The 264,396-nt window shown below is 36.8% G+C and overlaps 1 protein-coding gene across 1 annotated transcript; it reads left to right on the top strand.

Annotated features, from left to right (window-relative positions):
• The first annotated feature begins 69,659 nt into the window (after positions 1-69,659).
• LOC126368075 (uncharacterized) lies at positions 69,660-233,245 on the top strand. The gene is made up of 6 exons (XM_050011958.1): positions 69,660-69,919; positions 116,570-116,708; positions 214,592-214,806; positions 221,006-221,141; positions 224,719-224,978; positions 228,133-233,245. The coding sequence occupies exons 2-6, from the start codon at positions 116,648-116,650 to the stop codon at positions 228,346-228,348; spliced, it is 888 nt and encodes a 295-aa protein (XP_049867915.1). The 5' UTR covers positions 69,660-69,919; positions 116,570-116,647; the 3' UTR covers positions 228,349-233,245.
• Positions 233,246-264,396: the final 31,151 nt, after the last annotated feature.

Here is a 264,396-nt window from a genome sequence, read left to right as displayed (position 1 = left end):
TGTGTTTATGCCTGTCTGCAAAACAAATTCCCGCTTCTTTCCTGGCCCGAAAGATATAAATTTCCGCAAGGGCTATCGTTTCTCGTCTATTGCCAAGGATTTTAGACTCTATCTCTAAGCGTTTGAAATACGATTTTCTTTGTAAAATAGTTCCGAGTGGCGTCCAGTGACCGTCCTATTGTCTAGCGGAGCGTTTCTTAAAAAGTTTAGTCTAGGACGCTGAATAAACTGCGCTCAGTTTTTGTTAGAGATGATGATAATAATATGGATATTGTGCTTATTTTAACAAATGTAGGTACCTTCCCACTAAGTTGGTTAATAGATTTTATAATAATAATAAATATTATTGGTAGATACTAATGTATTCTGTGATATTACGTAGTAACCTACCTACATGAAGTAGCACGCGACCCCTAAGTAGCCTGCAGATGACTCATGAGAGTCATGAGTCATGAGCAATATACCCACTTTAGGACTCTGTCGCACTAACATATTTGATATTTAGTGAGACTCATTTCAATTTGTCAAAAAAGTTAATGTGACATACAAGTGTATACATATATTATAATATTCGTGACCGTACTTCCCACAGCTGGGCACAGGCACAGGTTGTTGAGTAAAAATAGTTTTTATGTTTCTTTTATTGTTGCATTTTTTACGTTTTAACGTTTTCGCAATTGAAGAAGAATGAGAAAATGTTCAAGTATCTACGTATCTAGGCGCTGTATTCCTTCTATTACTGTGTGTTAGTACTTATACTTATTTTTACACATAGCCGAAAGATTTTATAATTTTATACAGCTCCTTAAAATGGCAATATTTATCTACCTATTATTATATATCAATAAAAGAAGAAACTGAACTCATTTCCACAGTCACGGAGGGTCTTGCTTTATGGTGATTGATCAACGCATAGCCGAAACCACTGGCTTTGGAAGTATGAAATTTAGCACGAAAGTGACTTAGATAAGTGACGTGACGTAATTGAGCACTAAGAAGGGATTTTCGAAAAACAACCCTCAAAGGGTTAAACAAGGGCATAAAAGTTTGTATTAGGTCCAAGCGGATGAGGAAAGCTGGTTAAAAATTAAAACGCTTCTATGTGACATAATGAGCATGAGAACCATCTTTTCGGGTGCCGGGTAAATGGTTATGAGCCCAATTCGGCCATAGCCGGTAAATGCAAATTAATATTGAACGAAATTATGTGTAACAAGTTCACCTGCTCTTCGCACGGGCTACATTTTTTTATTGTTATTGGCTTTAATCTAGACCATAACCCATGCGGACATACGGCTAGAGATTCCATCCCAGATTTCTTAAACATTCTGCCGGACATGAAAATTTTAGACCAACAGTCATTTTCACTGTTGGGTTCGCCAATATTCCAGGATGCGATACCGGCTTCTTTACAAAACAAGCGGAAGATTCTTGCTCAAGCGCGTCAGCATCTGCGCCATTTACCAGCCCACGTTTCTCTCACACTCTTCCAAAGCTGTTTATCTATGCCCAAACTGGTGTATTTAATGAGAACCTCTCCAACGTGGCTTTTTCCAGAAGAGGTTACTCAGATAGACAATGACATTAAGGACACGCTGGAGACCATCCTCAATGTACACCTTGACGAGGCACAATGGTTGCAAGCGTCACTGCCTGTTCGACATGGGGGACTGGGTGTTAGGCGTGTACGGGATACAGGTGTTTCGGCTTTCTTGGCTTCTTCTCATGGGGTTGTCGAATTAGTTACTAAATTACTTAACGTGCAGGGTGACACTTTCGACATTCCATATGTAGGGGAAGCTTTGGACGCCTGGTCTCTTGTGAGCCCGGCCACTGATCGCCCGGAGAACCCGAGTATGCAGCGATGGTGGGATGAGCAGCTTTGCGAAATCCGAGTTGCTGAGCTACTAGAAGTAGCCTCTGGAGTGGACATCGCTCGCCTTAAGGCGGCATCTTGCCGGGAGTCAGGTGCATGGCTTCTTGCTCTCCCCTCGCCTCACTTAGGTACTGCCCTCGATGATGGATCACTTAGGGTCGCTGTGGCACTCAGACTCGGATGCAGCGTTTGTGAACCGCACAACTGCATCTGTGGAGCACCGGTAGATGCCAGAGGCTATCACGGTTTGAGCTGTGGCAAGTCAGCGGGTCGTTTTCCTCGACACCACATGCTCAATGATATTATCCGCCGCGCCTTGGTGTCGGCCGGCATACCGAGCTCACTCGAGCCCCCTGGTTTGTGTCGCTCTGACGGCAAGCGACCAGATGGGCTAACTCTTACACCTTGGGAGAAGGGTCGCTGTTTAGTGTGGGACGCCACATGCGTCAGCACTTACGCGGCCTCTCACTTGCCCCGAACAACCCGGATGGCTGGTTCTGCTGCTGAATGGGCCGCTTTACAAAAACGGGCTAAGTATAAGGCTCTTGAAGGGCCATATATTTTCATTCCCTTCGCGGTGGAGGTGAGTGGGGTATGGTGCGCTGAAGCCAGGAGCTTTGTGCGCGAGTTGGGGCGGCGCCTCAGAAATAGTGGAGCGGATCCCCGCTCAGAATCGTATCTGGTGCAACGCATATCGCTGGCTGTACAACGCGGAAACGCAGCCAGCATTATGGGTACATTTGCACCAGGTACGATTCGAGGCGGGCTTCTTAATTAATATAATTTAGTTTAAGTGTTAATTGTACATAATTTATTTTATTTTCTGTTTATTTGTTTTAGTTTTATTTTAATTTTATTTGTTTTGTTTCATATTTTTCTAATATTTTTGTTATATAACTGTTTTGTTTATGGTGTAAATAAATTTTCTCTGATTTTTATAAAGAACATTTTAAATTATTGTTTTTTAACGCTATGGCTCGGCATAGATTACATAGGTACGTCTTTCATTCCTAGGTCGGGCAGGGTTCGAAGCGCAGCGGGTCTTAATACTGTTGAATTGTTTTCCAGAATCATGGACGTAATGATTTAGGTCGATAACTTTTAGAGTTCAGTAGGCACCTTGCGAAAGTAAGTCCCGACATAACTTAGATTTTTATACATATAGATAAGTATATTTGTAATTATTTGTAAGTACCTTATGTAATTATTATTATACGTCACAATACGACTAAATGTGCTGAGCGCTATAAGCATCACTTCCATATACCTACCACATTTTTATATGACAATAAATTAAATTAGTGTTATTTTAAAAAGTCAGATAAGGCGGTGAACTGAAATCGACTCTATGTAATGTACTATCATCAAGTTTAAATAACAAATATATTACCAAATTAATTATAACACTTATGGCCCACTTAGAGTGAGACGGGTAGGAGAATGATGACTTATTTTATTTGTTGTCTTTATGTAAGTTGACAGGCGATTAAGGAAGTTAATTTAAACGTCTTTCTTGTTTGGTTTTGGACAAACCACTTTAACTTTTCACCTTTCTAAGGTTCCTTAGTAACTTATTATTTTCTTAGGTACTTACTTTAGCCAATATATGGTATTCGAAACAAACAAAAGTAAATTAAAAAATACTTAAGCAATACCTTTTAGACTCGTGTCCTGGGTAATTCATGCTACTAATTGTTAAATTAGTTAAAAAATGTATATACATACAAATTACTATTAGATATAAGTAAGGCCTGCCCTTGCGCTTCGCTTTGCTCGTGCAGATTATAATGTTATTACTAGAGACTCTTTCCTGCAGACAAAGACAGTTTTGCAGGGCATTGGTAAATTCTACATTTAGTATTAAGATTTCATAAATAAATAAATAATGATAATAGTAACGGCCTCCGTAGTCCAGTGGTTGAGCGTTAGGCTCACGATCCGGAGGTCCCGGGTTCGAATCCCGGTGGGGAAATATCACAAAAACTACTTTGTGATCCCTAGTTTAGTTACGACATTACAGGCTTATCACTTGATTGTCCGAAAGTAAGATGTTCCGTGCTTCTGAAGGCACGTTAAGCCGTTGGTACCGGTTAGTACTTACTGATGTAAGTAAGCAGTCGTTACATGAGTCATGTCAGGGGCCTTTGGATGCTCAATAGTAACCCTGACACCAGGGTTCTTCAAATTCAATTCAAATTCAAATTCAAAAATATCTTTATTCAGTAGGTAACATAGTTACACTTTGAATCGTCAATTTTTACATAACGAACGTCTCATCCGCCTAAAACTACTGCAGCTTCTCACAACCTGTATAGCCGGGGAAAACAAGCTGCAAGAAAAACCTCGGCACAGGGCCCTAGACGTTCTTTAAAAAAAAATAAAAATAAACATAAAATATTGATATACAATTGAGTAATTTCGCTGCCTAATATCAGTTCTCAGACAGTTAATCCCATGCATTCATATCTTCTAAATAATCACTAACTTTATAATAACCTTTTTTGTAAAGTTTTTGTTTAACTACTGTCTTAAAGCAGTTGAAAGGCAAATTCTGAATGTCATTGGGAATCTTATTGTAAAAACGTATACATTGCCCCTTAAAAGATTTAGTAATCTTATGTAATCGACTGACTTGTAAAGCAAGTTTAAATTTTATTCCGGGTATTAACAATGTGCCGATCGCTATTTTTTGCAAATAATCCTATATGTTTTTTTACATATATTAAGTTTTCAAAGATATATTGTGATGCCAAAGTTAAAATATTAATTTCCGATTGAATAAGGGGAAGCTTTAACGGTCTGCGTGGTCCAGTGATTCAGCGTTGGGCTCACGATCCAGAGGACCCTGAAAAGAGAGAAAAGAGAGGAGAAATGAAAATTGTAAATTAAGATAAAATCCCAATAACCAATATTCGGACAGGGTTTGACAGATGTGAAAGTTTGCTAAGTCGAATCTTAAGCTGACAGTGGGTATGATAAAAGCGAGTTCCGTCGAAGTCGCGCGGCTGTCACTACATTCTCTTATAAAGCTGTTCGAACCACTCTGGCTATATATCTGGCTATAAATCCATTTAGACCCGTCGTGCCTCCATTGAGATGATTAGCGGAGGCCTGCCGTGGACGGCTGCGATCGAGCTCAAATTATGGAATAATTAAATATTGAGACCCGCTTAGCGAACGATATTTTACTAGAACACTTTGCTAAGTAATTCATAATTATAATTATTCGTCCAACAAAGCATCTAAAACTACTTAATTGCGATAGCGTGTTCTAAATTTAATTTTACAAGGACTTTACTCGTATTTCCGGAGATTTTGGCAATCTTTCTTATATTTTGTAAGTGCGTCGTGAAATTGAGTGCTAAAATAAAAATACATTTACTTATTACTTGGGTTATTGGTATGTAGGTACATTGCCCACTTCTAAGATTTATTCCTAAATGCAATACAAACATTTCTAAAGTGCAGAATATAGTAAGTATATTAAATAATTAACACGTTCTGGGATAGAGTGTGAAGACACTTACTATACCAGTTTGATATCGTCCCTGACCTTGCCTTGTGTCCCTTGCCTTGCGGTTTTCCCTAGTATACCATGTAAGCGCCTTTTTGCAAAATTACACTGAGCAAAATCACATTTTTTTTGACGTGACTTATTGTAGATTTGCCGCAAATGGCAAATGGAGAGCGCTGAAGGCTCTCACCCGGTACAACGTTTACGACAACAGGCCTGAGGGTGCCCAGTTAGGCGCGAACCTCGGCTTCGGGAGCCGTCTGAGAGGAAAAATATTTGAAAGAATTAATCGACCCTAGCGGGTCGATAGCGATAAGCGCTGATTGAGGAAAATCGTCGACCACGCCGGCGGGGTCGGTATCGGGGTCCTGAAGTGTTTGGTGTCGCGAGCTGATTGCCTGCTTCTACGACTAGAGTAATCGGGTCGTCGGGATCGTATATTACGTCCTTCGGACGCCAATAAACAAAATAACACGTAATGTGACAATTTGAAGTGATTTCAGCCTCTCTGCTCACGCTCTGTCCCGGAACGTGTCAATTTGTGATGTGTGCGTAATTATTTGTAATATACCACTGAGTACCTAAATGTTAAAGTCATTTGCTCATTTTCAATATAATGACTATCCGCTGAATAAAATTGTATTTCAGTGGTGAATTTTAGTCTACTAAAGTGTAGGTATTATAAGTACTAGAGTACCTATTTTCTATATTGAGCGGATTAAAAACTCTGGCTAAAAAGTTTCTTGCTAGCCCAAAGATAGTGTTTGCAATGGAATAGCGTAGTTAATTGTATTCCATACTTCTTCCGGTTGAATAAGGGGAAGCTTAAACGGCCTGCGTGGTCCAGTGATTCAGCGTAGGGCTCACGATCTAGAGGACCCTGGTTCGATTCCCAGCGGGGAGACGTCTAACAAAAAACAGAGAGACTGTCGCTGGTTTATTCAGGACATTACTTGCTGAGATCACGTGAATGTCCGAAAAAAAAAGATCTTTCCATGTTTGGGAAGGCTCATAAGCCAGTCGATCCCGATTATTATTTACTTAAGTAAGTATGTAGTCGTTACATGAGTTATGACAGGGGCCTTTGGCGGCTCAATAATAATCCTGATACCAGGGTTGATGAGGTTGGTAATCTACCACACGGTAGAAGAGACGACTTCATATCTGTCACTACGCCTTGTTTTGTAAATTATATCTACGATGTCGATCTTCGATCTCACAACTCACTCGAGAGAAGAAGGGGGAAGCTAGTCACCAACAGATAATAAAGCTCACATTATTTATTACCTTTATAAAAGAAGGTTGGATTTTGAAATTAAAGAACAGCCTGCGGAGGGTTGATCATTTTTTTCCAGGATAGAATAATAATAATAATACAATACAATACAAATACACTTTATTGCACCAAAATAAAAAATTAATAATTACAAAAAGACTTAACTAAGTACATGGCAAATGGCGGCCTAAAAATCCATCCTAGAAATATGGCCTAGAAATCTAGTTACTGATATTGTAGTAAGTATCTACTATATAAAATAAATACGCAAGCAGTGACAATCTTGAGCTTGGGAGTTGGCAGTTAATTAATTATTATAAACATTTGAGATGAATGGAGGCGTTTTAAGGAGATTCAAATGTTCTCTTAATTCAGTATTTTATACTTTATGATCGCTTAGGTATTATAGTAGACGGGTGATCACTTTGTTTTACTACAAATCCCTTCGGGGGTAGGTAAAGCTGGCGAAGTTACAGTAATAACTGAATTTATGTATACCACGTAAGGCGGTCATGTTTCCATAATTTTAAGAACAGCAAAATATAGAGGTACTGACGACCCGCCCTGGCGTCGGCTTATGCTGAGGAAAAAACGAAATTATTTACGAAATCACATTAAAAACCTTATAAAAAACAGTATTTCTCCACTATTTCATGGATGTTATTATAGATATAAACCTTCCTCTTAAATCACTCTATCTATTAAAAAAAAACCGCATCAAAATCCGTTGCGTAGTTTTAAAGATTTAAGCGTACCTACTTATTTATTTATTTATTTAATGTTCGGAGAAACAACAGCTATAATTAATTTAGTAGCAACTTATGGTAAAAACAGAAAGCCAATTATAGTTCCTCGCAGATAACATATGGATATAGGGACAGAAAAAGCGACTTTGTTTTATACTATGTAGTGATGAAGAGAGTGATGACTATGAATGCGGATAGATGTAGGGGTAGGGGATAACCCAAGAAAGTGTGGATGAATTGTGTGAAGAAGGATATGTGTGTGGAAGGTGAAATATTTACATGCTGAGCGAGAGGGTTGAGAGGGTTATCTAGGGGCAGGAGGATGATGATGTGTGTTTACATTTTTTCTTTTCTTTAAACGTTGGTTGAGAATGAAAATACATCATTGTAAGAACCCCCTGTGTATTAAACAGTGCAGCCAGTATGCAATGCATAAGTTAGCGTGGTTGCATCCCGAGAGCCTTACAAAACTTAGCTACCTACTCGTGAAATTATGATTTAGATACTACCTACTTCGAAAGTTTCATGCAAAAAATAAGTACTTAGAAAAAGCTTGCTGTTGCAACTTTATGTAATTTCTGCTCCAGTGTACTGAGATTTTATGATAGCTTTCTGTGAAATTGTAATGAACTGTTGACCTCGGAAATATGGTTTACGAATCTTGAGTTGAGTTTTTTAGGAATCATAATAAGTAGTTTCATAACTGAGAAATGCTTGGCGAGAGACGTACCTATAATTTATCATTCTAAATCATCAGAAAAATCATCTAAATTGGTCCAGCAGTTTAGGAGGAGTTCAGTGACAAACATGTATTACTTTATTATATTATAGATATAATAATTTATAATACCAGCACTAACGGCACATGAGGAAGCATGTATAAACATAAATACACACAAACATACCTTTACTAGCGCATTTGTCTTTTAAACAAATGTTTGACCAACCGAGGGGCGAAATTAAAATAAGAGAGAATCCTAGAATCACGGCACTCGCCACTTTGTCTTCTCTTCTCGGCTAAGAATGGAAGAGTTTATTATTTATATTCTCAATTTGCAGTAGTTGCATTAACTGCCTCTGTGGTTATGTGGTTGAGCGCTGGGTTCGCAATCCGGAGGTCCCGGGTTCGAATCCCGGTGGGGAAATATCACTAAAATCACTTTATGTCCGAAAGTACTATGATCCATGCTTCGGGAGAACGTTACGGGTTATATATTATATTTATTTAAGTACTTGAGAAAGCCTGTAGTCGTTACGTGAGTCATGTCAGACTTTGGCGGCTCAGTAGTGACCCTGACACAAGAGAAGAAGTAGTTGAATCCCACGTATGTTCGCTAAAGGGCAGAACGGCGTAATCGGTAAACGGCAATTTAAAAAAATAAATGTATAAAACGAAAATTTGTTATTCAGTATGTACTTATATAAATAAACTCACGTATCGTAATGGCCAAGCCACAGAAGAGAACTTGCACTATAAGTTGCAACTACAATTGCATATAAGAAGGGCGAACCAATTATATAGCATAGTATAGTGCCTGTCTCCCCTAGCGGGTAGGCTGAGGCGAATAGTATTTTGTCGAACAAATCAATATCTTTATTGTTCTTAGACGTCTTAATCTGATCTTACCATAACGTTGTTATTTAAGAAATTGTGGGCACTCATTGTCTTCACTTATTACTTTTTATAAGATACAAATGCTGTATTATGACTGTCTGTTGTTCAAAATAAAATAAAATTAAAACTAAGTTCTAAGATGGATATGACGAACAGGCGATCTCCATCGCAAGTTCAAAAGTCCATCGCCCATAATAATAGTCCACCATTTATTAACTTACTATTTTATTTAACAATTTATTGTACACGAGGATATAAAGACAATTCGACTAACACAAGTCAGACAAACGGTTCAGCTTATTTCTAGTAGAAATCTTTTCCAGCAGACTTATCAATTCTACTCTATTGAATGTGTTCCTCTAGTTATTCGTCATCGTCATCAGCCCATTAACGTCCCCACTGCTGGGGCACGGGCCTTCCCTATGGATGAATAGGGAGATCGGGCCTTAAACCCTCGGTCTCTAGTTATTAAATAACTTGTAATGTATCATTGGCTTTTAAAAGATGTGTTGCTGTTGCAGTTTCTTGTCATTTCTCCTCCTCAGCCATATCATCATCATCATCATCATTGGCCTTATACGTCTGTTTCAGACGATTTGACAGCCATAACACCTTGCGAAATGACGTAAATTCAAAAATGTTATATTGACCTTCAACAAGTTTATTCATGATAATTATGTTAAATAAATGATTCTGATTTCTGACTCGATATCAACTCAGAATCGTGGTCTAAATCATCCCCAATCATAGTCTGAATTATCCCTGTCAGTATTTGTTACGATGTTACTAACACCCTGTATTTTACATTCATTTTCAGACAGTCCAGCATTATTAGCAAATAATTATGAACACGTGTATTCAACTTTAACACGCCTCGTGCAAATATTTAAGGGATTATGAAATTAACAATACAAGTAAACTCATACTAATTATTTTAGACATTGTACGACGATGTGATATGCCTAATTAATTTTAGGGAAATATTTTTTCGAGGAAATCCGAACAAAGACCTTTCGGAGGAAGATTACGTTTGAGATTTTTGCCGCGTTCAACACGTGATAATAACTAAACACAATAGATTGTCTGGTGTTACCTAAATTAAAAGGGAATTGCTCGATAATTAAGTTAGTGTCATGCGTGTGTCTGTCAAGCCGTGATAGCCCAATTAGTAGATGGCTTGCCTCTCACTTTGAGGTCGCAGGTTCGAATCCAGCGCAGGTCTAAATCAATGATGACCAATGATTATCACGTGCTCAGCATTTAAGGAAAACATCGTGAGGAAACCCACATTCCCGAGAAATGCATTTTCGGAGGTATATGACCTAACCTGTATTGGGTTTTTCCTTCGCGGGTTGGAAGGTCAGACAGGCAGTCACTTCTGTAAAAAACTGGACCTGTCAAATATTCAGATTTGGTAAGCGGGTCCTGTGAAAAACGGGATAATGCTAGGGAGATGTTGAATTAAGTTAGTGTTATCAAGATATATTTTGTGTTAGTTAATATTTTTTTTTCTGTGCTTACTGAAGAATCTACGTAAGATACGGAAAGTTACCTACAATAAACCATTAGGTATACCTACCTAGAGAGAAATGACTTCAGTAGAACAGTCAAACGTGATAATTAGTGATGTGACATGAGAGATCAATTCAGCTTCGTCCAACAAAATACACGACCATAAGCTCACGATCAATTCAGAGGTACATCCATTGCAAGATGAACTGAGCACCCACACTTCACCTGAGATTTCTGTTAGACCATCGTGGTAAGTATGTGGAGAGCCGTATCGTCTACAATTGGTCGAGCCAACAGTGTTAGAGAAAAATGCACTAATAGTATTTTATGCAACAGTTGTATAAGAAGGGTCAAAAAATGCGAGTGGCGTGAGTTGCGATGTGAGCCTTGGCGAACATCGCAATAAGAGACGCCACGAGCATTTTTTGACCTAGTTATACAACGGTGCATACAATACTTTTTCTACGACGACGTAATTTTAAACGAAACACAAAAATTTTCCAATTTATTATCCAACGCGCGGGAAAATGGCGGCAAATGTATACTTTTTTTTTATAGTATATCTATGGCACCAAACAAAGTAAAGGTGCCAGTTTCCAGGTCAAAAAAAAAAACAACAACAATGCTTTTTTGGCGACATTATAGTACAGTTACACTTTGTAAACAATGCTTTTATAGGCCATAGAGCGTACACTTTTTCAAAGAGTTTAATTATGTATGTACTTATATTAGACTTTTTGGTTATTTAAATGCCAGATTAAAGTAGAGGAGTAGAAAAAGATATAAATTATTAACTCACTGGTGCAAATTCGGTAAGCAATCCGGTGACAAACAAGAACATAGTCACCCCGAAACACTACCTATGTAACTAATTCGTACACTACACAAGCTACAAAGTCCCTTGTAAAAATAAGTACAAGACATAACTTCTAGGAATACAATTTCCCAAAAAGCCGACGTTAAAAAGTGCAGGAAACCCGTCATAATAAATCTAACCGTGCTTCATATAGCGACCTGAGTTGGTGCATCTCACATACAATTCTCGTACTGATAGTATTGTGGAAAATTTAACGTTTGATAAACAAAATGCTATCTACAATAATGATGGACTAATATTATTAATCTGTGAACATGGTTCATCATATTTTAGGCCTTAAACACCTCCTAAATTTGTCTGAAAGTTGTTTATTCCGGTGGTACAAGTTTGAACCTTGGCGACATTCCTTTGAAGAGCCACCAGTGTTGCTTTTGAGTTTTAGGCTTATTTATTTATTTTTCAACCGTTTATTGTACACAGAAACAAAAAACATAAAGAAAAGTTGATTACATACAAAACAGACAAACGGGTTAAAATATAAAAGTGGTTGGACGTTTCTTGGAGAAGTCAAATAATAGGATTAATCCCAATCTTATGTAGGTATTTAAAGCTAAAGAATTATCAGACAGACAAGATGTAAGTAGCAGAAGTTACAGAAAATGATTTTTTGCCTAAATGAGACCTTTAGCCATGCATATATTCAATGAGCTCGAGATTATGGTCGAACGTAAAGAAACATCAATTTGAAAATAAACCTTGATTAAATATCTTGACTGTTTCCAATAGACAATTGCGAATAAACTAATTCCAAATAAACTAATTATGGGGGTAAACCTAGCTCAGCCGCTGGTGGAGAGTGGAAAGTTGCCGTTCTGTACGTACGTTATTCCTCATTCTATCCCTTAACTATAAAAAAACGTGAAATGTAATACGTGTAAGGGTACTAGTGTGTACTACTATCGGTACTAGAATCGTGCTTCGGGTTCCAAAGTCTGAGGCGTCGGGGCGGAAAATTGCGAACAAACCCAACTACCTGCATTACTGCGCTCTCTCGAGTTACCTACTGCTTTTTAGCTTCTAGATTCTATCTAATAGTAACTTCCAGCTAAATATTTTATATTAGATAGGTACTATATTATACTTGTACTTTTACTACCTACCTGCATTGTTTTTTCCGGAATATTATAAAAATATAAATAAATTGTAAATAAATTGAGCTCCACCAACCCGCAGTGGAGCAGCGTGGTGGAGTATGCTCCATACCCCCTCCGGTTGATTGAGGGGAGGCCTGTGCCCAGCAGTGGGACGTATATAGGCAGTTTATGTATGTTAAATAAATTGTGTCCTTTTAACAGATCGGACTATTGTTATGGGCGATAACAATAACATCTTAGGAGTTCGTATCAACAGTGACTGCAAGTTGTCATTGATTGCTTGTGGCTCTGCCCTCCCTATTGGGGATTGTGGGCGTGAGTTTATGTGTATAAAAATAATGTTACACATTAATCATGCTCTAAAACAGGTATTACTGATGTGGGGAAAAAGTCCGCCAAACTGAAGTGGGACTGGGCCGGACACGTTTGTCGGATGCATCCGGAGCGATGGGCACGAGTCGTTACTCACTGGATACCTTAGGGCGGGCATAGAAGCCGAGGAAGACCGCGTAAAAGATGGTGTGACGACCTCAATGCGATCGCGCAAAGTCGAGAGGAGTGGAAAAATCAAGGGGAGGCCTTTGCCCAGCAGTGGGTTCGAATACGCTAAATAAGATAATATTAATCATGCTATCATGTTTTGACATTAATTGGTGAAACTTTTCTGACGAGAAGCAGGTGACCCGCCGTCAAACTCTATCTACGTATGAAAGTTGTGTACGTATAAAAAATAGCATGGTTATGAGTTGCATCCCAATAAATAAACGAGAGTACCTTTATTTGCAATCTGAATTATTATCGGCTACTGATTCGTATGCCAATGAAAATCCTAGTTTTCAGTAGGTTACATCATAATGTTCTCATAAATAAACGCATGTAATAAACTTCTGATGCCGTATGATCTTTCTGATATCACCAACATAAAGTTCATATTCAGCAAGAACAATTACAATTACTTCGAGGGCGTTAATGCACATTATTAACATTTTCGCCTTTTGATCGGTTTAAAACTAAACGTGTGAGCGTGTGAGTATTGACGGTAGTTTAATTGAAACGCACGCTATTATTTCGTAGGCAACAATGTCACATCAAACAATTGACATCAAACGCTTCGCCCGCCGGGCGTGAATGTTACCAGACCCGGCGGCGGTGCCAGCGCCGCCAGTGTGGCATGAGGTTAACGATAATAACATTTATATAAGTTGTTGTTATAAGTTATTGCAAGAGAAGTGTGTCAGGATCGAATCAAATGGAATTATATAGTCTCTGCTTACCCCGGTGGGAAATAGGCGTGAGTTTATGTATGTATGTATAAGTTATCCTACTACTAACATAGAACTAAGTTCCATTGTTACTAACACTTTTAATATTTAATTTGATTGTTAACTAACCCAGCAAGTAAGTACATTGTTAATAACAAATTATGGATGTATTAAGTACTCGTATTGTCCGAAATAAATGATTTTGAATTGAATTGAAAATAAGATTTTTGAAACGCGACCACTGAGACTGGCCCAAAGTATGTTGTTGAACTGTTTATTTATCGAAAGAACTAAGGTTGATGCAATTAAGGCTAACGTGGTAGGCAACATTTAAAAAATTTTGAGTGTAACAAATAAAAAGATGGTTATGGACGGTTGGTGGTCGACATAATCAGGTAAGAAGCAGCGCGGGGCAGTGTCTACGCGGGTCCATGTTATAACCGCGTTCAGTTGTCTACTCTATATCCCCTTCAGTTAATTTGTGCCCAGCAGTGGGACATATCTGTATAAGCTATTTATGTATGTCTTATATTTTATTGTAGATTTGCCTTATATGGAATTTAATATTTCGTGCACAAAAGGGGATGGCCTCGGTTTACACAAAATTTCGGGACATTATTTAAGAGGGTTATGGAATTATCTAAGTGGACATTTTTTTTGGGACGTCGACACTTATTATTACATTTAGGTTTGAGAAGCAAGCAAGCAAAGCCCGGTACCGAACTTGCACCAAAGAGTTATTAATTTATCTTAGATGTAACTTTCACTAACATAGCTCGACCGCTATAGACACATTGGTCTAACAGAAAGCTCGGTGAGGTGTGAGTACGAGTACTTCATTTTGCGATGGATGAACCTCTGACTCCAATTGGGATATAGATGTGAGCTTATGTTATGTGTTGGGTAGTTTGAGAATAGTAAAAATGTGTGGTCACTTTTCCCTCTATTCCGGCCCTGTGATTCGTGCTGTGTTCGGTGACGGGGCTCACATTAGCACATCAAACCACGACACACAATTCCCGCACATTGTCAATGCTAAGCTTTCGGAATATAGGTACCTACTAATTATATAAACGTCTCCGTGTTCCAGTGGTTGAGTGTTAGGCTCACGTTGCGGAGGTCCTGGGTTCGAATCCCGGTCGGAACATATCACAAAAAGTCACTTTGTGATCCCTAGTTTGGTTAGGACATTACATGCTGATCACCTGATTGTCCGAAAGTAAGACGATCCGTGCTTCGGAAGGCACGTTAAAAGTTGGCCCCGGTTGGCTGATGTAGTCGTTACATGAGTCATGTCAGGGGCCTTTGCAGGCTCAATAGTAACCCTGACATCAGGGTTGATGAGGTTGGTAATCCGCCGCACAACCCACACGACAGAAGAAGAGAAGAAGATATACGCGTCTGTAGGTAGATATTCTGCTTAAAACATTTAATTATTTTTGTGCTTTTCAAACAAAGGGCCTCGTCGCAGGTAAGCGCCTTTTTGAAAAATCACATTCGGGTGTGATTTTTGTTCGAAAACCTTTTTGTAGATAAACTACGTAGTTTCAAATCCTATGTAAAATCGTTGCCTAAATTTTTATTTTGAATGAAATTTAGAAGGCGGTTACGTAGTTTTACATCATAAGGCCAGTTTTTCGCCGCGCGGCAGAAAAAAACAGTGGCATAATGTCGCAAGCAGCGGCGTAATGTCGCACTGTAATACTGTAAATTGTATTGCGCGCACTTGACGGCAGAGCCACCGCAGCGGCGCAGTATTACAATGCGACATTATGCCGTTGCTCTTTTCTGCCGCGCGGCAAAAAACTCATAGTGCGCGCTTGGTCTAAGGCGACGGTATGAAGCAAAAGGTTTGTTTCTCTAGGTTAGTGAAGGCAGATTCCCATGATGCTGTTATTGCAAGGGAATGACGTCTCACATGTAGTAGCCAACCACGTATAATTGAGCAACGTGGTGTATGCTCGATAATTATCCAGTTGATTGAGCAGGCCTGTGCCCAGCAGTGGGATGTATATAGGCTTATGTTATATTATGTTAGATATTTTCACTTAGTTAATTATTTAATTATATAGTTAATTAATAGTTAATTATTAATTTCTCTGTTGGATTCGGACTCATCTCCCTAGCATTGTCCCATTTCTCACAGGGTCCATTTACCTAACTTGAAGATTTGACAGGTCCGGTTTCTTACAGAAGCGACTGCCTGCCTGACCGTCCAACTCGCGAAGGGAAAACCAGCCCAATACAGGTTAGGTAACATACCTCCGAAAATGCATTCCTCGGGAATGTAGGTTCCCGCACGATATTTAGATGTTTGTGTGTAAACATAATTATTTATTAAATAAAAATACATAAACAAGTACATTCCATCCAACTACAGTTGTATCAACACACATATTATTAAAAACATTTATTATTGTTTGTTTGTGTGTTGATGTTGTTTTATTGGTAGGTCCACCATCATGTTGAAGATGGACCTACAGATTACCATATTTATTTAGAACTTTCCTAGCAACTGTAGTTGTTTTCTGAAGTCCCTTCAATCATTTGTTTAATTTACCTACGTATAACATGAAATGAAAACGTAATAGCATTAAGACAACCGCTAGAGAATGTATTTTTTTAAATTGTAATTTTTATTTGGACTAGAAGCAGTTAAGTATAGTTTGTAATCATTGTGCGAGTAAATGCGGAAACTAAATCACTGAACCACGCGCATTTCTACGAAGTTACCTATACATTATTCGACTACCTATGTCTACCGGTTGTCCTCGCCACCACACCACGTGTTGAACTGTAATTAAACCCCACAACAAAGGCCGGTTCGAGTGTTGATAACATGACTGTTCGCTTCGCGTTTGTGGTCCTTTCTATATAGTTTCTGTCCAACTGATCAGGATGTTTGCAATTTTAAGTCAACCTTTTGTTGTTTTGAGCTACGATCTTCCTTATATAGCGTGTTAATGATACCATCTGAATACTTAGGGGGATGATTCAGCTAATGGTTCTGAGTAAGTAGTATATAAAAAGACTTAAATGAATTTTGCGAAGATATTAACTCAGGATGATAGCTGAATCATCCCCCTCGTGTCAATAACATCTTGTATTATATCCAAATTAACTGGCATCTGACTTTTTGATCCGTAGGGAAAACCTCGCCTAACTACAGGTAGAGTCACAAGCTTCCGTGCCGCTGTCACTCACGAAAGGGTTTCCTGATTCCCTCATGATGTTTCTCAATTTGGGATCAAACAAATTTAGATTATTTAAGTAGGCAAAGTAAAGGGTTCGTTATTAAAAATATTCTTTTAAATACTATAATCCCAATAGGGGTAAGTTTAAGATGAACTAAGTGCCCACACCTCACCGAGGTTTCTGTTAGACCAACGTGATAGGTGGCGAGTCGTATCGCCGTCTATAAGGGGCGAGCCAATTGTGTTAGTGACAACTGCACTTAATATTCTCTCCTCAACATTGAGGAGACAGTTGCTCATACTGGGAAAGGCATACTTATAATTCAAAATTCTAGATTAATTAAATAAATTCATCGTTATTGGGGTTACGTATACGTTTTTAAAATAAAATACCAGATAATATTTTGAATTTATCAGAAAATAAATTTAAAGCTCATGTGAAGCTACTTTATATAAAAACGCTTCGTCCACCTTAAATGTGTTCCTCATTTCTTCTCAGCCATAACACCTTGCGAAATTACGTAAGTAGATTCAAAAATATTAAAATAAGTTTACCCATGATAATTACGAATTCTGATTCTGATTACTGATAAATTAATAACTCATTGGTGGAAGTCCGGTATCGGAGTTCGAAGGGTTCGAACCGGGGCGCTCCTCGATTGAGAAGTAAACTGGTGTGCTACAGAACCATAGTGACTACTTATTTCCTTAAATTGAATCCGCAACCTTCAAAGTTAAAACGTGTTCTGACTCCTAGATATTAAATCCTAGATTATAATTAACTAAGGAAATGTAAAGAAAGAAAATATTAAAAGTTCCTTTTTATACAAAATGTTTTTCTTTCATTAGTTAGGTACTTACACTACTGTATACATGAGCTAGTATAGCAGCAACAGGGTCTTTTGTAGTAAAGTGTAGTCTTAAGTATGCCGTACATTTTGTTAGCGTGCAAAAGAGCATTGTATGGTATCGTATTGAACTTTATAAGGTTACAAGGAAATATATATGATATTGCGGAAAAAGAGCGTTCAGAAAGAAGCCAACATTGTGCATGAAGGCGTTTATTATTCAGTCAAGAAAATAACATTTCTATTGCAAATCATACTGATTTGATTTATATTGCACACAAACAGAATATACAAAAATTTTAATAAAAAGACAACCACAAATAATGCGAATCTAACAATAACACCTAACAGTTTAATACAGCATCACATCTATATCCCTAAAGGGGTAGGCAGAGGTGTATGGTATATACACTCAGTCCTCGTCCCAAGCAATAGGGGGCGAATCTGTATACCACGTGATATCGATTATCTATGGTCCAAACATGAATTCAAACTGATAAAGTGAGAATCAGTGGCTTAGAGCCCAAGCCGAGATTTGAACCCGTGACGCTCGGTATAAGTCACGCGTTGTCCTGAAAAGGATTTTACAGATTCTCTACGGATTCGAATTCATGGAAAAATCTTTATCTTGCGATGATTTTACCTTAACTTCGAAGTGAGTTGCGCGGCTGTTGTGTGTGTGATTTGTTATGTTGTAACCATCAAATATTTGTGCATAAACACACACTTGGTGACAGGGACACTTGGTGTAGAGTTTCCTAATTAAGTAGGTAGGTACCGCTCTGCAGTCCCTCCGTATCTTGTAACCTGACGCCAGCGTCTACCTGACATGGACGACGCATTTAGGCGGCGTAGATTGTAATTTTATACAGTATAAAATGTTTTGTTTTTAATTAAAAGTTTGAAACTAAATTAAACAGTGCGGCCCGTGTAGAGGACTAATGCTTGCTGCCCACAGAACTAAGCATCAAGTTGGATGGTGATCTGTATGTTCGTGTTTATTGTTTTCTTGTGATTTTCACTTCTATTCTATGTACCTATTTAAACCTTGTAAAGGTATGGGATTTGGATTTAAAAGAGACATTAGTCCTTACAACTTTTTTCTCTTTATTTTTTCAATTTTATTTTTTTATTTTATTTTATTTGGGAACAGCCTTAGTCTAATTATTTACATTATATGGTTGTTAGTAATACACATTCAGAGGCCAATTATAGCTATCCACGTGTTACATAGAAAAAAAATACATAAGTAGTTAATTGAAACAGGTTGGAACTGTGGCTCAATATAATAGGGAAAAAAAACAAAAGCTTATAAACATTATACCAACAGGGAGGGTATGTGAAATAACTGTGTGGGGGTGTGTTTTGTGTACCTATGTGTGAAAGAGGGTGAGGGTGTGTGTATGTGCGCGACGATGTATATGTGTTATATTATATTAGTGTGAGTTAGTAATGTGTGATAAGATTGGGTTCCTAAAAAAAATAAGTTAGATTATAATAATTTAATTAATTGAGTATTGTGTATGCTACCAACGTCTAGGAATTAATTAATTAAATTAATTTAATTTTCATGGTCTTTAGTCTTTGGTGTTCAGTGCTTCCACTGGATCTCGTTTAAAGTAGAGTAGTTCTTACAAGTTCTCAATTACTGGACACAGTTCTTATCAATTACTTATTCTATTATACTGTTATAGTGACTGTAATCTCGTAGATGCCTTTAAAGATTTGAGGCTGTTTGAATTTCACAGCAGGCCTGTTCGTGACGTTGTCGTGCGAAAGAGGCATGTCTAGTCATGACGGCCTTTATCTCACCATGAATAGACCAGATATTTCATCTTCCATGCCCAATATACTTATAATATACCATAATATAGACATAAGCCTTCTTTATCATGGTTAAGGAGCTACTTAAGTCTGTAGATGTTAGCAGCTGCGAAATATGTTGGTGTTTAGCTCTAGATAGCTCTAGAAGTTTATCATCAAACTCAATGATGTCACAACATTTTGCTGAGCTTGTTGTCCATTTTTAGGTATAAGGTTTAATTATTTTCGATCCTCTGTACTATGTACTTATATCTAAAATAAACTATTTCTCTCCTTCTTTCTATTTGCTTTTAATACAAAGCTACGCCGTCATGTATCCAAAGACCCAAAACGCACAATCGGTTGTAGTTGCACGCACTAACTAATTCCATTTCATTTCCAATGAGAGACTTTCCAGGCTACGTTTCTCAAAAAATACATAGATGGCGCTGTACATATATATGTAATATGATAATTATTTATTAAAACAAAGATAAAATATGCATATGTCTGTACACGCTTATTTCCCACCGAGGAAAGCAGAGACTATGGAATACCATTTGCTTCGATCCTGACACACTTCTTGCTTCCTTCACATTCATCAATCGTTTAGTACACTCACGCCGGTTCAGAGTAGATCCTACTAAACCTTTTCCAAGGACATCTCCAATTCAATGCATATGTCTGTTATCCATGAAATTAGAAGGTTAAACGAAGGCAACTTTGAACAGCGCCATCTAAATTTTTCTTGGTGAACGTAGCTTAGAAAGTCCCCCGTTAAAATTTAATATTCAGCGGAATATAAAATCTGGACAAATTTACTCCGGTCGATACTTTCTCTGGTAGAAAATCGGCATCTTCCTAACATCTCTTTTCCCGAAACGAACAAAGCTCACCCAATCCACAGACATACCTACGTCAGGTGCTCTCAAGGTACGAGTATCGGAATGGCTTTCCACTCTTTTGCCTTAATTAAGTCACGGACTAGCCAGGTAATCACGATTGGGCGGCATTAAGTCAAAACTCTTATGACTGAGCGATTGGTAGAAACCCCACTTGGGCACGTGCCATTGGATTCGACGAATAACAAGTGCTCCGAATCAAAGAGGAGTGTTCTCTGATTCGGAGCATTATAAACGCGAGGAGTGTTCTCTGAAGACTGCAGTTGTGTCTTAAATTGACGATGGACTGATGCGTTGGAGGTGTATTGGATTTTATAAGGACGTATTAATATATATACCTATTTATTAATTTTCAATATTCCTTATTTGCATACTGTGACGGTGTACAAGTTGGTACGTTACATATGAGTTTAACATCACAATATAACATGTGTATAACCCTGACACCAGGGTTGATGAGGTTGGTAATTCGCCTAACAAACCCACATAATAGTAGGAGGAGGATCACACACGTTCACAACAAAATAGACGTTTAAAAGACAGAAGAAAACTTTTCAAATAGTAATATCAGTATCATTAAGATATTCACTAGTGCTCTAGTAATATTTATTTATTAAAAATTCTTTTATTAAAAAAATAATGTCACTTTTTCTTCATTTAATATGTTAGGCAGTTTATTATAAATTTTGATGGACATCACATATGGGCAAGAAGAATGTAGGATCAGTCTAGATATATGACGCAATGTGTATTTTACAGGGAGATTTCGCGGTGTTTAAAAAAATATTTTTATTTAAATTAGGTACTAGATTTTGACTTTGTCTGCGTAGACTCCGGTTGTCGCGCTAAATACACTAAATACTACGTCTCACTGCTGGGCACAGGCCTCCCCTCAATAAACCGGTGGAGTATAGAACAAACAATTGAAAGCGTTAGTAATGTAACACGGACCCGAATTGAAACCGCCTCCAAAACTGCTGCTTCTAACCTGCTCCTGCTTTTGGTGTGCCGAAGCCTTGAAAGTATAAAAGATGCTAATAACTTACCCATATTTTTATTTATTACGCTCAATATTTTTTTAATGTAGGCATTTATAATTAGGTAGGCCTTAATTGTGTTAGTTTTCTCTCGATAAATAAATTGTTCACCAATATCTATGTCTTAATGAATCGATCCTTCATAGATCCAATTCTAATTAGAGAAAAACAGTAATCTATACAGATTTGTACTCAAATTGGGTTGTCATAAATAAATTGAGAGCTTGTTTTTCATTTTAGGGAAACTCAGCAAAGAAATATCTTGGCACAGTGGGGTGGGATTCGGACTGATGATTAATATCACGGGCTTAAGAGCAGGTACCTATGTTTAAGTAAAATGTAACATTTAAGTAAGTAAATAAAAGCTATAGCGTAGTAAGTATATATTTTTCTCTATGTCTATAGGTATCCATAGAACGTGACTGAATAATCGAAATGATGGTTTCCTGTTTCTTACGAGTATGTTCTCTGTGGTTGTGTTTTAAGCAATTCTATTTATTTTGTCAACATCGTTAACTTCATGTAAGTAGTTTAAGATTTTTTGCCTGCTACGCAAGGTGCGTCAGCTAAAGCGAAACACGTATGCCTTCAGTCTCCGCTGGGAGGTTTAACTGATATACTATTAAAACAAGTCTTAGTCTATTTTCTAACGGCCTCCGTGGTCCAGTGGTTCAGCCTTAGGCTCACGATCCAGAGGTCCCAGATTCGAATCTCGGGGGAATATCACAAAAATTACTTTGTAATCCCTAGTTTGGTTATTGCATTACAGGCCACCTCCACAGAGGATCAGCTAATTGCCCGAAAGTAAGATGATCCGTGCTTCGGAAGGCACGTTAAGCCGTTGGCCCCGGTTACTACTTACTGATGTAAGTAAGTAGTCGTTACATGAATCATGTCAGGGGCCTTTGGCGGCTCAATAGTAACCCTGACACTGGTGTCAACCAACATCAACCCTGGGGTTGATGAGGTTGGTAATCCATTTCTCAACCCACACTAGAGAAGAAGAAGTCCATTTTTTAGTGGAAATTCATGGATCAAATTGAAACCATTTTTATGTAAGAACATTAAAATAGACAATTTGTAATAGGTATGTCATCGTTCGAAAGTATTCAATGGAATATTTATTATAAATACGAGTACAAAAGATTTTTAAGGGTTTCCAAACTGTTTATAATAAGTATATAATATTGGGTAACCGATGTCTGATTGTACGTAAATAATGTCTGTATCGTTAGATGGATTGCCATAGATGTATGAAGTATGTTGTAATTGTAATAAGTACTTACTTGAGTGTTTGATTCAGATTCAGATTCTTTATTTTCATTGAACATAGACTGTACATAAAATTGGTGTTACAGGTTTAGGTTATGGTTAGTTCTCTACGTTCCACCTACAAATAGGTATACAAATATTTAAATAATGTTTAGAATTAAATGTAAAAGCACATATGAATATGAAACTTACACAAAAAAATAGTCATTTGAGATTAAATTATATGTATACTTACTTACATAGCAAACTTTAGTAATAAGATAGCATCGCTTAGGTAATAAGCGATTCTACGTCTGTTCATTTGTCGTAATTCATCATATCCTGATACTACAGCTCTGCCCATCATAAACATGATTTCAGGCGTGGTTACGTTGTTTTATGCCAAAAATATCAGTTTAGTTATTTATGCATTAATTTGATACTTACAAAATTTTCGATTCTGCGTAGTTAGATAAAAGTTTTATTCATAAATTGAAATAAAATTCAGTGATTCTGTTTTTAGGTACGAGTAACGGATATCTTTCCAGCATATCTTTCCGGTTTCCCGTTGTTATTTTTTTTTATTCGTGATTTGTTTTACTTTTTTGAAAGAGAAAGATATAAAAGTCGATGGATAGTGTAGATAAAAATGAAGTCTGCTAACATTGGGCGGAGATGGAGTAAGAAGAGATGAAGAGAGGAACCGGGAAAATGATAGGCCGCAGTGATGATGATGACAGAATAGACAAGGTCGATTTTTCTTTTAAATGATGGTAAGTACTTATGTTCTGTAACTTCTCAAGTCGAACTGACAACTCGTTTCGCATCTTCACCGATTGTTTAATAGGTGGGTTTATTTTATCCGTTTTCCTGACTGAATTTACGACTGCAACGTTCAATACAAACATCATCAGCACCCAAATAGGGGTCGTAGTAAACAAACCGTCAAAAATTACTCGGTGAAATTACGCAGGGGCTACCGTGCACCATAAGTCTAATGAAAACAAGTTCGCTATTTAAATGGCTGGCCGTTATTTGAGTTAGGGCGATCTCGCACCTGAGGCCGGGCTTAAGGAAAGGATGTTAAATAAATATTTTCCGAATGGAAAGGCTGAAGGGCACGCCCCGACGATAAGTTCTCGAGGCACCGAACAAGCAAGCCAGTTTGCGTAGGCCCTACGTTTCTAATTAAGCCATTTCTCGTCGACACGTCCTACCTGTGTTTGTACGGAAGATTGTACCGAATTTGCGTTTGTGTATCTTCTAACAAAAATGCGTTAACGCTGTTTTTTGGGTGAGATGCTGTTTTATTTGGAGCGCGGTCACGTAGAGGTCGAATAGACGCGCTGTAAATAGTATTACTTAGTGTTTTTTGTGAAAGTGGAACTTCCGTTTTTATTTACTTATCATTCCAAATAAATACAGATTGAGCTACAAATCTTCAGCGGATGGCTAGCAGACATGTTTATTATTGGTGTCTAAATATCACGCTCCTGCTTTTATTTCACTCTAAGAGGAGTCATATCAGTACTCACACCTTTCACATACACATATCCTTTTTTCACACAATTCATCCACGTTTTCACACATTTTTTTGGCACGTCTTCTACCTCTTTTTCTATTCTTCTTGGACTACCAACCTCATCAACCCTGGTGTCAGGGTTGCTATTGGGTTGTATATCCATTTACATTCATACCAATCACTTTCCTTGTAATATGCCTTATTGATGTCTAAATATAAAATGTACATAAACTGCCTGTATACGTCCCACTGCTGGGCACAGGCCTCCCCTCAATCAACCGGAGGGGGTATGGAGCATACTCCACCACGCTGCTCCAATGCGGGTTGGTGGAGGTGTTTTTACGGCTAATAGCCGGGACCAACGGCTTAAAGTGCCCTCCGAAGCACGGAATCATCTTACTTTTTCGGACTGGACAGGTGATTCAAGCCAGAAAAGTCCTTACCAAACAAAGGACAGTCTCACAAAGTGATTTCGACAATGTCCCCATCGTGAATCGAACCAGATCGTGAGCCTAACGCTCTCACCAATAGACCACAGAGGCTGTTAATAAATATAAAATGTAATTGTTCTAAATTAAATATTCCACATAAATGGTTTTTATTTTACTTGATATTTGGTACTCACAACTTCACAAGTAATCCTACTCTTGGATACAAAATATTTAAATGTTAGCTTTTATTTTATCCGTTTTCCTAGAATACATGTTTCGTAAAAATTCACATTTGTCAGGGATTTGGGCAACGAATATGTACGATGCTACGGACGGCTACGCGCGTAGCGTTCGTAGCACTACTACGCAAGTCAAGTAGGTATAATAAATGCGGTATAGAAGTGTGTTGACGGAATTCATGAGATTATTTTACGGAATAGAAACAAAAACATACGTCCATATCGCTACCGGAGCGAGAAAAACCACAGGGCGACACAAAACTACTTACAGCTAAGTCCTAAGGTCCATAATAGGGTATTTGACTGGGCCAAAGATAAATGATAAAATGCTAATCTAGAAATAAAAGCCAGTCTAAGATGATCTAAAATCAATCTCATTTTACTTTTCGACTCATTTTTTAATTTTACTTATGAATTAAGTAACAATGAGTACGTTTGATCGCTTTTATAGATGACGTCACAGGACAGTATTTCCACACAAACTCCAAAGAAAACTTTCGTTTTGACGTTTCGTAGAAAGTACCTCATTTGAGGTTGTCAAGTAGCCCATTTATGTCCAATTAAATTAATTTAAGGCCTAGACTAGAGCTGTGTAATAATCTGGTATTAGTTTCATTTTATATTTCTTCAGTCAAAAATAAAATAACAAAGCCTCATTACCAGTTCTTTTTTTCAGCATCACGTCAATAAAACCTTTGTCGTCAGTAAAACCATAAAGAAAGTAAGGTTTATACCAAAGTAGCTTAAAAATGTCGCTAAATTAATTCCAACTTGCTAGCCGTTCCATAGGATTGTCACAAGAATCGAAACTACATTTTTTTTAACAGAATATAAATTAAATGTCTTGCTGTCTGGCTGCTTATTACACCGGGTATTTCGTAAAACAAGTATGTTATTTAATAAGACCTGTGAGCATTTGTAAATTTTATCAATTGAATTATTTCAATTCAGGTCTTCTGCGCCCGCGGCATGGGTTCCGTGTCGCACGCGTTGCGATTTATATCGAGGGCTTACACCAATAGCCATACGATGTTTATTTACGTAGATAGCATTCGCTGCGTCTATTGGTCAATAACCTTCCGTCCCTCCCAAGAAGAATCCATGCCACCCGTGCTGGTTGTTTGTATGTATAGGGCTTATTACACTATCCAATCCATCAGGCCCGATGCGTCGGGATCAGGCAGTGTAATACCACATAAGATGGGTGGAACCACGATTTGATTTGAAACGCGACGAGCTGAAGGCCCGACCATCTGCGGCCATAACATATAATTATACCGGTAGTGTGCTGACGTGCAGTGAATGTGGCCGTACATTCACTGCTAAGATCGGTTACGTCAGCCATATAAGAGCGCATCTTAGGCGTTCCTAGATTGGGGACTTGTCGCCATGGCCGAATACGGCTGGATGGATATATATATACCTACCCCGGTTCTTTGGGCTCGACGGATCGGCTAGTGGAATACGGCCTTACGCTGACCAGGATATGATATATCTTAACAATATTTCTAATCATGTCTTATGCTTGATCGTGAGTCGCTTTGTTGGCCTAGGAAAAAAATAAAACAGAATGTACGATAAAGGCTTGTTTCACGACTTGCTGATAATTATTTGGTAGCCTATCCAGAACTTATACGGCTATTAAGTAATAGCTACCAGGCTTTTATATCAACTGAGAGAGGTGAGACAGTTTTGTACAGCAAGGGGCGAAAGAGGCCCTACGTCCCACAAGCATAGCCTGGACATACACATAACAACAGCCTATACACGTCACTTCTGGGAACAAGCCTCCCCTCAATCAACCGGAGGGGGTATGGAGCACACTCTACTCCACGCTGTTCCACTGCGGGTTGGTGGAGGTGTTATTACGGTTAATACGGCCGGGACCAACGGCTTAACGTGCCCTCTAAATCATCGTAGTTTTTCGGACAATCAGATGATTCAAGCCTTCAAAGTACTTACATCGGGAATCGAACCTGGACCTCCAAGTCCGAAGAAGCTGTCAGTTCGGACACTATATAATCTAATTTTTATCGGTGCCGCTTTACCGCGTCAGTGCGAGCGAGACAGACAATCCACGTGGTCATTTAGACTAAAGCAAGACTCAAAGGGGGTGAGGTAAATATATCTCAGAGCCCGATACCAATTGGTGCGGGGTGACAGATCTTAATAGTTATTACGTACGGCGTGGAGAGGTTTTCATTATTGTATGGTCTCGGCAGTAGAGATTTCAGGTTTGTTAATTAATTATTCTGCTTCTCAGAGTATCACCTGTCTGATCCACTTTCCTTAGTAACCTGAGCGCGAAAGCAAATAAACAGGGTAAGTTGTTATAAAGCTTTTGACATAAAAAGTCACTTAGTAGGCGAGTTTTAATGAAGATTGTTGACATATTTTTGTTTATATTGCATGTTACGTGCTGCATAGATTAGCTAGATAGCCATAATATGTATTAATAAGTAAGTGAAAATGAGTGAGAGTTTTAACTAATTCTTATAAAATGCTCTGTCTTCTCTGTTCTTTCCAGAGAACTTTTGGAAAACCCGACAAGAAGACTATATAAAATACGTGTTTTCCTTACATTTTTATGGCATCTGAGGTAATGAGAATTTTCTATGAGATTTCATTTTATATATGTATTTGAAAAATAAGAGCAAATGTTTTCAAGTTGGTTCCAGATAATCCGTGGTTCTGCCTACCCCGATTGGCGTTAATGACGTGAGGTTAGTCGCGAAAAACATCGAAACATGTAAAGTGCGGCGTCGAGTAGAGATATCGTCTTTTTACTGCACATCTTATTGGCCATAAATGCGTAAGTACCGAATTAACAGAACCCCAAACTGGTCTCCTCCCCTTATTTTAAACAAGGACCTTTAATTTTATACATCCCAAGTTATTAGTTATTATACACGTCCGCTTCAATGAGATTTGTACTTTGTGTATTGTGTGTACTGAGTTCTTATTATAGATAAATGTCGCGGGAGCATAGCCGGTGAGATCGAAATATGCACAAAACGAAATGTTTTACAGAGTTAACAATACGACGTATTATAAAACTTTCACGTCATTCATTGCTTCTTTGGTATCTATCAACCACAACTAACGCTTGTGTTACTAAGTAATGAACGGCAGGTAAATCGGTGTAGCGTTCTAGTCAGAAATGTGTTGATGCAGCCGTTTCACACGCCGATGGCGACGTGAGTTAAGGCCAGGCGCGCACTACGAGTTTTTCGCCGCACGGCAGAAAAGAGCAGCGGCATAATGTCGCACTGTAATACTGCGCCGCTGCGGCGACTCTATAGTCAAGTGCGCGCAATACAATTTAAAACTGTTTGGTACAGAATTACAGTGCGACATTATGCCGCTGCTTTTTTCTGCCACGCGGCGAAAAACTCGTAGTGTGCGCCTGGCCTAACAGGTGACATGCGGTATCGCGTAATATAGTGCTGATGTTTCTATGAATTGCGGTTAGTGCCCTAACTTGTGATCATTTGCCCTAACAGTGCTCTAAAGAGTTTGAATACCTAATTATATTTACAGCAAGAGGCTTTTTATATAGCTAATAATAATAAAATTGTCCTCTAAAGGTATTCTTTAATACGATTAATGATGTAATTTCACTTTTTAATTACGAGCGTTTTGACGGAAACTTGGGAGAACAGTGCTTGATCTCCGTTTCAAATTGCAAGAATTTTGCTAGTAGGTATGAGGAAGAAGAGTAGTCCTTTACGAATATTTCAACAGAGGTTTTCCTGCTACAGAAAAAAATGAGTTCAGTCAATTATTTAGTAGGGTTTCCCGAGCTACGACCCACAGAGCATCAAAAGAGAAATAGAATACAATCTGTGTACAATGCCTATGTAACTGAAATATAAAATATAGATTTAAAAATATTAATACAATAATACGATTGTGGTTCTAAAATCACAACTTTTTTAAAATTTAACTTACTCAGGTAAGTAACAGTGATATTATTATTCTAATTACTTGTGGCTCTGCCTACCCCATTGGGGATTACGTACGAGTTTATATAGGCATGACTAACACAATTTTAAGTCATCTACTACTTTTTCTAACGCGCCATATCCGTTTTAGAACTTCGTATCAACAGTGGCTGCAAGTTGTTTTTGATTACTTGTGGCTCTGCCCACTCTATTAGGGATTACGGGCGTGAGTTTATTTATGTATGTTTGTTCTAGAATATAAGTATACTTACGCGGTATATCTTCAATCACTTATCCCTGACAGGGTATACATAGTCACAAATTAAATACCTTCACTAAAAGGTTAGCAGTTGAAAGCATTCCACATTTTTCTTTTCTTTCAATCCAGATATGTTACATCTGTGATTTATGTAGGTAAATCACGTGAAAATTAAATAAATAAATGTCTATATTAACCTGCCATGTCTCCGTTAAACCTTCTACACAAATATTCATATATTATTTCGTTATTAGCGTTTAATATGACTGTGAACGTAATAAAATCAGCATGATCCTGTCGACGGTTCATAATGAAATACGCTCACACGTCTAGGTGTTACTGAATTCAAAGAGATCCCTTCAAAGATTAATATTTATAAACACGCGTGCGGCACCCCTGTATGCGGCTAAGGCTTAAATGCCGGCGTTATCTGCCTACGTTCATCTCGCGGGCAATAATTCCGCAGAGATTATTTTTCACTCTTGACAGCAAGTTTTAATGTCTTTTGGAATATAATTAAGGCCCGCTCAACGCTTGCGCCCGCTCATTAGCCAGACAATCCGCGAAACAAAAACGCTTCACTCGCCACTCCCTGCCTTTTGGACAAAACTTTTAGATGAAAAACGACTTTGAAGAATTAAATTGGTTATTGTGGCTGAAAATAAAGGTCGCCGGTAACTCAAACACGTGGTTCAGATAACTCGTTAACTTGTGCTTTTATGAAAGTTTGCTGTCGTAAAATAAGCAAAGTATTTGTATGATTGCAATATGAGCAGATAGGTACGTATTTTATTAGACCATCTCGACTTATGATACCTATTTCATTGTCAATATAATAAATGTGTCGAAATGACTAATTAGTGAACTACTTACGTCAACGATTAGAATTGATATTTAAATCTTCGTCGGACTTTTATTTTCTCCATCATTCGATTGTTCGTTATGAAAACGTGACCACATAAAGATTTTTGTTATGTTTATTTGTAATATGTGGCTGGTATTAACATCACCCCTGGTAGTTGCGGCTTCCCAATACATCCCGCTTAGGGAAGGTACTGAAAAGTATCGGCGTCCGAAGGACGTAATATACGATCCCGACGACCCGATTACTCTAGGCATAGAGACGGCCAATCAGCTCGCGACACCAAACACTTCAGGACCCCGATACCGAACCCGCCGGCGTGGTCGACGATTTCTCTCAATCAGCGCTTATCGCTATCGACCCACTAGGGTCGATTAATTCTTTTAAATATTTTTCCTCTCAGACGACGCCCTGAGCCGAGGTTCGCGCCCAACTGGGCACCCTCAGGCCTGTTGTCTTAAACGTTGTACCGGGTGAGAGCCTTCAGCGCTCCCCATTGTCCGGCCAAGTAGTTAATGCCATTTGCAATCTACAATAAATCACGTCAAAAAAGGTATTAACATCAACATCTATAAAGTATAAATTCATCTTCGGTAATTGAACTTGAAAGTACACCGAAGTAAACGCTACCTTAGCAAGGTCAGATCGTAATTAAATCCCTTGTTCGTCGACGATTATTTTTAAAGCGAGCCAAAGAGTGCAAGAAGTCGTTCAGTTAATGAGTGCCATGTCCCAGGTTCGACACCGCTCGTGACCCAATTAAATTTCCTCGTTTCTTTTATTATCCCAATCCTGGACCCTACGATTTTGGAGCGCCGCCGTGACAAATTTGGAGCGAGTGTATCTTTGATTTTTGAAAATGTCATTCTAAGTACTATAATACTTACTGGGTGTTAGTGACATCGTAACGAATATTAAGGGGAATGATTCAGCTCATGATTCTGAGTTAAAAGAAAAGAGTTAAGAGTCGCCAATTTCAAGATTTTTTATTTTTATTTTTTTCAATTATTTTCAATTTATAGTTTTGCGATGTAGAATTGCACTTGATATTAATCAGAATAAGGAGCTGAATCATCCCTCTCATTATTCGTTACGATGTTACTTACACACCATACAAGTACCAAGTATATGCTTATACAAGGTGTTAGTGACACCGTAACGAATACTGAGGGGGATGATTCAGACCATGATTCTGAGTTGATATCAAGTGGAATTTCCTGTAGGAAAATTCATGAAAATTTTAGTGTTTTTTAAATTATTTTCCGTTCCATACTTTTTCGACGGAAAATTTCACTTGATATGTACCCAAAATCATGGTCTCGTCTCGATCATCCCTCAAAGTTTTCGTTACGATGTCACTAACACCTTGTATAAGCATATACTTGTTACTTCGGATTCGGACGTATTAAGTTTTGCAATGTTGGTAGCACTGAAACGCAATATAGTAAAAACTAGTAATCTATTTGTTTACTAGTCAATCGGGTGTGGAGGAGTTGTGAGATGTTACGCCTTGCCTACTGGGAGTAAAGTTACTCGATCCCGAATAACATTTAGGCTTTTTATCCCAATAAGGTAAGGCTCCCGCGGGATACGTTAAACTCCGGAGGCAAACTGCTATAAGGAAATGAAATTATCAGTTTTGCTCCATGGGAAATAAAATTGGTTAGTAACCCTTTAACGTACGATGATTGATTGATTATTCGTAAATTCGAAATTCTTGATTTGAAATTCATGTGTTTACTTACTACATCTTCCTCCCTAGCATTATCCCATTCTAGACAAGGTCTTTGTTGGGTTCCTTTTTCACAGAAGCTACTGCCTGTTAGACTTTCCAAGCAGAAGGGAAGACCAGCTCAATAATGTATCATACATTAAGTAAGTACAGTCATGAGCAATATCATGTACCCACCTTAGAACCATGTCGCACTATCATATTTGACATTTAATGAGACTTACGGTTTAATTTGTCACAAAAAGTAAATATATATTAGTACTTGAGACCGTACTTATTGTATTGTGTTATTTATTAGTACCTCTAAGTATATTTGATTAGATTTTGATTTATAGTGATTGACGGCGAAGACAACATACTTAATTGAAGAAACAAGCACAAAGAGTCTTCGAATCATACTAATAGGCATTAGCTACTCTACTTTTCCGACTGTTAATTCAGCAGAAACGAAACTGTTTAATATTAAAAAGCTTCTATATCCTCTTCAATGTGACAGAGGGCTAATATATTGTGTGCGTGAGGGTGCATATCGGGGGGGAGCAGAGCTGTGTAAGCTGCTGTCACCGCCTGCTCCGTCACAGTATCTTGAAACAAAATGCATGCTTTTAAGCTGTATTTATACGTAGTGTTTTTGTGTTTACAGGAACACATGAACACCTTTAGGTTCGGAGAATGTTCGACGTTGGTTAGCACAAGTGTGTACGCGGCTTTATTTCTCTATGGTAATCATACAATTTTCGTGAATTAATAGGTCGCCAATTTTTTAACAGGATGCCCCGGATGTAAGGGGGGTAAGTATAAATAGACCGTTTTCCACTCGGGGAGGCTTCCTTGTTTATCTTTCCTTGTTTTTATGTAAGTATATAAGTAGCAAGTAGACTTTAAGAAATCTTTCTGGTTCTAGCGTCCTAAACAAAAGCTAAAACAATCAAGACAGCTTTTACATTTTTACCCGACTGCGCCGAAATAACGGAACTATGTGTTTATGTATATTATATATGCGTGTCTGCAAGTCTGTTCCAACCTAACTTCTAAACCACTTGTCAGAATTTAACAAATGAGGTGTCACTAGATTCGCCTTAATTGTCCAGTGGTTATAGGCTATGTGACGTCACGCTAAATTTATTGTGGCGGCCTCTAGAGGACATCAAATCAGGATGTTTTTTTTTCTAATGGTAGTATGTTATTAAATGAAAGAACTTAATTTGCACATTTCAAATATGTACATATTAAGTACTAGCTTTTACTTGCGGGTTTTCTTGTATTTACTCGATAATTACCTTGAATTGATAACATGACTGCTCAGACATGTTCTGGATAGGTTTTTACTCCAAATCTTGCATATAACACATATCGGAAGCGCGTTATCTTAATAAATATGACCCCAAAATCATAAAATAAAAATATACTTCAGTGTAAAAACTAAAACCCAACTATGGAAAACAACACGCTCTGAACATCGCTCGCAGCATCGCATCGCTTGCGTCAGACAGAGTACTGCGGGGCAAGTGGAAATCACTGCCCTATTTTTCCCTAAAAAAGTAGCATGGAGAATGCTGCACCGATAAGAGCGTGGCTCTTAAGTTGATGACGATGATGAACATCGTTATTTGGAAGAATTTCAGATAAATATACCTAATTTCTTGTTTCATACGTTTTATAGCGTGTTTTTTCCGTAGTCGGGTTTTAGTTTTTAAACTTATAATTTTTTTGAAACCCCCTTTCATTGAAATGTAAGCTCGTCGACATGTGTATCCTGCCGATCCTAACCTACGGTGCCCAAACATGGTCACTGACAGCATCTCAAAAGTCCAAGCTCAAGGTCTGCCAAAGAGCAATGGAACGCAGTATCCTAGGCGTCAAACGAATATCATCGAGACGAAACGAGTATCACTGATGTAAGGAAAAAGTCCGCCAAACTGAAGTGGGACTGGGCCGGACACGTTTGTCGGATGCATCCGGACCGATGGGCACGAGTCGTTACTCACTGGGTACCTCAGGGCGGGCATAGAAGTCGAGGAAGACCGCGTAAAAGATGGTGTGACGACCTCAATGCTTATCGGAAGGATTGGCCGGAGATCGCGCAAAGTCGAGAGGAGTGGAAAAATCAAGGGGAGGCCTTTGCCCAGCAGTGGGATCGTATAGGCTAAATAAGATAAGATAAGACTTATAATTTTATACCGTATGTATTCAGCATAGAAATGCGGTATGCACATGAAGTTATAAAACTTGCATTACGGTTCAGAGGTCAGTTTCCAAGTATAAAGTAGATAACAACGTCAGGATTCCACTTACGTCACGGAACGAATTGCATCTGACATTGCAAACTGAGCTTTCGCTGTAATCTCACATTCTACGAGCATGGGTACTGTGCTTAGATATTTGCTGAGAGATAAGCATTTAGTTCCGTTAGTATGTAAGTATGTACTTACAATCAAATAGCAAAAGTTCAGTCACTGAGCCCAGCGAATTTGTAAACGATGGTGAAATTATGAACCATTGTAGTTCTAAAATTTATTTTTTTGGTGTTTATGGTCTATTACAGAAACGGCATGTAACCAGGAGGTTATAAGTGCGACCAATTAATTTATTACTTCGCAAGAAAGTGATTGGACTTTTGGAGCTTCTCGTACCTATCAACATAAAGTTTTTATCCTCGACTGCCTAGTGAAAACCACATAAGCGCCTTTTTGAGAAACCCCTTTCTGGTATGATTTTCTCCAACAAAACCTCGACTTCTTTCAATTAATTTCAATCCGAGTATAAATCGAGACCACATATATTACCTGGATTGAAACTACCTGATCCGGAGCTCCCAGGTTCGATTCCTGGTGGGGACATATCACAAAAAATGGGGACATATCATAATAATAAACTATTTCTATTCTATTCTAAATTACTTTGTGGTCAGGACATTTCTAACTGACCACCAAATTGTCCGAAAGTAAGATGATCCGTGCTTCGGAAGGCACGGTAAGCCGTTGGTCCCGGTTACTATTTACTGATGTAAGTAAGTAGTCGTTACATGAACCACGTCAGGGGCGTTTGGTGGCTCAATATTAACCCTGACACCAGGGTTGTTGAGGTTGGTACTCCACCTCACAACCCACACAAAAGAAGAAGACTAGCTTATCTAATGAAAGTTTTCGTTAACAAAAAAAGCGCTTACGTGGTTTTCCCAGTAAGTCGACCTTATGCTGTTTCGTTCAGCTGCTTACTTTACCGGGCACGTCATAGCTAACAATCGACAGAAGGACTCACGACGGATCACGACGGGAATGATATACGGCAGTATAATTTGAACGTTGAAGTAGAAGTTGAACGTTGAAATGTGTCCTATTTTTTCATTAATCACATCATAAAAGCGCCACTTTTCATCCCACATGTGTATTGGAATCTATCAAGTCGCCGTTTCGCTGGTTCAAATGGAGCAGATATATCACTAGAAGTACTCGCTCCGAATGTACGCAACTACATTGAAATTTATGAACGACCCTACGGACATCGCTAGTGGGTTTGCCTCTTGAATACGCCGAAGATATATAAAACGCATTGGGAACATTCACGGTGTTAGAGCGGTAGTGGTGGGCGCCGCTAATATTGTTTATGGCTGTAGAAGACAGGGGTTGACGTCTATGGCCTCTTAAGTCTAACGTGTCAAGTTACAGTTTATTGAAGTGAAGTTCGGTAACTGTTGATGGCTTTGCTCTTGAAGAATTGGGTAGATTGGGTGCCAAACTTTATTAGTTATAGAAAGCCCATATCAGGAACCTTAAGAGTTATATTTTAAAAATTAAAGGCATAATTAATAATTTCTATTAGGGTGGGCATCGCCGTAAGACACCGGGAGATAAGTTGCAGTTACACTTGGTGTTTGTGGTCCATTGTTAGATATGATGAAGCGTACACGGTAACAGAATTACAGCTCATAAGAGATGATCCATCATATTTGAGAGGAAAAAGTTCCAATACTGAATGCAGGAGGGTTAATAGGCCACATTGAAGCAATTCATCTAAAAAGCAATAATGATTTTAGACATTTATTGACAATGCGGACAGTTTACATATAAATGCGCAAATGTCAGTTTGTATTCACTGTTTTAGTGTTATTTTTTTTGTATAATTTTCGACATAATGTAAAAATTGTTCAGAAATAAATAAACTTGAAACTTGTCAAATTTAAAAACGCAATTTTGCGTTTTGAGATAGATGAATTGCTTCCATGTGGCCTTTTTAGGTTACAGGTTTTCTACATATATGAGAGACAAAAGGATATGGTTAAAAGTTGGTCGGAATCCAATTTTAGATCATACCGCGCTACAGCGGTAAGTCGATAAGATTTCGTTTTAGATTTAAACTATCCACTTTATTCTTATATAAGACGACTGTCCCATTGTAAGCGATAAACGAGTAAACTACACTAAAAGTTATTATTCATAAGCAATAAGGTTACCTGCTCAGGGCGTCGTCAGAGAGGAAAATATTTGAAAAAAATAATCGAGCCTAGTGGGTCGATAGCGACAAGCGCTGAATGAGGGAAATTGTCGACTACGCCGGCGGGGTCGGTATCGGGGTTTTGAAGTGTTTGCTGTCGCGAGCTGATTGGCTGCCTCTTTGGCTAGAGTAAAATAAATCAGATCAATACAAAAATAAAGGGGAAACACATTACCTTACCCTGGATTTCAGGCAGCTGGATGCTTAAGCTTTACTCCTGGAAGGAAGTATCTTAGACTGATCCAGCAAAAAAAAAAATATGAGACATAGAACACTGTCTTGTCTTGCCGTCGTAGTCCATAAACTTAATAACTGAAAGATTATTTGAAGCACCAATGAGGCGTACGTAGTTTGAAAGGTTTCTTGGTGTAGATTGCTTCTATGGCTTCCTGAAGAAGCTGTACTTCAGAAGATACTCTGGATCTTAAAATCTGATGTAAAATTTCAGACCACAGATGCCAATAGCTACAAAAATGATCTCATTCACTAACCACTACGTAGCAGAACCATATCACATATAAATTAATGAGCTAATATGCAATAAATTGTAGTTGCGTTGAGCGTAATGAATTAAGTTGTTACTGCCAACATGAAATGTGCATAAAGCGAACACGAAGACTAACTTCAAATTATGCCGGTACTGGTAGAAACGTACACACTGCATTAGAGTTACATAGTGCAGTCATAGTTTGATCAACTCTCGTTTCATAAGAGTTATCACTAACATCCAAATGGAAAATTCAGGTATTAGAAGCAATAAGTAACACTTGATTACATCTTTACTGACGCTTCGGACACGTCATGAAGACCGTGGTTCATGCATTTATAACTGTGATAGATACCATCTTATAATTTACTATTCTCTCTAATCCCGACGACCCGATTACCCTAGTCATAGAGGCAGCCAATCAGCTCGCGACACCAAACACTTCAGGACCCCGATACCGACCCCGCCGGCGTGGTCGACGATTTCCCTCATTCAGCGCTTATCGCTATCGACCCGCTAGGGTCGATTAATTCTTTCAAATATTTTTCCTCTCAGACGACGCCCTGAGCCGAGGTTCGCGCCCAACTGGGCACCCTCAGGCCTGTTGTCTTAAACGTTGTACCGGGTGAGAGCCTTCAGCGCTCCCCATTTGTCCGGCCAAGTAGTTAATGCCATCTGCGGCAAATCTACAATAAGTCACGTCAAATAAAAAAAAAATATTCTCTCTAAAGTTCAGACATGCTACAAACAGACAATCTCAGGGTGCAACTGCACTGAAATACATACGACTTTAAATTGACGAAGTCACAACCAATATCATGTACTTAGATACCTATTTTAGAATCCTGTCGCATTATCATATTTGATATTTTATTAGGCTTACAGTTCAATTTGTCAAAAAAGTTAATGTGACAAGATTTTAAAGTGCTTGTGACCGTGTGCACAGAGAAGATGATTGTGACAATCCGAAGAGGGGGCGCCTCCCCCCACAGGGAGTTTGTTAGCACACACTCGTGAATGAAGAAAAATGTGTCGGCTTAAGCCTTCCCACTCCCGGAGGATGTAAATAGAGATTTATTAAAACGGGACAAGAATTCGCGTGACGCTGCGCGGTTTCGGCGAGTGGAGAAGGGTGAAAGTCCCCGATCAACGATAAAATATATGTCTTAATCTAATATATACGATGCATAAACTTAGGTATTATACTTTGGATGACAGAGAGGATGGTTAGTTATAAATAAAGACTCGGTAATATTTATTCCAGTTTCCTGAAATTGTTGCATAACTACCTAAAGACTGACTTCGATATGGACGATAGGATGGTAAGTAACTGTTATTTTCCATCTTAGTTCATGAACACCGATACTTGGGATTACAGGCGGGAGATTTTGTCTGTAATTCTTTGTCAGCAAGTAAAGTCTCGTGCAAAAGTACCTGATTAAGAAATACAAAGGGAATTACTAGGTATTTGATTAACTATTCCCTTTTTGAGTATCAGTAGCTCTAATACTATTAGTATTTATCGGGTTGGAGAGACACTCGTTCCTGTAAAAACTAGATCTGTCAATAACTTCATGTGAAGTAAGCGAATCCCGTGAAAACGTGATAAACGCTTGGGAGATAATGGAGGCTTCTAGTGTATTCAAAACACTCAATTTATCTAACATAAAGTGGTAGAATATGTTCAACACGATACCGCCGACGAACAATGTTTATCTTGCTTGTCTGTGTATAGAGAGTTCAAACGAAAGAATTTGATTATCGCGTGAGTCTCACCTTCAGCTTATTTTCGCTATAAACTATAGGTAAGTACCTATTTAAATAAGATTGATACACCTAGTTGAATATCTATGTACCTCTATAAGTCCCTATCGAAACGTTTCAGTTCACTACTTCTGTTTGTCATTTTGTCAGAAAAATCCGAATGATCGCGAAATGAAAACAAATGAAAGGTATTACGAGATACGCGACATATGGCTTTTTAATCTGTGGAAGCCATAACAATGCTGGTGCATGCTGCTCAACGTCACACATATTACTTTCATATTCCTGATGAGTGTATATGCCGAGATATTACGTCGCCGTCATTTTATTTTTTGTATGGATGACGTCACAAATCATGAAAATAATTGAAATATTACTTGAGTGCTGATGTTCTTGTTGTTGCTGAAATGAAATGTAGTTAATATTGAGATGACATTTCATATTATATAAATTAAGCGAATCACATAGGTAACATTTCATTAGCTTATATGTCAGTCCCATACATTTTCATTAGCGTAGTTTTAATGAAAGCTACAAGACATTTAATCTAGGCTCTTACGATAAATGAAAATAAAAGTCTCGCGGGAACTTTCTTATCCATTTTAGCGTGTTAAATACACGCAATAAAGCAATTATTTCATCCGAAAACAGATTTAGTACTTCAATAAGCGCGTAAATTACCCGTTTAATCATCCGATACGAACAGCCGAAAACGTCTAGTGAACGAGATTTCAAATTAATTTGACTAACTAGTTTAGTTGGCTTGTATCCGTCGGCATTGCGGAATAATTACCTCCCACAAAACAATAACAACAATTTAGCCAATATATTCATGGGTTCATGAATATATTACGCGACGGGAAGGGGTCTACGATTGTTTGTCGCCCTCTGACAGAGACATGCAATGCGGTATTTCCTCTAACCGTGCAATTCTGCGAAATCTAATGTCAACTTCCATCTCTATTAAGCTTCATTTGGTATTGTATTGTTAGAACACTTTTCATCAAGAACATGAACAATATGGAAATAATACGGAAATGCCCAGAACTCGAAAATGGAGTGCTAGAAACGCAATCAAGCTGCTTATCGTAATGGCCCGCTGAGAGTTGAACATGACGGGCGATGGAGCTGCACTTATCTGGTGACTTATGATATGACACTGTCCACTCCGATATGGCCTCGACACCTAAAGTGAACCGAGTCATGCATCTCTCTTTATTTAAGAGCTGCGCTCTTGTCGGTGGAGTAATCGCCATTCCTCTCTTCTTCCCGTCAAAACCTTCACCTCCTGATACGACACGACCTGCACCTTCTCTTTTATTTGTATACCACATGCAAAAGAAATGTAGGCACATTTGAAGAATTAAATTGTAGGTGAATATATATATGCTTCGGCAGCGGTCGTAGCGATGTTTTTATTAGGGCTACCACACACATATATCTACTTCGGGGAGAACCGTGATCAATCTTCGAGAATAAGTGAGCAATGAGGTTACCGAGGGCAAGGTCAAGGGAGTTCTTTGGACCATTTGTGAAGAGAAAGATTTAATCTATGGTTTGCACATGCTATGTTGTTTTGGTCATATACGTACAAGAATACTGTCATCTTTGTACCTATCTCATCATATCATTTGGCATTTGATTAGATGTCATGGTGAAAGGATTCCATTTCGTGAGCGTTGTTTTCGAATTTACAGGGTATATACGTACCTATGTCAATTCATGAGACATTATTCTTACACTAGAAATGAAATATATTTTATTTGTTCTAAAGTAGTAAATATAGATCTAATTAAATAATATATTGCATAGCACAATAGCCCTTCACTCAATCATGTAGTGTACTGGTCAGGTTATGTTTGTTTACGCAATATGCTTCCTCCACATTTATCTATCGTTTAAATACACGCCGTCCGTTCAGCTCCCGTCTTGACCAATAAAGGTGTTTTTAGCTTTTCCTCCGCCATTCCGACCAACAAACTTATTGTGTAATAATTGTTATTAATTTCGGTTATCTAACCCGTGAATTGAATGTGGCTGATATACTACTATACTATTTGGGGCAGCCCTGCGTTCCCCACACAAATCATAATGTTCCGCATCGACCCACCGTACCATAAAATTAAATATACCTGGATCAAACGAGGAATTACAACTTATGATACGAAACGGCCATAAATATCTCTAGATAACTCCCCAATTAAATACACATTCAGGTATTTACTACTGCATACATACTTATTTAAGTGTGTAGATATTTATCTAGCAATGCTTAGATGTATGCATTGTATTTTTAAACGGCTTTTTTCATTCGCTTAACAAGGGAGTAAGTAAAGATAATTCATAGTTACGTCTGACCGTCTCACCGATTATTTACTTAATTAGGTACTCATTCGAAACGCCTTTTCATTAAGTACCAGTTATTTTATGTTATTTTTATTTAATTTTTTCATTCTAGGAGAACCAACAGTTATCAAAAACAAATTATAGACTGGAATAACAACATTAGAACCAATTAAAGGTTCTCACAAATAGAACTAGAATAATTAGTTACAAAAAAAAGCGTTGAGTCTTGACAGTAAGCAACGTTGTAGAAAATTGAATCTCGCACTCACAATAGAAGTTAAATGATAAAAACAACAAATAATTGGATGTATACAATAACAAAACTATTATTTTCATTGCATTGAGATAGATATTAATTATAGCGGATTTAATTAATTATTAAAAAATATATAGTTTACTTAAGTAAACGTGAGTAATGGTGATTACTCCACCGACAAGAGCGCAGCTCTTAAATAAAGAGAGACAGAAGTAAGTACATTACCAATTGATAAGAGCCTTGCCGGAACTAAATGGTGACGATACTTTATTTTATTAAGATATGTGATACTAAATAGCCGGTCCTGACGTTCACCACAATTCTACATCGACATAATCACAACACGTCTGTCAAATAGTAGGTAATATAATGTTAAAAAAAGCTTTGTTTTAATCAATCAAAAATAAAACCCTGAGCCATAATTGAAATCGTTGTTAAAATATAAATACGCGTACCTTCGTAAATTTACGCAGAATTTCCTGAGCACAACATTAACAGTCTGTTTCGGGGAAAACCAATTATTATGATTTTTATTACGTACAAATATTTTGGTGTTGTAAAGTCTTTTTCGCATTAATGGAAACCGATTTATCCTGCATTCCCTGGTAGAAATGGAATTAAGAATCTTGTCCTGTCTATAGCTGATGACCTGTCGCTTGCAGTGTCATCCTATGTTAGGTTGCCAATACCTAGAGTGGTTGCATGTTATTTCCTGCCTGACAACTTGTATATTCCATTATAGCGTCGGTTGAGAGAATGCTGTCAAAAACAAAAGACTGACAAAATGTTGTCTAAACTCCGAAAATAATTTTGCATAACTGCACAGGGATTGTTCCACGCCAACGTATAATTATACTCTGTGTTAATTAAAATTTTACTGAAAATACACACTGCATAGAATGGAATAACAATGTATGTATTGTATAGGTTGAAATATAAAAAATCCTTCCATTACTTAAAAAGGCCGGAATTTTCGCAAGTGCGTGAAAAATTCCAGAGTCTAATGTTTTTTCTGTAAATTGAGTGAGTTTTGCCGGGTATCCGGGTATTCCGGGTGGCGACTAGGGAATACCCGCGGATATGTTAATATACGGATGTAGATGGCTGGCAAAACTCGAGAGGACCGATAAATTGACTGAACATGGCGTATTCATAGTGCGGTTTTAAATCCATTTAGGTACTTAGTGAACAACATTTAGAGCATACAACTTTCGCCGACTAGATTTACTTTGTTCTTGAAAACCGTTGGTGGTCGGTGCACCATTATGGTCATGTGAAGAGAACCATTCAACGAGTAGTAACAGTTGTAGTTTAGCATAGATGAAATTTTTTCTTTTTTTTTCATTTTTCATTTTGTCAAACCTGGTATTAAATAATGTCTGTTGGAAGAGCGGATACAGGTATATTTTTTACGTAAAAGGAGTAACCAAAAATATATTTGTTAAAGTGTAACAGGAAATAAACTATTTTAATTTTTTTTATAATTTAAGTAGCGCCTTATGATATACATACATAGAGGAAAAATTGAGCCGCTCGACCGGCCGGGTTCATTTCAGTAGTTACTCATTTTCCCCAAACTGATTGTTCGGATAGCTATTCCCACGCTAAATGCAAAACAGCTGTTTTTCTTTAGTAATTATCGAAGTAAATAAGAAAATGTTAATGGACACAATAGCCTGACGCGTAGGAGGTAACTGTGGGTAGGTATTTTGATTAAAGATGTGACTTGTTAAATAGTCAATGCTTTTTTGGATTCTCTAAAACTCTTAACGCCATTGCGCAATAAACAAAACTTCATATCATAATAGCTTTGACGCGCAGGTGACCTTCGGTCAAGTAGTTAATACCATCTGCTGCAAATCTACAATAAGTCACGTCAAAAAAAACAGCTCAGGTGACATGCAAGTTCGAGTCGTTGAGCAATGGCTGGAAGACCTAAATCAATTTGAACGAAACTACATAAAGCTGTTTATGATTATGAATAAACGTACTTACGAAAAAGAAGCCGTTGCTTTGCATCGTATAATGTTTTTAATTATATTTTCCAATAAAATTTCGAAGCGGAATTCACTTACTCGATTGCTACCAACAAGGATTTTTCAGACCTCTTTCGCTCCATTCGAATTAATTATCTCTCTTACACGTGCTCGACGGAATACGGTTACTATACTTACCTAGGTATGTAAGAGTTGCCACGAGAAAGTTACTCGCAAGTATGTTTTATTGTGTTTATTGATACGTAGCTAACTTTTATTTTCGTACTCTTTTTTGTTTCTAGTCTATCGTGTCCCACCGCTGAGCAAAGGCCTCCCCTCTCCTCTTCCAAAGTTCGGCCAGGGATTCCAAATAACACCATCTGAACTCAATTCAACATCTCATGTTAACTAACGAGGCTCTGACGATCTGCTAACCTGCAGTGGCGGGTTATGGTCTAAACCACACTCATGTCATAATCTTTACAAGTTTTTAAATGATATATAATAACATATTATTATATTATTATACACCAACGTATGTTACTGTACAAAGGATATCAAAGGAAGGAGATCAAAGGACAGACACATTTGATTTAGGTATATTAGGAATAAGAATATTATTATGTTACAGAGTTTAAAGATTCCTCAAATAGCTTGTTAAATACCAGTGTGAGCAGCCTTCCTTGAACCAAAATTCAAGTTATTTAGATATTTTAATTGGAATTATATAAATGAGCGAAATTGTTCCATTAAAGATTGAAAAGGTTATGACAGATTACAGTAATTTTTACGTTCTTAGACATATGTAAAATCTTTTTTTCCCAAAAACATGTATGTAGTTAATCAAGTGAGAATGAGAAAAATATGTAGGTATGCCCAATAGGGCATATAGAAGCAACTTTCCACCCCCCACCAGCCTCTGAGCTAGGTTTACCTCGACCCCCTTCGATCATAATTTAGACTTGAACTGCGCGCGGACCGTTGTTTTTATTTTTTATTTATCACTTTATTTTATATGTTCAAATTTGGAAATTGGACGTCGATGTTCTTTCGTCTGAATTGAATATTTGATCTCACAGTAATTGCCCGCGCTGGGTGCGCCAGCGCGGCGTGGCGCATTTAAAAAAATATTTTTCATGATGATTGTTCATCAAAACATGCTAATAATTTGCAATACAATTGAACCTAGGGTAAGTATTTAACCTCTCATATGCCGAGATACCAGACAATAGATTTTACATTGTGTCTGGTCGAGATCCGCGTTCCGGCGTTCGAAAGATTAATGTTAAATAATGTGATGCAATTAATTAGTTCAGTGATTTTTTTAAGTCAAGTGTAAAGCCTATTTATTTATATTGTGAACCTTCATTGGTTAAAATTTCTTGTTGTGATTTGTGTGGTAAATATATAAATAAAATATTAAATGATTATTATAAAAGCATCTTTCGTAACTACTACCTACCTAAGTAAGTAATAACGGTTAAATTGGGTATTGTAATTGGTAGCCCTCAGACGTCACACACACAGTTGTTGTCAATGTGTAGTGTCTGTGTAAAACGAGGTTGTTTGTATGAAGTGTCCGGTGTGTGCTTTAGTCTCAAATGGCCGTAAGGAGATGGAGAGAGCGCGCTCTCGCTCGCACTGACGCGTTAGGTGGCTCACGGTAAAAAATAGATTTTTGTATGGAGTGTCTAGGGTGTGGTCCGAGGTAAAACTCCACGTATAAATGCATGGCACACTACGTTTATATAAATGAACCCACAAATCTCTTCACTCAATTAGGTCCCGTTTTATAACGTTGCATATTTTCATAACATTAAAATCTTCACGTTAATTTAGCAATAACATATAAACCGTCGTTGCGAGTTGGATTTTATACAAAGAGTTAACTAGCTTAGCGAGTTCACTTAGAATGCTTAACCGCAACGATAAAATGCCACCGACCGCTGAGCTATTAACTTGTGTGTACATGAGAAGCGGACGCGAGAGCGGTAGGTGAGAGTGGTCATCGTTCACTTGGGCAATCACACTGGACCCCATCAGCGGCGCGATTCTGTTTTTGAACATTTTGACATCGGCTTTCTGAAACTGTTTCAATGATCTGGAACTGTCTCAAATTCTTTCTAGATATTTCTAAATTCCGCTTCCGCATCCGCGCATTCATTGTGTAAGGCGTTAGCAACTCAAAAGCGGAATTAACTGGCAGCATGTAATACAATGTTTACGCTTCATATTTGAACTAGAGCATTTGCGCAACTTTGTCTGTGAGGTCATCAGACTGACGTTACTACAGTCATATGATCATACTGTGCCAGGATTATCTTCACTGTTAGCTAAGAAAGACAACATAATTATCTTCCTAAGTCATTGTTTCATGTTCTTCTTATTAAATTGTCATATTAACAAAATTCTATGTAAGTATTTTTTTTTGTAAAGTTGTCGCCGAAAGAAGTAAATAGGTACTTCTTTGGGCAAAACTTTATTCGCACGAGGTTATGTATAATAGTTATGATTTACAAGTCATACCCGATTATTCATAAAGTCGTTGGACCCGGTTATTAGCCGTAATACTCCTCCACCAACACGCAGTAGAGCAGCGTGGTGGAGTATACTCCACACCCCCTCCGGTTGATTGTGTAGAGGCCTGTGCTCAGCAGTGGGACCTATTTAGGCAGTTTACTTTATGTTATAGTCATACCTATCGTTTTATTTCACGTTTAACATTTTTATATACCCAATCATTTACCCACATTCATTTGTGAATCACAAAATTAACAAAGCATGAGGGTACGTACCTACTTACTTATTTAATTTTATGCGAAGCTCGAAAATTATAAAAACAGCTTAGTTTTGGCTTGTTTCTTTTCTATTTCCTATCTAAACTTTTCAGTCCGATTTGAATAATATTATTTTATATTCAGTACGATTTTATACGTAACCTTTTGTGGACATTCTTGTGTCGCTTTCCCCGAGACATTTCGAAACGGCATTAGGGAGAAAATCTCAGAAATACGTATATTAATTTTAGTATTTTATCCAGAAGTGCCGAATACTTGATGTGAATGTGTATCGTTCAGAGCACATCCGTAATGTTAGGGCAAAAAATATAAGTACAATTAATTAATTAATTAATTAGTATAAATACAATTAGTATTGTTTATGGTTTGTTTTATTTTTTATTTTTATGGTTAGTTTTGTTTTGTTTTAGGGTAGTCCCTCCGTGGTCTAGGGGTTAAAGCCAAAGCTCACAATCTAGAGGTCCAGGGTCGATTCCCGGTAGGTGAGATTGGTGGTGGATAGGTGATTGCCGAAATCACTTTGTGAGATTGTCCTCTGTTTGGTAAGGACATTGCAAACGAAATCAACTGATTATCCGAAAAAGTTAGAAGATTCCGTGCTTCAGAAGGCACATTAAGTCGTTAGTCCCTGCTCCAGCCCGCACTAACTAAACACTTCCGCCAATCCGCATAGTGGAGTATGCTCAATACTCCTTCAAGCCGCCAAATTGAGGGCGTGAAGCGGGATATACATTCATACGTAAGATCACGCTTATTCCCCCTTGGGGTCGACAGGGACAACGGAATTCACGTTCCTAACACACCACTTCTGCTTCTTTCACCTTCATCAAAGTCTTCATGCAGTAGCTCAAAGCAGATGTTTATATAAAACTGGATTCATGTGTAAATAGGTGTATAATACCAAATTATTTGTTTTTATAGCACTAACCCGTGCTTAAGGAAACCCGCCCGAGTCAGATGTTTCGATTAAAATTTTCTCTTTGTGATAATATACCAACCTGTACAATTCTAACATTTAGGATTTATTTTATACGCAAACAGTGGTACCTATAGCAACACAGAACAATTCAACTTCACTTAATTAAGCTGATTTGCCTGCGTAGGAAATTCCATTAATTTTAAAGGATTAATTATCGAATAAAAGGAAGTGTCTACCTACTTATATTGTTTAAATATATATAAAAATGGACGATCCAAGTTACCAACTGAATGAAGATATTTTCGAGTTGGAGTTTAAATGGCACATTCTATATACTTCTGGCTTTTTAGACTCCCACTCTAACAGAGGAATCAAAGTTAATTACATCATAGATTATCTAAACTCTTAAAATCGTTTAGCAGTCGAGTGGTCCGTGTGGAGCATACTCCAACACGTAGGTAACTTCTCAACGCGTCACTTAAGGGTGAGTGTAAGTGATTAGTGCCAAGCTTGCTCGGTAGTTTGTAAGTCGCTTGGAGTTCTCCGACGAAGTACATTTTATGACAACAAACATGATTATACAGAAACTCACGCCCGAAATCCCTAGTGGGCAGAGCCACAACAATCAGTAGACAGTTTAAAGATACTTTTGACAGAAAAGTGATGGATTTCCTGACCCGCACGAGAACAGGCGATCCTACCGTATTTTATGGTTCATCGTGTTCAAAAAGGGTTCCTTTTACGGTTTTTGTTGCCCGGGAAGATAAGTAGCTGAACACTTATGACAACATTCAGAAACCTCACCATAATGCATCATCATCAGCCGTATGACGCCGATAATTTTGCTGGAATAAAAAAGAAATCCCATCTACCGTTAGCTCAATAAAATCGATGCAGCTATTGTACAGAATATAAGTTTGTAACATTGTTTAACTTCGCAACAGAGGCTCGTGTTTCTCATCAACTTGGTGTAAAGTTTGTATACCTTCAGGTTTTTAATTGAGGCAAACATGCCTGAGCTCGCCTCGTATAGGTACTTGTGGAGCTGAACACTTTAAAAGTAAAGGTTTTAATTAATAAAGTTGCAAAATAAATAATAAACAGCATACTCTTCACGTTGTCCATTAGATACGAGAACGGAGTCTACTCCACTACACTGCCCCGGCTATAGGAAATCCCGTGGTCAATTAACAAAGTATGTTTTAAAGGTACCTACAACTTTTTAAGTATGTCCTATTTGTAACATACGGAGTGGGTGACATCTTACCGAGTACTGAGGGGGATAATTTAGACTATGATTCTAAGTTGATATGAAGTGGAATTTCCCGTCTGTAAATTATTGAAAATTTTACTGTTTTTTTTTTTAAATTAATTTCAGTTCCATACTTTCTACCATCAATCAACTTAGAATCAGGGTCTGAATCATCCCTCAAAGTTTTCATTACGATGTCACTAACACCCTGTATTATGAAGTTTTTATTTTACTTAACCTTGTGTCGTATCTAGTATGTAGCCCTACCTTTGCTTGTCAACAGAGACGAGCAAATCAGGGGTAGGATTTAGAGGCTGATAATTATTATAATTAAACGCGTGTGACAATGTTACGTGTCATCAACTTATTACGTAGTGTTTATGAAGATGTTTCTTCGCCGGCTTATCCGCGGACGTGGCTGTTATCAGCCGAGGATTGGGACCGCTCTGTTGCCGTCTATTATTATTCATGACATAAATTTGCCCCGCAAGGAAGGCATTAGCGAAAACTCATTAAAACGACGAGACGCGAACTGACTTTTCAAACTAGACACGTTAAGTCCACGCGTGACGCGAGAGAACTAATTGCCATTCGCAACAAGACGCTCTGCTTATTAAAACACGCCGGCGTTAACACTAATTTGTTAACTTTTACTATTTACCGCGAGCTATCTAACTTCAATCAAAGCTAAGCAAAATGCGCTCGGAATCGCAAAGTTCCCATAGTTTGACAAGGTCCTTTAACCAGTACTTGCGTTTTGAATTTTAGAACTTTGTAATTTGGCCGGTGAACTAAAAGTAGTTGGAGCGAAAAGCTGGATAAAACTGAGATTCCAATAGAAAACGCCTGAATGAATCGATGGAACGATTCAAATCACTATTCTTTTTCTTGATTTCGTATTCAAGAGTTCTGAAACATACTTACAAAAAAAAAATATAGACTCTTTAGTTCCGTTACAGAAATCTTGGATAATAAAGTAAGTAGGTAAGTATATTTGATTTGATTTGATAATAGGTGGCATGCATGATCGGATCAGATCCATTCTTTTGAACGTTTTTGTTTCGTAATAAACTTAGCAAAGAAGAACAACACCTTATCCAACTTCAATCAGGAGTCGCAAAGCAAAATGTGAATTTTGTAAACTTTCTATACACAAGATAGCTGTTTGCAAAGTTTGTTAAAATTGTGAAAGTTGGTATGATAAGTAAGCAGGATATTAAAACGTTGTGACATTTTCAGTAACACAGTGTCTGGTTCTAATTGACATTCTAAACGAGTTCCATCGTCGCTTTGAACGTGTTGTATAATAAGTATTTGTATCACAGGTAAATATTTTGGATTAGTCCTCTCCACGAATCACATCAAATCGATTGCTCTATTCGCCGCAACAAGATTGACCTTGTATAGGTCCATAGTAGGCAAGTAACCTATCACTATTATACCCACTGTTCAAATCATCCATCATAGGGACCGTAAAGCTATGTCTACACTGACAGGCTTATCATCTAGAGTCTAGTGGTTCAACGTCGCTGGTTACCAGCCAGGATACGTGGTGGGTTCATGACATAAATAAGTCAAGGTCCAGTCTTTCCTTTTAAACAACTGCATTTATAAAGTACATTAGCAAGATTTCAGAGGTTACCTTTTGTATCCACAGAGGTTAACAAACTGATGCAATTAATATTTCATCCATTTATATTTTGTAAAATCCTTCGCGCCTAGATACACAAAATCAACATAATTTTGTTCACTTGGCTACATGCTAGGCGACTAGCGGAGGCGCCAAGTGCGCAGTGCGGCCGGGAGCCAGTCCGCTTACCTAACCTGAAGATTTGACAGGTCCGGTTTTTTACAGAAGCGACCTCTCAATCCGCGAAGGGAAAACCAGCCCTATCCAGGTTAGGTTACTTTCGAAAATGCATTTCTCGAGAATGTGGATTTCCTCACGATGTTTTCTTTGAGTGATAATAATTTATGATCCAAACATGAATTGGAAAACAAATTCAACAATCATTGGTTGATGGTTGTGCTGGATTCGAATCTGCTACCTCAAAGTGAGAGGCAAGTGTTCTACCAACTGGGCTACCACGAAATAAAAAAAAAAAAAATATTTATATACTTACCACAAAAAAAGTTCAAACTGCTCGACAGCAGGCTCTACACTAGAAAGTATTCTAAAACGTTTGTTTAATTAAGCTAGTCGCTAGGCGACTCCCTAGATTCTAGCCGCTAAGCTAGCCACCTGTCAGTGCGCACGAAGTCTTAAACATAAGTAAAAGTTGTCTCCTGGTAGACGAGACTTTCAGAAAATACTTGGTAAATCGATCAGATTTAAGCTATAAGTTCACAGACAGACGGAGTGACCGTAAAATAAGTACTCAAGCTTTTGGAAATAGAATGTAAATACGGTATTTTCTTTAAAAAATACGGCTGTAGGGACAAAGCAACCTTCGTCACATTTCTGCACAATTTGCGGTTTTATTTAAAACATTGTTGGCTGATCTATCTTGTATTGTTGTCCTTTTCCGATAGAAAAAAAAAAAAACGCTGACAGGATTTCTTCTACACATAATAGACTTTATCAACGCGAAGTAAGACTTTAAGATAAGTGAAATGTTTAGAAATTCACGAATTTCACGAACTTTCTATGTAAGAAAGTGAATATTTTTGTTTGTCAGATTATGCTTAAATTGCTGCACCAATTTGGGTCTAAATTAGAACATAAAAAGACTAGATTCATCGGGCGGCTGGGAAGCGTATTCACGCTATTAAATTGCAGGTTGTCGCCCATGCATCATACATATATACTCACGCCCGTAATCCCTAATGGGATGGGCAGAGCCACAAGTAATCTAAATAATAATATCACAATGGCAATTTAACTTACAGCCAATGTTCATACACTATTGTTGTCGTTATTATTGCATATGGCAAACAAAAATTAAATACAATATCCTGCGTGGATCATAAAAATATCCAGCTTAAGCTCCCTTAACCAAGTCACTGCCGCATCCGTCACACAATGCAGCTCGGCTATGCCACCTGGGAACCGGTGTAGAGGCACTCGTTACACATATGATATCTACTTTATGGTCATAGGCTAGCCTGGCCAGATATTCACATTTAGTCGCATGTTGTCCTTCCACGTTTATTTGGAGGATTCGTGTGACAGGTCCAACATTTCTCGTCTTAGATACTCGAGTAGGACAGATATGAGTAGGGGTACTGTGTTGATGTCGTGAAAATAAGTAAATAGGTAGAGACTTAGACCGCGGTCTAACATCGGACCAAAATCGGAATTTAACCGGAGGTTGCTTTGAAAATACGTTTTGAAAATATAATGAATTTTATATTCTGTTGATAATACGTAAATCAATAGGGACCTACACTCGCAAACTGCTAACGTATTAGCTATAGTACAGGCAAATATGAATGGCAATATGTATTCGTGAGGCTTGTATCGTAGAGGGAAAACAAAAACGAAAAAATAAAAACATATCAATTCCCTCTGTGGGCAGGTTTCCTTACGCTCGATCGAGTTTTAAATAAACAACCTGAGTTTAGATTGATTTTACGATATCCGATCTCAGGAATTGAAGCACATATTGATTTCGTGTTTAATCTGCCTACAGACTACTTATGTATACTACAGATGTCTGTTTAATAGTACTACAGTGTAAGTACTATTAATTCCTGAAACACTGATGTAAGAGATTGATCTCTGTTCCTTTCCTTGTATCATAGCCACGCTCCAAATAAACCACGTGTCTTTTTGAACAATTGTTTGCTCAGCTGGCGAATGAACTCCGAACCGTTTTTGCATATTACTGCTGAACGTCGCCTTTGAGTGAAGTTTATCTAACAATAAAGTAGGTAGGTAACGAATTACCATATTAATAGTTTCATTAAGAAGCCTTGTTGTGCCTCAACGCATATTATGTACTAATGCTGAGGCTTTATGTGAACAACTGAGTCCTAATTTTATTAATCTTCACTGTTTTAAAATGGTCAGGGGTTGTCAATAATTGGTACGAAAGTAGAGTTTGAAAAAGAGACCATTCTCAGGAAAGAAATATTGATTTGAAATATAAATTTGACAGATGTAATTTCTCGTTCTCTTTTTCTAGCACAACGATTCGTATGTTCACGATTTTCTACCTACGTGTGACCACTGAGTGATACTGAAGCAAAGATAAATACAGCTGGTAGGATTTACCCGTGGTTGGTTAGGTACCATCTCTCGAGCAAAGTCAGAGATAGACATATATATCTATCTTTGGCATAAAAGTGTGTACTTACCTGCAAACAATTTACGATTGAAAGCTCTATGACATGAAACCAATAAAGGTGTCAGCAAATCAAAATTCAACTGGAGTTATAATTTCAGTTTTAAGTATATGGAATTATAATTACTATCACAAAGCAATTTCAAAATAACAAATCAAGAATTTTGATTTGTTATTTTGAAAAATTCATGTGCCATCTCATGCCATCCATTACGTTACGCATCGATTTCTTCTGATATCGTCATCAGATTTTTTCATATTAACAAAACAAATAAGTACCAACCAATAAAAAATAAGTACCAGTGTTCTGTATATTAAAGAACTATTTCATACAAAATCGAAAATTGTGACAGCGCGTACTATGGAGAAGATTCCGGCTTTAACCAAAATATCACACATATAATTCCCTATATAGGTAAGTAATCAAGAAGGTTTATAGTACGTGTAGCCAATTTAATTTGGTATTTGATAACCTCAGAGGCAATCGGGGGCGTTCAGAGAGCTTGTTTGTTTGCCAGATTAGATGGAGGGTCCTGATGTCCCGCCGATAAGCAAGGGTCGAGACGTGGTCCGCGCCGCCACATATACACATACTTGCAGTTATATATATTATATACGAAAGATTTCAAAGATCTTAAATGACTGGTAAAGTTCCTTAAAACTTTTCCCTACTTGCGTGGTAAACATTCCTATTTTCCGCGCCATAATATCATAGGTTAGTTTAGTTTTAAGGTTAAATAATATAATAAAAAAAATATTTATCTTATTCCGTTATATAATGTTCAATTCACTATACCTATAATATATAGTTTTATAATTTCTAAATTATGATAATAATAAATGTATTCAAACAGTGTTCACCAAAACAAGTGTTTAAGTTTGTCACCACAGCTACTACCACGCCATGGCCACGACGGGAGAGACGTCAATTTACCGTGGGCCGTACATTAAATATTAGACATTCATATTTTTTACCTTTGTAGCAATAAAGATTAATGAGTAGCTTGGACGAAATTACTACATGAGTAACAAGCCGCCTGTTGTGTCTTTTTGTATCTGTTGTTCTTATTCCTGTATCTTAGGAAACCCAAGTTTAAAAATGTTTATTTATTATGCTAGCATACTGTTTGCACATTCATACTGCGTCGTTTCGGCCGTGTGGGAGCTCGTTACATTGACGGCTTCATACGAGACGGTCTTATCTTTTTAATGTCCAATCCCCGGGAAATGGCATAATGGGCCATTCTTTTATTGTTTTCTAACAATTTGCAAGTCAAGTTTTGATAATGCTTGTTTGTCTATATAGTGGTGCTGATTCCTGTACACACCATCTAATTTTAATTGAAGTTATACCTGAGTATCGCCATGCATTTAACACATGGCGAACTAAACCCCTATGCCAGTACCATATTCTCTTTCGTATATGATGCATTTTAGGGTTCCCTAGGTAAATGGTCGGACGGAAACACATTAGTCGGTTCTGTGACCGTTCTTCCGACACTATTATAACTTTTGAAGTGCGCAAAATTTTAGTGCATGAGTTTTGGCAACCGCAATTTACAATAAATTTCAACTTTGTAGCATTTCGCTTATACCTAAGTTATAAGCTATTAAAATTTTTAAACAACTTACCTTTGATTTAAGTTTACGCGGTTATTATCATAATTAAAACATATAATAACGGGTTACGGGGTCATCCCGTGATCATGGCACTTGCAACAGTGTCGAAATATCGGGAGTCTCATATCCTTATTTCAAACGCGGTAAGAACCCGTTATTATGTTTTGATTATAACTTACCTTTGATATGTGTATCAAAGTTGATACTTAATATTAAATATACTTAATATAACGTCATCGTAATAACAAATTTATCGTTTTGAATTCGAGACCACAAGAAACACGTCATAGATACCTACTTAGTTATTGAATTCATTCCCATAAGTAATTTATCAGACTTGTGGCTCTATTTATCCTGAATCCCGATTACGGGCTTTATCTATATTATCCTATCTTGTCTTAGAAACATAATCCAATATTTGACTAACAAGCAAAGAAAATAAATAGGTACGTCAAAAGTTGCAGTTTATATGAACACGGCTTTAATGTCCAATACAGTTCAATGGAAGAGAAGTCGCTGATCACTTTACAGTTGTCGCGCGCGACTCGAGTGAACATCGCACGAAGCTTCGACAGTGACACGTGAATGAAAGTAATTTACGAGTAGATTGACTTGTTTGGCACAGGGATTTAAATCGGAAAATATTCCCAGAGCCAATAGAATATTTATACTTACCAGAAACTGAGTAAGAATGTAGGGTAGGAGAAATCTTCAGTAACAGAAGCTTCTATACTTATCTATCGATTTATATAACCACCCGATTTATATGTCGGTTTTTTATAGGATACACTTCGGTGAGTGTGCGCAGGAACTTCATGAGTTAACTCTACTCACTCCATTCCATCTACGGACAACTAGACGTCAGCAGGCATTTCATCCTTCGCTCTGGATATTTCTCCAAACCGCACTAAACGTTTTGTCGCTTCTTTTTTGATGCAAACAGCAAAGGACTGGAACTGTCTGCCGCCGTCTGTTTTTCCAACTCGCTATAATCTGGAAGTCTTCAAGGCTAGAGTGAATAGGCATTTGTTAGGTAAGCCTGATCCTCCCTAGACCACATCGTCACTTACCATTAGGTGAGATTGTGGATTAACGCGAGTCTATTTTACTAAAAATAAATGTAAAAAATCTTATGAATCAGTAAATATTCTACCGGTACTTTTAGGAGCTCCAAATAGTTATGACATTTTGTGTTGTATGTGTGTCAGTTATGATGAGGTTAGTTGTTGTTTTTTATTCATTACCTTAAGTTGTCAAAAGTATTTTGTAACCACTTTTGATACAAAGTTCGAAGATGGATAATGAACCGAAGATGAAAATCTGCACAGTCCATGGCTTATTGATATATCAGGTTATAGGGGAAACAATACCTCCGTCAGTTGTTACGACCTCCCTGCTAAGATCAAATCAAATCAAATATACTTACATACATACATACATAAACTCACGCCCGTAATCCCTAATGGGGTAGGCAGAGCCACAAGTAATCAAAGACAACTTGCAGCCACTGTTGATACGAAGTCCTAAGCTGGATATGATGAACCTTATGGTGATAAGGGATCAGCCTATCGCCCATAACATTAGTCCATCATGTTAGAGGACACAATCCCTCTGTCGGTTTTTACGACATGCCCGGGAAGACAAGCAGCTGAACGTGTTCTATGTTTTTCATTTGCTCCCAGAACAGCATAGAAGCTCAAATATACTTTATTGCACAATAATAGAAACATACAAAACTTACAGAAAACATGAACCTCTATAGGACAACTACTATCAGGAATCAGTCGTAAATAAACTGAGAGGAAAATAAGATGATCAGCTGAACGCGTTCTACTTTCTTTTTTCTTAGAATTTAAGTCTTTGTTCTCGGGCTATCACCAATTGTTTTACAGCCCAACACACGAAACAATCGCAAACAGGCACAATGTTGAAGTGCGCAATTTATTATTCACAAATAGACTAGGGAAATTGAGTTTTAACGAAGACAAATTTGAACTAAAGCGGAATCAATTACGGGAGATTTATTCTCACCGAGAGAAAGAATTAAGTACTGCGAGGCAAGATGTAAATTGAATTTTTGTTCGGAACGAAAGGAGTTTGGGAGAACGGAATGTCACAGAACGTTCGAGGGCGGCGCGAAGTTTCTATAATGGCTCGGTGTTCTGCATTTATTGCTTGATACGATATTTTTTGACATTGATATTGTCAGATAAAGTGGTTTGTTAAAAAAATGGGAAAATAAACATTTGTACGCATAATTGAAGATTGTCAAAGATTTTGAACCAAATCGGCATGAATTATGAAATGTTATTAACGATCCTGCCCTGTCAATTATATCATCTTCTACTCATTTTCTAGGTACTTATTTGAAATCTATAATAAGAGTTGCACCCTAAAAAAATCAATTACGTATTCGAAAATAACCTTTTGGTTTTCGATATTAAGTAGAAAAGTATAATTATTATTATGTTAAAAAAATGTAGAGCTTTTATATCCTTACGTCACGTTTTATTCTACAGGTAGCTAACTGACCTATGCGCGAAAACCGCGTTACAAATATATCAATCTATCTATTTAAATAAAGTTTGGTATATATTAAAGTACCGAAACCGTAAATTAAAATGTGTATTTAAGATAATTTTATGGTACTTATGCTAATATTAGTTGAGCGATATAACACAATCACATGGTATTTTGAAGCGAATGAACTGAATTTACACTACCGATAGTTATACTGGAAGTGATATCATGTTGGTATATATACGTAATTTCCAGTTTTTGACCATGAGGGAATCGAAGAAACTATTGATGAATAAATCGCGTGTTTTTCTTACTCTACAAGTGGCGAGATTTTTTTCATTTATGTTTGGACACAACATAAAAGCTACCTTACTTAATATACCTATATCCAACAATGTCTTTTGGACCTTCTGATATAGTTGTTACCTCACTCAGTTATGATACCAGAAAGCGTTAATGGTGACGATCTTCTTTGCTGGCTGGAGAAGTGGAGATCTGTGCTCATTCGTGTAACGTACAATTAAAGAGCAAAAGTCCAGTCAGTGAGTCAAGCGAATTATTTATAAGCAGCGGTGAAATTATGAAATTATGATCATAATTATAAAACTTATGTTTTTGTAGATGTTTTTATTCTATTACAGAAACGACATGTAACCAGGAGGTCTTAAGTGCAACCACTTAATTTATTACTTTGCAAGAAACTCATTGGACTTTTGCACCTTATCCTACATAGACGACTTAATTTATTAATATACGTTAATTGGCTCCTATGATGCGCTTCCAGTTCCTATTAATCCTCGGTAGCATGTTGCCGGGCAGCGCGGGCGTCTAGCAGATGTCGCGCGCTCACCTGGCGAACGCGGGAGTGCCGGCCGGCCGGCGCGTGCGCACACCACCACGCGCCACCCGCGCATATTCATCGATAAACCCCAACATTATAACTATAGCAGTATACCAACTGTTATCGACACGACATGGCAAATAATACAAGATTTAGTCGAAAGGTTTTTTGTCGAAGATCGATGACCAAATAAAAATGAAATGATGATGTTGCTTCTAGTCAAATTGTTATTTCTGTTAGAGAAAGAAGCGGTAGTTTATCTATGTTGTACGAGTAAGTAGGTAGTCCTGTACTGTGGGTAATAAATGTGCTGACGATAAATTATATGAGTTTTCTGCTGACAAAGCGAATCTTATCCTCATACTATATTATTCTTGACGTGTTTTGCCACTAGTTACATATTTACCAATTAGGGGTATCCCAGACTTGTGACTCTACTTATCCCGAATCCCGATTACGGGCTTTACCTATATATTATCCTATCTCTTGTCTCAGAAACATAATCCAATAATTGACCAACAAGCAAATAAAAGAAATAGATACGTCAAAAGCAGCAGTTTATATGAAGCTGCTACACCGCTTATATACTAGGCCTCAACACGGATGCCCGTGCGCATTATTATTATTAATACTAATCCCCTTCTTGCGCTTGACTCCGCGTACTTATGTTAATACGAATATTATCAACCGGAGTATCACTACCACGCGATATGGTATTTATAGTGCGCTTTTTGTGATTACGGATTATAGGGTTTTTGTGTTATTTGTACTGTACATCGTTTCATTTGTTAAATGTACGGTCACGAGCATTAATATGTATACACTTTGGTACCATGTCACATTAACTTTTTTGACAAATTGAACTGTAAGTCTCACTAAGTGTCAAATATGTTAGTGCGACAGAGTCCTAAAGTGGGTACATTATATTGCTCATGACTGTACTTAATATTTAGTTTGTAGAAGGTACTGTTTAAGTAGTAAGTAAAAAAAAAAAAAAAAAAAAAAAAAATAATTTTTAATAGGTATTAAGTAGGTTTTAGGCATAGGTTTGGTGTCTTGCCAAAGACACTAGATTGTAAAATTAATTAATTGTAAGTTTTACTAACATAGGCTGTAACACTTTTGTTACTAACAATTGCTCTGGGAAAACACCCGAAATAAATGTTTTTTTTTATAAATGTAACATATCACTTCAACTGCGAACGTTTCTGGCTACTACAAATCCTGAATTTATTTTTTAAATGTGTTCTGCTGTTTTAACGGAAGAGATCCAGAACCATTTGTTATTCTTCATTCTTTTAAGTAATTTGCAATCCGAGTTAGTCGTCGGTATTATAGATTACTCGTACAGGCTAATTAAATAAATCATCAGCTTATATGTACGTCTGTTCGTCCCACTGCTGCTGCTGAGGTCAGACTTCCCCTTATTCTACCAATAAATTCATCATTGTCGTATCACAGTAAAAGAGTTCGATTGATAACATATAATCGATAACCGCTGATCCCTTTAGGTTGGACAGCTGGTCATACACTGACACTACCCCATATGTCCTGTTCACATTGAGCAGGACAAAAAAAATAGAATTCAATCAGCTGCTTATGCCATGTCAAGGACCTTTGGCGGCTCAATAAATAACCCACACGAGAAAAGAAGAAAGTATGAGATGAAGATTTTGAGTGTATTATGTCTGTCTGTGGGTTTAATTTTTTCCAAGATGTTCAAGGTAGCACTATATCAATGAATATTATCTACTTACAGCAATTGTTAAGCCATCCGTAAGTACTTAGGATTTGGCGGCTCAATAATAATAACCCTTGTTCGTCAAAAACACCTTTTTCTCTCTCTTTTGTAATGTTATCTGTTTTTTTATTATTGCCAATTTGTCAGTGTCAAGATATATAATTATAATACTATACGAATGTAATTTTTTTTATTTAGTTAATTTAATTACAATAATCCTACAATAAAAGGAGTAAGAAGAACATGCACGCAACACTGACAGCAGGGTTGCTGAGTTTAGTATCTACTTCACAACCCATACGTTGCAAGAATAGCATTTTGACATATTATTTAGGGAAGCGCTTGAACCTGTCATTCGGATTGTGAATGAGAGCCGTGGGTGAATGAAGTCCCATCACCGAAAGATGAATATTGGTTAATGAAGGTCCCAAGTTCGATTTCGAATCGGGTTAATTTAGGAAATGTTGTATCTAAGTTGAATCGTGTCTAAGGCTTTCTCCACCAATATTTACTGGAGCAGCATGTCCATACGATTGATGAAGGTAGGCATTCACTGTAAAACGTTCCGCTTTTCACATTATATTACACGTAGGTACAAACTGGAATGATTACTTTGGCTTTGTTCACCGTTTAATTATGCGGCAACAGACCACTACAATCAATTTTCGTTCTTATTATGCACATAGAGGATAAATTATGCAACAACTTTGAACAATATATTCAGTAAAATAATAAATGAGTAAGTAATCAAAATGTAAGTTTAAAAATTAAAACCCGACTACGGAAAAATTACGCTCTAAAAATATGAAAAAGAAAATAGATATATTTCTCAGAAACAAGCAAATTTCATTCAGACTCACTACATATTACATTGGTCTAAGAGAAAACTCGGTGAGGTGTGGTCCTTACTTCATCTTGCGATGTATGTACCTCTACTAGTACCCCAATTGGGATATTGTCGTGAGCCTAGTTATGTATGTTGAACCGCTGAATCAATTTATTAATGTTAGTACCTATATTATAAAGTTACGTATAAAACTCTATTTTCGTTTTGGAACATTGTCAGTGATGAAAATTTCATAGCGTACTCAATTAAAAAGTTAGTGTCGATGCATGTAGGGTGGCTGAGCGCGGCTCACGCCCGCGATTGTGCATTTTGATGGCATCGACGCGATTGCCTTTTGTGATAATAAAAACGACGCACCACGGAAATAAGCCCATACATTTTACTGCTATTCGACGTTTATTTGATTTAATTTTATTGCAAACGTCCAGATTTAAATGGCAATCTATCGATTTAATGTTTCATTTGGAACGAAATGACGGGGGAAGTGCAAACTGATTGGTAGTGGCTCCGCGTGTCCTACTGGAATAAAATATATTGTATTGGCTTATCGAAATTCGCTTCTTTCTACTACTAAGTATCGCAAAGTAAATTAAAAGTTGACAATATGAGTAGGTAACACATACCGGTAGATACAAGGAGTTATGTAAATAAATAGCGTTTATGGTATATATCTACCTACAATACCAAATTATATATTCCATCTAGCCTTCTTCTATGGTGTGGGTTGTGAGGTGGAGTACCAACCTCATCAACCCTGGTATCAGGATTATTGAGCCGCCAAAGGCCCCGGACATGGCTCATCTAGTTATTTGAATCTATTAGTAGAGAAGTTATTATTAATATATAATGATCATTAATGAGTTCTCTTAGAATGAGGACTCAGTTTAGTCTTTTGTTATTTTACACTTTAAATTTGTCAAAAGTTTATGTTTCGTTTAAGCATATGCTTCGTACTTAGGAAACAAGCCACCTACTTTACAAAGTGTATCTTTAGGCTATGGGCGTACTTACCAACTTCAATACAATTATTATTATAAACTTCTAAACTTAGCAAAACTTAACCACATGGAGGTGGCAGGCAACTGTTTAGTATGTACTATTTATTTATTTTGAATTAGTTATACTTGGGTCAAAAACAAAATACAGTTCTCATTTACAGTTGATTCACTATTTGTGACATGATTATAGGACTTGTGTTTTACTTACTACAACTATTAATTTCATGTTCAAAGCTAATGATAACATACATATCAGAATGAAGTGGAAATCAATACACTTGTAATAATTATGGAGGAAATTTTAATTACATAGAACGCACGCCCCGCGTGTATGAAACGATTGATGAATGTGGATGAAGCAAAAGTGGATTTCCATATGTCTCTGGTTACCACGGCGGGAAATAGGAGTTGGTTTTTGTATGTATGCGTATGTAAATTTTAATTACATCAATGAGTATAAAATAAACTATAGCGTAAAGATACTTATATACCTTCAAGACACGTTCTTTTTTTAATGTTAGGGTTTCATCAACGAATTCTAGATGTATTTGTCCAAAGCTCAATTAAACCATCTCATCAAAGTTTGCGCGATTTAAACCTTAAATGTTTCTTTTAAATTAGATTCGTACCACAAATAAGATTTTTTACGGTTCTGTTCTCTAGTTGCCCAAATAGTGCAACTAACTGTCTCAACTGTCTGTGGGTCTGTACCTGGGCACGTGATAAAACTTATATTTTTCTATTGGTCAATAGCTTCTGTAGTCTAGTGGTTAGAGCGTTGAGCTCACGATCTGTAAGTTCGGGTTCGATTCCCGATGGGGATATTGTCGAAATCACTTTGTGAGACTGTCCTAAGCTTTGTTTGGTAAGGAAATTGCAGGCTTGAATCACCTGATTGTCCGAAAAAGTAAGATGATTCCGTGCTTCGGAAGGCATGCTAATCCGTTGGTCCCGGGCTACTAGCCCAAACACCTCCGCCAACCCGCAGTGGAGCAGCGTGGTGGAGAATGCTCCATATCCTCTCCGGTTGATTGAGGGGAGACCTGTGCCCAGCAGTGGGACGTGTATAGGTTGTTTATGTTATGTTATTGGTTATTCCCCAACTTTCTCCAATAAACAAAACACATATTTGTAGAGAGTAACCGTGACTATGATTAGGTAGATTATGGTTAGGTATTTTATTTTTCTTTAGACAATTTGTATTATATTGTATTGTAGTAAAATACGGAAGAACAGTAATCACACTTATTTATTCTGGTATCAAGAAAATAACACTTAACTTGGTAAACACGTCCGATGTCGACAAGGTCCCCAACGCAAGAGAGCGTGTATCAATCCGTCCGATTTGACAACTCCATTCTTGTGTTGCCATTTATAGAAAAATGTCTTATAACTAACTGTCAACGAACTATTCAGCCTAACAGTATTGAGTATTTATTATATTGACTTTAGTTTTACTTTTAGGTATTTATTTATTGTTGCATCCAAGTTGTTTGTAAATGATTGTTTCCTTTTGGTGGTTGCCTGGAAGAAATTGCTCTAGAACAATCAGGCCACCGCAATTGTACTGTATTTATGTGTTATGTCTTATTGTTGTAATTTAGTTCTGTGCAATGAAGTATATTTGATTTGATGACTAATATCATGTTCTTTAGAACCCTGTCGCACTAACATTTTTGACATTTAGTGAGATTTACAGTTGAATTTGTCAAAAAGTTAAAATATGACGTGGTACCAAAGTGTATATACATATACCTATTAATGTTCGCGACCGTATACCGTTTGAATCGCTATTTTAATTTGATTGAAACAATCGGAATATATGAATAATGCCATTGAGCGTCATTTTATGCTGTAAACGGCATAACGACACAATTTTCCGGGTGGCAGGCTCGGCATAATGCAGGCGAACGAGGTGCGCCCACTGCTGTGGTACGGACTACGGACACTGACTTATGAGTACGATATATAACCAATGTGTTAGCTATAAAGTAACGTCTTGCAAGAAAGTACCTTCCCCTAGTGATCCTGCTCATAACGCAAAAGAAGTTTCATTTGCTACGGTGCTACTGGTTAGCTGGCTTGTATAGTATAATGTGTATAATAGATGGGCGAGGAAAAGTTGTGTATTACTGTGGTATGCATATAGAAAAAAAACTGGCATCCTTTATTGATTTCTTTTAGCCGCTAAACGATGACCACCGCGTGTGTGTGTGAACCTGCGTCACTGTATGTATTCCCTTTTTTTTTACCAGTGTTTGCCGGTCACCTGCATTTCCCCTCATAAAATAGAGATCGAATCCACAGATTACATTATATTTAATGCTAAATAATTCTAAACAAAGAAATGTCTGATTTATTTCAAATTATGACACGGGAAATGTAAACACGTCATTTATATTTACTATGTTTTTTATATTTACTATGTCTCGGGCCTCGTGCCGAGGTTTTTCTTGCAGCTTCTGTTCCCCGGCTATGCAGGTTTTGAGAAGCTGCAGTAGCTTTAGCCGGATGAGACGTTCGTTATGTAAAAAATGACAAACTAAGTGTAACTATGTTACTTACTGAATTAAGTTATTTTTTAAGTTGAATATGCTTTTATGATTAATTTATAATTTACTGTGGAGACAGTGCAGTGCATCTACCATTATTTTCTGTAACAAAAAGCCTGTGAGTGATTTTCAGAACCAGAATCAGATACTTTATTGGAACAATTGGTAGCGACACTACGCTCCACGAGGCACGCCCCCGGAGACAGCCGACATGTCGGCGACATATGAACAGGCTGAAACAATCTAACCTCGTCAAATTGATATTAAGCCCAATCCACACAGAGGGGGTAGCGTTTTATGAAGTCGCGCATCGACGCAGCGACTTTCTGTGTGAATGTGGCCATATAAACTCGCTGCCGTTATTATTAATACTAAAAAAAACCGTTACCGCATCTAAGTTCATTGATACTTACTGACAATCGAGACATCATGTTATTTCATTTTCTAAAACTAAGTTTATCGTTACTATTTTAAAGCTTTCAATCTAAAATAATTTTATTAAATCACTTCATTAAAAATTAATTAAATGCAATAGGAAACAATAGTCTAGTTTTAGATGGCGGAAATAGTCAATAAAAGAGAAGTTGCAAAATGAAGTTAAATGAAAATATATATATATATTATATCTGACATGAAGTCCTAAATTGGCAAGTTTTCTTTGATTTCTTCATCTTGTGGCTTTGCCCGCCAGATTATAAATTATAGGTGCGAGTTTCTGTATGTATGTAAGTTAAAATAAATTGTACATTGTAATAAGGGTCAAAACTGCATCATTGATTGACTTACTTCAATAGGCAATGGTGCTGATTCCTGTAGATACCATCTAATTTTATTATTAGTTATATATCTCTCATTCTCTTATTCGTCGAAAAGGAAAGGGACGGATAATCAACAGGCATAAATGGACCACACGTCAACTTTGGGCAGGAATCTTAAATACCCTCCCAAAATATATTGGCCAATAACCCGACAGGATTAAGTTGACAGCACACGTCAAACGGGCTGCTTACCAGCGAGATGCCTATTTTATTTGCCCGGGGTTTTATGTTTCATTTATTTTAAAACTAACAGTTGTCAATCATCCGTCCCTTTCCTTTTCGGCGGATAAGAAAATGATGGGTATTACTTAAAATAAAATTAGGAGGTGTCTGCAGGAATCGGGGCCATTATGTTTGACTCTCACAATACTTGGATACAGGTACTCTGCATTTGTGTCTCTAGGGATCGTCAGGTGGAACGAGGTATGTCGAGATATGTCGTCACTAACCCTGAACTTTTGTCATACCACTACTTTGTTACAAGCCTATCACAGACACAGACAATGTATACTACTTACTTAGTTATGTATGTATTCCACAGATAGTAAGGTTACCTACACCAGTAACAAAAGTCGGAGTGATAAAATGTGGATTCCGGTAAGTGTGTTTTATTAGGCTGTTGAGCTTCCTAAGTTAGGCACTTTACGAACACTTACTTATTGTATGTGAGCCTCCGTGGTCTAGTGGTTAGAGCGTCTGGAGGTTCGGGTTCAAATTCAAAGTCAAATTCAAAATAATATTCAGTAGGTAACACAGTTACACTTTGAATTGTCAATTTTTACATAACGAACGTCTCATCCGCCTAAAACAACTGCAGCTTCTCACAACCTGTATAGCCGGGGAAAAGAAGCTGCAAGAAAAACCTCGGCACAGGGCCCTAGACGTTGTTTAAAAAAAAAAACATAAAATATTGTTATACAAATGAGTAATTTAGCTGCCTAATATCAGTTCTCAGACAGTTAATCAAATGCATTAATATCTTCTAAATAATCACTAACTTTATAATAACCTTTTTTGTAAAGTTTCTGTTTAACTACCCGTTCGATACCCGTTCGATAACCGATGGGGCATTGTCGAAATCACTTTGTGAGACTGTCCTTTGTTTGATAAGGACTTTGCAGGCTTGAATTACCGAAAAAGTAAGATGATTTCGTACTTTGGAAGACAAGACGTTAAGTTTGGTCCCGGCTATTAGTCGTAAAAATACCTCCACCAACCGGCAGTGGAGCAGAGTGGTAGAGTATGCTCCATACCGTTCTCCGGTTGATTGTTGGCAGGCTGTGCCCAGCAATGGGACGTATAGTGGCTGTTTATGTTTTATGTATATGTCACCGTAAAATTGTAAATAACGTTAGATTATAATCTAGCGAGATTGTGAACTGACGAATAATTGTGAAACGTAATATACTGCTTACAATTTAACGTATTATTATTCGTCAGATTATAATCTATCGAAGTAAAACTGTTAAATCACAATCTTACAATTGTCAAATTGTCAACTGTCCGACGGCTGTCCCTGATAGGTCGGCCTTACAGTAGACCGTTCTGTGTCCATAGAGTTAGGAATAAAACACAGGTGTCAGTCAATTAAAATAAATGCTCTTCAAAATTGTGAAATCAAGTACATATTTATTAATTATTTAGTAAGTAATCAATAATTCTGACATCACATGGTAAGAAAAAATGTATCAAAATTAAAAAATCTGAAACGTATCATTCAATATACTTTTCGTGTGTAAGATAAACATGCTGGCGGCATAGGGGTGGCCCAAGGGCCACCCCCGCCGCACCCTAACCTACTGTTATGCCTTGTAAAAATTATGACAAAACACTATTATTCTAAAAAAGAATTATGGATATCTATTTATTAATCCCAAAAATAAGTTATACCTAACAAACCAGTATTCCTAGATATTATTATGGGAAAGTAAAACTATTATGCTAAAAAACGTTATGCAAAAAGGATTATGATAATTAAAATTATGACAAAAACATTTATGCATTTTAAGAGAATCCCAAATTAACATTATGCTCACTCTAATAGTTTTGTAACTCTATGGTATAGCACTCGAGGTGCGTTTCGTATCACAATTTGACGGTTTCACTTCGATAAATTATAATCTACCGAAAAATAATACGTTAAATTGTAAGCAATATGATACGATTCATAATTATTCGACAGTTCACAATCTCGCGAGATTCAGATTATAATCTAACGTTATTTACAATTTTACGGTGACATATGTCTGTGATAGTATAAATTTGACATTTAAAAAAAAGAATTGTTTTTCAAAACACGTTACTTGAAGAACCAACTTGCGAGACCTGGCTAAATCCGAATAAAATATCTTGGAAATAGGATTTTATTACATAATACTTATTTATAAATAAGGAGTGAGGTTCAAGCCGCTACCAGTGATTAGCGAGGGACTAAGTATTTTTTAAATAATAAAATTGGTTTATTATAAGGATAACTTGCCATAGACATTTTTTGATGGATTTTCCCCGAAGGGCAACAAGGCAAAGGGAACTATGCCCATACAGCCGTGTCTTTATGTATTTTATTCTTGAAGATGATTAATGAAATGAGGAAAGGTGATGACGATGAATGATGAAAACTAAGCCCCCACTCTCGGTACAGACTCCTAAACCAAACCCCAAACGAATTAACTCAAAAGTCCTGATAAACTTTTGAGTTATGAAGCGGCTTCTTGGCACGACTCGAAAGTAATAGATACATTTTGTTTATTTAATATTCCGACATAATAACACTATCGCGAAAGATTTTTTAATGTGATCATTAGAAGAAACTTAATGTGATCATAAACCACAAAACGCCACTGAAGAAAGCGGCCGTCTCGTTTCCGTTCCCGCCAAAAAGTCTTGCCATAGACTCAAAAATGGTTTGTGTGTGTGAGTGACAAGACCTCATAAAATACCTACGTAAAATACAAAGATGAAATGGGAGCCAAGTGGTAAGTACACTTAATTGTTTGACTGCGCACGATCTCATTTACACAACGCACCCTCGAAATATAAACACGTAAACAAACTTTTGAAACAAATGAATAATCCATTCACACTAATTCAGGCCTAAAAGTAAGTTCATTAAAATTTAAAACTTGTTCCTAATGCCTTTTAAGTTGTGAATGCGAGCGAATCCATGTTCTAATCATTAACGAGACTATTAACATTGTTGGAAAGCTTTCAGTTTACACTTGTTTGGGGAGGTTGACAGTTTGCTTTCAAGGGATAGGAACTTTGTAGCAGGGTCGTAGGCAGCGCCAGGGGTAACTTACTCAGTAATTGTTTTACTAAAAAAAAATTAATACAGTGTCACAAGGAGAAATTTTAAACGAAAAATTCTGAGTTTGAATGCGTTTTCAACATGTCCATGTATTTTTTTTTAGATCTATGTCGACATTAACGCTGACGTCTCGACACCTTAAATGGTTTGTTACGAAGAAGCGTGCTTACTTAAATCACACTTATGCAACAGTTTTAAATTATCGCTATCTACACTCATACCTAATTTATTATTAAAAAACTTATTTTTTACTTAAATATTGTTTCGATATTATTTGAGTTGGGGATCCCACTGACAAGAAGGGCTTCCCTGGTTACAGCCCTAGTTTATTGGGATTAGTTGGATCCCTATTTGTATGCAGGGCAACGAATGCAGGCTTATTGAGGTTCAAGCCTCAACCAGTGATTAGTGAGGGACTAATTTAATTGATTATCTATATGTGACTGTCCCGATCGGTGGAGAAGCATTAGTGTGCATAATTTAACATACCTATATCACACTGGGACTGCTTTGTAACTCGAATGTGATGTGGATACCAATACTTACCTTGCTCTACAAGCTAGTTGATAAGTTTATTGTGACATAGGGCTTGGTTTCTAAATCCTTACTAAATAAAGCCGTACGAATCTCTGTACAACTTCTGTTGAGCTGAAGGGCTGGTGTGTGGTGGAAGTACGATGAAAGAAAACCACGATTTGTTGGTAGCACTTTCACGTATAATTTTATAAGTAATTTTGAGTACAATGCGAACGATGTTCGATAAATCAATATGGCGAATTATATTTAAAAAATATGACCACTATAAAAAAAGAAGTTCGTTGTCAAATTGACAGCCAAAATTACGTTGGTAATGTTGGTGTTTCCAACAATCTCTTATTAAAGAAGTTATTGTTAAGTTTAGTCGATAGTGGTGCTAATTCCTGTAAATACCATCTAATTTTATTTTAAGTTATATCTGTCATTTTCTTATCCGCCGAAAAGGAAAGGGACGGGTAATCGACAAGCATAAAATTTATGGAACACACGTCAATTTTAAGCACAAATCTAAACCAACCGTCTAAAATTTTTACGTCAGTCAATAACCCGACACATTAATTTACTCATTCTTCCTAAAATTAAGAGCTGTGAATCATCCGTCCCTTTCCTTTTCGACGGATATGAAAATGACGGATATAACTTAAAATAAAATTAGGCGGTGTCTCCAGGAATCGGGGCCATTGTCTGATTGCCATTTAAAAGCTCCCCGGTTTCGATTTCGACTAGGCAAAATATTCATATCAGCACCTATGTAATTTTATTTTAATAAACGTTATCTCAGTTTTAAATCACTGTACGACTTGGTATAAAAGTAATTACCATTAAATCAGTTCATATTATGATAATGACATGTGTTTAGTGATACATGAGGGACAATGCCCCATACAGGCATGATTGTTAATGTAATATGACACTAACGGAACTCTCCTCAAATCTTCATTACCATGATTGACTTTGGTCAGCAATTTCGTATGGTTAAATTGACCGTGTAACAAGTAAAATGTATATTGTTATTGTGTTACCAGAAACGGTATAAATGCGGTAGGAATGGGAGGCACATGCCTCAATTATGACGTTAATAATAATAATAATTTCGGTTCAATAATAGTTCCAAAATTATCCAACATTGAAAATATATGAATATACACTTACACTAAAACACATTACGATAATAAACAAATACCACTATAGAAACATTCATTTATTTACAGGTGGTATGGTAAAAGATAATACGGCATTTGGTTACTATTTTCATGAAATCATATTCTAAGTATTTTTGGTTATCTATGTTTTAGTAAATATAAAAACTTTGGTGAAAACTAGTTCCTGCGTCCTACTTAAGTTGTCAAATCTGCGTCACAAAAACAATTTTCAAGAGCAATCGAAAGCACGAACTTTTTAAAAAGCTCCGGCCAAGTTTGGTGGTTCCGGTTGTTAGCTCAGTACGGTGGGGCTGGCTGCAACAGGAGGGAGGGAACCGAGGCACAAGGCAGAGGCGCAGTGCACAGTGGGCGGGAGAGCCGAGGCGCCTCGGGAGCGAATGTACCCCATTCCCGCTCCGACTCTCGACTGACACGTTCGCCTCGCGCGCGCCCCACACAAAACTTTCCGTAACTTACGAACACGTCCACCCGTGCAGTGAAATCGTATGCAATTTGTGTTCCAAAAGTGCTGTGACCAAGTAAATCCTGTGCCTCGAATAAAACTTTCAAAGGATCTCATTCTGGAACTGTTAATGGATGGGTTTTAAACTTTCGTTGATGGGTAAGTCGTCCGATTTAAACTGTAATTTTGTTGTTACTGCTAGTTACTCGACTTAATTAGTACTTGAGTTTAAGTAGTTTGTAGTTATAATATTAAGCTTTAGTTTGTCAAATGGATTAATTCACCGGATTATAAATTTTAAAATAGTCTACTCTCGGCGTCGGTGTTATCAATGAGGGACTTTCCAAACGTTCCCCTAAAACAATGTAGATGGCGTTGTACAGGTTTTAATATGAAAATTACATATTTTCTTATTACTCGGGTTCATAATTATTCAAAAATAGATATAACATACATACATAAACTCACGCCCGTTATCCCTAATGGGGTGGGCAGAGCCACAAGTAATCAAAGACAACTTGCAGCCACTGTTGATACGATGTCGTAAGCTGGATATGATGAACCTTATAGTGATAAGGGATCAGCCTATCGCCCATAACATTAGTCCATCATGTTAGAGGACACAATCCCTCTGTCGGTTTTTACGACATGCCCGGGAAGACAAGCAGCTGAACGTGTTCTATGTTTTTTATTTGCTCCCAGAACAGCATAAAAGCAAAAAATAGATATAAGTACAGTACAAATGGCATAAATCATAATTATGTAAAAATAATTTTAGCTTGACATTTGGATCACATTACTTATGTATAGAATTATGTTGCTTGCTACCTATATTGCTTCTCTTTATATTGATTAGAATAATAATGGATGGAAGATGTAATTGTGCCTGGGTATAATAAGAAGGGTCATCATTAACGTTCAAAAACAAAGATAAAAGATGCATAATTCGGTTATCCATGAAATTAGAAGGTTAAACGAAGGGATCACTGTACACCGCCATCTATATTGTTTTTGAGAAACGTAGCCTGGAAAATCCCATTGTTATTGTGAATTGATTATTTTATTATCAACGGCAGATGTAACAAAATTATTTGTAACGAGATTCGTATTCTTAATAATAAGCAAGACCAACGCTACGAGAGTTCTTAATTTAAACTGATTTTGGAATTAAGTGTATTTCAAATATTAAAAGACATAAGTAGTAAATAGCTAAATGATAGGTACCTACATAACGATCATAGTATAATAATAGGTAATAATATAAAGAACAGCCACAGCGCACAGCTTTGTTTGTAATCATTAATATAAAATTACGTTTCTAATCCATACTTAACCACCCTACCGACCATAAAATAACAGTTATTAATTATTATCGTAACTGGCTTCTAATTTCGTTATAAGTTATTCGATGTTTCGCAATTATGAAGCTTTTGTCCTTCCAATAACAGCGTGGACGTCATTTTATGCAATGTTACGTTATGCCAGACCCAAATTCTAATTAAAACCAAGCTCTATCCTAAAAACTAGTTTTAACTAGGGAAAATTAGAAACAAGTTACATTTTTGTAACATAATATAATACAATTATGTTTTTATTTACTTTTGCAACATAGATGTCCCTACCTATTACATTTTTATTCTTTATTTTTTGACTTAACAAATATATAAAAGTAAAAAGTAAAAATAATTAAGTTAAACATTGTAGCAAGAATCCCTGCTTAATCAAACAGGCCCCCCCTTCACCTCCACGCCTCGCCAGGCGCAAAGGTGCTCATGACATGACACTCGCCGCGTTGCCACGTTGAATGGAGATGGACAGCCTTTGCATCAGGGATAACCTGGCGCGTGCATCACATCCGCTCTCGTAACCGACGTCCAATTTCCTTCACAAAGTTAAGGGCCTCCGATCCCCTACAACCCGTGGTGTCGAAATCCAAAGGGACAAAGTAGTACTTAGACCCCAGAGCAGCATACTTGTCCCGCTTTCTGTCTGCTGCCGCTTCACCGGCGCTCCGCATCGTGCCCTTGGGATGGGACGCAGCGAAAGTGCTTACGCATGTTGCGTCCTACAGTAGGCTTTTTCCCCTCTGCCACGGCACCAGTGTTAAGCCGACCGGTCTTTTCCTGTCAGTACGAGAAAGACCTGGGGGTTTCAACACGCATGGTAAATTGGCCGATATCATTCAATGAGTGATGGCGAGGGAGTCTTCACGAGCACCGATTGTAACTCAACGCATGATGGCCAGAAGAGCTAGTTACCGCCACGTTCATCGAATTGTTCTTTAAACTGAAATACTTACGTAAAAAAGTGTTTTTGGTTATGAAAAAGAAATCGAAAGGCTGTTGTTTTGTTATTTCTCTTTATCGTTTCTTCGTTTAGAAATTAAAATTGATGATGCAGCCATGCATCGTATACCACGTAGCTGTCTGTAATTAGTCTACCTAGACACTAGGTAATCACTTAGTCGATTTCTACGACGTGCATAGATTGATAAGTCACATGGGATTGCTGCTTTCTTATTATTTAGTTTTCTATTTATTCGTTTGTACTTATATAAATGTAACGCTTCCCGCCTTCGAGTTCGACTGCGTGGATTTAGATTAGTGTTGCCAAACTATTGACAGTTTTCGTCTAAAAGGAGCATCCTATCGATAGCTCGAAACCAACGATTGACGGAGTGCAGTACTTTCGAAGCTCACGGAACCAAAACTATCGATAGGTACTCAGTATCGATTGTTTTTGCAATAGTCGGCTGCAATAGCGTAATAATAGTACCATAATATTGTTGGTGTGTTACGATAGTTTTGAACTATCGATGCCTGTCGATGTCGATAGGTACCTACTGTTGTATTTTCCTCAACTATCTATATCTGTAGCTATCGTCAGTGGACTATTAATCGGCAACAGGTTAGATTTTCGCGGTAACTACACTAAGTTTGTCCTTGGAGAATGCCCTTTGGACACCTTCAGGCATGTCGTCTTAATTTTTTCTTCGGGTAAGAGCCCTCAGCAAGAAGGGAATGCCATTCAAGGGTCGTGTTTTGAAGAGTTATGGGTTCGCTTACTTCGTTGGGAATTAGGGGCGTGAGTAAGTGAGTACCTACTTATGTAGCTATAAAAATGATAAACTTGTTATTATAGGTAAGTAGTGACAGTATGCCAATCTGTGCCAATACCAATCCAACTCTGTTATAACACGCATCGTGACACGAGGTCTCGTAAGCCGATTTATAACTTAGGATAAATATTTCCTTATGTTCTTTGTTTCTGATTTTATTTGATACGTTTTTGCGGATTTACTTACAAGCTACAAACCTTGTTACGGATCTGGCTATTGATTTTGGTCACCACGAGGTAACCTTTAGACGAAGAAGGGTTACTTCATAAAGAAATCTTTTGCCTATTTTAAATTGCTTCTTTGTAATAAATTATATGCATTTATAAAATGTAAACTAATAATTAACCTAAATTTATTTACCACCGAAGTAAGCAGAGGCTATGGATTTTTAATTTCACATACTTACTAATATTATTTATCTAGACACCCGCTTGTAGTTCCATCGTGGTAGGTAGATCAAAGTCGTATGTCGGGGGTTAGCCAATGACATATATCGTCACTGGAAAGGCAAAATTACGTAAGCGCCAAAAGGCCATTTCGAGAAAAAGCCGTTTAAAGTTTCATTTTTTCGTTTTTTTATCATAACTTTTTACCCAATTATCCAATTTAGATGATGTCAAAGTAAGGTTACATTGTTTTTTAATTTTCTATGTCCAGCAATACATATTATAACTGTTGGATTGCTATTTTAGGATATAGTGGCGCTTACGTAAAAATGACTTCAGTTTACAGTAAAGCAAATTTACTTAACCGCCATCTGGTTAAAATATTATTTGGAAGCAAAATTACTTACAGCTCTTACGACAATGCATACGAGAACGACAATATTTCTTTAAATATAATAATACTCTAATGTTAGCGGAGTAAAAGTTACTGTAACGACTTTTACACATCTGCTCTCATTATGTAAAAATTGCCTACAAAGTGATCGATTGATTATGTCAGTTCACCAAAAATTCTTTAAAGTAAGTTTTTGTAATATCTTACATGGGTAAAAAGACGTAAGAGACAAATAATTATTCTTAATACCTCTTTAAACTACTTATTACTTCAATTGATTTATAAAAATGGCTATTAAAATACTGAAGTGCCAGAAATAAAGTTTCATAAAATATAAATAATAGCGTACAACCCGTTATCTGTTTGTAAAAGTTTCTTTTTAACACTTTCAAAGACAGAACGTATACGGACGTTCCGATTCCAAGGTGCCATACTACCTATTATGAACCACCAATGACCCATGGTCTCTGTCCGTGAAAGGGTTAAACGGTTTTATTTAGCTAAACCCGTACGGTATATTTGTATCAAAATTAGATATTGCAATTTAAGTACCTTCCTGTTGTCAGATTGATCTGAAATTTGGTAAGTACGCACCTTTAATTCCGATGTCAATACAATATTATAAAATCAATAACATTACAAATCTAAGATGGCAGCCGGTACATAATGGGGGATTACATACATATTTTTCCACAACCCCCTCAATATGGGTATCAAAGATAGGACTACACTAGTAGAATACTGTCATTATGTCAAAACTTCAAATCCAAGATGGACGATATTACAAAATGACTGAAAGAAGGCTGAAGGAATGACTAATGTTATGGGCGATAGGCTGATCCCTTATCACCATAAGGTTCATCATATCCATCTTTGGACTTCGTATCAACAGTGGCTGCAAGTTGTCTTTGATTACTTGTGGCTCTGCCCACCCCATTAGGGATTACGGGCGTGAGTTTATGTATGTATGTATGTACTGAAAGAAGGATGTTGCCCTTAATTTTGTCATTGTCATCCACCGTCCATAATATGCAGGGCAGCACATTGGATCGCTGGGTGGGGTCGCTCTGCGAAGCCTGTGAAATCCCCAGGAGGCTTCTGAGCTTCTGGAAGGAGATGGTTGGCTTACGTAGTCAACAATTACACGCATAATGGGCCACCTTAGAGTCTAAATGCGGAAAACAGAGCCCACTAACATAACATAACATATGCAGGGCAGCACAGTCGACCATGCAGTAGTATATTTGGGCTCAAAATTATTTGAATTAGGACAAGCATACGTGGCTCTAAGTCGAGTCAAGTCTCTGGAAGGGTCAAGTCTTTTTAATTCCTCAATAATTCCCCTTATTGTTTTTAAGAGTATTTACCACGAAGTTTAATACACTTTTCCATTCGCTCGAACCAGGTATTATTTAACATTTATTCCACTCCAAAGTAGAAGTGTTCAAAATGGCTGACTTGAAAGCGTTGGCCGCTTCTTCACCGCACTGGAACCTTTGACCGCGAAGAGTTTCTTTTTTAATTTTAGGAAATGTAAAGAAATCATTGAAGCTTATGTCAGGACTGTATGGAGGATGGTCAAGAATTTCTACGTTTTCCTGCTTCAAATAATCGTTTGACGAGCGGTGTGTGAGCTTGCGTTGTCATGGTGCAGCATCCTGCATTCCTGCGCATCATCATGCGTCGCTTTGGGTTAGATTTTCGAAGTTCGGCGATGACTTGTGGTAAACAAATTGTGGTATACCAATCTGCGTTAACCGTCCTACGATCTTCAAGTGCAATTGTCGCAACATGACCGATTTTCTCCACGAAGGTAGCCACCATCTTCTTTGAAGTGCTTCGAGAGCGAACAACTTTAGTCGGCTTTGACTCGTTTTGGAAGACCCAAACTGTGGATTGTTGTTTGGAATCAGGATAATAGCATAAATCCAACATTTGTCACCACTGATGATGTCGTACACGTGATTTGACTCTCCTCGGTTGAACCTCTGAAGAGTTTTCTTACACCATCTGACGCGGGCTACCTTATGATCGTCAGAAAATGCGGGATGCAACGGCAAACTAGTTTTCTCACACCAAGTGCCTCATTCAATATCGTTTAAATGGTTGTCCCTGAAATGCCTAATAACGCCTCTATTCTCGGTACGTCACATGACGATTTTTGAGGATTAGTTGTCTCACAGCAACGATATTATCTTCAGTGAAGGCGGATATCCACGCTCGAATTCTAAATACCAGCGTTCGATGGCTCGCAGACATGGCACTTCATCGTGGAATAGAGATTTTAACTGTTTGAAACACTGAAGTCGCAGTAGGCCTCTTCGAAAGTTATAGAAAATTTTTCTTTGTAAGATTCATTTTCGGACATGATCTGACAGATTCAAACCAACGCTGTGACTAAACAATTGCATTAATCCTAATGCTTTCAATTGTTTTGATATTCGAAATTCCAACAAATTTGAATTTAGAGTTCTCAATTCAAAATTGGCGCTAAATATGCAAACGACAGAACTTAAAAAGTCGCTTTTTCTGTCCCTATATCCCTATGTACGCTTAAACCTTTAAAATTGCGCAACGGATTTTGATGCAATTTTCTTTAGTAGATAGAGTGATTCAAGAGGAAAGTTTATAGGTATGTATAATAACATCCAATAAATAGTGTAGAAATACTGTTATTTTTGAGGATTTTAATGTGATGTCGTAAATAATTTCATTTTTCCTCAGCATTGCATCCGAGCGAAGCCGGGTCGCTAATAAATTATAAAATCAATTCTAAAATAGTTTTACTTTTAGATCTATTGTTAAAAAATAACTTCCTGGGAAACTTACTGCTAGCCCACAAACTTGCTTAATAACAGCATAAAAATGCGAAGGCAAATTTACGTACACGCCTTACTTATTCTAAATACTGTAAGTCAAAATTACTTATTCGCCATTCACTGCATAAACATGCTAAGACATTTTTTCTTACACGCCTTACTTATTTTAAAAGCTGTAAATAAAAATGACTTATACATAGTCTATTTTTTATTTTCAGTAGTCCAAAATTACTAATAAAATGATACTTTTCAAACTATAGAATGCCAAATTTACTTAAAGTTAATATGTAGTTATTATATAGGACTACAATATTACTTATACACCAGTCACGAAAAAAACACCAAAATCTTGTCGTTTAAGAAACTGGAATTGAAAAAAGTCAACTATTTTCAAATTTACGTAAGCGCCAAAAAAGTGCTCGTATCGCAATGCTACCCAGACAGATCGACGCAGAATGAAACGCTGATTCCGAATATATAAAAAACCCAAAATACCTATTTTGGCGCTTACGTAATTTTGCCTTTCCAGTGACGATATGTATTGTGACATAAGGTGACATGTCAATCTCATATATATATTTTTATTACTGTCACTGCTGTTTTACGCAATCGTTTGCAATCATAGAGCAAACGGGCCCTCGCTTTGTTTGCTACTTATCTAAGGCCCCAGGTTTACTGAAAGCTGTATTTTGTCTCTCTTATGTTCCGTGTCGTCCTGTGTACAACAAACTAATATTATTAAGCAAATAAACATTTATTCAAATAAATAAATATTATAAAGTGGCCATATTAAAAAAAAAATAATAATAAATATTTATTTGAGAAGTTCGGTGGCGCAGCGGTAAACGCGCTCGGTCTGCGATTGTTGAAGTTAAGCAACTTTCGCAAAGGCCGGTCATAGAATGGGTGACCACAAAAAAAAGTTTTCATCTCGAGCTCCTCCGTGCTTCGGAAGGCACGTCAAGCCGTTGGTCCCGGCTGTATTAGCAGCCGTTAATAACCACCAATCCGCACTGGGCCCGCGTGGTGATTTAAGGCCCGATCTCCCTATCCATCCATAGGTAAGGCCCGTGCCCCAGCAGTGCGGGTACGTTAATGGGCTGGTGACGATGATGAAACATTTATTCACCTTTACAAAGTTTGCTATCAAAAATAATTACGGCAAGAAACTTTAGTATATAATAATTCAAACTTGTAAAATTATAAAATTGCATATTGTGCTAATAAGCCCTTTGTAGTAAATGATCAAAAAGTTTGCGGCGAACAAAGTACCACTTTATATAACTTCGTTTGCATTTGAACCTTTGTCCACAAACGCCACATAAAATTTCTTATTAATAATAAAATCCTGACCCATTCTATGAGGGTTAGTTTGCAGTTTTGTGGTATTATTTCAAGCGGTTAAAGGCGAATAAACTTTACGTTTTGTGAGTGCGGTCTATTTGGTCTGTGCGCGAGGTTCATAAGAGAAATAGTTTAAATTAGTAACAAAAACCGTTTTGCTATTGTGCACGAATGTAAATCAGCTGGGAATACCTTAAATTTCAACATTATTTTGGGTTATTGTTGAAACTTTTCACGTCGAAGTTGAATTATCTAGACAGACGGGAACGTGGACACAGAATAAGGATTCTGTTGCGTTATTTTTATGTTCATTAGTACTTATCATAAAAAATGCATTTGTACCTTTTGCATGATAAATTTTATGGAAAAATACAAGTAGGTATCTGTCGACGTTTGATGACGTGCACTTATACTGTATGGTTTCTAAAACATGAGTATGACCTTTTTACAGGTATTATTTAGGTTTCAGAGACCTGTAGGTTATAATAACAATAATTATCTGCATTTTCATATAATATCCGATCTGTCAGTCTATATAACAAGAAGTTTTACCGTTATCTAACTATTGGTCATCACTAGTATTTGCTACATACAGCGCTGGTAAAGCGTGAAGCGGGTAGAGCACGGAATTTTATATCCGATTACATAGAATCCCGCTTTCACTGCTCTGTGTATCAAGCTTAAGACTTAAGCAGCACAATAGTCGAGAGAAGGCTTTTCTGGTGATTTAGTGGACTCTACACAGTGAAAAAAATTTCAGCATTGCTTTGGTTATCTTATTACTTACGAAACAGAGTGACTACGTAACTTAGTATTGCTCAGTAACTATTAAAGTTTAGACTCAACAAAACCAATTGTATAATGTCTTTCCAAGTCATTAATACGACAACATAATTATACAAAGATTTTCTTAGAAAATACAGGGTTGTTATTCTATTTAGGTAATGTCCTGGTCAACTCTATTGGATAAATATTTTTGTTAAAGTTTGCGGACTTTATGATCTTCGTACGATCCGATCAATTCGTGGAAGTCAGTCGATATTCTAAGTCATTTTATGGTTTCGCAGAACGCCCTGTGTGTTTTGTTATTTTCCCTCAGACGTAAGCACGAGTACCTATACACTCTAGAGACATGTATTTTAGTGCGATTCGGTCTTTCGATGTGTACATACCCCCTCCGGTTGATTGAGGGGAGGCCTGAGCCCAGCAGTGGGACGTATATAGGCTCGTGCTCGTGCGAACTGAATCTCAGGGGCCTTATTTTTGTATCGTTCGCGTTCAACTCACCTGCCCCATTTTGCAAATGACAAGTTGTGATGTGCTACGTGAAATGGGTATATATTTTCGAACGAATTCGAAAACAAATTCGAAAATCATTGGTTTAGGCCGCAGTTTTGAAATCATGGCATGGAATTCATATTACCTTCCTAAATTAAGACTAGTCACTGAATATTCGTTACATACCTGAAATTATACCTCCGAATGTATTTTATTACCCAATAGCACCTACTCACCCTGTATAAACCCACTGCTTGGTATAGGTCTCCTCTCTTTCACGTCATTCTTTCCGGTCCTGTGCAAGTCTCATCCATTGCTTTCTATCTCACAATGCTATCCGACCATCGTCGGGCTGGTGGTCTGCCTCGATATGGCATACCATCACTTGGCCGTCATTCAGTAACAGCCTTAGTCTATCGTTGTCTTCCCGTCTCGCCAAGCCATCTCCATTTAAACCTAGCGAATCGTATATTTACATCTTCGATTTTAATGCGTTGCCGAATTTGGACGTTTGGTAGACGATCTACTAGGCGGATGCCAACCCAACCCAATAGCATAATATATTAGTATGAAAAATATTTAGTATAATAACATCTTGATGTGGGCTGTGTCGAGGTGATTGATAACCAATCTCTCAAGAAGTCGAGTGCGCCTACTCTAAACCCTTATTAGCTTTAAGTGGATGTCAAAACGTACCTACAGACTGTAAACACAAACATAAAATGTGATATTGATGATACTAAAGGTTTTGTTATCATAAGTTTAGATCGGAACTTAGGTAAATAATCTAAACTTGATGGTAAGTATTCCATAATATGTTATAGTGTCTTTGATGAGAGTTTGTTTTGTTTTTAAATGTTCTTTATTTCATCACAAGTACAATTTAATTTGATAACATGACACCGTCTTATTAAAATAAAAAAATAACAACGTTTACCAGGCTACTGTAGCTATAGAGGTGGCCAATCAGGTCACGACAATAAACACTTCAGAACCCCGGTACCAATCCCGCCCCGCCGGCGTGGTCGGCGATTTTTCTCATTCAGCGTTTATTGTCGGCGATTTTTCTCATTCAGCGTTTATTGCTACCGTCCACTAGAATCGATCAATTCTTTCAAATATAATCCTCTCAAATAACGCCTGTCTTGGAAAAAATATTTTGTAAAAAGGTTCAATAATTGTTGAAACGAATCATTATTCTATGACACGACACCACAACCACTGAATTATTAACTATCTATAATTTAAAAGGTGAAACAACTTATAATTTAAAAATACAATCAATCTTGGGGGTTGGAGTCACTCACGCCCGTAGGTTTACCCTCAAGACCTCTACACGTGGCCCGTGGGTGGAGCAAAATCGAGCGACTCACTTACCGGTGCGGTGGTAGACTTCGGCCATGGCTGCATCATGATCGCTATCCTTCATCACCATCAAGCCCGAAAGTCGTATTCCGGATATATGGACAAGGTGTTAGGGAAAAGAGGTCCGCTCAGTTGGACAATGTAAGCATGACGGTCACCTCTGGTGTACGCAAACCAAATCAAATATACTTTATTGCACAGAACTTAATTTTAACAATCAGACAATCGTCATACGTACTTCTGATTCGATTGAGTAAAATTCTTTTTTTGCAACTGGTTGCGAAACGTGGTTGCGATGGCGGCCGAAGGGGATTCGATTGTATATGGGATATAGAAATAACACGGGATATATTTTAAATGTCTTTACTCCTTATATTTTACCCAAAATCCTCTCACCCGACCGACATCGCACCAATCTCCTTTCTTACTTTTTAAAATTGCCTTACGTTCCATTTATTAACCATCCTCCTTTCATACCATAAACAATCAAATTCCCATTCATTATCCTTCCATAGCATTCTCACTTTCCTACATGTATAGTAATTCGCTGCACTGCTTTCTCCCTGGCTACTGAGTCGTCCTCAAAACTAGAGTGAATATGCATTTTCTAGGTAAGCGTTCCCCAGCTTAGGCCACATATACACTTACCATCAGGTGAGATTGTGATTTAACGCAAACCTATCTTTAATAATAATCTCGTAGTGTGTATAACAACTAAATAGTTAATAATAATAATAAAACACTTTATTGCACACAAATTTACAAAAAAATTACAGGATAAACTTATTCTAAGGTGGGCAAAGGCGGCCTTATCGCTAAGAGCGATCTCTTCCAGACAACCTTCGGCAAAGGATAAGGTACATTTGTACAGCTGCAGTGTAGCGAGCAAATAAGTAAAATAAAAATAATAAACTCATTTTATATATATTACACGTACTATAGATATATGCATACTATGGTACATATAAGTAGAAATAAAATATTAGTTGCAAGACGATGATTTAGCCAAGACCAAGATTTAGTTCTGATAGGTAAAAAATAAAAAAGGTGTGTTCACATTGGTAAAAACTTATATAACCTAAATACTTACTGTTACTTATCGCCTAGTCAGGTATCCATTAGAAGAGAAGTTAAAGCAGTAAACGAGCGCAGAGTTCGCACAGCTATGTGCAATGATGGAGTCTGTGTTGTAATTACAACAGTACTGAGAAACTCTCTGTGTATCTTGGAAATATATCTCAGAACGGCGTGTGCTGACCACCTGGGCAACTGAGCGAACTATCTGGAACTAATATTATTATTATTATTAGATAGCCGAGACGTGCAAATTCACAGTATGAATAGTCTACAGATGCTGAGCGTACTGTGAAAATAGCTAAGATGATCGGTATTTCTCTTACTTCTGTGTTCGAATGGGAGCGAATAAACACATAAAATGCGTGCGCTTGAGTTATGAGGTGGATTACCAACCTCATCAACTCTGGTATTATGGTTACTATTGAACTGCTAAATACCTCCGACATTACTCATGTAATGACTACGTACTTACATCAGTAACTAGTAACCGGAACCAACGTCATAACATGCCTTCCGAAGCACGAATCTAAAATGCTTTTAGATACACAAAAAACCGACGAGAGAGGGATTGCGTCCTTACTTTGGACTATTGCATGGTTCACGACGGCTTGTTACTGGTCACTTTACCGTTCATCACATTCATCTTAGTACTTGTATCAAAAGTGGCTGCAGTAGTCTTCTGATAGCTTGTAGCATTGCCCACTCCATTAGGAAGTATAAGGTCATCCTTGAGAAAGCTCATGCTTTCTCTGAAATGGACCTTGAATTTAATCAACTATAATGGTCAGGATGAGGAGATCAGAAATAAAAGGAAAATGGCTATGGTTATAATAGATCTACTCAGATCATAGTGGCTCCTGGCTCAAAGGCTCCAGCCGTTATGGCTGGAATCTTTAAGAAAATAGCTAGTAAGACTTTGTCACTTTACTTTGTATTCAACGAAGTAAAGAACAGAAGCGCAACAAAACCTTAACATTTAGCTCTAAATGAACTCGTTTATATTATGAAATAACGTACAATAGGTACTACAATAAGGTATTATATAACTAAGAGCGAGAAGGTGCAGGCGAGGAATGGACCGTGGCTCGAATTTAGAACGACTAGATTAAGTTTAGATAAACCCCGCTCCGGGACTGCAGACCTGGACTGGACAATATTAAATTTATACTAACTAACCGATGCTTTTATTTCAAATATTAAATGGGTGCTTAACTGAATCTAAGCGGATTCCAGAATTGGAATATTTTTGCATTGGCAATTCTCGTCATTCATTATTTTAAGAAAAAGTAATATTAGATACATCTAGGAGAAAGAATGTTTTTGTACTTATACTTTTAGTAGAATTCAACTGCTAAGTAAAGTGTGCTTACAGACCAGCGATGCCGACGACGTCGTCACACCATTGTCGATAGTCTGTAAGCGCCCTAAGTAACAAAGTTAAAAAATGTTTATTGGTCCAATCAACAACTATGAGGCGAAAAATTATTCTATAGAAAATTTGCCTGAGGATAAAGTAGGATAAAATTAAACAGACAACACACACACACACACACACATACACGGACATATTCTGGACATAAGACACAACAACCTACGTCCGTAATGTGTGTCGCCTTGCGTGCGAGCGAGACAAAATGATGATTTCGCGCGTGTTCCCATACTCGCATTTCTTGCGGTAAATCAAGCTCGCTCCAAGCTCGTACTAGTGCGGGGCGGAGAGTGTCCTTCTATACTACTAAATTACTACTAAGTATCATCACTCGTATCGATAGGTAATCTACTGAATGATCCTACCTACAGAACATGATTAAATATACTTTATTGTTATTAGTAAGTAGTAAAAAATTTAATAATAAGTGATAGTGGGTTAAAATTAATTCTATTTGCGTTAAATTGACAATAATTATAAGTTCATATATCGAGTAATCGATATAAAACCCAGCAAACATTCATGGAAATTATACGGTGGTTGGCCATTTTATCCGTTGTCATGGAATATAAATTGTATACAAAAGACATTAAAACACGTCCATAATTGTATGGACACGTGACTGCATATCAATAAAACGTATGACGCTGACGACGCCTGCGTGCATGAATGCTATTATACATCGCAATAATGTTTGTTAAAACCGCGCGACGCGCTGTTCAATCGCTGCCTCCATAAACGAGGCTTTACAGCCCTATCCCTCCAGGACACTCACTACAGTGGTGCCACCAAGATCACGGCACCAGAAAAATGTGCACGGTTGTACTGGTTGTGCAACCAATTTATTACCGGCAACCGAATTCCGAATAATTCCCACCGGGGTGGCGCAATCAAGGTATCTCAGTGAAATACGGCCCTTAGTTGTTTTCATGTAAATTGAAATAATTATTGAAGCAAAGAATATTAAGGGTTTCATTTGATGTAAACGTTCTAAGCCTACGCCTGTAATAAAATACTAAAAAGCCTTCTTTCATCAAAAATTAGGGGCTGGGTAGCGCGTTTGACTAATAATTATACCTCTTATCTACCTTTTACTTACATTTAAAATACCTACTTACGTATTTTTGATGATTATAATGATGTTGTATACTATTATAGGATGTAGATGAAATACAAAAATAGCAGTCCGAATTAAAGTAGTCAACGTTGGAATCACTTTTGAAACATGGATCATCATCACTAATATTTAAATGCCACGCTCTTGTCGGTGTAGCATTCTCCATGCTACATTTTTAGGGAAAAATAGGGCAGTGGTTTCCCCCTTGCCTTCACCCCGCAGTACTCTGTCTGACGTGAGCAGGATGGCGCTCAGAGCAGTCTATTTCAAAGCTGTTCTAGGTCTCCTGTCCTCCGCCTCTGAATAGTACTAACAGTTTCAGCTGCCTTCTATCAGGTTCCAGGTTACCCCAGGTGCCAGTCCCTGCATGTGACTTGCCCCCTTCCGTCCTGCATTGCCATACCGATGGCTCCCATCTCCGCTTCTTCACCTCTATCCCTGGGCAAGGGTTCTACGTTATATCCCGTAGGTCTGGGTCCCTATTCGAACTCAGCCACCATCTCACTCCGGCCTACGAAACGGAAGTAAGAGGCGCCTACCCCCGTGGCCAGGACGCGACGAACAGGATTTGCCTTAGCGGAGGGCAGAGAAGATGACTCTGTCCCCCCTAGGGCCAAGTTAATGGTTTTGTATGAAACCAAAACCAACATAGATAAACAAATATATTTATTGAATCGATAATCTCGATAGCAACATCGATAAAACTATCGGTCAACTAAGGTATATTATGATTACCATTCGTAGTCCGTCTATTGATTGGCAACAGTCTATAAATTGACCGTAGGTAGATATAATATGTTTAACACGATGTAGTACATCCGTACTTAAATTTTATATCAATACGTACGATTGATTAAGTACGCTGAATTCATTATTTTCTCAATTTATGTCTTTAAAAATCAATGTTCTCAGCGTGGAATGATGCACCTGAAAAACTCCCCTGCAAGCGATTAGTACGTTTCAAAAGACTTCAAGAGCATTTATCTGCTCAATAGATTTGGTATCAAATACAGGGGAAATGTAGATCTTGGAAGATAAAAAATAGGGAAATACGTTTAGGTACATAGGTATAGTCTGATTTTGGTATTTTGTTATTTTAAGATACCTACATTGTGATGGACATCATATGAATTTATTGGTTAATGATGAATGGAAAACTATATTTAGAGTTAAGTAACATTTTTTTAAGCAACGGAGACACATGTTGTACATGTTGTTTTCTTTTTTATGATGCTTTTTTAAATTAGGTGTGTTGGTTATATTTTAAAAACATGCTATACGACTTAGATACCTGCTTTAATAATTACGATATACCTTATTAGGTACATTTAAATCGAGGATAAAACTTAAAAAAATACTGTACTAATCAAAACTACTTTGCTAATTCATTTCATCTGCAGCCGAGCCAAGCAAAGTGCTTAATAATGCAAAAGAGACGTTCCCGACGCGACCGTTCAAACGAAGATATTCTTTCCCAGTACCAAATCGATATAACTAAAACTGTCACGCCAATTCAATTAGTCGTCAGTCCGTTTGTCCGGCGAGCAGTGGGACAAAAACGTAAGCTCCTAAATTCGTTAATAAACCCGTCGTTTAAACAAAGGATTTATCGGGCGAGTCGCAGTCGGTTGCGTCTAAACAGGGCTTCGCAACGGTCAATTGGTTAAACGCAACAATTAAGCAATCAGTCGTCAATGGTCACCGACCGTCAGGACCGTATTTAGGAAACTGTTTCTTTACTTTCATGAGAAACAATGACAATAGGTAGATAGAAGTACACTCTTATGGCTCAATTAATGAAGGTTATATTTATTGGAGATCACTAGCACATTTAGATAACAGAGTTGAAAATACAAATATTGTTTCTTAAAAAATCTGCAACGTTGCAGTGATCTCTTGTGCTCAAGTTTCCCGTGGTGCACGAGCAATAAATTGTCACCACCTCCTCCATCTCATAACGGTTACGACGTAACCCGTTACAGGACTTGTTTATTTTTGAAGACTATTTTGGGGAATATTAGGCTAAGTCTGGAGGGATGTTAGTAATGTAAGGTAGAATAAGATGTGCGACCAGTCTTGTGAGTAATACGTGTAGTTTCATTCTCGCCTCCGGCACCATTCGTCCTAACCGATTTTACATCTATTTAAATAAGGGAATACAAATACTTCAGTGCTCAAATATGCTTTATAATATTAAAATCTAGCCTACAAACTGATAATTTATTTATTTTTTACCTAAATTAGGTACTATAACATTTATTATCTCTAAGGGTTAGTTCACTGTTACATTAAGAGGCAGAACACTTTGTTCACGTGTTCGTTCAAACATCCCTATTAATGACTTTTACATTGTTCATCTATTTCATTCGTCTAAACCTCGTAATAACACCATAAATGTAAGTATGACTAGTAAATTAGATTCTCCGTAAGTAATTATCTTTATATAATGTAATATCTATTATACTTCTGTTAGTTTAACTAACAGCGAAATTTACTTATTGTAGCGAAAATTCCCATTTAAATTTCGTGTGTTACCTATGACAATAGAGCTTAACTCACAGTGTAGAGCAATTTTGTGTCACATCGGAGCAAATTGCCGTCAGCATTCGACGGTACGTCGCGTCGGTCAACGCAAATGTCCGGGTGAATGCGTGGATGTCCATCAGTAGGGTAACTTTCGTTATTCGTACCTACTATGTGTTATTTTATTTTTATATTACCTTCAAACTTAATTAACTTTGTAGCCAAATTCGACATGGCAGCTAAATAGATTTTTTATTAAGTTTTACACGTGTAGTATTATAAACAGCTGTGTAACTTAATTTTCCACCTATTGTCGCCTCTTTTACATTGTCGTGCCTTTGCAGGGCGTTACATGTACCTTCTTAATTCATTTATATTTGTGACTCGCAATAAATAAATATGAGTGAATTACCATCCGAAGTTATAGTACAAAAGTACCTCTGACTACCTTGAACGGGAATAAAGTTTCCAGGAAAGAAATTATGCCATTTGTTGCAAATCCTACCCGGGTGGGTGTGAGTCATGTCAAAAAAAACCGCCGCCGCATCGTAAGCATAAACGCGTGCACCTCGCCCACACGCATGTCTCTGGTCGCACACACATATTGTTTAATCAACAATTTCTAGTTCTGCTGCCATCGACAAATACAAACGTGGACACTGATCGTAATAATACAAAAGTGGCCCCGATTCCTGCAGACAAATCCTAATTTCATTTAAGTTATACCTGTCATTTTCTTATCCGCCTAAAAGGAAAGGGACGGACGATTAACAACTGTCAATTTTAAAATGAACTAATAACCCGGGCGAATAAATCTCGCTCATATGCAATCCGTTTGACGTCTGTGTCAACATAAATCTGTCGGTTTATTGGCCAAGATAAAATTTTGAAACAGTTTCTTAAAGTTTTGCTTGAAATTGTCGTGTATTCCATAAATTTTATGCCTGTCGATTACCCGTCCCTTTCTTTTTCAGCGGATAAGAAAATGACAAGTATAACTTAAAATAAAATTAGATTGTGTGTACAGGAATCAGCACCATTGACTGGTTAAAAGTAGTCGCTTTGAGCGATATTGTGATTGAGACAGACTAAGCCAGGTCCAGTCAGTTAATTATAATATTGTCATTCTAATGTTTTCATTATATTTTCAACCGCCAATGCGTGTGTAATAAAAAGCCGTCGGAGCCAAACGATTACGAAATACGACGGCGATAAAAATATATTATGGGATTGACATGTAACCTAGTCAAAATGAAATAATTTTACGAAACGTCAACACGAAAATTTTTCTATATTATTGAATTTATATGAAAAAAGTTACATTATTATGTACTCATTGTTACATTATTTACAACTAAAATACGAAAATAAGTCAAAAAGAAAAATTACGTTGAGTTTTCATAATCTTATACTAGCATCTATTTATAGATTAGCATTTTATAATTCATATTTTTGATTCGGTCAAATACCCTATTGTATTTGCCAAAGTCAGCACCACTGTCTAATCAACAATTTCCAGTTCGGCTGTCGTGCGGTAACCGCACAACGTTGACATTGCTCCTCAAATTCACTGACTAGGCAAATGTAGTCATTAATTACTGTACTGTATTATTCCTCTTTCTATGGTATGGCGGTTATCGACCAATAATACTATCGGTAAAGTTCAACTGGCATAGTATTTCTAGTGGACTACTTTTTTTTACTATTCTAAAGGAAAGTGCGGAACAAAATACTTAACTGCTATTACTATTAACATACTTGTACTACATGATAGTATATCATATACAAGGACAAGGGCCTTAACATAATGGCCTTATTTATTCACGTTTAAAACTGTTAAAGATTATTGGCTCCGATACCTGCAGACACCTCCTAATTTTATTTTAAGTTATACCCGTCATTTTCTTATCCGCCGAAAAGGAAAGGAACTGATGATTGTCAAATTTTAATTTAAAAATGAATGAATAGCATGGGCGAATCAAATAGGTACGTCACCGGTATGCAAACCGTTTGACGTGTGCTGTCAACTTAATTTTTAGAAGGTTGTTTTTGATTTGTGCCTAAAATTGACGTATATTCCATAAATTGTATGCCTGTATCTACCCGTCCCTTTCCTTTTCGGCGGATAAGAAAATGACAGGTACTTATGACTTAAAATAAAATTAGATGGTGTGTACTGGAATCCGCACCAATATCTCAATAATTATGAACAATGTCGCTCATGGCCTTTCATACACAATGGAGCGTTAAATCGGTGAAAATTACAAAAAATAATAATTAAGGGAGTTTTTTAAGCAAGGGTAATAAAGATATAGTTCTTCTGTAGGTATACTAGGCTTTAACGGCCTCCGTGGTCCAGTGTTTAAGCGTTAGGCTCACGATCCGGAGGTCCTGGGTTCGAATCTCGGTGGGGACATATCACAAAAATCACTTTGTGATCCCTAGTTTGGTTAGGACAGGCTGATTACCTGATTTTCCGAAAGTAAGACGATCCGTGCTTCGGAAGGCATGTTAAGCCGTTGGTCCCGGTTACTACTTACTGATGTATGTACGTAGTCGTTACATAAGTCATGTCAACCCTGAACCCAGGGTCCATCCACCTCAGATCCACACGATAGAAGAAGACTTACACTACATTTTTGTCACTTTTTTAAAGCGATAAGTCTAAATGCTATCCCGACCCTGGCTCTGGTCGATATCAGTTCCTCGAACACACTGGACATGCTAGGTCACTTAAATTGAAATAACGATGATCGTGCTGATTGGATAAACATTCCTCTTAATCTGTTAGCGAAGCACTCTTGTTTGACATACATATACAGAGTCACGTTCGTAAGGTCTATTGGGTTGTTTATAAGGTATACGTCCCACTGCTAGGTACAGTCCTCTCTTTAATCTTCTCCTATCGTGTGGATTGTGTTGATCATCTTACTTCTCTCTTCACCTTTACCCCTCGTTGTTAATATTGGTTAAGCTCGCCTCGAGAGTATTGCTTCATCATTCATTATGTGAACTGCGAGCGCGCGATTCCTTGTTGTCTGAGTTCCCTAACAATTAGCAACACAGCCTACAGATTTTCAAGGTCAGAATGAATAGGCATTTCGAAGGCAATTTGCATCGTCACTCTCATGATCAGGTGAGAAGGCAGTCAGACAAAACATAACTTTTAAGGTCAGCACATAGAGAGGATAGTAAAATAATCCGCCCCCGGAACGCTTCCGGTATCATCTGTGTGGGGGCTTTATTTCGTTTTTGCTTAAATTATATTATATATTTTTTTACGTTGTGATGCAAACTGTTATTTACCAATCTTAGTCTACCTTACTGCAATATGGCATAATTGTGCTCAAAGGATTTAACATTTATTCCTAAACTAGCCTTTATTACCAGTGTCTTGGGTGTTAGTATTTACTGAAATACTTAATAGCAAGGATTCTAAAACCATGAATAAACTTTTAAATTATTAAAGGCTGCAATAGTTGTAGTCTAATATTAAATTGTAAATAGGTACATTAATTCAAACACATTAAATCAATGTTCTGGGTGGTTAGCGAAGCTTTCATTTCGTCACATAATTGAACTAATTAGCCATGTCTAATGTAGGGTTCGCAATATTAAGCGTGACCGCAATAGAGGTAGAATACAGTCAAGTTCGACTGAAATGGATTGAGAAACTATTGTTCATAACAAGCACTGTACAAATAGTGAGCAGGAGGAGGAAATTCGTAATGTTCCTACTTTATTGAGGTACGTAATATTGACCCGCACATAATTATCTCTCTTTAACTCGTTTAAAAATATTTTTCGGGCAATTTTGTTATTGGCTTTCTATTTTTAGCAATAACTTGCAGTCTGGTAGACACGTGAAGTAAACCATGACGTATTTATTATAACTCAGGTTAGGTTATATGCAGTAATTTTCTCGACTTTTACGACGAATATGCAAACGGTTCGGCTACGGAATATTCTAACTTCTTTATTATTCTTTATTATCCTAATCTGTGCGTAAAATGACAACAATAAATAACTTTAAACGTGCCGTTCGCGCTAATAATACCGCTAATAAAGAGCCGGATGGCTTTATGGAGACATCGGGCAGGTCTGTTGCGAATTTATCTAAAATTAGGCGATATATATCGATGGTAGTGCGATGGCGGCCAAACGACTGTGACATCCGGCCGATCAAAGTGATCGAGAACGCCCGAGCCCGCTTCGCTTTATTGCATGTACTGTCTGCACAGTAGCAGCTACCAGGGAGCGATGGCAACGATAATGGAATGAACACCCAACAAATGAGTGCGTACCTTTAATTAAAGCGATCGCAGCCTGGGGTGTAGGTGTCTGTATACAGCGGGCGATGTTACAAATACGTGAGGTTTTGACTGACCTAATGCAGGTTTGAATCTCATTATGAGCGACCACAAACTGCGCTGGCCATTGTTTGTAGTAAGTACTCGTACTAAATTTTGCAAGTTTCTCAACTGGCGGTCCTAACAGTAGCATTCATTACAAGTTGATGATTGTTATTTAACAGCAAGTACTGTCTCTTATTTAAAAATAAATATTTCATGCCATTACTTACGTATACAAGACATTCTTCTACAAAATGAAAGTGTTCTTTAATAATAGATGTGTCTGTTTTCAAGAAATATGTTCTCGCGGCGCAATTTTACTGTCTCACAAGCTTTATAGCAGACCAGTCGGGTTCTGGCAAGCACCATTCTGTATAATTGACTTCAGTAGGGCTGAATGAATTGCGAGCCGGAGGGACAATATGCTTTTTAAGCGGACGCAGAACCGAAATTTTATTTCGACGTGAATACCACAACTGGGGCCCGGTGTAATTAAAATTTGTTGTTGGTTGGTTGGAAGATTGGTTTGAGATTACACATTAGTGTAATCTTCTACCTACCTAATCTCTACATAGAGGTAGGTTACGATTAAAATTTCTTGCTCTTGGATTATTCTTCTCTCGTGTTGTTGTGATAATAATGGCCGACTCCATCAAACTTGGTGCCAGGGTTACTATTGAGCCGCCAATGGCCGCTGACATGACTTAGGTATTTAAGTGAATAGTAGCCGGGACCGACTGCTTAACGTGCCTTCCGAAGCACGGCTCATCTTATTTTCGGATAATCGGGTGATCAGCCTGCGATGTCCTAACGTGAGTTGTCGCGACTTTCGTTTCGAATCCGGGGCCTCCTGGTCGTGTTCGTAAAGCTCACTCACTGAACATCTAGGCCGTGGTTCTTTAAGTTGACGTATTTTGTTTGTGTTAACTAAGTACGTATTTCAGTATTCTATAGCTATAAATATAAATTCAAGTTAAGTTTAGGTATTGAACACTCAAATAGATTTCGGAAGTCAAGTCAAAAGTTTTCTTGAGTTATTTTAAAACTTTCATGACTCTTGAATATTGAATAACATTTATGTAATAATTTATAATATAACAAAAATAATTAGTGTACTGCTAAAATTCAACATCAGTCGAAAAAATATATCTTATATTGCCTTTCGACGACTGGCGAAGGTGGAATTTTTGTTGCAGAGAAGAGTCGTTTTTCGTTGTCCCATTTCGTAGCTTGACAATTTTGCCGCAATTGGAATTTAAGGTACGCTTGCCAAACGTCGCCTGTGATTCCATTTTATGGGTCGATAGTTAGTTTGACGGGCAGATATATAGTTTGACCAGAATCGTACACCGACCGCGGTCAAAATGTTGCTGCTCTAAGTTAATATTACACAGGGTGATAGTGACATCGTAACGAATACTGAGGGGGATGATTCAGACCATGATTCAAGTGTAATTTTCCGTTGCAAAATTCATGTTATTTTTTATTGTTTTAAATTTTAAGTATACTTTTATGATGGAAAATTCCACTTGATATTAACTCAGAATAATAAGAAGTTTTCTAGGTAAATTAATGTTGTTTGAGTAAGTGAATGTATAAGTATCTGTGTAGTTGGTTGTCTGAAAGAAAAAAGAATTTTTCATTATAATTACTAGTAAAAAGCTTCGCTATTTAAAAGGGTTTTATAGAAAATAAATAAGTTTCAAAAAGAACTTGTGAGTTGTGCCTGTGTGGGTGTAGCTGTCTGACAACAAAGATTACACCATTAATCGTTAATTAGTATTTTTTTCCATTTAGTTTAATTTCATCAGTTAGTCGTGCGTGTTATTTTGAATTATTCTGTCTGTCATAAAAAAAGAAATGATTTTCGATCATAACCACGTCAGTGACGATCGGCTGCACCGATTTAGCATTTTTTCTAAAGTGGTCGGAGTAGACCTTATTGATTTAACGGAACGAGAAACGGAAAAGTTCGTGGAAAATTTTACAGTATTGTACATTTGCATAATTATAATTGGCAACACGTCTGACAAACCACACAGGCGATGAAGATTTCGTTTGATAAACAGTATATCGTTCGGATTTCAAATTAGGAATATTAACCTTGATATACTGAAATATTATTTTCAATTATTTACGACTTTGAATTGAGAAAATCGCAATAATGTATTTGGCGTTTGACTATGTTCAATGATGACATTACAATTTAGAGTTTTCATACACTCCATACCTACGTTCTTATCATGACGTTTTTTTTAAAAAAAGTCATCATATCCTCAAGATCCTTTACGCCTACTAAGCACTTGCAGGATTCAGTTCATCCTACGGTGAAGTTACGCATCGTTACTTTTCTCACTTGAATGACATTATTTCTACGATCTTTACCTTCGTTGTTATAGTTTCTATGCATCACTCAAGATATTTGGGTAGTTAAAAGAAGCCTTTACAACAAGATAAACGTTCTTTGAACCCCAGAACACGTATTAAATGTGTAATTTCAACTGATAAACCTTAAGTTCCATAATAAAAAATAGCCAAAAAATACTTATTACATTTCAATATTGTGTCCTGATTTCCTGTCCTTGCATGAAAGGGATATAGAATAAGTATAATAAGTATATATACATTTATTTATTTCATCATAAAGAAGCTTCTGCATGTCAATACCTAAGGACAGACATATTCACAGATTAGCGCCCATATTGACAGTCCATCACATTAACCAATAAACGTAGCTATAAGCTAGTCAGTTATCAGTCGATAACTACCGTTATTATCTGGTTGTTCGAATTCATATTTGAATTATAGATAATTGATATCATGTAGTTTTAGGATTTGTGCCCGGTCATTAGCGACAGGCACGTCCCTATTAGACTTGTAAAGCTCAGCTGGCGAGGAATTAGTGTATATATAACATATACACAATCACCCCATAATCTTAAATGCATAATGTTTTGTATAAACATAAACATAACATAAACAGCCTATAGGTATATGTCTCACTGCTGCTCAATGAACCGGAGGGGATATGGAGCATACTCCATTACGCTGCTCCACTGCGGGTTGGTGGAGGTGTTTGGGCTAGTAGCCCGGGACCAACGGCTTAGCGTGCCTATAAAGTACGGAATCACCTTATTTCTTCGAATAATCAGGTAATTCAAGCCTGCAATGTCCTTACCAAACAAAGGACAGTCTCACAAAGTGATTTCAACAATGTCCCGATCGGGAATCGAACTCGGACTCGGACAAGTTCGTGAGTCCAACGCTCTAACCACTGACCACGGAGGCAGTAGTGTATGTTATAGCAAAATCCCATAAAACGCCATTATTCATCGCCAGCCAACTCCAGCCAGGAAGCATACGGTCAGTAAGGTCACATGTCAACTCGTCCATATGGTCGGCTCGCTTATGTTACGGTATGTGTGTTATAACAATTACCACCCTGCGCTGAGGGTGTGCCAATAGAGATGGGCTCATGGGCGCTCGTACAATACTAGTTACTTTTAAAGTTTATAATAATTGTCATAATATATTAGTCACAATACCGTAACCCTTATAACTTACCTTATAATTTATGTGATGTGGCTGTACTTTATAAATAAATTAGGTAATAAGGATAGGGTAACGCTGATTGAATATTTTATAATTTAGCCATGAAACGTGTGCGTCAAGCTAGCGGCCTCAAAAAAAAATGGGCACGAAAAAATAATTTGACCATACCAAAAAATAGTACTCTTATTGAAAAAAATAGTACCTGTTGTAAAAAAATTAGTACCATCACGGTTCTGGATTTATAGCCATGTTTTATTGCACTTGCTAGCTTGACGGTGAGCGAAATTTGGCGAGAGTTAACGACAAGGTCTTTCGCTTTGATTTAAACGCCAAAAAATAGTATCGAAATAGTACTCACCCCCTGCAAAATACCGAAAGTAGTACTTCAACGGTTCCAAAGTTATAAAGGTAGTTCTTTGATCCCGCTAGCTTGACGTTTTGAAAATACCTATTATCTGGGGAATGCTTGCATACTTCAGTTTGTAACTAATGTCAATAAACTCGTATGAAATAGTACTCCCTACCATCATAATTTGGACCTGATTCTCTTTGTAGAAATATGTCAAAAAGTCATTATAACCTATGTCATACATTTATCAAGACAAGTACAGTCGCGAACAAAATTATTACACATGGTCAAGAATGTTGTCAGATTTCAGTATTTTTCCCCATTTTTGGGTAAAAATTGGTGAAGTGCCAGGGTTGTTAGATGAAAGTAATATCATTGTTGAAACTCTTTGAGTTATTCTACAAATACTGCAAATTGTTTATTAACAAACACTTCGATCCGTAACAAATTCAACATGAAGGTATAAATTATAAAATAAAACAGCAGATTAAAAATGTATTATGATGTATTAAAATCACAGATTGTTTTCGATAAGAACTAGACCCATGCAGCCATTTTCTATTAAAATTAGTGCATATGGGTGTATGCAATAGGAATTTTTTGTAATAGCAGCACTGAAGTGCAAAGAAATGGTAGGGTAGACCTCCAAAATGGCAATACTTACGAATAAATTGTGAGGTTATGTAATTGTCTACGTGACTGTATCAACAACAAATGTATGGCATAGGTTATGATGATTTTTTAACATTTCTACAAAGAGAATCGGATCAAAATTATGATGGTAGGGAGTACTATTTCATACGAGTTTATTGACATTAGTTACATACTGAAGTATGCAAGCGTTCCCCAGATAATAGGTATTTTCAAAACGTCAAGCTAGCGGGATCAAAGAACTGCCTTTATAACTTTGGAACCGTTGAAGTACTACTTTCGGTATTTTGCAGGGGGTGAGTACTATTTCGGTACTATTTTTTGGCGTTTAAATCAAAGCGAAAGACCTTGTCGTTAACTCTCGCCAAATTTCGCTCACCGTCAAGCTAGCAAGTGCAATAAAACATGGCTATAAATCCAGAACCGTGGAGGTACTAATTTTTTTACAACAGGTACTATTTTTTTCAATAAGAGTACTATTTTTTGGTATGGTCAAATTATTTTTTCGTGCCCATTTTTTTTTTGAGGCCGCTAGCTTGACGCACACCATGAAACTACGCTTAGTCATCATCATTCTATAGAATCAAATTCACGAAATTGATAAGCTTTCAGTGTGCTAGTTTATAGTCGTTGCCTATGTAACTGTTCGCTGAAATCTGAATTGTAAAATAATTAATTACAGACAATACTAAACACGTCGTCACAATTAATAAACGTAAGTAACTAATTTATTATGAATTAAGCGTGTTAGTATGTTTTTGGTATTTTAGATTGAGAAGGGAATGTTAAGTTGGTATGGACACGTAGAGCGGATGAAGGATAATAGGATTACAAAAGCAGTATATAAAGCGAAGGTTGGTGGTAGGGCTGGCAGAGGAAGACTTAGGAGGACGTACATTGACCAAATTGGCCATCAACCAAAGCAAACAAACAAACATTGACCATCTCTACATCTTATTGAAATAAGATCTACTCTGAACCGGCGAATGAAACGATTGATGAATGTGCATGTGTAGAAAGAGAAGTATGCCAGGATCGATGCAAATGGAATTCCATATTTTCTTCTTACCCCGGTGGGAAATAGACGTGAGTTTATGTATGTACGAGTATGTTATTCCCAAGCGAGTAGTAATACTAGTTAGGCACAACCAGAACATAATAGGTACTAGTGAGTGGTAGAATTGTTGACGCCTCTAGTGTATCCCATGGCCACATGTCGACAGCCCATTACTCGAACCCCGACAAAAAATAATTACTCCACCAAACATTCTAACTCGTTCAATTTGCGTTTAAATTCTAAACATCGCCGTAATGAAATTAGAACGCACGATAAATTCTACTTTAACTACGTGTCGAATTAACCACACATATTTGAGCCCACAGAAGTTCGGTCCTTTTATATTGACCCATTGTATGGGCCATTCATTAAATAATACAGTGAATCGTTTTATGGCTCATTCCAGCAATTTGTCTGTTTAACAATAATGAATAGTTAAACATATAACATTTTACATTACAGACGTAAATATGCCTTGTATATAAACTTCTACCTACATTATGTAGGTAAGTAATTAGAATTACAATTACAAATTTATTGATATTGAATTTATATTGTAATATTGAATTTATAATTTATAATAGTTTATTGGGACAATAAAAACACAAATTTATATAGACGTGAAAGACTAATTCGTACTTTGTCTTGGCTTGTTCAAATCCTAACAAATTTTAATTTTAATTATGTAGCTAGGTAGAATCATATTTTATTTCTAGTAGGCATATGAAAGTAAAATTCGACGAGATCGATATATTTGTTGAATCAAATATTCGACAAAGTATAAAGTAAATAAATTTTTCATAATTTGTTTGAAACTTTTACATCAGAACTGCAAAGGAAAGTATGTAGGCCATGTTACAGAAATACAAGAATATTCCAGAGATATCAAACTTTTCCCTGAAGGTATTTTTAATTGAATGAGAAATGTTATGGAGAGATTAAAGGAACACCGCTTTTAGTGAACGATGTTTTAACAAAGTTAGTATTACAGGCACTGTCTGTAGACGTGAATACTTATTCATAGGTACTTAATTCTTATTGGCTTATTGTATTACAATAATTTATCGATGGAACATCTTTTTAGTTTAATTTACTTGCATAAAAAGCTATTCACCAGCTAAAAGACTCGTAATAATACGAGTATGATATTTCCTGCTAAGAACTTTTGTTTTGACTAAAAACGGCTAAAATCAACAACCTATTAATAAATGTCATACTTAATAATAATAATGTTACACGAGTTTATAATTGAAACAAAGTATATGACGCTGTAATTAATTTCAAAGGCGATCCCACGCCAAATGATTCAATTTGTATGAAGGGATAATTTTAATTTAATTAGTATAACATCTGTTCGATTGACCTTCGCCATTTTGTTGTGAGCCGAGGATGTAGGCTGTGGTAGGAAGTCCCACAAAATAGAAATCGATTAGAAAATAAAATACAAGTATATCCTATTTTAGATATTATATACATACTTACCTACCGATATGGTTAGGCTATTTCTGGCCAAGTAGTTAATGTCATTTGCGGCAAATGTATTATTTATGGTTTAGGTATAATTATGGTAAAATACAAGTAAAATACCATTCGATATAATATAATATATACAACAGTGGACTAAAATGTGTCCTGCTTGTCTCGTTCACATTAACGCGGTAATGCATCATCATTTTTATATGGATTGTTCCAGGCCGTAACACACCCCGGACACTTCATACAACCTCGTTTTACACAGACACTACACTTTGACGGTATCGTACACGTGCATCTGTGTGTGTGACGTCTGACGTCATACGATTCAAGTCTAAACTATGTTCGAGGGGGGGGGGGGGGGTGAGGTAAACCTAGCTCAAACGCTGGTGGGGAGCGGAGAGTTGCCGTTCTATGCGTAGTACTATTCCTTATTCTATGGCCGTAAGCCGCTAAGGAGTAAGGGGGAGCGCGCGTATTATCTATCTCGCTCGCACTGGCGCGGTAAAGCCGAACATGGCAAGAATGTCATTTTTGTATACTTATAATGGGCGAAGGGCTGGTAAACTGTCACCAGCTTTGGGTCATATTCATTTTAGACTGTCTAGACATAACAATCGCGTGAAATCGCAGCTAGAAACGAGTGAAGCTATTTACGTACCTTACGATTACAGTTTTCTTAGAACTCTCATTTACGAACATTAACTCTCGCCCATCAGCCGTAATGGGGTGGGCGGGGTAACAAGTCTCCAGAAAAACAAAGTCGCTGACATTTTAAATACGTTCTTACGAAAAATTATGGTACTTACTTGTTTACGTGTATAATGATAAGTTATGAAATATTATAGTGTCAGGTTCGATTATGGCGGCGTAGGCCATTTTCCATCAATATGTCAACGTAGCCTTGGTGGTCTATACTAGCAGCACTCTATGGTGGCCGTTTTGATGTTTGTCCCGCTCATTAAGTTTCGTATTAATTAATAACTACCATAATGGAGCAAGTAAGTAGCTGTACTATATTGAGTTCATCAAGTTTCGTATTCAGGGTGTTAGTGATATCGTAACGAATACTGAGGGGGGTGAGTCAGCTCATTATTCTGAGTTATAATATCAAGGGCATTTTCCATCGCAAAAGTATAGAACTAAAGAGTGTAGAAAAGTGTAGTGTGAGGGTATGTGTGTGTGTCTGGTGAAGTGTAGGAATGCAATAAATATCTTATCTTATCTAGAATTGAAAATAATAAAAAAACACAAAAAATGACATGAATTTTGCGACGGAAAATTCTACTTGATATTAAGTCAGAATCAATGTCTGAATCATCCCCCTCAGTATTCGTTACGGTGTCACTAACACACTGTATTGACGGAGCGAATTGCTGTACTTTATTATGTCAAATCGGCCATCGTAGCGTGCTGGTGATCGTAACTAGATCATTGCGCTCATCTGTAGGTCCGGGTTCAATTCCCGATGGGGAATTTGTCGTAATCACTTGTGTGAGCCTGTCAAAAAGGAAGATGATTCCGTACTTCAGAAGGGTCGTTATGACGTTGGTCCTGGCTGCTAAAAATACTTTCACTAATCCGCAGTGGAGCACAGCCGTGGCGCGCCCAACAGTGCCCAGCAGTGTATATACATCATATTAGGCTGTTTTTGTATTTTTGTATGGTATCTGTCAATGTAGAATATCGTCTTTTCACAATTCCGTCACAGTCCCCAATGGCAGTATACATAATACGAGAGCATACGCATGTTCGAGAGAACATGATCGACTAGATAGCTTCATTTTTTTGAAATTCAATACCAAGTATGACTGCAAGTTGCCTTCTGGTGATTTATAGTTCTGTCTACCCCGAACAGGGTGTGAATAATGCGGAAAAAAAATGATTTATTTATTTATTTATTTATTTATTTTCGGAAAACCAACAGCTACTTTAAACAATATACATATAAAAATACATACGATGCAGGGGAGCCAATTATAGGTTTCCACAAATAGACATAGTACAAATCAGTCTGATAGCATTAATTATACAATACTAAATACAAGTAAGGTGAACAAGCATAAGCACTAAACTTATTGAAAACTTATAGAAAAAACATAAAATAATAATAATAATTACACAACACTACACTACACACACACACTAGAAATAAGGTAAACAAGCTTAAGCACTAAACTTATTAAAAACAAATGATACAAAAAAAAAGAAAAATAATAATAATAATATGTAAAAAATAATAACTAACAATTCATTATACCGTGCCAGAATAAAACATGCTGAATTAAAATAAACTATTTAAAAATAAGACGAAAGAAAAGAAAAATGTCTGCAGTAAACAAAACAACGAAGAATCAACGTCATGACGTCCCCAACCAACACTCTTTCGCCAAATTACGCTTAACTGTAAGCAAACTACAATTAAAGATATCAAGATCCAGGTATTTATTTGCGTCATTTAAGCTTCTACATGCACGCCATAGAAAACAATCCTGCCGGTAATTAGTGGATGCTGAAGGCAATGACATCGGTGTGTAAAATCTACAGGATCGAGTGGGAACACTAAATGAAAGCTTGCTAAGCAGTTCCGGGCAGTCAACGGACCCATTAGTTAGCCTCAGCAAATAAGCTATGTCCGCAATATCACGTCTCGCTTTAAGAGGTAAAAGGTGATGCTGCTTACAAATACTATAGTAAGACGAGGAACTATAAGGTTTCCTTAATCTATAGCATAAGAATTTGATGAATTTTTTCTGTATGGATTCAATACGGTCAATATATACTTGATACCTGGGATTCCAAATTTGAGATGCGTATTCTAACTTGCTTCGTACAAAAGCACAATAAAGAATTTTGAACGTTTTTGCACGCACAAAACAAGAAGAAGTACGCATAATGAAACCCAGAGCTTTCGTAGCATTCTTTACTATATTATCAATATGCGCATCGAATTTCAGCTTAGTATCGTGAACTACACCCAAATCTCTCATGTCAGGTCTCTTTACTAATGTATGTCCTCCCAACGAGTAGGACGTTACGACATTAATATGTTTACGTGAAAAAGTAACAACAAAACATTTAGAAGGGTTTAAATCTAATTTGTTAGCCCGACAGTATTCGTCCAGGCGCACAAGATCCGACTGAAGTGCGCAGGCATCATCTTCGGATTTAATTTTAGCGAAAACTTGATTGATGATTCATTTTGTAATTTATTTCGTGATAAATATGATCCGACAGACAAATAGGCACCAAATCATAGCTTCACTGATTCAGGAAATTGACAAATAGTTGCGTGTTTGACGCTGAAGGTCGATTTCCTGTTTGTTAGGAAAGTCTTTGAACAAACTTAGAACAATAAGTACATAATCCACAGCGTTACGCAATCGGACTCGCGAAGTCGTGTTGTTGAGGTGATACTTGCTCCTTTATCTATTTCGGTTTAAGTAGATAGATACAGCCCTAATGCGGCGACTAACGGACAGACAGACGGACAGCGTATGCTTAGTAACTAAGACCAGTCCCCGCACGGAAGCTTTAAAAAAAAGCGTTAGGGACTGAGCCCTTTACATACTGTTACGGAAGTGTTTTCGGGATCGGAAAGAAAATCACCAAGTCCGTAGGAAAACGAATTTATTCTCTACACACAAGGTACAACACTTGCACAGAGCTACGCGGTCTAACTTCGTCACCGTCACTTCACTTTATTTCGCTCTTTAGACGACACTTGAACATAACACGAAAACACTGCACTAGACACTGCTAAAACACTGTAACTTCACTTTGACTATTTCTTTACTTTCACTTTTCCACTTTTTCTTCTTACTCAGAACTGGGTCTCCATGCTCTTCCCGCTCCTTATATACCCTATGGTCACATACTATATCCTTCCTTTCTCGAATAATCTCGGATGTAACCTTGACCATTCCAGTACACGAATATAAGACAAGGATGCTGCTATGCGTTATAAAAGGATGCCGGTAAGATAAAAGGAGAAAGGAGGATTTTATGACAACATTCAAAAACTCTGGTTAAAAGTTTGTCATAACAGATGTGACGTTGTCAATCCGTTACAACACCTATTTTATTTTTTTCTAGTCCACACTATCCCACTGTAGAGCAAAGGCCTCTCTCCTTTTCTTCCACTCCTTCCTATTTCGGACTCTTTCTTTCCATGATGTCAGGTATGCATCCAACTCGTCACATACCAACCTATGTACCTAAAATTATAGGTACTTACAATAAAAACACACTAAAAGGGTATCGTGGCAAAGCTCTGTTTTCATCACTTAGCTATCGGACACTTGGTCTCCAGACTATCAAAGAATAAGCAGGCATTAATAATATTACCTAATGGACTATTTTTCTTGATGGTAGTGGAAGAAGCGAAAGTGCTGTGTCAGGATCGTAGTGAGTGGAATTCCGTAGTCACTGCCTACTCCAACGGGAAATAGGAATGATCTTATAGTGTCTTCTTCCTAAATATCTACTTCGTTCGTATCTAGGTACCTAATCACATGAAAACATCGGATTTAATGCCATCAGAGGCAAATCTACAATAAGTCACCATAAAAAAACATCTGGTACTTAGTAAAATCTTTCTCCTTGTAGTTTAAGAGATTCGAGAAATCTCAAGTATCTGAAGAAGCAATCGTGTCGTTTACACGTTTGCGCCTCGAAGCGGCATGGTGTAGCTATTTGGACAGCGTGGCTGGAATAGACAAGTGTGAGACGTACTCAAGCTGGGTCCCTAGTCGCTTTACAACCAACTTTTGGCGAATAATTACAGCAATATTTTCTTTTACTAAATATGAATTGTATTTTCTTTTAAAATTCGAATTACATTGGATATAAAAATGAGATCAAAAACCGATTATCCAAAAGTTAGATGATCCGTGATTCAGAGGGCAAATTAAAAAGTCGGTTCCGGTTACTTAACTATGTAGTCGATGTGTGAACCTTTGGCGGCTCAGTAGTAACTCTGACACCAGGTTGATGAGGTCGGTTATTGATCTAACGATTTACACAAGAGAAGAAAAAGGTAGTTAATGGGTAAGTGATTCTGTTTGATTTATAATAAGTACTGTTACTGTGTTGCATATACATTTTCAGGGGTCCAGAAAGACATATACCTACGGGTACTGTCCTGAGATGGACGGTAAGTATTTGCTGACTGTTTTTCATGAATATAATTCCCTACTACTATTACGACTACTACTACTTTTTTGACTGTTTTCCGATTTATTGCGATTTGATACGAAATCCCGCACACCGCGGTCTATGCCCACGCTTTACTGGATCTGTGAGCAGTAAGCATTCGATTCATAAGAGTCGACAGTTGCTTGTAACATCATCGCTTCAGCGGCATAACTCCAGATACGTTGCTCGGGGGACGGCTGCAGCTGAACAAAAATAACATAACGAGTCGAGCTTGTAATAACATTTGTCCTAATATATTACTATTGTGACGGCTTGCGGCGCCCGGATTTATGTACTACCGTGCGAACAGTCACCTTATTATTTATTAATATTAATGTTACCTGTCTACACCTAAATTATTTTTCATTAGATATGCGAGTTTTCTCCCGTGTTTAAGACATTAATTTCGTGTAGAAACAAATCTTTTGATGCTTGTCTCCGTCTTGATTTCAGCGGTTTTAGGTTAACACATACCCACCCGTGTTTTATTCGTGTTGTGTGTCATTTGTGCGAATGTCTGTATTGAAATTCTTTTTAATTTCTTTTTCAATAAATGAAAGGTTTGGTTACAGGGTTTATCTTGTTTGGAAACTATTTTTGATGTGTTTGTTTTGTCGAAGTTATTTTATGTATTTAGTATTATATTGTAGACGGGACAAAGTGCAGACTTGATAAATAAAAGGTAAGGCGCTTACAAATAAACGTCTCGTCTGTAAGCGCCTAAGATCACCTTATTTCTACTCACTTTCTCCGCTGCATTATTCCCACAAGACGGCAGGGTTTGCTTTTCACGTTATTAAAATTTGTACTAATATACAATAAAGAAGTTGACTTATCTGAACTTTGTCTATCTAGGCAAATTAAAATAGCATTATGTAGCTATATTTTTTATTCATTTATCAATCAATCAATTACGTTTTCTTGCCCAGAACTTAATCTATGTTTGTAAATGGAGTACTTACAGTAAATTTCAGGCAGGATGAAATATTATACAATAGCTATGTATTTTGACTAAACTTATGTATTTTAGAGAGTTTTTGGGGGATTTTTTCGGGTTTTATTTTAAAGACAGATGTGGTGTAAAAGATATATAGTAACTAAGATTGAGAAGGGAATGTTAAGTTGCTTTGGACACGTAGAGCGGATGAAGGATAATTGGATTACGAAAGCGGTATGCGGTTAATGTTAGGGTTGGCAGAGAAAGACCTAGAAGGACATACATTGGCCAAATTGGAGATGTCCTTAGACAAGATTTAGTACGATCTACTCTGGACCGGCATGCGTGTATGAAACGATTGATGAATGTGGAGGAAGCAAGAGAAGTGAGTCAGGATCGAAGGAAATGCAATTTCATACTCTCTGTTTATCCCGGTGGGAAATAGACGTGAATTTAAATGTGTATGTATGCATGTTATTCCCAAGCGAGTAGTAATACTAGTTAGGCACAGAACATAATAGGTACTAGTGGGTGGTAGAGTCGTTGGCGCCTCTAGTATATTCTATGGCCACATGTCGACAACTCATTACTCGAACCCCGAATTACGTATGTATACAGTATGTAAACATTTTAATTAAACGATAGCTAGTCAATAAAGATTATCATTGTTGATCGTCATGTTTCAACCTTATAGTCCTCAATATACGTCATTGTGTAACTCTGTTAAGCTACAGATGTTTGATTGATCTAAACATGAGTTCGCGCGGCCAATATCGGATTACTCCTAATTTTACCATTGACGGATTGACTTGATACGTGCCCCTGAGATGTATTCGTATGAATACGAATACTTGACGGAAAATTGGTAGGGGATGTGATGTAAATATAAGAGGATATTATTAACAAACTTTAATAAACAGTAAGGCAAATTTACAGCTCATAACAATCCAGGTAAGTACTTACCTATAAGCGTAGATTAAATAGTTCAAAAATAATACTGTGTAGGTATTAGCATTGGAATTATTCTTCTATTGAACTTAATAACTAGTTACTTACGTCACAAACAGGAAATGGACGTTAACCAAGGGAGGACTTATCTCTGAAGTTGAAACATTAATTATTTCAGTATCTATATTCGGGCTAATATTAAAAACTATTTAGGTAGGTACTGAATGCATTTGATGCGGTTTTTATTGTCAGTTAGGTCATCATCAGTGATGGCACATCCACGTTCCACGGTACAGAAGAAAGAGGATGAAAAGGCACAACACGCATTTTGTATGAGAACCGCTGTCGCCGGTTCAACCCCACTATCTTTTACTACTACTCCTGCAAACAGATAATTACTCTCCTAGCTCTACTGCTTCTCAAATTCCATAGCCATTATACCGGCAATATCATATTTTATGTGATAGGCTGCAATTTTACCATTACTTTTCGTATGATACTGCATACATACATACTATTGGTGAGCACCTGTAAATGGCTGTTTGTTTTTAGTATTAACTATTATTTTGTATCGTTCGCTGTTGGTCTTCTAATTAAAAAAAATAAATACAAAAGTTTTTTTTATGAATAACATAGTCATAGGAACTAAGGTTTTTAGTTTTCCTGTGATAAGAAGAGATCTCCTGGCATATTTGATTGCCTTGCAAGTTACGTATAATGCACGAGACGACCTTTGAATATACTATTGCGGGGCTTTGTGTGTCGTAAAGTTTACGGACGAGTGGAGTACTAAGTTGAAGTATTAACTATTTGGTCATACTTGTGTAGCGCCCTCACTTGGCTCATCCAACCTCTTTCTTATATTCCATGTGCCGTTCAAGAAAAAGAAAGTTGATACAATAAAAAACAAAAGTTATATTAAATAAAATATTTATATAGCAGCCGGTGTTCTTACTATTAAATAGTTTTTACCGCCGGGGAACGGCACGGCAGTGACCATCATCTCCCTTGGGTTATCCCGTTTCTCACAGACGTAATCCACGCAGAGCATCAAAGTTTAGATCACCAATTTTTAGATCACCAAACCTATTCCGCGTAGAGCACCAACGGATCAGTAGCTTCTAGTGTTGGGGACTTGGAGTGTATATGATTAAATGAAATATATCGATAAAATCACTAGAGAGTTTATTAATTAATCATAAGCATCATTATAATACTAACACAAATCAGTCAAGTTGATGTCCAATTTTTTTTCTAAATGTCGCCTAGACAAAAAAGTTCTGTGACTGAAATAATTTAAGGATGACTTCGCAACATTATTTAAAAACATAAATCCTATTATCATGAATGGTTAATAAACGTTCTAGTGATTTTATCGATATCTTTCATATACATAATGAAATACATCACTAGCTACAACACTAGTAGCTACTAGTCCGTTGGAGCTCTACGTGGAATAGTTTTGGTGATCCAAGAATCGGTGATCTTAGCTATGGTGCTCTGCGTGGAATACGTCTTCTCACAGGGTCTGTTACCTGACCTGCTCTAAGAAGAATAGGCATAGAGTGAATATTGTCCTTGCCTATTTATTTATACCTTTACACAGCCGGGTAGTCAGTAAATCAATAACATAACGCGGTATGTGGCAGTGTTGTTACAAAGCTAATATGATATTTTATTTATCCCGACTAAGTATTTAACTAGCTTATACTTCGCCAGCGGCAATGCAATTTGTGAGGATGTAATAAAATTATGCCAATGCCACTCTAATGTACGCTGTTTATCCTAATCACGTCACAGCCACCGTAGTTTCCTTACTAAATACCTATTCAAGAACAGATACCTACCGACATTATCGACACATGCTTAGTTTTCTTTGTTCCATATATGCTTTGTATTGAACTAATATAGAGAAAGATACGTATAGGGTACAAGTATGTGACACAAAATGTCTAGTTATGTCTGGGTAGTTTCTTAGGTCGAAGATAAATTTTGAAATTCTGATTACTAAATAAAATAAAAAAATAATAATTGAGAAATTGGTCGGTGTACTGCGGAACGGAAGGCGATTGGGGCAAATACCGTTCTACACGCCCTATCTATGGAGTAATGAAAATGGAGGCGATTACTCCACCGACAAGAGCGCAGTTCTTAAATAAAGAGAGAGAGATTACTATTATAAAGACAGATGTAAAGGTGTCAAAAAACGTTTTATTTTATCTATTTAATAATTTATTTATGAATTTTGATAAAGAAAAATATAAATAATAAGTGCGACATTTTGTCACGTTTTTCTTTGATGCCACAGGTTGCTCTTTCATACAAATTCCATAGTAATTTAGTGTTTTGACGTTTAGTGAAAAATATCTGATTTGACTATTTGGAAACTACCCTATTTTGGTAAATAAGTATGTAAAATCTGTTAATTTATTTGCGCGCTATGCCGCAGTTGTATAAGTACACGTATTTAGTCTATCTGCCAAAGGTTTTCTGGAATAGATTGCTCTTGGTAATAAGGCCTCATTTGCCCGCCTTAGAATAAGTTTTTCCTGTAAATGTTTTGTAAATGTGTGTGCAATAAAGTGTTATCTATGTTATTATTAAAAGTTTAAGTCGTTATAAGTGGAATTTTGTGGTCACTGCTTGTAGGTGTTATGTTAGGTATGTATGTAAAAGTTTGGGTTTTCCACGCTGCTTTTCTATCAGCCATGTGATCGATAAATCTAACCATATTTCATCAATACCAAAAGTGGTTTTGCTTTCTGACAACTTGTGTCCAATAGCCTAACAGATATTACTGGTGAGAATTTATGTGTTTGGTCTACACTTTACCAAGCACAGATTGTATACAAAAGCAGATACTCGTATAAATTAATAATTTCCGTCGTCGTTAAAACCATTATGAAAGCGCATGAAGAATTTTAAAAGCCACCGACGTTCATTCCTGTCTGTACTTGTTATTTATTAAAGATTTCTCTATAACAAAACGTAGCAACACGTATATTCCAAAAGGGGTAGGCAGAGGTATTATAGCATATAACACACCCACTCTTCGCCAGGTATGTTTAAGGCCCATGTAATAGATAGATGTCGATTTCTCTGTAAAAGTTTTAAAGAATTCATAAGAGACTTTGATCGCGGTGTGTACTCAGGGCTGGATGAATTCAATAGCTACTCTGATTACAAAAGCATTTAATTAGGACAAGGAAAGGTCAGATGACTCATCATCTCCCTAGCATTATCCCGTTTTTCACAGGGTCCGCTTACCTAACCTGAAGATTTGACAGGTCCGGTTTTTTACAGAAGCGACTGCCTGTCTGACCTTCCAACCCGCGAAAGGAAAATTTGCGTAATACAGGTTAGGTCACATACCTCCGAAAATACATTTCTCGGGAATGTGGGTTTCCTCATGGTGTTTTCCTTCACCGCAGAACACGTCATTTATGACCCAAACATTTTGAAAACAAATTCGACAATCATTGGTTTAGGCTTAAGGAAAGGTCAGATTGATTGAGATAACTAACTAACATTACTTATATTTTATTTTATTCGAGTTTTTCATTTAATATTTTTTGTTGTCTATTTTCCATAAATATGTATACTTTAAAAAAAAATAATAATTGTTTAATTTGATACTAACTTACTTTTAAGGTTTTCTACTAACACATGTATGGATGAAAGTCTGAAATAAAAATGTTTTATTTTTTTGTTTTTTTTTTTTTTTATTTTGTTGCTGTAAGAAAATTGTTACTAACTACTGGGCCTTTATGATGATTTTTTAATCAATAAATTATTATTATTACCTTCTCATCTCATCTCCCTAGCGTAATCTCGTTTTTATGGAGTCCGCTTACCTGAAGATTCGACAGGTCCAATTTTTTACAGAAGCTTAATTAGCGTCTTTACATTTCAATTATTATTATAAGCTAAACGAGACAGTATCAATTAAGCACTGCTATTATCAATGTTATCGCAAGATGAGACTTAAGCCCTTCAATAGCTATCCAATGATCCATCCTATTAAGGAGACAGATTATGCCACAAAGCATAGTTTGCTTTACACTATGTGGCTTAATGCGTAATGGATGAGAAGGGTGTCGTCGAATCTCAAAACGTAGGGTAATATGAATTCACTTAACAGCTGTTATATATTGGAACGTTTAATATTATCGGGCGGAAACATACAGCACTGACACCGTAATGGCCCAAGAATCCACCCTACTGCAGCGCTGACAAACTTGCTCGAGTGAATGACCTGCTTTTCTTAACCGAGTACTTACAATATGACTGCCTTGTATCATCTGATATCGTCGGAAGTCGCCACATCACGGATGCTCTGTTTACTTTACAAACCGCAACGTTCACTGCGCACGCGCCTCTGTTATTATTATTTATTTTTACACTCGCTCGCGCCCGGTTTTTTTGTAATAGACCACCCGAACTCTTAGCGTATGCCCCCATTTATTTTCATTCACAGCTGACGGTCGCAGGATACTTACAATAGTAGTCACTAATTTATCTTTACCCATTGTCGGAGTCAGGAGTTGTTTGTTTGACTCAATAGTTTTAATGGACTACAGTAACGGTCTTTTGAGTTTGGCTGCATTTGTAAAATTGACCAAAGTTTGAGCGCTTCCTACGTTTCGTTCCAGAAGTTATTACGCGAGCGATTTGTGGGAGAGTAATATCATCTACTTTTATCAGTTGGTTTAACATATCACATTTTAAATCGTATTTGAAGGTGATAAATAAATAGGTATCTATATTTTATTATTTATCACACGACATTTATTTGTTGCTTCTTGTTCAGCTATTATTTTGAAATGTTTTAAGAGATCATTGAAAAAATATTTTAGCTGGATTTGTACGGATTGTTTTTTTGGTTTTGATGGGAATGTGTAGACAGGGTCGCTTCCAGTGCACTTTCTCTCCCCATATCTCATGTAGTGTCGTAAATACTTAGTAAGTACTAGAAATTCGTTTTTGTTGTGGTTCATGTGGCTTCGTAACGGTACGAATAGGTAAATTAGTTGAGTTTGATGTCTAAAGTTAATCGACATATTATTATTGACTGGTCTGCGCCCTTACCACCAGATTCTACAACATAGTTATTTTGTAATCGTGTAGACCAGGCTATAGACATACTGTCCGTAAAGGTGTTAAATATTATGTTAATAAGTTTTTTAGCATGTTTCTCGCATAACATAACATAACCTGAGCCCACGGCTAAAACCCAATTGGGGTAGTTAAAGGCCAAAGCAATGCGCATGTCATTCGCATTGGCATGTAATGTATGCTAGATCTTAGGGTTCCTGAAAATCTGAAGTGTCAACGGGACACCTGATAACCCGCTGGCGGCGGCCCTGCGCATGCCCGGTGACGGACGCAGAGCGGATCAGACTCGTGGCCTCCCATCATCCGTCAGGCGTATCGCAACATAAAAATTCTCCCCCGACGCACCACTTGATTAATGCTAGTAAAAAGCCCAATTAAGGAGCTCCCGAACATTTTATTTAGCTTCACCCGTATAACAGCTGGAGGCTCACAAGACGGATTTTTTATGTTATTCTTGGCGGAATTTTCGGAAGAAATATAGGCATTCGTTTTAATGTACTTAAATCTTAAGGTAAGATGTTCTATCGTGAAAGTTAAAAGGTAGATTACCAACCTCAGCAACCTCGGTGCCAGCGTTATTACCAGCGTTGTACTTACTTAAGAGTCTTTTTGTAATTATTTCTTTTTTATTTTGGTGCAATAAAGTGTATTTGTATTGTATTGTATTACTTATGGAGCCGACAAAGGGCCCTGATACAGCTCATGTAATGACTACGTACTACTTATCGAGATTCGAATACGAGACCTCCGGGTCGTGACACCAACGTTCAACCACTGGACCATTTAAACCATTTGGTGTAGATAGTAACAATTATGTTTTAGCGAAACAATTTACGTAGTTTTAATACATGTTTAATCTATAGCATTCTGTTTAACGTGTTTATCCTTCGAGCTGAATACGTATGCATATACGTAAGTAAATGGATATATAACCTTCAGGATAAAGAAGATAAAAGTATTACCCAGCATACTAAGCCTCTTTACACCTGTCTATCACGTTGTCTTTTAGAAATTCGGGCTCCATTTTACCTATCAGAATAACTCTCACTCACTCCTATAAGAATTGAGGATGTATTATTATTTATGTTTTTATACATTCTCATTGTTATCCGCAGACATCCCCGACACTTATTCGCTATGAGATGAATATGATGAACAGGTAACAGGTTATCAGCTCATTCGTTCAAATAGATAGTATGTCAATATAATAATGGACTCCGTGGTCAAGTGGTAGACCCGCGGAATAGAAGAAAAAGGATTAAAGGATCATAGGAGCGCACCACGCGCGTATTACAACAATGTGCAAATTCATACTTCAACTTTACACTCCAGTCGCCTGCAAACCTTACAACACACGGAGCTCCGCTAAAATATACTAAAAAGGTCATCTAATGCATTATAACCTGCAGAGCAAGAAGTTCAATTATACTATCATGCAAGGAGATCCTTCCTTATCACAGGAAAGCTAAAACCAGTATGAACGGCTATTTATCAAAAAATACTTTTCTATGCAATATGTTGCGAAAAGTAACGATAAAATTGCAACTAATCACATAAAATATACATGATCCGTAAAGTGGCATTTGAGCAGCATGGAATTTGAGAAGCAGTAGAGCTACAAAATGCGCAAAATTCTCGTACAAAATCGTTAGGGCCTTTCCAAACTCTTTATTCTATTTCATGGGTACAGCGTTGGGCTGACCTTGCCTTGTGAGACCTGCTTAGAAGGCACGTTAAGCCGTGGTCCCGGTTAGTATTTACTAATGTAAGTACGTAGTCGTTACATGAACCATGTCACAGGCCTGTCGCGGCTCAATAATAAACCTGACACCAGGTTTGCTGAAATAAGTAACCCACCTCATAACCCTTATGATAGAAGAAGAAGATCAACAAAAAGCGAGACTAAGTTTCCCAAATACTTAATTACGTACGAGAATCTTTCCTTATCAGGGGCAACGCTCCGGTTTGCCTTATTAACTTGTGGTTCTGCCCACTCTATTAAGGATTACGGGTGTGATGTTATAATACATGTAAGTCATTATTACTTTAAATATAAAGTCATAACTATAATGAACTAAAGGATTTTGTTGTTATAGCACTCACTCTTGCTTCGGTAAACTCACAGAGAAAATACTTGACTTCTTTCTTTTTGATGACTTTTTCGATTTCATGTTCTGTTTATAACGTACTATCCAATACCCATCCAATACCGTAGTCATACCTTTGTTACCACAAACAAACAAAGAACTATTTACAATGCACTTTTTCTCGATACCGTAGACAAACCATTATTTATTCTCGAGACACAATATCGTTCCTGAAATTCCGATTTCAGCTGCTTAAACTGGGACAAAAGTGTTACGTACTCGTAATAGATATCGACTTGATCGTATCAAACAAGCAACTTTTCTACGAAACAAAAATTACGGGAAATGAACGTTGTATGGTAACTCAATACACACGATCCCTTGAGCTTTACATTCTCATCGTTAGGTAAAGGATTTGTTACACTACCCAATCCATCGGCCCCAATGTGTCGAAATCGGATAGTGTAATAGCATAACGGGTACGCGGGGCCACGATTTCGCCATACTTTTACTTGTTTTACTAAAATTGATACGAGGGATGAACCATTATGTAACAAATTACCTAAATAGCGTGACTGGACATTCCGTTACCGAACAAACAGAAAAGATTTTTTGAAAAAAGTAATTATTCTTCCATTTTGTTCTTCCGTTTTGATGAAACTATGGTGGATGGAACGAGGTTTAGTTCCACCGCATTTTGAAGCTAAGGAACGGAAACTTAATTATTTCAGTAATGCCAACTAATACTTGCGGTGAACGAAATTCAGCAGTACGATTTTGAGACTCCGTGCTTCCATTTGAATATAGTTATAAAGAAATAATATTTTTATTTGATTTAATATTGCTTCACTAGAACACACTTTCAAACGAACTGAAAAAAAAAGTATGAGTTTAAAAGCATGTAATGCAGCATAGGTTATTATTTTTATTTAAGTACCTGTCTATTTTGTGTTATGTGTTTCTTGACTTGTCCCTTAATAAATAAATAGGTAGTTCTACCTCAGATAGCGTTCTCTACTTGGCCGGACAAAAATAGGGTAGGCAGGGGGAATATGGCCTTTAAACAGTTATTTGATATATTTTAGAACCTAGTTTGACAATGGTGCTAATTCCTGTAAATACCATCTAATTTTATTTTAAGTTATATCTGTCATTTTCTTATCCGCCGAAAAGGAAAGGGACGGGTAATTGACAAGCATAAAATTTATGGAACACACGTCAATTTTAAGCACAAATCTAAACCAACCGTCTAAAAATTTTACATCAGTCAATAACCCGACACATTCATTTACTCATTCTTCCTAAAATTAAGAGCTGTGAACCATCCGTCCCTTTCCTTTTCGACGGATATGAAAATGACGGATATAACTTAAAATAAAATTAGGCGGTGAATGCAGGAATCGGGGCCAATGTTGCGCTAATCTACTGTTTCAAACACATTCATACGCCAACCTATTGAAAGACGAAACAAAGTTTTGTAGTTGTAACATGATAGCCAAAAAATCGCTAAAAATATACGTACCCAGATCCATACAAGGAAACGTTAACATAAAAATGTTTTCAACTTTTACTCGGAATCGTGTCAAACAGGCGACGTCACGCATTCCGAGGGTTTTGAGTTCCACTTTGTTACTCGACCTCTCTTACCATCTCTTCACGCGCAGTCCGCCAAAACAAGCAAATATTTTACTGTAGCGGTATTATTTCCCATTTTGTTATTTAAATCAAGAGATCTTGGAAATAAAATATTATGTTGTATGTAAATCTGCCATTGTTCGCCATCCTGAAATATTCTGTATACAGATTTGCTATAGCAAACATCTCTAAATGTTCATAGGTATTGATGATATTCAGTAGGTCAGGACTTCACATTAAGTAATATGTTTAGCTTTGAAATGGTTGGATCCTTTTAAAACACCCCATGAAGCTACAATCTTGTATTGCATTGAAAATAATTACGTAGATTTAAAAGAGGCTTTCCTTCCAGCTTTCTGGTATTCCTTTATGCATCGTTTTTGTTTATGTTGTAGACAAGAAAATTATATTTTAATAATTGAAATAATTGTAGGTACTGATAGAAAGGAAAGAATCGATCGACCTAATATCGACTGATACATGACTGTGCTCGTAAACGTCACAACACTAGCTTACGTACTTTGACAGATCTAATTGTTACCGCGCATTTAAGGCGATTGTAAAATGTTATCTTATTGAAATATAATCACTGATAATTGTACTGAACTAGTGGTTTTGTTTAATAGTACTTATGTATTTATTCAGTGCGTATACTGAAGCTTCTTAGAATAGAAATGATACTTAGATAGATAGATAAAATAGTTTATTGAGCACAATGGACACAAAATACAGAGATAAGGACAGCATATACAGAAAAGCACAACGAAAATAAAAATGATACTTCTTATAAGAGATTGACATATTTTCGTTTAAATACCTAATCCACTATAATTATATAGCCATCTTGTTAAGAGAGGAAGGGGAAGACCAAGAAGAGCTTACACGGGACAAATTAAAGAGTAGGCGAACGTCGTGTCTTATAAGGAAGTCAGAGAAATGGCCCTTGATAGACAAGAATGGAGGATGCTATACCGACAAGAGTATGGCTCTTAAATTGATGATGATAATGTTATTATAACTTACCAAAATCTTTTGTTGTTTCAATCTCTAGTTTTCTAGAGTGAAAAAGTAGGGTGAAGGCAAATAATTAAAATAAATGGATATATTATGTACTTACTTATTGCATTATTTCTTCATTTTATGAAATTATTTAAAATTTCAGCTAGCTTCATTATTAATATTCCGAATGTAAATGGATTTGCTCCATTAGATAATCAAACAGAAAATAAAGGGACTTTACCAATGCGGGTATTACGACGGCAAAGCATAAATACCTACCATAAATACTAATTATTTCAATAAGCACGTCGGCAAAGGGTGTTTGGTCACAGAGCCACTAATTGTTTCCAAGGTTAAAGTAATGATCGCCATTACTAGGAAAATTGGGTTTTGTAAGCCATAATGTTCCGAGAAATCATTGAAAGTTCCATCATTCGTTTGTAACCAAAATTTACCAATCTAACGTTTTTTTTTAAATTCCATGCATCTAAAGAGAATCATGTACATTAATAAGTAAGATATATAAATAAGTGTAGAAATTAAGTAATAGGTACATTACATTTTACTTTTTTAAGACGAAACGAAAGAAAAAGGACTAATTTATTTGAGTCTTTGTTCAAATTGTTATAAATCAGCTTGTGTGATTATTATAAAATTCATTACTTTTATATGTCTTGGCCTTATATGTCTTGAGGAGCTCGATGGCGCAGCGGTTAACGCGCTCGGTGTGCGATTGTTGAAGTTAAGCAACTTTCGCAAAGGCCAGTAATAGGATGAGTGACCACAAATAAGAAGAAATGTTTTCATCTCGAGCTCCTCCGTGCTTCGGAAGGCTCGTTAAGTCGTTGGTCCCGGCTGCATTAGCAGTCGTTAATAACCATCAATCCGCACTGGGCCCGCGTGGTGGTTTAAGGCCCGATCCCCCTATCCATCCATAGGGAAGGCCCGTGCCCCAGCAGTGGGGACGTTAATGGGCTGATGATGATGATATGTCTTGGCAAAACAGGGAATTCGCAAGTTTTTGTATCTTCTTAAACGGGAATCAAACCCTTACTTTCTTGGACTGAAGCCAAGCACAAAATTGACTGAGCTACCGCTACCTCCTTAGTGGTAAATGCATATAAATGCTCGCAAATGTTTATGGTAATTGAGACAATTAAATCGTGGCGAATACAAATGACTTCTTTAGCTCTGTCTAGAATGAAATAAAACGCGGTCAGATATAGTTCCTAGGAACTAATTAGGTGTATAGGTACCTAGCTACTTATTAGTTTCTGCAATATTGCCCTAAAGATAATAAATATATTACCTAGTTTTGTTGTAGTCTTCTTAGTTTTGGTATTGAAGTCATTCCTTTAAATTACATTTTCGGTATTTAACTTTCAGTATTTTATTTGTATACTCCATACCCCCTCCGAGTGATTGAGGGGAGACCTGTGCCCAGCAGTGGGACGTATATAGGCTATTTATGTTATATTTTATTTGTAGCAGTGGTCAAAATTATCGTTTGTGTCTTTCTATCAACACAGGCAGTTTTGTTACATCGCTTTAAATATTGTACTTATCTGTTCTTAAAAAGTAAAATACTAATAAAGTTATTATTTGCAGGGTGTTCCATACGATGAGCGTGCGGCGGCGGTGCGGGCGACGTTCGAACCGGCGCGACTCGCTTGCGCACTGAGCAGCATGGCGGCCACGCAAGCGCACTCGCGCGCTCTGCTGTTTGTCGTCTTGCTGCTGTGCAAAGGTTAGTCCTAGCTTATAATATTCCAAAACACTGAGGGTCAAGTCAAAAGACTTATGTTCCATAACCCGTCTGGATAAATAAGACAAACACGATGCGTATCTATGAGGCGTGTTGATTCGTACGGATTATATGTTAGCGAGTGCATAACATAGGAATAGTTGCCACACTGGTACCAACCTCAGATTTGAGGCCAGGGGGGATAAAAAGGCTTCTTATCAACAATTCATTTAAAAAATCATATTGCAATTTGACATATGCGCGAAATGTCAATAACAATATTGCTTTTTCAGATGAATTGCTTTGATGTGTCTTTTTTGCACACCCCGATCTATGCGTCTGTAATCGTTGAGAGTAAGAGGAATATTGTTCTCTGACTAAAGTGGAGATCCGTCAACGGCATCCATGTCTTCATCAGTAGCGTAGATATCAATACGAGAATACGATACTTAGAGGTATAGTGGACAGTATATTATATACCTATCTATATAATACACTGCCCACTATACCTATAGCATTGCTATTTTTTATAATAATAGTTGCAAGTATGAAGTATATTATGTTACTTATTGTCCATGTGCGTGACTGTGTGTTTGTGGCAAATGACGCGTGTTTGCGTCGCGCGTAAAATTGTTGAGGATAATTTGTGAAATGGACGTGAGTCATCGACAGCGTTTAAAACATCAGCTTTAAGTACTTGTAGCTTAGTGTTATATTTTATTGTACCTACTTACACTTTTTTCTCATTTTGTGGGATAATAATTTTGACAGTAACATGTTATGCTCATTATTATACCTACATACCTCAATTGATTTACATAAAAGGTTTGATGAAAACTTACATTCTTGTTTTTTTTTTTCCTTTTTTCTTATTTTTACTTCTTGTTTTTTTTTATAGTATTAAAATTTATTAAAAATTATTTATATTAATTTATCGACTAAGCTAAAATGTTGTATGAAGAAACTACGAAAGTGTACTATTTTACCTATCTGACGGGTTACGGATTCGTTCAGAAACGCTTCCGTAAAATCACATTTGTCACATCAATAAATGTTTTTCGGAAATGTTAATAACTTTATTGCACAAACACACATTACAAAGATATTTTTGTTAAAATTTATACAATATTATGCGCACAATTTAAGTAAAAACGTTTGTCTTTTTTTTTGTCAAGATAGATTTTACTAGCTTTTAGCCCGCGACTTCGTCCGCGTAGCGTGTTATAAGGCATGACTTTCAAGCATCTAACTTATGCAGTTTAGATTTTTTCATACAAATGTTTTTTCCCGCTAACTCCGGTTCCCGTGGGAATTTTGCAATATCCTGTTGCAACTAAGCTTTAAGTTTACTAAGGTACCTGCATGCCAAATTTCTTTCTAACTTAAGCGGTTTAGATTTTTCATTTAAAAGGATTTTCCCACTAATTCCCGCTCCCTTGGGAATTTCGGGAATTCCTTTCTTAATGCATCTCTACGGTACCTAATCTACGTCCCTTACAAATTTCAAGTGCCTACGTTTAGCCGTTTAGGCTGTGCGTTGATATGTCAGTCAGTCAGTTTCTCCTTTTATATATTTAGATGTCATTACACATAATTATGTACTTACTATTAAACATATTTGAATTCATTATAGTATGATTACAAGAACAACTAGCAAAACCTATATCTTACCTTAAACATAACATGAACGGGTAGGCAGAAGTGTATAGCATTAACACCCGCTCCTCACCAGCCATGTTTAAGTCCCATAGAATTGAGGGCGAGCCTATTGCTATTAACCGGCCGCATATATATGATGAATGAATTGAACTTACCAACATAATATTATTATGTTCAGTCAATTCCCTCGGCGGCGGCTAAAACTGTTTACAAACGCAACCGTGGGTACGGATAAAACACTGTTATTGAACCAGGTATAATACTAGGCTAAGCCGATATTCCGGCTTAAAACAGCGTTTATAGGTACGACGGTTTTCTATTTTACCTGAAACAGTTCGTAAACTGGTAGCGTGGTTTTAAATTATTATGCTATAACGCATGTTACGTAGTATGTTTTTGCAAATGGATTTTCTAATGGATTTGATGATTAGTATCATGTGCTTTGTACTGTGAAATTATTGCCATAATTTCATTAATATTTACATGGTCTATTAATATTTTCTGTATCTACAATAAAATAGACAAAAATGTCCATACAAACTAAAGGACGGAATACACTCAATGAATCAAATGACAACTTTTATGGATATTGTCACATCCCCTCCTCTAATAAAGATAATATAAGCCCTATTATTACATTGTCAAGAACGTTGTAGCCTCCAATCTAATTCTCACATTATTACGTTAATTAGTAGAGGCATTCACTCACACAAGTAAATCCTTAAATAGATTACGGAATACCGATCTATTAAATGTTGAACATTCATACGAATTGAATTCACATTATGTTACCGTACCTATCCTTGCTAATATTATTATTATGAACGCGAAAGTAACTCTGTAACAATTTGGATGAAAAATCACACAACATAGGTCGAAGACAACGCGTAAGTTACTTACCGTGATTGTCTTGGTGTAGGTACTTAGTGCGTTAATGGGTAGATCTTCGAATCGATCTGTCAATCTTATTACGGCTAACGCAAAAAAGTGCTATCTTAGGTTTATTGCAAATACCCAGTTAGAACTTACGTAAGTTGAACTCCGGTGTTCAAAGAACTGCCCTAATCAAAGTCTGCACGGCTTAAGTCGCGGGCGGAACGCAAAACCAGTACCTACCCAAGCTAAAACAAAGGTGGGGATATACCAGGCATACCTTTGGTTCTACTCGCTCAGAAGCCGCTTTGGGCGCTCGATGTGGAATGCTGGTTATGGAGAGTCGAAATCCTTCTTGTAGTCCGTGAATGCAATAATATAACTACTGACTCACAGAGAGAGCTTAAATTATCGATATTACGTGGTTGGCATAATATTTTAATGTATCCATATAATAACATATCATCCCGGCTGTATCCCGAAGGGGTAGGCAGAGGATACACCTCTGCTACAATTATTATAAGTATACAATACAGCCAATCTTCGCCAGCTATGTTTAAATCCCATATGATGGGGGCGAGTCTATTGCCCTTGTTTTATTTATATCTAATAATTAAAGTTAATTCAATTATACAGCTAAAAAGGAGCCATATTAGAAAATAATCCCACCATCCCGCCCGCGTCAAACATACTACTGCGGGGTGGAAGGCAAGAGGGAAACTACTGCTCTATTTTTTCCCAAAAAAGTAGCATGGAGAATGCTACACCGATAAGAGCGTGGCTCTTAAATTAGTGATGATTATGAAATACAAGAAAGATGACTACGGAAAGATGTCACCATTACTAAAAGCTAAGATCGAAATGAAAATTATTTTATTTTTTATTTTATTTTGTTTGGGGAGCTTACAGCTTAATTCACACAATGTTACACTTAGTAGTAAATAAAGGCCAATTGCAAGCTACCACAAATAAAATAATTATACCCAAATGCCTAAATACGCTTTAAAAATATAACCCTGTCTTTGTTGTTGAGCAGTTGGATAAAAAGAGAAATCCGTCATTACCACAAGTAGTAGGTAGCACATAACATAAGTTCACGACTATATCTCAATTGGGGTAGTCACAGGTCTATCCAAGATGAACTAATCCACTGCTCGCCGAGCGTGAATTTATGTACAAGTATTAATCTATATGAAGTAGATAGGTACCTATTAAAGATAGACTCATCATAAGTCTCAATAAGAGACTCATCCAAGCCCCTTCTATCTAATTTAATCTACATACGCCTGATTAAGATTCAAAGTACTCACGAATCTCCAGAGTGGAAGCTTAACCAGAGCAAGTAAGTACATTTTAAGGTTATGTACACTTAAATACTTTGTTAGCGAACTCTCTACATATTTCACGTACAGTAAGACACAAGTATCTTATACATAAAGTACTTACCTTACATGTTATGACAAAATATTATAAAGCGTCATTGTATCCGGAGAAGATGTCGTAATTTTAATGAATAAGTACATAAAATTCTGCCGAAAATTGCTAGATATATGCTGAATGTATTTTCTATCTTGATTGAATTTTTTATGTTAACAATTACAATAAAAAAATGCCGATTCGTAATAACAACGTTCAAAAAGATCAAAAAAAGTTTTCCAATTTGACAATAGTTTCGTTTCAAAGTACTTATTAGGGGTAAGTAATAAAAAATCTCTATAGCAACTTATTACTATTATGTCCAGAACTTTACGTAAATATTAATTTAAGTTTTAGCATACATACATACAATTTACTGCGGTCTGCGTGTATAATTAGGGTGATTATGTATAAACGGATTCGGCTGTTAAAGTTTCATCCGACTATTCCTAGACCATCCATATTTAAAATACTTAATAAAAAAGAAAGGGACGGGTAATATAGATGGGCATAAAACTTATGGAACACACGTCCATTTTAATCAGAAAAAAGCCCTTTAATTCGGCAGAATTATATTGACAGCAAACGTCACATGAGTTGTATATTATTATGAGCGAGATGCCAATTTTATTGAAAAGAGAAGTGTGTCGGATCGAAGCAAATGGAATTCTATAGTCTCTGCTTACCCCGGTGGGAAATAGGCGTGCGTGTTAAAATTAACAGTTGTCAATCATCCATCCCTTTCTTATTCGGCGAATAAGAAAATGACAGGTATAACTTAATATAAAATTAGGATGTGTCTGCAGGAATCGGGACTGTCCATGCAACACAGATGAGAAATATTTTACATACTACTTCATTATGTAGATAACTTTACTAGGATATATGTATTGTATACGTCCTTTATTGTATCTATCTATCTATCTATCTTCTATATCAACACGAGGGTTGTGTGGAGGTTAATCTTTTCTTTGATTTAGGATTGTTGTTGGTCAATTGGAGGTTTCTAGGCCAATAGTTAGAGTTTCGAAGCCGTTCAATTGCCGTTAACAAGGCAAATAATTTTTCTGTTTTAATACTTTTAATGATCTCCAAATGAAACAACAAGTATCAAATATTTATTACTTCTATATTTTTATAAGTATCAAATACTTGTAAACATATCAAGGAAGGAAGAGGAAAATTCAAAATAAAAAGAGGTCTTTAGTGGCTCTCGACAAACTTGGAACGGTTTCTGAGAAGTGCTGGTATTACATACAGTTCTTGTTATTTTTTGGTGTGAATTTCGAACTGAAAATGTCACGAGTTCTAATAAGCGTAGATATACGAATAATATGCATAGGAAGTTTTTTGCTTACTTTAACGTTTTTTTTTCTTAAAATATATTGGATAAAGCGGTCAATTTTCATATGGTTGTGAGAAATATGAAATGGGTTTGTGGAACAGATCAGTGCAATGTTAGAATTTAACACTCGATGCGGAAAGTGAAGTTTGGATATTCAGATTCTTTTTTCATGCATTTGGGTGACAGAACTATAAGTCACCCGAAGACTACCTACAACTACACTTGGTAATCAAGTCATAAGACATCAAGATGTACTTACATTTTTATTGACGTTAAGTAAGTACTTGTTGATTTATTGTACATTTGCTTCGGTATTCACGATATGATCCGACCACATGCGGAGTTCCGAAGGCTCTTACACAGTAAAAGATCGATTCTTATCCTTCGAAATATCACTTCAGTACATCGGTATGCTGTACATCATAGAATATCTATACGTTTAGAATTATGTTCATACGAAATTTATGGTTAGTTTAGTTCAAAGGGACGCTTTCCGGGCTCCGGACAATGGCGGGGGACAGTTACATAGAGTGAACTTAGGTACGACGGATATGCATTCTAGATAAGACGTAATACGGAGCTGGATAGTTGGGACATAAGTAGGTCACTCACTCAATCACTTTATGATCCCTAGTTTGGTTACGACATTAAAGGCTGATCACCTGATTGTCCGAAAGTAAGATCCGTGCATTGTACTAAAGCACGTTAAGCCGTTGGTCCCGGTTACTACTTACTGATGTAAGTATGTAGTCGTAACATGAGCAATGTCAGGGGCCTTTGGCCGCTCAGTAATAACCCTGTCGTCAGGGTTGATGAGTTTGGTGTTCTCCTCACAGCCCACACCTTAAGAAGAAGAGTAGGTGTGCTCTGTAATATAGGTATTATTAAGTATTTGAATATTTCTAAGTATGTTTATCCCATCCGCGTAAGAACTATTCATCCGATCGCGATAAAATTTTTGTATGGTTTATTAAAAATAATAAAAAAAGAACCGCCCATTTGTTATCTCTTCACGTCTATATAGCTGGATCGATTTAGATGAAAATTGGCTCATTGATTGATTGAGACCCAAAACCAAATATAGGGTACTTTCCAGTGACAGACAATACACACCAGAGTAAACACGTGGACGCATTTCCTAGTAACAGTCGGTTTCCTGTAAATAAAGTACATAAATAAAATATTGCGGAATAAAAATGAATACCCAACCGCCCAACACATAGGAATGAATCTCAGTGTGACATCGGGACCATTAGCCAGCCATCTCGTGAGTGAGGGTACAAACAAAGCTTTGACGGTCGGATAATGGCATTATTACCATAAATTTACTAGGCCGTCACATTACAGCCTCTTGGTGGCTATGTCTAGTGTAGATCGGAGGGTAACCAAGGTTGCGGTTACAAATATTGTGGGAAATCTTCGTGTGTTCCCATATTTATGAATTTGAGATAAATTTGCAGACTAAAAACAACAACCTCCGTGGTCTAGTGGTTAGGCTCACGATCTGGAGGTCCAGGTTCGATTCCCGACGGGGACAATGTCGAAATCACTTTGTGAGACTATCCTTTGTTTGGTCACGACTTTTGAGGCTTGAATCACCTGATTGCTTCGTCGCTTCCGTGCTTCGGAGGGCACGTTAAGCCGTTGGTCTCGGCTATTAGCCGTAAAAACACCTCCACCAACCCGCATTGGAGCAGCATGGTGGAGTATGCTACATACCCCCCTCCGGTTGATTGAGAGGAGGCCTATGCCCAGCAGTGGGACGTATATAGGCTGTTTATGTTGCAGACTAAAAATAAAGGATGGATGAAAAAAGTGGTCATTAGGCCTCCTTTGCCGCTCACACCCCTGTTTCACCTGCTGCTGGGTTAATAATACTCATCAGTAGGTGAAACAGGGGTACAAACATTGGGCGAAAGAACTGATGATGAACTTGAAAGTATTTTCTTACAATAGAAAGAAAAAAAGAAACGTGCAAATACAATAAGCATAGGTTCTGAAGGATTTTTGTTTTAATAGCACTCACTCATGGACAGATGGCGTCGTTGTCGGCGTAATGATGATAAAGTTCGGAAAATTCGCATAGACAGGATGAGGGCCCGCTGGTGTTATGGTTTTGTATGCAGTAAGTATCTTACAAAAAGATGAGCCCGCTGGTTTTGTTTTCCATCAATGATTTGAATGTAAGTAATGATAAAATTGCAGCTTATCATATAATATATACATTGGCGGTAAAGTGACTATGGGATTTGAGAAGCAGTAGAGCTATCGTAGCTATTTGCAGTAGTAGTAGTAAAAGAAAGTGGGGTTGCGCCGGCGACAGCGGTTCTTATACAAAATGCGCGTTAGAGCCTTTCCGACCATTCTTATATTCCGTGGTTAACACGCTCGCCTCGTCTTGACTTGACGGGTTTAAGTCCTGCCGAGTCAGACTTTTTCGATATAATTTTCTCTTTAATAATCATACTGAGTTTTAGAGAAGAATCTTAATGGTTTCAATCCTCATTCATCCCTTCTCGGGCATGACGCATCATATCGATCGTCAGCTGGTAGCGCAGTCACAATAGACACGGTTCAACAATTCATTTCCTCACATTAATTATATAGAGGGTATATGCCCGGCAGTCAATAGTTTCATTGATCTTAAGGTCAATCCGCAGCTGAGCTGATTGCGTGCTTGCAATTAAAATCTCAGAGTCACACGCTTCGCATCACCAGTTTCTAGAACTGCAATTTATTAGTATTGCTCAACGTATTTATGCGGACTCTTGTACTATTTACTGTTTCAGTTCCGCATTTGATAACTACTTACTAACTAGCTCGATTTGGTCTTTATGATAAAGAGGTCTTTATGATTACTATAGTTTGTTGTATGTGATCGAGTAAATAGATATAATAATATTATTATAATGAAAAATGCAACTTGAATTAAAAGGTCAATGTGGGGAAGACCGTCTAGTGGCAATAACTACTTGTATATTAAAGGATTATGGCGCTTCCTCTAATTTCTACAAATATAAATAAGATCACATGACTTGTTCGACATACGTATCAAATTTTAGACCAGTTTGCCGATTTTTCCCACATTCACCTTATAGATATGTTTTGTGCCTTCGCCGCTGCTTCGCTTCAATAAAGTATAGAAATACTTATGACCTTTAATAAGGTTAAAATTATCATTTGCGTTGCATATATTTTCTGGTAATTCAAACTTTTGCAACTTATTTAGTATTCCTACATTGCCTACAAGCAGTACTTGCTTAGTTTGGTATGGGTTGCTTTAATTTTTAACTTAATAATTCCAAGTAAGTAATAGTTAGAGCTGTCTGGATACAACCCCTTTAGGCAGCTGCTGGTTCCCACACAAAATTATACGAGGATGTCTGTCCCAGACTTGAAACTTTTGCATTATTGTAATACTTTGTTTATTGCCCATTAAATGGATGTCTAAACTAAAATCTGTCTGCATTATACTTTGAATTAGTAATAGCACATTCATCTCTTCTTCGCCCTAGCGCTAGAGAACACATTCAACAACTTTTATGGTTTTTTAAATGTCCATTTTTTATACTCCATTATTTCATTAACGCATGTCCGTGATACTTGGAGTGTTCTATCTGCGGTCTTCCACGAAATATTCTTCCCCGAATACCTAATCGCACATTTTTCTTTTACTTTGCGCAGTTTAATTGCAAGAAGTCTAGGGACCTCGTAAATTAGGTCCCCGGTATCATCTCTATCTTTTAAGGAAAGGGTCCCGGAGTATCGTCCTCGCCCTCCGCGTCCCTCGCGGCCACAGGGGGGAAGGCAATCAATTAGACGCAGCAAGGGCCCTCTAAATTTTATTGGTAGAATTTAAATAGACAATTTGTTTAAAATAACAATTGTCGAAAGTCGTTAGCGAAGGGCTCACTCAGTAAGCATCTAATGCATTTCACAAATTTTCACTCAGTTAGAAACGAAGATAAAAAGTTCTCCCAAACGAACGTGGATTAAACAAGTCATTGTTTAGAGAGGTTGTAGAGTGAAATAATTTGTGCACGAACATAATTTAAAGGTACATTTCAGCTAAAAAGTTCGTCGCCTAAAATGTTAAACGAAAGATCTTTATTTAAGTATTTGTCCTCTTAAATGTAATTTCTCTTAATGTGGACTACATTAAGTCCTTCACTGCGTCGACGCTATTTTCTAATCACTCTCAATTAGCTCAACAGAAGTGTTACACTGATTTGCACTCTCTTCTTTTTAAGTTCCCAAATAAATTAGAATTCACACGTCTGTATTTTCCCAGATTTTTTCCTTGCCAGGGCGAAACATCTACTGACTTTGCTTTTATTGAAATTACCCACTTCGTCGCGGAAAGAACGAATTAAAATCGCATTAAGAAATCCCGTTCCCGCCTAACTTTTCCCGTCTCTGCAAAGAGTCCCGGTGTATCGGAATAAATGGCCCAAACTTCGTTTATTTATATAGTCTTGTTGAATATTTATGTATTTCGTTCCTAATTTTGCATTCCCATTCACTGGAACCGTCTAACCACCATACTGTGCGACAACTTCCCCGGTCGCTGTTGCTACAAAAAATACGACCAACTTCAGCCTAGAACTCGTATTTGAATAATTAAAGATTCAGTGCCCCAGAGTCAACATTATTTTGTATCGCAGTCCAATAAATAATTATAACTGATAAAAGTAGGAATATGAAAGACGTTTCGTGAAAGTTTTATAATTTAATGAGAACTTACGTAAATATTAACTGCGTTTCCATTAGAATTTTCTCAAAGTTATAAATAAAGTAGGCACTCGTGTCGTTCATATTCTATCACCTGGAAGGTAAGTAATGTTTTTAATGCGTCAAGGGGAATTTCAGCGTTGTAACAGGTCAGATGTTGGTTAATATAAAAAAATGTGAAGCGAGTCACGCCTGTTCGTTGTAGCGAGCTCAAATAGGATAATCGCGTAGTTATTGCCCATGTCGGAATAGACATTAGCCACGCCAACCGCTCGTTTATTTACATGCCATAACCCATAACCCGTAACTCGGTTATGTGGAAATGTCTTACTACCGCGACGCGCTGATGGCTGCAGCCGAAACCTATAAACTGTTGTGTATTGTTTTATAGGCATGCCGATTTTGGTCACGATTTGTGACGTCACTACCTCGTTAACCAGCTTTATTGGGGCTGCGCACACAATAAGTCCGGTACGATCCTACATAGTCTATCTTCAGTCAATATCAGTTACTTACATTAAATGCTTGAATAAGTAGAGTAGTTAGTCTATTATATATAATTTACATAGGTAAGTAATAGTACCCGCTAGTAGCCGCTGGACGCGGGCAGCGCAGGACCGGTCGTCGTGGAGATCCTTGGGGGAGGGCTATGCCTAGCAGTGGGCGTCGTACGGCTGATGAAGTAATAGTGCTTCGGAGGGCACGTTAAGCCGTTGGTCCCGGATATAAGCCGTAAGAACACCGCCACCAACCCGCAGTGGAGCAGCGTGGTGGAGGATTGGGGACAGGCCTGTGCCCAGCAGTGGGACGTATATAGGCTGTATACAGGCTGTCAGGCGACGGAAAATTCCACTTGATATTAACTCAGAATCATGGTCTGAATCATCCCCCTCAGTATTCGTTACGATGTCACTAACTATTGTTTATTATTGCAGTATAGTGTTTTATACTGCAATAATAAACAATAGTATCTTTAAGCGTTCATTTCAGATTTAATATAGATAAATTAATAATTTAATGTCCATATGCACATACGTCATGTCAAAATAAGCCACCAGGTGTCATTTCCATCGCAAAGGTGCCCATGAAACTAGCCGCGTTTCCACCCTGGATATCGAAAAAGAGACAAAGTAAAATTCATAACAAACCTAATAAATCTTTCATTCAAAAATTCCACGACATTAAAAGTCAGCTAATAGTAGGTAACAAACAATCTTTCTGATTCTGCACATGTCAACCCGCTGAACGTTTACCCGCATTTTGAGTTTAGTATTCTTTCCAAGTCCAGATGAATTTCACAGCAGACATTACATATTTTATCCTTGACGGAACGGTCAGAAGGATGTGTTTTAAATTTTTCATATTTCCCCTCGTTATGGTTGCGTTTTCTTGCGGAAATTATACCATTTTGGTATTCTGACCCCGTAATCGTTGATTATAGACGCATAATTGGAGTACGTGACCGACTAACTACAAAGTAAGCACTGTAAAGTTGTGGGGTGTAAAAGAAAAGAACATCGTAAGAAAATATCTAATACGAAAATGAAAGCTGGTTTCAAAACGTAACATGCATATTTTAATAAGGTCCCGTCCGCACTTAAAATGCAACCCGCGGTGTGTCACCTGCACGTACAAGACTGCAATCTGCAACAAAATGAATCAATTTCGATATAAATTCATGAATACAAAGTGGCTTTACCTCGTTTAAAACGGTTCATAGAATAACGATAGAATTGCGCACTGTTTGCAATTTCACTACGAACCAAATTCAAATTTGTTCTACTCTTTCGGCACTAAAGTAAACACAATCACGTTCTAATTCAGCGAAATAAAAAATATTCAGTATTTTACACAGAAAAAGGGTGCTATTACAATACAAATACACTACCAAGATTACGCTGTAGCTGTCTCGGTTGATACTAAGGAACAAATAACTGGAGTTGTTACCATAAAAATACACAACAATATTTTAGACGAGCGTATATTCCGCATCGGAGCGGTATCTCCATACTTTTCACATTACTTATGCATAGAGTAGAGATTGGAACGAGTCGCGTAGTTGTGCCGTCATCGGTATTCAAAGCCACCAGCGCCCGGTTTAACCGCAACCTGTCTTCAACTGATTGTCTACAAACAAAGAATAACAAATCCACAACTACTATATTCAAATTGTTTTCTGACGTATTCAAACAAATATTGATGTCGCATTAGCGTAATTACTACCAATGCACTGCACGTAGGCTGGCGACGTCCAATCACTTCGTATTCAATCAATATGAGTCCATGTGAACCGATATTACCTAATTTTGAAGGGTTTACTTCCTACGCATGTTAATTTTCAAAGAAAACTATCCTGCTATTTTACATCCCGGGTAAGTTGTCGAAGTGGGTTTCTAGGCAGGGTCCGCTTACCTAACCTGAAGATTTGACAGGTCTGGTTTTTTCAGAAGCAATACGGTACATAAAATTTATCTTTGGACTGCAAGTCTTCTGGTGGTATTCGGTTCTGCTCACCCCCACTATTATGTCGGGTATGATTTACGTCTACGTGAGTTATATATGTCTACCTATCTGTGGACGTATAGTTAGGACTTATATATAAAATTTTCACTTGCAATCAACTCAGAATCATGGTCTGAATCATCCCGCTCGATGTTCGTATAGTGTCACCACCAACCAATACGTACTCGTACGGCTACCTGTACGTACTTGTACGGGGTGTGAGTGACATCATAACGAATACGAGTTAATGTCAAGTGGAATTTTCTATCAAATCTAAAAATATAGAATTGAAAATAAATTATACAAAAAAAAAAAACGAAAAATTCATGAATTATGCGGCGGAAAATTCCACTTGATATTAGAACTAAATCATCGCCCTCAGTATTCGTTAATATGTCACTAACACCCTGTATATTGCTTCTAGTGATAAAATTATTGAACGGCTTCAGCTGCTTATCTTCCCGGGAAAGTTGTAAAAACCGAAGGATTGTGTCCCTTTGAAGAAAATTAACCATTACGTGAACGACCATACGGTTCTTAATATCCACAATATCAACTCAAAAGAAGTCATTTAAGTATCAAAACTGACTTGTGGCTCTGTTCTTGCCATTACGGATTACGAAGATAAGAGTTAATTTACGCATTTACCTATATCTTACGGAAAATTTGAGAAATCCGGGCATTATGAATAATGACCGATCTACATAGGGCCAGGGGTTTATAAGGACCTTACGAGTATAACAAAAATAGTACCTACAATTTATTCAATGTTTTATCACTTTTACTAAGATAGAGCGGCCAATATTCATAATGCCCGGTCAAAGTGATTATACATACGTGTACAGTTTTAAGTACATTGTCCAATTGACGCTGGCATTATTCATATTAGCCCGTAACATACACATCAGACACGACGTGTTGCCGTTGGTCTCCTCACAATCAACCGAAGGGGGGTATGGAGCATACTCCACCACACTGCTTCGTTGTGGGTTGGTGGAGGTATTTCGGCTCGCTACAAGTCTTACCAGTAGGCTTTCACTATTATTAGCAAATACGTTCATATATGTCATTGGTGGTTATGTTAACGAGTTATACAATACAATACAAATAACTTTATTACACCAAAATAAAATGAAATATTTACAAAAGACTCTTAACTAAGTACATGGCAAATGGCGGCCGAAATATGGAAGGCGAGGAAATATGTAAAAATTTAAAGATATGTTACTTATATCATTGCAACACTCCGCATCTAAATATACTATCAATAATAATATATTTTTTTAATACTTCCTGCCTCTGGTCACCTGGAAGAAATTGCTGTAGAACAATAAGGCCGCCAATTGTGCTATAATCTTTCTTGTGTATATTTTAAAATGTTTCGTGTATGTGTGTGCAATATCAATTTGACTTAGGTAGATACTTAATCATTACTTTACTATCCTATCGCCTTTCATTACGTAACGCCCCGCCATCTTGCAGTCGACTTTATTGACATGCCAAGAACGATAATAATATACGTTTTAAGTTTGTCCCTCACCTTGCATAAAACTTTTTTGACTATCATGTATGAACTGTAAGTTGCTAAATTCGTTGTACGCTGGAGTAGCTAACTTCAATGCTTTTGCGGTGACGAAACTCATGTTGGACCCCTTGACGGAGAATGACTTCTGGCCGAAGGATGTTTGTTGTCGATTCCGAGGTCGTTAGTATGTGTTTTTAAGTTAAGATATTTGTTACGGGCTAGTTGCTTGAAATAAAGAATTATTATTTACATAGGTACGAAATGTTTGTGAACATAGTGCTCTGGTCAAATCAAATAGTTTCAAAACGAGTTGAATTCAATGTGACTCCGACTTTGAATTTAGATAGAGTTCGTGGAGGTCGCGAAGGACGTTAGTATTCGACATAACAAGGGTCTGACTACTCTATAATAAGTACTTTAATACGTATTACTTATGTGGAATTTTCTTCTTCTTCTTTGAACGTGTTAAACTTAGTTAAATATGAAATTTTCGAAACTTGCATTAACAATCGAATTCTGTTTGGGCCCTATTTCTCAAAGCCACCGTGGATGCGCTACCAACGAGTGAAACAGTTGCACCACTAAGCTGATACCAGATGAGGTACCCTTTATACAACCGCTTATATTATGTTGTTGGCCACGGTCGAAGTGGCGCTACCACCTTGGTGTCCTAGTGAGGGACCGTCCTTGTGCCACATATTTAAGACTTTTTCGTAATATTTATTATAAATCCAAGAATAAATACCTAATAAGTCATTAAAATAGCTTTGAAAACCCACTCTTATTCATGATTTTTTTTTTCTTGGAACACAAAATTAATTACCCATGAAGTTGCCTACACTTTTTTATGACTCCCTTTTATTTACTGTGCCGCTAAAGTCAGGCTAGCTTTATTTTGCCACACATAAATTTACGTAACTAGTTGAGCAAATTTTCCAGAACGAGGTCGTTGCTTTGTTCGAATCTTTTGAAGTTTCCCTGCCCTCCTGGATATTACTACTCATTTTAAATAAATCAATCAGTTTGTTGAACAAAGAGGAGTGTCGCGGTACAGGGAGAGGGCCGGCCGGAGATTGCTCAGCCAGCGACCCTCTAGTTATCTCGCCCTCTACCCGAGGTAATCGCTGCCTCAAATAATTTATGAAATATGACCTAATAACCTTTGTAATAAAGGCCAAACTGCCGGTGTCTCGGATTATTATTATCGGCGGAACCCCAGATAAGACATTGAAACAGTTAAAGAAAATTCGTCTATTAAACCACCCGTCAGACAACATGTAGGCGTAACGAGGTAACTGCGTCGTGAACGTGAATTTAAGCCAATTTCAGCAGCGTCCCACTGAATGGTTAAGCGTGACGGATTAGGTGCCTTCACAATTTTTTTCGACAACGAGGATTTATATCTTCACCCTCGACTTTCGCTCCTCTCAAGACTCTTTTATATCGCCATGATAAGGGGCCCGTCAAATTTTGTAATCTTTTCCATATTTTAGTGAAATAAGATGAAATATTAAAAACACATAACCTTTTTGCTTCGCCGCAGTCGGGTAAAAAGGGTACTAAGTTTGGTGCAATATCCTGCAAGGAAATTCATTCGGTGTAGGAAATGGAAAGCGAAACAAATGGTATGCAGGCTAGCTCGTAGACATCAGGCAGGCTCGACTGCTCGAATGCTGAAGGCGGAATCCGTTCCTCTCTGATTGTTATTTGCATCAATTTGAGTGAAGTGTTCGTACACGGAGACTAATAACAGGGCTGAACCTATCGAGGAGTACTCGTCAGCGCATGTCAAGCTATTATCCTCGCTACCCAACTGGCAATTCGGCCCAAATTCCTAATGCTCGGCAATAATTCGATTTTTTTACTTGAGTGCGTCGCCGCGCGCAGTGGCGGCAACGCGAAACAATTTTCCCCTTATGAATAAAATTTTAAGGTGCCTATGCAAATTTCCATTACGGAGGGCTGTCTCATGAAATGGTGTCATATGGGCACACATTTTCTTTTCATATAGACTACATAAAAGCATCGTTTAATATGCTAGCTACCTATCTGGGGATCTGAACTTTGCCGTCTTGAGCAATTGTGAATTTCTCTTTAACTTTTACAAAGGTATTCTTTAACTTTCATATTACGTAGGTACCTAAGTTATTTAATTTTTTAACTAACCTATTTTGTTCTTTTATAAGCTGGACTTGGGAAGTATGAAACAAGCAGATATTTTGTTCTGGTAGGGTATTATTTTGGTAAGGAATTACGTGCTAAAAACGACATGTTCATAAATAATTTAATCGTATTAAGTTGGGAGTTTATTTCCACTGCAGTAAAACTGATTTAATGAACAAAGTGCATTGGCACGGGCCTATATTTTTGGTTTTTCGTTAAAAGCTTGTGTCCGCTCTTTACGTGTCGGATTTCATTTGGCTATAAGTACCTAACGGTCAGTGAGTAGACTAATTTATAAAATGTCTTTGTTTCGATTCATGATTATTTAAACCTCCGCTATTTGGGACGTTCAGGTCAGCCCAACTTAGCCTCCCAATTTCCGATCTTCATCAGCTATTCCCGTATTTTTTCTCCTTTTTTAACAGGGTCGCATTTATAGAGATGGGCCGATTTATGTATCCATTTGATTTCTTGGACATTTTACCACACTGCCTTCAGTACTCAACAATATAGGACGTAAATTGGTGATATAGTAATTAAAACTAACGTTCAGGTTTTGTATATATGATTCACTTTTACAATTTTAAACACACATCTAGGTACTACTCCTATTTTATGAAGAAACTGAACCAAAACCAGTACTCGCGTGTCAAATTTCGTTGTATAAAACCTCTTCAATATACAATGATCAGTCGTTATTGTCGATCGACCTTGACTGTGACTCGCCGACTACGCGGCTCCAACATAATCCCGATCGCATTTTGTCCTCGTTTGCACTACAATATACGATATTTGAAGCGCAAAAACCGATCAACTGTCGTTACGCTGTCAATATTTATCGCGTACTTCAATCTAGGCTCAATATTTTCCCTATTACTTATGCATAGAGAACAAATTGGCTACACTGGAGCTCTATCAATATTCAGTCTGGGTGCAGCCTGCGATCTTAACTATACGTAATTTGTTCAGCTTCGGCGTAATTTGTTTCCTGGCAACGTTTCACTACATTCTAAATGATACTAGAGTTTTAAACCAAGAATTTTATGTTTTATCTTGGAATATACTTACATAATAACATAACATAACATAAAATTCAAATTATTATTTTTTGTAATTATCTGGGGGCACGGAAGTGCCTCCGCCAAGACGAGTAAAGCGAAGCGCAAGGGCAAATGCGTGGCTATATGTAAAGAACCACCATTTTCACAGTCACTGACTCACTAACGATCATCATAACTATAAAGCAATTCCAGATGTCTTAAAAGAATGTATGTGTTTAGTAACACATTAACATAAACTCACGCCTATTTCCCACCGGGGTAAGCGGAGACTACAGAATGCTTCGATTCTGACACACTTCTCTTGCTTCCTCCACATTCATCAATCGCTTCATACACGCACGCCGGTTCGGGTAAAAGACTGAAGTTTGGGATATAAGCTAGTATTAGTACATAAACAACAAGAAAATTCTAAAACTGTGAACTTTTACCCCCTAAACAGAGACAAATTTATTAATGCGGTCGTGTTGTATAGCAATTGTATTGAACGAAGTGACAAGATAAATTTGTCGCGTCGTAGCTTGGTTGACTTGACAGCGCTATGCTACTAGATGTCGCTGTGTAAAACGGTAAAGTCGAACCTTCTTTAGGTAAATTGCAGACTTACACGTCCAGGACGCTAAAAAGGTGCGTAGCTGGTTACTTGTTGCACGCTCGCATACATGCCTTAGGTGTTGAGAGGGTACGCAATCATTATTTGCTCTTCTTCGCATTCTTCGTAACGTTTACGGTATTAGGGAAACTTATTATTGGGCATATTTTAGCAGAACTTGCATATTTTCTTACTGAGGGAATATATATTTCACATGGAGTAGGGCTAGGGCCACACCGTCATCGTGTGTTCATAATATATGCCGGGAGATAGTTCCTGCCTCTTGCATTCTTTGACATTAAGTATTTCGTACGACCGTATAAGGTTTTGCTACGTAGATAGCATGCGCATCATCTATTAGCCGAAACCATATTATTATTGCGATATGGTTTGCACTGCCACGCGCGGCACGGTGGCTGTACTTATTAAGCATGTGACAAAAAGAAGTGTAATCCCACCAAAAACATTTTCATGTAAAATGTAGCCAAGACGAGCTAATATCGATCACAATGTCAAAAAGTTATCAGATCTCACGTAGAGCCAGATCCTAACATTACACGCCCTAACTATACAAACCCCAAGTTCACAAATTACACTTTAGGCAAAATATGTGGCTTGTTGTTGTTAGTGCTAAACCATGAAAATTTTTCGAGAGTGATATAAAAGTCTAATTCACCAAGAATGGTAGAAAATAGTCATCGCCGTTAAGTAAGTAGTATATTTGTTAAAAATAGAATAAATAAAGAACAGAACATCTAGTATTTCCAAGAACGTCGCTAGAGTTTCGCGGCGCTTCTTGTCGTTCCCCACAGACGGTATCTGTAATACAACTCTGTAAGAACACTTGATGTGGGTTCGATAGAGCTCGTTAGCATAATAATTCGCCTTGTGCCCACCGAGGCGGGCTCAAATTACAGAATTACATACTAAAAATATGCAGACAAAACCCTGGTTATGCTCTAATTCCTCGTGGAAGTATGGCGAGTGCTGCTCGTCCACTTGTGCGGTATAAAGGCTATATCTCACTAGGACACCATAGGGACGCCAGCGCCACCAACAAAAAGTTCTCAGTTGACAACTGATGTCTTGTTGGTTGCGCAACCAATTGACGTATCACCTTTTGTCGATTTCATACATTTTATCGTTGAAACTTTGGTTTTTCGAAATCGTTTGCGTCTTGGCTAACCCCCCAGGTGAGATAGCGTTTATACAACTGTACTTATACATTTTGTTATCACGGTGCCTGGCATGGTATACAGCATGCTTCCAAATAAATGACAATATTCTGAGTCGGATGTGCCGGTCTAGTGACGACGCAGTTCAGTAAGGATCAACATAAAGCAAGGAATCCATACGCTCCATACGTCCTGATTCCACTCGACTGGATGAGCAGTATTGTCAGATGGAATTTGAAGGACATCGGAGGAGTTGCTGAATTTAAGTATCTTTTATTATAGAATATGCATTTCTTTACATATTTGTTTTATTAAACTGGATCGAATAAGAAGGTTAAGTTGCTGGTATTCGAAATTTGTAGATCATCATAAATAAATCCAAAATAAATATTCGAAGTCTCCATCTCTATAACATTTATGTTATGATTGACTGCACGAATTTCAGAACACTACCTTTTATATAAAAACAACGAAGTAGAAAGTATAAGAAAACAGTTTTTAACATAACTGTACTATAACATCAAAACTCGCTCGACGTAGAGGGAAAATAAGGCCACTCGCCGTAAAGAGACTCGCCGTGGCGAGGGTCGCCGTTCGGAAAGTCGCTGTCAACGCTACAATTCAGTCACTTAACCATTTGCTATCTCTATTTCTGAAACAAAAAATAACATGAGGTGTAGGTTTTTTTATAAAAATAATAACTGGCTATATACGTATAACTCCCTGAGTAGATACTTAGACAAAAATACTCTTTAAGCCATTGACGGCTTGAAGACTCACCCGTGCTTAAGAAATTTTCCGGTGACAGACATTTTAATTTAAATTCCTATAGACATTACTTTCGGTTTGTTTCATTCAAATTATTTATTGCCTTTCACTGGTTCATTATTTGCCTAACAAAAATGTAAAATCTGATTGAAAATTAGCGCTCCTATCTAATACTAATTGAATAAAAATGTACTAATTCATGTAATCAGAGCCTTTATTCTACATTATTGTAGCACGTGTAGGTGTGTATAGACTTCAGAAAAAATAAGAATAACTAGGTAACTAATTCATAATTTTCCAACGGACAGAATATTGTTGTTATACTATTTATTTAAGTCACCGACTTCTTATCTTGTTCTTCCTAATAGTTGTTAAGAACTTTGCTGTACTTACCTTAATTGATCTAACTTTTGCGAACAACAAGTTGTTACTATAGATATTTTATTACAACATTCTTTGTTTGTTTTTAATGATTAAATGTGACCACCGCTGGGTGTAGGTACAGGGCCTTTCCTTTATTTATCAGTTTGAATTTATATGTAGAAAATGTACATACCCAACCGCGCTGTTTCACTATACAGCCAATAATTACCAGCCACTTTGAAACGTGTATGACACAAACGATCGCGAATCGAAATATCAAATTGAGAAGAAGCGTGTCTTATGTTTCTCAATGGTAAGTGGAATATCATACAAAAAATAGAATCATGACGTTCGACACGTGTTCTTTGATATATTTTTTTTGCTTATTACCTAGTATTTATTTCATTTGCTCCGTCAGTAAGGAAGTCACTCGTCATAATGGTTTTCATATTATATTTGTAGAAGAAATGAAAATCAAACTTCATTACTTACAGCTATTTACGATAAATCAATGTTTAATTCACTCTCATCGCTTATTTTGCATTCGAAATATTGTATTGTTCCAATAAATTATTCCGTACTACCCGTTCTGTCCATCTATGAAGTGTAATAAGTAATATTGTGCATTGTTATACAATATTACATTAAGCACAATTCAGATTTGTGCAATATCAAATTAAGCAGAATTCAGATTAAGTACTGGATGTGGCTATAACAGTACGTTTTCTGTCGCGATTAATTGAACTTTCCGGTTATATCGTGTTTTCCAGTTAAACAGTCTATGGGAAGCTCCTTTGGTCTGTGTCTGGATTTGGGTATGCGTTTATTTTCATCGGTCCAGCAGTTTAGATGTAAAGAGGTTATGAAGAATGTGAAATAGAAAAAAAATATTGCACGGAATATGACATTATCTGATAAATAATATCATTGTAGTGTTGTGATGTTTTCCACTACATTATATCAAAGAGAGTAAATAACAAATTTTGTTAAAAGATTTCTGGCAAAGGCTATTTTGTAAACATAAAAGAAAAGAGTAAACAGGGAAATTTTTGTCATTTCGCCTAGAATTAAACCAATTTGCCGGGAATACGGGCAATTTATATAACCAATATTTTGAAGCCTCCGTTCCGAGGACAAAAGACAAAGATGACACTCCGCTACGACAAAGACACCCCTAATTATGTAAAAATTTAGCAATTATTCTTCCCTAAATTGGTTTAATTAATTTAGTAAACATCGCTTTCATCGTCTCCTTTATTTACCTAGTACTAAACAATTGTCTTAGACCTGTCGTTGCGTTTTATTCATGTTTTTTTTTTATTTTTGAGTATTGGTAGGTAGTTAACAAAATTTAAAAAAAAGCTGGCGTCAAATATTAAAGATAATGTAGGTAGTTGGTAGTAGACGACGAGTTCGACGCTAGAATTAGGACATAATTATTAGATAGAGAAAAAAAGCCGGTCGATTGCGAGGCCGACTCGTGCACAGAGGGATTTGACTTTGACGTTGAAAAACTATTGTCTTCATACATCGACACAGGCCGCAATTAGCTTACCAACCAAATTTCTCTTAATGTATACTAATATAATACTTAGATATAAGCAGTAAATAAGTACTTATTATTACCCCACCCCTAGCCCTACTTTGATATTAAGACTTTGATATGAAGAAATACGTACCTTGAAACAAGCCCGGAACCAATTTACAAATGAGCCGCAATAACAAACAACGACATGTATACGAGAATCGATTGTACTATTATAATGGTGATTTGTGCTACCACTACCCTACCACGGAACTACAAATTATCGTCCGACTACTTTTTACCCGACTTCAGCGAAGCAAAAAGGAGGGTTATGTGTTTGACCGCTATGTATGTCGCTGTGTATGGCGTCAGTGTTTCCTGCATTTTGTAACCTGGGTCCTTTAAGTGATGGGTGAATAGGCATCTTCTGGGTAAGCTCGCTCCACTGTCGACCCCTTCTTTACCTCGTGGAAGAATGGGGTCAAGAACAAACCCATCTTAATTAATAAAAAAATTGTATGCAGGTATGTATGTTTATGTGTTTGCACGTCTGTTCCAATCTAACTTCTAAACTACCTGTCAGTATTTAATAAATGAGGTGTCACTAGTTGCGTCTTGATTGTCCAGGAGTTATAGGCTATGTCACGTCACGCTAAATTCAAAGTGGCGCCCTCTAATAAATGAAAGGGCTTCACATTGTACATATTACTAGGTTTTATTTGCAGGTCTTCTTATTTTTACTCAATAATTACATTGAATTGATAACACGTCTGCTCAAACATGTTCCGAATATGTTTTATCCCCAAATTGCACGTTAAGAAGCACGTTATCTTAATAAATGAGACCCTAAAATAATAAAAATAAAACTTTAAAAACTAAAACCCAACTACGGAAAATTCTGAGAAATATGCCTATTTTCTTGTTTCATTCTTTTTAGAACGTGATATTTTCGTAGTCGTGTTTCAGTTTTTAAACTTTTGATTTAAAGAATAAAACTTTCAAAGAATGTCTTATTTTATAGGCAAATGATGACCATTAGATATGGATAGGTAACAATTGTGGTTGGACGCTGCCTCATGAAGTTTTGACTACATTAAGTATAGGGATTAGGGGGCTGTTCCTCGTGGTACTTTCTGGTGTAACCGCGAGTATCGAGTGAGATTATGTAACACCGTATTACGTCTGTATCCCCGATGGTTAGGCAGAGTGTACGGTCACGAGCATTAATATGTATACACTTTGGTACCATGTCACATTAACTTTTTTGACAAATTGAACTGTTAAATCTTCACTTCGGACTATTACGGACAGACTGTATTTCAATTGTAAGCCATTATAAACTGCATTTTTTAAATTACATATTGCTATAAAAACGAATGGTACAGATCCTACCGACTGACTGCATTTGAACTGCAAACCACCTGTAATTCCAGTTGTATTGTATTCGACTTGCAGTTTTGAAGCTGTTATGCCAGCCGTACAAAAACTATATCCAGCTCAAATTACAGCTGGTTTTCAATTCAAATGCATTCATTCTGTAACAGGTCTGACATTCGTTTTTATAGAATTTTAATAGTATTTTTTTTTGTAACGTCTCCTCAACTTCAGACAGGCACGTTAAAAAGCGTATAAAATTTTCCCTTTACTCACGAAAGGTAAAACTGCTTTATTAATCGTAAAGAACTCACTTTATGCCGTTCACTAAATTACCCAAATTCAATTAAGCTGAAAAATTCAAATCCCGTAAATGAAAAGTGGTGTTTTTCTGACAGGCATGTTATAATAATCATGGCGGGGTTGGGTTCATAACTCGGGGCCCTCAGGTATAATGTTGTTTACAAACGCCAGGAGAAGACATGTACCCACCCGGCTACCCATGCCGCAGACGCACGCAGGAATATGTTAATTTGGGCCGCCACTGCTGCTGCCACCGGCCCTATATTGAATATTTTGCTTTTACTGTATAATTTAGCAAAATGAAACCTCCGAATATTTAAATTATAATAACCTTCCTATTATAAATTATAAGGAAATTATCTTTATTACGTTCAAAAAAGCAATTAGGTTGACGCTGAAAAATTAGGAAGTTCAGACATTATCTAGTGTTAGTTTTGAAGTAATTTGTGATGATAGCCGTGTTTTACTGTCACGATTCGTGCGGTGCTTTTTAATTCAGTCCATTGCGTGGAACCCGATTCCGTAGCCGGCACGAGTATCTAGAAATTGTGACATACTTATTCCCTTATTCCACATTGCTTTATCAAGCTATTTTATTCCTTCATTTTATTGGCACGTTTACATAGCTTCATTCAATAACATGTATTGTGTCAAATGAATATAATCAAATGCTTCGTTTGTTATGTAGGTCAGGTGGAAGAAATCTCGTATTTCATTTTTCCTTTGTATTTTTTGTTTGTCATGTTGTGTACAAAATCTTACACAATTAATACCTACTTATATGCTTACTAAGTAAAGTAAAGGTAAGTTATTGTTGTTTAGGTTTGAGACAGAGTTCTGCGGGGCAAGAGGGAAGCCACTTTATTTTTCCCTAGAAAAGTAGCATGGAGAATGCTACACTGACAAGAGCATGGCTCTTAAATTAGTGATGACTTGTGGCTTTGCCCGTTCCGTTAGGATTACAGGCGTGAGTGTATGTATGTATGTATGCAGTTAAGAACATAAACACAACATGGTACATATACGTTCCAATTCCGATTTGCGAACTTTTTTCACGGAACTCTAGCTTTTTACTAAGTTCTATAGGTATATATTCATAAGTTTAATCCTTTTAAAATTGGTGGTGAGTAAAAAAATAAAATAAAACTGTCGTGCCGTGGTAGCCCAGTTGGTATAACGCTTGCCTCTATTTTCGAGGTCGCAGTTTCGAATCCAGCACAGGCCTAAACCAATTATTGATCCCGAGAAATGCATTTTCGGAGGTATGTGACCTAACCTGTATTGGGCTGGTTTTCCCTGCGTGGGTTAGGTCAGAAGGGCAGTCGCTTCTGTAAAAACCGGACCTGACAAATCTTCAGATTAGTTAAGCGAACCCTGTGAAAAACGCGATAATGCTAGGGAGATGATGAAATATATAAAATAAAACTACTTTTGAGCTTCCCTGAACCGTACACGAAACTTATAAGAACTGCTCATTACGAAAATGTATTAAAAAGTACATTTTATATCTATTCAAAACAGTGTTTGTAACAACCAATTATCTTCTACCATCTGACCCGAGTTAGCAGATTTTGAAATAGTGCACTGAAGTGTTTTTTCATTCGTTCACCTCGACAGCAGATGGTTCTTTTTTCGTTTTCATCGTCCGATGTAGTCTTTATCAAGTCTCGGTATGAAACGTGGTGAAAAATTGGAAAATAATAGAGTTATTCTTAGGGTCATCTGTTCTACTTCCCGCGATTACGTTATAAATATGAAACTATTTTGATACAATATCGGTTCGATAATTGTCCGTATTTATCTTTCGATTGTAGTTTTTATCAAGTCTCGCTATTAATGTGGTGTAGTTATATTGTATTTATCTTTATAAGTTAATGTCTTCTGAATGTTGCTTTTTGTTGCATGTTTTGTGTATATAGGTACAATAGAAACGTGTCTTTCTTTAAAAAATGGAAAATAATAGAGATATTCTTAGGGTCATCTGTTCTACTTCCGACGCTTGCGCTATAAAAATAAAGCTACTAAATTAGCAGAATATCGGTTCCAAAATGGTCCTTAGTATAATACGGGTTGATTAGTTAACCTATAATAGATAATACTTCTTATATACTTCGAAAATTTATTGTGTAATACTATGCGTTGCGTTGATGGCCACGCAGCCAATTTATAATTTGTTAAAAAAAGTACCCACTATTACAATCGTTTTTTTTTACAAGATGACAACCCTAAAGACCTATGCGAAAAAGTAGAAATCCATATCTGGGATCAGCAATAGAGACATAGAAAAAAAAGTAATACTAAAGGGATCTAATGTTGAGATCGCACCGTCTTTGAATACACATTATTCGCTTAGTCAATATCGCTGACAGTGATAACGTATTTTATTAGTACCTACACCATTCGTATTACTGGACAAGGGCAATGATTGATTCACAAACATGCTGAAAACCAGCTGAAATACTTCGTTAGCGCGCTGATGGCTAATTGTGACGCTTGTGCCCTTCAATCAACCAGTCTAGACGCCAATGCGCAAATTAAAAGCAAGCGCCACATTCTTTCTATTTGCAATTCTTTTTTTACTATTATATCACTATTATGTTTCTTTTTGCTCGACCTGAGTCGACTTTTTCTCCTTTCTCCCGCCCCTAGACCCTCAGGGAAAATGTAGATCGGAGTTCCTCTCTATAAATAATGTTCCCTAAAACTTTTGTAAGTATCATTGTTATATGAATGGCGGCTTTTTTGCGTTATGTGTATGTTTATATTATATATTATATATACATTAAACATTTTATTACTATTCATCTATTTATAGTTAATACGATCTGCGTTTATTTAATTACATAGTTAGACCAACAAGATTACTTGTTTGGCGTTGCCAACTATTATTGTATAACTATGTTAATATCAAGAAGCGTTATTTTAGTGCTAACTCTAAAGTATGGACCTTTAAATATACCAAAAACAATGATAGCCTAAGTATAGAATTTTGTGACATTATTTATTTTCCTTGCCGCTACTTTCTCATTTGTAAAAATATTTTTTAGACATTCCTAAGTGCGTTTTATGGAAAATTATAATGACCATGCCGTGTCGTTTCATTACATTTAGGTGTTTTTACGTCATTCGGTGTGAATTTATGGTAGTTGGTGTAATTGGCCCCTATGACCAGCACCTCGATGATTACCAGGCTTTTATACATGCTTTTACTGTAAATTAATTTTGCTATCACGAATAGAAGAGAGTTCCCAGAACCAGGTCCGATATTCACAGAATTGTAAAATAATCGAAAATTTCAGAACTTCAGCGAATAATACTTTTGTGTTCTATTTAGAGCCTAATACTATGCGTTGCGTTGATGGCCACGCAGCCGTAAATATAACCTACTTATGACTTTAGAATTAGAACAATATTAATCTATAAAAAAGTAAAATAGTGACTATACAGCTTTACTACTTACTAAAAAAACTATTTAGTTACGAAATAATAAACTTTGATAAAATATTACAAAACAATTTTGTCCCTAGAAGGTATTTTTATAAAACAATAATCAAACATTTTTTTCAACGTATTGCGTGTACAATACAGGTTTTTTGTATCGTTTGTACTAACTACGAATTCAAAGAATGTCAATTTATGTGAAATTTTTCATCAACCCGTAGCAAGCGAGTATTCTGCCTTATGCCGTAGACTTCCTAGTTTATTCATATACTTTATTTCCTCTGGTTGATTTAGGGGAAATCTGTGTTCAATAGTGGCACGTGGATAAGATAAAGAGAAAGGAATGAGGTATGGGAGTTTATAGCGATCATGACATATCATGATAGCCTAATCGCCTACCATGAAACCACGCAAATACCTTGAAAGTACGAACTTGTTATTTGATGCATATCCAACGTCGTACAACATAATCAAATAAGAATGAGAATTTCATATTATGCGCTTTTGAAATTCTTCTCAAGCGTTTGCAGCATCACATAATACGAAATTTATAGATATTTCAAATGTTCTCCTCTTTCTATTTTCTCTTCTTTGTCTTTATTTTGCTTCTTTACGTCGATCAAATCATACGAACATGACAGTATTGAGGTTGAGGTGTTTACAAAATATATATTATTTTACATACATACATACATAAACTCACGCCCGTAATCCCTAATGGGGTGGGCAGAGCCACAAGTAATCAAAGACAACTTGCAGCCACTGTTGATACGAATTCCAAAGATGGATATGATGAACCTTATGGTGATAAGGGATCAGCCTATCGCCCATAACATTAGTCCATCATGTTAGAGGACACAATCCCTCTGTCGGTTTTTACGACATGCCCGGGAAGAGAAGCAGCTGAACGTGTTCTATGTTTTTTATATGCTCCCAGAACAGCATAGAAGCTTATTATTTTATTTAACAAATAGGTAACCCTGGAATTAAGTTGCTAGGGGTGTTAGTTACCGTTTATGGATTTAAGTTTAAGTATTTGAGATATAATAAAATATGATTAATTATTTAGAGCCAGAATGAACCAACGGCCTCTGAAATAACATCCAGGTGTATTTCCAACCTACCGTCGCTTATCTACGATCACTTTTCCATTATTACCAGTAGTATTTTAATATCGGTTATTGTGTTTCCATGTCATAAAAAGAGAATCGAAGTGGGATCGTGATTCGGCTCGAGTCAGTTGGCTTTCAGATCACGTGCACCACATAACAATAGGAGTGAACTCTTCCTAGGATTTTGCATTTTTACAATCGCTGGATGACTTTTCAATTTTCGTAACCTGTTTTATGGGCGAGTATTGCTGTTTGGCTTGATTGAATAAAGAGATTGTGAACTTTCTAATATTGCGTTGTAATTTAAGCTCAAACAAGTATAGAGTTTTGTTGGTAGTATATTATACATCAATGATTGATTCTATAGTAACCACATATTGATGTTGTACATCAATGGTTGATTGTAATAATCTTCACAGAATTTATATGCTCCGTTTGATTTCTGATTGATAAGGGTAGCTTTATCTTTAGAAGATCCTACACAGGCGAAAGTTGCGTGCGCAAATACATTTATTAATTAGCAGGGTGAGTGATAATGAAGATGACTTTACATTATTTTTTTTTATTAAAGATATACTTGCCCAATTTATTCATTTTAACATTATGTATTTCAAAGATATGGATTTTAATATAGACCCATTTTAGTGGGTTGTTTTCAAATAACATTCCTATTTGAAATGAATACTAGCCTATAAATATTGTGCAGTAGCTATGATTATAATTCTTCTTCTTCTATCGTGTGGGTTGTGAGGTGGAGTACCAACCTCATCAACCCTGGCGTCAGGGTTACTATTGAGCCGCCAAAGGCCCCTGACATGGCTCATGTAACGACTACTTACTTACATCAGTAAGTAGTAACCGGGACCAACGGCTTAATGTGCCTTCCGAAGCACGGATCATCTTACTTTTTGGACAATCAGGTGATCAGCCTGTAATGTCCTAACCAAACTAGGATCACAAAGTAATTTTTGTGATATGTCCCCCCGGGATTCGAACCCGGGACCTTCGGATCGTGAGCCCAACGCTCAACCACTGGACCACGGAGGCCGTTATATACTGAAAATATGTTAAGCAAAAGAAGAATATTATGACAACTACTCTATGTGCCAATGGTCTTAGCGTCGCTACAATAATACAAGACATAGATAATACAGTTATACCTACAAACGAACCCTCTGGCGTTTAAATTGCAGACAAAACAAAAACATTGTTTAGTTTCAAAGGCTAGAATAGAAGTTGTAGGCTTCTGTGCATTTTAAGAAAAATGGAATTATACCTCTAACACTCTAATTTTAACGCTTCAGCATTTACAAAGTCTTTTAATGACTTCTTCACGACTAACAATAGAAGTATATCATTTCTTTTATTTAAATTAAATTGTTAAAATAATGAGATATTTTTATACCTCATTAGATTACAAATAAAAATGTACAAAGCAGCTCGCTGCTCGTTAGGGAACTAATTCGAAAGAAAACTCAAGCTTCCGTTTTGATGACATAAGTAATACTATGTGCCCGAGACGGTAATCAGTATGGTTTATACCACAATTTGCTATTCATTCCACACGATCTAGCGCGAACAAAAATGATGATGAGGTAACGTAAAGCACAATCTTTACGATGCGTTTAAAATGCATAACAAAAGTTAATTCCTTAAGGCAATAAAAGTGAATATAAAACTGTGTTTATACGAAGCACTATCAACAGTAAGAGGTTTCCTCCGTATTCGCGAGAGAAGGTTCTGCGGGACCTAGAAGCGCCAGCCACAGAACATAACATTACTTACTTTACTGCACTATTTACTGCTATTACCGAGGCTGTCCTTAATTTCGCTGTGGTTTGGTACAATAGCGTAAGGCCTCGTTTACGATGCCGCGACAGGTCCAGTGAAAAAATCATTGGGATAAGCTCTTAAATTATACTATAGAATAAACAAATGAAGTGTGAGAAGTGTGTCAGGATCGAAGCAAATGGAATTCTATAGTCTCTGCTTACCCCAGTGGGAAATAGGCGTGAGTTTATGTATGTAAGTATGTGTAGTGTATGTAATAAAGAAATATTACTAGGATAGTACACTTAAGCAGAATCACCAAATAAACAGCCACAAATTTAAATTCATATTTATGTACTTTAAGTGTGAATTCTTCTGATGAATTAACATACGTTAACTAATTACTTCCAGCAGTGGGGACGTTAATGGGCTGGTGATGATGAACTAATTACTATTAAGTAACATACTTAATATTGCGACAATTAGCCGTCTGTTATCTCTTCGCGCCTAAGCCGCTAGATCGATTTGGATGAAAATTTGTAGGTAAGTACAAGATTTTAAGGGACGGAATTAGTGTTCAACTGCGGTAGCTGAAATCCACGCGGGCTATGTTGGGCGGAAAATTAGCTCTGATTCCTCTCAGTAATACCATTGTACGAAATCGCTAGAAGCCGTTGCTGTACACAGCAATACCATCGGTTATACTAGACAGTTTACGACTATTACCCGATCTGTCCGTAATGCGAAACATTTTAAAGTAAGTATACAAGAGTAAACTCCACTTAAACGAACACATATTTTAATAAAACTCGGGGTCGTTGTCAGTTTATAAGTCCGCCGACCTTTCTCATAATCTAAGTAACGTATGGGCGATCTTCCAAAGGTATTTTTAAGGGACTTTGTCATGGGATAGGAAACATACTTTTATTAAGAAGGAACGAAAACATGTAAAATATTTAGAACTACTAAAACCAAATACCGACTAAACCAACTAAATTCGACGATCGGTCTGCCCATACCACAGATATTAGAAAGTGCTCATACAGTCAAATCAAATCAAATATTATTTATTTTACATACCTACCTACAAGAAAAAAAAATGAAATATAAGTAAGTACACAAGAAAGCTTACAGGAAAATCCAGTCGGTAGTAACTATTGACATACAACTAGCATCACGTCTGTATCCCCAAAGGGGTAGACAGAAATGTACAATATATTACAATTTTAATACATCCACTCTTCGTCGCAAGCCTATTGCTTGGCACAAACCCTGGAAACCACGTGGTGCGTATTTTTTGGACGAAGTTTTAGAATAAATATTCTAATTAGGTATTTATTGTCTACACCTACGTCATTTGAGTTTCAGAATAGACAGAAAAGATAGCGGTAAGCTTAAAAGATTAATCAATTAAAACAGCACGCCAAGCTATGGCCCACATTCAAGAGACAAGAACAAGATGAATAGCAATGTTCCCGGCACCGGATGCAGCTAGGGAGAAGATTCAATAATGCATTAAGTAATTGCGGTGAGGTCTGCGGAGTAGTCAGCAACAGAGGTTTATTCAATTAGAGGTACATTTTTGCATGCACCCACTACTTGCCAGACAAACAGGGAATGCTGAGGCACTGCCAGGACAGCCCATATAAAAAAAAAACTTTTTTACTGTGCCGGCTTGCCTTGCATCATACGAGCGAGACATATGGTCCACGCGCGCTCCCTTACTCATTAATTTCTTAAACAGATTAAAGTGACCCCCATCGGGAGAGAGTGAGGTAAATCGAGCTCGCTACAAGCACATATTCGTGCGGAGCGGAAGGTGTGCTTTCTATACCTATCTATCTATCTACTCAGTCTGCATACGCCTCCTCTCTTTCACACCATCCTTTCCGACCCTGTGCAAGTATCATCCATTGCTTTCCGGCGTACCTCACAATGTAATCCGACCGTCGGGCTGGTAGTCTGCGTCAATATAGCATACTATCCCTTGGCCACCATTTAGTAACAGCCTTGGTCCATCTGTTGTCTTCCCGTTTTGCCAAGTATCCTACCCATCTATACCTACATCTTCGACTTTAGTGCGTTGCCGAATTTGACGTTTGTTATACGATATACCAGGTGGATGCCTAACATGGCGCGCTCCATAGCCCGTTGTGCCTCTCTAATTTCTTATAAGTACCTACGTGGTATTTATTGTTGTTTATTCTATGGCTAGGTACCTCACCTAGTAAAAAAAGTCTGTCTAGGTGCAAGTCTAGGCGTGAAACAATTATTGATTGATTGGTGGAGTATATGATGATCTAAGAGAAAATATATTTCACGTTACTAAGGTGAATCGGCCAAACAAAATGTAAAAGAACACAAGTACCAACGTACAGATAACTTTTTCTTGTATAGCTACATAAGTAATATTGATATTATAACTTGGAAGTTTAGAAATTTTACTTGAGTTACTTAAACCCAAGTACTTAGTTACAAAGAAACTTTCGTTGCTGTCTGTATTCCAGCTGTATAGAAGCAGATGGAAGTTATCTGTTAGTTTTGCCTGAGATTACGAGTGCGGGATTTTTTAGCTGCAGAAATCTCGAGTACGACTGTTACAAAGAGCACTGTTCCGCCATCGTACGAACAAATGGCTCAATCTGTGATTCTTGTTAAGGAGGGATTAGTTTTTGTGTGATGCTTGTAAGATTAACCTGATATGGTCAGGATTTGGTTGATGCTGTTTCTGGTATGGTTCAGTTATTAAGTGTAGTAGTATGTAGATGTTTGTAACAATTATCTATCATTCGATAACTTTCGTGGTGTATTGGCTAGGCAATTCAACCATCCAGAGCACACTTATTCTATTGGGACTTTGGGACCTGTACCACAAAACCCTGGTGTTTTGTATAACCTTTTTAACACCAAAACGATAATCCTATAACTCTTTACTTATACATTTTAAGATTCATTCAAACGGCCTTATCTTAGGAACCTATAGGTATAGGTTCCTGACTAGGGCACAATGGTAGCACTACCATGGTTGCGCCACCAATAAAATGTACATTTGTAGTTGTATAAAGGGTCCAGTACTTCACCTGGTTTTACAACCAATTTGTTGCCCGCAAAACTTGTAGTGTACTAGTGAGAGAGAGAGAGAGAGAGAGCCCTTATACTTATAACATTGCTATAAATATGAATGAAAGACGATATTGAAATTGAAAGACGTGACTACCTCAAGCATGTACTTTCGTGGATGAGTGCACACAGGCGCCACTTAGTCACACAATGGCCGTTGTAATTGAAATGTGTTCTCCCGTCCTACGGTTGGCAGCCCTTTAACAATAATCCCATTATGATTTTTATAATCCCATAATTCGGAGACAATGGCCCTGATGACTCGGTCAGCCCGTAACGTCTTTGTTCAAAGATACCATCATCAGATATATGCTAGCTTGACACAAAGTGGAATGTTGTCATATTTGAAGATTTATTTTCTGATGAATCACTGTTTCCATCAACTAACTGACGTAATGAAAAAGGATACGATGTCGTGAGACGTTTATGGCTGTTCATTTTGCTTGACTGTTTGTTTAAGATAGTTAAATAGTGTTGTTTCTATAGTGTAATTATGGAATGTAAAAAATACAACACCTTATCTTCTTTCAGTATATATGTCTTTTGTACCAAAGTACGCCGTTTGTTATCATTGAATGTCACGGAAATCAGCAAAGTTAAAATTACCTGTTGTTGAATAAACAGAACAAAAAATATTCCGTCAAGGATATTGCATTATATGTAAACACGATTGAATTGTATATAGACTATGGGTAAATATGTATAAGTATTCCATCACCGTATGTGCATCATATTTTATCATACGAGAATAATACTAAAGTAACTGCAACTTTTTACCACATTTCGTGGTTCCTCTCAGTGAGGTAGAAATTACAAGGGTAAGTTTATGTAACAAAGCCCAAACAAAAGTTGCGAAGTTCAAATGTATCCGTTTATAAGCGCGGCCAGCGAGTTGTCATAATAAAACTGTACTGTTTCGGCATTTTTTGTTCTAGTTCGCTATAAATCCTCTTGGCCATGTACACGTCGTACCATGGTCATGATAAACTTTTTGTAGCCCAGCCACATGTTGCCAGGGTATAAACTAACTGGACTAATAAATGTCAAGTTAACGCGTATAAATCCCAGACAAATAAATAGCTGTTTTTGTTTAATAACCAGCCAAAAAGTAGGTTATGTTAGTGTAGAGTATATGTATGAAGTTTTGGAGCAAGCAATTTTGCCGATTACTCAAGATCGTAAAAATAATTCGAGAACATACGTTCGCATCGCAAGTACTACGGAGTAACTTGAACGAATCATTCAATGAAAACGTCGAACACATAAAACAATCCACTTTACTTAGACAGGTAATGTACGGTACTTACGTAGAATTTTCAAAGTAAACGCCCTAGTGTGACGAACTTTTAGAAAGGGCAAACTATAAATGGTAGTAGTTGATAATACAGAACCTCGTACATATTAAATTCAATAATTGGCATCATGACAAAGTCCCAACACGTGTTATGTCTGACTAATGGTGGTAAGGCATGTGTTGATACATAATATTTAACGTAAATTGTTACATTAGGCTCGTGACAGTGTCAGGTCGTAGGGCGGACAGTATTTTATTTAAGCTGCTTGGGAGGGCACGATACAATGTGTCAATGAGCCGTAAACTTACTTAAGTGTAAGGGTGTCGTTAACCTACCGACAACAACTTTCGTTTCAACAAACTTTATGTGGACTTCGGTGCTCAGATTTGTAAGAAAATAAACTTAATTCAAATACGAATCGGTCCGAACTATTGAAAGACAAATCAAATCTCTCCCAATTTTACACTGTCGAGCGAAAGCGCCCGTTGTCCGTAGACCATAAAGCTGGCAGCACTCCATAAAACTTGCAAAAAAAACTAGCGAACGAAATAAATGCCCGTCGTCTGTTTTGTCAAATCTGTGCAGTACGTGCGCCGGGGCGCGGAGCTGATTTTATAGCGTCATAAAATCTCGTGAAACGCTCCCTTAAATCACAACGCTACGTCGTATTTCATCGTTTTGGTTGTCAATGTTTATTTTATATCATATTTTACAGATCCCTCGAGTATAAATCATGCTCGGATTGATATACATTAAGGTCACGTACTTTTGGCAGAGCCGCTTAGTTTTCGAGCGCGCGCCCCCCGTTGCGGCGCGGTGACAAGTGGCCGCAAGGACCGGCCATATATCGCGCATTGTTTACGTCAACTCTTATAAAAACTTTCGCCATATGAAATCAGTAACACGCATGCCCTGAAATATGCGTGCAGCTGCGCAGATTTTTACCGCTTTCCCGAAATAAACAACACCATATTGCGCGATTATAATAACAGACGTCGTATATATTTTAAGGTCAGCTTAAATTTAAGCGGAAGACGTAGGATAAATCGGGTAGGTATTTGTCCAGTAAAAAATAGTGGTACGGCTTGATGGTAAGATTAAATCATGGCTGAGCCATTTGGAGCTTGTAAGTAAGTAGGGGAACAGCCACGGTGGTAATGCGAGGCAATCTGCCGTCGGATTGGCCACTCGCGCGCCATTCATTGAATTTCATCGCCATTCTGCGGTGCGGACATCACATCTAATCTTCCGTCCATTTTGTAATTTGTCGCCTTTCTGTTGGCCAGCTGAGTTTCTACGACACTTCTTTGTTCTTGCGGAAATGTCTTTCAGAACAAGGGAGAATAGTGTAGAGGCTTGAAGCTTTTTATAGGTACTTAATGAGTTTTCACTCGGGAATGGAAGTAATCCGGAAGTAGTGCTAGGAATATAAAAGGACTAAGGGATATGTCGCTAAATTATTAAAAGTAGATCATATCTCATGTAAACTGTATAAGAGATTGTATGGACAGTATAATTTACTTACAAAACGTAATGTCTCACAATTACATCAAATCCTGACATGTCACGTACCGTTGACATTATCTCTTTAATGTTCATAACACCAAATCTCCATTTGGTTCCCATTCCAATCTTTTTATAATGTAATCCCATTCGCGAGCATGTGCGCGGGTGTGGCGTCACACTAAGTCGCAGATTTACCCCGACATTTGTCTTCCCGACATATCACGTGACGCCACGCGCCACTCTGATGCGTAAAAATGATGCAAGACGCTTAATGGCGTTATGTTCGCGTAAAAGATACATAATACAGCGCTTTAGCTGTAAAAATATTCTATTATGAGCAAGAAGATTGCATTTGAAGAAATATGCAGCAGGTAGTCTTTATTTAATCGTTAAAATAGTGTATTTTATCACAGACAGATATTTTTTGCCCGGTCTAGTAATGAATACCATCTGGCTCACAATAAGTTACGACAAAATAATAGATAGGTAGGTAGTTTTGCAAATAACTATGGAAGAATTTCAGAAATAGAGTTTTAATCTTCAACTCGTTTAAATAGAAAACTCTGTGTGGATTTATAATAAAATTTGCGTGTTCGCACTAAATTTTATTTATTTTTCTTTCCAGGTACTTACTATACTGAGCCGATTGAGACGTGAGTTTACGTATTTTGGTTTAATGCTTTCTTTAATATAAACATCAATCGTGAAGTGTTGAGTCCGCCAGTCAGCGGCAAGTGAAGTTAAATAAACATACCACGACATCAGACCGTTGCCCTAATTTTGTCGATGAAATTTTAAGGTTAAGTCAGGTTAAAAATTTATTTAAAAGAAAATAAATGCTTCGTGAAAAAAATTGTGGATAAAACACATCCGTCAAGAAAATGACAGCCGTTGAACTGTGAGTGACATTAAAATAAACAAACGATCTGGTCCTTTCGTCGCGTCGGCCCTCGGGTAATCCACTTAGGATTAGCCATAAACAAGGAGGGCCATTGTCGCGACACCGCCGATCTGTTAGCGTCTGCCTGTCGTCACGTAGGGATGGGCCTGATTGAAGACTTGACTCACTGGGTTGACTCTTTTGTGACGACTTAGAAATGGAACTAGTTATTTCAGTGTACTTGATCCAAACATGCCGAACTTGAACAGAAGATATCCTTTAATAAGGCTTAAGGTTTTTATTCTCAAACCAGTTTTTAAAATAAATATAAGTAGGTAAATAGAAAATAAATATTCAACTTAAATTATAAAGACCTCCACAGTCTAAGCTCCATAATTGCGCCTGCAGTTGATCTTCTTGCGCATTTTTCTCGTCTCGTAACCGCCTCCCGAGAAGGGTTGCCAAAATAATTTGACTTTCAAAAGTACTCGCCCATGAATCTAATTTGAATAAGAACATTTGACTCTGAATTTGAGTTATTCGCCTCTTTGTAAATTAACCGCTGAGTCATTTTGTTAAGGAAGTTATAAAATAATTGTCAACCAAATGTCAAGGTCGGCATTCGAATTCGAAAGTTGAAAATTACTTTTAATGACAATGTGAAAAAAGTGTCGACAAATTGTTCGAAACGTTTTATTTTTTATGGCTTAGTGAGGCGACGAATGAGCCAATCACAGAAGCCAGTGAGTATTCGCCGATAAGGGCGTCGGGCGTTGTTCGCAGGGGCATTAGGCTTTAATCCGGTCGCGAGCTCGTTAGGCTGATTGTTCGTCGCGCGGCAGATGGCCGCTGTAATCCGACCCGTTGTGCCTCGCACCTCGTGCCTTTTGCCTTCTGCCTCCTGCCTCGCTTAACCTTCGAGGGTTACCCTCTTCATCCTTCTTGATGGTTGCGACTCTAATGTAACAGGCGTTTTATGATCGTCTAAGTTTTTTGTAATTTCGACTTTCTCTTAGATTGGTAACATAAAACATTTGTAATAGGTATATTTCTTTAATTATTTATTTATGTATTCGTACACAATAGAATAGGCAAAATGAACATACAAAGGAAACAGATAGTACAGATTTGCTTATCTGTAACAAAGTCTGCAAATAAAAAAATATTTGCAGACTTTGAGATGAGATGTAGTAAAAACTACAGAAGGTTTTTTTATTATTTTTTGCAGGTATAGAATTATTACAATTAGGTAAGCAACGACACACACAGTTCAGACTTTATAAGTAGGTATATTTTTAAAACCAAGAACCTAATTTTCTAATGATTAAGATTAATTAGCTATCTAAAGTAAATCAAATCATCTGCACCATGTCGTTTGACTGTACAACTGAACATAAGAATATCTTGTGCAAAAGTTAGCTCTCCAGTCCCGAGAGTGCATCCACATTTCCGAGTAAGAATACAAGTAATCATTATAATTATTTTAATTTAACGAGGAAGCTCGGAAGGTAAGGAGTAGCGTTTCAAACAATTGAAAAAATAATCATTTTTAAAATAAAAACTGATTTAGAGATCGTGCGAAAGTTTTGCTGTTATGTTGGTTCATCTGTCTCCCACGTGCCTTACGTGATGCATGGCGTGTTTGGTCGCATCGCAGAGCAAATTATGTTGTGGGCGTAAAGTTGGTCATGGTCATTATAATTCACATCACAGAGAAAATTAAATCGAAAAAATCTGCTCGGACGGAAGTTGAAACCGCAGCCCTTGTCAAGCTGGGATGAGCGTGTTAACCATTACACCACCGGGTCCTCCTCCTATCCATGGCAAATTTTTGATCTACATAAGCATGGGTGAATGCTATAAAATAAAAATCATAAACAAACATTTTTAGGTTGTTCGCCGTCTAAGCAATATTTAATAAGGAGAGAGATTTAGAGCGCCTATAGCTGAAATAACTTTGCTCTTATTTTCGCTTTTTGCAGGTAGCATTGATGTAAACCATTTAATCTTCGATTTTATTCTCTATTTTTTTTTGCGTGAGGGATATTTACTTTACTAAAAAGTCAGTTTAATTCTGTCTCTGGACTTAGGAACAAAATAGGTATACAAAGGGACCTTAACTGCAATTTCATCCATTGCAGATGTAGGAAGCCCAACGACACTCCTTTTTGTAGGAACATCTGGCAGCCCTGACTCGGAATATACCTCTTTGTGTTTGTTGCATCTGCAGGTAAATTGTACGCCAAAATTGGGCCGTACGTTACCGCGGGCCCGTATGAATACATCGTATGAATTATTCTCGAATACTTATTGTGATCAGCCAGCTTTCCTTGCAAATCGTGTTTATTTATGTACGCTTGTGCAGTTTGTTGTATTGCCCTGATTTATGGGATGGTAAAGAATTTTGTTGGAAGAAAAATGGAACGGTCTGTTCGTGGAGGGAGTTTGACGTTTAGATTACCTGTTTACATTACCGATACGCCTCTGAAGATACTCGTACAGTCAACATAATTATCATCAGCTGCTGCTTGCTGAAGTCTTCTCAAACCTTCTTATTTTCTAAAGTGAGCTGCAAGACAACTTGCAAGCCACACTTGGTATTAAAGTCCTGTAGACGAATATGATAGAGTAATAGGTTCCAGACCGTCGCTCATTATATATCCTAACAGGCCACTATCCCTATTTTCTCTGTCATCAAAATCTCTATAGCCATGCTCGCCGGATTACTGTACCTAGTCTAGCAGAGTACCAGTAGGTACTATACATCACTGTTTTTGGTTATTCGACTCACTTAATACTGAACTGTCCGTTACATTCAACATGTCTGGCGAAACATCGGCACGGCGGCGTCGGCGTTAAGACCGCTCGGGACTGCTTTGTCTTCTCAGGCATTCAGTTTCACAACAAACTTTCACACAGAAAATACTTGTGTTTTCTTCTTACTTTGCCCTTTGCAACGTGGTATTTTCTACTTGACGCTGAAACTTTATGTTTACTAAAGAAAGTTCATTACACTTTGGTTTGCAGCCATTTAGAGGAGTGAAATTCCACCTCGCCGGCGCCACAGTAATGACAGGTTTAATGTCAGTAATTGAACGCCAACTATTTACCGCATAAAGTCAGTGTGGTCCCATTGACGTGTGAGTGAGATCATATTGCCACCGCAATCGTCAAGCTAGAGCGATCCCATTATTCTCCATGTTTCCTATCTATTGTTGAAATTCTAGTCATTCTGGTCTTAATTTATGGTAGTTGAGAGATGTGGTGACTTACATCACAAGGGTTCGATTATTGATTGTACTCATAGTCCATTTTTGTGCAAAGTCTGTAAGTAGTCTTGAGGCCTTTAATCAAGACAAATATGACAACTCCATTCTATTGAAGTCATTTTCTGGTATCTCATGAAATAAATACTTTATTATCCCTCCTCCCCCCAAAAATATTTAAATGTAACCTTTTGGTAACGTGACTAGTGAAATGTCAGGTTGAAGTTCACACGCCAACGGTGTTGTAACCAAAGGATATAACCAAGTAAATTAGGTATTCATTTAATTTGTAAAAACCACGCAAATAACTTAAAGTCTGACACCAGGATGGATAAGGTTGGTACTCCACCTCACAACCCACATGATAGAAAGAAGAGTTAAGGTCTGATTTTAATCCAATCTTCATTGCACAACTATTCTAAAGCTAACAAGCTAGCAAAAATGTAGAGCAGCAAAACTTCAGTACTTACTACAAACTTACATGTAAAGTGCAATGTAAAGTGCAATTACATAAAAAAACAGCATTCGCATCATATTCGTCATGGTTATAATTTAAAAAAATATAATTTTCCTAAATACGTATGTTACTATAGACATTCAATCAATCTTGTTTCTGGTAAGTAGATATATAAATCGCTGAGACAGATATCAACTCAGTTCACATCACGCAATTATTAGTAATGTATTTTTTTGTCAAAATATTAATTTATCATTTCCTCAAATAACAAATCATTAACCACGAACAGATAAGGTTACCTGTGAGATTGACTTATCTATTATGGATCTGTACCGGGAAACCGTTGGTTGACGAGCGGTCCACTCGAACATGCTTCGTCGAAGCAATTCGGAGTGCAGTTTGCTCACTGTGTTTGCTTGGCCACCAGACTCGCCGGCATTTAGCCCAGTCAAAGATGTTTGTTTATTCAGAAAGCCCCGCTCCAAGATGCCGACGATCGAGTGCTGATCTGGTTACGTCTACCATTAACATCTAATTAACATAAGTAAGCATTGCCTACTACTATAGGTAGGTTAGAGCGCTACATGATGAGGCAACTTGACATACTCCCAGGGTTTGGGTTTATTTATATTATACTTACCCATAGTTGAATGAAGTAGAACTGATTTGGATGGTCAATAGAAGGTAGTTAGTTACAAAAAGTTATATGTTGCGAATCAGAACGATCATAACGCTATTCATTGAAAACACAATTATCAAACACCTATTGGTTCAATGCCCTTCACGAGCAATATTGCAATTAAGTACTATTGAAACCATAATATCTAGTTATTTATAAGCTGTTATTGAACTCGAGGAAAAAGCTTGTTCGTTTCAGTGATTACGTAGCCGTTGCATTTTCTTAACCTCTCTGCATCGTCTTACGAACTCGAAGTTCTGGTTTAGTTTATTATTTTCAATCTATTTCTATTTTTTCTAAAGAAAGTTCTGCTGCCGTTTTAGCTCGGTGTTCATTCTTTAGCAAATTATCGAGAGAATCTGAAGCCAGCCAAAGAAGGTTTGAAGTTTGAATCTTGACTCAATTTGCCAAGTTTGAAATTTGGGGTCAACGTAAGCGTTTATTTATAATAGGTATTATTTTTACCAGTGTTGTGATTTATAAGTAGCAATAAACATATTTTATGTAGGTATTGCTATTTACAACCAAGTGACTTGGTTCTAAGAACCTCCGATGTTTGTTTGTTAAAATTAAAAGGTAAGATATCTCGGTAAGACTACTGGGAATAGGGGAAAATTCTTAGTTGTAGGTAAGCCGAGAAAAATTGCAGGGGACTTTTTCTACCACGTGCCTATCTAAGTCTGTTAGAAAAGAATGATGTTGTTTGCTATGAAACTCTTTGAATGCGCCTTTTCTATCCGTTTAAAACATACTTTTTACCCGAGATACGAATATACAACTTCATATTCGGCCTTTCAGCTATCCAAGACTCCATATTACTTAACAGCTGTGAAATATCACATCCATAACCTGTTAAAGTAGAGCCATATGTCATCAGTAAGGTAACCTACAAATGCTCTCAATATTCACGCTAAGATTCTCGACTGATGCTGAAATGCTGATTTAAAATTGAAAAAGGAACAACAGTAATATAAAAACAAACGTACAGAACTGATACAACAATAATTTCAACAGAAAGCAGCGGTATTTCTCAAAATTAAGCTGTTTGCAAGCTGTCTACGGTTCGAGTACTTAATGCACAATTAGACAGGTATTGCGCTTAGTTACTGTCTTGCAGAATAATATTACAGCATACTGTTTCCTATTATTTTACACTTGCAAACGTTTTTTCTCCATATATTCGCTACCACAAAACTGCAAGTACAAGATTCTCCTCAATAAGTACTTAAACATAATCTTACTTTGTTTTTTTTATTTAAATTGAGTGCTTTCTTTCGTTTAGTTTGGAAGACTGTTGCTTCATTCAAATTAAACTAAGCCACGAAAAACTCAAAAAACAACAAATGTATAAAGATGTTTGCGGGTGCGCAGCCCTATCTTCGTTGTTGGTACAACGGGCAAGGCACTTCATGCACAATTATTGTACTTAGCTATTGTCTGGACAAACACGGCCTGTTTGCCGTACAAACGTAACGGAGCACGGAACTAGATTACCCTGTTTATACTCTTACTGTACACTGAATCACTATTACTGCAATTAGTTTCAACTTTGTTAAGGGTAAATGAGGTTCAAACTGTTCAACAGTTTTAGGGTCGTTCAGAAACTGGGTTGTGATATTGTTGGAGTTTATACTTTGAAGTAGAGACGTGAATGATTTGGTTCTAAAAACATAAAAATATCGATAGCTTTGTCAGAAGTGAATTAGAAATACTAAGGTTGTACTGTAACGATGAAATTATTAACCTTACTTATTGCAAAATTGATATTAACTTAACCCATTTGGAAAATATGGCAGCAATTTGGTCTATCTAGAAAATTAACTTAGAAATTCGACCTAAAATTTATTGGTTAAGTTCAGCGCGATCGGTCAATAAACGTAGTCCTCTAGAGGATGCTAGAACCAAGTACAGGAATTCAAAGTTACATCTAAGTATATAAATTAAGCTAAAAACAGTTTGAAACTATGATCGATTATTCGATGTTTCTGCTATTTCTGTTTATAAGTGATGCATAAGTTTTCTTCCTATAAAAAGATAGCCACAAGTCTAGGAAAGAGAGGCCAGCTTGAATCTTAAAACAGTTTTCACTTCTCTACTGAACTGGGAGTAAAAATACATAACATGAAATGCGATCAGGTACCAATAAAAAATAAATTCAAATTCAAAAATATCTTTATTCAGTAGGTTACATAGTTACACTTTGAATCGTCAATTTTTACATAACGAACGTCTCATCCGCCTAAAACTACTGCAGCTTCTCACAACCTGTACGTAGTGTACGTATAGCCGGGGAAAAGAAGCTGCAAAAAAGACCTCGGCACAGGGCCCTAGACGTTCTTTAAAAAAAATAATAAACATAAAATATTTTTATACAATTGAGTAATTTAGCTGCCTAATATCAGTTCTCAGACAGTTAATCCCATGCGTTCATATCTTCTAAACAATCTCTCTCTATTTAAGAGCTGCGCTCTTGTCGGTGTAATAATCACTAACTTTATAATAACCTTTTTTGTAAAATTTTTGTTTAACTACTGTCTTAAAACAGTTGAAAGGCAAATTCTGAATGTCAATGGGAATCTTATTGTAAAAACGTATACGTTGCCCCTTAATTTAATAATTGCTTGTTTATTTTATATTGGTGATATTGTATTGGTAACTCTCCTTCGAGATGAACTATATAAGTACACCGAAATTGATAATAATACTCTATGGTTCAAACATATTCGTATAAGAACTTCAATACTAGCTGTGGCTGCATGTTGTCTTCTTGAAACCTTCTCATCCAAATACAGACTACAGATGTGAAATGAGTCCTGCAACAGTATTGCTTAAGATGAATAAAATGAACCTGTCTAGTTCATTTCATCCGTTGTTCATTTTTCTATAAGACTCTTTAGGTCCCTTTATTCCTAACAGACCGGGAATTTTAATCGTCTGATCCTTAATACTTATCTAATTATAATTAGTCAATATCGTAACATGAAAAACAAAAACAACAAATTCATATGAAACAAATTAATTTAATTAAGAGTTTAATAATTTTCTTTACATAGGTATTCATAGACTGTTTGTTTAGTAGGTGTACATTCACCTGAAATTTCGGGGTATTAAAACATTCAAAGGGTAATATAATACATCAATAATCTTTAATTGGATCATTAAATTAGAAAGATACTGCAAATGTATAGCTAACACTTATAAGTATCTAAACCAATATAAATAAATCCTAGGCTGTTTGTTTATGTTATGTATAGGTAAATTACTTTATAATACCGACCTACTTACAAAAACAGAAGTGTAATGTCTAAAAATATCCACAATGTTTCTGCATGTTTCATCCGCTACTTAAGTATATATTTCTAGCGAAAAAGATCTAAGTATATGATAGAATTATGTAGCATATTAAAAGCTCTTTTTTAATTAAAAATGTGTGGACTTTTTATTTATACCGATAGGCTCAGGTGACAAACTAAATTTAACTTAACTTAACTAACAACTTATAAACAGCTAATAATAAAAATAATAATAATTAAACTAACTAATAACTAACTAACTTTAATTTAACTTTTATTTATTAACTTGTTATTCTTTATGTGAGGTTAGTTTGATATAGGTTTTATTATCATCTTTAGATAATAAAACTTACTGATGTTTGTGAGACGAACGAACTGAGGAGACTGGTACCGAGACAAACCGTATTGTGGTTTAACGGTATCAGTGGTGTACCTAATTATGAAATACATAAATAGCCTATATACGTCCCACTGCTGGGCACAGGCCTCCTCTCAATCAACCGGAGAGGGTATGGAGCATACTCCACCACGCTGCTCCACTGCGGGTTGGTGGAGGTGTTTTTACGGCCAATAGCCGGGACCAACGGCTTAACGTGCCCTCCGAAGCACGGAATCAACTTACTTTTTCGGACAATCAGGTGATTCAAGCCTGAAAAGTCCTTACCAAACAAAGGACAGTCTCACAAAGTGATTTCGACAATGGTAGTCCATCAAAATCGATTCGATAAAACCGAATATAAGAAATTAAATAAATAGAATGAGGGACTTTCCAGGCTACGTTCCCCAAAAATAATAGATGGCGTTGTTGTGCAAGACAAGAGCAAGTTGTTATTAAATTCTTTACTAATGGCAGCATATCTTAATTTAATATACAGTTTTAATAAACCTCGATACTAAATAGAGAAATAACTGGGTAAAGTAATCGTAAAATAACATCCATGTGAACCAGTCGCAAGCCTTTTTTTTCTTTTTTTTTTTAATCGTAAAATAACATCCATGTGAAGAGTCGCAAGCTTTTCCTATTCCGAAATAAGTATTGGTAAGTATCTCTACTCGAAATGCGAATTGTTTATTTAAAAAATACTTAAGGGAGCGATCGGATGCCTTATGTTACCGTGTTAAGGTTATCGAGCCTGAATTAACATAGAACATTTTTTTATTCTGGCAAAGTGTAAAGCGCCCTAGGGGAAACTAAAATCTACCGCAACGTAGCCAGGAGAGTCTTAGGACCCTAGGATAGTGCGGAATTGAATAATTTCCAAATAAAAATCGACGTAACATTTTGCATACGCTCTGTGTAAAAGTGCGTTTGGTTAGTATAGCGTAGATAATTTAATAATCCAATTTATAACAAGTTATAATGATTACATCATTTTTTTGTGATTTCAATTAAATGTAATGATGAATCATTGTGTATGCTTAATATCATCATCATCATCAGCCCATTAACGTCCCCACTGCTGGGGCACGGGCCTTCCCTATGGATGGATATGGAGATCGGGCCTTAAACCATCACGCGGGCCCAGTGCGGATTGATGGTTATTAACGACTGCTAATGCAGCCGGGACCAACGGCTTAACGTGCCTTCTGAAGCACGGAAGAGCTCGAGATGAAAACTTTTTTTTTTGTGGTCACCCATCCTATGACCGGCCTTTCCGAAAGTTGCTTTACTTCAACAATCGCAGACCGAGCGCGTTAACCGCTGCGCCACCGAGCTCCTCATGCTTAATATAATATGTATATTATAATAGTATAGTATATATAGCACATGAATGTCGGAGTTGAAGCAGTCGCCGTAGCCGAAATCGGCTGGATCACATCATCAGTATAGGATATTATATATTTATTTACACTTATGTTTATTTATATTTGTATTTATTTTTATTTCATATTTGTATACTTAGTGTCTTCGCAGTTCCCACTTTTATTGAGCTCTTATACTATGCTAAACACCCCGTTTAGCTGAAATCTCTTTAATACCTTTACTTACCCTACCCTACCCTACCTTTTGTATCTATTTTTTTCTAATTATGTATTATTGTATACAATAAAGAATTTAACATCATAGCTTTGCTTTGCCGCTCACCATGTTTTACTTAACTGGAGTATTAAGATATGGGTGCTGAAGGATTTTACCTGAAAATTGGACTCAAGTGCCCCCTTATTTTCCGTCTAGTGCTTTCTAATATTTTTTTAAAGACTTGTAACTAATCAAGATTATATTATTATGATTAATGGATGTCGAAGAAAAACAGAGTGCGCGCTCCGTGAAGCTATAGGCGCCTCGCGTATAAAAATACACACAAAATTTATACCGGGTGTTAGTGACTTCGTAACGAATACAGAGGGGGTGAATCAGACCATGATTCTGAGATAATATCAAGTGGAATTTTCCGTCGCAAACATCATGTCTTTTTTGCGTTTTTGATACATGATATTAAATCAGAAAAATGAGCTGAATTATCCCCGTCAGTGTTCGTTACGATGATACTTACACGCCTTACAAGTACGTACAGGTAGCCATACAAGTACGTGTGGGCGCCAGTGACACCGTAACGACTACTGAATACGGGGATGATTCAGACCATATTCTAAGTTCATGAAAATTTTTGTGTCTTTTAAACTACTTTCAGTTGCATACAAATACAAATCTTTATTGGTAACGTAAGATACATGTCAAAGAAAAAAACATACATGTATACTTAAATTCCATATCAACTCAGAATCATGGTCTGAATCATCCCTCAAAGTTCTCGTTACGATGTCACTAACACCCTGTGTAGTACTACGCTGTAACTTGAATGTACGCGTTCACACAGAAATTCGCTGTGGCGCAGCTCGGCTCTTTTTTATAAAATCTCAGCTTTACCTTCAATAAAGAATATCTAATACTAGGTGTAACTAGGGGTAACACCTTGCCCCGCACCAATTCGTATCGGGCGCTGAGGTAGATTTGCCTCACCCCCTCCACTCTTATTTTTGTCTAAATTGCCGTAAACCGCTAAGGAATAAAGGGAAACGTTCGCGGACTGTCTGTCTCACTCGCACTTACGCGGTAATACGGCACACGATAAGAATGAGATTTTTGTATTAGTGACTGGGGGGCTCACTGACTCGCAACCTGAGCTCGCATCACTCTCGGTACCTATGTCTCGGCCTGTGTGTACAGACAACCTCATTGTGCTTCCAGGCACAGAGTTGTCAACTAAAACCATTTAAGTTTGTTCGTATACAAGAGATTCTTCTTATTATGAAAGTTTCAGCAGTGTTGCGGGACTTTCTCTTCAAGGGTGTAGTCAATTTTCATTAAGAATTTAAAATTTAACCCCGTATAACCCCCGAAATATATCACAAAGAAACATTTAACTATAATACAATATTGGAAAATAATTCAATAAATTTATTACATTATCATAACTTATTGGAATGCCGTTTATTAACCCGTCCATGTTCGAAAAGAGACGAGCATTTTTATTTATTTTAAAGCCAATACTGAGGTTATTACCAATTTGTTATTTGTAGTTAATATTCAAATATAGGTATATAAGTAGGAATCATTCTATATAAAACCACCTCCTGGCTACGGGCCCAGTAATTTTGTATCCCTAATGGATTCAATTACTAAGGTCACTGGTGTAGCTGTACCATGGTACAGCCTACTATCCAGAGCATCTGACAACCCTAGCCTCAGCCTGTGATGTAAGGCATCTGTTTACATACACGGATACTAAATAAGCTCACGTTTGTATGACTGATGAGGTGACAAAACCCAGAACCATATTTTAAAAAATCAGCTAACACTTTTTTGTAAGTTTGTAATTCATTATCAGGACATCGTATTAAAAGTGTTTATGTGTATGTATAGGATATTTGGTTTGTTGTACTGGGAGTAAAGGTAATAATTACATAGGAAGTGTTACCGGTAGCGGGTACGACGTTTGTATGTGGCGGACTTAGATTTTAGCTTTGCCAGACCTTGCTTACCAATTTCTTTAGTCATATTTTCAAGCGAAGGCATAAAATTGTTATAGATTATTCTGTATCTATAAAATATTCAATCAGGTACCCAGGCACAGAACAGACGGGGTCTGGTGGGAACATTGTTGTAAAACAAATTCTCGGTATCGGCCCGTGACGCAAATAATTCATGTTTATACCGCAATTACAAAATTCAATTTTAATTGAAAACGGGCAGAGTTGGTTATTCTTCGTGAGTTATCACTGCGGTGGAAGTCGGGAAGTCAGGACACGACGTTCGTTGTTCTGATAAAGTTTACTTTACGACTTAAGCGAGAACATTAATATTCATTACCGGGGCGAAATGAACTAACTTTATTATATAATAAAGATCAAAGACCAAGCGCATGGAGTTTTCTTTGGATTTTTTATTTACTATTTTTAAACCCGCTTTAATTACACCTTTGTTTGAAAATAGATGGTAGTAGCTTAATAATTGAACCAAAGGAAGCTGATAATCGTATCGTTCTCATAATAATTTATAATTAAACTTGTAATTGTGTAAAGTATATTGTGGCCTATTTTAGGAAAATAACAACGTTTTACGGTAGAAGGTAGTCCAACTGTCGAGAATCTATTGTAAAAAGTGAAGCACTATTTTAATCCAATATTTTGACCGTGTACTCATGTTATCAGATATCCGACAAACTTGATGAACGTGAACCAAACCATTCACGGCAATAAGATTTTAATGGAACAAACTCTAAACAAACTTGGTAATATTGTGCTAACAACTTCCGTTAAGGCGATTATCTTCTCACATGCCTGATATCTGCTAATACTATCTCCAGGAACTCCACCAAACTTGCCGCACAATTTTAGCCCCAATTGCAATCACGGAAACTTCAGTAGAGTGTACAACGACCCACATTTCTGAAGTTGTAATTAGATGTGCCTATCTGCAGATCAGACGCATCACTGGAAACCTAACCTTGTTAAAACTTTTACAACTTTTCTCAGATAACACTTGATTCAAAGTCCAAGTCCTACATTTATAAAGTTGCCGCTTTCAGGTGAGAAATGGTACATTTTCCATCTGTTGTTTACGGGGAAGTTTATGGCTTCATAACTTGGGTACTGCGGTGGATTTACTGTCATTCGCCAATTTGGCACGCTGATGGCATGAAAGTCAAAGTCATGAAATACCTTATAAAATTATAATTTTAAATAATAACATATTATATTAAATCATTCGAGATGAATCGTAGAAGATGGATATAACGTCTATTCGTAAATTGGATGGGCTGGTAACGTAAAACTGCACTACACAGTTCATCAATAACTAAAGTGGCATATAGTATTGTAGTTACGTAAACAACTTTTCTTGATTATCTAAATATTGACTCTCACTCATATTCATGTAAGTTATTCGTATCTTTTCGATAATAAATGATGTCGTGTGGAGGTAGGTATTTCAACAGATGGGATGAGTCTTTCATCACGGAATGGTATTTGCCCTGGGCTCTAGAGACTGGCGACTGTTTGTACTCGGGACTTCATTTTTTATCTCAGTTATTGTTATACATAGAAAAATCTTATATACATTCTAGCTTGTATTTGCTCAGACGAGTTTTGCTGTTGATTTTACAAGTTCATGTTGCCGCCAAGGGAGTTGTTCGGTACATCTTAGCTATTATTTCGTCATGTCCATGGCATAGCATTCCTTGAGAGGTTTGATAAGTTAGTAGGGAAATATCCGTACGAATCCTAACAATAAACCGTCCAATATCTACAAAACATTAAACTGCAAAGAGTTGAATACACACAGAATAAAGATAGCAAGCGTTTCATGCATTTGGAATCCAAGGCGAAGGGCGCAGTCGAACTGAGAACGTTTTACATAAGATGAGGTGTCTCCTTCCAGATCTGCAATTCTTCACGCGCCTATCTAAACGAGGATCGTAACGACACTCCGTAATCTTGCCAACTCACAGACCCCACACAACTTGAACTCAACCTTAAACCAAATATTCACAGTCCAAAATCCAACGGCAAACAACCCTGAAACTTATGACGGTTAATACTTTGAATAATGTTACCATAAATGTTTATCGAATTTTAATTCCTATTTTAAATTTTAGTGCTAGTGATTGTCAAAATGATTGCTCTTTACAATGCGGAGATTCTTTGAATATAAATTGAGACATAAATAGATACGGCGCGCAATATACCGCCGAAACATTAAAGATTTACTTAGATATCAATCCATTGCATTTTAAATTGGTCCAAGATCCATACTAATAGCGTTTTGGTTTGTAACTTTATAAGAAGCTGGGCGATTTTCAAAATAGTCTTAATTGTTTTCACCTATCTTCGGATAATCGAACCAATACTAAAATTGTAATAAACGGTCACGAGCATTAATATATATACACTTTGGTACCATGTCACATTAACTTTTTTGACAAATTGAACTGTAAGTAAGTCTCACTAAATGTCAAATATGTTAGTGCGACAGAGTCCTAAAGTGGGTACATTATATTGCTCATGACTGTACGAATGAAATATCGGATACACAGTGTTGAAATAAAAACTGGCCAAGTGCGAGCCGGACTCGCGTATGAAGGGTTCCTTACCATTCACTAGGTAAGCAACAATAGGTACACAAATTTCATATTTTATCCCTTTTAATATCAAGCAAAATTAGGCAAAAACACGTGTTATTTATATGGGAGCCTCCTTAAATATTTATTTTATTTCAATTTTAATATTAGAGTAAAAATACAAATGAGTATTTTGTACATATTTCAAATGCATACCTGTTGTCATTATCGATGTCGAGCAAAAAATGGAATAAAAATCGCGTGTGTTGTATGGGAGCTCCCATTAATTACACTAACTAAATATTAATACTAAATACTAAAAACAAAATAAAATATATAGCGGCAACAGAACTTCATCATCTGTGAAAATTTCAACTATCTGACTATCATGGTTCATGAGACACAGTCTGGTGACAGACGGACGGACGGACTTACAGTGGAGTCTTAGTATTAGGGTTCCGATTTTTTACCCTTTAGGCACCAATCCCTAAAAAAAGCATTACCTATCAAAATGTTATTATTAACCAACAAGTAGCTAAACGACGAAAATAATATTCATTCATCGATCAAAACTTTTGGAGCGACCTTTATATTCCGCTCGTTTGCTTTGCTTCGCGAACGTTTATATTAATAATAACATAAAAGTTTAAAGCTGACGATTACAGAATGGGACCCCTATTAAATCAAGCACGTAGAGTGCTCGTGGAAAATTGGAAAGCCAACACGAAAAACCACTTTTATGAGCCCAAGTTAGACGTGCGTTGTACTGCGAGAAACACTCCGAAGGAAGTTAATTCAACGTAAGTATTAAATTCTTTATAGCAGGAGTATTTTTGTTATTTTCAAAGCAGTTTACATGAAAATACAGGTAAATCAAAGGGTAATGAAAGGGTAAACCAGTTCGCTCGGCATGATTGTACTAACCCATGTTTTATTTCTTCCATTAGGCGGTTAGTCTTGGGATTTACCTACCGTAAAATTCGCTAAACAAGCAAGAAAATAACATTACATTTCTGTTGGCATAGTTACGTTTTTAATAGGTTTCAGGTTTTGATCATGAAGTGTGATATTAATCGATCTAGAGTAACCTTCTTCTATCGTGTGGGTTGTGTGGTGGATTACCAACCTCAACAACCCTGGTGTCAGGGTTATTATTGAGCCGCCAAAGGCCCCTGACATGACTCATGTAACGATTACTCACTTACATCAGCAAGTAGTAACCGGGAACAATGGCTTAACGTGCCTTCCGAAGCACGGAAGTATTAATAAGACATTTAGATGACTTTATAAGTAGGTATACACTTCGAAAACTGTGTATTTTTTTACAGTATTAATACGTATATAGTTCACCTGTAGGCGGGTATTTGTAAGCAAGTTCGATTTGAAACATTTAATCGACCTTTGCTCTTGAGAGCAGCGACCGACGGACTAAAGAATTCCATTTAACTACGTGAGCCCCCGTGCAGTTACCTCGAATAAAATTTAATACAAAATCGATACACGAATCAAGTCACTTCAAAAATGTAGATAGAACCGCTGAATTTCTATTTTAACGGAAAAGAGCGTTCCTGTTTAATATATTCATCTTAGGTAGCTTCTCGATTACATCTGGTTACATATTTAACTTTTAAAATATGATTTAATGAATATTAATGTAATATGTGTATATCTTCATGTTGTAAATGTATATGTGTGATGTAGATTTTACCTGAATAAACTTTTTTATTATTTTTTTTTTATTTATCCTAAAATAACATTGGAGCGGAAATAACATACTGATTCGAAAAGGGAATACGGATGTTTGCTACGTATTTGTACAAATACGAATCACTAATGTGTAGGTTACTTATCAACAAAACCTACGTGAACCAAAAGGCGAACATTTTCAAACAAAAGGTTTCGGGTTATCCTCATTAACATGAATCCATATTGAATGGGAATAATAATAGTCCGTTTAATAAAGTGAACATAATTTATGAACGGACGTAAGCATAAAGTTTGGATGTTATAACCCATTTAATGATTTCACAAGTAAAAATAAACGGATATAGTTATAGGTCGACAAAAATCTTAGGGCGCTAGATGACATTGTCAGGAGAGCGCTGATGAGCACCATCTCCATACGTTCTCCATTAATAACATACATACATACATAAACTCACGCCTATTTCCCACCGGGGTAAGCAGAGACTATGGAATTGACTGACATACTTCTCTTGCTTCCTCCACACTCATCAATGGCTTCATACACGCACTCCGGTTCAGAGTAGATCGTACTAAACCTTTTCTAAAGACATCTCCAATTTGGTCAATATGCGTCCTTCTAGGTCTTTTTCTGCCAGCCTTTGCCACTAAACTTCGCTTTGTATACTGCTTTCGTAATCCTATTATCCTTCATCCGCTCCTTGTGTCCAAACCAACTTAACATTCCCTTCTCAATCTTAGTCAATATGTCGTCTTTTACACCACATCTCTCTCTTATCACTCATTCTCACTCTATTACTCATTTCAACACCGCAGATGATTTTGACACCGCGTAACAACTTCATTTCTACAGCATTAATCCTATTTTCATGCTTCTTCTACCATATCCAACATTCACTACCGTACTTCAGCGTAGGGACAAGTACTGCATTGTGAACAGCCATCTTCGCATCTTGCGAGATACATTGGCTACTAACAACATTTATGACAACGGTCAAAATGACGTTATTATAGAATATAGCGTTAGTTCCGATTTTGGCCACACGCCAAAACATCCTCGCCGGTAACATATTACTGCAACTACCAATAGGGGTTGAAATGCGCTCTGTCATCTCTAAAGACGGTAGTTTTAGAAAAACAGTAAACAACCGAAAACCTTACAAAGATACCGATTTTATGAGTGACATTGACGTTGTGTCTAATCTACTATACAATCTCAAATCCAAAATGATGAGACTCCCTGCATTGCAACTAGTATAGATATCCTAAGAATATACCTATGCTACACACAACAAATGAAATGGATTCTTTATCAGGCAACATAATGGCTCGTGAATATGAAATAGGGTAAAAACCTACGCGTTCATATGTAACTCGTAAAGTAAACAAACAAAGAACACGATATAATGGAGAAATATGTCCTGAGCGTGTGTTTACGTAACCTTTTGTTCTCGAGGTGATGCGGTGCGCGAATTAAGCTCACTTAGTTACTGTTCGCGCTTAATTTCACATAATCCATCTAAGTGTCGCGTACCCTACATAATTGCGGTGTGGAATTTTGCCATGCGTCGTCGTCGGATTTACAGGACACGCCAACTGCCGGCGTGTTCCCTACCGCTCCTGTATTTTTGAATGTTTATTCAATACATACCTACGGCTGACGTGTGCGTAATTGCATGATAATTGCTGATAATCTGCATGTGGATGCTAAGTATCTTAAATAACTGTCTTATTGTTGATTTACCACGTAAGTAATGCTTAATCGGAAAACATATATATTAAAGTTTATCTCCAGGACCGGAGGAACAAGGCAAAAACTTTTAGGTAAGCTAAGGACACGCGTACCTATCACTAAACGCGTCACTAAGCGTATGCGATAAAGAAGTAGCGATATGCATCATTCTACTTCGAGTCCCTTTTTTCCGTCTAATCGATAGTCAATGCAAGGAAGATCGGCATGCAGAGAAATCCGTATAGATATCTACGATTTTTGCGCTCTTAAAGTTCCTGATGTTGAGATTTTTGTCAGTAAATGCATGAAAATGTCGAAAATGTATTTATTCTTCTAACAGAAAGGCCAAAGAGCACCAAAATAGTAGGTACTTCTATCTATGCCGGTTTTCGCCATATAGTTTATATACAGGGTGTTAGTGACATCGTAACGAATACTCAGTATTCTGGTACAGGTAGCTATACAAGTACTTAGGTATGGGTGTTAGTAACACCGTAACAAATACCGAAGACGATGATTCAGACCATGATTCTGAGTTGATATCAAGTGGAATTTCCTGTCGGAAAATTCATGACTATGTTAGTGTTTTATTTATTTTCAGTTCCATACTTTTGCGACCGCAAATTCAACTTGATATCAATTCAGAATCATGGTCTAAATCATCCTTCAAAGTTTACGTTACGTACTTCACTAACACCGTGTATTATTATTTTTCGGCAAGCGGGAGCAAACCACAGGCTTAGCGCAAGGGTAGGCAGGTCGCGTCGTGATCCCGCATCTAGTTGCTATAATGGAGTACACTCGTCTAAGTGAAACACTTAATTAGACCACGCGAGAACTCCTTAATGTCTGCTTTTCCACTCTATTGTCTGCCTAAACGATGCAATCTCTTGGATGGATCATTTTTAATATAAATTGCGTCAACGTGTATACGCGAAGGATTTATTTATTTTGGACAGGGACAAAGCTGTCTTATAAATATGTGGGTGTAGTTATACATACACGTAGTCGCGCTTGTAACCCCTAACGGAGAGAGCAGTCGCAAGTCATCAATAAGACAACCCGCAAACACTCCTGATATTCGCCTACAATTATTTTTTTTAAATTGGGGATTTTACAGCCATGTTTTCAATATCAACGTAATATACTTATATAATTTCACAGGTTTTAGTAAGGGATGACAAATTATTTGTATCGAATAATTCATGGAACCCCTAAGCACGGCGGCAGAAAGGCAGTAAATGGACACTTGAGCACGATGTAGCTTTGAAAACGAAGCAAAAATTATAAGAGAGCCCTTCAAGCCTTTTGCAGTCTATTGTAGTACGTATTATTGGTCCTAGAACAGAAAAAAACGTGTTAAAAAAGCGATTGTCTTCGTAAACGTTGTAAGTGAAGTAACCTAATAATCTGAAGTTTTTAATGAATTATGCAGCTTTCTCCGTGAACATCGGAGTTTAAAAAACGGGTTTAAAATAAAGGAATAAAATAGGAAATTAAAACGGAATGTGAATTATTTTGCCGCCATTTATGAAAAATAAATCACACTGACGCACTACCAATAGAAAGAAAGAAACGCTTTAACTATTCTGCCAGACGGCATAGTTCGACGGCATAGTTCCTTTTTATTTCGTTACCTAACATTGTTGTGAGTGATAAAGTTGTCAGGAATAACAACTTCCGTCTCAAGGAAATTTTGTGGTTATTCCGCGGTTTGACTTGTGGTCACACCGCTCCCTCGCGTTATGTGAATAGAGTATTTTTACAGCTAGACTGCGTACTGCGTACTCGAACATTGTTGTTTAATTTCAGGTTGTGGATTATTTATTACTTAAGTTACTCTCTTCTATAGAAGGATCTCTTAGGCCCCAACTTTTCTCAGTGTGTTGGTTGGTGACGTTAAACTTATTTGCACTAACAGCAAAAGTGGCTGCCGGTTTTCTGACGACTCATTGCTGCTATCTCCTTCAGGAATTACGTGTGTTGATTTAAGTACCTAGGTATAATTTATTTTGTAAATAGTTTTGCTTGCGTACTTTTATATTTTACCTAATCATTTTCTGGAAGCTTTTACCTACAGTATTTCAATACATTATAGTTTCAAATATACTAATTGTAATTCTAGCTCGATGTGAGCATATCAAATTATTATTTATAAAGAAACAAAAGCGTATTGTGCACTCCACAATTCCCTGCTAGCTGTATCTTCATCTTTGTACGTATGTTAAAGGCACTAGGAGGCCTGATCTACGGGTAGATAATCTAGATAGCTTTTGGAGGCTCGCCAGGGTACCCCAGGACAGATGGCAAGACCCCGAAATAATTTCCTGCCCGTTTCTGCCCGTTTCTGGCCCATTGCCTAAGTATAATGCGGTTATTGGTTACATTTAAATATTTATATTTTCTACAAGACTTCGGTGGGTACCACTGCGTTCCAAACCGGTTGGAATCTCGATTGTGAAGTCTGTTTGGGGGTATAAAGCGTAATCCAGCACGCTGCTCCACTACGGGTTGTTACATTGGTGGTTGTTTTTTCTAGAGCTAATAGCCGGGACCAACGGCTACTAGTGCTACGGCGGCTAGTAGTAGTAGTCGGTTACTAGTGATAAAATAAAAAACGATTTCCCTTAACTACACGTGATAAGAGTGTGGCATGTGGAATTGAACTCCCGACCCCTGCAACCTAACACGGAAGCCCCGCAATCGCCGGCTTCTCGGGATTACGGGAATTTGGCCCTCGTACACGCATCATGTTCGCTTTGGAACTTTATAATTGAGCTGCTTTTGCAAAGTACTCTTCGTTTTAAAAACACACAGACAGACCTATCATGTCACAAGAAGATAACTTTTAGCAATACTTAAAATAACGGGATAAAGCACGTTTCATGCCCATCATCTTTGTATATAGTCCACCATGTCGGGGAGTTGGAGAGGAGATCAGAAAAAGCTCCCAACCAAGCGACCTATACTTAGTAACACCAAGTTGCCACACCGATGTGACTACGGTTCATTTTATTACTTTTTAAAAGTCTACTGATTCTTTGCAAAGCATTGATCTTTCCAAATGTTGAAAATAAATTTAATGAGAGTAAGATACTTCACGATTTCCAATAAAGCCGATACGGGTAATTAACGTCAACAAATCGCATATAAGACTCCGTTGCTAGCTTTTACCGAAAATAACCGATCATTCCCATTTAATTGAATCAAGAACCGTAAATGAATAAATTTTTCCATTTCCTGAGCGCGACCAATATTTTTATTCGACTCTTCAAACAAAACGATTTATTATTAAAAAGATTTTTAAATCAAAGCGCGAATTTCCCGTAAATTTATATTTTTATATACCTACCTACTTTACTTATTTTCAACCCGAATAAGTAACGAGTAAGTCCTAAAAGAAAAACGAACATAAAACTGAAAGAAGCTTACCGGTATTCAAGTAGAACATTTTCGTAATCAGAAAAGTTTAATTAGAAAAAAACCATAGGTAATGAAACTTTGTAAAAAAAATTAAACCTTTTCATTATTTTGGCCATAACTCGGTTTACATTAATTTTCAATTTAATTTACACGCGTGAATACACGACTTTGTAAAGTACGGGCTGAAAAAAATGTAGCATTTAAAAAATAAGTTAATTTATTTTGCGTCAGAACTCAGGGCGTTTCTAACTTTCCAGCCAGTTGTTGGCTTAGATAAATATAATATTTGTTGTGTAAAAAATAATTAATAAGTACATATTACTTATTTTGACATGCCTTGACATTAATTAATTCATTTTGGACATGCAAGTGTACATAGAATAGAATAGAATAGAATAGAAACTTTATTTGCGTCAAACATGGTGAATAAGGTGACAAGTGGGTATTAGAAGTAGGTACAATACATGTTTCGCCATAACAATGTTGGCATGCAAATGTTATATGTAGACAAAGGTACATTTATTTACACTAAACTTTTTCTTTAAACTAAAAATTACATTACTGCAGAAATTCCCTGACAGAATAAAAATTACGTTCATTAAGCCATTTATATAATTTTGTCTTAAATAATGTCAATTTTAGCATTTTAATATCAGTCGGTATTTTATTATATAATCTAACGCACATAGCAATTTCAGTAATTGGTGTTTCATCAAATACCAATCTGTCTAGATTTCGACGGATACGAGGATTAACATCAACTGCTTTTGTAAATTCATCTTGATGCTGTTTAACAAATACACACACTTCATAAATGTAAAGTGAAGGTAGTGGCAACAAACCAAACTTTTTAAATAATGGCTATATATTGGCATATATTGTTTGCTTTACTTGCCTGTTAGAATTTATCTTCCTAGCATTATTCCATTTACACAAGGTCCGCTTACCTAACCTGAAGATTTCACAGGTCCGGTTTTTTACAGAAGCGTCTGCCTCACTGACCTTCCAACCTTCGAAGAGAAAACCACACCTTCGAAACGCATTTCGCGGGAATGTGAATTTCCCACAACGTGATTATTATTCATGCTCAAAGCGTGAATTTGAGAACAGTTTTGGATTCGAACCTGCGGCCTATCAGTAAGAGTCAAACACTCTTCCAACTGAGCTGACAGAGCTATATACTTTTATTTCTTGAATGTTAATCCAAAGGAAGTATCGTTTAATATACGTTAGGTACTTACTTATATTGTCATGTCGATTTTATTTACCTACTTACTCGTTTTAATCTTGAAAATTGAATTAATTCCTTAGCTCTATTTCTGCTCTAGAGTTACACGTTTCATTTACCAGCTACGGTACTGTATCTTAGCACATTACATATTCTGTATATTGGGTCCTATTCACCCACTCGAATATTATTATCATATCTCTGAATGTAATTGAAGGCTCGCGTTATCTTCTCTGGCGACAGTTTATTCGATTTGACATTTTTATGAGATATTACACGAACAATAGGGCCATATATCGTAGTATATTAGAAACTTTAGCAATTGTATGTGAACCCCTTATGTTTCGTAGAGCTATTCCAGAGAAGTTCCGACTTTTACGATAATGTCAGCCATTGCCATTCAGCGCTAAAACTTTATCAATGTGTGGAAGGATAAGCGTTTGGATACCATTTTCGATTCTACCTACATATAATCCCTATCTTGCTACGTACGACTTCAGGCGGATTTAGATCAAAGAGTAATGGTACCCATCCAACTGGAATCCACAACGATTATTTACAGAAGTCGCTCAGGTTTGCCACTTGTTAGCGCCTGACCTTTGTCTTAATCCAAATAAGTACCTACCTAGCTTATAAAGTACTACTATTTATTTATTTAAACGTGTCAAACAATAAGGAACTTTATATAGTTCTCGTGAGGCCGTTAAATATTATTTTTTATTGTTAATTATTAATTTACATGTACTTACAAATAATAACACATAATAAAATTTACAATGCTGGCCAATTTGTTCGGGATTTTCTTTTACTTTGCGGTAGTGTCAGATTATCTTGCACATTATTTCATAGATGCAAAGGAGGAATTTGTGGTATATGTATGACTGAAAATAATAAAGTAAGTATATACTTTGTTTCGTGTCATTCACACGAGAGTAGAAACACATTTAACCACATTATTGAAAAAAAAACAAGATTAAAACTGAAACAACATTATGAGTGAGCTGGGAAACAGAATTGCTTATCAAAGTGCTGAGTACTAGGAATTCAGTTTTATACTGAAAGTGAACATAACTAGATGCGAATAAACCTTTTATTTCTCTATGTTGAAAGCTCTAGTTCATTTCGTGATGCGATGTTTATGTGAGAGCTGTGTTCGATCTGCTTGCATTAATAAGTAGATGGTACTTTCGGTATGATACATATTTAGACTTGCAACAAGAAAGGAGGACCGGAGGAGGAGGAGGAGGAGGAGGAGGAGAAAGGGTCCTCCTTTCTTGTTGAACTTAGAAAATATTGCCGAATGCTGGTACTTTTACTTACTATACATAAGAAATACACAACATACCATCATGCCTGTGTTCCCGTGGGGTTAGGCAGATGTTAATAGCATTATAATTATGCAACCACTCCTCATCAGACATTCTATGCTACGAGGTGTTACATAAATAATCTCACGCCTATTTCCCTCCAGGGTAAGCAGAGACTATGGAATTCCATTTGCTTCGATCCTGACACACTTCTGTTGCTTATTCCACATTCATCAATAGTTTTATAAACGCACGCCGGTTCAGAGTAGATCGTACTAAACCTTTTCTAAGGATATCTCCAATTTGGTCAATGTGCGTCCTTCTAGGTCTTCCTCTGCCAGCCCTACCATCAACCTTCACTTTATACGCCTTCGTAATCCTATGTGCTGCTGTGTTATGTGTGTGTTGTAAATGATACGTTATACTTACTACAATAATTACTTTGACTTAATATTTATAAATATAATACAGCCAGAAGCTATTATAAGTAGGCGTATAAACTAAGAATAGAAATTGTGAGAGGTCATATTTCGTTGGATAAATACTTACTTGACCCAGATCCCTCCTTGCTTCAATAACTTCGTAATTTTACATAATTTCTCGTGAGCTTACCCAACTGTCAAAATAAAGGGAGGGTAAATGTAGCGAACACTAACGCCGTTCAGCGTGATCCAACAGACAAATAGAGTTTGGACCGTTCGCGAACAACATTTGGTTTCATGAATATTGAGTGAAAACTAATGACGTGTTCACAGACCTGGAGAAAAAAGGTCTTAGCTAAGATTTATGATCGCCTATAATCGATTGGTTCCACCTTGCTACGCCAATACTAAAAGGATTTTTGTTTTATAACACTTACCTGTGCTTAGGGAAATTCTCAAATTAATTAATTATTACCTTGCAAATTCTAATAGTAGCTGCAACTATATCAATAAGTTTATATAAAAAAGTGATTCTGAGAGATTATTGACCGTGAGTATTATAAAATTATTCAGAATATCTTCATTCAGTGGGTACCATTTTCATAACGAACGTCTCATCCGCCAAAACTACTGTAACTTCTCACAACCTGTACAGCCTAGCCTGGGAAAAGAAACTTTTCTTTTCTTTAAAAAAAAAAAAACTTAAAAAATAAAAACAAAAAAAGAAATAAAAAAAGCTTAAAATATTATTATATCTCTAGAGTTTAGTAATTTGGCTGCCTAATATTAGTTCGCTTCTAAATAATCACTAAACTTATAAGAACCTTTTACAACTGTTTAAAGGTAAATTCTGAATGTCTCTGGGAATTTTATTGTAAAAACGTATGTACATTCGTCGCTAGATATGTATAAGTAAGTCCTATGTAATGAAGTATTCATCTATGTTCTGGAATCTGTCACCATAAGGCTAATCATTACACCTATATCATAAGACATCAATACTAAAGGCCCTATTGCGCCACACAATCTATCAGATACCGTCGTATCTGACACGATCTATTGGGTGTAGGTAAGGAATATATATATGCTCACTCTGCTTCTTATTATACCGCGCGATCCAGATAGATTGCGTCCGATAGGTTGTGTAGTTTACTAGGCCTTTAAGCGTGGTTGAATTACTTTTTTGTAATAATAGGTATTATTTCCAATAATCTTCTTTTCAATGAACCATTTCTTTATTTCTTTTTTTATATTTGTACTCCTGCATGCAGGCCGAACACATCACAACATTGTTTAAAATATTTTACCACCTTTGTGTATTTTATGTGTTCTCGTAAATAAATTGATTACGACCATAAGCTGTGTGTGCGATGTAAGATGAGACAAGCGCGCGAATAAAATCGCACATCGGATAGCCGCGGGCAATCCAATATTGACTACAGCAGTAATCCAGTCATGTACACTGCTCTAATGGACTCTGGTCAAACACCAGCATTCATGTACTGTGTGAAACACTCACTCGCGAGTGAATATGGACTTAAGGACATTCCACAACGATCTATTCATTTACAACGAAGGCAAAGGAAATCTATACATTCTTTTCAGGATCTTTACTTTATTTATAATCTCTGTAATCGTTTCTTTCTTTATGCAAAAAAGAATGTGTGTATTTAAAAAGTAAAAGAGGCAAAACGAACATACAAAGAAAACCGACACCACAGTACAGTTAAGCTATCTCTATACAAAGAGATTTCTCGCAGCTGACCTACGTGATAAGAGAATATACGAGTTTTTAACATAAAAACTAAATCCTGACTACGGAGACGCACCTACACTCTGTTCACAACATTAAATTTCGTGTGATATTATTTTACGAAACATTATATAAGACTGGTTTCAAAACAATGCGTATGGTCGGTACGGACAATCCGCTTAATGTCCAAACAGATAACGTGGATAAACGTGAATATCCACAGAACACTTAACAGTATTAACAGTAGATACAATTAAATCATAATACACATTCTGAACCCAGACGAAACTAATGGGAATTATTTTTAATATAATATTCAGTACTTTAGACTGTACGAGGTAACAAACATATAAAATCATACCGCCTCTTTCGGCAGTAACCGTAGCCTGGAAGAAATAATTACATCTACTCTAAATCATTCTCTACACAGCACTAGTCGACGATGAGCTTATAATTCAAAATAGTTCGGTGGATTTGCACACTGCGACCCAAGCACTGTGCTGTAATGGACGACTGAAAGTAATGAAGCCTGATTAAGCGCTTGTATTGCTTGAAATTTAATCATTCAACAAATATCTCCAGTCGCAAAATATTAATAAACATTATTTTCGCTAAGCGACGTGATGGACCGGAGCAATCCATCATCATCATCATCTCCCTAGCATCATCCCGTTTTTCACAGGGTCCACGTACCTAACCTGAAGATTTGACAGGTCCGGTTTTTTACCGAAGCGACTGCCTGTCTGTCCTTCCAACCCACGAAAGTAAAACCAGCCTGATCACATACCCCCGAAAATGCATTTCTCGGGAAACAATCCAACCGGAGCAATCCATTTCGAAAAAAATATAATATTAAAATTTTCAATATAAACCATTTTCGAACCATTATTAGAATACAAAATTATTTTATTTCAATTCGATGCTACAATCCTATCACTTACACGTTTGTTTGAAGATGTAGCGAGGACACTACCTTTACCTACTTATATTGAATTTGAAACTTTATCTTTAAGGACATAATTATCCGTGTTCAGAACCTTCCCGTCTAATATATTGTTAATGTGAATTTGACTATGCCTGTGTCGAATTATTTATTCCCTCGCATCACCGCAATATTTTGATGTATTTTGGCGCATGGAGTGCGGGTGAATTCGTTTTGATCCCGAGAGTGACGTAGGATACATTGCATGTCAACGAAGTGAACTATACTGGATTCAACAGCGATTATACCCAGTCGCAGGTCAACATACTACCAGCTAAAATAAATAAAATAACCCGCCTGCAACCCGGTTGCACTGGTTGATTGAAGCCGATGAACAGAGTTAAGCGATTTCGGATGCGGTTATGCTAAGGATGGATGGCCGATCGTTTAGTAGCTTTTATTTTGAACTTCTATGCGTGCTCAGGAGGGTTTACGAAGCAATACCAGTAACCGAACGTTGTATATAATCAGTTGTTGTCGCTAAATAATTTGATTATACTTAGATATGATTTTCTTCTAAGCAAGTCTCTGCATAGTGGGAAGCTGGCGTGAATTGATATGTGTATGTTTTTTATGACTATTTATTTTGTAGCATTGTTTATATTTTATTTATTTTTTAATTCTAGGAGAACCAACAGTTATCAAAAACAAGTTAAAGACTGGAATAACAACATCAGAACCAATTAAAGGTTCTCACAAACAGAATTAGAATAATTAGTTACAAAAAAAAAAGCGTTGAGTCTTGACAGTAAGCAACGTTGTAGAAGATTGAGTCCCGCACGCACAATAGAAGTTAAATGATAAAAACAACAAATAGTTAGATGTATACAATAACAAAACTATTATATACAATATCCTCCTCTTATATCATCTTCTGATCCCTTAAAGCCGTAAAACCGAATGTCTTTTTAAAATCTAAATCCCATTGTTTAACTATTGTGTCTGGAAATCTCGGCCTTAGGAGGTTATGGTTCAAAGTATCGGCGTCCGAAGGACGTAATATACGATCCCGACGACCCGATTACTCTAGCCATAGAGGCAGCCAATCAGCTCGCGACACCAAACACTTCAAGACCCCGATACCGACCCCGCCGGCGTGGTTGACGATTTCCCTCATTCAGCGCTTATCGCTATCGACCCCCTAGGGTCGATTAATTCTTTCAAAGGTTCGCGAGGTTCGCGCCCAACTGGGCACCCTCAGGCCTGTTGTCTTAAACGTTGTACCGGGTGAGAGCCTTCAGCGCTCCCCATTTGTCCGGCCAAGTAGTTAATGCTATCTGCGGCAAATCTACAATAAGTCACGTCAAAACAAAAAGGTTCTGATTACGAGAAAGAGTTATGTATATATGTAAAGTAAAAAAAATGTACGTTTATTTTGTGTCCAATTTATATGTTGTGTCCATCAAGTGATGGATGTCCATCTGATATCATCATCTACACTGCGAGGTACAACCTTTGACAACCGCAATCGAGAATATAGTCGTAAGCTTATAATAAATGTTATCTTATGTCTAAATTCCAAACGTCAGGAACGTGTGAAAGCGTCTGACAATTCAATTAACAGCTCTTGATTAAATAAATAGAGTAATATCATTATACTAATGTAATACGCATACTTATATACGCTTAACGTACTTACCAGATTGTATAAATTAAGTGTGTACGTATATTTAAAACACTTCTTCATTACACTCGTATAATTTCTTCAGTCAAAATGGCTACTAACATTACAACGTTTAAAGACACTTTACCATCAGAAAACATTCGATTATAAGTACTCATAGTATTCATTAAAAAAAGTAAAAAAATAACATGGATGTTCCTTAAATGGAGAAGGCTACACCGACAAGAGTGTGGCTCTTAAATTAGTCTTCTTCTTCTTCTATCGTGTGGGCTGTGAGGTGGATTACCAACCCCGTCAACCCTGGTGTCAGGGTTATTATTGAGCCGCCAAAGGCCCCTGACATGGCTCATGTAACGACTACTTCCATCAGTAAGTAGTAACCGGGACCAACAGCTTAACGTGCCTTTCAAAGCACGGGTCATCTTACTTTCGGACAATCAGGTGATCAGCCTGTAATGTCCTAACCAAACTGGGGATCACAAAGTGATTTTTGTGATATTTCCGCACTAGGATTTGAACCCGGGACCTCCGAATCGTGAGCCCAACGCTCAAACCACAGGACCACGGAGGCCGTTCACTTAAATTTTCGCTTAAATTAGTGATGTGATTATTTCTTATTATACGCTCATAGTAAGCCGTTGATTATGACAAAGACAAGAATAAGTTCTAAGTCATGAAATGTATATCTAATATCTTTTACTTACGTAGATACACTTAGTGAGACTCCGTATGACATAGAACTGAACGAGTGGCGTTTACAATACAATTTCGAACCGTATCGATCTTCAGCCTAGTGTGTCGGTATATTTTATGAGGCGCTAGTGAGCTACCAACGCCATTAAAATACTCCGCACCACAAAGTGACGGTCGTCTTTGTGTTGTGTCTGGGCCTAATATCATTTCACAAACGGAGATAGATGCCCGCACTCGATTTTCATCGCTACTGGGTGGCAGCTACGTGGGATTACACTTTATTTTTCTTTGAAAAATGTATGTTTTCCTGTTTAACTTATTGTTGGGATGAAGCTACTGCCATTAGTGAAAAAGGTTCGTCTTCTAAGTATTTACAAATAGAGAGGGTATTATGGAATGGGACTGGTTCAAAGATAATTATAATAATGATCTAGAAATGAAGCCAGTTTAACATGATCTAAAATCAATCTCATTTTACTTTTTCACTTATTTTCGAAATTTAATTATGAATTATTTAAAAACAAGTACGATTTTCGACTGCTTTTACTGATGACATCACAGGCCAATATCTCCATACAAATTCCATTAATTATCAAAATTACGTTTCGTGAAGACTTTTACTAAAAATCACTAGTGAATGATGAATATGGAGGAAGCAAGAAAAGTATCTCAGGATCGAAACACTTGGATTTCCATAGTCCCAGCTTACCCCGGTGGGAAATATGCGAGAGTTTATGCATATGTATGTACTAGTATTTTATTAACAATATTCAGAGGGTGCTCACTCACTCCACCGCACATTTTTAATTTTGCTCATTGATATAGGTATCACATAAAATACGGAAGTAAAGTTCTCGTATCGACTTACAAAAGCTCTCCGACAAAGTTCAACGGTTTCGCTGCGAAGTGTCAAACTTGGAAGCAATAGGAAAGTTAATCTTTCCATACGATATAATATATAATAGGTACACGCACAAATATAATGTGGAACAGATTGATAAAGCAACTCGGTCAAGTTGTATGACAACAAACCTGTCACGATATTACCTAGAGAATATAAGTATAATGAAACATATTTATAATACATATCTCTCGAAGGAGCCACAATATTGTGAACATGACATATTTATAAATATACATAAGTGCTATATGAAAATTTACGCCCATAATTTATATCGAGGCGAGTAAAGCCATAATTTGTCAAAAGATAGGATAGACTACTTACTAAAGTACTTATATTTAACCAGAAGTAGACTATCGTGTTTGACAAGACTCAATTTATTATTACTAACTATTATTGCGTCACAAACCGACTAATAAATTGATAATGTGAAAGCATTGTACTACTGTTTACGTTCAAAGAGCTCTGTATTCCTTCTCTTTCACAAATCAGGCATACCTTAGTAAGGTAACTTACGTATTAAATCTATTCATCCTATCTGTGTGTCTTCACGCTAGTATTGCATAGGACCGACTTCTAAACGTCAGGATTCCTTTTCTTCACTTTAGAACTGTATGCAGCATAGTCTTTACAAGTTTATAACGATTTTAGTGTCAAGTAATCGAGTGGACCAAAAGTTTGTTATAGTACTTTCATACTTATTTTTGATTCTATTTTTTGATCAAGAAAGTGACAAATATGAAATAAAGTTACGAAACTGTTTTAATTTATTTTTAATCAGGTCATCTGTCAACAGTACTTTTGGTAAATAGACAATTTGCAGCCAGGGTTTTTCAATTATTTAAATATAAAACAGGGAAAGCGTTCAACTGTTTGCAACGTATGCATATTACACTTTTTAAAATTAACTTTTGGGTTTGACATGTAAAAGGTATGAGAAGCTGATTTTCTTGGAGACATTTCGAGACAGAATACCTTGAGAAAGAATTCATTCTATAAAATTCATTCAGACAAGTACAAGAAAATAAAAATGAGAAGTGAAAGAAACGAAAAACAAGAATTGTCTTTTTTGTGCCTTTTTAAGGAATATAATAGGTACTATGTAGTCCATATCTAAACGTGCCAGACTTCTCACTATTGTATGGAAAGATTTCCCAATAAATACCTACCATCGCATTCTTTGTGTTGCTTTACGAAATTCTGACTTTGTACCGATCCACACGATACTACATATAAGTACGTTTTATCATAACTTATGATGCTGCGTAAACGAATACTATGTACTCACCAAAATAAAATATTCAAGTTAATTTGGTCTTGTTTGTATTATAAACAGTAGACTAAAAATGGTATCTGCGACTCAAAAAAATGCCGAGTTTCTCTCGAAATTAGCGTTTTCAGGCACACGGAGACAATATCGAAACTTTATTTTCGGAACAGTTTTGTTCATCGAACGAAACTTATACAAATTGTAACCGTAATATTGGATCCGTGCATTTCGGATTACCGCTCGCTCCAACTTCGTTTTAACAGTACCTCAGTCTTTGTTCGGCAAGTTCTCGAAATCTCGACTGAGAAATACCTGCGTTCTTTGACGATATCGTGATAGTCGTAGACGCGAAGTTTCCACCGCTTCGGGTTTCCGAGCATCATAATACTCGAGGCATCCGTATCAGGGGGCTATATTAAGCTTAACCGTTTCACTTTATTACTTCATATCATAATCGTAATGAAAGTGGAATATAACGACACGAATTTACCTACATGAGAAGGTTGTCTTTTATTTTACTCGCTAACTTATATTTGTGTCACATCCCTGAGGATATAGCTAATAAACAAACGAATTACATTTAAAACCATAGTGTTCCAGTAATGAAGATTTATTTTATAACCGTACAAATACAAATACGGATAGGGAATTAGGGACGTACTTACCCACACAAATATCTGAGATTATACAAACGTTTGGCGACTGAAAACGAAACCTTGACCTTTACACGGAAAACAGACGTAACATTTAAACTTAAAACTAGTTATTAAAACTTAATCTCGTCATTTAACGTTCATCCTATCATTTGAATTTATCTCTACCAATCTATACCTATCGTTTTTAAATGGCAAAAATGGAACCCTTATGGATTCGTCATGTCTGTCTGTCCGTCCGTATGTCACAGCCACTTTCTTCCGAAACTAGAAGAGCTATACTGTTGAAACTTGGTAAGTAGATGTATTCTATGAACCGCATTAATATTTCCACATAAAAATAGAAAAAAACATTGCCCATACTTAAGACTGAAACTCTAAAAAAATGTTTTCAATAAACCCATAAAAACCCGATCCTGTCCGAGATCCATCCAGTCAATAACTTAAAAAAAACACACTATTAAAACATCGATCAAAGTTACAACGAACTACAAGAACTTTTATATTAAGTTACTTGTTGCTACGGAATCCTAGTCTACACGAGTCCGACTCGCACTTGGCCGCTTTTCGTATATTATAGGTAGGTTTACTATTAAATGTTGAAATCCTTTTTTCGCCTCACAAAGTCGTGAGTCGTGATAACGGAACTCTTGTTGCTCTGGCAAAATTAAAAGGACTTGACTGTTCAAGTAATGTCATCAGAGCAACAAGAACCCCGTTATCGGGCCGTTGGAATCAATTTTCTACCAAACCTAGAATAGTTTCTATTCTCCCGAATATTGAGCTTTAGTAGATCGCCATGTTTGTATGCCGTGAGAAGCAAACCTTTAGTACAGATTAGCATAAGACTATGACCATCTGCTAAACATCACTATTCGGGAGAATTTCAGAGAAATATACCTATTTTATTCAAGATTTGGAGATAAAACCTATTTGGAACGCGTCTGAGCAGGCATGTCAATTCAACGTAATTACCGAGTGTATTTATACAAGAAATATAAAAATAAAATCTTGTGATATATACAATTTGAAATGTGCAAATTAAGCCCTTTCATTTGATGTCCCACACACTACCATTAAAAAAAAAATGTTTTTTGTCCTCATTTAATTTATTGTAACGTCACATAGCCTGTAACCACCGGTCAATCAAGACGCTTCTAGTGACACCTCATTTGTCAAATTCTGACAAGTAGTTTAGAAGTTAGATTGGAACAGACGTGCATATAGGTACATACATACATATACAGATGATACCTACATACATATAAATACCTATACAACTATACATGTAAATATACATCCATACAGGGTGTTAGTGACATCGTAACGAAAACTTTGAGGGTGATTGATGCCATGATTCTGAGATGATATCAAGTGGAATTTTCCGTCGCAAAAGTATGGAACTGAAAATAATTTAAAAAAAACACAAAAAATTTCATGAATATTAAGACTGAAAATTCCACTTGATATCAACTCAGAATCATGGTCTGAACCATCCCCCTCAGTTTTCGTTACGGTGTCACTAACAACCATACCTACTTGTATGGCTACCGTATGTACTTGTGCGGGATGTAAGTGACATCGTAACGAATACTGAGGGGGATGATTCAGCTGATTATTCTAAGATAATATCAAGTGGAATTTTCCATCGCAAAAGTATAGAATTGAAAATAATTTTAAAAAACTAAAAAAAACATGAATTTTGCGACGAAAAATTCCACTTGATATTAACTCAGAATCATGGTCTGAATCATCCCCCTGAGTATTCGTTACGATGTCACTAACACCCTGTATATAGCGGTCAAACAGATCAAACAGCCTCCTTTTTTCGCCTAAATCGGGTAAAAGCTACAGTTTTTGTGATAGGAGTCATTTTCATTATTATAAAGTTATATTCTACAGCGGTATTACTTACATTCCAGAATGCTCAACGTTCTGAAAAATAATTTTGTTTTCGTGTTTCATGTCCGACTTCCTCTGTTAATGATGAAAATAAATAATTGTTCTGGTAGCTATGGAGATAAATGGTAAAAATATATTTTTTTCAACTCGTATTACTGTCGTTGTTTCGAAGACATTAAAAATTACATTGAAATGTTCTTTTAATGACACTTTTTATTGCTCCAATTTTGTATTTTTAGACACCCTGGCGACTTGTGATTCTGCCCTCCCACGTAGAGATTATAGAAGTGAGTAGTATCTATAGAGGGCAAATCATTTCACTATGTTAAACATTCCACTAAGTATAGCTATAGATTTTTCTTTCAGGGCTTTCAAGGATTTCTACTTCTAATTGCAGAGTGCGTGCTGACCTTTGACATTTAAAAGCATAGGTACTTATTTTACAGCGATTCTAAAACTGTTTCATTTGTTTTGTAACATCTTTCAAGTAGCCAATAATATAACACGATTGGAACTTAAGAGTATTGTTCCTTGTTTCGTTTAAGTGTATAATAATAGAACACGGTAGCACAATAATTATATAGTTGTTAGGAACTCGGCGCCGGACGAATTACGTGACTCATTGGAAAACTTGAACAACTCAGTTCGAATCCCGTTTAGAATAAGAGCACGGTTCAGTTCATCATTCTTTGCAGTACTTGAGTAAATATTAAGTTTAGGGTGTGGTTTGACCGCTGCCAACCTAACAGTCCATAAATAGTTCTTTAACAACTAATGTATACAACACACTAAAATATTCCTTCACTTATTTATAAATGCAACTTTTAATTCTGAATCGCTCAAAGTTTAACCAACAGTTTTCTAAAAAAAGCTACAAGGAAGTTAAGTAAAAATCTCTTCCGGCAATCTAGGAAAAGTACAAAATACTTGAAGTAAGTAAATAATGAATGTCACATAAAAAACACCGGACTTCCGAGCACTTTTCCTTAGATTAGTTTTTTTCTCGTGTAAAGCGTATTTTAAGACATTTTCCTGCCGGGTAAAACCAAGATGGTGCACTAGTTTTCTTGACAGCTTTTACGGTTTTGTGAACTTATCACTATACACTGCATGGTTAAGAAACGGGTTTTGATTTCGTTATGCTATGTTATGTAACTTAGGGTAATATTACTTTCCTTTTGACATTTTATTTTCATGACACAAATAGTTTTTTTTTGGAAATTAATGAGCTTTTAAACATAGGCTGCCGAAGAGTACGATCGCGATTACAACTGTCCCAATACACACTAAGATGTTTATGTGTTTTTTAAGGTTACCTACAGCAAAATACTCTACTTATTTATTACTTTATATTGCTATACATTTATTTATTATTTTATTTATTTATTCATAACGTACATATATTGTATTAACTTAAACTAGTTAGTACTTTAGACATAATAACACCCTGAAAGTGCATAACAACTTATGATAATTACTATAAAATGTAATACTTCGAGATAATTATTTATAAAATGACATTAAAAATAAAAAAATCCGATTTCGCGTAATTTAAAAAGTACATTTAAAAAGTACGCGTATATTATACCTACGCGTATCGCGGCGTACTTATTAAATTACGCGGAATATATAAGTAAAGAGACTAGCGTCGCTGCCAAGCAGAATGGCAATGTTAGTAACGCACCATTCTGTAGATTTATAAACATTTATAATAAAATTTCGGAGAATATCAAACTGAGGTAACCGATAAACTCTTTAAATGCAAGAAATTAAAATTTTTGTTAAGTACAAAAATAAATGCAGTATTCAGTATTTTTTGACAAAGTGTGTTAAATATCGGATTTTTAATTTCTAATGTAATTTTATAAATTTAATACTTATACATTTTAAAATATTAATTTTTGTGACCGAACTCCTAGTTGGGTTCTTCTTCGAGTTTATTCAGAGAAACGTAGAAATGAATTTTTGAATCGTTCCCAGTTGGTTAATATCGAGGTAATGTCGAGCAGTCGTAAACAAGGGCCCCTCAAGGCGTTTACGTTTGTTCGCGACTCGGCGTGCAACAGGGCTGTCAAAAAATGACGTAGATATTACTAATATATTAAACTGTAATTAATTTTAGTCCTTAAATCTATACCAAATTTCTTTTGAAATACTACTGGTAGCCTACCTACCAGAACAATAAACGTTTTAACTGAAGAGATACAAAAACACGCTTGGAACATTATTGTCTGTCTGTCTATCATCCAAGCAATATCTGTAACCAACAATAGCATTAACCCGTTATTCCGAAATAATAAGGTAAATTATTCCCACCAAACTAAATAAACTGATGTTTTTCCTTGACAATAGGGTATGAAAAGATGGTGTTAGAATATATGATCATTTTTCGAGAAATGCCAGGTCGTCACTCCCTATTTTCTTTCATTTATGGCTTTCAAGCCTTTTAATATAACACACTAATATTTCTCGCGTACAGTATATTTTTTTATTATTTGACGTGTAATATACTTTAGATGGATGTCATTCACTGCTTGCCTGCGGACAATTGGGGAGTGCTGAGAGCTCTCACCCGATAAGGTAACATTATTTTATACAACAGCAGGACGGTAAGCAAATTATTTTTTTTAACCAAGTGGGCACAGAGTAGGTACCTTGGGTTTGTAGGTTACTTTTAATATCAATAAGTAATAAGCAATAAGGCCGCCTATTGAACTTATTTTATTTCTCTTTTGTTTTGTATTTTGTTTTTTCCTGTTTGTGCAATAAAGTATTTGTTATGTTATGTTATCAAATCTTTTTACAACCATTTTTTTCGGTTTAATGGACCACAGGTTAATGACACATTATTGCAGTATTTAATCAAGTCTTAACCTTATTGTTCTAGCATCCCTGTACAGTTATGTAGTAAATGTGTTATATTTCTATGAATGTCAGACGATGGAACCCACGTGGCCTTCTCGGAGACTGAGATTTATTGCCAGAGTGGAAGCCCGGATTTATTCCGACAGATTTTCCAGATTTCCTCAGATTTGGGCAGACTTGTAGAGAGCGCTTGAAGACCGTTTTATTCTAAAATGATGAGATTGGTCGGTTTTTATGTCACAAATCGTTTTAAAATATCAACAAAGATTTCGTGTTTGCATTTATGGATTTATTAAAAGGTATGACTTCATCAAATGTCGATTTTAACATAACTTTACACATTGAATAGGTAGCCTTAGAAAGTACCTATTATAAATTTCTGAAAACTACTCTGCCCAAGAACACAAGTACCTACTTACATTACTAAAAATAAAATAATATTGCATTTAAATAAGAAATCATGCTTATAATACAACCTGACTAAAAGTACCATAGCCATTAAAATAAAAACCGCGGCCTCAAATGACCGTGACAGCCCTACAGCCGTCTCGTTTAATTACACATAAAATGTACAAACTGGCTGTTTACTCGGAGAAGACACTTATCGAGCAATGAGCGAGCGTTTATTGACACATTCACTTGCTGCTGGTGATTTCACAACCACTCCCCGCTGTTTGCGTTCCAACTTAGAATTCCCGTGCTATACCAATTACTCAAACGTGGACAAATAAACGGTAAAAATGTTGATGTGTCATCTATCCAGTATTTTTTTTTCGTTTTTAAGTCTAACGCGGGACCAATTTACTGGTCCAGTAAAGTTAGGTAATTTTTACCTCAAAATTCGGAACTATTAGAAGACGCTCTTCTACCATTATGTGTCAATTTAACTGTTAAAAGGATAGTAGTGAGATTTTCCAATTTACCATGATATCTGTATGCGATAGTTGTTATTATTGGGGGCCGAAAATTCTAGCAAACATAGTGTAAAAGCCTAAATACTTAGCGTAGCCTAAGCAGGGTTAGGTTATGCTAGTTTACGTTACGTTGCGCAAAGAGGCCTGTACATCCAGCTCATTATAAGTTTCCATTATACTATTGGTTATTCTCGATATTAGCACAAAAAATAAAATTTCAGTCCTCTACACCTAGTTCTAAGTCACTGCGGCCGCGGCCCACATTGGGTCGAAAGTGCTATTGCAGGGACTTACGATTCAACTTTCGTTTATCACATATTTGATTATGCCAATAGATAGAGCTAATCAAACACAATAAATGTTATGTTAGGTCATTTTTTCCTAAAGTTTATACTTTGGTCAGAAAAAAACATTTTCTGTTTTTTTTGTATGAAACGTATCAAAGACAGTTAAATTTCTGCCAAGTCCATACCGATCCAGCTGCGAGACCTTATTTTCTGTAATCTTTGTCTAGTTGACTACTCAAATGCAAAATCAGCATCTGCCTAAAGTTGCAATTCTTTGAAAAAAATGGGTCAGAAAAGGACAAAAAATTCAACATTTCAAAATTCAGTTTTATGTTTTATTAATTTATTATAAGCTTAGTTCTATGTTAAATACTATACAGAAATACATTACAACACAAGTGACAAAGTTAAAATGAACAAAAAAATATTTTGAAGCTACCTACCCAGAACATATAATTAATGAATAACCTTTACTTATGTTTTTTCGTTATAAAATTTCTCAAAATTAATTAACTTCTATCTATCACTATTGCTCGCCATAAATTGTGACAATACATTCTTACAACTCTTATTAATTGGTTACCTACATAAGTTTTAACAAAATAATAATATAATCTTAAGAGATACTTCAACAAAAATATACTACTTAACTTGTAAAAGACAAAAGATATTAAATACAAAAAGTTAGCCATTATTTTAAAATGCTATTCACTTCACTATCACTAGAACTATCTTCTAAATTACTTATGTCTATAAATTCTATATCAGATTCAAGCGGATAATGCAGCAAAAGCTCTCTAGCTTCGGAAGAAAGAATCATTCCCTTTTGCTTTGTCATTCGAGGTCTAAGACTCGTTATCACTGGATCAGAAGACAATAGAAGATTATGCAAAATGTCTTCATTTGTCGCTGTCCTACTTATTTTTCTGGAATGGTTCTCTCTGTATTTCGGGAAGTCTTTGTTACGAGCTTCTGCTGTTTCTTCAGATAGTTTTGAATTTTATCCAAAAATTGATAAAATTCAAAATTTTCTAAGTACTGTAAAAACACTGCAAATATGTATGTGGAATTTTATCCATGGTATTACATGCCATCGAGCTATTGATCCATGGAGCTGATATAATTAAACATTTTGGTGCTATGCCCATAGGAAAACTATCTGAAGAAGCAGCAGAAGCTCGTAACAAAGACTTCCGGAAATACAGAGAGAACCATTCCAGAAAAATAAGTAGGACAGCGACAAATGAAGACATTTTGCATAATCTTCTATTGTCTTCTGATCCAGTGATAACGAGTCTTAGACCTCGAATGACAAAGCAAAAGGGAATGATTCTTTCTTCCGAAGCTAGAGAGCTTTTGCTGCATTATCCGCTTGAATCTGATATAGAATTCATAGACATAAGTAATTTAGAAGATAGTTCTAGTGATAGTGAAGTGAATAGCATTTTAAAATAATGGCTAACTTTTTTGTATTTAATATCTTTGGGTAGTAATTAAACAAGCTTCTATTTAATAGCATTATTCGCATCTGAAAATCGAATTTGCCTTCTAAATTACTAAGACAGCCACAATCAACGCGCGTCTAAATAATATTATCTTAGCCAATAGTTATCTCCTAAGTAAGCCACTCTAAATATAACTCAACATGGTGGTTATTTTTTAGCATCTAAATTTGTGGCATGCATTCGAGTAGCTAACTTCTAAAATATTAATATACTGCATCAAAATAGTAATTCTATTAGCTTCAAATTTTATAACTCAATATGTTTAAAATGTAATACATCCTACATTAATTGATCCTCAAGTTTACCTAAAATTTTCATCAAATTCTATATTAAAGCCACTAATTTCAAGTACCTAGACGCTATTGGGGGAAAACAAAATTAAATACTTTTTTATTTAAAAATCTGTGTACTTATTATTAAAATACCATAATGAAAACGTACAGTTATATAATTAAACTAGATGTCGCGTGGTTCGCTCGCAGCAAGCTGCTCGCGTGTCTTGTATTAGTTCGCAGCTTTGTATGGCGGCCATCTTGTTTTTTTTTAGGCGATAGAATTTGTCCAGGATTTAAATAGGTCTCGTGAAAGCAAAAAAGTTCTAGGTGCTATAGTTTTGCCAGGCCGTAGGGTTTCTCCCTGATGCGGAGTAGATTTCCAAGATGACGTTCTGGTCACACCCCTATACATCATTTTTACATTTTTACACTCGAGACATTTTCTGGAAAAACAAAAATTTGTATGGCGGCCATCTTGTTTTTCACCCATTTTTTTTTACAGGTGATAGATTTTGACCAAGATAAAAATAGGTTTTGTGAAAGAAAAATTGGTTCAAGTGCGATAGTTTTCCCGGGCCGTAGGGTGTCTCCCTGATGCGGAGCAGTAATCGAAAACCGAGAAGTATTTCTATACTCGACATGACGTTCCGATAAAAACCTTCATACACCGTTTTTACCCCCAAGGCATTTTCAGGAAAAACTAAAAATTTGTATGGCGGCCATCTTGTTTTCCCGCCATTTTTTTACCGCGATAGTATTTGACCAAGACTTAAATAGGTCTCGTGAAATCAAAAATGTTCCAGGCGCGATAGTTTTGCCAGGCCGTAGGGTGTCTCCCTGATGCGGAGCAGATTTCAAAGATCGAGAAGTACTTGCATACTCAACATAACATTCCGATTACACCCTCATACATTGTTTTTACCTCTAAGACATTTTTCTGAAAAAACAAAATTTTGTATGGCGGCCATCTTGTTTTTCCGCCATTTTGGTGTTTTTTCACCGGCGATTGGATTTGACCAAGATTTAAATACGTTGTGCGAAAAAATCATTGTTCCAGGTGCGATAGGTTAGCCAGGCCGTAGTGTGTCTCCCTGATGCGGAGCAGTTTTTCAAGATCGAGCAGTACTGAAATACTCAACATGACGATCCGATCACATCCCTATACATCATTTTTACCCTCGAGGCATTTTCAGGAAAAACGAAAATTTTGTATGGCGGCCATCTTGTTTTTTCCGCCATTTTGGTTTTTTTTCACCAGGGATTGGATTTGACCAAGATTTAAATATGTTTCGCGAAAGAAAAATTGCTCCAGGTTTTATAGTTTTGCCAGGCCGTAGGGTGTCTCCCTGATGCGGAGCAGATTTTGAAGATAGAGAAGTGTTTTCATACTCCACAAGACGTTCCGATTACATCTCCATACACAGTTTTTACTCCCGATGCATTTTCTGAAAAAACAAAATTTTGTATGGCGGCCATCTTGTTTTTCCGCCATTTTGATTTTTTTTCACCGGCCATAGGATTTGACTAAGAATTAAATAGGTTTTGTGAAAAAAGAATCGATCCAGGTGCGATAGTTTTGCCAGGCCGTAGGGTGTCTCCCTGATGCGGAGCAGTTTTCCAAGATCTGGAAGTTTTCCCATACTCACCGGAAAATTTTGATCACATCCCCCATACACCATTTTTACCCCCCGACACTCCTTCTGGGAGAACAACCCTGTCAGTGAGTCAGTCAGTCAGTCAATAGGTACATGGGTTTGTAGCTATATATATTATAATAATAAAGTAGAAAAAAAACATTATTGAATAATTAACGCTGCTCGCGCTTTAGTTGGCCTTCCACGCTTTCTTTTCATTCCAAGCGGTTGTGCCTTAGCCTCTAATGGTGGCGTTACGAATTTCAGTCTGATTGCAAGGCCTACCACATGCTTACAGATGTATTTGCGTACATAGGCACTTCGTTTTCACTTTTAGACGTCATAATTAATTAATACTTATCGAAAACATCAATTTAATTACGCCGACACGCGCGAACAACAATAAACAAAACAAACACGGGAGGTAGGCACTCGTCTGCACATGAATCGAATGGCGCTCTCTGATTGGTGCAAATGGCCAGTCGCTGTCATCTCTCGCACTCCCGCCAAATCGTGCAGTGGCAATTTTCACGACAAACGAATATGAATTATTATTTTACGTGCTAAGTAATGATATATGATGTTGTCTATTGAAGCTTGAATTATTAAAAATAGAGGAGCTTGTATTGAAGCTGTAAAACGTAAAATGGTGATGAGTTGTAAAATCCGTGGCTGAGTTAGTAAATTTCGTGGCAAGGTATAAATCAGAAGGACAAATAAAAATAACAGTTGATCCATTTTTGATGCATTCTATACAATATTTAGTTGGCATTATAAAAAAGACGAATTAGTTTATTAGAGGCTATCTCATTTTCCCGTTGCTTTTTTATTAAATGAGAAGTTTGAACACGTGGCCAAATAATAATTCTGCGGCTGGACTTATAATTTCTCAATATCTTTTGTCTTTTACAAGTTAAGTAGTATATTTTTGTTTAAGTATCTCTTAAGATTATATTATTATTTTGTTAAAACTTATGTAGGTAACCAATTAATAAGAGTTGTAAGAATGTATTGTCACAATTTATGGCGAGCAATAGTGATAGATAAAAGTTAATTAATTTTGAGAAATTTTATAACGAAAAAACATAAGTAAAGGTTATTCATCAATTATAATTAATTATGTTCTGGGTAGGTAGCTTCAAAATATTTTTTGTTCATTTTAACTTTGTCACTTGTGTTGTAATGTATTTCTGTATAGTATTTAACATAGAACTAAGCTTATAATAAATTAATAAAACATAAAACTGAATTTTGAAATGTTGAATTTTTTGTCCTTTTGTGACCCATTTTTTTCAAAGAATTGCAACTTTAGGCAGATGCTGATTTTGCATTTGAGTAGTCAACTAGACAAAGATTACAGAAAATAAGGTCTCGCAGCTGGATCGGTATGGACTTGGCAGAAATTTAACTGTCTTTGATACGTTTCATACAAAAAAAAAACAGAAAATGTTTTTTTCTGACCAAAGTATAAACTTTAGGAAAAAATGACCTAACATAACATTTATTGTGTTTGATTAGCTCTATCTATTGGCATAATCAAATATGTGATAAACGAAAGTTGAATCGTAAGTCCCTGCAATAGCACTTTCGACCCAATGTGCGGCCCTGTGGCTCACCGGCTTGCTCCTCAAACGGGGAGCGCCGATTAGAACCCCACTACTGCACCAATGAGTTATTAATTTACTTTAAGTGAAATTTTCACTTACACAATTGGCTCATATCACATCACGCTAATACAGTAAAATGTTTATTTTTCATAAAAAATACAGAAAATTTTGTTACAATAAAAACCCCACAAAATAATGGATGTAGGATGTACCTCTGACTACCCCAGTTGGGATATAGTCGTGAGCTTATGTTATGTTATACCTAGTTACTCTCCTTACAACGTATAGGTACCCAAAAGCTATAGACACAAAGCATTGAATTGCATAGCAGTACTCCTGATCCCTCAACTTCAAGGACTGTGTTATTCGTTTCTAAAAAACCAACGTACTGGGTCTTCAAGCCCGTTCCAAGTAAGTTGCTCTTGTAAGCTTATAATAGCGACTAAGTACTTAATGTTTTCGCAGTCACAAGTGGTTTAATTAAAATGTTTAAACGTTCACGAACAGGGCCAAACGTTTCCAACAAGCTGAAAAAGGAAAAGTTGAATAGAGTCGAATAATAAATTAGTTCTTCATCCAATTTAATTTTCATAAGTGTTCCAAGTAAATACTTAACAGATTTTTTATAATTTCGCGTTCGTACCTCGTGTTATGTTACCAGACTGTTTTATTTTATTTATTTGTATTTGCTATCGGGGTGAGGTTCACACACTTTCGGGTCACGTCCACTATTCTATCCATATTCTATCTTTCGGACTACCAATAAAAGTCAAGGGCCAAACACTCTCGTTCCTATTAATACAATTTGTATTTCACATAGCATAGCATCATGCCTGTGTCCCCGACGGTGAAGGCAGAGGGTTAGAGTATTACATTCACTCCTCACAGCTATTTTGTAAGTCCCATTCCATTTCATATACCTACCTAATACTTTTTATGACAGATATATTCAATACCGGTAGATTTTGTATCAGTATTTTTTTCGTAAACAATAGCTACCTATATATTACTTTTCTTTCCTACACTTACATACAACACTACTACCCAATAGTCACCCCAAATGCAAAGGTCAGACCATATAACACCAACTCAATTGTTTATAACCTCTTGGGCTGTTACGAGTACATCCATTATCCAATCGAATAGAGTGACCGATTAGACCCGTATTGGACCCATGTGCTAAATGCGCAGACGCACAACAAGCGACACTTGAACGAGACATTCACCAGATGGCATTATGCCGAGGCGATTTTTACGAACAGACGGACACTGATGGTTTTATTTAGATGAAACATGTGATGGATTACAGTCAACGGGTTTTTAGATAAGAAGTTGCACTTTAACGCTATGTTTACATCGCATATTGTGCCCGTGACGTGAGACTATGACGGACTTTCCAATTGACGTTCCCTAAACACACGTTAGATGGCGTTGTTCACTTTTAACGCGATAATTACCTATTTTCTCATTGCTGGGGTAAATAATTATTCAAAAATGTAATGTAATAGCAGAAGGGTATTATTATATAAAACTAATTGTTGCTTGATATTTGGATCACATTATGTACTTATAGAATAATATTGTGTACCTTGGTGTAATAAAAAGAGCCATCATTTATAACCAAAAATAAAGATAAAAGATGCACATGTCTGTTATCCATGAAATTGGAAGTTTAAACGAAGAAAAAACTTAACAATGTTTTTGATTGGAATTGGAAAATCCCTCATTGACAAAGGAAGATAATTCGCAGCCACTTTTGACTTCAACAATAAATGATACAAAGTATGTGGCACCATCTTCAAAGGCTTACTGATAATAAAATTAATATGGGACCACCTGCTGTGTGTCTCCTTTCAAGTAAAAAAAAAACACAAATATCATATAATTTATTTTTGCACAGCGAAAGAGGTGTCCCGCTTATCGTAAACAGAATCACCCAAAAGGGAAGTCAAGGAGAAAGGGTCCGAGTATCAGTAGGTAAGAAAAATGGAAACATAAGTACACAAAACGGAATGACAGGTAGAAATGGATGCTTTAGTGGAGGTCAGGTCAAGATTTTACATAAGGGCGGGCAATATTGTGTAGGCATAAAGTATTATGTGCTACGTGAGTTTATATTTAAGTGCAATTATATAAAGAGGGGTCAAAACCTTTTAGCAAACAAACATATTGTTTAGTCTTAAAATAAAATTCCTTAGTATAATCAATCCTGGTATGAATTAAACGATTAAAAGCAACTTGTTTCTTTGAACGTTTGTACGGGCGCACCCGCCTACGCTTGCCGTTACTTGTAGCTACCTATATAGCTATAGCTATCAATTTCGGTATTTTCTGCTCTTCTGAATGAACATAGGGTAATCATTTCGACATTTATCCTACACTAAAGATATTCTTGTACATTTATCTTCAATTAGATTTATTTTGTTTGTGGTTCTATTAATATGTTAGACCTTGGTTTTGGATTTAACATACTACCAAGGTTCGTACTTTCGTATCACATTACCAGCTATTGCTATTAAGTTCAAAGGGTTTTCCTATCAATAGAAAGCTGTGGAGCAATCTATACTGTTCATCTAATCTACTTCTTATTTTGTGTCGATAGCACATGGTGAATTTGTTTTCGAATTCATGTTTGGAACATAAATGATTATCACGTGCTCAACGGTGAAAAAAAACATCGCGAAGAAACCCACATTTCCGAGAAATGGATTTTCTAACCTAACCTGTATTGGACTGGTTTTCCCTTCGCGGGTTGGAAGGTCAGACAGGCAGTCGCTTCTGTAAAAAACCGGATCTGTCAAATCTTCAGGTTAAGCAAGCTAACCCTGTCAAAAACGGGATATTGCTAGAGAGATAGATGATGATGATGGCACATCCTTTGGAAGTTTGATTTCATAGCGTGGGAAAAAGATTCGCCCATTTATTTTACCGGACATGGCGGATGAAAGTAATTTCAATTTATGCAGAATTTCAATTAGGTATCAACACCCCATAATAAGGTGATCTGAGTAAACGCCCTGGATCAATAACCGTAACTGTAAATTACACACTCTGTAATGTCTGTGGGACGTTAGTTTTAATCAGACCGATTCCAAATTATAAACTAACTGCCATTGAACATTAGCATAGAATAAAGAATAATACTACGTATAGAACGGCAACTTCCGCTCCCCACTAGCGTCTGAGCTAGGCTTTCCTCCCCCCCTCGAACATAGTTTAGACTTGAATCGTATGGCGTTAGACGTCACACGATGCGTGTATACGATAATGTGAATGTTTAGTGTCTGTGTAAGACGAGGTTATTTGTATGTAGTGTCCGGGGTGTGATTCGTTAGGTAAAAGAAAGCTTTATATATTACCATCGAAGTTAAAATGTCGCCTGTCAATTCCATACGATAAAGTGACGTATTGAGTGGCTATCGCGTGTGGCAAATCTGGATGTACGTTGCGCCCCGTGCCTATGCCCGTCATACTGACAATTTAATAAACTCGTCAATGAATCGCGTGCTATATATTGACGTTTGATTCCAATAACCTCGTATAGACTTGTCTGGCGTCTGTCGCTCCGATGTAATCTAATAGCATAGAATAAGCAATAATATACTACGTCTAATAGGTAAACTATTTAGTAGGTATACTTACTACGGTGAGTTGCCTATTACGAACTCTAATGCTTGTAATAAAAGAAGTCCTGCCTATGTCACTTTAACACATATTATTATACTTAAATACACGTCTACTTTGGCGCGAGAAGTACTCCGATAATTAAAATAGTTACCACTATACGGTTTTCGCTGATTATCTCCGACCTAACGTTCTCAAATAATGCCCTGGGAGCTCTTAAAGGCCACATTGCAGCCATTTATCTAAAAAAGCCATAATGCTATTTGACATTCGTTAACATTGCCCATTTAAAAATAGGCGCAAATGTCAATTTTTGAATATATAATAGATTATAAATGAATAGTCAATAATACAACAACAAAAGCTCACTTCTATACATCCAATCGGGCTGGTTAGCCTCATCCATCGGAAAATAAACTATGTAGGCATCTATGTAGATACCTACGCTTAACCGAACTTCAAAATATACCTATAATATATAAGGTTGTATTCGTAATATAACATAAATAGCATATATACGTCTCACTGCTAGGCACAGGCCTCCCCTCAATTAACCGGAGGGGGTATGGATGGAGCATATTCCACCACGCTGTTCCAATGTGGGTTGGTGGAGCTATTTTTACGGCTAATAGCCGGGACCAACGGCTTAACGTGCCCTCTGAAGCACGGAATCAACTTATTTTATCAGGTGATTCATTCCTGTAAAGTCCAAACAAAGGACAGTCTCACAAAGTGATTTCGTCAATGTCCCCATCGGGAATCGAACCCGGACCTCAGATCGTGAGCCTAACCCTCTAACCACTAGACCACGGAGGCTGCTGTAGTATTCGTAGTAACAATAAATACCGCTTCACTAGTATTTTGTTACAATGAACATTATTTTATTATTTCACTATTTTCTTACAAAATATTATAAGAAAAATACAGTTTTTATTTAAGTAAGTAACGTATACATTTCCAGCCACGGGGCTGGTCCCATGTGGTATTCCGTATGACGAATCACAACATTTTTTTCGTAATATGCGTGTGCATTCAAATGTAAGTATGGGACGCAAAGATATTTCCAGCAATACTGAAATGAAACTGAACAGATGTTCCGAGATTCTTAAATACGAGAAACTTGTTGGGAAATTGTTATTTAATCACAGTTCGTTTTAAAGTTGTTGCATTACTTGTGTCTTTATTAAGAATCTTAATGGTACTTGTGTACCTACTTGTACTAGACATATTTAGTCTAGAGTGTATTTTAATTAAAGGAAAATAATATGCTTCTTTAGTAATTTTTTATTTCATTAATTTTCTCAGGGTAAGTTTAATAAACTTTACAAACCATCCTGCACCAGACGTCGATTTATTAGACACCCACACCACACTTAGATCTATAACCCTACAGTCCTGTACCTACACTCTATTATGATTACCAAGCATTGAACAACGTTGCTAAATGTTATACGCTAGTTACATACCTACCACTGCTATAATACGTCTCACATTACTACAGGGTTCATAGTTTTGGCAAGATCGTATAGTAACAATAATAACCGCAAAATTACAGCTAAAACCTATTGTATTGAATCACACCCAAGCTTTAAACATAAAACAGCTTTATCACCAACGTCACAATACCCATAAAAGCAAAGTGGTTGTACATGTATTATATACGTAAAAGAAGTAAAAACACGAGATATTTTGTACTTTTTCGGTACAAGTATCGGTATTGAAACCATTCGTTATTGGCCGTATTACCGATACACCTGATGCCCTGCTTATGTATTCAGGACAAAAGTCACATGCCTTGCACCATTCCAACCATTTTGCCTGTGTTTCGTCTCAAAACACTGTGTTTAAAGTTTATAATTGTGTGATATTTAGTATTAATGAGTTTTTTAAACATTCAAGAATGTTGGAACAAAAATCTTTTAGAAAAGCTCTACTAACTGAGCAAGCTTGAGTGCGTCTCCTGAAATAAATCTTTACGAGACTTAATCAGTTTAGTTTCCAAGTCAATATTTTATAGGATAAACAAATTAATATTTTATAGGTATTTTTTAAACTTAAAGGGAAAGGAAAGGACCTTTTTTTTCGAAATACACGTAAAACCTATGCGCGCACGTTAGGTAGATATAACAGTAATGTAGGTAAGTATATTAGTTATGACGCAGAGGAGAGCATTGAGATCAGCCTGGTTTACGTTTGACGGCTGTTTATACCAATGATGAATAATGTTGTGCATTGATTGTTAATGGCAAGTTTCAAACCAAATACATCTTAACATTGTTATAATAAAGTTCACGAAGGCAAGTTAAGTATTAGACTATTAAAATGTTGTGCAGTGTGTGCGCTAACTTTCAGCAATAAATTATCCTCTTAAGTAAGTAGTTTCGTCCGCGTAGATTTACGAGTTTCATAGTGCTGTAGAAAAATAATTGGAGTTCCAGAGTCTGTGTTTACCTGAAACTATGTTCATAATATTATTGAAACATCTCGACATTGTTTATTGTTTCAAAGCTTGCTTTTGCCTGTAAAGGAATTTGATTTGTAATTATCCTAACATGCCGAGTGTCAGAGTCTTCTGAAAAATTAATTGGCAGTAATTGCACATTAAGATATATATATTTTTTATTTATTTATGTAACCCTGACACCAGGGTTGATGAGGTTGGTACGCCACCTCACAACCCACACGATAGGAGAGAGTAGATTTATTTAATATTTTGCACCTTTAAATCGATGGTCTCGTATGTATTTCCTACACTTTAAAAATATATGCAAAGAAAAATGGGGCTGAAAAATTGCTTATATAGAGACATTTCAAAAATTTACCCGAATCATGGTGTCCGGACCGCCATACAAGGTGTTGAAGTCTTTCCAAAGGCCAAGTGTCTGAGCCTGCTGGTTCGTGCGCTATCTCCGCTCGCTGCCGAGGTAACTGACGACAGTCACGTGTCGCCGCCGTCACGAGACCGACCCTTTGAAGGACCCTCTTTAGTCACGGCTAGGTAACCAGCGAGATTTTCTTTTTTATTGATTTAAAATTTTCCTTATTCAAAAATCAGAAATAATAAAAATGTATGTGTTAATACATCCCCCTCCGGTTGATTGAGGGGAGGCCTGTGCCCAGCAGTAGGACGTATATAGGCAGTTTATGTATGTATGTATGTGTTATGGAGCAAGTGATTAATTACTATCTAAACATCATTATTTATTACACTGTCCGGACATAAATAAATACGTACATATATACAAATATAAATACATACATATGTACATCCATACGTTATACATTTTACGTATATACATACAGATTTTCCGTTTATCTTTTACATTACTTCTAAAAAACCCACCATAGATATCGATGAATGCCCATACAAAGTAACAAGCTGTCACTAGTTACCCGACTTCGGCGAAGCAAAAAGGAGGGTTATGTGTTTGATCGCCACGTATGTATATACGAAATCTGAATACTCGTATCATGAGGTATTTTCTTATTTCTTTTCCTAGCTGCTGGATGACGCTTAACTTTACTTAACGAAAATTATTTCTGGTTCTCTTCGATTAATTTAGAAAACATAAAGCAAAACGTATGTTTCACAAGTAACGAGAGACTTTCTAGGCCTACACCCCAAAAAAAAGTAGAGTTGCCGTCATTTAGCCATCTAATTACATGGATAACAGACATATGCATCTTAATACTTAAAAATATCAAGCATCAATTATTTGTATACGTGCCTCTATCGTGGCCATATCATAGAATTGATCATTTCATGAAATGATCGACCATTTCATGAAATGGTCGTATTTCATGAAATAGAACAACATTCGTTGGCCACATCATGATGTGGTTTGGCCAGATCAATGAACACAAAACGTTTAACGATATGACCAACTAAATGCATGATTACTTCATGATATGGCCAAACGTTAGCGATCATATCTTAAAATAGTAACATTATCCACCGGTAGTGGCGCTGGTGTCGCTTTGTTTATGTTTTGCATAATGGCGGCGGACAATAATTATTCTTGTGTGAACGCGAATAATACGAATAATAATGAGCAAATACAAGATAAAAGTGCATTGAAGCAATGTTTTGACACTAAGGTGAAAAGAAAAACTCGTATTAACAGTAGACAGCAACTTTATTTTTATTTTTAGGTTATATGGCAAATAATGAAGATCGAGTGACCATGCTACGTAAATCAATGGACTATTATTGGATTTCAAAATATGATATAATTAAAACTGCGAATGAAGAGATATTAATTTTAAAAAAGAAAAATATGGACGATCCTACTGTCCGTAAAGTTTCTTTTTTTGACGTGACTTATTGTAGATATGCCGCAGATGGCATTAACTACTTGAAACAGGATTCTATTAAAACGCATAAATGTTTTTGTCATAATTTAAATTATCATAATCCTTTTTTTTATAATTTTTACAAGGCATAACAGTAGGTTAGGGTGCGGCGGGGGTGGCCCTTGGGCCACCCCTACGCCGCCAGTATGTTTATCTTACACACGAAAAGTATACTGAATAATGACCAATGGCATGAAATAGTGTCAAAAATATGACGACGACTTCAAAGCGAGATGCAGTTACGGCGTATATGTCAACTACATCAACACTCCGTTAATCGAAAATGACTTTTTAATTTTTAATTGACTTTTAAACATTTTTGTACTTTGTACTAGAGTAATACATTATTTCCTACCTTATTTCGCGTTTTTATTACACCACTTATCATGGACATCCTACATTAATGACATGGCCAAACGTGGATGGAAATATCATTAAACGCTGACGTTTAAACGATATGGTCAGTTGAAGTTGGCCATTTCATGAAATACGACCATTTCATGAAATGGTCGATCATTTCATGAAATGGTCAATTCTATGATCTGGCCACGACACCTCTACCATTAAGTAGATTATCTTTGACTAATTATGTACCCCGAGCAATAAGTAAATAGGTAATTATTACGTTAAATTTCAACAGCGCCGTTATATATATTTTGGGGAAAGTAACCTGGAAAGTTCCTTCATTATGTTCTGAAAATAAACAAATTACAAGGAAAAAGAAATCAATCTCTTATTGGGTCTTCGCATCTTGGCAATGGTCCATAAAGTAGTTGGTTAAGCGCCATATAAAGAGTTATTGAGAACTATTTTTATTTTTTAATACTAAAAAGAACAACTCCCATTGGCAATCAGTGGCAAAACCACAGGGCAAAACCTATGGCCTAAACAAGTTATTGCGTCCAGGTCAGGAAGTATGAATGCTTTGGATTAATGAGAAATGTACGCAGATTATTTGGTTATTGTTTTAGATTTAAGTATCCACCAACCCGAATTGGAGCAGCGTGGTGGAGTATGCTCCATACCCCCTCCGGTTGATTGAGGGGAGGCCTGTGCCCAGCAGTGGGACGTATATAGGCTGTTTATGTTATGTATGTAAACATTTAAGTATCATCATCATCAGCCCATTAACGTCCCCACTGCTGGGGCGGGCCTTCCCTATGGATGGATAGGGAGATCGGGCCTTAAACCATCACGCGGGCCCAGTGCGGATTGATGGTTATTAACGACTGCTAATGCAGCCGGGACCAACGGCTTAACGTGCCTTCCGAAGCACGGAGGAGCCCGAGATGAAAACTTTTTTTTTTATTTGTGGTCACCCATCCTATGACCGGCCTTTGCGAAAGTTGATTAATTTCAACAATCGCAGACCGAGCGCGTTTACCGCTGCGCCACCGAGCTCCTCAAAACGTATTTAAGTATAGTTTAATATTATGTAATAGAAACATGAATCACCTACACGTGTTTAAAGCCACAAAATTTCAGTCTGTAGAGGCATATAATGTAACCTCCAATTAACCCACGTAACTAAGCTGTATTCTACATCGAAATAGTTAGAGATTAATTAATAACAGGTGGATTAGTAACATTGCCTACATGGGAAATCTGTCGGGTAGTACCTCCGTTGGATGTAACCCGCCAATGGTATATTTGCTGTCTATTGTTCTGTTTTATATAGGATTTTCGAATCCGTAGTCAGTCAACCCCTTTGACAATTTTCAAGTCACCCTAAGACCACCAGTATTGTTGGGTTACATCGGACGGTCGGTTCCAGTTTGGACACCCTTTACCTTTACAAGTCTCACACTTTACGGCGAACCTTTCAAACTGCCCAAACACTTCTGACTTAGATTAACGACTACTTTTCTTACCATTCTTTCTAGAGAATCACAAACTTCGCTAAACCAATATTTTCGTCAATTTTTATTAAAGTGTTGGCCATTTAAACTTCTACCTTGCCTGATACATAAATTACAATGTCAAGCTGATTGTTTTATTTTTTTAATAAGATTACTTACACAAAAGTAAAAAAATACTGACAAAGAGAAATCGATCGACCGGGCACATCACTAATTTTCCCGTTCTACCTCCTGCCGTGCTTTGAAGCTTTAAATGTTCATTATTTTATTAAAATTATAATCTATTATGTGCTAAACTGTGCTTTCCACCTAATAGTACTTACTTATCATTGACACAGTAATGTGGAAAAATAAACAGGTGGTGTGATGAAACCTCCAGGGGGTCTTTAGCTTGGCTGACGTGTTCCACATGAGCTTATAATGGCGCCAAACGAGGTCCGGCATGGTTACCTTAATCATCTTGCTAGTACAATATTATAGGCTTTTATTCTAATGAAATTAATTACTAGAAAATTAGGATATTTTATAATGTATTAACTAATTAATTATAGGTTGATGAGTCAGTTAGCGAGTATCAAAATATGTGACGTAACAGGGACTATTTCATATTGCGTTGAAGAACATTGATTTTTAACGTTTTTATTCGTAATACAGAAGACAACAAGGTAATCAACAAATACATAAGCCTACATAAGCTTATGTCTATATTCCCTATAGGGTTAGTCAGAGGTACATCTATCGCAAGACGAACTGTCTGCCTAAGATTCACCAAGTGTCACATACAAGCGCCATCTAGCGAAAACGGGATGTAACAATTTAGCTAGCTGGCCACATATTTTATCATAAAACAAAAGAAAAACAATATAAACAAAATGGAGTAGCAAGAACGACGCCGTTTTATTTTCCCGCTCCTTATATTCATTTTATACAACCAAATATTATATCCAAAGCGAGCTACCTATTTCTTCACCAAGCTTTCTGTTAAACCAACGCGCACTATCTGGTTCCGGTTTTTTCTTTCAAGATACGGAACCATATAAATGTATATAAGTTTTGATATTAACGACATGACAAATTGCAATGTACTGTGTTTTAATTACTTCGAAATTATTCATTATTATTTTATCCCTTAAATTGCATTAATTTTCACAACGCTTTAAAACTTAATTAGCATAAAATCCGTTAAACAATTTTGATATTCAGTAGTAGTGATGGCTTGTGCCAAACATAATTGCTAAAAGAGCCAAATATTAAATAATGTATTATATTTTCAAATTCCGTTTACTTATACAAATTAAATGCTGTTGGAGTTGTTATTTTGTGGCTTTATTTGCCTTTCATGAATCATTTTATTACTACTAAAAGTACTTTTTATAACTATTTTGTATCTTATTATTAATAAATAAGTATTGTAAATAAGTATAATTAGGTAGTATTGTTAACGTCATTTAACAAAAAAGTATTTAATTTAATTGAATTAAAAAATATAATATAATATAAACACGTAACAGAAACTTTGTGACATAAAAAATAATTCTAAGTATAAAATGTATAAAATCCTGAAACTGTACGTGATCCTGGTAACCGCTTTCGCATTACCAGCAAACAGGTTTGTCTTCTGAAGCATCGATGTGTCGCGGTTTGAATAAAACACTTGAGCTCTTTAGCAACGGCATGTATTCGAAGGAGGACACATTAAACCGTGCATTACTATACAGGGTGTTAGTGACATCATAACGAAAACTTTGAGGGGTGATTGAGGCCATGATTCTGAGATGATATCAAGTGGAATTTTCCGTCGCAAAAGTGTGGAATTGAAAATAATTAAAAAAAAGACAAAAATTTTCAGGAATATTCAGACTGAAAATTCCACTTGATATCAACTCAGAATCATGGTCTGAACCATCCCCCTCAGTATTCATTACGGTGTCACTAACACCCATACCTACTTGTATGGCTACCGTATGTACTTGTGTGGGGTGTAAGTGACATCGTAACGAATACTGAGGGGGATGATTCAGATGATTATTCTGAGTTAATATCAAGTGGAATTTTCCTTCGCAAAAGTATAGAATTGAAAATAATTAAAAAAAACTAAAAAAAAAAAATCATGAATTTTGCGACGAAAAATTCCACTTGATATTAACTCAGAATCATGGTCTGAATCATCCCCCTGAGTATTCGTTACGATGTCACTAACACCCTGTATAGTATGTTGTGTAGTAAATATTTACTACATTATAGAACCGTAAACCTTCTTCTCTATTCAATCTACTTTTAGTGGCAACTGATTCTTTAACATAATACTCAGTGCCGATTGTTTTGTATTCTTTATGTTTATGACACGCGATGATCGCTTTCTCTTGTGAGACATTCTTGGTTTGTCTGTTCCACTAGAACCGTACTGAAACTCTTTAAATTATTCTCATCTCTTAGTCGAACTATTTCGTTGAAGATAATTATAAAATCAGACCTAATAGTAAAAAAAATATCTTTTAATTTCAATTTTTAAATTTTTCCTCGCATTATAGTCGCCTTATGTCTAGAAGAAATCGCTTTAAGTTATAAGGCTGCCATGTGCCATGTACCTAGTTAAGAGTCTTTTGTAATTATTTATTTTTATTTTGCAATAAAGTATATTTTTATTTGTAAAATCGCTGTATTTATGTAAGTGCCCTGGAAAGATAAGTCTTAGAACAAAGAACCAGGATATTCCTTAGTAGGATTTTTTGAAACTATGTTGAGAGTACGTGTCAAAGCGATCCCGTAACGTGTTTGTAGTGTATGCTGATACGACGTCAGTGTTTGCTCGTCTTTATTCACCAATTTACTTACAGAGCGTGGCCCCGCGGGTCGTAAAGTAATATTATCCACCGCTGGGCGAGGGCAATAGTGCCTCTTTTACGGGCCGCCAGCGAACGTCACATGGGAAATTATTTGACGTGCCGTTTAATGGATTTTTGCCTTCATAACACGCTACCAACAGGCAAATAAAAATACGAGTAAGGTCAATGTGGGGAAGACCGGCATACTGTTCTAAAATTTGAGTTTGACTAAGTTTATTGAAGAAGATATCATTTGTAGATCAAGTTATATGATCGGGTATGATAGATAATTTACTTGGCTATGTTTATAAGTCTAAATATAAGAGAAAGCGCCGTAATCTTTTGATATACAATCGTTTTTTTAAAACATGCCAAGTAGACGGTCTTCCAATGCAGTGTGAGGCAAGTCCGTCCACAAAAGAAAAAACGCATTATTAGTAAGAAATCGTAGGCCTAGACGTATGAAAATACTTTCAGGCGGTGAACCAGCAATGCCATTCTGATACGTACTTTACCGATTTATGAATAAGGCTTTCATTACACAGATAAATGATTATTTTGTAAAACAAGGCAACACCGGCATATCTTTGGTGACAGTGGTTGTAAACATTTCGTCATATTGTTTACCCGACTGCGGTGAAGCAAAGAGAGGGTTATGCGCTATGTATGTATGTATGTGTGTATACACGTTTGTTCCCTCCCAACCCCTGAAGCACTTATCAGAGTTAAACAAATGAGGTGTCACTAAAAAGCGTCTTGATTGTCTGCTGGTAGACTATGTGACGTACACATATTACTTAATATTAGGTATAAGTCAGTAAGATTTATAATGTGAACATACACAAACACAAAATATTAACAGAATGGGACACAAAATGCTATCTCACTAGTCTTGCATAAAATACGCTCTGCTGTAATAGTTGACAATGTCTGGATTGAGGCAAGATCGGCATATGACGGACTTCCCTCTCTTAATGTAGACGGTCTTCCCAACTATTATATTTTCTAATTTAAAATTTCACATGGGTATAAATTCTAAATAAAAGCTATATTCCTGCATTCTGTTTAACGAATATATTAATGGATCAATAAATAACCTAAGTGATTGTATGTGTGTAAATCAAACACGGAGTTGGTTGATTACTGACTTTATTATCGAGGGTACCTCTCATGCATTCTTTATACAACTACCTTACATCTTCCTCCTTTTTAAAATAAATTAAAATATTAATTTTCAATTCATACATTATTCACATGCACTTTTTTTTTTTTTTTTTTACATATATTTAAATAATTAAGGTACTTACTTACATTTATTTATTATGATATAATATAAATTTATTAATATATTATTTATTGTATAATTTATTATTTATTCAATTAACATAAATATATGGATTACTTATTATATCTTTAATTTCATACAAAAGAGATAAAAGTTTATACAATTTACATAATTAAGAAATAATAATTTCTTTACCAATATTTGAATTGTTTGAGTTAATAAACAATTAATACAACATTAGGTACCTAGTATAACATAACTTCATTATAATATAACATTGTTTTTGTAAGTATTATTCTTATTATCTTTTAACAAAGTAACGTAGTAAGTAACTAATTGTAACTATACATAAAACTGTAAGTATTCATTTTATGTTGTGGCTTCGTATCCCCATCTAATCGGTGGTCTCACTGTCCTGCCAGACAAGGTTACATAAAGATTATTTTCTTGATTTGATTTTGAAGATGTAGAACATTTTATATCATCATATTTATAGCTATAATGAGTCGTGTTCTGTCTGGTTGGAGAATCTTTGATTATATGTTTTCTGTTCCTGACTATAGTACTTCCCGAGACTAATTGTATTTGGTATGATCTATTTCTTAATATTTTTATGACTGTTCCAGAAGTCCACTGCCTCCGTGCAAGATCTAAAACTTTGACCTTCTGTCCTACATGTAATTTTTCTAAATCTTTTGCATTCCTATCATAGTAATATTTTTGTATTTGTTGTCTTTCTATTAATTTATTTTTAACGTCTTTTTGTATTTTAGGCTTTAATAAATTATGTGACATTGGTAAAATAGTTCTAAATTTACGGCTTTGTAAAATTTCCGCTGGAGAAGCTAGTTTGTCACTTATCGGTGTGTTCAAAAATTCTAATAAACCTAAACGATAATCTGTTTTATCCTCATTAGACTTTTTTATAATTTTCTTAATAGTTTGAACTGTGCGCTCAATTTGTCCATTCGACTGAGCATAGCGCGGTGAAGATGTTATGTGTTTAAAGTTCCATTCCGACGAAAACTCTTTAAATTTATCTGATGTAAACTGTGGTCCTCCATCTGACATTACCACATTTGGTATTCCTTGCCTCATAAAAATATTTTTTAGACAATTAATTATAGCGGTCGATGTTGTTAAATTTAGCTGTTCAATTTCTATAAATTTGCTATAGTAATCAATTAATAACAAAAAATGTTCGTCTTTTATTTGAAACAGATCTATACCTACTTTTGCCCAAGGTCTCTCTGGCACCTCATGTGGCTGTAACGTTTCTTTTTGATTGTTTTTTCTGTACATAAGACAAGTGTTACAATTGGATATTAAGTTTTGTAAATCATTATTAATACCTGGCCAAAATAAAGTTTCCCTTGCCCTTAGTTTACATTTTTCAACGCCCATATGCCCTATATGTATTTTATTTAACATTTCTTTCCTCATTTGTTTGGGGATTATTAATCTATCCCCTTTCCATAACAATCCATACACATAAGTAATTTCTTCTTTAAAATTCCAATATGGTTTAATTATATCTTCCACGCCATTTCTCTCATTCGGCCAACCTCTCCTCACATATTTTCTGACACATTGTAACTCATTGTCACTTTCCGTATGTTTTTGTAATCTTGCGAATTGTATATCGTCAATGTACTGCGAGGCGGGTGTCGCGGAGTCGCGCGTCACTGCACACACTTCGTGATGCCATGAGTCATCCTCGCCGCTCGCATTCGACTGCTCATACGCACGAGATAACGCATCCGCTATATATAAGTATCTACCTGCTTTGTATACTAGCTTGAACGTATAACGCTGTAATCGTATTAACATGCGTTGTAGACGTGCCGGCGAATCAACAATAGATTTTTTAATGATTGATATTAATGGTTTGTGATCGGTTTCAATTGTGATATCCGTCCTTCCATATATATTAAAAAATCTATGTCGTTCTACCGTAACATTTTTCTTTCTTTGAAAATATTCATCCAATCTTGTTATCACTTGTTCAGGCGTTGTACATTTAGGAAACTGATCTAATATTTCACAACACTGTCCTCCTACTATATGTAATAGTATATTCAGTTGTATTTCCGCTGGTTTTTTATTTATTTCACACGCTTTGACGTAAATATCGTAGCTTCGTTTCCATTTGGACCAACATTCACTCAATGCACCTGTCGATAAATCCAACGCATTTTCGTCAAAATAAAATGCTTTCGGCGGTGATAACACACTATCCATTGTGACACAACACTATTTATTGTAATTATTTTATTACGTTCGTATTTTATGTTAATTTTCCGGCTGCGCCATGTATGTGTGTAAATCAAACACGGAGTTGGTTGATTACTGACTTTATTATCGAGGGTACCTCTCATGCATTCTTTATACAACTACCTTACAGTGATCAGAAAAACTTCTGAAAATTCTCCGATTTGCCACTTTTTTTGATTAAAAATCCGCCACTGGCTACTGCATTCTGAAGCGCGAAATGGTAAAAAAAATTGCAGGACCGATATTGTCCATACTAATCATACTAGCGCCGTCTACGGTTTTTAGTTCGGACTGGCTCTTTAGGGACTGTTTTATAGACAGAGACGTAAGGCGCTAGTTATTCAAATTTAGAAGTTATTTGCAATATACGGTCTTTTAGCCCAGACGGTCTTCCCCACATTGACCTTACCGACAATGAAGACGCAGTAGAATTTTTTATTGGGGAAACTTTTGTGCGCGGCCTAATTTTAATTTTATGGATATATCCTTACTGATATTTACGACGCTGTCTCAAAAAGCTAGGCATCAAAAGGTTAAAACAGGTATCAAGTTACGACCATACATTCTAAAATTCGTTAATCGACAACAACATTAAAGCATAACAAATAAACTCGAAATATTGCGTACGTAGTAAGAGAATGATTTTGCGACTATTACCATCAAATTATTTTTAATTGCTCATTTCAACTATTCCCAGCCGAATAGATGGAACGAAAATGTTTGTACAAAGTTGAATTGAACCTCGTTGAACATTAAACCTTAAATTGCCAGTAGAAGTCTGCACGAGTGGCAAATTTATATCGCGTTCCTAGTTGCCTCACCTTAAGTTTTTCCGATACCTATATTCGTAGGTAGGTAACTTATTTAGAGCTTATTTCCATGATGGCGGGTGAGCGTGAAGATGTGGAGTTTACAGAAATAACAAGCAACTTGAAGCATCTAGAGGGGATTTACGTACTTACCTAGTCGTTACAGCTTCGAGAGAAGCATTAGCGCGCTGTTAACAAAGATAGATCTCTCAAACAGCGGAATGCTAACAAATAAGCAATATGAAATAACATTATGACTCGATTGAGTTCCGGCAGACGAATAGCATGTCTACTACGGTTCTAATGTTGATTAAAGACCTGGGTTTGTTTACGTTAAAGTTGTAACTTACAACTATGTTCTCCACTACAGATTGGTGGCCCAATCAGGCCCAAGACACTTCACCAAAGTTAATTTTTCTAAATTGACCGGAAATCAAACCTTGCGTGATTGCTATGCCGTCCATAGAATACATTATGAATCTTCTTCTATAGCCTCATAGTGACAAGAACACAGAATAAAGTGCCTGTTAAACTTTATATACTTATAATCTCGTCTGCAAAATCCCGACAACCGGACCAACAGGATACGATGGTTATGCCGAAAGAGCGTGTTTACTAAGATTATCGTTTATCCCTGAAAGACACATGGCTTCAGAGATCGCAATAACGATCCAACTGCAAACATCCGACTTAGAAGCGTGATTCCTAATGTTTCTTCAGATTAACACTTTTGGAACGTTGGACTGAAGATGCTTTTATTCTAAGGAATTATATAAATTGAGGATAAATATTATGTTCCACACCTACCTCTAATAAAACTGTTTGACGTTGCTCTATAGAACTGGACAAATGGGGCATTGAGGGCTGAATAAAAATACAACACAATTAATATACTTAAGAAGATTAACTGAATACGTCCAATATTTCTTACAAAAGCGTTAGATTCAGGACTATAATTGTACTTCAACTTAAACTGAATTCCGGATATCTGACTCGCATTACTGAGCTTAGGAAACTTTAAATCATAGATGTTTATCAATTATGAGGTAAAGTACACTAAGGATCGCATAGAGTTAAGTTTTAGTTACTTATGTAAAACCATTCATAAGGGTTTTTGGGTTGAGATATATAAATGGCACGATTCGGAAGGAAGATTGCGGTTGGATGGATTCGGGATTTCGTGTGGATATTTCATACAATTTTGTAGAGTAGTTAGTATGTTGTATGTCTGTGAAACACAGCACTCATGCTTTCATTCTTAGCTCCGAAATGCTCTGCGCTTCGCTGCTCGTTTGCTCTATGGATCTACTTTAAATAGAGGATCAGCAATGGATTTAGTCATCCCAAACCCAATAACGAGTATTACAGCAATCGTATATCTTTAAGTACTTACTTAGAAACTGATTCTGAATTTGTTGTCACCAGAATATGGAGTTACAAGCCTGGAGCTGCTGGAGCTACACGTCCCTGCACACGTGCCGCTGGGTACACGCGCGCAGCTGTCGTGTCGCTGGCAGCTGGGGGAGCACGACGTGCTATACTCCGTCAAATGGTACAAGGACGGCCGCGAATTTTTCCGACACGTGCCGCGTGACCTCGAGCCACGGAGGAAATTCCCGCTGCCGGGAGTCGACGTCGAGGTAACTGCACACTGCTCATACCTAACGCGCGCATAGCTGTCGTGCTGCTGGCAGCTGGGGGGCACGACGTACTGTACTCAGTTAAATGATGAAGGAAGACCACGAATTCTTACACGTGTCGCTCAACTTCGAGGCACGCAGGAAGTTCCCTTTGGTGGCGTCGAGCTAACCGCGTCACTTGGAACGGATTTTAGACTTCTATGTAATGACTTTCAGATAACTTTGCTACTTCTCATATGCATTCGTATCTTTGATCTGACTTATACAATTTATAGGTAAGGATTATCCTGTTAATGTGTTCAGGGTCTTTCATTTCCCATGAAATTGGAGCCATTAGAAGCTTGACAATCTTATACTAATAATATTATTATAAGATAGTCAAGTTATATAAATTGCAATAGTTACCCAAATCTTGGATAACTGACCTTAATAGCGGTTTAATTTCTAAAATGAAGTACAAATACGTTGAATAAGCGGTAGAAATTCAAGAGAAGAAAGTCAGTAGGTATAATTAGATTAATCCGGGCAGTCTGTTTGCTTAGGTCTGAGAGGAACAATATGAAAGTGGAGCGGATATTACGCCGGGTGCAGGTGTAAACAGAGCGCTAGCGTGAGGCCATTCCACCTTCTTTCATTTAGCTGCCTCTCACTACTTGAAGATGTGTTTAGTTTTCATAATTGTGAAAAACTGAGCGAGTTCTGTTTGCTACGAACTACTAACGAGACTCATCTGCGCCTCTTTTATCCGGCCGTTTTCAGACTACAGTTGCTTACCTGTAAACAACATACGTCGCTGTTTTCGTTTCTAAATATCAGTGCCCATCCCCCAAAAAATACCATTAGGTATCTATTTTGGAAAAGACGTTTGGCTTTAATCGATTTATCAATATTGTTCTACCGGATTATTCATTTCCAGGAATACCGACTTTTGAAAAATTAAAGCATTTATATTGCCTCGTATAGAATAACAGTAATTACTAGTATTTTCCTACAAAGATATCAAGGTCCCTTGCATAATTTATTCATGGAGTTTTATCGTGTTCATACATACATAATTTGTCAAGAATAACTTTGTCACTAAAATTGATATAATTATCTGTAAGTATTGGGAAAAATCACCAGCTTGTCAATATGCTCTAGTAGCATTTATCATTTAAGGTATATTTTTAACTTATGTTATTAATTATTAGACACTATCTGAGTGATAAGTTACCTATCTCTAATTAGGAGCTTTCAGCGTACGAAACTCAAGCGACATACTCTGAACATTTTGCAGTCGATTTGTCGTGGCGCGGTACGCATGCTAATTTTACCGCCAATATGTTCAGTTTACACACGTCTGTGTAACGTTGTAACATTGTCACATGTGTTGGATCAGATATTATTTTCTGTTTGCATTAGGAAACATTCCAACTCTCTCGTAAAAATATTCCAATATCTATAATAAAAACTGTGACAAACAACAAAATTCATAAAATGAAAGTCAAATCTGTTGCTGAAATTAATAAAACATAGCATCAGCTTATATCCCGAAGGGGTAGGGAGAGGTTTATGCTCACTCCTCGCCAGCTATGTTGTTGTTATTGAAATTAGACTTTTAGAAAGTTATAAGATTTTGAAAGAAATGGTTACTGTAGGTTCTTCTTCTATCGTGTGGGTTGTGAGGTGGAGTACTAACCCCAACCTCATCATCCCTGGTGTCAGGGTTACTACTGAGCCGCAAAAGGCCCCTGACATGGCTCATGTAACGACTACTTACTTACATCAGTAAGTAGTAATCGGGACCAACTGCTTAACGTGGCTTCTTACTTTCGGACAATCAGGTGGTCAGCCTGTAATGTTCTCACCAAACTAGGGACCATAAAGTAATTTTTGTGATATGTCCCCACCGGGAATCGAACCCAGGACCTCCGGATCGTGAGCCCAACGCTCAACCATGAACCACGGAGGTCGGTCGCTGTAGGTAGGTATGCCCAAAGTTGAATTAGGCTTTCACTTCTTACTTTATGGGTGATCATCACTTTGCCGGAAGTTATTTGATTGAATATTATTGTGTGACAAAAGTAGGAACCTACCTATTATACAAGTGTTGGCAGCAAATTAGGCATTGATAGACTCGGTTTTATATCCCTCTGCTCCGCCAACATTATCATGTTCGTCAATTGATGTGGTAGGTAACGTCAGTAACGGATTTGACAGCCACTACAGTAAATGGGAACTATTATTATATTTTTTATGACAAAATTTACTTTGCCGACGACGTTTTTAAGTGGAAGTGAACTCCAATTATGAAATCCAAAGTTAATGCAAAATTTTATCATATTATTTCATTTTCTATTTATTATTTTAATAACTCTAATTATATTCTGTAGGTAGAGAAACTTTATGTAAAATAAAAATAATAAATTAAATTAAATGTTTATCCATTAAGTTCACAATCCAAGTTTGCATGTGTCGTGGCATTTAACAGAATAGTAGAGCGCATACCGGACTATTGCACTGTAACGGCGTGATTAGCCGCATTGCATCGCATACTGCACTGGAGCGTAGAACGAACGCTGCCTCGCATGAGAATTGATCGTACGAATACGAAACTAGATTCTGGGTTTTCAAAGGGTAAAATAACATTGATTGGCCCGCAAATTTTCATTTTCATAATTTCATCTCTTGCTTTCGTAAAGGATAATTAATATAGCACCAATTAAAACTTAATAGTCTGTCTAGTTTTTGCAATTTTCTAACTAATTTTTTATATTTTTAAAAACAAAAGAGTAATTATATTTTTTTCACTTTGCCCGTCAATCCGCTGTGAAGCATTTAAAAAATCATCAAGTTTTTTGTTGTTGTGGATCGCATCTAACGTAATGAAGTTATGAAACTAAATTAGTTCTTAATTATGATTACGAATGAAAATCAGAAGCTTTGCTGTTTCTTTTGTCTAAAATTCCCGCACTTTGCTGGTGTACGTAACAAAAGTACAACTTAGGTAGGTACAAAAAAGAAAAGAAAAAAGGATGTGTGTTGTATTATAAACTAATATCCGATTTATAAACTAAGTATATAATAATTACAGTTGTAGCGATGTGTTTAGGTTGAAATCCTATAAAACTAAGTAATAAATCCTCCTCCCTGGCGATTGGTGCGTTTTGTGAACAAAGTAACAGGCACGTACGAATCACTGAGTCGGCCATTGTTTCACTGCAACACTTTATTCTCCATTGTAACTTGCAAGCACTTTTGTATTGCCCCCTCACTTGTATCGTACACTATCAATTCATTCCAATATTTTTTTATTTTTTTTCTTTGGATATTTGATCCAAGCAGGATATTTGTCTGCCATACGCAATAATAATAATTCATTCCAATGTCATTCTAATAAATTATAATATTTCTTTATTTCCATTCTAAGGGTGTTATTATCCATAAAATAAAAAGTATTTTGAAATTTTAAATATTAGTTATTTACAATACAAAAAACGCTTTATTGCACATATAAATACAACATTAAAAACAATTAAAAAAGTGACAAGAAAAGCACAATCAGCGGGCTTATTGCTAAATAGCAATTTCTCAACCAACCTGCCAACGCAACCTTAGCGTGAAAGAACTAAGTTCGTCATAAACATAACATAAGCTCACGTCTGTATCCTAATTGGGGCAGTCAGAGATACATCCATCGCTAGATGAACTAAGTATCGACACTTCACCGAGCTTTTTACCACCAACACCATAGGTGGTGAGCCGTATCGCCATTTCTTATGGTCGAACTAACAATGGTTATGTTTTCTACTACCTATTATGTTATTTTGAAGTATTCTAAAGTTTTAATAGATATTCTAAATAAAATATCCACATTGGCAACATTACGGCTAAGCATGCAGATAGCAGGCTGATTACCGAAATAATCCAACAGACTGGGTTCAATTAATGTTCGCATTCCACTGCCGGCTGTATAGGCACTATACAGGCATCCTACCAGCACTAATCACGACACAAACACGCAATGGATACAAATTGCTGAATTAGTTTAGCAGTCAATTTGTGTGCTCAGTGGTTATTACCAGGTTTGTGTTCGATAAAGCATTATTATAGGTCTTGGTTTTGTATAGCGGGAGTTCTAGATCCTATAGTTTTATAGGCATATTACAACCAATCTGTCCACATAGCTATATTCAGGGCACTTATTTACTCTTGTCATTGATGATGGCGGAGCGTCGTGCGACTCCAAAATAAAAAGTCGATATTGAATCGAATCCAGAAGACTATTTTTTTAGAGAGATTACTCCACAATAGCATAACAGAACTTTTGTAAAATGTTCCAAACACGGATTTTACGGCCAAAGCATGCTCCGTGCTGCTAAATGAAATCCTTACTATTTTGTTCTACTTCAAGAGAAAAATGAAAACGTTTTCCCATAAGTTAAAAAGCCAAGCCAACGTAAATTTTCAAAGGAATATGAGACTGTACGGATCAATTTATAAACATTACCTAGAGACCTCAATAACGGTAGCTTTACTCATTTTCTTGTTGGAGCATAAATTCCAATATAACCCCCACATGTTCCCCGCAGGTCTTATTTAAAATTAGTTTGACAGCAGAGGCTAATACATTTTTTATGAGGCGCCCTAAGCCGTATTACCTTGGCTACAATACGAGGTACATTTGCATATGGCGGTTGGATAGCTCAATTTAGACATAAGTAATTAAATTAAAACTACGCTCGGCTCGCCGCACCACGCCGAGTCCAATGGGAAATCCACTTAAAACCAACACTTCAAAAAATTCAATCTCTTCCCTAACAGATATTTCAACACAACCGTAATAATACGGTATAAATTTTCCAGTTTATATAATTATATATATTGTACTTAAAGGTTGCCTGGAAGAGATTGCTACTTAGCAATAAGGCCGCCTATTGTACTAATTCTATTTCTCTTTTGTTTTGTTTTTTGTTTTTTCCTGTTTGTGCAATAAAGTATTTGTTATGTTATGTTATGTTATGTTATGTTATGTTATGTTATATTATATAGGAATAAACACATTAGGTACACCAATATCGAACATGCCTACTCTACACGCTGATGACATCAGCGTGTAGAGTCAGCATCATCAGCCTGATGTTGCTTGCAAAGAAGTTGCTGGTTTCTTCTGAACTTATCCTTGTTTATTTTCAGTGTAATTATACCAAATATATCTGTTGCCTGTCAATTTGTGGCTCAGCCTACTCAAATAAGGTTAAGCTGAGGCTATGCGAGTTTATGTGTGTATTTCCTACCAATAAAGGATGTTTCTACGTACTTGTATATGTATGTACAGTCACGAGCAATATCATGTACCCACTTTAGAACCCTGTCGCACTACCATATTTGACATTTAATGAGACTTACGGTTCAATTTGTCATAAAAGCTAATGTGACATGGTTTCAAAGTGTATACATATTAGTACTCGTGACCGTACGTGTAACACAATTGAACGTACGTATAGCTAAGTACAAATTAATATCATGATGTTGTTTCTTTCGTAATTTTTAGTAAAGTATCAGTACTTTTACTATTCATTTGAAAACAGAATAGCAAAAAGAATTGCAAGTTATTATTCAAATTTGAAAAAATAAATACCAAGGGGGACTGCAAATTGTCTCCCGGGTGAGTATTGAACTAGCATTTCTAAATACTCCTCCCGAATAGCAACTCTACCTAGGTACACAAATAACAATTCAAGAATTACAGGCTTGAAATTATGTATGATGTTGTCATCAAAATACTTATCACTATACATAACACCGGTACTCACTTTATTAATTTAATCTCAGCACGTGTAACTAATACGGTTCGATTTTATCTGTAAGTATATAATATTTTTATTTTTGGATTTTGTTTTCATATCACTCACAAAGAGAAAATTAAGTGAGTAAATCAAGAAATTGGATACACACGATCCTGTGGCGTGTAAGTGGTTAACTCGCTCGTCCCGGCTTGGCAATTGGCAAACTATTTATTCTTACGGAAAACCAAATAATCAAATCAAACTTACGAGGCGGTTGTCAAGTTCCTTTTCATCCACATACTCGCCCACATTCCGCACTAAATACCTCCGGTTGTTTGAAATAGGGCTGCTCATAAGCTTTATCGACTTTCCCAGCTGTAGAAAGTAGGCTATTTATGATTATATTATGAAGTGTGTTTTGTTTGTACTAGAAATCGAGTCCAAACGGCGCGAACGTGACCCTGTCCCCGGCGGTGCTGGAGACGGGCGGGCGGTACCGCTGCGAGGTGTCCGGGGAGCGCCCGCTGTTCCCCACCGTCTCCGACCACGCTGACATGCTCATCGTTGGTAAGCAAACCACTATGTTTCTTTAATTAACCTGACTTATAGTTTTGCCTCAAGTGATATTCGTTACTCTGTCTGTCTAAGGGTACCCAAGTGGGTTTTTCGTGTTGGCATTGTCTGAGGGGATTATGTTGGAGAGAAGCGCCTCGCAGTGGGCTGACGCCATATTTAAAATGGCTAATTAATTTTCATACTATTAAAAACCCCTAATTTTAGAGTGAGTCTTTGGGATACAGGTCTTCGTACCACAAGTTTTGCGATGTTATTCCCAATCAGACCCTGCTAGAAAATAGAAGGACAGAAGAATCCATCGAAATAACGTTTTCAATATGTTAACGTCTTAGAGACCCCCACACTAGCGTCTTTCGAGCGTCATCGTCGTGCTAGCGCGCTAGTGTGGGGGGTCTTTTACTTTAGGACCAGTGCCCACCAACTCATAATTAACGGCACTTTTGTTTTACATTTTTTCTGATAATCAACAGTTGAGTCCCTATTTTTTATTTGTAACAAACTAGAAAATACATCCTTTAATCCGTTAGCTTGAAGTTTCGTTTGGTTTAAATCAACAGTCGAGTCCCTATTTTTTTTGTAACAAACTAGAAAATACATCATTTAATCCGTTAGCTTGAAGTTTGGTTTAGTTTAAAACTGACGACGTAACAATGCTAACCAACAGAAGGATTTTATCTTGAATTCTGACTGAATTATTTATAGAAAGATCACAAATATATGACTGTACGCCTAAAACACGTACGTACTTATCTACGTACGCAATATGGGTATTTACAAAATCAAGGGAAGTTTCGAAACGTGAGAATAAGAGAAGTGCATAATATGTCAATAATTTTAAATTTTCAGTAATACTCACAAATAAAGACTGGTATTGCAAAATATATTCTATTTTTTCACCATAATAAGTTACTTAAGGTGATTCGTTTTCCATACAAAAGTTGATGCAGTGCTACAGGAAAACGGATAGAGGAATATTGTTATAAAACCGATAAATAGTAATATTTTGGTGTATTATTTTCGCAAACTAACAAAAATTTAGGGTCCGAATACGAGAAGTACCATATTTCAGACCCTCAATTTTGATCAATTCTACATTTGTAGTGGTGCAGATTACAGTGTATTTGCTGAGCGTGTAGAGGTGTCAATGTTAGTTTGTGTGCGTGATAGTTTTTTTTTCTCTAAAGGCTTTGACTACTTGACAAGTGTAATAGAATGTCAGTGACAATTTATAAAGAGATTTTGTATGAAGAGAATAAATATAAATAAAAAACTAAAAATACTACAATCTGAGAAAAGGAATATTGGAAAAATATTTTTGTTTTAACGCATATTATTTAAACATTTTTAAATAATGGGTAAGTACCGTGTTTTAAAAGAGGACATATATTATAATAAAAAATCAATACACAAAATGAAATGGCTGTATGGGCATAGCTCCCTTTGCCTTACCCTTCGGGGAAAACCAAATCAAAAAAAAAGTTGTTGCATTTGCCGGCCTAAATAGTAGTCATTTCCAACATACAGATTTATTTATATTCTCTTTGCCGCGGACTTTTTGGTGGAAACGGGAACGGGAAGGTTGATTTCTTCGTTGAATAATCTAAATAATCAATACGAAGTGGTGTTTTGTGGTTAATGATCACATTAAGTTAGTCGGAAAACATTCCCGATAGTATTATTAAATCGGAATACTCAATAAACAAAGTGTACCTATCTATTTTCGCTTTGCGCCAAAAAGCCGCTTACTTCGTTTGGGGTTCGGAGTAGGAGTCTGCTCCGAGGGTGGGGGCTTAGGTTTCATCATTTCATTAATCATCATCAAGAAAAAAAACACAAGACATGGCTGTATGGGCATAGTTCCCTTTGCCTTGCCCTTTGGGAAAAAAAATAAGATAAATTTTGAAATTTTTATGTATAATAAACAAACATCACAGTCACAGACATCATGACAGATCTAAAACTAACGAAAATCTTTTTTCTTTTTTCTATTTGACTTATTTATGAATTTTAATCAAGAAAACGTGATAATAAGTTCGACAGCAACTAGTTCAGGTCCCTGAAACAGCCCATTTCAGGCCGTGTATATATGGAAATACTACTTCAATACGTCCCAGCCTCGTCTTTTTTTAACGTCCTCGTTAAAAAAAGACGTCCTAACCTGAACTAACTAACCTAACAATAAACACCACGCGTAAATATAAGTCCAGAAATGCGCTGCAAGTCGTCTGGACTGGGCGCAAAAACAACATAGAATTCGATTAGCTGCTAAGTGTCCCGCATGCTATCACCAGCTGTCACTGACATACGTATGAAGTCCCGCGGATTTTATTGGAACTAAATAACAAGTCATAATAATTATATGCGGATACTGCGACATCAGCGCCGTGCTTGCGGGACGTCCTGAAGCGCTATTACATCTTTCAAACGCGATGCGACAAAGTTTGAACCGACGCAATTTTGGAAAAATCTACCTTATTATTACTGTACTGTGATCGTTATTTGTAAAATCATACAATACATATACACAATTCTTTATACACAATATAATTATTATGACATATTGTGGACTTTTCGGTAGACCTACAAAAAAGGAACAATTCAACCATACGTTGTTTTGTTATATCTCAATGGGCTCAGGCAGCGTTTTCGCCGAAAGCTCCAAGTCGGCTATATTTGTAACGATAATTATGTTTGACATTCATCATTTTTGAACCATTTTATACAAAAAAAAATACTTGTATAAATTATATACCCTAAAGCACGCCCATGAATCACTCTACTCATTGGTGAAAACCGTATGAAAATCCGTTCAGTAGTTTTTTAGTTAGCCGCATGTTCACTGATGCGATTAATGCCTGTTAGAATTTTACAAAATAAAAAATACGGAAATTACGGAAGGTACTTTAGTGCAAAGTACATTATTGTATAATTATAATATTATTGGTAAAAGTGATACTTTTTGAAAATTCCGTAACAAATAGACGGGTTCGCCAAATTCAATCGTAAAAAAAAAATACAAAAAGTAAAAACCATTAAAACATGCACTTGGGTTTGAACCGTGAAACTTAAGAATGGCGGTGACTGCTTTACCAAATGCGCCATTTAGAAGTTCGAAGTAGACTTCAAATTATGCATCTCTTTTAATAGCTAACCTAGTTCGCATGTGTGTGTGACAGCTTCGTGTTTGTACACAAATTGACATGACACCAACTTTTGATGCAATGTTTCAATATGATATCTGCAGTAAATACTTCAAAATTGTAGCTTAACTTAAAGATAATGTATGTAAGATTTCGCCACCTAACATTTCACTGGGTCAGAACTCAACACTAAACGAATAAATGGAAAAAAATACGAAAACTGCAGAAGTAACGCCATCTGCTGACGCAGCGTTACCTAGCTGACTGAAACGCATCACCTTAACAGAACGATTCGGTCTTCTGTCCTTCACAAATATTGTTCCAACTGAAATACTGTTCTAGGTTTTATGAGGTGGCCCTTATTACTCCCGTTTTGTTCTTTGATATAATAAGTGTCCTTTTGTTTCAACTGCCCTCTCCGTTTCCAGCGTTGCCAGACCGCGGGCCAACGATCTCGGGATCCCGTCTGCGGTACCAGATCGGGGACCGAGTGCAGGTCAACTGCACATCAGGACGGTCTCGACCAGCCACCAGGTTGGCTTGGTACATCAACGGAGAACCAGCACCAGCGGGGGCCGTGCTGCCACCCGTGCATGAGAAGCACGGCGACGGCTTGGAAACTACAAGCCTCGCTCTCGACTTTAAAGTCAAGCCGAAGCACTTCAGGAAAGGAGATCTCAAACTAAAAGTGAGTACAATAAGGAGTTGCGTGGGATCTCTATTATAAAATAATACCAACTGGGAAGTTCCATCACGCCTACGCCCGATGTTTCACTTAGGTTGATAAAAGCTTTGAAAAACGGCCAAGTACGAATCGGAGTCGTGCACCAAGGATTCTGGTGTGCATATTTTATTAGTACTTAAGTAGTGGTTTCTTGTTTAAAATTAAGTCGAGAATGAGTTGAAAAATCTGAACCGAAAAAACGGAGCCTTATTTTTTCTAAAAGTTGTTTATAACACTTCCACGAGTATTACTTACTTACACTGTAACAAAATATTACATACAACGAAACGTAAACATAATCCTAAAACACACTACCTACCGTTTCTCCAGAAAAGTTAGATCCCTTGACAACGTAATTTTACATATCCACAGAGATAAAACATTATCTACCCCCGCAGTACTACGCAAGTTACACAAGTTCATGTTATTTATAGAATAATATTGTGCCAGGTAAAATAACAGATAGGTATACATATATACTTAATTTGAAGATATAAGTCTTGTACAGTACCCTCAAATTCAGTTGCCCTTGTTTTGTATGCTCCTTGTTGCGAACTCCTCGCAGAAAATTTTATACCCTTTTACATGTTTTTATATTTCCTTTTTGTCAACGCTTTGAATTTTGGTTTTGTTTTTACATACTTCTTGTGATCTATGTTGGTGAAAGTAAATAAAACGCTCTCTCGGAAGCTATGTATTTATTTATCATTTATCGTAGTACCGGTCATTTCTCAGCAATCGCCGTAGCTCACACTCCTGTTCATAACAAAAGTGTTGTTGCCAAATTGCATTTTCAATAATGAATGAGTAGGTACTGCTTACAAGTACAACTGATAATACTTATATTGAAAGTTTAAAGTAAAATAATAGGCACCATTTTCGCAGATAAGCACTAAGTTTAAACCGAACTAAAGGCACCGAAACTGAATAAATATTATGTGGGCACCTGAGAACAAGGCAATATGTAATAAAGGCAACTGCAATAAAGGGCGACCTTATAATAACAAAATCAACCATAACATGTAGATATTTTTCAATCAACCCTGTATGGTGTAAAATAAGATAATATGGTAAATAATTATCTGAAGGTAAACTTTCCAACGGTCTTCAAACATAACTTCTGGGTGCGTTGTTAACGTTCTGAGCCATCTCTTAATTATGGCAAACAAGTCACTTGGTTCACCATATTAATGAGAAACATAATATAGTCTGGAAGTAAATAAATTATCATATTTCCCACGTGTGTGTTCAGATAATAATGATAAAATATTTGAGAAAATTGAGCACTATTTTTCTATTAGACTCACTACAAATACCTAAAGAATGTCTCCTTATTTCGTAATCAAGAAAACCAAGATAAGTTCTGCAGTAAAACCTGCATTGCTTATATTTTCTAGCAAAAATTATAACATATAATATTATTTTCTAAGTTATTTATTTGTGAAATTACATTTTATATCGTTGAGCACTTTGTATGAACATTGCATCAACTCACACGAGCGAAATTCGTTGAGAGTTTAATATTTTCCGGACCTAAATGAAACTGCTTATTAAAACTAGACTAAATGAACTCACTGGTAAGGACTTGCGGGAATTGCGTTCTATTTTAAAACTTTTTTTTTTTTAAAGAATAAAAATTTCTTTCTAACGAGCTTATTAAAATCGGAAAGTCATACTTTTGTGAGCAAATGTTAGTCGAGTTTCATTTCAATGGGGATGCGGATGCCATCGACAAGATAGGGAAGAACCTTGGAGTGCTTTATTGTAAACATAAATACAGGGTGTTAGTGACATTGTACCGAATACTGAGGGGGATGATTCAGACCGTGATTGTGAGTTAATATCAAGTGGAATTTTACGTTGCAAAATTCATATTTTACGTGTTTTTTTTATTAATTTCAATTCTATACTTTTATACGATGAAAAATTCCACTTGATATTAATTCAGAATTATGAACCGAATCTTCCCCCTTAGTACACATATTCGTTACGATGCCATTTACAGCATGTACAAGTACTTACACGTAGCCATAAGGGCATGTATGGGTGTTAGTGCCACCGTAACAAAAGCTTCGGGGGATGATTCAGACCATGATTCTGAGTTGATATCAAGTGGAATTTCCTGTCGGAAAAATTATGAAAATTTTGGTGTTTTTTTAAATCATTTTAAGTTTTATAGTCAGTTTCAAATTTGATTTGATATCAACTCAGAATCATCCTAAAAAGTTACGATGTTACTAACACCGTATACAGCTAATGCAGAGCACGAGGCTTCACCCTTGTTATCACTTTAATTTTCTGAGCTCCCATTTATTCTTCTCAGCCATAGCGCATTGCAGACTGAATATGGTTGTTGAGAGGACATGTGACAAGGATAGAACATAATAATAGTAACAGACACTCTAGAAGAATAACATATTCTCATCTTCTTGTTGTATATCTCTAAACTACAGTGTAGACACTATCATGAAACCTTAGAATAGCTTACTATTCTAAAGTGCTATTGATTTCTACAACAACGTCAACAAGTAGCTAAATATCAAACACCTCTTAACTCACTGTGGAAGATGATACCGTTCAAACGCTCAACTTAATAACAATAAAGACTCAAAAGAGCCTAATAAAATGATTTTGAAAACATCAAAAGAGATTCAGGGAATAATCCGCGTGTTATTCAATTTCATAATTCAGTATACTGACTCCTTTTGTGTATGATTTATTTTTTTACTCGTGATTCTATGAAACTGTATTACGTATATTTATTTATCTTAACGCCACGCATGCTGATTTCATAAAATAAAGGTATAGGATTAACCGGACGTTGCGTAGGATTAACTACGTATTAAATAACTTTATTTGAAGTCGTCTTTTAATATTATTATCGAGAAAAGAGTGTTGTTACAAATAGAACGTGAGGCCTTTAATATTTATAAATTATTCATGCTGAATCTTGATAAAATGACAAATTAACAAACATATATGTTCAATATTATTCACACCCTTAGGACACATTGTAACTCTCTGCTTGACAAATCCTTACAAAAATCGCGAACAGGAGAGCGGCTGGCATGAAGGCACCCTTACTTACAGCATGTTTACGTTATTATTTTGTCCACAGTGCTTAGCAACGATAGCTACTGTATACTGGAGAAGCAATGAGGAGAGCGTCCAGGGAGACCGGTCCAAGGGATATGCGCGGTCCAGAGAGCTGACTGAGGGTGGTTCCAGGGCCGACAGGGTGCAAGCCGCAGGGAGACCTGGGGCCGCACACATGGCCCCTCCTTGTACCCTACTCCTCGCCACTGTACTGGTCATTACCAGGATTGCTACGTAAAAGTGAACTTACAGAACATTTCGTAATGATGCGTTGCCTGTGTCCTAGAGACTGTTCCAGAAGTGTATTTGGACGCGGCTTATTGTAAATCTGTGAATGGAAGCTTCAGTTATGGTTTAGTTTGATGAAGATTGCTTGAACAACGATTTCGATAGGACTTTCACATGATAAAATGAATGTTGTAAAGTTGTTAAACAACGCACAGGCGTCTGTAAACACACCTAAGACTTTATTATTAACATCTATATTGTAGGTAGATTAAATACTTTCAAATCTGATTTAAAGTGATCTGTGTGCCATTTGCAATATAATTTATGCATTTTTTGTCACCTCAGTGTTTCCAAAGATTGTGTTCCTGACCAAAGTAATGTTTCATAGGTGTAAATGGATTCCGTGTACATTACTTCGTAAACATAACAGCCTTACATTTACTTACGTATGTTATTACTTCACAAAATAAATTAAATGTTTTCGCGTCATTGGCGGAACGTATTGGAGCAAATTCCTATATCAGGCACCAGTATTGTGTATTATAATTTATGATGGTAGAGCTCTACAATTATTTTTCAGTATTAATCCATTCAGCGCTTATTACATAAAGGTAATTGATTAATTAATTATCAAAAAGTATACGGTACTTAATCATGAACAAATATTTTAATATTGTAAGTATTAATTATATCGATGTTTCGATTATGTTGTATTTCAAACAACCATTGTTGCAAAGAACTGAAGAGTCAGATATATAGCATTTCTGCGAAGCAAGTAATTTCTCAGAACTGGATTTATTTCGTTTTCTTGTTTGTACACCCAATTGTTAATTAATTTGCAACGTTATTCATTAACAGTAACTCTCCGTGCCAGCTCAAATTGTCTGAAAATATTTTATATACTTTAATTTATATTTGAACTTTCATTTCATTACAAAAAGTTAGTAAATTATATATGAAACATATCAAATAAATGAAACTGTATACTGTATTGTAAAATAAAATTTTTAGCAATTAAATGTGATTACCATTCTGTATTTAATAATAGCAGGTGTAATTTATTTTCTTCATAACATTTTTATATTCAATTATATGTGATTTACAGGCAGTTTTCAACTCAGGGTCATAGTGATCTTAAATACAACTGTTAGTATTTTAGTTCGCTTGAGAATGTATAATATTTAGTTGAAAATTACGAAAGTTACATAGATAGATTTTTTACGAAACCTCTGGAATATGTTTCAGCCTATGTTCATCGAGCAGCATGTTCATTTCTATTGTTGTCATAAGTTTACCGAGACGAATAAAAACTAGTCAGACATAATTCCCAATCATTATGTTTCTTACACATATAAACATTGTACCATTGCTTAGACTGGTAAAAAATATCTTAAATCTCTCATAGGGATCTACCCTGATTGCCGATAAAATATTTACGTACAATAATGTTCGATAACGTAACATTTGCATTAACCTTTATTATCGAATGACCCTTTGCTTTAGTACCCCTTGCACTATTAGACGCCCCACACTATAGTTAAATGCCAATTAGTTAATTATAAAGCTCTGTAAATATATCGTAAAAAGAACATTTTGAAAATGTCAATTTACAAAATATGTCAATCGTAAACTTGGCTGCGTGTTTACTTCTAAAATTATAATAAAAATAATTTATTAAAAGAATAAGACCTGCTCGCGACACTGTTAGCATTAGCTTTTTTGTGACTTATTGTAGATTTGCCGCAAACTACCTACTTGGTCGGATAAATGGGGAGCGTTGAGGGCTGTCACCCGGTACAAAATTTAAGACCTGAGATATTATTCTTTATTCTAGTTGGATGCGAGTCTCGGCTCTGGGCATCGTCTGAGAGGATAATATTCGAAAGAATTAATCGACCCTAGTTGGTCGATAGCGATATGCGCTGAATGAGGGAAATCGTCGACCACGCGGCGGGGTCTGTATCGGGCTTCTGAAGTGTCTGTTGTCGCAAGCTGATTGGGCGCCTCTAAGGCTAGAGTAATCGGGTCATCGGGAGTTAGCATTAGCGACAACAATGCCGACAACTGATTTCCGTTCCGGGAGACGGGTAACAGTTTGTGTGCTGCATAAAATTTATTCCATACTAATAACGAACGCTACTAATTAAGCACTCTGTAATCGATTAATATCTATTTAGCTCCGATATGTACGCATTAAGGTTATGAAAATTGTGCAAATGTTGAATGCTGCAACGGCATCCTTCCTTCCTTTTTTCCTTTACGGCATTTTAATATTTTATATCGCGGGCAATGCTGTAAGTGTCGAGTAGCAGGCCTAAATTAATATTTGTTCAGTAGTTAATACTACTTATTCCATTATTATAACGTCGGACAAACATGACGCTGTAAAATAATATATTTTGTAAATTTTAGACTAAAATAAAAAAATTGATAAGACTAGCGTAAGTTAATATAGTAATATACACATACAATATAATGTATTTTATTTCACTAGTCACAGAGAGATGAAATTGTATATCAATTATCAAGATTGCTAGAAATTTAAAAATGTCTAATATTTGTTTGTAAAATTAGAGATTATTGAAATTATGTTTTTGTAGGTACGGTTTTTCATATGCTTGGAATTGTTGGTCTATAAAGTACATTGATTTGTATAAGGGATTTTTAAACAGTTAATTATGATATTAATTGCAAACATAGGATTCATCCATACCACGGATAAATAAGGATGGTAAATAAGATTATTTTGGTCTCCCAAGGGCTTAAGATTTGTTATTGTATTTTTCCCCAGCTTATATATATACCTAAATACCAAAATGTCGGTGTAGCAACCGTTTTAAATTGAACATTAATCTGTCACCGACAGTGGCGGATTTACAAATTTGCCGCCAGTAGGCTATTCAAATTTTGCCGCCCCTACTGACCTCTGAAATTCGATACTAATTATAGTCGAGTGCAAAGCGCTACCAAAAACACGGCGCAAAGTTAGCAAAATATGTTCGGTTGAAGCCCGTACAGACGTAAGAATGTTCAGTATACTGTGCATTACTAAAATGTTATAACTCTTGTCACTTGTTTCTTTGTGTATAGGTATAATATCTATTATTTTACTTCTGTAAGACAAAAAAAAATTTGGGCCAAATTTGCCGCCCCCTAAAATCTGCCGCCCTAGGCTTCAGCCTACTCAGCCTACTGGTAAATCCGCCACTGGTCACCGAAAAGACCAACCCAATCCTTCCTATAGAACCATTATTGACATTACAAATATGCAAATCAGCGTAGAGTTAGGTTATTTTTTTTGTAACTAATAAATATCTACAGGGATATTCCGTAACCGTTTGTTAGTTACCTTTTTCAGTTGAATATAATTTTGCACCAAATATAACTGATTACCAAAAATAAATCATATTAGTTTGTTACCGTTACACTGTCATAATATTTAAAGGAAACCTACCGGTGCTTAGCTCTTAGCATTGACTACCCAATTAGCATTGATCGATGCTTGGGAACGATATCCCATTAATATTATTATGATGACCACAACAGTTCTTAAGGACATGCGCAACATCACTAAAGGCTGGTTGTTGATGTGCTTGAATTTTTCCTGCCTGAACTGACTGCAGCATAGATCACCTAACTTTGTTTGTCATTGCCGATACGCAAGCTCTATTGACGACTCTTCATGTTTTAGCGATTCAATCAGTCATATTTAACGACTGGCCAACCTACTCGAGAAAGGAATCACATAGTTCACAACAATAGGCGACTGTAGCCAGGTCACTCTATTCTTGTCCACTTAACAACGACGTTATATATGGAGGACAGACGGTGTCAATGGATTTTATGCCAGTTGCCTGAAAGGTATACATTTTTAAAGACTTCAAGTTTCAAATGATTCAGCCGATTTGTTTATTAATTAAGCTATTAAAAATTCATGTGATAACGACAGACGACAACGTTCAGGCTATATCGATCTTTGTGTTCAAAATAACTTCTGAGTTAAACATGGTGTCTTCTGAGTTTGCATAAAATAAGCACCCTATAAATACGATTGTGTTTATTTTGAATCGTATCCCTTCACTTGCGGCACACCCCGGACACTTCATACAAACAACCTCATTTTACACAGACACTACACATTGACATTATCGTGCACGCGCATCTGTGTGTGTGACGTCTGACACCATACGATTCAAGTCTAAACTATGTTCGAGGTAAACCTAGCTCAAGCGCTGGTGGGGTGCGGCGAGTTGCCGTTCTATACGTAGTAATATTCCTTATTCTATGCTTGCGGGTAAATATCTGTAACTCATCTACACCATTGCCATACTTCTTTCCTATGACGTATTGGAGCAGCGAGGCCAGTAATCTCCCTTAAGTAAATCCAGCCCAATGCTGTTTAAGTTAGGTTACGCATTTCTCGGGAATGTATGTACCTCACGATGTTTTCCTTCACCGTTGAGCATGTGATAATAATTTATAATCCAAACATGAATTTCATGAATTATCTACGTAAAGTATCTGTCCCAATTTGACCTTACAAACTTTGAGCCCTAGCCGCATTGCCAGCCGCATATGTTTTGACAAATTATCGGTACAATCTGGCATCCATATTACTTCTAAGTTGTTTGTAGAAATATAAGTACAATAGAGTCTCACTGTTATAAACCCCGGATCATTGTTAAAATTAATTAAGTAACCAAAATTTTTAATGAATCAAACCTAGGTATTGAAGTTGTATGTATAATTTTCACATTGTACTAATATGTATTTCGGAATACGCAGTTGAAATTGTTGCTTATTATTGTTATGAAATATATATTATAGTGTGTAAGAATGAATATGTAAATAATGGGTAAATTGTGTAGCTCAAAATAAAGAAATACGAATAAACTATGTGATCTACATTTGTTTGTTTCAGTTTATATAATTATTAATAATGCTTTCCCATTTACAAAATTATTCAATACACCTTAAAATACAGAAGATACAGAATACCTAATTGATACGTACTTACTATTACAATCCACGAGAGAAATACAAAGAAACATCGTTGTAATTAAGCTAAAAATACTTACCGATAGAGAAAAATTCCATAATCGAAAAACAAATAGCCTAATCAAGGCTACAATCTCAGAAACAACAATACATGAAAGACCGGATTCATACCTAATGTTGTTCAAAAGTACATTAAATATAACAATTTGCAAACATAACTTACTTGGCATTTGAAGGATATTTCAAGCACAAAGAACCATAAGGTATTCAAATTTAAAAATATATTGTATTGAATAGGTAACATAATTACACTTTCAATCGTCTTATTTTACACATCATCCGCCTAAAACTACTGCAGCTTCCCACAGCCTGTATAGCCCGGGAACAGAAGGTGCAAGAAAAATTTCGAAAAAGGGCCCTAGACGTTCTTTAAAAAAAATAGTTTAACGGTGTCAAGTTTTTATTTGCTATAATACTCGTATGTTTACGCTGTCGCTACCACTTACGCTGCACCCTTTCCTGCCCACGTTACTTATTGCCCTCTTTGAATCCAGTCGTTAGCCTATATCATCCTTTTGGTGATTTCTATCTCTAATTGACTTAAGGACCTTTCAAACTGCACGCCATCTAATCTACCGAAACGATCCTAGCGCCTCCAAAACGGATCGCTAGATCAGATCGTGGGGTTCTCTAGTCTCTACACTGGTTACGATCCGGTCTGCGATGCATGAAACTATTCATCCTGCATCAACATTTCGTTTACACCGAGCTTGAGTTTTTTGGGTGTAGGAACGTATGGACAATCATTGGCTACAGAGATCGCATGTGTATGATCGGATCAATGGATTCGATGATCAGATCGCGCGCTGCGTGCGTGCATTTGGTAGGATGCCTAGGTGACCTAAACATTTTTTTTTATATTTCTGAACGAAAGGCAACCGAAGCGAAGATAGCATTGGAGCCATTATATGATATGCAGATTTTGTGAGATAGAACATGATGACCCCGTGGCCGCTAAATCATTTTAGAATAACGATACCATCGTTCAGTTAAACAAAAACTATTATTATAACTTATGTTATTTCCTCGATATTCTTTGCCATAGCAGTACACTGTACAACACAAGTACTTACATAGTTATATCGGTTCCCAATTATGAGTCAAACGTGAGTATACGTGCCGATCCTCTGATACCGGGGATTATTACTGCGCGTTCCAGTACTCATTCCTTAAGTTTTTAATGAAATGCAAAATATTTACACTGTTTTTCTCTCGCACTACACAATATTGTAACATGACATAAATAAGTAAAACAGTAATTACGTAACAGAACATTGTTATATGTGCAAAATTTTTAATACTATTATTTCTACTTATGAATAATAAATATGTAAGTACTTACATAATAAACTCGTCAACACGCCAAACCTTTGTTATCTAGACATTAAAGCGATGCGAAGGTCCCCGGTTCGATTCCCTGTTAGAAACGTACACTGTGACAAAAATCACTTATCACTTTGTAGGACTGTCCCTTGTTTGGCCGAATCACTCGATTGATCCCGTACTTTTAAAACCATTTTAAGCTTATTTACTTAAATTTCAGGTCCGGTTTCAAATTATGAATGCCATATGAACAACAACAAGTAACGTAGATAATAAAAACCGGCCTTTGTATTCCAATAATAGGTAAGTATTTGACAGAGTGTACCCACTACGACTAATTACCTACTGTCAGTAATCAGAAATAGATAATAAGAAAAATTATTGTTTCGTTCCCAAAACATTAAGTACATTTTAGCATAACTCTTGTATCATACTTTTCGACTGCAAAAGATGTTTACATATTGATGATAGTACAATTTGTACGGAATTAAAACGAAGACCGATGAGGTAGGTATTTAGATTAAAGAAGATCAACACTAATAATATTTATAATTTTATTTACGAACTAAATATAATTAACAGAAAGTAAATTTAAAACTGAAACTTCACAAGTAATACAATACGCTTTTATAAAAGCATTACACAGCTTATAAATGTATTCAAAATCAATTAAAATGTAAAACAACAAACAAACCTGTAACATTATTAACAGCGAAATGAATAACCACTCACTATGCAATAACAGGCTAATTGAAAAGTCAATAAATGAACACAAATAATTTATTTGTGAAGTTGTAAACAGATTGAAACTGAAATTTTATGCAATGCCTGCGGCCGCGGCGGCGTGGTTTTGCACCCGCGCGACGCGAAGAAAGTACCCCCTAGTAGTAGTAGTCCCTTTTCGGGCTTCCACCAACAGCCGTGAAACATTTATTACTACGCTTAAATAGCATTCGCTGCGTCTAGAGTAATCGGGTCGTCGGGATCGTATATTACGTCCTTCGGACGCCGATACTTTTCAGTACCGTCCCTAAGCGGAATGTACTCGGAAGCCGCAACTACAGGGGATTTGGGTGATGCGGAGCAGAATCGAAAAAACGTTTGAAAGCTAATTTGAGCCATTGGGCAATGGTTGGCAGACCTAGGTCAATGTGCAGATTTTCATTCCGTGGTCCTTCGCAATTTTTTATTTGACCGTATCACCCAATCCATACAATACTACAATGCTTAAATGTGAGATGTTAAAAGTGGGTGGTCTTTTAATTGCATGTATATGAAGTAAATTTTATGGATGCATTTGACCACTTCAATCCCATTAAAAGTGCAAAAATTACTTTTTATTACAGCAACGACCGTTACAGACAAATTAAGGGGTCCTAAGTTCACAGAATAACAGATGAGTCACGCAGAACTTAGTCATAAATTGGTTATCCGAGTGCTAATGAAACCATCGCCCTCTTTACCCCATTCAGGAATGTATGAGCAAAAACTTCGTAGTGCTGAGAATGATACGTCATCGAGTACTCAATATCTTTCGTTCCAAATCTATCATTCTATCGATAATAACAAGATCACAGTACTTAGCCATAATTTACTGACGTGACTTATTTTATGTATTTTGATTTGCAGTGGATGCCATTCACTACTTGGCCGGGCGCTAAGAGTTCTCACCCAACAATGCTCTAAATATACGTACAGTCATGAGCAATATAATGTACCCACTTTAGGACTCTGTCGCACTAACATATTTATTTATTTAATAAGTACTGCCACATATTTGACATTTAGTGAGACTTATAGTTCAATTTGACAAAAAAGTTAATGTGACATGGTACCAAAGTGTATACGTATTAATGCTCGTGACCGTACATACAAATGTGTAATTTTTAATAAAATATTTTGACTCTTAAATTTTACTTTGAGAAAACGGATCTTAGACTCGTTGTGTCAATTCCATCTTCGAGATAACAATCACTAACTATTACGCTATCGATAGACTGAAACCATCGACTTGTAAAAAGTACATCCATTCTCGACATCACTAGTCCCAGGCAGGGGCGAAGTTTGCATGTCCTGCTGCCGTTAGGTGCTCACACACGTTCTGCATGACCCAATGCATAATGCACCGACCCCCATACAGTTAGAGACCGCTAGAGTGTTGTTGTGGTTTGTCATAACAATATATCCTTCATATAGGGTCAAGCGAAGCATTTTCCTAATTTTAGTTCCTAAAATGAAACCCAAGAGACCTGACAAGACTGTATCACGCTCTTCCCGTGCAAAATAACTGGGTAATCATGTATGATATGGTCAGTCTCAAGCAACCACTTGCCCTAAGAGTGCGCTCATAAGTCTGTATACCTACTTACAGTGCTTCTATTTTTCTTAATGTCCCTCGGCAATCATCGCATATTAAATGAATACTACTTTCCATGCTCATCAATTATTACATTTATCGTGTGTCGTCATTTGAATTGAGAACTAAGTAAGTACTTCATTGTTGCTTTGTTTTGATTCCCGCGTGAACAAAAATACAGTAGAATTAAATAATTCTGAATTCAAATTCTTACTCACAATAAATCTAATAATAATTGATGAATATCGAAATTAATGGAAATTTAGGGTTTGCCGGGGAACATTACAATTATTACATTACAAAATACAATCACTGCATGTTAGTGCACTAACTCTACATTTTTAATTTAATATGAGCTCCAATTTACATTAATAGATAATGATGATTAGCATCGAGATTTCGCAAATATGGTTCTAATAATTATTTTCAAAAATATTCAATTCAAAAACTGCACTACACGTATAGGATATTCATCGGTACATCGACTTAATAGTCGTATGAAAGAGAAAGAAGTGTATTATGTGTGAAAATTCTGAAGTTGTCTTTACTTATTCTGTTTACAGATATGTACCAAATGAGAGAGTGTCTGCACTCAGAGCTATATATTTATCCGTCCAAGTAGCAAAAGCCACCAGACCCCAATCCACGGGCAAATTACATAAACAATAGACGGTGTTCATCTACGTAAAAAGCCTATTACATTTCGCGATTTTAGTATATTCGTATTTATGGGAATCTGGCCCACCCGATGTATAATTACACCAACCGATCTCAATGCATCGTGGCCGATGAATCGCGTAATGTAATAGGACCTCAAAGTTTCAAAAACGAGTAAAATATTGTCCATCTCTGTTTTCCCATCATCGCATTATGTCCAGCGCTTCCCGGGGCGCCCAATCGTATTACTGGACAACAGGCAAACATATTCATTCCGGTCGTCGTGTTGTTACCGAAATTGAATTAAACAGCAATAATAATCATGCAAAATCGCTACAATCCACGTTCATTTCACAATTGAATTCGATGACATTTATTGGCATAAAGTCCTGCTGCGAACTACGCACAACTGCAGGGACCATGTCGACAGGTAAATACAATTTCATTTCATAACATAGCATCACGCCTGTATTTCCGAAGGGGTAGGAAGCGGTGCACCCACTCTTCGCCAGCTATGTTTAACTCCCGTGTAATAGGGAGCAACCTTATTAGCCATTAATAACCAGAATTTAATAACCAGATTAATAACCATTAAAGAGCAGAATTTCATTTCGGAACATAAAAAACCATCTACCAAGTCAGACATAGTTCAATTCAAATTAAATTGATATTTAAAATTAAATTAAAATAAAATCTTATTCACCATACCTTTTATTCAGTGAATGAATATTTAAATTTAAACTCACATGTTTATATACCTAAACAATTTATACATATAAATTTATTTAGTTTTAAAAGCATAATTTTAACGCAAGTCACGGCAGCTGGTAAGTTTCAAATTGTGCGTTTGACAAACTAATATACGAATATAAAGTTCGTACATAAATATTTCATTCTCAATGTCTGCTTCAGAACTTCTAAACTTATGTTTGTGAGTATTTGATGGCCATACAAATGTTAATTTAAGAGTAATGGTATAATAATTCTGGCAACACAAAATTAATTTTAATTTAGTTTAACAGCTCTAAAACTGTCTTACACTCGTCGTAAGTGAAAGTCGGTATTGGCCCCGATTCCTGCAGACACCTCCTAATTTTACTTTATGTTATACCTGTCATTTTCTTATTCGCCGAAAAGGAAAGGGACGGATGATGCACAGCTCTTAATTTTAGGAAGAATGAGTAAATGAATGAATAACCCGGGCGATTAAAAAGGTATCTCTGGTATGCAAACCGTTTGACGTGTGCTGTCAACTTAATTCTGTCGGATTATTAGCCAATATAAAATTTTTAGACGGTTGTTTTAGATTTGTGCTTAAAATTGACGAGTGTTCCATAAATTTTATGCTTGTCGATTACCCGTCCCTTTCCTTTTCGGCAGATAAGAAAATGACAGATATAACTTAAAATAAAATTAGATGGTATTTACAGGAATTAGCACCATTATTTTAGTGCTACCAGACTAAAACAAAATTAAGTTTTATTTTCCAGTAGCGGCACCGTCAACAGGGGGTTATTTTTTAATCACTCACCTTCAAGTTACGTTTGACAATATGTACCCATTTCACATAGCACATCAGAACTTGTCATTTGCAAGATGAGATAGGTACATATTTACGCACGCGAGTTGAAGGCAAGCGTTACAAAAATAAGGCCCCTGAAGAGTAACGGTTAATAGTTTATTATTATCCTTGTAGATACCTTACAAGACCATACAAGACTGTCGCCCGCTATGACGAGGGGACTTCTTCTTCTATCGTGTGGGTTGTGAGGTGGACTACCAACTTTATTAACCCTGGTGTCAGGGTTACTATTGAGCTGCCAAAGGCCCCTTACATGGCTCACGTAACGACAACTGACTTACATCAGTGATAAGTAACCGGGCCCAACGGCTTAACGTGCCTTCCGAAGGACAGACCATCTTACTTTCGGACAATCAGGTGATCAGCCTGTAATGTCCTAACCAAACTAAGGACCACAAAGTAATTTTTGTGATATGTTCCCACCGCGAATCGAACCCAAGACCTCCGGATCGTGAGCCCAACGCTCAACCACTGGACCACGGAGGTCGACCACGAGTGGAACTAACGAAACTTACCTAACACTGCCTAGGGACCTACTTATAATAAATACAAATAGAAAATACAAAACAAAAGAGAAATAGAAAGAGTACAATTGACGGCCTTATTGCTAAGTAGCAATCTCTTCTATTAGTGAGTTTTAATGCAAACAATGCCGCAAGCTATCCAACGCAGTGCAGCAGCGTGTTGGAGTATGCTCTACCCCCTCTGAATGTTTGAGGGGAGGCTTGTGCCCAGCAGAGGGACGCATATAGACTGTTTATATTTTAAAGCCGCAAGCAAAAAGCCATTGTAAAATATGTTAGTCGGTCATTTGATAAAGGTCCTATGGCTGATGGTGGCGCAACTCGATTACCCAGGTTTTTACCCGCCACAGACGAGATTGCAAATTTGTCAATGCATATTAATAGCCTACACAGGCGATAGTCACTTTCAGACTATAGCTGTTACTATCTTAATATTTTTATTTACCCATGTACTCGTGCACAGCCTCCGTGGTCTAGTGATTAGAGCGTTAGGCTCACGATCTGGAGGTCCGGGTTCAGTTCCCATTGTTGAAATCACTTTGTGAGACTGTCCTTTGTTTGGTAAGGACGTTACAGGCTTGAATCACCTGATTGTCTGAGAAATTTGATGATTCCGTGCCTCAGATGGCACGTTAAGCCGTTGCTCCCGGCTATAAGCCGTTAAAAGCAGCTCCACTAAGTATTACCCAAGTATGGAGTATGCTCCATACACTCTCCAGTTGCTTCAGGGGAGGCCAGTACCCAGCAGTGGGACGTATATAGGTTGTTTAGTATATATTGTATGTTATATACTCGTGCCTGCAAAACTGAGTAACACTTTCAAATATTTTTTTCTAAACTGTAGAAGTTAGAGATTGATTTAAATAAAAACAACGTTTATATCTAACTTTATCAGCTTTCGTTGTAGGTAATTTATACAACGTTAAACTCTTTTTACTCGAGGGTTATATGTTTGACCGCTATGTATTGTATGTAAATATATACGAAAAAATCATTTCCGTCCAAAATTCATGTATTTTTTGTGGTTTTTTAAAATATTTTCATGTCTATAATTTTGCGACGGAAAATTCCACTTGATATCAAAACAGAATCATGGTAAGTATAATGCGTCAAAGTTTTTGTTACGATGTCACTAACACCCTGTACCTATCTACTTAATACTTACTCGGTTGTTTGGTTTGGTATGGTTCTAATCCTAATGGGGAAATATAAATATAGTTTGGTTAATTCATTGCAGGTTGATCACCCGATTGTCCAAAAGTAAGATAATCCGTGCTTCGGAAGGCACGTTAAGCCGTTGGTCCCGATTATTATTTACTGATGTAGGTTAGAAGGCGTTACATGAGCCATGTCAGGGGCCTTAGGCGGCTTAATAATAACCCTGACACAAAGGTTGGTGGGGTTGGTAATCTACATGACAACCATGATAAAAATGAAGAGGGTTAAACTTGGTAGATTCAGATAAATTTGTGTGTAGATAACCGCCTCTAGTATTACTTCCGTGCCATTTACTGGGTCCAATAGTTGACTAAATCAATAAGAAACTCCCTCGAGTGAGAAATAGACAGTGAATGGCACCAGCTTAATATTAGGTGAAACATCCCATACATATTTATAAGCAAATAACTCCACTGGACTTAAATTACCAAAGTTTCAACGGAATAAAGTAAAACTTCCTCCCCTTTTTGCGTTCCCTATTAATTTTGACAATTCGAATAAGGTAGGTACTGAGTATCCAATCCTACAATTTATATCCAATGCCATTTTTTGTAACGAAATCTTGTTAGTCAGAGTTTGCCAAGTTCGATTTCTATTCTATTTTTTGTAACTTTTACGTGATAACAATGACTACTTGGCTTGGCCGGATCTGTTTGTACAGTCTAATAGTTGATTTCTAGCATTCCGTACCAAAATGGAAAAAGGAGCCCTTATGGTGAGATTAAGTCCCTCCCGTCAAAAAGCGTTATTTTTTACATGTGCAAAGATTACATGAAAAATAAAACGATGTCTCTACGTTTTTCAAAAGGAGTTACAGTGAAAGAGGATCACATGATTTTTTTAACTTGGCATGCTATATATAAGCTTTGTATCTTATTAACATCACCTCAAACACAATCAAAGAATATTTTGCTCAGTCATTACCAAAAAAATAAAATCAAAACATTTTAATATAAGCATTACGGACCCCATGTACGGAAAAGGAAACGAACCGCCCAATCTGTGTATATCTATCAATGTCAAAATTAATGTTAATGCTATAATGAGCCGTATGACGAGTGCCGATTTGTATTACAACAGGAAACAAGGAAATGATCCTACCACGGGCTGTCGAATGTAATTCGCTTTGCGAAAGTTAATGTTTTAATAAGCGCGATTTAACAGCTGTCTATGGTAATTGTCATTTTAATAAATATGGCATCTCCAGCAATATATTCCGAGTCTTTGTACTTGGAGGTCTAACTAACAAAAGCAAGCAATTTCAATATGGTGATTATGTTTTCATAAATGATAATCACGTGCTCAGCGGTGAAGGAAAAGATCGTGAGGACCTAACCTGTATTGTGCTAGTTTTCCCTTCGCGGGTTGGAAGGTCAGACAGGCTTCTATAAAAAACCGGACCTGTCAAATCTTTAGGTTAGGTAAGCGGACTCTGTGAAAAACGGGATAATGCTAGGGAGATGATGATGACTGTGTTTCCAGAAATACAGTAATAAGCCTGTATTCACCCGACACATGTAAGTAATACCAACTTCGAGGTCTAACCACCACGCATTTAACACTAGTAACTTATAATTTGTTAATAGTAATATTTTTAACGTTATATAAATTGGCGCGTGCCAGAAAAGCTAACAACGAGACAAACCAGTCTTGGTTTTACGATATTAGGTATGCATCAAAACTGTATAGGTATTGAAAATTGCACTAAGTAAATAAATTAAAAACAAAACTTTAAATAACAAACATAATTACAAATTAAAAAATAAAAAACCGGCTGAAAGAGAGACTGATCATAGAGTTGCTTTACTATTAATTAAGGGTCTTAATAGTTTCGTCGCAAAGGCAATGGCGGCGCGTAATTACTAGCCAATGCCCCATTAAAAGTTTTAATGAAATAATATTCATAGACTAAAGGTCGTTTACGCAAGTTATCACGCTTTCATTAATTCAGAATACAATAAGGTAGACGGGTAGACGTGTTTTATTAATAGGTGTACTCACACCATATTATGACTTTCGGAGAAGAGGAGTATGACATTTTAATTTGACATTTAAAAGTTAAAGAAACTACGACACAGTTTGTTAGATTTATCAAATGTTTATCATCAGAAGCGATTTGTATGTAAAACCTTATATTAGGACTAACCGCTGTTTTAACAGTCATCTCATCAGTCAGTTCATCTTCAGTTAAAAAATATATTCATTATTACGTAAACACACGTAAATATCAATTCTACGTAATATAACAAAGAATACAGCAAGTCCGAATCAGTTTAAAAGAAAGAGTAAATATGTATAATTTAATAAACATATGAAATATTGGGAGCGCAGCTTATATACGTAGGTATATAAGTCTGACATCGACTCGAAAAGGGGAATAAGATATGTCGAGTTTTTATAGTAGGTAGCATCTTGTTCACGCGCCTGATCCCGGTGTGAGTCATCGAACGATCCCCTCATGTAATGCACCCGCTACCCTTAACCCTCAACCCCAGTCGATAAGGAACTAAGGGAGCACATTAAAACGGGAAATGCCTGGAAATGGCTCGCGCCATTGTTGAGCTGCCCGAAGGGGAGATAGCAAAGGACACCAACGGTATCCTTATACCTATTAGCATTGGTATTTATTCTATACCAAGTCAAAACAAATCGATTCGGTCCCCTCAAATAAAGTCGTGCCGATCCAACTGTGAACAAAATTAGATTTGAAGCTCAGCGTTATTCATTTATGGCTCCTACTGCACGCAATTTTTAAAACGGTAGCAGTAATGTCTTTCTTTTTTAGTAAAAAACACGTTTGGTTTTTTATATAAGGTAGGTACTGTGGCGTGGGTTGCAGGCTGTTAACATATTTATGGTAGATTTTTAAACAAATGTTCTTTTTTCTTTCTGAAAGACGTCTACTGTCGTCGGCGTCGGAGAGATTTGGTGTCAACACACATACACGTAACATTTCTTCAGAGGCCCTTCAGACCTTTGAGCTAGATATCTTGAGACTTTGTAATTAAAGCCTTTCGTATTGACAAACTGAACACACCGATGCTTTCTCTACCATTCGGAGTAGTACCCCCACACCCTCACATACAAACACTAACACCCTGTTAAAGTACCTACATCATTTAGTTAAGTTCAAAGTTTAAAACACTTAATAACGATTGAAAAACTTTCCTCCAAACTTAGTTTAAACCATTAATTATGCTTCAATTCGAAACTTCTTGTCTTTCATCAGACCGCATTGAATTTCAATTACAGATCGTCATTGAAAGTCACCTGTAAAATGAAGTGAGCTCTTTCACTTCAACGGGGCTTTGTGTCTGTTCTTCAATATTATGAAACATTGTTCTCTTGAGCCGGAGTAAGAAGTTGTGCTGGCCCGGCAACTCCCCAGACAGGATATGAACGCGCGAGTTGGATGAAATGTAGCGCTCGACTGTTAGACTGTTACAGATTTAACGTGACGGTTAAACTTATTGTTTGACCCTATTCCACTAATGCAACGTGATGAAGGCAAGGACATTCAACCTGTTACTCCTCAACATGAGAGTTGTTAGTTGAATTGTGACAGCGCTCGTCTTCACTCGTACACTAGTTGACAGCTCCGTGCGGCTCACGAGATTCAAATTGTTAAATTCTGCATAGAACCTATTGTGTTCACAGTCCGCTTTATCTTTATTTTTGTAAATCTACGCCTGCAAGTCAAGTAGGAAAAGGCTTGTTACTCGATATACGTACATACAAAATCGTGTTTTCGATAAAACAGCATTCCGCTTCCTGAATTTTCGTTCCCTAAACAATTGACACGTCTCAATCAAATTGTCCACAGGGGCGCAGCGAGATTCAGTAGGTACAGGCGTCCTAACAGCCGTGCGACAGGCTTATCAGGCTAGATGTCAGGAGCATAAGGACTACGTTAGAAACATTTATACAAAGGTTAAACAATTCTATTCATAATAATCCGCAATTTCAAAATCATTGCATCGTTTTCGCGCTAATATCATTTAGTAAGCTGTCAGGCATTAAATTCGATGAAGCAGATATTGAGTAAAATTCATGTTACCGAATTCGACAAACTGAAATTGATGTCATTTAATGAACATTATACAAATGAAGCAAGTGTGATATAAGTAGTATATACAAACGCTATTATTGGACGGTCTACAAAGAAACAAAAAGAATCGTACGAAACTGTTAAAATTCTGTCCTAAATCTGTGGCCGCAAACTTTTTCCAAAGCCACCGCTGTCACGAGGTTGGTAAAGTATAGACGCAAGTTCGCAAGCCGACTTGACCGAATTCCCTCTCTCGTCTGTAACGAGATTAATGAATATCTATGAGTTTTGTTCCATTGTTGTATTACTTTAGTCAGTAAACTTCAATATTATTCGTCCTTCATTGTGAAGTTCGCGGCTTTATGGGAATGGCGTAAGTTTACAAGCTCCGAGTTGGGAACTAAAGCCCAGCTGTTCTGCGATAGTCCGGATTCCACTGGATTTGTCTAGTTTTTCGCTGACTTTTTTTATAAAACAACAGTTTAACCAAGTGACTTCAAATTATTTTGTACTTAATTTTACTAGTAACACTCGACTCGCTGAAATTTTTAGCTGCTGGGTTTAAAATAGGTAGGTTTGTGTTTAAAAAAAGATATGAAAATCTAAATGTTTAATTAGAATAAAATTATGGAATGTACGAATGGAACACCAAATTCGTGTACCTATATACGTGGAATTGAATAAGTAGTTGTTTTCTTTAGACGCATTTTAGTTGGGTCATCTACATTACTCAGAAGTAAATAAACTAATAGCCTAGACACTTAACAATATCCGACAAGTTTTAGTAAAATATAACTCATCTAAAAGCTCATTTGAACCGTGCGCTCAGTTCATCGAGCGATGAATATACCTATGACCAGTCCCATTGGGAATATAATCACGAACTTATGTTATTAGAAAAATATCTTCAGCAAGGACGTACAGGAAGTCAGTGCGGGGGCTGTGTCAAAAGTTTTATTAAAAAAAATGCGCTTTATTTCCCGAGAGGAGCAATACCGGGATTACCCGCAATCAGCTGTGCTGACTACTCCATGAACCCTAGTTGTACGAGTTTCTTGTCGTGTAGTCATGACAATGATAACTGACTCCAATTTATTTCAAGCACTACCCAACCAAACTTTGACATTTGCCAATATGCTAAATAAATTCAGCTCCTAATTTATATTAAGTTGAAAATTAATACTAAACAAACTCCGAATATAATATTTTTCGCAACATAATTAAGTGCAATTCAGCATAAAGCGATCCTTTCGTATCGATTACTTATAATTTTAGACTTATTTCGACGAATGTTGTTCATATGAAACTGACTATGTAGATTGATGGCATGCATAAGTACTTAAGTTATTTTAATATTAGTGGTGAGTTTCTGTGGTAGTTTCTGCAATGTTCTTCTCTCATGTGAATTGTAAGGTGAATGATCGACCTAGCCAACCCTGGTGTGAAGATTATTAGCAAATCGTCAAATGCCCGAAGATATAGCTACGTACTTGAGTAAGTAGCAGCCGCCGAGACCATGGGCCTAACTTGCCTCACGAAACACGGAATCATCTGACTTTTCGGACATTCGTGACGTTATTCATCCTGCAATGTTCTGAGTCCTAACTAAACAAAGGACAGTCATATAAAGAGATATCGATAAATATTTCAGCTTGTGTATCTGAAGTTTTATTAAAATCCCTGTTCTATTTCCCGAGAGTAGCCCCTATGCCAACACGCAATCAACTCTGCATGTACCTACTTTCACTACCTACTACCTACTACCTAAGGCCCACCTAAAGAGTAGTTGTGACTGGTCAAGAATTACGAATCAAAATGTTCACGACTTTTAGAAACTTCGACATGTGAAAGCTAACATGTCTTATTTTCTCCGTCCGTCACCCTTTCTATTATTTAATTCAAAGTTATAAACGCTTAGTGACTTGATATCAGCATGGTGACAGTCCGCGTATCTATCGGTGCTCCTAAGTTAAACTCTCCTCAGCCAGAAGGGTTAGTGAGACTAAATATTTATTGAGTTGGCATAAACATTCACACATTATTATTATAATAATAATATTATAGGGGTGTTAGTGACATCGTAACGAATACTGAGGGGGATGATTCAGACTATGATCGTGAGTTAATATCAAGTGGGATTTTCCGTCGCAATATTCATGTTTTTTTTTGTGTTTCTTCAATTTTGCGATGGAAAATTCCACTTGATATTAACTCAGAATAATGAGCTGAATCACCCCCCTAGTGTCCGTTACGATATCACTTCCACCACGTAAATACAAGTGCATGGGTGTTAGTGACACCGTAACAAATACCGAGGGGGATGATTCAGACCATGATTCTGAGTTGATATCAAGTGGAATTTCCTGTCGTAGAATTTATCAAAATATTAATGTTTTTTTTTTAAATTACTTATTTTCAGTTTCATACTTTTGCGACGGAAAATTACACTTGATAGCTAATCAGAATAGTGGTCTGAATCATCCCAATGTTTTCGTTACGATCTGACTATCAACCTGTACATCTTTATTGCAGGTATTTAAATCGCTATAAAAGTCACCAAAATACGCATAAGTACTTAACAATATAACAAGTGGGTAAACCGACCACTGCAAAAAAAATAATTTATGTTGAAAAGATTGCCTGTTAGTTAAATTTAAGGAGAGTCGTTACATTTCATGCAACAGCGGAAAGGATTCCAAGCTCTAAAATTTAAATAAAAATACATACAAGGCCAAACACAGTTTTTTATTTATTCTACACGCAGGTGATTTTTTTTTTTTGGACGTGACTCGCAAGTTGTGTATTACAATATATGCATTTACCTGTGATGACTGGGAGTCACTTCTTGGCTGGAAATAAGAGTAGAGTCACCCGGGGCAAGTGTAAGATGTATGTGGCTCTTCTCATCATCATCTCCCTAGTGTTGACAGGTCCGGTTTTTTACAGAAGTGACTGCCTGTCTGATCTTTTTTGAAAACCAGGTCAATACATGATAGGTCGCATAGGTACCTACTAAATGCATTTCTCGGGAATGTGGGTTTCCTCACGATGTTTTCCTTCACCACTGAGCACGTAATAATAATTTATGAACCAAACATGTAGGTATTCGAAAGAAAAAAATGGTTTAGGTAGATCTGTGCTAAATTCGAACCTGCGACCTCACAGTGAGAGTCAAGCGATCTTCCAACTGGGCTACTAGTAGCTACCATTGTTCCAACGTATGTAGCTCTCGTGACTTACAAAAGTATGATTTTCTATTAAGTGGTAGGTTACCTTCAAATTCCTTTCTGCGTAATATCGTTTGTACGGTCTCTTTGTCGAATTATTACAGAAACAAATACTAACGCATCTTTAGAGGTAGATACCCAAAGTCAGGACGCGAAGTCACGTTCACAACACATTTATTGCTCAAATCACGAATCATAGCGCTTGTTTTGATATTGATATTATAGGGAAAAATCAATTGGAAGGTTTTAGATTACTAGTGGAACACATGTATAATTCAATTGCAATGTTATAGTTTATACAATAAACAGGTTAAATTGCCTGATTGGACGAAAAAGCAAGACGAATCTGTGCATCGGAAGGCATGTTAATCTGTTAGTCCCGGCTATTAGCCGTAAAATACACCTCCTACCCACAGTGGAGCAGCGCGCAGTGTGGTGGAGTATGCTCCATACCCCTCTGGTTCATTGGGGCAGGCCTGTGCGCAGCAGTAGGATGAACCTATATAGGTTGTTTATGGTATGTTGATATAGAATGTGTGGATGACACACCATTACTGGTCTGTGAGCGTACACCGCTGTATAATAAACTCACTGGCGTAATCACGTAAGAGGTAAGCAATGCCACGAGAAAACAACTTTAGTCACATTTGATACGAAGTCATAGGATAAATCTAGGATAAATATTACAAGACCGGAATTATAAGCAGTGTAGATAAAAGTTTATGTAAATGATATATTTTTTTAATATACCATGCTGTTTATATATCTTCTTTCATTCTAAAACTACAGAACCGGCTGGTACTTGGTGAAGCCCCTGAGTGCTCATAATACACCATGTATGGAATTATCCCGTTCATTATACCTGCTCGGAGGCATGTAGCTAATTCAGCTAATGCTCGCCTGTCCACACAACCGCCCCACAGCTATTAGCCTACCTAATTTTCTTTACTACTACCTGGTATGTGTATTATTATGACCTAAAATATTAACTTGTATTATGGGCGGGAAGAACTTAGAATGCTATAGAAGTGAACGAAGGGATCGTCAGGTGCCCTACGAAATGAACTTTTGAACAACAGGTTATCTACACTAGACATTTCGTATCAATTGTTTTATCTGAAGACAAAAATATTGAAAATACTGTAAAAATAAGTAGATAACTATTGTACATAAACTTAATACATAAACAGCTTAGGTATATACGACCCACTGGACACAAGCCTCCACATAATCAGCCGAAGAGGCTACGGAACATATTTTATCAGGCTGCTCCACTGCGGTTTAGTGTAGCTGGGACCAGCGGCTAAACGTGCTTTCCAAAGCACGGATTCGTCTTGCTTTTTCGTCCGATCAGGCAAATCAACCTGCAATTTCTTATCCAAACACTGGACAGTCTCCAAGTAATTTACGACAATGTCCCCAACGGGAATCGAATCTGAACTTCTAGATCGTGAGCCCAACGCGACAACCACTAGACCAAGGAGTCTGTTACCTATTGTAACAAGTCAAAAACAAAAAGCTTTTAAGTACGTAAATATTCTTCTATATTGCACCAATACTCGTAATATAACGGTCACTAGTTGGTAATTGAGAAAATTCCTGGTCGTTTTATATTATTTATCACAACTTGAAGCACCTGACTGTTTAAATGTTAGAGTAATTCTTGTGCAACATATATCATTAAGTACACCTAGACTTCGTGGTCATTCCTTGACTTCCTCCCTCCATTTAGTTCCTGTGAAATACCAAAGCTTGTTTATCGGTTAATGGAGCCAGTATCGAACCCGTGTACTATTACTATTGAATGTAAGTGATAATATTTCTGTATGAACTTGTGCTTTGCACGAATATTTAAATACGAAATTACGAACATAACACTTTCGCAGAAGGTTAAACACCACATCAAGCGGATAATACGCAATGTTAAATATTGTGTGAATGTCGATGATAACATTATTTTGGAAAATTATTTTGTATTTGAAAAGGAGAACTTACAAAAGCATAGTCTTATACACGCTTTAGGTATCCGGATTGTTTATCAAGTAAACTATTAATCTAATTTTATCCTAATAATAAGCAATAAACAACGCAGTAAATTTTAACAGTTGATGAACACGGCTAGATAGGTATCCTAATATTATCTCCTTAATTATCAAAGCAATTTAAGTATTCGTCAATAGCAAAAGCACTGTCTGTATGCAGACGTGTGTTCAGTAAATACCTTTTTCTTTGACGTGACTTATTGTAGATTTGCCGCAGATGGCATTAACTACTTGGCCGGACAAATGGGAGCGCTGAAGGCTCTCACCCGGAAGTAAATACTACTGATACTGAGCACTTTTCACGCACTACGGTTTATGGTTACCAGCGAAATGTCATGCAGAGAAATAGAGGACGAAACCACACCAAATGCATTTCCACCGAATGACTAACGGCGAAAACCACTTTTGAACACTGTTTTAATATCCCGACCTGCTTTCCGGATTCGAAAATACACTAAGACGGCGAAAGGTATTTAATTCATGAATCTCTCTGCTCTTTTGTAAATAGTTTATTTGTTTTCTTCTCCTTGTAGCTTGCGTTCGTATACTGTAATTAATTCCAAAGCCACAGACTCGTTATGGAGCCGTTGAACAATTTAAGTATATTGCACCCGAATCGATAGATTTCCATTTTGGAGTTGTAGAAACGATACAGTACATCATAGAGTAAACGAAGGGTAGATAATTCGATATCGTGGGAGATTCCGAATTTAGCCGGTTCACTGATTCCGAATGGGGGAGTTGACTTTACTCGCTCCCATCTGTCTCTGTCCATTGCTCCCACTGTTGTTTTACCGTTAGCACTGCAAATGAAGAGGAAAGTCCATTAGAATGTACTCGATGGTAATGAAAATACTCCGGCGCTCGCTTAAAGAGCCACTGACAAATGAAACAGAAATAAAATATTTTTTATTTCAGTCCTAGTCCACGGCCCACGACTCTCTTTAGCAATGTTGAGCGCCAGCTTAGCTTATCATTCATAATTAAACCTACAAGATAGCCTCTTTACCCACCTACATATTTACTTTTCGAGAGAAAACGATTCAATTTCAACGGCGGCCTCACAAAGAGATTAGGGGTCTGAATTTCACACCTTGTACCTACTCTACAATTTAATTAAACTGCGAGGTGTCACAATAAAATGTGAAGAGGCAATTAACCTATGCAAATTGAATAATTTGAAAATATTCTCGGCAACCGACGACAAGGGATGAGGTGAAAACTCAAACTAAACTAGTTTGCCGCCCCCCGCCATTGTGATTAACAAAACTTTGCGGCTAGTAGACAGTTTCATAAATGTCCGGCATTTAAAGTTGCGAACTAAGTTAATATAGCACCTGAACTTGGTGTTTGTTGGCGAAGCGCTAAGTCTCGCTGCGTCGTTGAGGTGAGCGACTACTGCGGCCGCTGCAGGCGCCGAGCTTACCTTACTTTGCTTGCACTCCTGCAGGTCATTGGATATATCATCCGCGAAGTTCTTCGCTACACTTTATTCGTCTGGCCCTAACACAAGGGATAATTTAAAATATACGATTCCGAATATTTTGGATACTTATAAGTCGATATAATATGTACGGCCACGAGCATTAATATGTATACACTTTGGTACCATGTCACATTAAGTTTTTTTGACAAATTGAACTGTAAGTCTCACTTGTAAGTTTACTTGTATTTGTATTAATTTTAGTATATAAAGTGTGTAAAATATAAATTTGTGTATTTGAAGTGGAAAAAATTGTGTAAATTCAAATCAGCTGATTGTCGTACGGAGACCAACGGACACCGACGTTACAAATTCGAAAATACGGACTAAAACCTGGGGAGTATTGCTTTTGTTCTATATTATTACATTAGCTAGCAATAAATATTATTGCTATAACATAATAGTACACAGATCACACCAGAGATTAAAGTCCAACCTCACACCCGGCACCGTTGTAGTCTCGCTTTGTTTTTGACGTTAAGTAAAAACAAAGTTGACGACAAAAGCAACGGAAACACACAATATTTTCTGCTTATTTGCACACTTGCAATAACATTATATTGTTAGCAATATATTGTTTATTGTAGCAGTGTAAAACATTACTTTTTACTCCACAAATTAGACATAAATAACATAATACAGACATACACATAGCATTCCGTTATGTAGGTACTTATTGTTGTTTACTAAGTAAAATAATTATTATAGGTATTTTCTATTTTTCTTGGAATAGTTACTGCTGCCTTTCCTTTATTATTTCAGATTCTGTCTAGTATGGCTCCCTGCAGCAAAAAGGAATTAGAACAAAAACTGAAGCAAGCCCTTCTTGAACTACAGGCATCTCAAGAGGAATGCAAGAAGCTTCTAGAAGAACATGAAGAGAGTGAGACAGAAGTAATAAATATAAATAATAGAATACTGTTTTTAAAGAACGAGCTCACTGAGTTAGATGGTCGGTATAAGGACTTACAGGAGCAACGGGACTACTTACAATCCGTGATCAACTCACAGGAGGAATGTCAAAACAACCATGAGGCTGCTCTAAATCGTATCAGAGAACTAGAGCAACAGGTTGCTGTAGCCTATAATACAATAAAAGCTCATGAGGACCAACATTCTACCAATGAGTCACAACAAACTTTGGCATTATACAATGAGTTAGTCCATGAAGAAAATTGCCAAAATAATGAGTCCATGACCATAGATCTCACTTCAATGAGCGATAAATATAGTGATGATGATGAAGGTTATGAAGAAAAATATAAATTACGACAAGAAAATTGTGAGCTCCAACGCCAATTAGCCCGAATACAGCAACTATATGACAATGCACAGAAGGAAATTGCCGAACACATCAAGGCAACAGAGTCCCTGGTAATTAACACGGAACGGCTTGAGTCTCTGGTGCACGACCGAAACCTGGAGCTGGAAACACTACGCGCCAAAACAAGCAGCGAATCTAGAGAGGATTTGCAGCGCGGGGGGCTGGTCGTAGATTCTGGAGCCTCACCGTCCACCAGCGCCGCGTGTACCACGCGCCGCGAGACCGCGCCGCGAGGTACCACGCCCCGTAGGGCTGTGAGACGCAACGCCGCGCCGCCCAGTGCCGCGTCGCCTAGTGCTGCGCCGGCCAGGGCCAAATCACGCAGGGTTACAACACGCAGAGCCGCGCCGCCCATCGCCGCGTCGCCTATTGCTGCGCCGGCCAGGGCTGCATCGCGTAGGGCTGCGACACGCAGAGCCGCGCCGCCCAGTGCCGCGTCGCCTAGTGCTGCGCCGGCCAGGGCCGCATCGCGTAGGGTTGCGACACGCAGAGCCGCGCCGCCCAGTGTCGCGTCGCCTAGTGCTGCGTCGGCAAGGGCCACGCCGCGTAGGGCTGCGTCACGCAGAGCAGCGAAATGCAGTGCCGTGCTCCCCGCCGGTGCGCCGCTGGCCGCAGTGATGTGCGACACCGCACCGCCCAACAACGAGCCGCCGTGTGCCGCGCTGCCAAGTGTCGCGCCGGCCGGCGATGTGCCGCCGGGAGCCGAGCCGCGGAGGGTCGGAGCTCGCGGAGCCTCGGGGCGCGGGGCGTCAGCGACAGTGCCACCGCCCGCGGCGCCCGCGCCCGCTGCGCCGACAGGTGGGGCGCTGCGAGGGCCCGAAAAGGTCGCGACCGCATTGCCAAACATCGTCGCGCCCCAGAAAGACTGTGTCCCACGTCTAGCGAAAAAGACTGTTGTGTTCTCGGACGATATAGGCATAGGTTTAGGACTACTTCTAAAAAACTCTTTTGATCATGACATTATTAATGTGTGCATGCCTGGCGCGTCATATTCGCAAATCATCACAAAATTATTCCAGTGTAAATATGATGCAAACACTACCGTTATTCTTTTAGTAGGCAATAGTACAGGGCTCACAAAAGAGCAATTGACTAGGTATCATAGGTCACTAATGACTGTTGAGTGTGGAAACTTAATTATTTGTTCTTTTCCATACTCAAATACATTAGCTAGTGAGGAAAATAATTATATATTTTCTCTCAACCAACACCTTTATAACAGAACCTGTCATCATAGTAATATTATTTATTTAGATTTGAATAAGTTTATTCGAAATTGTATAATAACGACAGATAGAATATATCTATCTAAGTACTTTAAAAAATTATATGTTCAGTACTAGTTTTTTATATTACAGACACTTCTGCCAGACCAGGCAGTAAACTTATTGACTGTACTGTCTTTTACAGTACAAAACTTTTTATTGACGGTAGTCAGCCATGTACCACGAATGGTACTTCATCTTTAAACTAGACAATAAGACAAAAGAGAAGCTTGGAATATTAAAACTAGTTCACCAAAATATTCAAGGCTTCTCTGGCAAAGAATTAGACGTAGAATTATTTTTAGAGACATTTTTTATTGACATTTTATGTATTACAGAGCATTGGTTGAAGGATTATGAATTGTTATTCGGTTTTAAAAATTATCATTTCGCTAGCGCTTTCTGTCGAAAGATCAAATTACGTGGTGGCTCCCTTATTTTTATCAGAAATAGTTTAAAATATAAAGAACGCAAAGATATTACTGGACTTTCGATAGAGGGCACTATGGAGATTTCATGTATAGAAACAGAGAAACATATTGTTGTAGCCGTATACAGACCCCCATACAGTGTTAACTTCACAGTTTTTGAATCAGTGATGGAAAATGTACTGAAGGTCATATCTAAAAGTAATAAAGCCATTATAGTGTGTGGAGATTTTAACGTTGATTTATATGAAGTAGATTCAATTACAACTAGATTTCTAAGTTTGTTTACATCTTTTAACCTTGTTAATATATTTATGGAGCCAACTAGAATTACAGAAACAACTGCCTCATGTTTAGATAACGTTTTTTGCAATTGTGACTTTCAAGACAACAGTATCCTTAACTGTTTTAAGTCAGATCACAGTGGGCAGCTGGTCAGTTTTCCAGTACTTAAAAATGTTCAGAAAATTAAATTTCGTACACGACCCATCACTGATACTCGGATAGAGAAATATCGAAATAGTCTTATAAGTAACTTACCTTGTCCAAACTTTGATACAGACAATCCTGACGATTTTTACAGGGATTTCTTTACTATTATCCATAAAGAATTTGAAAATTATTTTCCTCAAAAGGTAGTTACCAACAGTCAATCATTCAAGTTCAGTGACTGGGCTACCGTAGGCATTCGCAAAAGTAGAAATACTCTTTATTCTTTATATGAGGAAAAAACGTATACACACACTGATAGTTTTAAAAGCTACGTCAAAAATTATTCTAAAATATTTCGAAAAGTGTGTTATACAGCCAAACAGATGCATATTAGTAGTAAAATAAAGACCGCGGATAATAAAATAAAGGCAGTTTGGCAAGTAATAAATAGCGAAACAAAGGCTTCGAAACCGCGTGAATTAGAATATAATATAGAATCGAGCACTGGGTTAGTTAAACAAGATAAAGATGTAGCTGAAGTTTTTGATAAATTCTTTACGAACATCCCTGTAAAAACTACAGAATCTCTCAGGTCCTCTCCTGTTCAAGCTGATATATTGTTGAAAAGTAATGTTACTGCTTGCACTGAATTATTTGATTTTAAACGCGTTGATCCGAGTAGTATTGTTAAAGTATTCAAACAGCTGAAACTTAAAACCTCGAAAGATTTATGGGGATTGTCTGTAAAATTGATGAGCTCTGTTATTGATATCTTAGCACCATATCTAGCTTACATTTTTAATATGAGTGTTGAAAATAGCACTTTTCCAAATTTAATGAAAATCAGTAAAGTTATACCTCTTTTTAAATCGGGCACAAAATCAGACCCCACGAATTATAGACCGGTTTCTATTCTACCAGTACTTAGTAAAATTTTCGAGAAAATTATTCTCGACCAACTGCTATGTCATTTTAATTTAAATAACTTACTTCACAGCCAGCAGTTTGGTTTTACTAAGGGTCGGTCTACAACAGACGCGAGTGTCACATTTGTTCGACACATTTTCGATGCTTGGGAGAAGTCGCAGAATGCCGTAGGAGTATTCTGTGACTTGTCTAAGGCATTCGACTGCGTGGATCACGAGACCTTGCTTTTGAAATTGAGGCACTATGGATTAAATAATGGAGCTCTCAGTTTGTTAAATTCATATCTAGGTGATAGGATACAAAAGGTACAAATCAATAGTACGACTTCTTCGGGCTCTCATGTTCAAATGGGAGTTCCTCAAGGATCCATTTTGGGGCCGTTCCTTTTTTTAGTGTACATAAATGATTTACCTTATGTAGTACAGAACCAAGCTGACATTGTACTGTTCGCGGATGATACTTCTCTTATATTTAAAATCGATAGAAAGTTAGAGGAACTTGACGAAGCAAACAGCGCTGTGTCGCAGGTTCTAAGCTGGTTTACAGTAAATAACCTAGTTCTAAATGCTAAGAAAACGAAGTGTATTAAATTTGTTCTACCAAACGTAAAGAAAGTAAATAATAACATTAAAATTAACGACGAGAAACTAGATTTTGTTGAACACACCGTTTTCTTAGGAATTACTGTAGATTCAAAACTTCAATGGGGCCCACATATTGTATCACTAGCGGGCAAGCTAAGTTCAGCAGCATATGCCGTCAGAAGAGTCCGACAACTCACAGATGTACCCACTGCTAGACTTGTCTACTTCAGCTACTTCCACAGCATAATGTCTTACGGTATTTTATTGTGGGGTCGAGCCGCTGATGTAGAAACTATTTTCATTATTCAAAAAAGGGCAGTTCGCGCTATTTATAATCTGCGTTGTCGGGACTCTTTAAGGGAGCTGTTTAAAGAAATAAATATACTGACGGTCGCAAGTCAATATATTTATGAAAACATTATGTATGTGCGTAAAAATGTATCTCTCCTTCCGAGAAACTGTGAAAGGCATACTTACAATACAAGGAATAAAAATAAAATTGTTGTTCAAAATTCTAGATTAAGTAAATTAAATTCATCTTTTTTGGGGTTATGTATACGTTTTTACAATAAAATACCAGATAATATTTTAAATTTGTCAGAGAACAAATTTAAAGCTCACGTGAAGCTTACTTTATGTAAAAAAGCCTATTATAAGATTAATGATTACCTAAATGATAAAAATGTCTGGTATTGAATGTGTTCCTCTAGTTATTAAATAACTTGTAATGTACCCTCATTGATTTAAAAGATGTGTTGCTGTTGCAGTTTCTTGTCATTTCTTCTCCTCAGCCATAACACCTTGCGAAATGACGTAAATTCAAAAATGTTACATTGACCTTCAACAAGTTTATCCATGATAATTACGTTGAATAAATGATTCTGATTCTGATTCTGATTCACTAAATGTCAAATAATGTTAGTGCGACAGAGTCCTCAAGTGGGTACGGTCACGAGCATTAATATGATACACTTTGGTACCATGTCACATTAACTTTTTTGACAAATTAAACTGTAAGTCTCACTAAATGTCAAATATGTTAGTGCGACAGAGTCCTAAAGTGGGTACATTATATTGCTCATGACCGTTATAAGGCCTGTACCTACAACAATCTAATATAATATGTACTTACCTATTTAATGGAACGTTACAATTGTGAGTATTACTGACTGGATTATTAATAAAAGGTAATGGAATAAAACGTATAATGTGAGCTTACTAAAAAGAGACATAGGTATTTGGTTAGCATATATTATACAGGGTGTTAATGACACTGGCCCCGATTCCTGGAGACACCGCCTAATTTTATTTTAAGTTATATCCGTCATTTTCATATCCGTCGAAAAGGAAAAGGACGGATGATTCACAGCTCTTAATTTTAGGAAGAATGAGTAAATGAATGAATAACCCGGGCGAATCAAAAGGTACCTCGCTGGTATGCAATCCGTTTGACGTGCTGTCTACTTAACTGTGTCGGGTTATTGACGGATGTAAAATTTTTAGACGGTTGGTTTATATTTGTGCTTAAAATTGACGTGTGTTCCATAAATTTTATGCTTGTCGATTACCCGTCCCTTTCCTTTTCGGCGGATAAGAAAATGACAGATATAACTTAAAATAAAATTAGATGGTATTTACAGGAATTAGCACCACTGTAACTGTAACTTTACGGGACGATTCAGACCATGATTAACGAATATTGAGGAGGATGATTCGGCTCAGAATTCTGAGTTAATGTCAAGTGGATTTTCCAACGCAAAAGTATAGAATTGAAAATATATAAGAAAAAAACATAAAAACATGAATTTTGCGACGGAAATTTCTTATCTTAGTCTGAATCATTCCCCAAAGTTTTCGTTATGTTATCATTAACACTCGTGTTGAGTGAGCGGAAAATCGACCACAAACACTAACTAAATCGACATTTGTCGAAAATTTACCGACGACCGACCAAAACTACACACTACATAGGTACGTTAATGAACCATAATATTGTATTGACTTTACACGAATTAATTTCACTATTTCACATGATATTTGAACAGCATAGAATCATATCAGGACAGCATACTGTTAATTACTGTTACGCCTGTTGGAATCTGGACATTCTAACAAAACCAATTACTTAAATGTTATTTTATATACTTTTATTTATTTTTTACGTGTAAAACTGGACAAAACTTTTGCAATAGTAAATCGTGCTACTTATAAAAGAATTCATTTTACAACTACATATCAATACTGTGTAGATAAAATATTTCATCTACCTTTCATCTGCGGAAATGGTTTAGTTTTTTTTAAATTAAGTGCTTTACCACCATTGTTCCAAAAAGTTTACGTTTTTATTTTGTTTTCAGTAAGTATGTTAGGCAATCCCAGCATAAGATCATATAGAGGTTTAGAAGAACAAGAGATGCTAGGCAAGAAACGACCTACGAGTACAATGTGTTACGTATTTGCTTTTCTAATATTAATCCACTGAAAGCAAATAACGCTCGTCGTGCTATACCCACCTAACCTACACCCTTGACTGGACTATGTTCGAAAGAAGAGAAATATAGATATTTTTTACGCCTACGAACAAGATCCATACGAGCGACTATTTATGAAAGTTAACGGTTAAATCAATTTCATCACAGCAGTAGTTTGCAAAAAAGATGTATAGCACCAATTTTCTTTTTTCCACACTTATATACTTACTTCGTGTTATAACCTCGCCGAGATACATTTTACTATAAAAATATTTTTACGAACCACGTGTTTGCTACTCACAACACCACTGCTGTGGTTATCTTTTGTAACGTAGATGCTATAAGGCGTTATAAAACATACTCCTACCAACGGTTCTGTAAAACATTCGGCAAATAACGCCACGTTTTTGTTCCTAAATTAAAGAAATGACAACGCATTTTTTCTACGTGACTTATTGTATTTTTGTTTGGGATAACCGGATAGCATTCAATATGTGTCACAGAAACATGACACGACACAAGACAAAACAAAATATATATATATATTTTTAATTTATTTAGGTTTACCAACAGCTACAACATTATTACTACACTTTTTCAACAAACATAGGTGTTATTCTAAATGCGTAACCAATTAAAGGTACTTCATCATCATCAATTTAAGAGCCACGCTCTTGTCGGTGCAGCATTTTCCATGCCACTTTTTTAGGGAAAAATAGGGCAGTGGTTCCCGCTTGCCTTCCGCCCCGCAGTACTTTGTCTGACGCAAGTGGAATGGCGCCCAGTGTAGTCTATTACAAAGCCATACTCCTGTCCTCCGCCTCTGAATAGTACTGACAGTTACTGCTGCCCTCTGTCAGGTTCCAGGTTACAGTCCAGGGACAGGGAACGGAAGGAGCAAGTCACAGGTGACTTGCCCCTTCCGTTCCGTTTATAAACTTAACAAGCTAAAACTAACGTGTGTGTGTGTGGGTGTAAGCGAGTCTTATCTGTATTTAAACCAATATTTGCTGAAGTGTACTTTGAATCCCAACTTCTAAAACAGTGTTCAATCAATTACGTTACAATATTTACATTACTCATACTCAGACTATAAGAAGGACTCATACTCATCACATTCATCTATTACTCAATTGTAATCCTTGACTCTCTAATTTGATGTCATCCTTCAAAAAGGAGAGTATCGAATAAACCAGGAAAGGAAAAAATAAAAAAGCGAATTACGAGTTCGACTTCGCGCTAGACCTACAACGAGAATAGATGCAGCAAGCACTCACGCAATTATAATCCTGCAATTAAACGATTTGTTTTACAAACGCTTAAAAATGCGCTTCCGAGTTTGTGCAGAGTCAAGCCAAAAGAAAAGTCGTCCATTACTCGCGCGTCTAGTTTGTATTAGCTTGAATCTTTTATAAAGACAAGCCGTCTCGCGACCGCCGCGGCTCTAATGATGATTTACTGGTACCAGCTCCCTCGGGCGGCGTAATTTTCCCTTAGTACAGGACGCGGGAATACCACACACCACTATTGTCCGAGCCAAAGTGAAAACAAATGAACAACGCCCGCGTTTAATCATTCATCCCCGAACGTGCGGTCGCTTCATTGAGATTTATACGTCCTTTTATCGCTCAAACGGTACCTCGAAATAAATAAGAATGTACGTTGTTTTTCATTCCCAAAGGTAACCGTGCCCTATTTTGAGTGTACGTTTCATACTTCATCCTAACCCGGTAAACAGTTTTCTCAGCGAGGTGCTCTCAAGGAGCCTCGAGCGCTAAATAATCAATTTCCGCAACTAAGCGCTTAACTGAACTAGAGTCAAGAGCTTTTATTAAAAAAATTGTTGAATGCTTTGAGCTAGAACAAACATTTTCTTCTGAAACTGCTATTAGAATTTCAAATTGTTGGAACAACATTGGAATTTTTAGCCTGTTGCGCGAAATAGCGATCAAACGGCATGTTATTAGAGACATAGGCGATGCACGAGTGGGCCGGTTGTGTTTTGTTTCTTTTGCTGTGCGGGGCGCGGGGGGAAAGGGCCGGTCCCTCGACCCGGCTTAATTAACGCCGGCCCGAAGCGAATATTAAATGTTCGCAAATACACTTATTTGTCCGTGTGTTCCACGTACAGGCTTCCGCCAACTACCTACGCTTTTCTCCGCAATTTTCCCGTCAATTGCACAGACTTGAGCTTGTGTAGGACACTCCTGCGCGTTGGACCGTACGCTCCATATACCTGTGCCCATTAATTGAGGATCCCAGCTCTGTGGCATTTCAAAGAATTAGATTCCACAGTAATTGGCTTTAACTATCTCCTGTGGTCGAGGATTTGGATTAATTAAAATGCGAGAATGAAATATAATATTGATAACCAGAAGGTACGAATTCACTCGTTAACTTTTGACCCTGTTAGGGAATGAAGGTCAGTCATACATGAGGCCTTAACATAGTTAACATGGATAGTATCTCTGAACTTTTGTCGTCCCTAATTTCGTTATTATTTATTACATGTATAAGTAAGTACACAAATTATAATGCAACTTAGAGACAGAAACCACAGGAACCTTAATGAGGTACCTACAAAGACGAATTTATGTAAACAGTTAAAGTGCCTCGGTCCTACTTATAGATAGATGAATTACTGGAAACAGACAAAATACTGGCTACCTAAAATACATCCCCATATGTGTCAAACCAGAACTTCCTATATTATCATAATTACATTGTGTCAGCTACTCCTGGGACCAATTACGTATCAGCCAAAGTTGCTGGAATGGAGGGATTAGGTTAGGATACGTCCCGTCGTGATAACTTGCTGCCCGCCCACATTATATAACCAAATCTAGGAAACAATTTGTGTTCTAGAATTCTAGTAGAATTTGAAATCAAAATATTATGAGTGTGTATTAAAAGCCTGTGATACACTAACAGTGCGGCCTTCGCGCGACAGCCTGCAGCGCCGGCGCAGCAGCTCCTCTAATTTGAAGGTACCGTGCCCTATCATGGTCTGCGCACAATCATAGAAGAAATAATAAAGATTTTTGACACAATCATTATTATTGAATAAATTTATCAGTGCTGTTTATCATTCCTAAAATTGAGAAAAAGCTTGGTACTGATCCGTAATGAACACTGAAAGAGGTGGTACTATACTATTATGCTAGTATACTGCGATGTTCTTTGTTTGGGATATATTTTTTTGGGCGTGATTTCATTTCTCTTCCTGCCCAGAAAATAAGTCTTTGCCTCATATTAACGACCTCCGTGGTGGCGTTGGGCTCACGATCCGGAGGTCCCGGGTTCGATTCCCGGTGGGGACATATCACAAACATTACTTTGTGGTCCCTAGTTTGGTTAGGACATTACTGGCTGATCACCAGATTGTCCGAAAGAAAGAACATCCGTGCTTCGGAAGGCACGTTATGCCCTTGATCCCGCTGACTACTTACTGTAAGTAAGTAGTCGTTACGTGAGCCATGACAAGGGCCTTTGGCGGCTCTATAGTAACCCTGACAGGGTTGATGAGGTTGGTACTCCACCTCACAACCCACACGATAGAAGAATAAGTCGATTTGGTGTGTTCGGTTGTAATTCTTATCAGAATTACAATCCGATTGTGCTGAACGTAGAGGCGAACACACTCATTCATTATTTTCAGTGGCTGGCAAGAGGATTGCCTGCCTCGCCATTGAGTTACATCTTAATCCCGTCTGCACAGTCGATCAATTCAACAGTTCAGGCAGTTAATCTACAGTCTACCAACGCAGTTAATTCATCGACTTGATGGAACCCAGTTTTGCTTATAAACAAACAATTAAAATAATTACGTTAATATTTATTACATTGGAAAGTACAACCTAATAGATGGTATCATTTACTCCTATAAGCAATTCCTTTCAGGAAAAGCTGTTGACAAAGTTGGCGTCTTGTAACGTTCTAAACTTCTTGACCTCTGGGTCAAGATTAACTTTGGGTCGTTTCGTCAACAAAAAAACCAAAAGAAAATGAAAAAATGAATGCTGGAAGAAATCTCTTTGTTTAGAGATAAGCTTGCCTGTACTATTTGTGTTCTTTGTATGTTTCTTGTGTCTGTTTTATTGTGTACAAATAAATAAATAAATAAAAAAAGAATGAATTATTATTTAGGCTACAATCGATGTAAGAAGATTTAAAGTCAACACACAAAACCAATCTTAAGTGACAGGGAGTGACGTCATCGACGTATATAGGTTCAACAGTATATGATTAATATTATGACGGGTACTAATCCATCTATAGAATATCCTGTAGGCTGCTGGAATGATTCCAAATATAATATACCTCACAATATTATTGACTTTATCTTTGTCAGTTGCTATCGGACACCTGTTGCGTGGCCCCAGTTGTTATGATAATACAACAAAAGCTGAACATTGCCTCATATTCAAACTTTCCGATCTTTCCAACTTTGTCTGGAGCTTAAAATGCGACCAACTTATACAAAAATAGAATTGAATTCATTTTATTTTTGACCTGATTTCTTGCATGGGTTCTTTATTGGCGTGCGCTCTATAATTTACCTTACTTTGATTCCAGGCAAAAATAAATCGTAGAATATATCATTTTGATTTCCAGTATGAGGAAGGTACTACCTAAGAGAATATTAGGCTACAAACTTAGGTTTGTTTTTGACTAAAATATTGTAGCTTTGCCTCGGATAGCACCAACTACTTGACCGGACAAATGCCGAGCGCTGAGGGCTCCCACCTGATACAACTTCGGCTCAGGTTGTCGTCGGCTGAGAGGATTATATAGAGAAGTGGGCCCCGAGTGGCTTCAGTAAACTGGGAACCCTTCAGTGTTTAAGTGCACTGCATTTTCTAATAAAAGTATGTCAATCTTAAATAATATGTGGTTCGGCACTGCTGGGTGAGATTTCGCCACTATTTTTCAAAGACATCCAAGCTCAAGCCTCCGCCGTCATTTGGCGCTCTTGCTATACCTGCCACTGTCTTTTGTAAGGTGTCCATTCCGTAAGACCGACAACAATGCCTAAGCAATGTCTTATAATACTAAGTAATATTGCAAGACAATTATTCCCTTTAAATATTCCCGTTATCTTCCTTTAAC

The sequence above is a fragment of the Pectinophora gossypiella genome, chromosome 7, assembly GCF_024362695.1.
Source record: "Pectinophora gossypiella chromosome 7, ilPecGoss1.1, whole genome shotgun sequence".
Lineage (NCBI taxonomy): Eukaryota > Metazoa > Arthropoda > Insecta > Lepidoptera > Gelechiidae > Pectinophora > Pectinophora gossypiella.
This window is presented reverse-complemented; position numbering and strand designations above follow the sequence as displayed.

Excerpts from the sequence above, each read along its gene's own strand:
- LOC126368075 (XM_050011958.1), top strand. The coding sequence starts at position 116,648 with ATGGCGGCCACGCAAGCGCACTCGCGCGCTCTGCTGTTTGTCGTCTTG. Across the intron at positions 116,709-214,591 it reads CGTCTTGCTGCTGTGCAAAG|AATATGGAGTTACAAGCCTG; the intron begins GTTAGTCCTAGC and ends TGTTGTCACCAG. Across the intron at positions 214,807-221,005 it reads TGCCGGGAGTCGACGTCGAG|AAATCGAGTCCAAACGGCGC; the intron begins GTAACTGCACAC and ends TGTTTGTACTAG.